This window comes from Anolis carolinensis, chromosome 3, assembly GCF_035594765.1.
Source record: "Anolis carolinensis isolate JA03-04 chromosome 3, rAnoCar3.1.pri, whole genome shotgun sequence".
Classification (NCBI taxonomy): Eukaryota; Metazoa; Chordata; class Lepidosauria; order Squamata; family Dactyloidae; genus Anolis; species Anolis carolinensis.
In genome coordinates, this window is record NC_085843.1 from 85,623,358 (window position 1) to 85,911,715 (window position 288,358).

At 43.5% G+C, this 288,358-nt stretch overlaps 1 protein-coding gene across 8 annotated transcripts; it reads left to right on the plus strand.

The window, feature by feature from the left end:
- The first annotated feature begins 79,751 nt into the window (after nucleotides 1–79,751).
- bcor (BCL6 corepressor) lies at nucleotides 79,752–181,189 on the plus strand. 8 transcript variants are annotated; one of them, XM_008107390.3, is made up of 15 exons: nucleotides 79,752–79,898; nucleotides 133,602–133,732; nucleotides 137,012–137,090; nucleotides 139,976–142,783; nucleotides 144,008–144,061; nucleotides 144,614–144,797; nucleotides 153,085–153,363; nucleotides 153,712–154,065; nucleotides 157,006–157,334; nucleotides 157,846–157,974; nucleotides 166,727–166,893; nucleotides 176,034–176,179; nucleotides 178,149–178,226; nucleotides 178,371–178,518; nucleotides 180,007–181,189. In XM_008107390.3, exons 2-15 carry the CDS (start codon nucleotides 133,647–133,649, stop codon nucleotides 180,329–180,331), a joined length of 5,166 nt encoding a protein of 1,721 aa, XP_008105597.1. In that variant the 5' UTR covers nucleotides 79,752–79,898; nucleotides 133,602–133,646; the 3' UTR covers nucleotides 180,332–181,189. The 8 variants fall into 8 exon arrangements, with proteins under 8 accessions (XP_008105597.1, XP_008105601.1, XP_008105602.1 ...); XM_008107394.3 differs by lacking the exon at nucleotides 79,752–79,898 and adding an exon at nucleotides 84,824–85,377 and having other exon boundaries at nucleotides 153,814–154,065; XM_008107386.3 differs by lacking the exon at nucleotides 79,752–79,898 and adding an exon at nucleotides 84,825–85,377.
- Nucleotides 181,190–288,358: the final 107,169 nt, after the last annotated feature.

The following is a 288,358-nucleotide window of genomic DNA, read 5'->3' on the forward strand; positions in this document are numbered from 1 at the left end:
AGGGTGCCAGGTTCGAATCCAACCCGGGGAGAGTGCGGATGAGCTCCCTCTATCAGCTCCAGCTCTATGCGGGGACATGAGAGAAGCCTCCCACAAGGATGGTAAAAACATCAAAACATCTGAGCGTCCCTTGGGCAACATCCTTGCAGACAGCCAATTCTCTCACACCAGAAGCAACTTGCAGTTTCTCAAGTCGCTCCTGACACGAAAAAAAAAATGTGAACCACTATTACAAAAGCATGCATAATCTGTTGTTCTACTGTAAAAAAAGATTTCTGCATACTCAATTTCTACAGATTAAAGTAGGAAAAAAACAAGATACAAGTGGTATTTTGAGAAGCCTATCTAGACATACTTACTTAGCTTTATAGGAAGCATATGACTGCAAGTTATCAAGGAGTTGCCTTCAGAATTTCATAGAGCAATCACAAGCATTTTCTGTTTGAAAAAAGAAGGGTGTTTTCTAATACCAATGTTCAAGTCTAGATAGTATATTTGATGATAAAGTTGTTACATATAGTACCCAACCTTTGGCACTCCAGATGTTTAGGACTTCAGTTCATAGTATGCTTGGCCATTGATAGTACTGAGTACTGTGCAAAATACACAGAAAGCCAAAAACCTTGGGATCACTGATACACAGTATAGCAGAGTGGGCAGAAGGCAGATCTGAGACTACTACTAGACTTCTGGGTGACCTGCAGTAGATTAAGACGAACTTTTTTCTCCTAGCTGTTTAATATTACTCATAACAAATGGTTTCCAATCAATCAATTAATCAATGCTGCTGAAAGAAAGAAAGCTCAGGGTAATAATAAAAAACTTTTCTTTATAAATGACTGCAAACACAATTTCATTCTGTTACTCAAAATAAATTGCTTGCAGAATCATTTAATTACAAGTGTCTTTTGTTCTGGGCTTTAGTTCTATATTGCAGAGTTCTAGTAAAACACATGCACCACACAGACACAAAAAGTCAGTCCCACAAGCCTGAATTTGTCCAGTCCCCAATATCAGACATGCACCTGAAGTCAGCTTGGTGCTCAAAGTCTTTTTGGAGGGGGTTTAAAAACACTCTGTTGGAAATATCAACCTTCTTCAAGCCTCCACTAGTAATATGTTTGTATATGATTCAGTTTGCTTACTGTATTGTGTATGTATGTTTTGGCATGCAGCTTTCCCTTTACTCTATGTTTCTTGAGATTGTGGGAGGGGCTTCAGATCTGGGACTGCTCAGATCTTAGACTCCATTTTAGAGGACAGAGACTTTGGACAGTTAAGAGCAAACTCATGTTGCTGTTGATTATAAGAAAGATGCCCTGTGTTATCTCCACAGAGAAACTAGATCAAAACCTATCTGTAACTGGATTGATAAGTTATATACCTGTATCTTGAATACATGAAGGTTGTGAGTAAACCAGATATGTTTTAAGGAAATTATTTTTGTCTCTTGAGAGCAGGATAGAGAAATAAGATATTTTATGAGACAGTAGACGCTTTTGGGCCCGGAAAAGAACACTTCTGAAGAACTACCATATTTTTTGCATTGGCATAATCTCTGTTCCTAACAGATCAGAGACAACTAGGTAATCAGTCTAACAATTAAAAACCAAACTGCCTTGCATAAGTACATGTGGTTATATACCACTGAAGATAACATTTTACTCAAATGAGCTTTTGGCTCTTCTCTGGAAGATCATATTTTTACAAAAGATTATAATTTTCAAATGGTTGTGAATGCAATTTTTCTCCAAAAGTTTATGAAGATTCTGGTTTTCCAAAAGGTTATGATCTCTAAAAGGTCATGCCTTTTCAAAACATACAAATATCTTATTTATTTATTTATTACAACATTTCTACCCCGTCCTTCTCACTCCCGAGGGGGGACTCAGGGCAGCTTACAAATATAAACACATGTATAAAACAATTATAATTATAATCAATTAAAATTTAAAATTAATTAAATTAAAACATTCTTATAAATATACATACAAGGTGCATTCCGAGTCCAATCCAAGTCTGTCACTATATCATAGTTCATTGTAATTGTAATTGCTGCTGCTTCTATCGTTCAAAAGCCTGGTCCCATAGCCAAATTTTCACTTTTTTTGCAGAAAGATAGGAGAGAGGGAGCCTGTCTGATCTCATTTGGGAGGGTGTTCCATACTTCTTATCTTATTTGATACATCCTAGCTTTTTTTTTTTTTCAAAAAATCACAGAAGTTCTTCAAGTGGTCTTCTGTGAACTCTGCATAGAGATGTTTGGAAGCTTGGAGAGCTATGTTTTAGTGGTAATGCCACCCCTTCACCCACACACATATAAACTGTGTGTTCCTATCTGAATCCAGCCCACTGAGAGGAGGTCTGGGAAAAAGAACAGTATGAAGAGAACCACAGTGACAGGCAGGCAACCTGGTCTCTGTGACTCACACACATAGAAGAATACCAAACTCACTAAGGATATGGGCCATAGAAGAACTGACAACAGTACCGAACATCCTGTCTGTAATGAGACAGGAACATAATTCCAAGAAAGGAATTGCTCTGAGACATGCCGATGAGGTGGCTGCCACCTGAGTTGAGTTAATTTTGATCACCTTATGAAAAAGCTTTCTCAGCAAGGGAGTAGGTGAGGTGGATAATATTCATTATCAAGTGGGAAAGATGTTGGAACAAGATCACTTTCACTTTCCTATCTGTATCATAGTCAATGAACAACCAAGGGAACTTTTTGGGAATACAATATACATGGAACAAGAGGGCCCATCTAATCTAGAATGTAAGACTACACTTGAGGTCAGAAGATGGAAATTTCATGAAGGTGGGTAGTGGTTGGTTGAGATGGAAAATGGAAACAATTTTTGAAAGAAAAGAGATGTATACAGAGAAAACCACCATGTCCCTATGAAAAGGAAAGTAAAATAGATCCATTCAGAGTGCTGCCAGTTCACTGACCCAATGGGCAGATGTGATAGCATGGACACAGGCGGAACTGGACAACTTGGACAGAAAAACAAGAAAACTCATGACCATTCATCATTCACTGCACCCTTGCAGTGATGTTGATCGGCTATATCTGCCTAGAAGATCGGGGGAAGAGGACTCTTACAAGTAAAACAAGCAGCCAAAGAAGAAGAACATGCCCTGGCAGAATATGTAAAGCAAAGTGAAGAACCTGCTTTGATTGAAGTCAAAAATCAGAAACTCCTCAAAGCACAGCAGACAAAAAACCAGTACAAGAAAACCGCACTACAAACTAGAGCTGACAGCTGGCACAACAAAACATTGCATGGAAAGTTCCTTGACAAAATTGAAGGAAAAGCTGATAAGGAGAAGACCTGGCTATGGCTCACGAATGGGACCCTGAAGAAGGAGACAGAAGGCCTGATCCTTGCAGCCCAGGAGCAAGCCATCAGGACAAATGCAATTAAGGCCAAGATCAAAAAATCAGCTGATGACCCAAAATGCAGACTCTTCAAGGAAACTGACGAAACCATTGATCATATCCTTTGCTGCTGTAAGAAAATCGCACAGACAGACTACAAACAGAGGCACAACTATGTGGCCCAAATGATTCATTGGAACTTATGCCTCAAGTACCACCTGCCAGCAGCAAAGAACTGGTGGGATCACAAACCTGCAAAAGTATTGGAAAATGAGCACGCAAAGATACTGTGGGACTTCCGAATCCAGACTGACAAAGTTCTGGAACACAACACACCAGACATCACAGTTGTGGAAAAGAAAAAGGTTTGGATCATTGATGTTGCCATCGCAGGTGACAGTCGCATTGACGAAAAACAACTGGAAAAACTCAGCCGCTATCAGGATTGAACTTCAAAGACTCTGGCAGAAACCAATGCAAGTGGTCCCAGTGGTGATGGGCACACTGGGTGCCGTGCCAAAAGATCTCAGCCGGCTTGGAAACAATAGACATTGACAAAATTACCATCTGTCAACTGCAAAAGGCCACCCTACTGGGATCTGCACGCATCATCCGAAAATACATCACACAGTCCTAGACACTTGGGAAGTGTTCGACTTGTGATTTTGTGAAACGAAATCCAGCATATCTATCTTGTTTGTTGTGTCATACAATAAAATAATAATAATTTTATCTCTTACTCATCTCTCATGGCTTGAGGAGGGTTACAACATTGCTAAAACACATAAAGAAAACACAATCATTTCAGTGGATGACAGGATGAACAGAGAAGGCATTAGATAGGTGGAAGCCATATTTGTAATGGTGTTGAAGAGATAGGCCCACAGGATGCAAAGGGTTGAGTGAGGTACCAAGAAGAATGTGCTTGAACTGCACTGATTGGGCTTGAAGTAGTTCATAGACCACTTCTAAAGAGGTCTCATCTGGAGTTGAGCAAAGAAAACAACCATGATAGTTGCTGACATGAGACCAGGTAGAACCTAAATGTATCTCTGGCCATATGTCCACAAAGGCATCATAAAATAATATTTATCAATTCATTAATAAGAAGTTCTGAAGATTATAACTGTGAAACAGATTAGCACATGAACACAGTTCTGAGTGTTATACAAGGCATACTGCTGGGACTTTAGAACAATTTAAAATGAATTGCATTCTTCTATGTACCCTTCAAATGAAACATTAACAGTGTGCCATGCTTGCACTGCTACCAGAATCCTCTACCTTTAAATGTAATGTCTGTTGGATAAGCACTGTGTTTGAATTTTGTAAACTGAATTTCTTTTTAGATCAGCCTGGCTTGCCAATATTATTTGGCTCTTGATCTGTATCCCGAAGAGATATATTGCATGGCTTCATAAGTCACGTTTTTGTCCTGTGTTGATGATTTTATCACAGCAATGTTCCTAAAATAGAATGCTTTCTCATTTTGGTCATAAAGAGTGCAAGGACTGTCCCTGCCACCATTGCTGTGTCCTACATACTGTCCACTGCTGAAACCCAAAATGTACTTCCTTGTGATACAAGGAAAATGCCTTAGCCAAAACCAATTCTGCACAGATTTGGGAGAGATAAAATTCTAATTTGGGGGCAATTCCCTAATTTCCCCAATTCTTTACTCACACCCTGATTTCAGTCTTCACTATGATAATGAAGCTGATATTCCAGACTCTGCAGAACTTTGGCAGGTAAAGCTGTTGACAATGCCAGAAAGTATATCTCAGAGTCCTGCTTACCAAAAGTAATAACAAAATAAGAAACGTAGGTTGCTCCTTCTACCTACAACCTAAAACCACAGGATGTATTTGCTATTGCTAGAAGCTGGAATAGTGGAATATGATTTCTCAAAATTGCATCATTTCTTCCTCTGATTACGATGATGATGATGATGTGGTTTTGGAAATAAAATCAAACAAACAATTACTGTATGCACATTTACAAATTGTGGGAATGATGACTACTATTTTAAATTTTCCATGGTTGTTATATTTGAAATTTTTTTCCATCTAATGGATACTTTAGATGAGGGGTCCTCAAACCTTTTAAGCAGAGGGCCAGTCCACAATCCCTCAGATTGCCAAATTATCATTTGAGAAAAAAATGAACAAATTCCTATGCACACTGCACATGTGTTATTTGTAGTACAAAAAAAACCCCAACAATAATGAAAGAACAATACAATATTTAAAAATAAAAACAATTTTAACCAACATAAACCTATTAGGATTTCAATGGGAAGTATGGGCCTGCTTCTGGCCAATGAGATAGTCAAGTTAATTAGGAAAGTTGTTGTTGTGTGTCTTCCAGTCATTTCAGACTTTGGGTGAGCCTAAGTCTAAAACTGAGGGCAGGGGCCAGGTAAATGACCCTGGAGGGCCGGATCCGGCCCATGGGCCTTAGTTTGGGGACCCCTGCTTTCAGGGCCAGTTCTTAATGGAGGCCCATGAAGCCGCCACTTCGGGCGCAGCCCTTGCTGGGCGCTCTCGAAGCGGCGGCGGCGGCGACCATTGGGCCACTCACCGTGGAACAAGGAAGTACTTGCTATTCTCATGAGATTTCAGTGAGATCGTGCAGAAATCTCACGAGATCTCACAGAAATCTTGCGAAGTCTTGCAAGAATAGCAAGTACTTCCTTGTTCAGTGGCGAGCGACCCAATGGCCGCTGCCACCGCCGCTGTTGCCGCCGCTGCCACTGGTAATTTGGGGGGGGGGCGTAATTTCGGTGGGGGGGGGGCGCGGCTCTAGGTTTGCATACATACTGAAAAAACCTAGGGCCGCTCCTGCCTGCTTTAGACCATAGAAGCCCTGAAAGTATCTGTCCACAAATTCTGACTGCTTCAGAAAGGCTAGAAGGAATGTTCTCAGCTGGGATGGCCCTATGCTTCAGTTCACTAAGAATGAAACTCCAGTTCTTCTCTGAAGGCCTGTGGCAGTTAACCATCTAGAGAAGTTATTTTGGGAGTTACAATTCTCAGAATCCATTGCTCAATGAGAGATTCTCAGAACTGTAGTCTGAGAAAGGAAGTAATTCATTTCCAAACTCTTGTTAGTGGTAGTAGTCATTCAGCTAAATCACAATACCAATTAATAGGAAAAAAGCAGAGGACTCTGTTTCAGGTGTACAGCCTAGTGCAATGAGGGGTTATAATTTTTACAGTAGTGTCAGGAAACATTTAATTGTCCCAGTATATACCCTATATCCAGAACAAGAAGCCACTGTCAGGACAGAATGGTTTTCAGTTGCCAACAGGAAGAGACAAAGGTGCATTTTATCAGCCTCTCTGTATAATTTATACACACAGCATATCATAAAGAGAACAGGATTAGGCTCAGAGGGAGGAGGTCTGAAAAATGGAGGAAGAAACATCAATAATTTAAGATATGGAGATGACACCATATTACAAGCAGAAAAGAGCAAGTACTTGGAATGACTACTGATGAAAGTCAAAGAAGAAAGCGGAAAAGCAAGGTTACAACTGAATATTAAGGAAACAAAAATATTGACCAAAGACACAGTGTAATTTTATGGTGGGTGATGAAGACATTGAAATTGCTAAGATTTTCTATAACCTTGGCTCAGTCATAAATTAAAATGAAAAGTATAGTGAAGAAATCAGTGGAAGACTAGGTATGCCTCTATACTGTAGAATTAATACAGTTTGGCACCAACTTAACTGCCATGGCCTAAGGCTACATGGAACCCTAGGATTAGTAATTTGGTGAGACACCAGCACTCTTTGATAGTGAAGGCTAAAGATCTTGGAAGTCACATCTATAGTGATTATCTAGCATTGAGTCATGGCATTTAAAGTGGTGTCAAACTGCATTAATTCTACAATGTATAGGTATCCTAAAACTTGGAAAGCTAGCAATGAAGGAACTAGGCAAGATCCTCCAAGTGTAAAAATATGTAACTGTATACTAAAGTCAGGATCATTCACACTAAACTTCTCCGGATTTTTGAGTGAAGGTGTGGAAGCTTGGAAAGACAACAGTGGGGGGAAATTATCTCATTTGAAATGGGGTTCTCAAGGAGATACAAATCTACAGATATGACAAACTGTGCAAAAGACAAATAAAGGATTGTGGAGCAAATCAAATTGGAAATCTTGTTAGAAGCCAAAATGGCAAAACTGAGGTGACTGTAATTTGGAAACATCATGAGATACTGTGAGTCACTGAAAAGGATGGCAATGTTGAGTAAAGTTGAAGGTAGTGGGAAAAGAAGCAGTGCTGAACTACAAGGAGTTGCTTTAGTCAAGGAAGCTATGACCCTGAGTTTGCAAGATCCGAGCAGGATTGTTAATAATGGGATTTCTTGGAGTTCTGTCATAGAAGCATCAGAAGTCAAAGTTGACTTGGTGGCACACATCACGACAGAAAACAACACTTCAGAGAAATAAGTTAAAATCAAGTGCCATAGATTTAAAAGGCAACATGCTAAAATAGCCAAGTATTTCTAAAGTAGACTCCTAATTGCTTTAATAAAACCTTTAACTGAACTTTTTTATCGTGTCAGAAGTGACTTGAGAACATATTGCAAGTCGCTTCTGGTGTGAGAGACTTGGCCATCTACAGAGATGTTGCCCAGCGGATGCTCGGATGTGTTACCATCCTGCTGGGAGGTTTCTCTCATGTCCCTGCAAGCTTGAGCTGACAGACGGGAGCTCACACCCCATCTTGTGGATTCGAATCGGCAACCTTCAGGTCAGCAACCCAACCTTCAGGTCAGCAGTCCATTGCGGCACTGTGGTGGGAGGAACCCTGAACTGAGGAATTAGCTATATATATATATATATATATATATATATATATATATGATAATGGATTTATATTTCTATCTGAGTTTTCATTATGTGTGTGTGGGGGGGACGGACTAAATATTTTGTCATAATTTTTTAGCATGCTCTGCTTTGCATTTATTTTTAATAACAAGATTCTCACTTCTCATTATTCTAGAGGCTGTCTGTTTGGAACTAGAGATCAGAAAGATAGAACAACAAGGTCACATTCCCTCACCCTTCTGGCCCATGATTTATTTCCGAAGGAAAAAAAATGTGTGCAATAACCTGGTAATAACACCACTCCAAAGAACATACAGGCTGCAGCTATGCAATGGCGCCTAGTGATTGCTATGGTCCTCCAATTAGATTCTTCAAGCTGTTTTGCATCAGGAGGCAGCCAAGACACAACCTTGGGGATTTCTGCTGGTGCATACATCTACCCAAAAGTACTTTCCTTGTTCTGGGAAACTGGCATAAGATCAACCCAATACTGGGTTTTCCCAAGGCCAATTTCAGATTGTGTAAATTCAGGAGACAAGGTGCCAGATGGCAATTGACTGGTGGCTAATAACCTAATACACAAAGGAGCATTTGGAGGCAGGCCATTTTAATCTTCCACCTTAAGTGGTTTGTGAATCATATCCCCAGTTCACCTCAGATTTTTAAGAGGTAATTTAGCTGCCCATCTACTGATGGCCACTGAATTCACAGATTATGGAATGGGTCCCCCAATTCACACTGTTGCGGCAATCTGTAGGCAGTTTCAAGAAGGAAATCCCTTCTTCTTTGCTCTCTGCTGAGATGAAAATATTAGCTCTCTAATTATTTTGCAGTCTTTCAGAATAAATGAGATTTGATCTTAAAAAAAAAACAAAAACCCTTTTTTCTATCCATACTTGTTCCCAAATGCTTTTGTACCTTGCGAAGAAATAAGCAATCACACAAGGTGTCAAAAGAAATGTTCGGTGTGAAACATCTTAAAGCTGAGAATGCATCCTAGAAAAGTTGGAAGAATCTGAAACTTTGGAAGCTAAACAAATGTTAAAGTATCTGTGTTTAGATTTATTATTATTATTATTATTATTATTATTATTATTATTATTATTATTATTATTATCTTTATTTATATCCCGCCTTTCTCCCCATGGGGACTCAAGGCAACCAACATCTACCCATACTAAACAGTTTAAAAAGAGCAATTCAAAAGTTTTAAAAAACAATTAAATAATGACAGTGTGGTAAAAACAGAATTGAAATACAGCAAATACATTAAAATGGCCTTTAAAGCTCATGACATGACCTAATCTATTTACAGAGTATTTTCCACAATATTTTCATTATGTATACTACTTCTTTCTTGTTCCAATGAGAGGGCCAAGGTTTCGATATGCTGCAGAAATTTTTTGGTAATTTAAATGGAGCAGAAAATATGAGGACCTAGAATTCTACAAATAATTCCTTCTGTTTATAAAATTTAGTTCCCTTTTCAATCATAAGTCTCATAATCTTTTTGTAAGGATACCTTAGAACTGGACTGTATACTCTCACCCTATCTATTCAACTTTCATGCAGAACACATCATGTGACGCAAGGGGCTTGAGGAATCCAAGGCAGGTGTTAAAATAGCTGGAAGAAAATTAACAATCTTAGATATGCAGATGACACCACTTTGATGGCTGAAAGCAAGGAGGAGCTGAGAAACCTTAAAACCAAGGTGAAAGGAGAAAGTGCAAAAGCTGGGTTGCAGTTAAACATCAAGAAAACCAAGATTATGGCAACCAGACTGATTGATAACTGGAAAATAGAGGGAGGAAATGTGGAGACAGTGACAGACTTTGTATTTCTAAGTGCAAAAATTACTGCAGATGCAGACTGCAGCCAGGAAATCAGAAGATGTTTACTTCTTGGGAGGAGAGCAATGACCAATTTTGATAAAATAGTGGAGAATAGAGGCATCACACTAGAAGGTCCGTATAGCTAAAGCAATGGTATTCCCCATAGTAACCTAAGGAAGGTTGAGCGAAGGATGATACACATTTTTGAACTGTGGTGTTGGAGGAAAATTTCAAGAGCACCTTGGACCGCAAGAAGATCCAACCAGTACATACTCCAGGAAATAATGCCCAGCTGCTCCCTGGAGGGAAGGATATTAGAGGCAAAGATGAAGTACTTTTGGCCACATAATGAAAAGACAGGAAAGCTTGAAGAAAATTATGATGATGGGGAAAATGGAAGGAAAAAGGAAGATGGGTCGACCAAGAGCAAGATGGATGGATGGTATCCTTGAAGTGACTGGTTTGATCTTGAAGGAGCTGGGGGTGGGGACGGCCGACAGGGAGCTCTGGCGTGGGCTGGTCCATGAGGTCATGAAGAGTCAGAAGCGACTGAAAGAATTAACAATTACAGTAGAGTCTCACTTGTCCAACATAAATGGGCCGGCAGAATGTTGGATAAGCAAATATGTTGGATAATAAGGAGGGATTAAGGAAAAGCCTATTAAACATCAAATTAGGTTATGATTTTACAAACTAAGAACCAAAATATCATGTTATACAACAAATTTGACAGAAAAAGTAGTTCAATACACAGTAATGCTATGTTGTAATTACTGTATTTACAAATTTAGCACCAAAATATCACGATGTATTGAAAACATTGACTACAAACATGCGTTGGATAATCCAGAATGTTGGATAAGTGAGTGTTGGATAAGTGAGACTCTAAAGTAAAGGTAAAGGTTTCCCCTGACGTTAAGTCCAGTCATGTCTGACTCTTGGGGTTGGTGCTCATCTCCATTTCTAAGCCGAAGAGCCGGTGTTGTCCGTAGACACCTCCAAGGTCATGTGGCCGGCATGACTGCATGGATCGCCGTTACCTTTCCGCCGGAGCGGTACCTATTGATCTACTCACATTGGCATGTTTTCTGCTAGGTTGGCAGGAGCTGGAGCTAACAGCGGCTGCTCACCCCGCTCCCGGGGTTTGAACCTGGGACCTTTCGGTCTCCAGCTCAGTGCTTTAATGCACTTCGCCACTGGGGTTCCTTAAGGTACACCTCCTTTTAAGGTACAGTAGAGTGAGACTCTACTGTGCCTTAAAACAACTCCCTCCCTCCTTCCTTTTATAACTTACCTTTCTCCTGCCAAGGAATCCAATAGGATTAAACATGTGAAATAAAAGTTTAACTATTACAAAAGCTAAAGAGTAAACAATAATCCCATTAAAACACATAGGTAAAAGAGTTTGAAATATATTAAAATACATTTAAAGCATATGTTTAAAACATGGAGATAACTACTTTGAATACTATTCTGCTATATGATTAAGACAAGATAAAGCATAAGTAATGAGATGAATGATGAAGATACTGAGAAGAGCTTGTACAAGAATCATAGACTAATAGAGTTGGAAGAGATCCTTAGTGAATGAGGAAAACCATTTATATAGGTTTTACAGATGCAGATGTCATATTGTAATGCAAATGGAATGAGATCAAGTCATGTATCACCTTAGCTAGGTCAAACTTCTCAAGAAATGGCACAGCTGGATCACTAATTTGTTGTTTCTATTGGCCTCACCCATTACGATCATGCTGTCTAGAGTCCAATCTAGAAATGATTGGGGAAGGGGTGCTCTGATTTTAAAATAAAAATCAAGGGATGGGTGGTATATAACATGCCTCTTATACCACACATCTTCATAACATAACATGGCTCAATACTGTGGAATTCTGGGAGTTGTAGTTTTATAAGGTTTTTTGCTTTAATTGCCAAAGAGTGTTGATCCCCCACCAACTGTAGCTCCCTGATTCCATAGCACTGAGCCATGGCAATTAAAGTGGTGTCAAATTACATTAATTGTTCAATGTAAATGCACCATAGGATTCTGGAAGGCCAGGTTTCATATACCCATTCAGCAGTGGAAATCCACAGGGTGACTTTGAATAAGTCACTCAGTCTTAGAGGAAGGCGGTGACAAACATCCTCAGAATAAATCTTGTCATAAATTTTATGAGAGCTTTGCCATAAGACAGAGCGGACTTGAAGGCTTTTAATAACAAATGGAGATAGGGGTGGTCATGTTCCTCTATAATGGCAGGCGTTTCAAAGGGATCAGATGACACCTTGGCAGATTATACTACAGTAAGACAGACAATAATGCAACTAGCAGCCTATGCCATAGTAAATCTGTTAATCTTTTACATGTTGTAAGGTCCGTTGAAGAGTTTCCCAGTGCAGATGCTTTGTTAATAATCTGATATCATGAGCTTCCATTACTCAGTGGCAGTAAGGGGAGTTCCCCTACCCCACCCCAATTCAGTCTTCAATCTGCCTGCATTTTTATTATCCAGTCTTCTCCATTCTTAGATGTGGTGTCCTGTCTGGAATAACTTTAGTTCTCTCTTTACTAGCTGGTAAGGGAAAGGTTGGTCTGTGTTTGTTTATCTGCCTGGAAAATAACAGTAGCAGTGCCCACTCAGGTTTCAATGCACTCACATTCCATAGTTAATTATTTATTTAAATTTCCATCTCACCTGGAAGGCTCAAAGAGGAAACAAAAACAAATGTAATGTGTAATAGCCATTGGCACCCACAGTTTGTAGTATCTTTTGCCAGAAGTGGTTGATGCATCTGAGTCTGCATTGTTCTTTTGAGAGAGAGAGAGGAAGAAAGGAAGGAAGGAAATAAGTTTGACAATTATTTACAGGTAAAACCAGAACATAGCAACACTAATATTGACCTACTATCCAGATTAGAGAAAAAAGTAGTAATATTATTTTTAATTTTTCTTTTCTAGAAGCATGGCAACTGGCTGAGAAATATAGAAAGTTGTATACAAAAACATTCCAAAGAGATACATTTCCCAGGCTTTGAGTTGGATTACTGTAATATAACATATTTTAAGTGGAGCTGCCTTCGAAACAGCCCGGAATAAATACAACAACCCTGCCTTTGAAACCATTTGATAGTTTCAGCTGATAGGAAATACAGTGCCTCTATTACCAGTTTGTACTCTCTGGTATGAATATGTTAGTCCCTTGTTAAAAGATCCCCACTGTCTCCTAATTTGTGTGAAGCTAAATGCAGAGTTCATCTTTTGTACTTCATATACCTTGGGCATAGGTATTTAGGGCTTTAAAGGGCCATCCTCATTAATCTATCTGCCAATTAAGTTCTATAGACCAGTCCTTCCTTAGCTGCCCCACTTCCTGAAGTCAAATGCAGACCTACTGGTGAGAAGATGTTTCTACAATGGCATTCAGGTTGGGTTCTTGCTCACTGACCCAGATATATATATACCTGACATCAACCATATTATTTATTTATTTGTTAAATGTATAGTTCAGCTTTTCATTTAAAATTGTTTTCATTGGCAATAAAATGAAAAATGATAATAAAACATAAAAACAAATAAATCTAGGCCTGTGCATGGACACCCCTATTTGATCCAGCACCTCATTTGGGGATTAAGTTTGGGTTCAGTATGCATTTGATCAACCTAAATCCATTTTCTGCTGACCCAGAACCTAACCTGAGATTTTGGACTATGGTAGAAAATAAAAGGATTAATCCAGATCAATTTAACTGTAGGATTTTTTTTATTTATTTTGTGGAGGCACTTGCAAAATCTGGGGGTTTTCCAACACTTGTTTTTTTTTTTTCAAAGCTGCTGTTTCCTGCTTAGTCTTATCAATGTATTCCATTACTCTTTTGCCCTGGCACTGTCTTTCAGAGCATTGGTCAGTGAAGCCCATTAATGTTTAACTAAGATAGGAACGACAGCATACTTGAAGAGAAGATGCTGTTTTGCTTTATTCTACCAGCAAACTAGATGATGTAATGTAATAAAAAAAACATAAAGAAGAGATGGATGAGAATACCTTTATTTATTGTTACTAGAAACCAAAGTGATGAAAACCTTTTGTTCTCTCTGTAGACCTCATCCCACATCTCAACTATTCCAGACCTGGCTGGCTGCTGAGCTCTTTTAGCCGCTACTCTTGTCCTCTCTTGCTGTTGCCAAGGTCTATAGGTCTTACCAATATTGTCTGATAGATTTGACTTTTCTTCTGTTTCTGCCCTGGCCAAGATGTAGAGACCCTGAACCATTTAATACTAAGGATTACTAATTTTACAATATAGGCAGTCCCCAAGTTATGAACAAGATAGGTTCTGTAGATTTGCTCTTAAGCTAAATTTATATGTAAGTTGGACAGGTGCATTTTTAAGTGTAACGCCAGCCAAAACTATATACAGTAGAGTCTCACTTATCCAACATAAACAGGCTGGCAGAACATTGGATAGGCAAAAATGTTGGATAATAAGGAGGGATTAAGGAAAAGCCTATTAAATGTAAAATTACATTATGATTTTACAAATTAAGCACCAAAATATCATGTTTTACAAGTCAACAGAAAAAGCAGTTCAATACATGATAATGTTATGTAGTAATTACTGTATTTACGAATTTAGCACCAAAACATTGTAATGTATTGAAAACATTGACTACAAAAACATTGGCTACTAACAAATTGACTACAAATAAAGACAGAATTGCATAAAATGAACTTACAGTAACAACATAGTCAGAAATTAAATAGTAAAAAGTTCAGTCCTTTCTGCCTAGAGAAACAGCTGTGGATCCGGGCAGACTGCGTTGGATAATCCAGAACGTTGGATAAGCGAATGTTGGAAAAGTGAGACTCTACTGTATATATTTAGCTTTGGATAGAATAGGGAAGGGTTAACACCCTATGGTGTTTGTTTTGCTCTCTGTCCCCCGTTCAGAAGATTTCACCTCACTTTCTATCCCTGTGATAATCGGATTTTGAAAAAAAAAATAGCTTGTTGTGGAAATAAGGATTGATGAGAAAGCTTCAGTGAAGACACCTTTTCCCCATAATAACTCTTTCAGGAGTGAATTTCCCTTCCGAGGGGAAAATTTCTCTCACTTCCTGTTGTCTCACCCCCATTCTTAACTATGAGTCATTTGTAAGGTGAGTGTTCATAAACTTGGGGACTGCCTGTATGCAGATACATTTTGTAAAAAAACAAAAAAAACAAAATATCTTGCATAAAAAATAACAACCACTACTATCACCTGATAGAGGAAACAATCTAACAACCATGAAACCAAAATCTAAAAAGAGAAATGAAATATTACAAAATAGTGTATTAAAAAAACCCAAATATTGGTATATCAATTTTGGGGAGGGAGAGACATGCAAAAATCAAGTAAACACAGAAATGCAGATAAAGGCCTCCTATCTACCTACATACCCTAAATGCACCAGGTCTTACTTGATCTTGGAAGCTAAGCAGCCCCCACCCTGGTCAGTACTTGGATGGGAGACTGCCAATGAATGCCAAGTGTTGTAGACTATGTTTCAGATAAAGGAACTGGCAAAACCATCTCTGAGCATTCTTTGCCTAAGAAAGCTCCATGAAGTTAATAGGATCATTATAATTCAACAAGCAGCGTGAAGGGCAAATTCATAGAAACACAGTACATCTACTCTTTCACTATGCTACTTTAGTACAGTAGTAAAAACTGAGGAGATATGTTTAAAAATACAGGATTGTACAGATAATACTCTCAAAAGAAAATTAATAACATGTATATATATCAAGCTGGAGGTGCTGAAATCTCCTGATTTAAAACTTGGAGTGAGTCTTCACTGATGACAATCAATTATTTAAGTTGGTTAGAGGAAAAGGAAATTGTAAGCAGATTGAAAAGAGTATTTATCACCTTGGAGAATGGGTTTCAAAATGGTAAGTAAAAATTCAGTGAAACAACTCTAAAGTAATTCATATTGGCACAAAAGCTCCCAACTTCATATATACATTCAAGGAGTGTGAATTGGCAGTGACCAAGTGTTCTGGGGGTTATGGCTGATATCCCTATAAAAATGTAAAATCTGTTTATGGCTGCTGTAAAAAAGACAAATGGCAAAATAGGTGTAATTAGAAATAAAATGGCCAATGGCTTACTGTCTTCATATAAAACCACGACCATGTCTGGAATATCATGCATTGTTTTGTGTACTGTTGATAAGTTTGCTGAAAAGGGCAACCAATTTGACCAAAAGATTGGAATAATTCACCAGTGAGAACAGATTGCAAAAGTTTTGGGCTTTTCAGCAAAAGAAAAAGAATATGGAGAGGCACAATAGAAATGTAAAAAATTATGCATCTCCCATAACCCTTAGAATTTATGTTCATCAACTAAAATTGAATGGCAGGAGATTCAGTTAGGGCTGCCAAATATTCAGGACAGTAAAAATCTATGGCACAATATGGGTGGGAAGAAGGGAGAGAAGATCTGGTCCACAGCTCGAGACATCTGAGACATACACAACTCGAGACATCTGAGACAGGTCTTTGTAAAAATTGGGCTCTCACAAGAAGTCAAACCTCACGGGAATTCCCAAATCCAAGGAGATCTCATGATGGCAAATCAACAGTCATCATAAAGTGTGGAATAATGACACCCTGAATGCATTGATTGGCTGGGGAAGAAGGAAAAATGGGTGTCAGCCTCATTTGGAACAAATAGACATCCACAGGACTTGGTAATATTTGAAGCCATTGCTGTATACCAAATGCTGAAGGTGGGAGGGGTTGTGTCTACTGTGCGTGCAAGTGACCCATCCACCTCCGACTTGTATCATGAATTTGGAGCCCCTTGTATAACACCCATACAGGCAGGCTTTACAGTCCTTAAATACATGATGTACTGCATGAAACAATACACCCAACCACCCTAGATTCAGGACAGATAAAAATAGGTACATATAGTATAGCAAAAATGTGAAATTCACTACTAAAGCATGTAGCAAAAAGTTCATGGTGGAGGGACCCACAAATGGCTATTAGTCAGGATGGGCATATGTCATTGGTAAGATTAGAGGCAGTTTGGCAAGTGCAAGATAGAGGTTATGGTTACACTCAATAGGTTTCCCACAGAAACTGTTTAGCCACTGTGTAAACAAAATGTTGGACTTGATAGTTCTGCAATTTAACTCAGCATGGCTCTTCTTGTGTTATTAAATCAGCCTAAAAGAACTTTAAAAAATCTGTAATGATCTCTTAAAACTCCTGAGTTAAACTCTTAAAACTAAACAGGGGGAAAGGGGGAGCTATACCATATGTTAAAGCAAAACTTCAGGAAGAATTAAGGCCTCTTGCTGGTCAGCACAGTGTGCCACTTTCTTGAAAAATGTGCATACCAAAACAAAAAGAAAATGTGTAAGACCAAAACATATGCGTGTAGGGGGAAGAAGGCACCTTGTTATACTTTGACTACTTGTTAATATAAAGTCCCTATAGCATTTTAAAAAATTCTGCAACCCTTTCAGATTTCTCTTATTGGTGCTGTTAGAAATTTGTTCCTAACTGTTGCTGTATCAGTCAAGAAATCACTATGACTTTAGAATTAAATATTAGTTTTAAATTTTAGGGAGACTAAGGGCTTATGCATAACACAGCAATACCCAATGCAGTATCCCTTTGCCTACATTATGTACATGAAGTCACATGCAGGACTGCATTAGAGATTGGTGCACTCTCCTTCATTGTGGGTTTCTAGGCAGAGGTTGGATTTCTGCTTCCAAAACTAGATGGTTCTTGTGCGCACTTTTAACTCTATGGTTCCATGAGTTAGATCCAGGCCATCAATGTCTCAAAGTCCTAAGTATTGGAACTAGCTCCAGAGCTTATTCAGACGATCAAATAAACAAACAAATAAATATCAGAAAATAATGTATTTTGTGGCTGCTGTTCACTATACTAAAAAGATAAATGTTTTCAATGTTCACTAAAGGAAGGCTGTCTATCTTATCATGTGACTTATAGTGCCTGGGAGCACAACTGGGAGGAAGGTAAATTTCTTCTCCCATTCATTACCATTCAGCCATACTAATATTTCAACATTCTTGCATGCACAAGGTGTCCTTGGAAATTTCTTCCATGTATTTAATGTATCTTACTCCTAAGTAAGTGTGCATAGGACGAGACTGCACACAATTATTTCTGGGAGGGCTCAAGTATAAACATTGACTTAATTTTTTAAAAATTTTATTTTATTGAAAAACATATAACATAAGTGATAAACATACATACATATCACTGTGCAAAAAGTACAGAACAATAACATAAGAATATATATATATATATATATATATATATATATATGGAAATAAGAAAGAGAAAAAAACATGAAAAAGGTAAAGAACAAAACAAGTTGGAAAATAAAGAATTAAGGCCTAAATTATCCCTACGGACTTCACATCTATACATAAACAATACAATCACACTAAAATTGACTTCCTTCTATTGTGTGGTGCTTTGAAAACTATTCTTTTTATGCACAATGCACCTTTGTTTCCCTTATCTGTTTACTTGCTCTTTATTACATAACCTGGGACGATCCTTTATTCATTCACTCTTCCCTAAACCATTTTCATATTATTATCTTGCATTTTTCATTTTTTAGATAATTTTTAATTAATTCCCAATTTGTTTGTTTTCTTGATTTTCCTTGAGTGTTTGATAATAAATATTTTAATTTGTCTATGTTCATTATTTCAAAAATTTATTATACCATAATTTGATGTCCGGCCTATTTTTTTCCCTCCATTTTTTGGCATAGGTCAGTCTCGCAGCTGTAACTAAGTAATTGAACAGGATTTCTTTGTTTTTATCTTTTTCTATATCATACATCCCTAGGAGGAGAAGTTTGGGGTCTAGATTAACTTTAATGTGTAGCATGCACAAGGTGTTCTTGGAAATTTCTTCCATGTATTCAATGTAACTTACTCCTAAGTAAGTGTGCATAGGATGAGACTGCACACAATTATTGCTGGGAGGGCTCAAGTATAAACATTGACTTAATTTTTGAATGTTGTGTTCTTAGTTATTTAGTACACTTCTCATTAATAATATCATGGGGGACGGGGGGGCTAGTCTTCCCTGATCATTTCAAGGAGTATCATCTCTGTTCTCTTTTAATGACTCACATTCCTACTCCACCCCACCCATAGCACAACTACTCAAAGCTGCCTCTTTTAAATATAACAGCAGGCTCTGGTGGTGTGATATTGTTTATGCTTTGTCATTTTCTGCTTACTGTGAAAACAGATAACATTCCTGAAATCCTCTTCCTCCTCAGACTAGTTCCAAACAGTGCCCAAGTTTTCTTGATTATTGAAACTGCTCACTTTCTTTTGACATCTAAGTAAAAACAAGAATTAGGAATAAATAAGATGGAGCCAAGAATAAGTTTCACTGCCTAAAACACACATAGACTCATTAAACTATCAGCCTAACGAGAAAGCTAGGTAGAAGATTATGTTGGAGTGGTACACCTGATCACCCCTCTGCATCATACCAAGATGTTTTTTCTTATATGATCATTTTTACATTTTCCCTATACATTTTTGATATTGAGATTTCTGGATGGGTCTAAGCATTTTGGACTGTATTGTTCTGCTTTGGAACTCAATGCACTAACCCAAAGCTTGTTCAAATTGGTCCAAATCAGTCAGACTCAGTTATTTGGGATTCATCTGAATCAGTTTCACACTCCTAATTAAAATACATGAACAATAGTACAACAACAATAACAACAACAAAGAACAGTGGAAACCTACTTCAGCAAACAAGTCAGTCTAAAATCCAAATGCTTTTCTGAAAACATATTTGCCTGCTGTCTTTAGTGTTATCCTTTGGCCATCAAGTGAACTCCATCCTGTTATCTCAAGCCTTTAGTGCTGTTTGAGATCTCTTAATGGCCTTTTTATCTGCTGTCTTTCTGTTATCTTTTTATCTTCTTGGTTTAATGCTATCATATTTTATTGCATTTTATTTTTATAATTTGTATTGAAAGAAGAAGACTGAATATTTTATTAAGTATATATAGTGTTAGAAGTAAACTTTAATGAACACCAAATGTGGTTAGCCATTGTCATTTGAAACCAAAAGGTATCACACTGTTACATAAGGAAGCTTCAGAACTTTCTGATTATTGTTTGCCCCAAAAGGAAACATATTTATATGAATTTTGGTTCAGATCAAACATATTCCATGGTCTAGCAAGACAGTGACTGTGTTAACCTAATGTTACCAAAACAAAAGTCCACACTTACATTGTGGCATAATGCTTCCATGTTAGGTAGATTTTTGTACTGATCATAAGAACACAAGAAAAGCAATACTGGATTAAGCCACGGTCCTCTTTACCACAGTGGCCTACCAGATACCTATGGGAATCACAGAACCATAGAGTTGGAAAGGACCCAAGTATAACCTGCTGCCATATAGAAACACACAATGTACTGAAAGATGGAACCCCACAGACAGGACAGGAATATAACAGCATCATCTCATTTTTGGTCCCAGCAGCTAGTACTGAGACTGGGGAAAACATGTCTTGTTGCCATTGATGTCCTTATCCTCCAATAACTTGGCGACCAGCACTACATCTTAGAAAGTGAACCCAAGAATGTAATTATGCCCTATTAAAAAAAACTCTTTCTCCTTGTCTACCATTTATCTCCTGGTGATTCAGGTTACCCACTCACCCTTGCCCATGCCATGAGCCACTGGTGCTAATGATTCATGCATTTTCTTTTTCTCTGCCTTGAGGATGCATACTTCCCTTCCATTTCCTCTCTCTTCTTATATCTTTCCCAGCACAATTTTTTACTTCCATATATGCTATCTGAAATAGCCACATTTCGGCCTCTGCTGCTTTGCTGCATCCCAGAGCAAGAGCAATAGGAACACTGTGGTTACTTGAAGACTTATCCATATACCTGGCAGGCATTTTCAGGTTGCCTTGTAGGATACTTTCAACGATACATCCAATGATTGCTCACTAACTGCAGCACAACTTTTTTCTTTTCCTGGATTTAGTAAAATGATCCCTATAGGCTAGAGATTGGTTGCAGCAGGCAGTGCAGCAACTAGAAGTGGCAGCAGCAGGGGCACCTAGCAACTGGCTCAATGCCCCTTGCGAGTCCAGAGAATAGATAAATGACTTGGCACTCTGCCAATGAGGAGCGCTAGAGGCAAATTTTCCCTGATTGCCTCCCACTATGTTAATCAGGAAACAAACAAGATAATAACAACTTGATCTGCAAACCAGTTGATCAGAGTAAAGAATTTGATCTGATTTAAGGTTGCATCTGCAGATTTTGCAGTGAGGGTAAAACTGTAATCCTGCATACACTTACCTGGGAGTAGACTGTACTGAATTCAATGGACAGCAATCACACATATAGGTGTACTGCATGCATGTGAATGCATGCCTATATAAGACTGGACTGCCATTGAACTTTGTTGATCGCTTGGCTGAAGTAAGTTTGACTTCAGTCACTCCGATCACATATTAAGGTTTCTACCAGTCGTATCAGTGGTATGTCTCAAACTCAGAGTATCTTCACTTATGTGAGATTAATTTGAATAGGAGTGCTACTTCTGTGAAATGAGACCCACCTAAGTTGACCAAACAAAAAGTTCATTGCCACTAAATTATTGATCACTTACAAGCCAAGTGAGCCAAAGGATTGTTGGGAATCAATAAAGGGCCTCTTAATGTACTGGGAATCCATAGAGGATCCCACAGAATATCATAAATTAAACAGATTAGAACAAGGTAGTCATTTTTGCTCTGAACAAATGCTGTTATTGTTGTTATTAACTTTCCTCACATTACCTTTGACTTATGGAAGCCCCATGAATGAGTCTTTTTAAGTCACCCTATCATCAACAGCCTTACTTCACTCTTGCAGACTCAGGGCTGAGATTTCCTTGATTGAATCTAGTCATCTGGAATGCAGGCTTCCCTTTTTCCTTAATGTCTTCTCCCCTACCAAGAACTGATTTTTTTAGTGAGTCATATCTACTCATGATATGGCCAAGTATGACAGTCTCTCATTAGTCATAATGTACATGAAATGCAGAAATGTACTTAGAAGTAATTCCTATGGATTTCAATGGGAAATGTATTCTTTACTAAAATATGTGCTTAAAACTGCATCCCAAGTATTCTGCCAGTGTGTCACCATTAGCAAATTGATGTTGTTCTACTATTTAATCTCATGAAGACCTAGAGATTCTTAAAGAAGTGGTATCTCAATAAAGAGTACTTTAAAAATTCACAGTTGACTGTAAATGACTGAATCTTGAGCATGGTTCATAGTGAGCAGAATAAAAATAAATTCCATGTGCTAACAACAAGGGAGGGAATGTAGTACTGATAATTAAATGATCCACCCCAGGAGGCTTCCTGATGGCTCCTGGGGAATTTCCCACCGCCTTGGTAGATAGGTGATCCTGTTGATACTCTGGTCACTCTCTGGAATGGGGAGATGGCTAGGGCAATAGACACGATTGCTCCAGAACTTGCTCCAGAACGTCCCCTCTCATAGCAGAGCTAAATCAGCTCCTTGGTTTAACTGGGAGCTGCCAGTGATGAAGCATGTGAGGCGGGGACGAGAACGTGTGTGGCGTTCAACTCACAATGAGTCAACCAAGCACAGGTATGTGACTACATAAGGACTTACTCTGTGGCAGTGGAGGCTGCAAAGAAATGTTTCATTGTGGCTAACATTGCATTCATAAGGAACCGTCCAGCCAAGCAGTTTCAAATGGTCAGAGGGCTGTTGCGTCTCCCAAGATGGGATCCCTGACCATTTGGCAGCTAGCTGTGAAGCATTTGCTCAGTTCTTTGCAGCTAAAGTCGCTCTGATTCGTTCTGACCTTGATACCACTTTAACAGCAGTCTCTGAAGATGTAACATAAGCATCTACTTGTCCGGTTTTAATGGATTCATTTCAGTTGGTGCAACCCGAGGATGTGGACAAGATTCTTGGAGAGGCTAGGGTGACCACATGCATCCTCGACCCATGCCCATCCTGGCTGATAAAGGAAGCCAGAGGGAGTTTGGAAGAGTGGGTGAAGGTGGCGGTTAATGCCTCCTTACAAGAAGGCAAGATTCCAGTGGGCGTACAGGGGGCCATCATAAAACCTCTGTTAAAAAACCATCACTGGACCTCACTCAATTGAACAACTTTCGGCTAGTTTCAAATCTCCCCTTTTTGGGCAAAGTCTTGGAACATGTTATCGTCTCGCAACTCCAGGTGCTCCTGGATGAAACAGATTATTTGCATCTGTCACAGTCTGGCTTCAGGCCAGGTCATGGAACTGAAACAGTTTTGGTCTTCTTAATGGATGAGCTACACAGGTGTCACGACCCAGGCTGCAGAGCACCAATAACCATACACAGAGGCCAGAATCTATCTAATATCTTTATTGAAGGAATATATAAAGTTAATAAAAACAAGTGTAGAAATTAGTCCAGAATTAGACCTTTCGGGAAAGGTCAGAAATAGTCCAAAAAAGCAATGTCCAATAAGAAATATTAAGGTCCAAAGTTGTAATCCAATAACCGAAACACCCACTTTGCCAAGCAAAGTGAGGGGAGATGACAAGGTCCTTTAGTCCATGAAACTTGAGCGAGGCTAGGAAATAACTTGATACTTGAAACAAGGCTTGAACGTGGAACAAGGTAACTAAGAACAAGAACAAGGTCCGTGGAATAACTTGATAAAATCCGTGGAACAAGGCAAGGATTGATCCTGGGAAACAAGGCAAGGTCCGTAGATAAACAAAGGCTGGGAAGCAAGGCGAAGGCTGGATAGCAAGGCAAGGCTTGAGCAGGAGCGAGGCTTGAATCGGAGCGCGCTGTCCAGACACAACTCGCTCCGTAGGCTGACGAATTGACTCCGCGAAGTTACTACGCGGGTAAAACACCTAAATAGAGTCTAACTTTCCCGCCGAAGCAGTTCTCTGGGAATCAGAACCGAAAGCTAACTCTGAGACCAGATGTGAGACTCCCCAAAGATTCTCACGAGAAGCAGTCTTAATTGGCCACATTCTTAGCTGCAATCCTCGCACTCCTGCGCGAAGCTGATTCCAAACTTCTCTGTTGTTTACAAAACTCCCGGCGCAAGAACACGGGAGAAGTAGGCTCTGGGCTTGTTTGACATACTTCTGGGAGACAACTTTCTTGCAGGTGCAAGGTTCCCAGATCTGCCTGGGAAAGATCTGGCTGAGAGGAATCCAGTTCAGACTGGGAAGGTAAAAAACCCAAGTTTTCATCTTCATCAGGAATTACAATGTCCTGAGCAGGACTACAAGGCCCATGGGTCATCACACTATCCCCCTCCTCAAGGCCCCTCCCAAACTGGGGCCCTCTCCCTGAGGCGCGAGGTCGCGGTTTGGTGGGATAGGTCTGATGAAAGCGACGGGTTAGATCAGGAGCATGGACTGTGGAGGCGTCTTCCCAAGAGCGTTCCTCAGGGCCAAAACCCACCCAGTCAATGAGATATTGTAGGCGGCGGCGGTGAAAGCGAGAATCCAAAATGTCCTCAACCTCGAACTCCTCCTCCCCATTCATCAAAACAGGAGGGGGGGCCGGTTGGTCTGTATCAGGTCGTACACCATCCGCCGGAAGGAGCAGGGAACGGTGAAACACTGGGTGAATGCGCATTGAACGCGGAAGTTGGAGTTTGAAAGTCACGGGGTTTAATTGCGCCACCACTGGATAGGGGCCAATGAAACGGGCATCTAACTTCCGGCAAGGGCGGTGGGAGGGCAGAAAGCGAGTGGACAGGAAAACCCGATCTCCTACCTTGATTTCGGGGCCCGGCTGGCGATGTTTGTCAGCGTGGCGTTTATAGTCCTCCTTGGCTTGGTCCAGTTGCTGGAGCAAAAGTTGTTGCACCGCTGTGAGTTCCTGCAGCCAATCCTCTGCTGCGGGAACTTCTGAAGTTTCAATGACAGGGGGGAAGAAACGTGGATGGAAGCCGTAGTTTGCAAAGAACGGCGTTTCTTTTGTAGAAGCTTGAACTCCATTGTTGTAGGCAAACTCAGACAGTGGTAACAGAGAAGCCCAATTGTCCTGTTGGTAGTTTACATAACAGCGAAGATACTGCTCCAAAGTGGCATTGGTGCGCTCCGTTTGCCCATCTGTTTGGGGATGATGAGCTGAAGATAAGCGAGAGTCTATGCCCAATAGTTTTTGTAGTGCCTTCCAAAAACGAGAGGTGAATTGAGATCCACGGTCTGTGACTAAACTCTTGGGCAATCCATGTAATCTGAAAACATGTTGAAGAAATAGATCCGCAGTTTCTTTGGCCGTGGGGAGGCCTTCGCAGGGAATGAAATGGGCTAACTTGGTGAAAAGGTCCACCACCACTAAGATCGTGGTGAATCCACAGGAAGGTGGTAGGTCAGTGATGAAATCCGCGGAAATTATTTCCCATGGGCGAGATGGGGTAGGAAGGGGGTGTAAAAGCCCTGAGGGCTTCTCCCTTCGTATCTTGGAGCGCTGGCATACTGGGCAGGTGTTGACATATTTTTCCACATCCTTGCAGATCTTGGGCCACCAAAAATCCCTTAGGATCAAATGCATAGTTTTAAATAGTCCGAAGTGTCCTGCTGGTTTGCAGTCATGACACAGACGAAGCGCTTTTTCCCTGCCCGGTCCGGGTGGGATATAAACATGATTTCTATAGCAGAGCAGCCCATCTTTAAGCGAAAAGGGAAAATGCAGACCTTGGCGAAGTTGGTCCTGCGCCCAGGCATCTGCTTGCTGACTAGCCCTGATTTCTTGAGCACAGATGGGTCCTGGAGTAGGGGAAGTTGAACCAATGGGAATGGATTTGGTGTTCCCCACCGTGAGCGTGGCAAAGTTCTCGGGTTGTAGCAGTTGGGATTCAAAGGTCTCCTTGCGTCCTGCAGCGTATTCCGGTTTACGTGACAGGGCGTCTGCTTGCTTGGTTTGGGCTGGAGTCACATAATGGATCTGGAAGTTGAAACGTTCAAAGAATAAAGCCCAACGTTGCTGCCTCTGATTTAGTTTGCGGGCAGTTCTTAGATGTTCTAGATTACGATGATCAGTGTGGACTTCAATGGGAAATTTGGCCCCTTCTAGCCAATGTCTCCAAGTTTCAAAGGCTGCCTTTATGGCCAGTAGTTCTTTTTCCCAAATGGTGTAATTCCTCTCTGGTGTGGTTAGTTGACGAGAATAAAAGGCACAGGGGTGGAGGTGATCTCCCACCGGTTGTAAGAGTACAGCCCCAATTGCCACATCAGAGGCGTCCGCTTGCACCACAAAAGGGGTTCCAGGATTTGGGTGCTGTAGAATTGGCTGGGAGGTGAATAGTTTCTTTAGTTGCTGGAACCCTTTCTCTGCTTGATCAGTCCAGCGGAAAGGCTGCTTTCCACGGATGCAGCTAGTGATGGGGTCGGACCAGCGGGCAAAATCTGGAATGAACTTGCGGTAATAGTTCGCGAACCCCAAGAAACGCTGCACCTCTTTCTTGTTAGTTGGCGCCCGCCATTCCAATACTGCTGAAACCTTGGCTGGATCCATGGAAAGCCCTAGAGGCGAGATGCGGTAACCAAGGAAATCTACCTCTTGTAGATCAAAGGCGCATTTTTCCAGCTTGGCATAAAGTCCATGATCCCGCAATCGTTGTAACACCATTTTGACGTGGTTCTCATGTTCTGATTGTGATCTGGAAAACACCAAAAAATCGTCCAGGTAGATTATCAAGAACCTGTCTAGATAGTCCTGAAAAATGTCATTGACAAAATGCTGGAACGTTGCGGGGGCTCCGCATAAACCGAAATTCATAACTCGGGACTCAAATAATCCGAATTTGGTCTGGAAGGCGGTCTTCCACTCGTCCCCTTCCCTGATGCGAACTAAGTTGTAAGCCCCCCGAAGATCCAGCTTGGTGTAAACCTTGGCTCCTCGAAGCCGATCCAGTAGATCCGAGATTAAGGGCAGGGGATAGCTGTTCCGCTTGGTGATATTGTTCAATGCTCTGTAGTCCACCACCAAGCGTAGTTCCCCTGACTTCTTCTTCACAAACATCACTGGGGAGGCGGCTGGGGATTGAGAGGGTCTGATGAATCCCTTGCGAAGGTTTGTCTCTAGGAATTCCCTGAGAGCTTCTTGCTCTGGTTCAGTCAGGGAGTAGAGATGCCCTCGCGGGATCGGGGCCCCCTCCACCAAGTCAATGGCACAGTCGTAAGGTCTATGTGGGGGTAATTTTTCGGCTTCTTTCTCATTGAATACATCCCAATACTCGGAGTACTTCTTTGGCAAGGTGATGATGGGTTCGGTGTCTGTGGCATGGCATACCTTGGCTACGAGGCAATGGTTTTGGCAGTACGGTGAAGCAAACTGCAGTTCTCTGTTGGACCAGGAGATGTTAGGGTCGTGGAGAGTCAGCCATGGAATTCCCAAAATCACAGGGAAATGGGGGACCTCGGTGACAAAGAAGGAAATCTCTTCCATATGTTCCCTTATCCACATCCTGGTGGGTTCCGACCACTGACTTACGGGGCCCGTCTTGAGGGGGCGGCCGTCTATGGCTTGCACCACACGGGCATTCTTGAAATCATGATATTGTAATCCCAGAGAGTCGGCATACTCTCTATCGATGAAATTGTTGGTAGCTCCAGAGTCTATCATGGCGTGGATCATGACGGGTCCCCTTTTTGCTGACCATAAAGTGACCACGAGAAGGAACAGGACCCCGGTTGGCGGCTCTTGGATGGATTTTTTGACCGGGTTGGCGAGCCTCTCTACACCCGGTCGTTGGCTTCCCCCGCCGGCTGTGTGCCAGTCGGCTCAGACGCCTTCGTCTCTGTGGAGGACGCCGCCGCAAGACGGGCGGCAGGCTTCCCTTTGGCTGGGCACTCTCTGGCGAAGTGGCCCCCGTTCCCGCAGTACCAGCAGAGGTTTAAGCGTTGACGACGGGCCTTCTCGGCGGCATCTAGTCTGGGACGCACATTGCCCAACTGCATCGGCACCTCCTCGCCTCCTCTGGGGTATGGGGTTGGCGGTGGGGGTCTCCACACCGGTCGTGGCTGAACGCTGGCGGGAGCGGGGGGTTTTGCCCCGGCTCTACTGCCCTGGCCTCGAACCCACTGTTTCCTGTTGGCAATCATGACTTCAGCCCGTAAACATTGATCAATGAGTGCCTCGAGGGTCTGGGGAGGATCCACCTTGGAGATTTCTTCCAGCATTTCAATGTTGAGACCCTCCCGGAATTGTCCTCTGAGGGCTACATCGTTCCAGCCGGTGTTGTGGGCCAGCACTCGGAACTCGGCTATATACTGAGACATAGGTCTGTCTCCTTGGAAAAGGCGACGGAGTTTGTGTCCGGCTGCCTCCAAATTGTCCTCGATTCCCCAAGTCTCCTTGAGGTGGTCCAAGAAGTGTTGCGCTGATCTTAGGTGTGGAGAGGCTTGGTCGTACAGTGCCGTCGCCCAATTGGCCGCTGGCCCGTCTAGAAGACTGTAAACCCACGCCACCTTGATGTCTTCTTGGGGAAACTCGGCATCTCGGGCCTCTAGATAAGCTTGACATTGGCGACGGAAAACATGAACCTTAGAAGCTTCTCCAGTAAACTTGGTAGGCAACGCCATGGCCGGGAGGCGGACTCCGCGCTCCCGCAAGCCCTTTATTTCTCCATCCTGGGCGTTGAGTCTGTCGCGGATGCGATCCACCTCATCCTTGTCGATGGTGTAGGTAAGCGGCTGCCCACCCGGCACGGTTCCGGTAGACATTCTGGCCTTGGTTAATTGGTGCTTATGGGTGGCGGAGTCAAACTGTCACGACCCAGGCTGCAGAGCACCAATAACCATACACAGAGGCCAGAATCTATCTAATATCTTTATTGAAGGAATATATAAAGTTAATAAAAACAAGTGTAGAAATTAGTCCAGAATTAGATCTTTCGGGAAAGGTCAGAAATAGTCCAAAAAAGCAATGTCCAATAAGAAATATTAAGGTCCAAAGTTGTAATCCAATAACCGAAACACCCACTTTGCCAAGCAAAGTGAGGGGAGATGACAAGGTCCTTTAGTCCATGAAACTTGAGCGAGGCTAGGAAATAACTTGATACTTGAAACAAGGCTTGAACGTGGAACAAGGTAACTAAGAACAAGAACAAGGTCCGTGGAATAACTTGATAAAATCCGTGGAACAAGGCAAGGATTGATCCTGGGAAACAAGGCAAGGTCCGTAGATAAACAAAGGCTGGGAAGCAAGGCGAAGGCTGGATAGCAAGGCAAGGCTTGAGCAGGAGCGAGGCTTGAATCGGAGCGCGCTGTCCAGACACAACTCGCTCCGTAGGCTGACGAATTGACTCCGCGAAGTTACTACGCGGGTAAAACACCTAAATAGAGTCTAACTTTCCCGCCGAAGCAGTTCTCTGGGAATCAGAACCGAAAGCTAACTCTGAGACCAGATGTGAGACTCCCCAAAGATTCTCACGAGAAGCAGTCTTAATTGGCCACATTCTTAGCTGCAATCCTCGCACTCCTGCGCGAAGCTGATTCCAAACTTCTCTGTTGTTTACAAAACTCCCGGCGCAAGAACACGGGAGAAGTAGGCTCTGGGCTTGTTTGACATACTTCTGGGAGACAACTTTCTTGCAGGTGCAAGGTTCCCAGATCTGCCTGGGAAAGATCTGGCTGAGAGGAATCCAGTTCAGACTGGGAAGGTAAAAAACCCAAGTTTTCATCTTCATCAGGAATTACAATGTCCTGAGCAGGACTACAAGGCCCATGGGTCATCACAACAGGAAACTTGAGAGGGGGAGTGCATCCCTATTAGTTCTCTTGGACCTCTCAGCAGCCTTTGATACCATAGAGCACAGTATCCTTCTGAGACGCCTAGTGGGAATGGGGCTTGTTCTGCAATGGCTCAGGTCCTTTCTGTAGGGTTGCTCTCAGAAGGTGTTGTTGGGGGACTTCTGCTCGGCCCCACAAAGCATTAAGATCTGTTGGGGAGGCTCCGCTCTCAGTCAAACCCCCTTTGCAAGTGTGACTGGTGGGAACGAAAGACAGGGCCTTCTCAGTGGTGGCCCCTCAGCTGTGGAACTCCTTCCCTAGTGAAATCAGACTGTGTGATGACTCATGGGCCATGTAGTCCCATTCCTAGTGCTGTTGTGATTGATGAAGAGGAAAACTTGGGTTTTCCACCATTTCAGCCAGAAAAGGAACCATTTCAGCCAGAAATTGAGCCTTTGCACCTGCAGGAGGCTTGTCTTCCAGAAATCTGCCAAACAAGCCCTGAGTCGAGTTCTCCCCCTTTTTCGCGCCGTAATTATTATCTCCAGCAAAAAGGAGTGCAGCAGGCTAATCGCAGGAGTTTGAGAATTGCAGCAAAGCATTCAGATGATTAAGCCTGCTCCCATGAGAAATTTTAGGGAGTCATACATCTGGACACAGAGATTGACTTTCGTTTCTGATTCCCCAGAGAAGTGTTCTCTGGTGGGAAAACGAGGCCTATTTAGGTTCCTTGCTCCCAAAGGAATCTTGCGGAGTCAATTCGTCAGCTACCGGAGCAGCGTGTGTGGACAGCTACTCCTGCTCTCAAGCCTTTGTTCTTGTTCCAAGCCTCGTTTTCAGCCTTGTTTTCTCCCCGGATCTTGCCTTGTTTCCCGGACCTCGCCAAGTAATTACCACGGATCTTGTTCTTGCTCCTCGTTTCCTTGTTGCCTTGTATCAAGCTTTGTGTGCCAAGAATCAAGTTATTTCCTAGCCTTGCTCAAGTTCATGGACTAAAGGACCTTGTCATCTCCCCTCACTTGCTTGGCAAGTGAGTGTTTCGGTTATTGGATTACAACTTTGGACCTTAATATTTCATATTGGACATTGCTTTTTTGGACTAATTTTGACCTTTCCTGAAAGGTCTATTTCTGGACTATTTCCTATACTTGTTTTTATTAACTTTATATATTTCCTTAATAAAGATATTAGATAGATTCTGGTCTCTGTGTATGGTTATTGGTGCTCTGCAGCCTGGGTCGTGACAGACTGGCCCCTTCCTTCCTGGTTTTCAGGAAAAGAGTGAATACCTGGTTATGGGATCAGGTGTTTGGATAGTGCAATATAGAACTGGCATAACTGTAGCAGCACAAATGACAACTTCTGGAATAGGTATCATGCTTTTAATGTATTGTATATGTTTTATCTGTTTTTGTATATGATGCCATCACATTTTATTGTATATGCAGCATTGAATATTGCCATGTTGTAAGCCGTTCTGAGTCCCCCTCGGGGTGAGATAGGGTGGGATATAAATATAGTAAATAAATAAATATGTAAACTCTGAAGCAGACCAAAAAAGGGGGAGGAGTGTCCAAGATCATTTTTTCAGGGATATCCTGCACCCACCTTTCTTTCTGTGTTTAACTTTCTTTTGAAGAAAAAAAAAGAATAACCTTAATCTTTGGCTAATAGAGGAAATTACAATACAGTAGAGTCTCTCTTATCCAACTTTCCCTCATCCAACATTCTGTATTATCCAACGCAGTCTGCCTTCCACCCGGATCCACTGCTGTTTCTCTAGGCAGCAACGCGCAATGGGCCAACACACCCAACAACAACACAAATGCAGCCACGCTCCCATACAAGTGGCAGACATGTTGAAAAACATGATGTTTTAGTGCTTAATTTGTAAAATCATAATGTAATTTCATGTTTAATAGGCTTTTCCTTAATCCCTCTTTATTATCCAATATTTTCACTTATCCAATGTTCTGTTGGATAAGTGAGACTCTACTGTAACATGTGTAAGCAAAAGTATTTTATTTAGATGGCATTAGAGCTACACAAGTTCTCCATTTCTGGATTATCCTCAAGTACTTTGGACAATTGGAGCAAAAGCACAGGGATTATCTGCAAGCTGTTGGTATTTATAATTAAAATATATTTTATTGAAGTACTTTAAAAGGGTGATAAGTCTAGTTGCCAGTGTGCGAGTGCTGACTGCTGACTGTTTCAGTGTGACTTATAATGCCCCTTTCAGGTGTACCCTTGTTTCACCTACTATAAAACAGCTTTGATGGTGTAATTCAGAAACCAAAGTTCACAACTGCAGCCAGACATAATCACTATTCTCAGCCTTGTTATTCTAGCTTTCCCTTCATTCTTCACTTCTTTGGATCACTTTCTTCCATTTCTGCCTTTAGGCTTCTGTTGATTTTCTTACTTTGACCTTTGTTTCCTTTTTTTCTAGAGAGGCAAGATTCCTCTGCTCTTCTTTCTCCACTTCTGTTTCTTGTTCCTCTTATTTCCTTCTCATTCCTCTGCTCTTCTTTCTCCACTTCTGTTTCTTGTTCCTCTTATTTCCTTCTCATTCCTCTGTCAATGTAAAATGTTGTGACATTAGTTCAGCTAAGCTGATGGAAAGAAAGAGATAACAGATTCTGTTTACTGCTGCTCCAACTTGTTGTGATCTCACATCAGGTCAAACAATTACTGGGTCAGATCCAGACCTCAATGTACGAAACCAGTCCCGTAGAAATGGATTTCCTCATCTTCTCTTCCTCACAGCAGCTCTCTAGCCCCCTGATAATGCCGAACAAAGGGTTTGTGGATCCTGATGATGTGGTGCTAAAATTGTGTGGAGGCATCTTTTATCAGCAATAGAAGGCAGAATTGGAATCCAGCCCACAGACTTCAGCACTCTTGCCATATAATCTCCTAGCCCATCACTGTACATGATGTTTGAGTGTATCAACTACAGACTTATTCCAAGGTTTCTTTTAATGGACAAAGTGGCTACCCTTACCATGTACATACACATAACTTTGCCATGCACATTCATACTAAGTATTGTGGTAGAAAAAAAGAGACCCATGTGCAAGTTCCTGTGTGTTCATGGGTTAAATCAGAAACCTGTAGATGGAATAAAATAATAATTAAATCACCAATTGCTTTGATGGGTTCAATTATATATATGAGTGGACTAGTCAGAGGTGTAAAGCAATGGGGTGTATCATTTGGGAACCAGATGATAGGGGCTGAAAGCAAGAGGCAAACTTAAATCCATCTCCTGAGCCATGAAGTCCCTTTTGCATTTTTAGTTGCTGGAAGATTAATTCCTGGTGAAAGAGTGGAGGGGAAGGGGGCATCTTTTGTGTAAGCCCTTTATGTCATTCAGCTTCAAAGAATTTGGAAATGTATGGCTTGAGAAACTGCTGTTAAGTTGGCAACAAAAGAAGGCTAAAGGCATTCTCTATCTTACTTTACACGTCCAAAAGGCATTTTCATGCTCTGTAATAGGAAGTGCAAATTTTGGGAAAGCTTAGATCAAATGGGATCACATCTCTAACATATGAATAACTATAGATTTTTGAGGTTTTATGTGTCCAACTTGCTAATGCAACCAGGCCTAAATCTAGGCCTGCTGCTCATCTTAAAATATGGTGTAAGGGTGTATATTTACTGACATGCTTCAGGACCTTCGTGGAGGCCAGAGAAGGAGATTTGGAGATGTGGTAGCTACAGAAATAACCCAGGCCTCCTGTGACAAAAAGGAATTAAAAATAGACTCGCTTAGCTAGCGGTTTCCAACTCTGGAGCACTCACGGCCTGATGGAAAAAACTCTGGTCATGAGATGGTGAATGGCCTTGCCTGTAAGTGAAGAATTTGCAGGAATTTGATGTTTTTAGGAAGGCTGACTTTCTGAAAAGAGCAACTCCTTTTGTTGTTGCTGAACTGGAAAGTTAAACAATAAACAGGGCTTTAGAACAGAAAAAGAAAACTACCAAATGAAAAAGGCTGCCCCTTCCCCCTCTTGTCAAAAGGTGTGTGTGGGGGGGGAGGACCTGAAAACTGCTGACTCTGGAGTCTTTGCATTTCAATAAAGCTATTGCAAAGTAATAGTCTTGAAGACCTGCATTGTTCCCTCAAATAGTTCCCTCATACCAATCCTATTATAAGGAACAATTAGTACTCTGAAATTTCTTCTGGCACTTTTAAATTGCAATATACTTCAGACTAAAAGTTAATTCTGGTGCAATATTTTAGTAAATATGATTTGAGAAAAAAATGACACTGCATAGTGCATTTCTACAATTTGAAGTTTGAAATGTTACTTTCCCTACCTTTTTACACAAAAATAAGACTTCATGAGATAAACTGGATGACAGTTTATTCCAGGTCAGCCACAATTTCACCCCATGGCATGAAGAATACAATGGACTTCAATCCCTTCCTATATTTAAGGATGCAGCCTTATTTATTATAATTTATATCTTACCTGTCTCCCAGCAGCTAAAAGTGAAATAATCTTCCCCCTTCCTCATTTTATCCTCACAACAATCACATGGCAGCATGTTAGCAGGGCCTGATTTCAGCATTTTGCTGTCTGGGATAAGGATAAGACACTCTCATTTCCATATACATAAGTGAACTGGACTAGCAGTTATATTTTCTTTCAGCATGGTTGACGAGGAAATGTCCTTCAGTACACCTGAGGGAACAGTCTAGTTTAAGGAATGCAGAATAGGCCATGTGTCATCCCTACCTCTGTCTGCCAACAGAGGCAAAAGGCCAGGGAAGTTGGGAAGGCTGCCACTGCTGATCCTAGCATCTGCCACCTAAGGCATTTGCTTCACTCTGCTTAATGGTAGCTCAGTAGATTAGGCTGAGCTATAGGGAGGATCCCAAGGTGCTCCCAGAGAGGTGAGGGGAGAGCAGAACCTGGGTCTCCTGAGTCACAATCCAATAGAATAAGCAACCTTTGAACTCCTGGATGTTTTGAACTGCAGCTTTCACAATCCTTCATCTTTGGCCATACTAGATAGGGCAGGTAGGAGGTATGGGGCAAAACATCTGGCAGTATAAACATTCCCTATCACTGAACTACACTTCTAAGGAGTATGGCTCTCTGATGAAGACTTGTGTGTATCTGCAACTCCATGAATTTCATAGGCCTTTTATTAGGCAAGGAGTACTCAGAGGCTCTTTGCTTGTTTCTTCCTCTGAAACATAGCCTTTAGCACTTGGCAGGCCCGTAGCCAGGATTTTGATTTGGGGGGTCTGGGATTTTGGTTGGGGGGGGGGGGGCTGAGTCTGTGTGAGAGAGGATCTACCCTAGTAAACCTTTTTGTATCATTATCCCAATACCCCATGCATATGGGTTATAGTGAGCATGGTGATCAGATCATGATATGAATAAACATAACAGTTAAAATAATAAATGTAGGGCCTTCTTATGGACCACCTTGAGAATTTGGGGGGGGGGGGCTGAAGCCCCTCATCTCCCCCCCCCCCCCCCCCCCCCGCTACATGCCTGGCACTTGGTATGATGGTCTCCCATCCAAGTACTAACCAAGACTGACCCTGCTTAGCATCCATGATTAGATGGGATCTGGTTTGTTTAAAGTATTTATGCATTTGAAGGGGACTTACTCCCTAACAAGTTTGTGTAGAATCAACAAGGCAAAAAAGCACAAGTCCATTATGTCTTCTTTTCTGGAGTAAACAACTGACTGAAGGCTCATGAATTTAATCTATTTTATCTTTCTAGTAATTTTAAGAGTCAAGAGAATTTTCTTTTGGGATATACTTCATGACAGATCTCTGAGTCCACCCTACCCACCCAATGGTACATAGAAAATGGTGGACATGATTCATACACAAATTAAGCATACTGCTGACTTGTATGGTTGATCTATGATAATAGAGGAACTTGTGGATTGCTAGAGCTGGCTTCCTCTTCCCTCCAAATTGTTCATGTGGTGCAGCTGTGGATCACTGCGTGTTCTTATCAGATACCATGCACAGCTATTACTTGTGGAACTTCCTCTAAAGCTATATCAGTCACTGAAATTACCCAATATCAAGATTAAATGGCACATTATTACAATGGAGAGACCTTCACCAGAGAATCTATGCTCCAAATCCTTTTAGTTTTAGTGACTCTATATGCTTTTACGTTCACATGTATATAGAATTAAGTCTGAGAATCTGCAGCTTGGTTGCATGACATAGATCTCTACTCACATATAGAGTGGTTGCACTACACTACCCATATGTATCTGCCACTGTACCGGCTTGGTTCTACTGGGCAATGAGAAATGCCCAGTGGTTGTTTCCGAAATCCCATTGAAAGAAGTGGCACATGGAAGACACTGATAAATAATTATGCACCATCAAAGAATATGCAGCTGCATTGGTAGAATCTTGTTGGTAAATTCATGAAATCAGTTGTTGAATGGTGAATCAACACATAAGTAAATACATCTGACTTTATTGATCTACTCTACTTGAGACTGGGGAACAGGATTCAAATCCTCAGCCATAAAAACTCAAAGACCACAAGGGCCATTCAGTCCAACCTTAGGCAAGTCACACTCTTTCAGCCTCAGAGAAAGGAAAAGCTAGGCTCCCTTTGGACAAAGCTTGCCTAGAAAACCCTTGGTAGATTTGCCTTAAAGTTGGAAATGACTTGAAGGCACAAAACAACAACAATAAAGGTATACTTGTAGAATCCTGCCTACATAACCTAAGTATAATAATTGGGTTTTTTTTTAAAGTACAGGGAATGTATACCTATGAATTATACCAAAAGGATTCCAGTGACAGCATGTGTGCATTTCTGTGTGTACATGCATATATGTATCCACATAATTTTAATAATGGCAGAACAGACTTAGGGGAGCCAAAGAAAAACTAGATGATATGAATGCTGTGTCAGAAAGACAGATGGATCAATCTAACTTTTATCTTTTAGGGCAATTTCAGATAATCTAACACAAAAAAAACTTCTTCATTAAATGATAGAATTTCCAAAATGAGTTTTCTGAGAAGGTCCAAGACTGCAAACATGGACTGAGGTAGCATAATTTTACATGCAAAATAATGTTATCCAAATAAACCAATAAATGGCCAATATGTAGCTTTATTTTTAACTTGCTTTATAAAATAAAGGTAGATAAACAGGCAATACATGCGTGTCAGTGTGCTATAAGTGTTTGAATGTTGGGCTAGGACTTTAGAAGCCCAGAGTTTGAAACCCTGCTCAGCAATGGAAGTGGGTTGGATGCCCTTGCCCAACTCACACTCCCTCAGCCTTAGAGGAAGGCAATATCCAACCTCCTCTGGGTAATTCTCACCAATAAACCCCGTGATGGGATCACCACATGTTGGAGCTGACTTGAAGAGACAATGGCAATAGAAAACAGAGGGACCCAGCAAGAGATTGGTGGGAAGATAAGTGAAGAGGGATTCCTCCAGGCAATGCAAGAAGGATAAACAATTGGTCAGGAATCTGAAGCTCCGGGCACTCCTCTTTTCAGAGGTAAAGACACTATTGCACAACTACCTGAGAATGAAGAGATAATGCCCCTCATAGAAGTTTTGCATTTAAGCTATCAAGAAGGTGCATTGGTTACCTAGGAGGCATTAAGATCAACTGTTCCTTCAGGGCTAGTAAATTGTCCTTTGGGGTGGAGGAAATGGAAAGAAGAGTATATCAGAATTTAAAATATGCAGTTCTGTGGGAAATAGAATTGCCCACACAATAGAATTACCCACACATTCAGCTTGTATGTTAATGTCTGGCTGATATTTTCCAATGGATACAAACAGGACATCCCCTGGGGAAAGTTTCTACAATGACAAGTTGTAAGTATATGTACAAAGAACTCATCCCTCCTCTTTCTAAAAATGAGAGCTGGATTTAATTCTGGTGTGATGGTCTTTCCTGGGAAGCATTTGCATTGTAGAATCATAGAATCATAGAGTTGGAAGAGACCTTGTGGGCTAGCCAGTCCAACCCCATTCTGCCAAGAACCAGGAAAATCACATTCAAAACACCCTGACAGAAGGCCATCCATCATCTGCTTAGGTAAAGGTAAAGGTTTCCCCTGACATTAAGTCCAGTCATGTCTGACTCTGGGGGTTGGTGCTCATCTCCATTTCTAAGCTGAAGCACCGTTACCTTCCCACTGGAGTGGTACCTATTGATCTACTCACATTGGCATGTTTTCGAACTGCTAGGTTGGCAGAAGCTGGAGCTAATAGCGGGTGCTCACTCCAGTCCCGGGATTTGAATCTGCGACCTTTAGGTCTGCACATTCAGTAGCTCAGTGCTTTAACACACTTCGCCACCAGGGCTTTTAAGCCATCTGCTTAAAAGCCTCCAAAGAAGGAGCCTCCACCACACTCTGAGGCAGAGAGTTTCACAGCTGAACAACTCTCACAGTTAGTGTGATCGAAGGTTTCCTAATGTTCAGATGGAATCTCCTTTCCTTTAGTTTATGTAACAGGTTATGAATATATTCCTAATAGTTTGAAGCCATTGTTCTGTGTCCTAGCCTTCAGGGCAGCAAAAAACAAGATTGCACCCTCCTCCCTATGATTTTCCCACACATATTTATACATGACCATCATGTTTCCTCTCAGCCTTCTCTTCTGCAGGCTAAACATGCACAGACCTTTAAGCCCCTCCTCATAGGGCTTGTTCTCCAGACCCTTGATCATTTTAGTTGCCTTTCTCTGAACATTTTCCAGCTTGTCAACATCTCCCTTCAACTGTGGTGCCCAGAATTGGACACAGTATTCCAGGTGTGGTCTGACCAAGGCAGAATAGAGGGGTAGCACGACTTCCCTGGATTTATACACTGTACTCCTATTTATGCAGGCCAAAATCCCATAGGCTTTTTTTTTTTTTTTTGCAGCATGACATTGTTGGCTCATGTTTAACTTGTTGTCCAGGAAGACTCCAAGATCTTTTTCAAACCTACTGCTGTAGACGGAATGTAGCTTGGCAGCACCTGAACGGTTATGACTCAATGTTATGGAATCCTGGGAGTTGTAGTTTGATGAGGCACCAGAGTTCTCCCACAAAGAAGCCTAAAGACCTTGTAAATGTACAAGTTTCCTGATTCCATAGCGCTGAGCCATGGCAATTCAAGTGATGTCGAAAAGCATTAAGTGATCCAGCCAGGTACACCAAGGAAAAACTACCACTAGTTTTTAGGAGAGTTTTTAGGAGAGAGGAGTGGCGGGTTCTTGTACATGTCCTTGTTGAGACTAGCCCTAGGGAAGATCTGGGTGATGCGCAGTTGAGAATGTTAACTCAAAACAAAAGGCTTCAACCTTCATTTTGAGTTAAGGGCCTGAGTGCAGGGTCTTGACAAGACACTCCAGTCCTTGGAGGGGAAACCACTAGAGCCCCTCCCTCACTCGTTTGCTCGCTTCTTTCCTCCCCCTTCCCTCGCCCTCTCCCTTTCCCTGCTTCTTTCAAGCGCGTCAGAAGCCAGGCCGAGGAGCTCGCCAAAGCTGCCTCTTCCCTGCCAACCTGGCTCCTCTTGGCCTCTCGCCAGAGCCGCCGCGGCCTCCTCCTCCCCACTTCGCTCTGCCTGAGCCCATAAAGTGTCGGGGGAGATCCCTTCCTCCCAGCCCCCTCCCCGCCATTTGTAGGGCAGCCGCATCACGTGAGCGAGCTGTGTTTGTCTGGCCTTGGAGACTCTCGTCTGCGCGCCGAGCCGGAGCTGGCTCGCCTATTGACATTCCGCCCGCCCTGGGCCTGAGCAAGAGAGAGGCCAAGAGGAGATCGGCTCGCTTCGTGCAAAAAGCCTTTGCTCACGGTTCCCCACCGGCTGCTCGCCTCTCTTCCCGCTCCCCACATCCTTCCCTCCCCCTTTTCTTCTTCTCCTCTCGCCGCCTTGCGAGACGTGGGAAGAAGAAGGGAGCGAGTGGGGGAAGATAAAAGGGAGCTTGGCGTGCGGAACAAATGCGCTCGAGGGTGGCTTTCGGTGGCGGAGCAGAACCTTGTAAATGAGAGATTTCCGTTCGCAAGACGCCGCTTGCATGGTGCCTGTCCTGCCCTTGAACTGCCGGGCGAAATCTCGGCGTCTTAGAGCAGAAAGTAAATCAAATCGAGCTTGCCTGCCTGGCTGATCTGGCTGGCTGCGGGAAGAAAGAGCGCTTGGCTCGGTTGCTAAGTGCCCAGAAGGGGAAGGGATCTCGATGCCAGACCCAGCCAAGGCGGTGGTCTGCTTGCCAGCCGCTGTTGACTCGGCGCGCCTTCGGCACAAACGTGCTCTCTGTTGAAGAGGGAGCAGAAGACGACGACGATGAGAAGGAGAAAGCTGGCCAGGCCTTGGCCTTTGCACCCCCCCCCCCCCACCAAACTGAACAGAAGGCCCTGACATTCCTGGCTGCCAGACCGAGAATGAGCCTAGGATTACACTGTAGACCAGACATGGGCAAACCTCGGCCCTCCAGGTGTTTTGGACTTCAACTCCCACAATTCCTAACAGCCGTAGGCTGTTAGGAATTGTGGGAGTTGAAGTCCAAAACACCTGGAGGGCCGAGGTTTGCCTCTGCCTGTTGTAGACTGAATGTCCTTGGGCAGCACTAGCTCCCATGGCTCAAGGCAATGGGATTCTGAGAACTGCAGTTTGGTGAAGCCCCAGCACTGGCTTGCTGTGAGTTTTCCGGGCTATATGGTCATGTTTCAGAAATATTCTCTCCTTGTCCTTTCGCCTCCATCTATGGCAGGCATCCTCAGAGGTTTTGAGGTCTGTTGAAAACTAGGCAAGGGGGGGTTATATATCTGTGGAAGGTCCAGGGTGAGAGAAAGAACTCTTGACTGTTGGAGGCAAGTGATTAGCACTGAATGGCCTTGCAGCTTCAAGGACCAGTATTTAAAAACTCTAAAATCAGGACAGTAAATAAAGAAAAACATTCAGAAAACAGGAGAATTCCAGACAGAAAACAATCAGAGCCAGTTAACATCTAACAAAGGATTCCCCCAGGCAGTAAGCAGGCACTCCTTGACGCTACAAGGCTATTCAATGCTAATCAAGGCGGCCAGTTGCTACACTAACACTTGCCTCAAAATGACAAAACTTCTTTCTCCCACTCTGGACTTTCCACAGATATATAAACCCCTCTTGCCTAGCTTTCAACAGACCTCAAATCCTATGAGGATGCCTGCCATAGGTGAAGGCAAAACGTCAGGAGAGAATGGCCATACAGCTTGGAAAACTCACAGCAAACCAGTGATTCCAGCCATGAAAACCTTCCACAACAGCACCAGCACTCTTTGCAGGGAAGGCTCAAGAGCTTGTAAAGCTACAACTCAGCATTGAGCCATGGCTGTTCAATAATGTCAAACTGCATGCCTTCTACACTGTTGATGCACCTCAAGAAGAAGCCACCAGGAGACATAGCGTGCATCTACACCAGGGATGGGCAAACTTCAACTCTCCATGTGTTTTGGACTTCAACTGCTACAATTCCTAACAGCCAGTAGGTTGTGGGTGTTGAAGTCCACAATCTACACTGTAGAATGAATATAGGGTAGCCCCACTGAACTGCCATGGCTTAATGCAGTGAAATCTTGGGAGCTGGCAGCTTGGTGGGGCACCAGCATACTGTTACAAAGACCTTATAAAACTACACCGTCCATGATGCCATAGCATTGAGCCATGTCAGTTCAACTGGGAGTCAAACTGCATTCTTCTACTGTGTACATCAGGGTCCTCAAACTTTTTAAACAGAGGGCCAATTCAGAGCGTTGGAGAGCCAGACTATAGTTTGAAGAAAAAAATGCATGGATGACATTTCTATGCACACTGCACATACTTTTTTGTAGTGCAAAAATAAATACATGAAATGACAATACAGTAGAGTCTCACTTATCCAAGCCTCGCATATCCAAGCTTCTAGATTATCCAAGCCATTTTTGTAGTCAATGTTTTCAATACATTGTGATATTTTGGTGCTAAATTTGTAAATACAGTAATTACAACATAACATGCATATTGAACTACTTTTTCTGTCAAATTTGTTGTATAACATGATGTTTTGGTGCTGAATTTGTAAAATCATAACCTAATTTGATGTTTAATAGGCTTTTCCTTAATCCCTCCTTATTATCCAAAATATTCGCTTATCCAAGCTTCTGCCGGCCGTTTAGCTTGGCTAAGTGAGACTCTACTGTACCATATTTAAAATGAAGAACATTTTAACCAATATAAAGGTACTGGTTTTCCAATGGGAAGTGTGGGCCTGCGTTTGGCTGATGAAATAGTCATGTTAATTAGGAATGCTGTTGCTGTGTGCCTTCAAGCCCTTTCAGGGCAGGGGGCAGGCAAATGACCTTGGTGGGCCTTACTTTGGGGATCTCTGTCATAGATCTATCAATAACGTGGGGTGTTTAAAAGTGTGCAGAGTGCACTAAGGGCAGAATAAAAGAGGTAAAGGCCAGTCTTCTCCCCACCAGATTCACTCAGACTAGCAGACAAAGAATCAAACTTAGGCATAAGTACAAAAGTATTTACTCACAGCTTGTGCACAGCGATATACAGGTCAACATCTTAAGGTGAGATGGATAAAGGTAAAGTGTGCATAACAACCTGAAAAATGCAACCATCTCATGCCTTTGAAGATCCTCACGGTGGAGGCTTGGAAAAAAATAGGTATTAAACAAGCATTCCAGATCAAAGAGTGTTCACATGACTTCAGGAAGAAGGGGCTTGTGGACAAAACACACAACAGGAACTAAGGCCATAAACATGTCTTTAACAGTTAATTAATCCTGCCAGGTTGCAATCTATACTGTAAAAGAATGCAGTTCAACACCACTGGAACTGCCATGGCTCTAATGCTGTGAAATCTTGGGAGCTGTGGCTTAGTGAGACAAGGCACTCTTGGGCAGAGAAGGCTAAAGTTTTTGTTATTGAAGGCTTTCATAACCAGAATCACTGGTTGTGAATTTCCAGGTTGTATGGCCATGTTCCAGAAGCAATCTTTCCTGACCTTATGCCTGTACCTATGGCAGGCATCCTCAGAGATTGTGAGGTATGTTGGAAACTACTCAAGTAGGGTTTATATATATGTGGAATGTCCAGGGTGAGAGAAAGAACTCTTTCCTGTTTGAGGCAGGTGTAAATGTTTCAATTGGCCAACTTGATTAGCATTGAATAGCCTTTCAGCTTCAAGGTCTGGATGCTTATTACCTGGGGGAATACTTTGTTGGGTGGTGTTAGCTGGCCCTGATTCATTAATGTCTGGAATTCCTCTATTTTCAAAGTGTTGTTCTTTATTTGCTGTCCAGATTTTAGAATTTGTTAATACAGTAGAGTCTCACTTATCCGACATAAACAGCCGGCAGAATGTTGGATAAGCGAATATGTTGAATAATAAGGAGGCATTAAGGAAAAGCCTATTACACATCAAATTAGGTTATGATTTTACAAATTCAGCACCAAAACATCATGTTATACAACAAATTTGACAGAAAAAGTAGTTCAATACGCAGTAATGCTATGTAATAATTACTGTATTTACGAATTTAGCACCAAAATATCATGATATATTGAAAACATTGACTACAAAAATGAGTTGGATAATCCAGAACGTTGGATAAGTGAGTGTTGGATAAGTGAGACTCTACTGTACTGGTAGCCAGATTTTGTTCATCTTCACAGTTTCCACGTTTATGAATCAATCAGGGTCAGCTAACACCACCCAACAAAAAATTCCCTGAGGTAATAAGCAGCCAGAACTTGAAGCTGAAAGGCTATTCAATGCTAATCAAGGTGGCCAACTGAAAAATTCCACCTGCTTAAAACAGACATGAGTTATTTCTTCCATCTTGAACATTCCATAGGTATATAAACCCTACTTGACTTGTTTTCAACAGACTTCACAACCTCTGAGGATGCCTGCCATAGATGCAGGCGAAACGTCAGGAAAGAATGCTTCTGGAACATGGCCATACAGCCCGGAAAACTCACAACAATTCCATAGCATTCAGCACTGGCTTTTAAAGTGGTGTCAAACTGCCTTCGCTCTACAGTGAGGAAAATCAACCCACTAATTTCAAATATACAATCCCTCCAACTGTTTGGAAAAAGAACTCATGGCTCTATACATTGAAAAGGAAAAGGTAGGCAAGGCAGGCAACCCTTGAAGGGGGGGGGGATAGCTGCCTCTTTTTTTAGATTGGAGAGGTAGGCAGTGGGGCTTCATACAGCCATACAAATCTGTGGCGAGAAACAGGGGGAAAAAATCCTGTGGAACCTGAAAGACGAACTCGTTTTGTTTGGCATGAGCTTTCACGGACAGCCAGAGCCCTCTGGCTCCACGAAAGATGAAACAAGCTCAGCTCCCTCCCCTTTGTTAGCCTTAAGGAGCTGCAAGACTTCGCTGCTTTCCTTCGCACAAGGCCTCTCCACCCTCCTCCTCCTCCTCCTCCTCCTCCAGTCTTCCCCTGCTGTAAACACTGAACACATTCAGTTGTTTTGTACTGTTGTCAACTCCGGTCAAGCAGGCTTTCCTGGGTTTGGAAACAGGACCGAAACCTGAAAAACCTGGCTGCGGCGATACAACGTTGGGTCGCGATCGCCCTTTTCCAGCTCTCGGAAAGCAAAGGAGAAAAACATCTGTCTCCAGCGCTCTCTCACACTCCAGATCTGAAGCCTGATATTGAAAACAGGTGCGGGCAGGGTTCCCCCCCCCTTTTCTTCCAAAAGTGCTGCCTCAAATTCAGCCCTGGAGGGCTCTCGGGTTTACGCACCCCCCTCCCGAAAGTCACAGAAATTATCTGGCCTTGGAAGGCCTTCCAAAATACTCGTTCGTAGCTCCAGCTGGTATTTATTTCATAGCGGACGTCTGTTTACTGCCTTGTTGCAGTGCTATCTACGACTGAAGGGGTATCGACACAGTAGAATGAATGCAGTTTGACGCCACTTGAACTGCCACAGCTCAATCCGGTGGAATAATGGGATTTGTAGTTTGGTGAGACACCAACCCTCTTGGGAAGAGAAGGATTCGAGACCTGGTAAAACTCCCAGGATTCCATAGCATTGAGCAGTGGCAGTTAGACTGGTATCAATCTGTATTAATTCTACAGTGTAGATAAACCATGGGTAGGGTCAAATTATTATGGTAGGCTGCACAGAAAGGCTATATGACTTTCAATTTGAGTTCCATTCTGTAAACATTGCTTCACATAATCCTGAAATGCCTACTGGGATAAATTAGAATTACTTCCAAGGAAGAGTTGACTTGGCTATCTCAGGTTTTTAGCTTCAGTAACTGCGCCTAACAGTGGTGAATGGAATGGGATCTTTACTCTTTAAGGTGACCATCTATATTGCAGGATTAATGCATTTTGATACCACTTTTACTGCCATAGCTCAATGCTATGGAATAATGGGAGTTACCCTTTTACAAGGTCTTTAGCCTTCTCTGCCAAAGAGAGCTGGTGTCTCACCGAACCACAACTTGCAGGATTCCATAGCAATGAGCTATGACTGTCAAAGCGATGTGTTGTCGAAGGCTTTCATGACCGGAATCACTGGGTTGCTGTGAGTTTTCCGGGCTCTGTGACCATGTTCCAGAAACATTCACTCTGTGGCAGGCATCCTCAGAGGTTGAGAAGTCTTCTGTAAACTAAGCAAGTGAGGTTTATATATCTGTGGAAGGTCCAGGGTAGGAGAAAAAACTCTTGTCTGCTTGAGGCAGGTGGAAATGTTGCACTTGGTCACCTTGGTTAGCGATTAATGGCCTTGCAGCTTCAAATCCTGGTTGCTGCCCTAGGGAATACTTTGTTGGGATGTGGACAATTTCAACAGAAAGGAGGAAACCATGAAAATGAAGGAAATGTGGCTACCAATATTTAAAAAAAACCCTCTAAAATCAGGACAGTAAATAAAGAGCAACAGTAAAAAAGCAGGGGAATTCCAGTCATGAATCAATCTGGGTCAGCTAACACTTCCCAACAAAGGAAGCAACCAGCCAGGCTTTGAAGCTGCAATGCCACTAAATGCTACTCAAGTTGGCCAATTGCCACATTCACTCTTGCCTCAAGTAGACAAGAGTTCTTTCTCCCACCCTGGACATTCCATAGATATATAACTTCACTTGTCTAGTTTCCATCAGACCTCTCAACCTCTAAGGGTGCATGCCACAGATGTGGGCGGCACCTCAGGAGGAAATGCTTCTGGAACATGGCCACACAGCCTGGAAAACTCATGTCAAAGTGATGTCAAGCGGCATTACAGTGTAGATGCATCCTATGGTGTTGTATGTATGTATATGTGTGTATACACACACACACGGACACAAAATATATGCATATTTCAGTTGCCAAAGTTCCAGCAAGTATCACAATCACCCCTTCCACCCTTCTTAGTTAGGCAGTCAAAGCAAATACTTCTGGAGAAAGGAATTACCACCTTGAGGCCCACATAGGTCGCCCTTAAAGGTGTCCTGGCTTGGGGACCCCCTGAACCCAGTTGTGGGTTTTTTTTTAATATATAAAGACTCTAAACCGGCTCTCCCAGGACTCCTCCAGCGGCCCCCCAGTAATCCGATTATCCCCAGTGCCTTTAAAGAGGAAAGTGCCTGGTGCCCGCTTGCCTTCAGAAAAGCAGACAATGGTCTCAAAGGCAAGGCCGCAGGGGACTGACGTCTGTTCAGGTTCACTCCGGAGCGAGATAACAGGTACACAGGGAAGAGGCTGCTCTGAATTGCACACACACGCACAAAGGCCTCAGCTCGTAGACGCACGGTGCCTTGAGACGCAGGCAACCCTCAACGTATGCAGGCCTACGCTAGGATTCCTTCTCTCCCCTCTTTCTTTTCCAAGGCACAAGCCTTCCCTTCCCCCAGCTCCCGAATTAGCGCGCTGAAGCCCCTTTGAAACCAGCTGACAGCTCCAAAGTAACAATGAGGAAATATGACATCTCTCTCTCTCTCTTTCTTCTTCGCAAGCGGCAAGGAGGAGGAGGCTGGGGGCGAGGCGTTTGGGAGCTCCTTTCTCTCGCGTCTGGAGATGGCCATTTGCATTCGGCGTCGCGGGCCTCGGCCCAACACGGTTCTCATTATGCACGTCTGGAGGTGAAAGAGCAAACGGCGAGCGGGGCGAGGCCTCGGCAGAACAGCAGAGAAGCCCGGGCCTGGAAAGAAGCAGGGCGGGCGAGGGCTGCGTCGGAAAAGCCCTGTGCCGTTTCTGGAGCACGGCGCGGCGAAATTGCTAACAGATTGTGGGATCAGAGGTCGGAATTTGCCTGGCTTCCTAGTCACAATCCCCCACAAAAACTGGAGCATTCCCTGGCTTAGGGGAAGGAGGGCAGATCTCCCGAGACAATAAAGAAAGCCTTCATAAGAAACAGTTGTCAGGATACTGTTTGGGTGGAACCAAACTTCATCGGCCTGGATCCCAAATGTTATGAACGCCAAATGCAAATGCCCAGAGGTGGTGAAGGCAGACGCTATTGTTTTCGACGCTATCTGTTGATTGCTGATTAGGAGATGCTTCTTGGTTAAAGTCTGTCCGATGTGATGTTTTCCATCACTAAAGGGAAATGGGCTCCCTCCTTAAAAGCAGAAAGGCAGAGAAGTCTTGCATTGCAAGAGCCTGGCGAGTTAGATATGGGCATAGCTCTAGGCCAGTGGTTCTCAACCTGGGGTCCTCATATGTTTTTGGCCTACAGCTCCCAGAAATTCCAACCAGTTCACCAGCTGTTGAGATTTCTGGGAGTTGAAGGCCAAAAACATCTGGGGACCCCAGGCTGAGAACCATTGCTCTAGGCGCATCCACACTGCAGAATTAATGCAGTTTGACACCACTTCAATCGCCATGGCTCAAGATATAGAACAACGACAACAAACAACAAAACGTTATTATATCCCCCCATCTCCCCCTGGGAACTCAGGGCTGCTTACAGCATGAAAAGGCAAGTATCCACCACAGACATCAGAAAAGCTGCAAGGCCAAGAACAAGCCAAGAGAGTAAAGACAAAGATGCATCCAGAGGAAAAGTGTTCTTATCATACATCAAGGGAATCAATTACTGTATAGGGAAACTGAGGAAGAAGCACAACCTACAAACTATCCACAGACCCACTAAGAAAATCCAACAAATGCTACATACAAGGAAGGACAAGAGGGATCCTCTCACCCAGAGCTGGCCCTAGGTATTTTTCAAGTGTAGGCGAACAGAATTTTGCCCCCCTCCCCCTCCCCCACAAACCAATCACTGAAAAATAAAAGCGTTGGATAAGCGAAAATGTTTGATAATAAGGAGGGATTAAACATCAAATTAAACATCAAATTACATTAAGATTTTACAAATTAAGCACTAAAACATGTTTTACAACAAATCAACAGAAAAAGCAGTTCAATGCCTTGCGGAGGCAGGCCGCAGGAGACAGGAGTTGCGTTGATGGCGCCCCCAACAAGATGTCGCCACAGGCAACTGCGTAGTTGGTCTGGTGGTTGAACCACCTCTGCTCTCACCTCTGCAGGATTCTACCTTATATCATGCAGCTGTGGACAAGTCTACATAGGGACCACCAAACACAACATTGCCCAAACACTAATCAAGGTTCATGAAAGGAACTGCAGACTAGCTTAACCAGAGGAGTCAGCCATAGCAGAGCACCTGATGAAAAAACCTGGACACAGCATATTATTTGAGAACACAGAAATGCTAGACCACTCTAACAACGACTATATAAGGCTACATAGAGAAGCCATTGAAATCCACAAGCATGTGGACAATTTCAACAAAAAGGAGAAAAACATGAAAATGAACAAAATCTAGCTACCAGTATTTTAAAAACTTTAAAATCAGGACAGTGAATGAAGGACAACACTCTGAATACAGGAGAATTCCAGACATAAAACAATCAGACATGAAACAACCTCCCAACAAAGGATTCCCCCAGGCAGGAAGCAGCCAGGCCTCGAAGCTGCAAGGCTTTTCAATGCTAATCAAGGTTATTAATTACAACATTCACACTTGCTTCCAATAGATAAGAGTTCTTTCTCCCACCTTGGACCTTCCGCAGATATATAAACCTCACTTGCTTAGTTTCCATCAAACCTCATAACCTCTGAGGATGCCTGCCAAAGATGTGGGCGAAAGGTCAGGAGAGAATGATTCTGAAACATGGCCATACAGCCCTGAAAACTCACAAAAACCCAGTGATATCTGCCATGAAAGCCTTCGACAAAGCTATAGAACAACAACAAAAAAACAAAACTTTATTTATATCCCGCTCCATCTCCCCATGAGGACTCTGGGTGGCTTACAACATGAAAAGACAAATATTCAATGCCATACAGTACAATAAACCACACAGTACAATACATTCTAGGGGTTGGAACTTTGCAAGGCCTTTAACATATTTCTGCTGGAGATTGAGGGTGTGATTCCTTTGGGTTCAGCCATGGTGATTAAAATGATGTCAAACTTCATTAATTCTGCAGTATAGATCAGGCATGGGCAAACTTGGGCCCTCCAGGTGTGTTGGACTTCATCTCCCATCATTCCTAATAGCCTCAGGCCCTTTCCTTTCCCCCCTCAGCCTTAAGCGGCTGAAGAGGAAAAGGAAGGGGCCTGAGGCTGCTAGGAATAGTGTGAGTTGAAGTTCAAAATACCTGGAGGACCCAAGTTTGTCCATGCCTGGTATAGCTGCCCTGGGCGTACAAGTGCCCCAGTAAATGCATAGCCCCGTTTATTAGGTTGATGAGACAGCCAGGCTTTCTCTCCCTCTGTAACCCCCCAGCTTCTCAAAGAGGAGGGGGCTTACACACTGAATTTCATTTTCAAACTTCACGAAAACAACGGTTTGAGGGAGGGGTTAAAAAAAACCCTCTTAAGCCCAATAATGCTGCCTTTTGTATATCGCAGCACAGAGGCTTTCTGGAGCAGCGGCGCAGGAGGGAGGGAAATACAGTTTGGAAGCGATTCAAAGGGCTGTTGGTGCTCTCTTTTGTAACTGAATTTCCAGGCAGTTAAACTTCTCCGACGGCTGTGACATCTGCAGCGTGCAGCTCGTCGCAATCCTTTTCCTCCCCCCTCCCCCTAAAAGTGATGGGTGGGAGGAAGTGGAAAACAACATCAAACAACCACAATGGCGCGGGGAGGAGCGCGGTGTGGAGGCGAGCGGGAGGGGAGGCGAGGAGTGACAGCTTGGAGCCGGGGAAGCAGAGCCGGCGGGGCCTCCCAATGCCTCCCATCCACGCCTCTCGCCGAGGCCCCAAGAGAGAGCATCATAGAGAACTCAAGGGCCATCCAGTCCAACCCCCCGCCAGGCAGGAACATGAAATCAAAGCCCTCCCAGCAGATGGCTATCCAGCCTCTGCTTACAAAGCTCCAGAGAAGGAGACTCCTCCACACTCGCAGGCAACCTATGACACTGCCGAACAGCTCTTACCATCAGGAAGGGCTAATGTTTAGGTGGGATCCATTGCTCCGTGTCTTAATCTCTAGAGTAGCAGACCTAACTGTTGTTAGGGTGGAAATGCTATGGTGTCTGTCTACACGAGAATCGAGGGACTTGACTCAAGACTCACGATCATCGACAGAGTATTTGACAGAACGGCCTAAATAGTCCAGGGGTGTAGGACAGGGCTTCTTAAACCAGACCCCAAATGTTTAATGTTTGGGTTCGCACATTTTTGTTGTTGTTTTAAACATTTACACAAGTCTGTTGTGCTGTGTTTACACTGGACTTCGAAGAAGATGGTTCAGCTGTGCTCCATAAAAAGGAAGTTCAGCCTGTTTAGCAAGCCTTGCAAAGGCTGATTTGTAATCAGTCAATGTTTGATGTGTTGTGAAGGCTTTCATGGACGGAATCACGGGGCTGTTGTGAGTTGAATGCTGCCGTTTCACCCACATCTATGGCAGGAATCCTCAGAGTTTATGAGGTTTGTTAGTAACTAGGCAAGTGGGGTTTATATATCTGTGGAATATTCAGGGTGGGAGAAAGAACTTTTTGTCTGTTGGAGGCAAGTGTTAATGTTGCAACTGATCACCATGATTAGAATTGAATAGCCTTGAAGCTTCAAACCTTGGCTGCTTCCTCCCTGGGGGAAATCCTTTGTTGGGAGGTGACTAGCTGGCCCTGAACAAAATCTGGCTACCAGTATTAAAAACTCTAAACTCGTGACAGTAAATAAAGAACAACACTCAAAAGCAGGGGAATTCCAGACAACAAACAACCAGAGCCAGCTAATCACCTCCCAACAAAGGATTCCCCTAGACAGGAAGCGGCCAAGTCTTGAAGCTGCAAGACTATTTAATGCTAATCAAGGTGATCAATTGCAACATTCACACTTGCCTCAAACAGACAAGAGTTCTTTCTCCCACCCTGAACATTCCACAGATATATGAACCCCACTTGCCTCATATACCTCACAACCTCTGAGGATGCCTGCCAAAGATGTGGGTGAAACGTCAGGAGAGAATACTTCTGGAACATGGACATACAGCCCGGAAAACTCACAGCAACCCAGTTTATGTTTGGTTTTTACACATATTTTATATACCTATACACATTTCTCAGGCCAGTGGTTCTCAACTTGTGGTTCCCCAGATGTTTTGGCCTTCAGTTCCCAGAAATCCTAACAGCTGGTAAACTGGTTGAGATTTCTGGGAATTGTAGGCCAAAACACCTGGGGACCCACAGGTTGAGAACCACTGACTCAGGTCAAAAGGGGTCATAAAATGGAAAAGTTGTAGAAGCTCTGCTGTAGGCTATACTTCAGAGGAAAGAACTGGCAACAACCTGCTCTGAAACTAGGAGAAACCCCTGTTAAGTGTATGTACGGGATGGACTGGAAACCTGAAAGCAGGTACATAAACAAATTTATTTGCCGAGCGCACGGGACTTGTTTGGCTTGCTCTGAACATTTGGGATCCTAAAAGCCCCGAGGTCTTGAGTTCTTTGTGGATATTCCTGGGGGGAAGGGGAGGGGAAAAGAGAGCAACCCGGCCAAACTCTCCGGCGAGACTCAGTCCTCCATTCTTTCCTTGGAGCGCAACTCGTCCGAGCTCCTTCCAATGGGGCTCTTTGGTCTTGGGGGGGGGAGAAATTCAAGGCGGGGCGGGGGAAGAAAAGCCGGGACCAAACCTCCGAGAAAGCGTTTCAGGCCCTGACCGAACCTTCCCTCCCCTTCCCCCAGCAAAGCTGCCTGGCGCGCTAAAACCAAAACCAAACACGGGAAGCAGCAAAACGCAAACAAGAAAGTTAACAAGCCAAGGAGAAAAGGGTGGGCGGAAGGGAGGGAGAAACAAAAAGAAAGCTGAGACCCACCGAGAGCTATTAAGGACGGTGTCCGACTGCAGGAGCGGAGCTGCTGGGGAGGAAGTGGAAGCAGCCGAGAGGGAAGAGGAGGAGGATGGAGGGGGAGGGGAGCCAGGCGAGGCAGCGCCATCTTTTCGCGTCGCACAGGGCCCGAGACTGGCTCCTCGTCGGCTTCTGGCTCGCTCTCTGCCTGGCGCTGGGAAGCGGCCTTTGGGGGGGAAAGAGGCGAGGGGGGAAAGGGGCGCCAGCAAGAGCTCCCAGAGGAAAAAGCAGCACACCTTCCCCGCCGCCTCCATCCCTCCCCCCCTCCTTCCCCTCCAGCTCATGGAGCCTCCCGCACCGGCTTCTCTTCCGCTTCCAGCCTTGTCAGTCCTCGATAAAGACTCGCCCTTTGCCTTCCCGCTCCCTCCTCCTTGGCCTGGCGACAAAGGCCCCGTCCGCGTTGGCCATTTAAGGCAGATTCAAACTGTTGCCCCTAGATAACAAATAACCCCCTAGAAAATGTGTTGTCGAAGGCTTTCATGGCCAGAATCACTGGGTTGCTGTGAGTTTTCTGGGCTGTGTGGCCATGTTGCAGAATCATTCTCTCGCGACGTTTCGCCCACATCTATGGCAGGCATCCTCAGAGATTGTGAGCTCTGTTGGAAACTAGGCAAGTGGGGTTTATATATCTGTGGAAGGTCCAAGGTGAGAGAAAGCGAGGAAACCATGAAAATGAACAAAATCTGGCTATCAGTGTTACAAAAATCTAAAATCAGCACAGTAAATAAAGAACAACACTCTGAAAACAGGAGAATTCCAGACTTGAAACGATCAGGTCCAGCTAACACCTCCCAACAAAGGACCTCCCCCCCAGGAGTCAGTCAGCAGCATTCTCTCCTGGCGTTTCACGCACATCTATGGCAGGCATCCTCAGAGGTTGTGAGGTTTGATGGAAACTAAGCAAGTGTGTTTATATACAATAGAGTCTCACTTATCCAAGCCTCGCTTCTGGATTATCCAAGCCATTTTTGTAGTCAATGTTTTCAATATATCGTGATATTTTGATGCTAAATTCGTAGATACAGTAATTACAACATAACATTACTGCATATTGAACTACTTTTTCTGTCAAATTTGTTGTATAACATGATGTTTTGATGCTTAATTTGTAAAATCATAACCTAATTTGATGTTTAATAGGCTTTTCCTTAATCCCTCCTTATTATCCAAGATATTCGCTTATCCAAGCTTCTGCCGCCCGTTTAGCTTGGATAAGTGAGACTCTGCTGTATGTGTGTGGAATGTCCAGGGTGGGAGATTAATTGCAACATTCACACTTGACTCCAGCAGACAAGAGTTCTTTCTCCCACCCTGGACCTTCCACAGATATAGAAACCTTCCTTGCCTATTTTCCAACATGCCCCGCAACCTCTGAGGATGCCTGCCATAGATCTGGGCAAAATGTCAGGAGAAGATGTTCCTGGAAAATGCCCAGACAGCCGGAAAACTCACAGCAACCCAGCCCCTAGATAGCAAGCAGCGTAGGAAATGTTTCTTCATGTGGTTTGTGTAATCACCATCTGGGCCTGAAACTACAACCTAGGAAAATCATCTGCACAGCGAAACACTTTCATCACCCATTTGAATGTGACTTCAGGAGGTCAGTGCGCGCGAGGCCCTGCGAGGATGTTTCTGGTTCAAAGCAAAACAGCAAAAGGAGCGGCTGCAGGTTTCCCTCCCGACATTTCCCCCTCTTTACTGTCGCCGCCATTTGGCCTCCGAAGAAGGAGCAGAGAGGCCTTTGCAAAAGAGATCCGCTCGGCCTTCTCTCCCTTTTCGGCTTTGGCTCCCGAGGCCAGGCGAAGGACGGCCTCCCCCCCCCCTCCCCTTCCGCTATCTGGGGAGGCCATCCAAGCCTCCGGCCTTTTTGTTTTGCTATCTCTCCCTCCACAGACACCTCCTCGGCCCCGCGGCTCAGGTGGCTTTGTTTCCCTCGCCTCGGGGCTGCCAGCGCTGGGGCCTGAGCCAAAGCCACGCCGGCTCTCTCGGGCAAAGAAGGGGCCCCTTGTGCTGGCCAGGGCCGGGTAGGAGCAGGAAGGGCGGCTCTCGCTGGGCCACACCATCACCTGTCCGCCTGCGTGCCGGGGATTGAATGGCGCGTCACGACAGCCGACTGCGGCTGCCTTGGGCACCGAGGAGCCTCCCTTGTGGGCCTCTCGGAAGCAGCTGGAGAAGGCCTTCCCCCTCCGAAGGCCTTGCCTCTCCCGGAGACAGCACCGGGGAAGCCTTAGCTGAGCTTCGCGCTCGATCTGGCAGGTCTGGCTCCCACACAGAGAGACAGAGAGACAAGCCAAGGCGCTGCTGATGCGGGAGCAGTTAGAGAGAAGAGGAAAGGGAGCGGGAGCAGCGCCTGGTGAAGGGGGATTTGATGGGTGGTTGGCTGCGCTTGGGGAGGAAAGGGGGAGGGAGGGTGGTAATGAGGGATTTGAGGGAGAGAGAGAGAGGAGAGGAGGAGGGGAGGCCGAGTGGGTTGCGCCTCAGAAAGGCTTCTTCCCTGCCTGCCTAGCTGTTTCCTTCCTGGAGATGAGAATGGGAGGTTGTGGTTGTGTTCAAAAAATAATTTTGAGAGAGGGGGTGGGGGAGGGGGCTCCACGTCCCCGCGAAGCAGGAGGAGGCGGGCCCTCTGTTTCTAATAAAGGAAGCCACTTTTCTCAAAGGTGCTGCCGAAGGAAGGGGGAGGGTGGAGGTGTTCGGTGCCTGGCGTCTGTCTGCGGAGGCTGCCCCACCTCTGGAGGAGGAAAGGGAGGCCAGGGCCTTCCTTTTCGGGGGTGAAGGGGGTCTATATAAAGCGGGGTTTGCTTTGGCTGCTCTACGGAAGAATGGGGCCCCATAGAAAGACGTTAACTCCAATAATAATAATAATAATAATAATAATAATAATAATAATAATAATAATAATAATAATAATAATAATATTGTGATACGAAATCTAGCATATCTATCTTGTTTGCTGTGTCATAATAAAATAATGATAATAGTATTTATTATTAACAGCCAAGACACATTTTTCTGCTCCAAATGTTAGATCTCTTTCCGGGTATATTTGACTTGCTGATTCCAAAAATGGCACCAGTTTCCTACTATCCACTCTAATTTTTGAGATGCAGAAGATATACTGATATTCATCTGTCTCCCATGGAAATCTAAGATGCTAGAGCTGATGCAATCTCTCCAATGCAGTTTTCTGAATCTGCGCCCCAGATAATCCCAGGAACCGACCTAAAAACCAAGTCATCATGATTTTTAGGATATGTAATAATAATAATAAGAATAAGAAGAATAAGAAGAAGCCTATTTTGATTATATTTTAATATATATTTTAATGTATTTTATTTCTCCCGATTTCATTATTTTGCAAATGTGCTTGCTGTTATATTAAGTTTATTTAGGTATTACTTTTAGGTTAGTTTTATAAGGTACCATTGTTGTTTGATTTGGCTTGTTTCTTGTTCTGTCTTTATTATGGCATTGATTGTTTGCCGCTTTGTTTGGAAATCGCCCTGAGCCCCCTCGGGGAGATAAGACGGGTTATAAATAAAGTTGTTATTGTCTTGTCGAAGGCTTTCATGGCCGGAATCACTGGGTTGGTATGAGTTTTCTGGGCTGTATGGCCATGTTCCAGAAATATTTTTCTCCTGAAGTTCCTCCTTCATCTATGGCAGGCCTCCTCAGATGTTGTGAGGTCTGTTGGAAACTAGGCAAGTGGAGATTATATATCTGTGGAATGTCCAGGGTGGGAGAAAGAACTCTTGTCTGTTGGAGGCATGTGTGAATGTTGCAATTGATCTCCTTGATTAGCATTGAATAGCCTTGCAGCGTCAAAGCTTGGCTGATTCCTACCTGGGGGAATCCTTTGTTGGGAGGTGATTATTTGTCCCTAAACAAAATCTGGCTACCAGTATTTAAAAAACTCTAACATCAGGACAGTAAATAAAGAACAACACTCAAAAACAAGAGAATTCCAGACAAGAAACAATCAGGGCCACCTCGATTAGCATCAAACAGACAAGAGTTCTTTCTCCCATCCTGGACACTCCACAGATTGCCTAGTTTCCAACAAACCTCACAACCTCTGAGTATGCCTGCCATAGACGTAGGAGAAACGTTAGAAAGAATGCTTCTGGAACATGGCCATACAACCCGGAAAACTCACCGCAACCCAAAGTTGTTGTTGTTGTTGTTGTTGTTGTTGTTGTTATTGTTTATGTATTACGCATCTTTCCTTGCAGCTGGAGGCGGCTTACAACAGAATCAAAACAGAGAGATAAAACACAACACAGTTACATACACATATAAAAAAACACACATGCGGGAAGGTGTCTCTTTGTGTGTTGCTGGCTGGAGGGGGGTTGTATATTTTTCGGGGAGAGGCTTCCCTCGGGCGCGTTTGGCAAGGGCTTGCCGGAGGGGCTTTGATGCGCGTTGAATGCGGAGAGAGGGGGAAAGGCGAGCATCCGGCTGGCCTTGGCGAGGGCCTCTGGGAGACGCGTCGCCTGCTGTTTCAAGTAAAGAGATAGGCTTTTTATTGAAGGATAAACGGCGGCATCGGGAGGAGGAGAGGAGAAGAAAAAGAAGTCGTGCGGGCTCCAGCTTCGTGAGCTGCTAATCTGACTGCCAAGATGAAAAACCCTTCGCGATCGTTTGAAAGACAGCGAGGAGCTGACAAACGTGGCGGTGGCGGCCTCTCCCGCGCCTGCTTCTCCTCCCTCCCTCCCTCCCTCCCTCCCTCCCTCCCTCCCTCCCAGCCCCAAACCCACACCCGTTTACACACACACAGAGCCCCCTGCAACAGCCCTCGCCGAACGGTTCCAGCTTTGGGGGATTGCCAGGTTGCCTTTGACTGGAGGGAAACTCTACGGATGACTAATCGCGCCAGGCTGGGGTTTGCAAGGGCTTTTTTCTCCCTCGTCACCAGCAGCAGTTGCCGACCCGGAGGAAGGAGCCGCGGCTTCTGAGAAGCCCGAACCTGCCTGGGAGGAAATCCCCTCGCCTGCCCGCGGGGCCAGGCCGCCCTGGGCCCCCGAAGCAGCAAAGAAGGCAGGCCTCCTCCGCGCCCCAACATGCCTCCTCCGGAGCAAGGGCTCTCGGCCTGGCCTTGGAAACCCACTGGGTGATCTTGAGCAAGATTGTTGTGTGTTTCCCGGGCTGTACGGCCATGTTGCATCGTCTGGAACACGGCCATACAGCCCGGGAAACACACAACAACCCTTTGATTCCAGCCATGAAAGCCTTCGACAACACCAACAAGTCGCACTCTTCGCCCTCGGGGCGGCACAAGTCAGAGATGACTTGGAGGGGCAAACTACTTTCGAATTAGGCTGGATCTACACTGCCCTATAATGCAGTCTGAACTTCATTACAGTACGGCAGTACAAACATGCGACTTGCAAAAGACTCAAAGTTAAGAAGGATGTGTGTTGAGAGAGATACAACAGGAAGCGAGAGAAATGTACCCCCGGGAAGGAAAATTCACTCCTGAAAGAGTTACCATGGGGAAAAGGTGTCTCCACTGAAGCTTTCTCACCAATCCTTTCTCACCAAACAAGTCAAATTTTGCAAAATCCAATTATCACAGGGACAGAAAGTGAGGCGAAATCTTCTGAACAGGGGCACAGACAGCAAAATAAACACTATAGGGGTGTTAATCTTTCCTTACGTCATCCAAAGCTTATATGTACTAGCTTGGGTACCCAGCAGTGCCTGGAGTTATTTGAAAAGGGCATTGTTTGTTTTTGGATATTAGGTAATATCAGTTTGGTCATATATTATGCCATGTCTTAGACAAAAACAGTCTTTCCTGTTTTTTTAATGAATGCTCCCATTAGAAAATGCATAAGGCTGTGGGTGAACTACAATTCCCAAAAATATTGGGTCAATCCTCCCCAAACTCCACCAGTATTCACAGTTGGCCATCTTGTGTCTGTGTCAATTTTAGTCCAGATCCGTCATCTGCTGAGTTCAGTGTTCTCCGAATACAAGTGAACTATAACTCCCTGATGTCAATGTCAATCACCCCAAACCCCACCTATGTGCATAGTTAGTTGTGTTGGGTCTGTGTACAAAGTTTGGTGCAGATCCGTCCTTGGTGGGGTTCAGAGGGCTCACAGGATACACATGAACTATAATTCCCAAAGGTCAATCACCCCCAAAGTCCACCAGTATTCCCAGTTGAGCACGTTTAATTTGGTCCAGATCCATCATCAGATGGGTTCAATGTTATCTGAATACTGGTGACTCCTGGATGTCAAGGTCAATTACCTCCAAACCCTGTCAGTATGCAAAATTGGCTATATTGGGTCTGTATGCTAAGTTAGTTCCAGATCCATCGTAGATGTTCAAAGTGCTCTTAGATTGCAGTCCCAGTCCCTACAAGTCCCAGTCCCTACAACTCCTATAAATCGTGGTGAATTCTCCTCAGACTTGTCTCTCTATGTTCAGTTGCTGTGTGCCATAGAAAAGAACAGGGAATGGTTAAGGGAGAGGCAGTGGGTGGAGTCATCCAAATTCCACAACAATGGAGAGAGAAAGGAACACTGGGGTGTGGTGCTCACTGTAACCTGCAATATCAGTGGAAGGAGGGCACTGTGGGTTAAAGCTGTCTGTGGAGGCCGGAGTCTGTCTGTGTAAGTGGATACCCCTGCCATAAACACTTTCAAATTAAGAACAACCCTATAGAACATATCTTGATCGTAATTTGGGGACTGCCTGTATATGTTCAGTTTGAACCACATGTGTCAAGCTTAAGACCTGTAGGCCAAATCTTGTCCTCTGTGTCATTTTGTGTGGCCCTCCAGATGCTGGACTGCAATTCCTGTATTTCTCATCATTACACATACTGACCAGAGCTGAGGGGAGTTGTGATTCAGTAATATCTGGAAGGCTTTTTATTCTGTTTGGTCAGGAGAGTGGGGTTTTAATTTAGTTATAAGGCCTTACTTATTTAGATATGATGCCTTACTTTAAATGCTCTTTAATCTCTCCCCAATCTAGTTTGACACCATTTTAGCTGCCATGGCTCAATGATATGAAACACTTGAAGTTGTAGTTTTGTAAAATCTTTACCCTTCTCTGCCAGAGTACTGGTGCTTCAACAAACTACAATGGCCATCATCTCATAGCACTGAGCCATGGCAATTCAAGTGGTGTCGAACTGCATTATTTCTACGAGGAAGTGTGTATCTGAAGAGCCTTCCATCGACATTGACTTCGAACCCCTCACATTCAGAGGCACAGCCCTATCTCTTATGACCCTTTAGACCTATTCATGTCACTGGAACCAATTTCCAGGTAATGATTTTGAGATTGGGATGCTGCTGCCAGGCTTTGACATGGCATGACTTCGTTATCCTTGGTAGTAAATATTCAATTGATTCAGAAGCAACATGGGCCTGCAATCTCTTTTCCTTCAGCTGGTTTTCACTCAGTGCTTGTCTTGTCCAAGGGCCGGCCTGCCCAGTGGCATCCAGTCCGCAGGCATCCAGTCCACAAAAGCCATCATAAATCTCTCCTAATCCTTCACTGTTTTGTCCTAATGTCTTTTATTTTATCTCCAAATGGGGGAAAGACCCATTGTAGAAAGCTAGCAGGGGTCATAATGGAACCAAGGTACTGTATTAGTCTCTGATTGAAGGAGGGTGCCTTCAAAATGTGGTCTGTGTGACTTGGGCTTTGTTTTTCTTTTCCTTCTAACTACCCTGTGCTTCTGAGGAAACCGGGAGGTGCATATACATTGTGGAATGAATATAGTTTGACACAACTTTGACTCTCATTGGCTCAATGCTATGGACCAGTGGGGCCTGTAGTTTATTGAGGCAGCAGCACTCTTGAGCAAAGAAAGTCAAAGACCTTGTAAAAGGACAACTCCCGTGATTCTATAGCATTGAGCCATAACTGTTGAAGTTATTGGAAATAACTGCACCCAATCTCTGGGCACATATCCCTTTGGTATTCATAATTATATTGAAAAGGAAAAAAAAAAGATGTCATATCCGTTTGGCGAAAGTGAATCTCTATGAGCATGTGGAGACCACCTTTTGAAAACCACTACTCAAGAAAAGCATGATCTTGTTTGAAGTCAACCTTTTGAACAAGTGATATTCATAAGCATTCATGTAATGGCACACAGGTAGCTCAGCTGTCAAACTGAAGAATCATGTCTTTGCACTGCCAAGATCAAAAACATGCCACTACAAAATATATTTGGTTAGTAGAGGATGGTTGTTTCTTTGAAGTTGAAATTGTAGTTGCAGTTGTAATTGTAATTGGCCTAAAATATACACTCCCTTGAAACCTCTTAGCTTAAAATATATACTCAGAGATTAAAAAACAAAGAATTCTTTGAAAAATAATATATCTTGTTTACTCACAAACATCTTGTATTAATTCACCATACAGGCACATTTCTTAATTAAGTTCAGTTTATAGATAGGATGTAGTTCTTTGTGTGCTGAGTATACAGGGTAACATTCCTAATCAATAGTCCATAGTCTTTAGGTATTGTTGTACTCATTAAAGTCATACTTCTCTACTGAAGTCCAAACAGCAAAAAAAGGCCCGGGCTGTGGCGTAGGCTGGTGAGCAGCCAGCTGCAGCCAGCTGCAACAAATCACTCTGACCAAGAGGTCATGAGTTGTTCTATGTTAAGGCATTGAATGTTTGCCTTATATGTGTAATGTGAGCCGCCCTGAGTCCCCTTCGGGGTGAGAAGGGTGGAATATAAATACTGTAAATAAATAAGTAAATCCACCTCCACTGAAGTGTAGAGCAGACAGAATAGAGTCCTGAGTCTGAACATGCTCAGTACAATCACATGTCTATAATCTCTCCCACACCAAAGAGGTACAGTCAAACTGGCAAATCAACATACACATAGAATACAGGTTAGCAAATATATGCATTAATAAATAAATAGTGAAAGGCTTAGGAGGCTGCTATTTCCAACAGAAGTGGTGTCGCACTGCATTTATTATTTAGTGTAGATGGCATCCGGGGTTGCTGAAGAAAGGGCAGCAATGTCTCTGTTGAAAAGCATCATCTCTGGCGGGGTGTCAAGCCATAGGAAAGCACACGTTTGACCCGTGAGGGAGGTTTCACACAGGCAAGCCACCCCCTGGGGGCAATGGGCCTTCTTTCTGTGAAAAGCATGTGGTTTTTCCTTTGTTTCTTGTGTCCGGGCTCCCGTCGTGGGAAGACAAACGCGCTCTCCTTCGAAATACAGTTAATATCTCGAGCTCCTCCTCCCTGGCAGTCCGTCAAATGGAAGAAGGGAGACCTGAGGGTGAGCTGAGGCCGTGGCGGCGGTTGCTCTTTTGTCCTGCCCTTGGCTCCCTCTTTCCTTTCAGGCCTCGAGCCTCAGGCGGAGGGAGAGGGAGGGAGGGCCTTCCCCGGTCTCCGGTGGTGCGGCCTACAGATGGCTGCTCCTTCGAGAAGAAAGGGGATCTTTTCGTCAAACAACACCCTGTTTCAGAGGCGAAGAGGAGAAAGCCAAGGGTGGCTCTGCACCAGAATGAATGCAGCTGGCACCACTTTGGCATGGCTCAATGCTATGGAACCCTAGGATTTGTAGATGAGTGAGGCACCAGCATTCTTGGGCAGAGAAGGCTAAAGACTGGGTTGCTGTGAGTTTTCCGGCCTGTGTGGCCATGTTCCAGAAGCATTCTCTCCTGACGTTTCGCCCGCATCTATGGCAGGCATCCTCAGAGGTTGTGAGGTCTGTTGGAACGTGGGCATGTGGGGTTTATGTATCTGTGAAATGTCCACGTTAGGAAAGTCTGTTTGAGGCAAGCATGAATGTTGCAATTGATCACCTTGATTAGCATTGAATAGCCTTGCAGATTCAAAGCCTGACTGCTTCCTGCCTGAGGAAATTCTTTGTTGGGAGATGCTAGCTGACCCTGATGGGTTCATGTCTGGAAATCCTCTGTTCTTTGTTTACTGTGCTGATTTTAGAGGTTTTTTTTAAATACTGGTAGCCAAATTTTGTTCATTTTCATGGTTTCCTCCTTTCTGTATAAATTGTCTACATCAGTTGTTCTCAACCTGGGTCCCCAGATGTTTATGGCCTTCAACTCCCAGAAATCCTAACAGGTGGTAAACTGATGGGATTTCTGGGATTTGTAGGACAAAAACATCTGGGGACCCCAGGTTGAGAACCACTGGTCTACATGCTGCATGAATAGCTACATACTACATGAATAGTTGCATACAAGGTTAAAGACCCTGTAAAACCAAAACTCCCACAGCATTGAGCCAAAGCAGTTCAAAAGTGGTGTCAAACTGCAATCATTCTACAGTACAGATATACCCCAAAAACCTCCAGCCTTCCCAATGGTTGAATTTCATTGCAAAGCAACAAAGTCCACAAAGAGCAGTGCCTCTTTAGCTGCGCTGGATACATTTCTCGAACACCAAAGGCGTGCAACAACAGGCCGAGTCTGTTTCTAAACGCTGCCATTGTTGCTCACAAACAGCCTTATTTGACTCCAGACCTGACAATTTTGCAGACGTCCTCCCTAAACTATCGAAAACGTTCCCTTTTCCAGGCTTGTGGGAATTGCCTTTGAAACCTCTCGCCTTTAATTCCCCTTTTTGTATCAGGGGACAGGCACAATTCGGCCTCAGGCCTCTTCCACTTTGCCTATAAGATCCCGTGGCAAACGAGGCGTTTTAGATCTGAGAGAATTTTCCGAGATAGATAGATAGATAGATAGATAGATAGATAGATAGATCTATCTATCTATCTATCTATCTATCTATCTATCTATCACTGGTTTCTAACTTAATAAAGGAAGCCGTGGCGTGCTTGGAAGCATTGGAAATCATCCGCAAAGTTGTCGCCCGCTTCTTTGTATTTTAACGACCACACTGGCTGTTCCTTAAAAAAAATGTCTGGTTTTCATTCACTAAAACACACACATACAGAGATGCTGATGTAAGTATCCTTTTCCACGCAGGTTTATTGCTACAGTCCTACAATTCCGCCTAGTCATTGCCTTGAACAGAAAAGCCAGTCGGTTGAAGAGCTGACGAAGGGCCTGGTTAAAAGCATGTTTATTGACAAGCTTGATTTCCCGCCCTGAATGCTTCTCCGTGAAGTAGAATTCCTTCCCCACCACATACTATTGTGGTTTCAACTAGTTGTGGTTGCACACCTTCCCAACACAATGAGAACCAAGCTCCAGTCCTTGGAGAGAGACCCTTCTTCTTTTGCTTCATGGTTGCTAGGCTTTCTTGTTGCATGTTCGGGAGTTGTTAGATCAACTTCTTCTGTCTTGGAACATGGGGGATTCCATCATGGCTGTCTTCAATGGCATCCCTGTTGTCAGAGATGTTGCAAGGCTTGCAATTCGTGTAGGGCCTTGGTTCAAAAGAAACCCGGGTTAGTTTCTCCAGACATCTGGGATGGAGAAATGCTGGATCTCTGCTCAGTCCTGGATGCTGACTCCTTGGTATTAGAAGACTCATAACCTTCCAGGGCCCAATCCTTGCAGAAACCATACCAAGCAGGAATGGGCTCAAAAGCACTTCGAAGTTTGGAGGTGGGAAACAGACATGGACCACATTGTTGGTGCAGGAAAAGAGAGAGAAACTGTTGGAAATAGCAACTTCCTAAGCCTTTCACTATTCATTTATTAATATATATATATTTGCTAACCTGTATTCTATGTGTATGTTGATTTGCCAGTTCAGTGTGGGAGGGGTTATAAACATATGATTTTACTGGGCATGTTCAGACTCAGGACTCCATTTTGTGTTCAGTGTGATTATGGACTTCAATATGTTAAGTCTGCTTTAGACCTCAGTGAAGGTGGATGCATGTATGCTTATGGACTTCAGTGAGTACAATTATACTTAACGACTATGGATTATTGATTGAGAATGATACCTTGTATACTCAACACAGAGAGAAACCACATCTATATATATAAAAGGTTAAAAAAAATTCGGCCAAGGACAAAACAACCAAACTACACATCCCAGAAACACTAAACTTGGCAACACAACCCCTCATCCATGCCTCTATGTTCATACAACAGAAAAGAAAAATAAAGTCCTAATTAGAGGGAGAGGAATAATTGTCTTTTATCCAATTGCTTCCAGTTACAAGGCTAAACTCTGCCCACTTGGTATCCTAGCAACCTACTCATCCCAGGGGACAGGCACAATTCAGCCTCAGGCCTCTTCCACTTTGCCTATAAGATACAGATTATCTGATTTTAACTGGATTATATGGCAGTGTAGACTCAAGGCCCTTCCACACAGCTATATTACCCATTTATAATCTTATATTATCTGCTTTGAACTGGATTATCTTGAGTCCACGCTGCCAGATAATTCACTTCAGTGTGCATTTTATATAGCTGTGTAGAAGGGGCCTCATATAATCCAGTTCTAAGCAGATAACATAAGATTATAAATATACAGTAGAGTCTCACTTATCCAACATAAACAGGCCAGCAGAATGTTGGATAAGTTGGATAATAAGAAGGGATTCAAGAAAAGCCAATTAAACATCAAATTAGGTAATGATTATACAAATTAAGCACCAAACATCATGTTATACAACAAATTTGACAGAAAAAGTAGTTCAGTGCTCAGTAATGCTATGTTGTAATTACTGTATTTACAAATTTATCACCAAAATATCACAATCAATTTAAAACATTGACTACAAAAACATTGACTACTAAAAGTCAGACTGCTTTGGATAATCCAGAACACTGGATAAGCGAATGTTGGATAAGTGAGATTCTACTGTAATATGAAATAATTACTGTGGTAATCAGGTCCAACCCAATTCTGCCATGGAGGACACAATCCAAGCACGCCCAACAGATGGCCACCCAGCCTTTCAATAATAATAATAAGAAGAAGAAGAATAAGAAGAATATAATACAATCATAAGGTTAGGAGACACCCCTAAGGATCATCCAGTTCAACTTCCTTCTACCATACAGGAGGACACAAACCAAGCACTCCTGACAGATGGCCATCCAAGATCTGCACAGTAATATACAAATCGAATCATAGAATCAGACAGTTAGGAGACACCCCTAAAGGCCATCCAGTCCAACCCAATTCTGCCATGCAGGACACAATCCAAGCAGTCCCAACAGATGGCCACCCAGCCTCTCAATACTAATACTAATAACAACAACATAATCATCATCATACAATCCTAAGGTTTGGAGTGACCCCTAAGGATCATCCAGATCAACTTCCTTCTACCATGCAGGAGGACACAATCCAAGCACTCCTGACAGATGGCCATCCAGCCTCTACATAATAATGATGATTGTGAAGATGATGATGATGATGATAATAATAATAATAATAATAATAGAAGCATAGAATCCAAGAGTTTGGAGAGACCCCTAAGGGCCATTCAGCCCAACCCTTTCTACTATGCAGCAGGACACAATCCAAGCAGTCACAACACATGGACAACGCATAAAAACTATACGATACTACACAGGGACATAGACCCCCTCTACCCTCACCACTTTCACAGTACACAAACAACCAAATGCATACTAAACATAAAGACAACCATACAACAGGCATTCAATACCACCACTACCTCAACAATTTCTCACCAACACCACCAGACAACACCACAGCAACGCGTGGCTGGGCACAGCTAGTACTATCTATAACTGAACTTTAATAAGAAATGTGCTTGTATGGTGAATTAATGCAAGATGTTTGCGAATAAACAAGATAGTTATTTTTCAAAGAAGACTTTGTTTTTTTCTCTCTGAGTGCATATTTTAAACTAAGAGGTTTCAAGGGAGTGTATATCTTTTGGGCAACTACAACTGCAGTTTCAACTTCAAATCTACTAATCAAATATATTTTTGTAGTGGTATGTCTTTATCCTTGGCCATTCAAAGACATGGTTCTTCGGTTTAACAGCTGAGTTACCTGTGTGCTATTACATGAATGCTTATGAATATCACATGTTTAAAGAGTTGAGTTCTAACAAGGTCATGCTTTTCTTGACTAGTGGTTTTCAAAAGATAGTCTCCACATGTTCATGGAGAGTCACATTTGCCAAATGGATATGACATCAGTAAGGTTATGATTGCCATTTATTTCCAAAAGGCAAAGAGAGAAAGGCACATTGGCAGCAGTCCTCCAGGAACAGAAAGTAAATCTGGTATAGGCTTCCTTTGGCATAGAGTTGGTCTGAGGACCTCTCTGCCCCAAGGGAGAACTCCTTCCATGTTCAGCCTTGGAGAAACTGGATCGATGTCTCCAAATCGAAGCCAATCTGTGGATGAAGTAGGAAGATGGGAGTTGAAGACTGATCCAACTCCGGAAGGATGGGATGAGCCATCTATCCGAAGGAATCCGGGCCTGCCGGTTTATATAAGTAGAGGCGGGCTCCAGTGCTGGGGAAGATCGGAGGCGAAGGTCAAGGAAGAGGAGGAGCCCGTGCTTTTTCCTCCCTGACCCTCTCCCTCCCCGGCAAGGCTTCGCGTGGGGGCAACTGCCTCTTCCTGTCAGCAAAGGGAAGCAAAGGGACAGGGCTGCAGACAGTCGCCCTTTCAGAGCCCAGCTGCCCTGATTGGCTGCCAGTGGAGCGCCGGGGCCAGTCCTCGCCCTCCCGCCAACCCTGTCCTTGTCCCTGCCTCTGCCTCGCTCTCCCCTCCTGCTGCACCCCAGGCCTGGAAAGGCAAGGCAAGGCAAGGCCAAGCAAGACAGGCAGGCGGAAGCCGACTCCGGCGCGTTCTCGCCGGCGCGCTCCCTCCCTTTCTCTCTGCTGGAAGGAGCCGCTCTTGGCGAGTCCCCTTGGAAACACGCCCAGGATTTCCAGCCCCAACGCGCAAAACCCTCAAAATGGCCGAGGTAGTAAACAGCCACAAGTGGCGGCAGTTCAGGCCGCAAGCGACTGTGGCTGTGGTCTGCGAACTCCCCGCTTTTTCTCTCCCTTTAATTGAGCGGGATTGAAATGTGTCCCTCCAGGAAGAGACATCGAGTCTTTCCAGTTAGCAAAATGGTTATTCTGTTCGGGAGCACCCAAAGATAAGGTAGCTCAGACACTCCTGGTAGGATAACCTACCTTGCTGGAGGCAAGGGACGGGTTTCCACAAGGCAGCAAAGAATTCTTCAAGAAGTAGATTGACTTCAAGAAAAGTTCTGGGTTATTTGAAGACTGTTGTTGCAATTGTCGTCAAAGTTGTGCGTATTAAAGAAATCTATGGAAATATCACACACCAGCTATTTCCGTTCTATACAAGCCCCTGATCAGGACCCAGGAGGTCAACATTTTAGGAAAAACCCTTTTTGAACTCTAAAATCCTTCAGACAGTAGGGCCAGTGAGGGAGTTTCTGCCAGCTGTGGCTCACATAAATAACTTCCCAGACTGTGTATGGGGAGAGTGAAAATCCCTCATCATCTTCATTGTACATTTCAGGAGGTACCTACTCTATATACTCATGTATAAGCCTAGAAGTTTTAGCCTTGAGAAACTGCAAGTGGTCTGCAAGGACGGTGCCCAGGGCACGCCCAATGTTTTGATGTTTTACTATCCTTGTGGGAGGTTTCTCTCATGTCCCCACATAGAGCTGGAGCTGATGGAGGGAGCTTATCCGTGCTCTTCCCGCGTTGGATTAGAACCAGCAACCTTCAGGTAAGCAACCCAACTTTCAAGTCAGCAGTCCTGCCAGCACAAGGGTTTAACCCACTGCACCACTAGCGGCTCCAAGAATGGGGTGAAACAACAGGAAGTGAGGGAAATCTACCCCACTAAAGGAAATTTCACTTCTGAAAGAGTTATCAAGTGGTATCTGGCCCTAGCCATAGAGCTGGACATACATTGGACTTGGTTTTCTGTCAGGGATGGGAGTAAAGTGGCAGTGTGGAGGAGCTGACCCTCACTCAGTTGTCATGGATCAGCCATCATCTGGTCAAGTTTAGACTTACTGAACCCTGTAACCTCTGCAGGGGTGGAGAACCAATTAGAATGGTCCACCCCTGGAGGTTATGGATCCAGAAGGATTCCTGATGGCTCTTGGGGAATTTCCTGTTACCTCAGTAGGTGATCCTGTCAATGCTCTGGTCACTTTTTGGAATAAGGAGATGACTAGGGCAATATACACGATTGCTCCAGAACCTTCCATTTCACATCACAGAGCTAAATCAACTTCTTGGTTCCACATTGCGTTAGAGAGGAACCGTACAGTGGGAGCTGTTTTGAATGGTCAGAGGGCCGTTAAACAGGGGTGGACAAAATCACTTGCAGTCTTTGAGGATGTAACAAAAGCACCTGCTTGTCTAGTTTTAATGGATTTGTTTCAATTAGTGCTACCTAAGGATGTGAACAAGATCCTTGGAGAAGCGAGGGTGACCATAGGCATCCTAGATCCCTGCCCATCGTGGCTGATAAAGGAAGCCAGAGGGGGGTTGGAAGAGTAGGTGAAGTGATGGTTAATGTCTCCTTGCAATAAGGCAACATTCCAGCGGATCTAAAGGAGGCCATCATAAAACCACAGTTGAGAAAACCATAACTAGACCCCACTCAATTGAACAACTTTTAGCCAGTTTCCAATTTCCCCTTTTGGGCAAAGTTTTGGAACATGTTATCGTCTAGCAACTCCAGGTGCTCTTGGAAGAAACTGATTATCTGGATCCAGTGCAGTCTGGTTTCAGACCGGGTCATGGAACTGAAACAGCCTTGGTCTCCTTAGTGGATGATCTATGCAGAGAACTTGACAGGGGGATTGTGTCCCTGTTTGTTCTCTTGGACCTCTCAGCGGCCTTTGATACCGTAGACCACAGTATTCTTCAGGGACACTTTGTGGGAATGGGGCTTGGGGGCACTGTTTTACAGTGGCTCCTGTCCTTCCTAGAGGGTTGTTCTCAGAAGGTGTTGTTGAGGGACACCTGCTTGGCCCTGCAGCCTTTATTCTGTGGGGTCCCATAGGATTCAGTATTCTCCCCCATACTGTTTAACATCTACGTGAAGCCGCTCTGATAGATCATCCAGAGTTTTAGAGTTCGATGTCACCAGTACACAGATGATGTCCAACTCTATCACGCCTTTCCACCTGCTCCTAGGAGGCTGTTCAGGTCCTGAACTGGTACCTGGCAGCTGTGATGATCTGGATGAGGGAGAAGAAATTGAAATTGAATCCAGACAAGACAGAGGTACTCCTGGTCAGTCGTAAGGCCAAACAGGGTATAGGGTTACAGCCTGGGCTGGATGGGGTTTCACTCCCCCTGAAGGCACAGTTTTGCAGCTTAGGAGTTTCCTTGGATTCATCGTTGAGCCTGGAACCCCAGCTTTTGGTGGTGGCCAGGGGAGCATTTGAACAATTAAAACTTGTTGCGCCTATACCTTGGGAAGTCAAACTTGGGCATGGTGGCCCATGTTCTTGTTACATCCCGAACAGACTACTGCAACGTGCTCTACATGAGGTTGTCTTTGAAGATTGTTAAGAAGCTTGAAGTAGTCCAACTGGCGGCAGCCACATTTCTCACGGGAGCAGGGTACAAAGTCAGCTTCACTGGCTGCCAGTCTGCTACCGAGCACAACTCAAAGTGCTGGCTTTAGCTTATAAGGCTCTAAAAGGTTCCAGCCCAGCTTTCCTATCTGAAGTATCTCCCTCTATGAACCATTTTGGAAATTAAGATCATCTGGGGAGGCCCTGCTCTCAATCCCATCTCTTTCGCAGGTGCGGTTGGTGGGGACAAGAGACAGGGCCTTCTCAATGGTGGCCCCTCGGTTGTAGAACTCTTTCCCTAGTGACATCAGATCAACCCCCTCCCTCATGACATTTAGGAAAAAACTGAAAATGTGGATGTGGGACCAAGCTTTTGGATCATTTATCAGTGCAATATATCAATATGGAATGGTGCAATGAGAACTGGAACGGCCTGGGCTATGATATTGGAGTACGTTATTTTAATTTATTTTAATTGATGGAGTATTTTAGCAGTTGTCTTAATGTATATGTTTTATTGCTGGATACATGTATATGGCATCAAATTGTGCCTTTATGTGCACTGCTCTGAGTCCCCTTCGAAGGGGGTCATAACTGAAGCTTTCTCACCAATCCTTTGTTGGAAGTAGCAACCTTCTACAAGCCTCATATGCTGTACTAGTTATTTGTTCTGTATATAATTGTGATTGCTTACTCTATCTATATATATAAAAGGATTTAAAAAATTCAGCCTAGGACAAAACAACAAAACTACACATCCCAGAAACACTAAACTTGGCAACACAACCCCTCATCCATGCCTCTATGTTCATACAACAAAAAGAAAAGAAAAATAAAGTCCTAATTAAAGAGAAAGGAATGATTGTTTTTATCCCATTTCTGCCAGTTAGAAGGATAAGCTCTGCCCACTTGGTCTCCTAGCAACCTACTCAGCCCAGGGGACAGGCACAGTTAGGCCTCAGGCCTCTTCCACATTGCCTATAAGATGCAGATTATCTGATTTTAACTGGATTATATGGCAGTGTAGACTCAAGGCCCTTCCACACAGCTATATTATCCATTTATAATCTTATATTATCTGCTTTAAACTGGATTATCTTGAGTCCACACTGCCAGATAATTCACTTCAGTGTGCATTTTATACAGCTGTGTAGAAGGGGCCTCATATAATCCAGTTCTAAGCAGATAATATAAGATTATAAATATACAGTAGAGTCTCACTTATCCAACATAAACAGGCCGGCAGAACGTTGGATAAGTGAATATGTTGGATAATAAGAAGGGATTCAGGAAAAGCCGATTAAACATCAAATTAGGTAATGATTATACAAATTAAGCACCAGGAGGTCATGAGTTCGAGGCCCGCTCAGAGCCTATGTTTGTTTGTCCTTGTTCTATGTTAAAAGGCATTGAATGTTTGCCTATATGTGTAATGTGATCCGCCCTGAGTCCCCTTCGGGGTGAGAAGGGCGAAATATAAATGCTGTAAATAAATAAATAAATAAAATACTACACAGGGACATAGACCCCCCTCTACCCTCACCACTTTCACAGTACACAAACAACAAAATGCATACTAAACATAAAGACAACCATACAACAGACATTCAATACCACCACTACCTCAACAATTTCTCACCAACACCACCAGACAACACCACAGCAACGCGTGGCCAGGCACAGCTAGTTGTATGTATATATTGATATGCGGTTTGCCCTTAACTCCATGTTGTTTGAGGTTGTGGGAAGGATTGCAGACCATGTGACCAGATCTGGGACTATTCAGACTGAGACTCCATTTTAGAAGCCAGTTTGCATCAGAAGCAGTATAGTTCAAAAGTCAGTCAGTACAGTATGCAATTGTCAGTATGCTTCAGTGTATAGTCAGTCTGTATTGAGTCAATGTTCAGTAATGAATTAGACTGAAGAGAGTGTTAGTCTGTATGCAACAGAGAAGACACTAAAACAGAATGCTTTAGAGAACAGATTGTTTAAACTATCAACCAGTAAGAAATGTACCTGTAAGCTGAATACATGAAGTTTGTAAGTAAGTCAACTATATTACTTTTAACAAAGGATTTTTTTTGTCTTTTGAGAGCATGATTTAAAAACAATGTATTTTATGGGAGAGTAGATTTTTTTGGGCAACTGAAATAACACTTCTGAATATTTGCTATATATTTTGTGCATTGGCATATATTTGTTCCTAACTGTTCAGAGAGATAACCAGGTATATCAGTCTAACAACTGAGAAGCTTAATTTGCCTTGCATGAATACTAGTGCATATTTACCACTAAGGAGAAGATTCACTAAAATGAGTATTTAACTCTTCTCAGAAAGATCATCCTTTCCAAAAAGGTTATGATTATTCCAAATAGTGTGAATGCCAATTAATCGCCAAAATGGTCATGCTTCCAAAAGGCTATTAAGATTCCTGATTTTCCAAGAGGTTATGATCTCTAAAAGGTCATGCCTTTCCAAAATCCTTGTTTCCACAACAAGCCATTTTTTTTCAAAATCCAATTATCACAGGGACAGAAAGTAAGGTAAAATATTCTGAAGAGGGTCACAGACAGCAAAACAAACACCACAGGGGTATTATAATTCTTCCCTATGCTATACAATGCATATATGTATGTGTGTGTATGTGTGTATGTATATATATGTGTGTGTGTGTGTGTGTGTGTGTATATATGGCTGGAGTTACACTTAAACACGTACCTGTTCCGACTTACATACAAATTCAACTTAAGAACAAACCTACAAAACCTTTCCTGCTTGTAAGTTGGAAACTGCCTGTACTAAATTTTAACTTGCACTCTACGGGGTTACCTTTGAAGACTGTTTGGAAGCTGCAACTGGTTCAACAAGCAGCAGCCAGATTGATCACCGGAGCTGCATATAGGAGCTCCACTGGCTGCCAATCTGCTACTGAGCACAATTCAAATTGCTGGCTTTAGCCTATAAAGCCCTAAACAGTTCTGGCCCAGCTTACTTGTCCGGTCATATCTCCCTCTATGAACCGTCTTGTAGTTTAAGATCATCTGGAGAGGCCCTGTTCTCGGCTCCGCCTTCTTCGCAGACACGATTGGCGGAAATGAGAGACAGAGCCTTCTTGGTGGTGACCCCTCGGCTATGGAACTTCCTCCCCAGAGAGATTAGATCAGCTCCCTCCTTCCTGACCTTCTGTAAAAAAGTGAAGATGTGGCTCTTTGACCAAGCCTTTTAAAATCTAGTGCAATAATTAGATACAAAGATGTGTAATTGACTTATGGAATGGCCCTGGACTATGCCTATGGATCAAGTGATTTTAAATTGTTGTATGCATTCAAATGCTTTAATTGTTTTAATGGTGTGGTTATTTTTTATTGTACTATGTTTTTAAAGGCACTGCCTATGTTGTGAAGCCGCCTTGAGTCCCCTCCAGGGTTGAAAAAGGTGGGATAAAGAGCCGTAAATAAATAAATAGCAACCGCCCAAGCCTTTTAACTATTTATTTGTTAATGTTTATATTTGCTAACCAGTATTCTATGTGTATGTTGATTTGCCAGTTTGACTTAGCTCTTTGGTGTGGGAGGGGTTATAGACATGTGATTATACTGAGCATGTTCAGACTCAGAATTCCATTTTATGTTCAGTATGTGTCTGGACCTCAGTGGAGGTGGATGCTTGTATGTTGCTGTTTGGACTTCTATATAGAAGTATGCTTATGGACTTCAGTGAGTACAAGTATACTTAAAGACTATGGACTATTGATTAAGAATGATACACTCTGTACACAACACAGAGAGAAGCTACATCTGAACTTCAGTAAGAAATGTGCCTGTATGGTGAATTAATACAAGATTTTTATGAGTAAACAAGACATGTAATTTTTCAAAGAAGACTTTGTTTTTATCTCTGAGTGCATATTTTCAACTAAGAGGTTTCAAGAGGGTGTATATCTTTTGGGCAAATGTAACTACAATTTCAACTTTTAAAAAACAACAATCCACTGCTAACGGAATATATTTTTGTAGTGGCCTGTCTTTGTCCTTGGCAGTTCAAAGACATGGTATTTCAGTTTAGCAGCTGAGTTACCTGTGTGCCATTGCACTAATTTTTGTGAATATCACTTGTTCAAAGGGTTGACTTCTAACAAGGTCATACTTTTCTTGACTAGTGGTTTTCAAAAGGTGGTCTCCACATTCATGGAGATTCACATTTGCCAAAAGAATACGTGCCCAGAAACTGGGTACAGTTATTTTCCAATAGGTTAGGTCAGATATAACTCTTATTATAAAGCAACCACCCCCTTCTCTGTGTATGTGGCAAAAGGCAAAAGTCCATCCCAGGAAAACCACATAGAAGCACTGTGGAATGATTCTCAAATTATCTGCAAGTTATATCAAAATACTTAATTTTGACCTTAAAATCTGCCCTCAACTTATACATGAATATATATGGCACACCCCTATTATAAATGTTTCCACCCAAGAAAGAAAAATACACTAAAATACAAAGTAGGTTGTAACTGCTATATCTATAGTACTATAGAGTATGCTTGTGTTGGGGAGGGGGCAAGGTAATGTTTTTAGTGACTTTATCTAGTCCCAGTCATTTCAAGGGGATGGATATGTTCTTCATTTGCTTAAACTATTTCATCTCACTTTAATATAACAAGAACTACTAGTGAGAAGAACACAGAAGGTTAGTGGATTTCTGGCTCTGGGCAGGATGCAGGAGAGGTGCAGGCCTAGATACAATTGCTAATCTCAACTAGAGAAGACCTGTTTAATCAATCACTCATTGATAAATCGGCCTATTGAATCAATCACTCATTGGTAAATGGAAATTCCATTGATTTACTGTAATTGCAGTTACCAATTGAATTTCAGGGGAGTGGCTTTGTTTCAAGTGTTAGCCTCTTGAAAAATAACATAATGCTCTTACCCTGAGATGCGAATGTGCATGATTTCAGTTACTTCGAAACATAAGTGCTCTTGAGGCTTTGCATGTTTAGCCCCAAATCTTACTCTGAATGTTGTATTCAAGTTCCCATCCTAAGCATGTTTTTCTGAAGTAAAACCTGTTGACTTTGTTGGAAAGAAATTCCACGTGTATACCCTCAGGGATGCAAGCCGACTTTAATTTTCTGTTTATTATTCATTGATAATTCATGTATAAAAAGAACATTTCCTTCAAGTGACTAGCAGCATCTTTGTAAGGACAGGAGCCAAATATTTACAAGATCTAACGCCTCCCCTGCCAGACAGCCTCCATCTATTTTCAATTAGGAGAAATAAATGAAAGGGAGTTTCAGTTTTTCAGTACTGGTTTATGGTCAGGTGACAGAATGAGCTATACAATACCCTTATCCATGAGAGATATTCTGCGACTCTTTGGATGCCTAAAACCATGAATAATAATAAACTCCATGTTGTCACTCTGCTTGGGCTGGAAGCATAATATAGAAACATAACTGAAGGACCTAGAGAGGATCAGAAACATTTCCAGGTTGGGGAGACAATCATTTTTGGAGTCTTTCTTCCTTTCTGACATGGTAGTTGTTAGAGTGGTCCAGCAAATAATATGCTGTGTCCAGGTTGGTTCAAGTGTTCTGCTATGGCTGACTTCTCTGGATGAGTTAGTCAGCAGTGCATTTCATGTTCCTTGGTTCCTGTTTGGGCAATGCGGTGTTTGGTGCTCCCTATGTAGACTTGTCAACAGCTGCATGGTATTTGGTAGACTCCTGCAGAGGTGAGAGGATCCCTCTTGTCTTTTGCTGAATGTCGCATTGGCGGGATTTTTAGTGGGTCTGTAGACAGTTTGTAGGTTGTGTTTCTTTGTCAATTTCCCTATTAGGTTAGTGTTCCCTTGATGTATGGCAAGAACACTTTTCCTCTGTGTGAATCTTTGTCATATGTGGCACTGCCCTTTCTCTAGAAGTCCAATCTTCATGTAAGGCCCACAATAGGAATGATCATTACCTACGAATAGAGGCCCAATCTGAAAAGGAGGATTGGGCCATCTTTCCTCCAGGGATGCTTCTACACTGTAGAAGGAATGCAGTTTGACACTACTTGAAAGCCATAGCCCTGCAGAATATAGGTAAAATGAGGCCCTATGCTAGTTAAGTTATTAGGCCCCATCCTTGGGCCCTGAAGGAGGGAAGCCTGGTAGGCCTACACTGCCTGCTTTGTGGCACACGCCCATAGAGTAGCAACTCTATGTCTGGAATCACTCCAAAATACGAATAAATTGGGCAGAAAGATGCTCCCCCTTGCCAATGGGGCCCTGTGCTTAAGATTTGATAGATGGTCATCCAGCCTCTGCTTAAAACCCTCCAGAGAAGACTCCGCCACACTCCCTGAGCAAGGCCTTCCAGGAAATGAGGAGGGGAGCATTGGGTTTGTTTTTGGTCTTTTTTTGTCTTCCCGGGCGCCCAGGTTTCGTGGTGGACTGGACGCCCCTCCCTTGCCTTCCCTCCCTCCCCCTCCCAGCAGACTCACGGGAGGCCCCTCCCCCAGTTCCTCTCTCCTTTCCTCTCCGAGGAGCTGACCCCGAGGTCAGGCTGTTGTGTGCTGCGTTTAGGGAAGAGAAGATTTGAGAAACAAGCAGTCGAAGAAGAAGACGGCCCAGGCGCTCCAGAGGGTGGGTATCAGTAGCCATAGAAGGGGCGGAAAGGGGGGTGACTTGCCCACCGTGGGGAGGCCGAGCGTTTGACCCTCATTCTCTGGGAACAGCCCCAAGAGAGAAGAGAGGGAGAGGGCGAGAGAGAGGAGGAATTTCAGACAAAAAACCATCAGGGCCAGTTAACAAAGGATTCCCCCAGGCAGGAAGCAGCAAGGCTTTGAAGCTGCAAGACCATTCAGTGCTAATCAAGGTGGCCAGTTGCAACATTCACACTTGCCTTCAACGGACAAGAGTTCTTTCTCTCACCCTGAACATTCCACAGATATATAAACCCCACTTGCCTAGTTTCTAACAGACCTCACAACCTATGAGGATGCCTGACATAGACATGGGCAAAACGTCAGGAGATAATGCTTCTGAAACGTGGCCATACAGCTCGGAAACCTCACAGCAACCCAGAGAGGAGAATCCTTTCTCCACTGGCTTCCTTTGACCTGCCACCTCTCCTTAGCTGGGGAGGATCCGTGTTCCCACTCCTACCCACTCCCACTCGCGTTCTCTTCTCTTCTCCTTCAGCCAGGTCCACGTGCTTCCTCGCCGGCTCCCTTTTCAAGCCAACCAAAACGGTCTCCTGCCTGGCTTTTCTGGTGCCAAGGCGTGTAATCCGCCACGGGCGCCTGGCCACGCGGGAGCCTGGCCCTGAACCCCCCTCCTCTCCTCTCCCCTCCCCGCGTGACTCAGGCCTTGGGAGGATGTCGCCAGGACGACGTTCAGGAGCGCAGCGGAGACAAGGAGGAGGGGGAGGCTGGGCGCAGAGCCTATAAATAACCCGGCGCGATCCGGAGCTCTGAATAGCCCGGCTGGAGTGGGTGCCTTAAATCAAGCTTCCCGGGAGCCTGGCCTTAATGGCGGGCGGAGGGAGAAGGGAGGCGGCGTTCAGGAGCTGGAATCGCAAAACCGGGCCACCTTGGCTTGGCCTTAGTCAGAGGGCCGGGCCCCTCTTGCGCGCCCGAGGTCTCCCTCGGGAAATTACAAGGCGACGGAATTAAAGATTTATTTATGTCTTTGTTTGCACACACACAGAGCGACACCAGGACAGTCGAGCCACGTATTTGCTTCGTCCGTGTATACTGCTTGCTGTTGCTCCGGTGAGCTGCATGTTCCATCTATTCTACACCGCTGAATGAATGCAGTTTGACACCACCACTTTTAAAGAGCCCTCGTTCAAGGCCGTGGACCCCTGGGAGCTCAAGCTCGGTGAGGCAGCAGCACTATGTGGCAGAGAAGGCTCCAGACTTTGTCAAACGACTTGGCAGTCCGCGTGGGGTCAAACTGTGTGGCAGGCGAAGACTCGGCCTGGTGTTTGCTGCACAGAGCAGAGCGATCACACGCTGGGCTCAGGCTGGGATCTCCTTTCTGGCGCAGCCAAGGCGGAAAAGAGGCCTCCCAGCCACAGGCAGCCGAGTCTGAACAGGGATCGTCGCGTTCCCGTTTGGAAAGTCTCCCCCTTTCAGCAAACCGGCGTGGAGTCAGTTCCGCGGGAATCCGTGCCCTCTCCCTTCCGCCTGAACTGGCCCCGAGTGGGAGGCTTCCCAAGCACCGGCGCAGCTCTCAGACAGGAAGGAACACGCTGCGGGTTTTGTCGGCCACGTGACAAGCGCACCGACCGTGGAGAGAAAGCCCACAAGGCCTCTCCTTCCGTCCCCAAAACATCCGCGCTTTGAGAGGAATCTAGGACGGGGCAAGTGCCTCAAAGAGAAAGGTGTCCTTTGTTCAGGGCCAGCCGCCTTTGTGTGTGTGTGTTTTTTCAGTCATGTTTTTCTAGCGCGGCTCAAAATCACATTGAACAGGGCCTCAACAAACTCCAGATTCATTGTGTTGTCGGCTGGCCCTTCCACACAGCCCTAGATCCCAGAATATCAAGGCAGAAAATCCCACATTATCTGAGTGTGGACTCACCACAACCCAGTTCAAAGCAGATACGGGATTTTCTGCCCTGATATTCTGGGACATAGGGCTGTGTGGAAGGGCCCGAAGGCTTTCGTGGCCGGAAGCACTGGGTTGCTGTGAGTTTTCCGGACTGTGTGGCCATGTTCCAGAAGCATTCTCTCCTGACGTTTCACCCAGGCATCCTCGGAGGTTGAGAGGTTTGTTTACGTAAGTGGGGTTTATATATCTGTGGAATGTCCAGGGTGGGAGAAAAAAACTCTTGTCTGTTTGAGGCAAGTGTGAATGTTGCAATTGCTTAGCTGCTTCCTGCCAAGGAGTCTACTGTGTACCATGCAGCTGTGGACAAGTCTACAGAGGGACCACCAGACACAATCAAGGAACATGAAAGGCACTGCAGACAAACCCAACCACAAAAGTCAGCCATAGCAGGGCACTTGATGAACCAACCTGGACACAGCTTATTATTTGAGAACACAGAAATGCTGGACCACTCTCACAACCACCATGTCAGACTACAGAGAAGCCATTCAATGCCAATCAAAGTGATTAATTGCAACATTCTCACTTGCCCCCAACAGACAAGAGTTCTTTCTCCCACCCTGAATATTCCACAGATATATAAATCCCACTTGCCTAGTTTCCAGCAAACCTCACAACCTCTGAGGATGCCTGCCATAGATGTGGGTGAAAAGTCAGGAGAGAACACTTAGGGAACATGGCCATACAGCCCAGATAACACAAAACAACCCACATATGATGTGTCCCACTTTGTGATGGCTGTAGATACTTGATTGGTTTTACTCCAACAAACCAAGGGGCTTTCCACTCAAAATGGTGGCCAGACTCAAAGTCAACCCACTGAATCTGTCTTCAATGTGGAATGAACATGTAAGTCAATACAACTGATTCCGTAGACTTATTACTGGAGTTAGGACTTCACAATACGATTCAGGCCAGGCCAGTGTATTGTTTTGCTAGTAAAATGAGTATAGTTTGCATTTAAAGGGCAACCTTGCTTACCAGAGAAAGCACCCTTGGGAAGCGGAGGAGCATTTACACCAGGGATTCCCTCCCTCGCCTACTTCCTCTCCTTTTGGCCAGAAGAAAATCTATTCCAGAGTGTGCTTCGTCTAATAACTTTTAATGTCTAGCGCTAAAACGTCTTTATAAAAAATAGCTTTACAGAATATAATAGGCCAGGTGTCCTCCTGCTCGTTACCAGAGATTGAAAAAACACGTGGGATCGGGCGAGTTTGGGTTTTTCCCCCTCAGATGCAAATCTCATAAAATGGCTACAATATATCCCTAGTATTGGATTCCAGAGTCGCCACCTCCCTTCCTTCCAGCCACCTCTGAAGAAAAGCCTTTCCAAAGCCATTCCAAGGCAACCCCCTTCATTTGCAGTTGGCCCTCCCTTCCTCTTAAGAGCGTTTTAAGCTACTGCCGGGGAAATCGATGGCTTTTGTCATTGGTATCAGCTGTTTAAGAAGCTGAAAAGCTTGTGTGTGCAGAGGGTTTCGGGTTACAAACGGGAGACATGGCTCACTTCTGCTTTCCTCTCCCCTCTTCTTCCCTCTTCTACAGGATCAACGTGGGGTTGAGTGGTTTGTGTGCTGGACTGTGACTCTGGAGAAGAACAGGAGTGGATCTAGCCAGCAGAACGAAGGTAACTTCCATGGCTCAATGCTATGCGGTCATGGTGTTGTAGTTCCTGAGGCACCAACACTCTTAGGCTCTGTAAAACCAAAACTTCCAGCATTCCATAGCACTGGGTAATTGCAGTTAAAGTGGTTTCAAACTGCATGAATTTTACAGGGAGAGCAGAGGAGTTAGTCCATGCTCTGCTATGGAAACATGCTGGTTGACCTTGGGCAAGTCACACTGTGTTGCTGTGAGTTTTTCGGGCTGTATGGCCAAGTTCCAGAAGCATGCTTTCCTGACATTTCACCTGCATCTATGGCAGACATCCTCATTGGTTGTGAGGTCTGTTGGAAATTAGGCAAGTGGGGTTCAGGGTGGAATGTTCAGGGTGGGGAAAATAACTCTTGTCTGTTTGAGACCGGTGTGAATGTTGCAATTGGCCAGCTTGATTAGTTTTGAATGGCTTTGTAGCTGCACGGCCTGGCTGCTTCCTGCCTGGGGGAATCCTTTGTTGGGAGGTGTTTGCTGGCCCTGATTATTATATGTCTGGAATTCCTCTGTTGTTCTATATTTACTGTCCTGATTTTAGAGTTGTTTTAATACTGGTAGCCAGATTTTGTTCATTTTCATGGTTTCCTCCTTTCTGTTGAAATTGTCCACATGCTTGTGGATTTCAGTGTCTTCTCTGTGTAGTCTGACATGGTGATTGTTAGAGTGGCCCAGCTAGTCACACTCTCTGAGCCTCAAGAAGGCGGCAATGGCAACCCAGCTGTGAACAAATGTGCCCAAGAGCCTTCCAGAGAGCCCCTCATTGTCTGCCTGAAAACAAATGCCTTCTTCCTATAGGATAAAAATCGAACAGAATATCGAAGAGATATGTTGAAGCAGTGCAGATCTCTGTCTCAGAGAGTCATATATATTTGTACATCCTGTGAGTTCGTCTTTCTCTCTTCCCCTGGCTGTGCCCGCAGCGAACGAGTTTCGCATCAATGCAGCCTGCGTGGTTCCTGCCTATTGAATAAGCCGCGCGTTAACGAGGGAAAATATTACGAGGCTGAAACGCTCCCGGCTTCCCTCCCACAGATTTCTGGACTTCGCGGCGCAAAGGAGGCTGGCTGGGAGGTGCCTTGGACGAGTGAATGGCCTGACTCTCTTGTCCTTTGCGCGCCCGTTTGGGTGTAAACAGCTTCCCCACGCCCAGGGCAGAGGGGGAGGGAAGGCAAGGCGAAGCAAGCTGGATGCAAGCTCCTTCGCAGCCTGCGAGAAGGAGATCCCATTCCTTTCAACGGGGCTGAGTTTGGGTTCCCCTCCCCCACAGTCTCGAGGCCTTGAATCGAGAGCAGGTTTTTTCTGAACTGAACAGGGCTTCCTAAGGCCTGCAGTCTTGGCTGCACGAAACCGGGGTTCATCCTGCCCACATTGCTCAGAAACAAGGGAGCATTTACACCAGGCATGGGCAAACCTGGGCCTTCCAGGAGTTTTGGACTTCAACTCCCTCCATTCCTAACAGCCTCAGGCCCCTTCCCCCTTAAGCGGTCTGTATGGCCATGTTTCAGAAGCATTCTTTCCTGACGTTTTGCTCACATATATGGCAGACATCCTCAGAGGTTGTGAGGTATGTTGGAAACTAGCCAAGTGGGGTTTATATATCTGTGGAATGTCCAGGGTGGGAGAAAGAATTCTTGCCTGTTTGAGTCAGGTGTGAATGTTTCAATTGGCCACTTTGATTAGCATTGAATAGCTTTTCAGCTTCTGGCTGTTTACTGCCTGGGGGGAATCCTTTGTTGGGAGATGTTATCTGGCCTTGATAGATTCATGTCTGGAATTCTCTTGTTTTCAGAGTGTTGTTCTTTATTTACTGTCTTGATTTTAGAGTTTTTTAAATACTGGTAGCCAGATTGTGTTGATTTTCATGGTTTCCTCCTTTCTGTTGAAATTGTCCACATGCTTGTGGATTTCAATGGCTTCTCTGTGTAGTCTGACATGATGGTGGTTAGAGTGGTTCAGCATTTCTGTGTTCTCAAATAATATGCTGTGATCAGGTTGGCTCATCAAGTGCTCTGCTATGGCTGACTTCTCTGGTTGGATTAGTCTGCAGAGGAATTCCAGACATGAATAAATCAATCAGCTAACACCTCCTAACAAAGGATTCCCGCCAGGCAGGAATCAGCCAGGTCTTGAAACTGCAAGGCTTTTCAATGCTAATAACGGTGATTAATTGCAACATTTACGCTTGCCTCAAACATTCAAGAGCTCTTTCTCCCACCCTGGATATTCCACACATATATAAACCCCACTTGCCTAGTTTCCAACAGACCTCGCAACCTCTGAAGATGCCTGCCATAGATGCAGGTGAAACGTCAGGAAGGAATACTTCTGGAACATGGCTATACAGCCTGGAAAACTCACAGCAACCCTATTAAGGCATGATTCCTGTTGCTCAGAACCAATGCAATCTTGACACCCCTTGAACTGCCATGGCCCAATGCTATGGGGTCATTGGAGTTGTAGTTTTGTAAGATCCTTGTTCTTTTCTGCCAAACGACAACATCTAGGACTCCATAGCCATTAAGCCATGGCAGTCAACTGCGGTCCTTCTACAGGGCAGATGCGCCCGATGAGATCTAGGCGTCGGGAACGCGGCTGGCCCAGCTGCCTTGCCCAGTTAAGCAGATAAGGGAGATAAGGGCTGCGCCAGCAATGAGGCAATCCAGAGACAGGCAGAGAACGAACTCCCCAGCGAGTCGATAGCAATGCGGAGAGAGCCGGGACTTTCGCAGCCGAGGCAGCACGCGTTGCCTTTCAGGCAGCCAGAAAAAGGGAAACCGCTCTGTTTCTCCGGAAAGTGGCTGCTGTTGAGAAACGCATGTTTTCCATGACACCCGAGGGGCGGGATGAGGGGTGGGGGTGGAGGAGAGGAAGAAGAAAACCCCTCGGGGATTAAAAGGACAACAACAACAACAAACCGAAAGGGAATGGGGGAGGTGGAGCGGAGGGTAACCAAAAATAAAAACCGGGAACATTGGAGGAAAGCGACGGTTTGTGCGTTTCTGGAAAGAGGAGATAAAGGGGAAACGGAGGCTTAGAATATAGGTTGGTAGGGAGGAGGAACACCGCAGGGTTATCAAAGCCCTCCCGCCTCAAAAAGGAGGGTTAAGGGGCATTTTTCCCCTGGGAGGAGCAGATAGGGCCGCAATGTGGGTAGGTGGGGGTAAAGGAAGAAACAACAATCTGGCGAGCTGTGGGTGTCAATGGGACTCCCATGAAGGGGGCTGGGAGGGAGAAGGAGAAGATAAGGTGGAAAGGAACAAAGAAATAACTCATATGGGGCTGGGGTGCTGTGAGTTTTCCGGCCTGTATGGTTCTAGAAGCATTCTCTCCTTACGGGTTTCGCCTACATCTCTGGCAGGCATCCTCAGAAATAGGAGCCCCCGTGGCGCGATGTGTTAAACCCTTGTGTCGGCAGGACTGCTGACTTGAAGGTTGCGGGACATAAGATAAGCCTCCCACAGGATGGTAAAACATAAAACATCTGGGCGTCCCCGGGGTAACGTCCTTGCAGACGGCCAATTCTCTCACACCAGAAGGGACTTGCAGTTTCTCAAGTAGCTCCTGACACGAAAAAAATCCTCAGAGATGGTGAGCTATATTGGAAACTAGACAAGGGCGGTTTATATATCTGTGGAAGGTCCAGGACGGGAGAAAGAACTCTTGTCTGTTGGAGGCAGGTGTGAATGTTGCAATTAATCACCTTGATTAGTGTCGAAAAGCCTTGCATCTTCAAGCCCTGGACGATTCCTACCAGAGGAATCCTATGTTGGGAGTGTTAGCTGGCCCTGATTTTTTCATGTCTGGAATTCCCGTTTTTTAGTGTTGTTCTTTATTTATTGTCCTGGAAATCCGAGAGGGTAGAACGGGGCCAAAGGTGGGATGAAAAGGAGGGGGCAGATCCTGAATAATTTCTGCCTGTTGCCCATGCGGGTGTACGGAAACGTCCATGGGCAGCGTGGCCTAGTGGTTTGTGTGATTTGGAGACTAAGTTTCGATTCCCTGCTGCGTTTTATTAACCCATTTTGGGCGAGTCGCACACTCTCAGCTGCAGGAAAAACTCTGAGGTCTCTATAAGTCAGGAAAGGCTCACAACACAATGGGCAGAGAAGTCCTTCCTTTCGTCCTCCTGCCCTAGAAACAGGGAGGACTTTAAAAGACTCTTAGGAGGGAAGGGGTTGCGCAGGACAAGAGAGGTAAACAGGTCCTGAGGCGAGGAAGGAGAGCTCAGACTCGGCGAGGAGGCGAAGCACAATCCTTCCGCAAAAGGGGGGGGGGGAGGTTGGGTGGGCGACCGAGGCGACCCCTCTCGTGTCAGGAAGGTCTCCTCCTCCTCCTCTTTCTTCTCCTCGGCTGCCGGGCTTTGACAGCTTGGTGAAGCGAAGTGAGAGGAGCTTTATGGTAATTGCGGCTCTCCACTGGCCTTCTGGGTAGCTAGCGAGAGCGGAGCTGAGTCTGGAGCGAAGGTGGGGGGGAAGGGCGGTCAGGCGGGAGACGACTTTCCTTTTCAACCCTCTCTCCCCCCTTCTCTCTCTCTTGGTCAAAAGGAGAGCGGAGTCTCCTTAGGACGCCCTCAGGCAGGGCGAGGCGAGGGAGAAGGACGTCGGCGGCGGGTGTGTGTTTCTCTCTCTTTTGGGACGAGAAAGAGAGAAGCAGCGAGGAGGAGGAAGGAGGACTCAAGGCGAGAAAGAGGAGAGTCTTATTAAAAGGCAGGGAAGCGAGTGAGAAGGAGGCAGAGAGAGCGAGAGCGGAAGAGAGGCCCGCTGTTGCTGTTTCGGCGTCGCTTCTGCTGCTGCCTCTGCTGGCGACGTCTCCCTCCTCCTTCCGTCCCTCCCTCCCTCCGCGGAGCCCGAGGGGGAGGGGAAAGCAAAAGGGGGCGGGGAACAGGAGGAGGAGGAAGAGAGAGAGGAGCCAGGGGCGGAGGGGGGGCAACGTGCAGCAGACGGAGCCCGGTCTCCCAAGCGGCAAGGTGAGGAAGAGCGGCTTCCCCGGCGGATTCAATCCCTAGAGCTCAGCCAGCCCCCCTTCCCCAGCACACACCCCCCAAGACTCCCCCTTTGCTCAGAGGAGGGCTCTTCGAAGGGGACGAAGGCGAGGCAGGAGCATGTAGGCGCCTCCGCGGCGGAGAGAGAGCCGTCGAGCCCGGAGCCCCGCAGCAACATGGCGCTGCTGCCGAAGCGGAGCCCGCTGGGGCGCTGACCCCTGCCTCCACCGCCCCTTCTCGCCCCATTGCGCCCCCCTCCCTTCGCCGCCCCACCGGCCCCAAGCGGCGCCTCGGACGGACGGACGGACGGCGGAGGCAGACCCGGAGTCTCGCCTCAGGAGATCGCCAAACTTTTTCTCGCCCACCGCAGACCGAACAAGGAGGAGGAGGAGAAGGGGACGCTCTACATACAGGCAGCCTCGGACCCCCCTCCCAGCCCCCTCTTTCTCCGCCCGAGAGCCACGAGATCCAGGTCAGTGCCCTTCTCGATGAACTCTCTGTTTTCGCGGCCGCGGAGAAAGACGCCAAACTCCCGAAACTGGGAAGGAAAGGGAGCCCACCCCTTCCTTGTTGGACGCCTTTCTGTGAGGATCACTAGACGAGGCGATTTTTCCCCCTCCTTCTTCTCTTCGGATCTTAGGGGGAGAGGAGAGAAATACGCCTCTGTCTGTGTGTGTATGTATGTGTATGTGTGTGTGTCTCTCTCTGTGCGCGTGCACGCGTGTGTGAGTGCAAAGGACACCCACCGCGAGGACGCCAGAGCGAGCGGCAGCCTTGGTCCGGGTTTGCCTGTCCTTCTCTCGCTCTGTCGGGGGAGACAGGATTGCGATCCGAAGCCAGGAGGAGGAGGAAGGCGGAAGGGAGGCGAGGCCGAGGTTAGGATTGACTTGTGTTGGTCGGGCGGGCGTGTCGTCGGGCGGGTGGAAGTTTGGAGGCGGCTGCGTCGCGAGTTGGACTGAGGAGAAGACGTGGAAAGAGGAAGGTGCCGGTCGCAGACGAACCTCGCTCCCTTGTCTCTCTCCGAAAGCCCCCTCCCCATTACTGGCTCCCAGGGGGATCGGGAAGAGAGGAGGAAAGGTGAAGTGTCCACGCGCGGCGGGATCGTGGGCGGCCCCCTTGCGACGCCTCACCTTTGGGCAGCAGAGGTCAAAGAGATGAGTGCCGGGAAGGGACCGGAGAAGCCTTTGAGGTAAAACGGATGGCGGGGGAGGAAAAGAAAGGCTTCGGCAGGGATCCACGCGTGTCGGGGGCGTGTGGAAAGGACTGCGGAGGCAGCGGGAGGTTTTGTCTCCCGGGTTGGTTGTTTTCGAGGCCACGGCAGATCGGAGTGGGCGGCAGGAAGCAAGCTGCTGCGTGTGTATTTGTCTCGTGGAAACGGTCCCGGGTGGGCGGCTGGGGGGGATAGGGGAGAGAAAAAGGCTCCCTCCGTCCCAGGAGCTGCTGGTTCCAACCCAAAGAGTTTTTCTCGCCCACCGCAGTGGGATTTCACGCCTCCTTTGCACCTTGGATCTGGCTTACTTGGGGAGGGGGGCGGTCGGGCAGGGAAAGGAAGGGAAGGGAAGGGAGGGCTGGCCAGTTGCCTCCTCCCGGGACCGGATGGCCGAGTCTGTTTGCTAAACAGCTCGCCCTTTGGGGGGTCGCTGGAGCGCAACCTTTGAGGTCCGCCTCACCTCCCTCCCTCCCTTCATTCCTTGGGGAGAGCGAGTCCTAGGGAGACCTTGCTTACATTCTTCGCCTTCAGGTTTCGGGGAGTTGCGATTTAGCAACGTTGTGCTTCCACAGGCAAGGTTCTCTAAACTTTTTTTTCTGGGAAAGAGGCTCAAGGCCAAAGGGCTGCCTTAGACGGAGCCCCACGAAAACTCCGTTGACATAGATAAGCAGCGGACCTTCTCCCCTTCCCTCCTTTCTGCGGGAGGGGATAACATGGAGCGCCCTTGAAGAGTCAGTTGATTTGCTTTGGGGCCGCTAGAAGAGGTTGACCGCCCCCCTTCCCCTCTAGTTTCCTCCTTTGCCCCACATTGGCACGCGTGGCTCTTGGCCTCGCCTTTCGCAGCGTAGAGTTTCTCTCTCTCTTGATCTCTTTCTGTCTCTTGGCGGCTGGTGAGTCGTCCGTGGGCTGCGGCAGACGCCTCGGGATGGAAAGCGATGTTTATCAAACTCCAGGCTTGGAGCAGCTTGTTGCTGCTTAACTCCGGAGTAAAGCAGACGGAGAGGATGGTCTCTCCTCCTTTTAATCTTTCGCTGGTTGTTTTGCTTTTGTGAGTTGGCTCCGTAGAAGCGGGTGGGTTTTGTCCTTTTTTTCTCTCTCCTCCATCCAGACAATCTTAATTGCTTTTCGTGGGATTATAAAGCAAGGATTTAATCTCTCTCCCTCTCCTCCCCCCTTCCTTCTTTCCCCCACAAATCCCCGTCTTGCCTCCTGCCTCGAGGTGGGCTTCCCATTTGCGCCACGCAGGAGCCACTGCTCTGGAGATGGTAATTTAGGAGGGATGTTCCGGATCGACCCATTAATTCTTGGCCGGAGTCTTTTTTCTGTGTCAGGAGCCACTTGAGAAACTGCAAGTAGCTTCTGGTTTGAGAGAGTTGGCCGTCTCCAAGGACGTTACCCAGGGGACTCCGGGATGTTTGATGTTTTTACCATCCTGTGGGAGGCTTCTCTCATGTCCCCGCATGGGGAGCTAGAGCTGACAGACGGGAGCTAACCCCCTCCATGGATTCGAACCGCTGAACTTTCAGACAGCAGTCCTGCTGGTTTAACCCATTGCGCATCGACTTTGGTGCGGAGTGGGGTCAGGTCAGAGCCAGACAGCCCGGAGCCGAGCAGAGAGGATCCAGGGAGGCACTTTTTGGGCTCCAAATCCCCACCCCTCCCTCACTCCTTCCCACTTTTCCCCAGCATCATCACCTCCCCCCTCCCCATTTTAGGGGACTCCAGGCTTTCTCCCAGTGCAGCAGTGGCACACGAAACGTGTGGAGCGCCTTTGGCGTGTGCTCCAAAGGGCAGACCAAATCCCATTTGTCAGCCATGAAGGTGGCCTGGTTGCGGGGAGAGGGGGGACGGGGAGAAGAGAGGTCTGCTTTGCCTTCCTGGCGGCTGACCGTGGGCTCCTTCCTCCTTCCCCTCCTGGCCTCGGAGGTGAGCAGTAGCGAGGGAAGCGGAGGGAGAGGAAAGGGGGGGGGTGTCTCTCTCTCTTTTTCCTGGTTTTGTTTCGCCCGCCTGTGATAGATCGGTCTAGACAGCCGTTCAGACTCCCTGCGAGCAAAAGAACCGGAGCCTGAAAGGGAGGGAGGGAGGGAGGGAGGGGGACAAGGAGAATTGCGGAGGAAAAGGTCACCGAGAGACGAGGACCCTCCGATTGGGTTTTGGTTAACCCTTTGCGGGTCGGAGACATAGTTGTATGTATATGTGTGTCTATATCAGGAATGGCAAACTTGGGCTCTCCAGGTGTTTTGGACTTCAACTCCCACCATTCCTAGCAGCCTCAGGCCCTTTCCTTTTCCCCCTCAGCCGCTTAAGCGAAGGGGCCTTAAGGGAAGGGGCCTGAGGCAGTTAGGAATGGTGGGAGTTGAAGTCCAAAACACCTGGAAGGCCCAAGTTTACCCATGCCTGGTCTATATTGATGTATGATCATTGATTATATATATTGGCGTGGGAGCCGATTTCTTTGACATACTTTAGATCTTTGTGCCCCTCCCTCGAGGAAAAGGCAGTAGGCGGAGTGGGGGGCTCTCCTGGGAGGGGGGCCCTGTTCCCACCCCGTCCCTTCTCGCCCCCTGCCAGAGCACCTCTGTTCCGGAATCACTGGGTAGCTGTGAGTTTTCCGGGCTGTCTGGCCATGTTCTAGAAGCATTCTCTCCTGACGTTTTGCCCACATCCATGGCAGGCACCCTCAGAGGATCTGAGATCTGTTGGAAACTAGGCAAGTGGGGTTTATATATCTGTGGAAGGTCCAAGGTGGGAGAAAGTATTATTGTCTGTTGGAGAAAAGTGAATGTTGCAATTAATTACCTTGATTAGCATTGAAAAGCCTTTCAGCTTCAAGGCCTGGTTGATTCCTGCCTGGGTGAATCCTTTGTTAGGAGGTGTTAGCTGGATCTGATTGTTCATGTCTGGAATTCCCCTGTTTTTGAGTGTTGTTCTTTATATAGTGTCCTGATGTTAGAAGTTTTTAAATACTGGTAGCCAGGTTTTGTTTGTTTTCCTGATTTCCTCCTTTCTGTTGAAATTGTCCACATGCTTGTGGATTTCAGTGGCTTCCCTGTGTAGTCTGACATAGTGGTTGTTAGAGTGGACCAGCATTTCTGTTTTCTCAAATAATCTGCTGTGTCCAGGTTGGTCCATCAAGTGCTGTGCTATGGCTGACTTCTTTGGTTGAGTTAGTCTGCAGTGCCTTTCACCTTCCTTGATTCATGTTTGGACAATGCTGCATTTGGTGATCCAGACCTGGGAGGCCGCTCCTCCCCCTTCCCTTCTCAAGGCCAGCTAACACTTCCCAACGAAGGATTCCCACAGGAAGGAATCAGCCAGGCTTTGAAGCTGAAAGGCCATTCAGTACTAATCAAGCTGGCCAATTGCACCATTCACACTTGCTTGGAACAGACAGGAGTTCTTTCTCCCACTCTGGATCTTTCACAGATATATAAACCTCACTTGCCTAGTTTCCAACATACCTCACAACCTCTGAGGATGTCTGACATATATGTGAGCAAAACGTCAGGAGAGAATGCTGTATAGCTCGGAAAACTCACAGCAACCCATTTCCCCTCTTGTTTGGGACCTTCTCCCTCCGCGGAAGGAGCGCGCTGAACCCGGTGTCCTGTTGGGGCCGCGCCAGCCGAGCGCAGCGGAGCAGGAAGGAGCACCGGGCGAGCAGCCAGGGAGGAAGGAAGGAGGGACGTGGAGTCGGAGAGGCGTGGGTCGCTCTCTTCGTCCCGCGGGAGGGCGGGAGAGGGAGAGACGGCTGCCAAGGACAAAGCCGCCGGAGCGGAGAATTGGGCCGGGCCACGGCCTTTGGGAGCGGGGCTGAGCCTCCTCCTTCCTTCCTTCTTCCTTCAAAGAAAGGTGGGCTTAGCGAGGGTCCAAACGGGACTGGCTTGCCCTCCCAGCGCCTTTCGCCTTGACAGTTGCCTCCGACAGGGCTCTAAAAGGGGGAGACAGGGCCTTCGGGACCCCCCTGCTTCCCCCTCTTCATCTTCCCGACCCTCCCCCTCCCAGGAAAGCTCCTTTGCGTCGGATTTGCCCGCAGCAGCGCCGCTCGCTCAGCGCTCAGCTCCTGCCTCTTTGTCTGGAGAGCTTAGGCTGCGAGCGCCCCAGCCTCTCGCTTTCTGGAAAGCTTCCCGACGAGAGGAGGCGGAGGCGGCCAAGCGGACGGCTCTCGGCACTTGGGCTTGTTCCTCTCCGGCTTCTCTTCTCTCTCTCTCTCTCTCTTTTGCACGTCACATCTAAATACATCGGTAATTAGATGGAAGCACCGCCGGAAATGATAGATTGGCTGCATAGCTAATAGGGACGAGGAGAGAGAGAAAGAAAGGCTCTGCTCTGCGCTCGCCCCTCTCCCCCCCCCCTCCCTCCCTCCTCTTCCCCTCGGCTAAGTGGGCCCCCTGGAAAATCAAGCCCGGGCTGAAATTACACGTCGCCGTCCGTTTCGGGGCTGTAATCAGCCGCGCCGAAGGAGAGAGAGGCTCCGCGGCTTCCCTGCTGCAAGCCGCTCTCGAACGTGTTTGCTGCATGATTGTGGGAGGAGGGAACGCGGAGTCTTTTTAAAACCCTCTGGGTGTCTGCTGGCTAAATATATACACCTAGGAAAAGAGCGAGGAGAAAAGCGGGAGGGAGGAAGGGAGGAGAGAGGGAAGGAGGGAAGGAGGGGGCGTCGAGGAGAGGAGAGGAAGGGAAGGGAAGGAGGAGGGGACCCGGGGATCTAATCAAGCCTCGCTTCCTTGCGGCGGCGGCGGCAGCGTTTGCCAAAAACTTGGCTCTGAAGGCGGAGAAGCGCCCTTGGCGAACCTCAGAGGCTTCGTTGGAGGGCCTAGCCCCGGGAGGGGGAAAGAGGGATATCTCCGACATGCACGCCAAAAGCTATCGCAGGCTGCGACTACAGTTGTGCTCCTCGTTGTATGCGCCTCACAATGACGAGCCCATCCCTGGGGTCTCTTGGCAAAATTTGTCGCTTGCCATTTCCTCAGCTGCGAGAGTGTGGCTTGCCCAAGGTCACTCCGCAGATTTCTGTGGCCCAGCGGGGATTCAATCCTGCTTCTCTGGGGGTTTTAAAACAGAGGTTGAGTGGTCATCTGTCGGGAGTGCTTTGATTGTGTGCTCCTCCAGGACAGGAGGTCGGGCTGGATGGCTATTATGGTCTCTTCCAACTCTTTCAGTCTCCTTGTGGAGAGAAAAAGCGGGGTATAAATAGGCGTAATAATAATAATATTTCCTCCCACACTCCTACGTAGTTGCAGCACTCACAAGAGGTCAGACTACACAGAAAAGCCATTGAAATCCACAAGCATGTGGACAATTTCAACAGAAAGGAGAAAACCATAAAAATGAACAATATCTGGCTACCAGTATTTAAAAAATTATAAAATAAGGACAGTAAATAAAGAACAATACTCTGAAAACAGGGGAATTCCAGACAGGAAACAATCAGGGCCAGTTAACACCTCCCAACAAAGGATTTCCCCAGGTAGGAATCAGTCAGGCTTTGAAGCTGCAAGACCATTAAATGTTAACCAAACTGGCCAATTGCAACATTCACACTTACCACAAACAGATAAGAGTTCTTTCTTCCACCTCGGACCTTCCACAGACATATAAACCTCCATTGTCCTAATTTCCAACAGACTTCACAACTTCTAAGGATGGCTGCCATAGATGTGGGGGAAACGTGTTCGGCCGTGGAAGCCTTCACAACACATACTCACAAGATGGCTTTTCTAACTAGGTTAGGCCCATGGGAATGAACGGGACTTGCTAGTCATCAGGCATAGAATACAATCATTGCGTTGGACGAGACTCCAAGGCCTATCCAATCCAGTCCCATTGTGCCACGCAGGAACACACAACCAAAACACCTCAAGCAGTTGGCCACCCAGCCTATTAAAAAACCTCTAAAGAAGGAGACCCCACCACCACACTCCCGAAGCAGGACATTCCACCGCAGAGGATTGCGACGTGTCTTTGTAGTTATTATTCAAATTGGTTTCCTCTCCCGTAGGTGGAATTAAGCGGCAGTCACTGGTTGTAGATGTGGTTCTACAGGAGGGCCCTCCCCGCTTCCTCCTAAATAGGACTGATTCTGTCTCCTGTGTTTACAACCGAGGTGTTTTCCGGCCAACCCCAGCCACCAAGAAATAGGTGGCGATCATTTTCCCACTCTTTTTCCAACCCTCGCTTCTCTAATAGGTGCTTTTCATTTCTGCGAATTGCATCCCGATCTTGGCAGGCGCTCAACTCTAACTATATGGAGCAGAGGTGGTAGTAATTAACGCGTAATGGGCCCTGGGATTGGCTTCGTGGTAGGTGTCATATGGCGAGGGGGGAAAGGCAGATCGGGCTTGCAGTCTTTCTTCATCTCAGCCTCTGCCTCGATGTTTTTTTATCCTGATATAAAAGCCCCTGTCGCTGTAGCTTTGTCTGTCTTGCCCCATTTAGCAGAATGGAGGATTTGAAAAAGGCAGCTGCACTTGGACGCTGGGATGATGCAAGGAGTGTTCTGGGAGGCTTGTCTGGTTTGAGGAAGCCCCAGAGGCAAGGCCAATTTTCGATGTCAACCGAGGCCTTTTCTGCGTAGTGCTTAAAACACACACACGCCATCAATGTACAGATGTAGCCCCACCAGTTCCAAACTGAGCAGCATTTGGCTGGCTGGATTATATTTTGGTGGGGGATTTCCAAAGGGATGGCGATCTTAGTCTGTTGGAGACCAAATTGCAAAGAGCCCCAGGGCACCTTTGACCCTCATCCAGAAATATAGGCCTTTTTTAACTCTCTGAGAATGAAGTTTTACTGCAGAATTCTCACAGAACTCCCTTTAAAGAGTAAGCATGTTATAAAAGGGTGACCTGAAATCACCAATAAAGACTGTCCCTTAGTTTCAGTCACTTGCCATGCAAGTGTAGACATTCAAAAATGTAGTCAAAATTGCTCCAACAATTTTGGATTTATGTTATTTACACCCTACCAAAGGAGAGCTGAAAGCTATCCAGAACATACATTACATCTGGTGTGAACATGGAGCTTTGTGGCTCAAGTGTTTGGGTCTTGGGGGACCTGCACAATGTTGCATTTTATTGTGGAATACCCTTGAGTCTGTGGACATTGGGTCTTTTTAATAAGTAGCAAATATGCTAGAATTCTCACTGGGATCTGAAAATACCCCCAGAATAAAGCATTATTCTGAAGTATGCTTCTGGGCCTAACTAGTCAAGTCTAACTGATTTACTCTGTGAATAGATAGCTTTCTTGTGCTGCTGATTATAATGACCATGGTGGTTAGTCTGAACTAAAATAGACCAATTTAGTAAATTGCTGAATGCTGAGTCACCACATGGATAAATCTAATAGCCTAGATGTGTTTTTTTTCCTAGTAAGGACTGAACAGGAAATTAGGCCTGACGTTTTTTATATTCCATCTTTCTCATGACAGGGAACTCAAGGCACCTTACCAACAAGTTCAGAACCAAATACAATAAAAAAACCTAATAATACAAAGGCTAAAGAACCACAATTAAGGGGTTGTTGTGTGTGCATGGCCATGTTCCAGAAGCATTCTTTCCTCACTTGTACCCACATCTATGGCAGACATCCTCAGAGGTTGTGAGGTGTGTGTGTGTGTATATGAAGAAACACAATATATACCTCACAACCTCTGAGGATGCCTGCCATAGATGTGGGTGAAACCTCAGGAGAGAATGCTTCTGGAACATGGCCATACAGCCCATATAACACACAACAACGCTGTGATTCCAGCCATGAAAGCTTTGACAATGCACCCACAATTAAACTATCTTGTTAAACTATAATAATTTATAAAATAATTAAAATGACACAGCAATAGAAATTTAAAATGCAGCACATGGACCATTTTTTAAAAGCTCCAATACATCCTTCATTGATTTCCAAATGCCTGTCTAAATAAAAAACTACCTGCTACTGAAAAGTGGTTGTTATTGTAGTTTTGCTCTGTTGCAAAGCAAAGATTACCAGCAAATAATAGGGGTAACTTAAAGAGGAGCATGACTTTTTGTTGTTGTGTTTTTGTGTTTTTTTGGATGTGTCTTAGTAGAAAGGTTTCATTAAACTCTTCGCTGTTGTAATACTCAGTGTTCAGACTATCATTTAAAGCAGGGACCTCTCAACTTACATAGAGATACCTGTGATAACACTAGAGTGACATGACCCCTAGAGCCTTGGAGGAAAGGTGTAACCTTGCATGGTTAAGACCAAAGTCCTAAAGTGCTATCTCCCTGTTTTAGTGGGTGCGTTAAGATTTCAGGACTACATGACCTCCTCCTTTTTTTTCCCCTCAGAGCAGAAGCAATAGTTGTTGTTGCTGTTGCTGTTAGGTGCCTTCTGGCTTATATCCTGAGTGACCCTTGGCAGAATGTGTTTGTGGAGGGGGAGGCTTCCTCTGCGGCTGAAAGTGTGGCTTCCCAAGGCCAGCTAGTGGGTTTCCATAACCAGCAGTCCAACTATTACACCATGCTGTAATGACTGTGTTTTCAGAGAAGTTGAAATATTTTTTCTGTTTACATATGAAGGAAGTCTTGTACCTCAAAGTCCACTTTGTTTCAGCAAGGGAGACATAATCTGTACAGTTCTTTTGAAAAATCAAAGTGCTTCTGGTTGGTCAGTAAACCCCAAACTCTGGTTTCCCAGACGCTTTTGAGTTTCAGCTCACAAAACCCCTGATCATTGGCCAAGGCAGCTAAGGCTTCTGGGAGTTGTACTCCAAAACACCTGAGGGACTAGAATTTGGGAATCACTGTTCTAGGTACAGTATGTTGTCAAGGCTTTCATGGGCTGCTGTGAGTTTTCTGGGCTGTATAGCCATGTTCCAGAAGCATTACCTTCTGATGTTTCACCCACATCTATGGCAGGCATCCTCAGAGGTTGTGAGCTCAGTAGGAAACTAGGCAAGTGAGGTTTATTTATCAGTGGAAGGTCCAGGATGGGAGAAAATACTCTTGTCTGTTTGAGGCAAGTGTGACTGTTGCAATTAATCATCTTGATTAGCACTGAAAAGCATTGAAGCTTCAAGGCCTGTCTGATTCCTGCCAGAGGGAATCCTTTGTTGGGAGGTGTTAGCTGACCCTATTGTTTCTTGCCTGGAATTCCCCTGCTTTCAGAACGTTGTTCTTTATTTACTGTCCTGATTTTAGAGATTTGTTTTAAAAATAAAATAAAATACTGGGTAGCCAGATTTATTAAAAAAAATTCCCAGGTGAGGCAAGATTTTCATGTGGGGTTTTCCAGTTCCTGCATTTTGCCCTGTTTTTGTACCCCACTAACTCCCAACTGGAAACACAGTCAAAATTTTCAGGGCTGGAGGTGTCCAAACAATTGAAGCCAGTTATTTTCCTTGCCAGCCGGTTTGGAGACCAGGATAACCAGATGCGACCTTTTCTCTATTCAGGGCAGAGGCTTGGACTGGATTGGCCATGTGGTCTCTTCCAACTTTAATGATTATATATGTCAAAGTATGTATGTATATGTAGATGTTTGTTGGTTTGTTTGGTCTACATGCCTTAACGGATCTGATGTCTTGTTTTTAAACCTACGAGGTCTGCAAAAAGGGGCATTTCCAGCCTTCCAACTCCATAGTTTGACCTTTCGGAGCGGGATTTCTCTCCTCTTGCCGCTTGGCAACAGCTGGGACCCCGGGCTGCGAGGCTCCACTTCCAGGCCTAGCCAGAGAGCCACGCACACGGACAACAACAAGCAGGACAGGAGAGCAGGCGTGGGGGGGGGGGGGGCGGTTTCCTGCGCCATCTCTCCCGGCAACCCAGCCACTTGCAGAGAGAGAGAGAGAGAGAGCAAGCGGCTTCTTTCCGGAGAGCCAGGCTAACCTCGATTTCCTCTCTTCGGGGGAGGGGAAGGAGGGAAGGAAGGAAGCAAAGGGGAGACCGGGAGGAGGGAGAGAAGCGGGGCGCCGAGGCCTCCTTTGCAGGCTGGGCGGGAAGAGGAGGAGGGGAGTTCCCCGCTCGCTCTCTCGCTGGCTGAGCCGCGCCGCCCGCGTTTAATCCTTGTGTCCTTTCCCCGAGCCAGGCTGATAAGCGAGAATTACGCGGCATCGACCTCGCTTTTCCTCAACCGCCCCCCCCCTTCCTCCCCCGCTCAGCTGTCGAGGCCCTGAACCTTTAGCGAGCCGCTGGGGCGATCTTTCCAGGCAGAAGTTAATGAATGTTTCGCCAGGGTCCCTTCGGCGTGTGCTGGCGCCTCTCTAAACGGAGGAGTTGCGGGCACCGAACCAAGGCTCCCTTGCCCCCCTTCGATCTATCTTCTTTGGCTGGATCTTCATTTTCTTCTTCTTCCTCGCTAGCGAGGCATAGCGCTCTCAGCTTTCTCTCCTTTCAAAAATATATCTTTCTCAAACAATCTTTAATAAGGCTTCTGCGCAACGTGATGAGGTAGGCAAGATCCCCTTTCTCGGGGCCTTGCAATGACATAGAAGAGCTCCCCTCGGCTCGCTTCCTGTTGTTTCGCTTCCTGCTGTAACCCATTGTGGAGGGTAAGCTTAACCTCGTGCATTGAAAGGCCTAGCCAGGACTGCGAGGGGAAGGCGGCCATTGTGTTGTTGAAGGCTTTCCTGAACCAGTGGGTCGCTGTGAGTTTTCCGGGCTGCATGGCCATGCTCCAGAAGCATGCTCTCCTGACGTTTCACCCACATATATGGCAGGCATCCTCAGAGGTTGTGAAGTCTGCTGGAAACTAGGCAAGGGGTGTATATATCTGTGGAGGGTCCAGGGTGGGAGAAAGAACTCCTTGAGGCAAGTGTGAATGGTGCGATTGGCCACCTTGATTAGCATTGAATAGCCTTTCATCTTCAAAGCCTGGTTTTTTCCTGCCTGGGGGAATCCTTTGTTGGGAGGTGTTAGCTGGCCCTGATTGTTTCTTGTCTGGAATTCCTGTTTTGAGAAAGTTGTTCTTTATTTACTGTCCTGATTTTAGAGGGTTTTTTTCATACTGGTAGCCAGACCTTGTTCATTTTCATGGTTTTCTCCTTTCTGTTGAAATTGTCCACATGATTGCAGACTTCAATGGATTCTCTGTTGTCTGACATTATGGTTGTTAGAGCAGTCCAGCATTTCTGTGTTCTCAAATAACACACTGTGTCCAGTTGGTGCATCAAGTGCTCTGCTATGGCTGACTTCTCTGGTTGAGTTAGTCTGCAGTGCCTTTCTTATTCCTTGATTAGTGTTTGGGCAATGCTGCTGTGTTGTGATCCCTATGTAGACTTGTCCACAGTTGCATGGTATAGGGTAGAGTCCTGCAGAGGTGAGAGGATCCCTCTTGTCCTTCGCAGAAGGTAGCATTTCTTGGATTTTCTTAGTGTGTCTGTAGATAGTTTGTAGGTTGTGTTTCTTCATCAGCTTCCCTATGCCGTCAGTGGTTCCCTTGATGTATGGTAAGAACACTTTTCCTCTGAATGGATCTTTATGTTTACTCTCATGGTTTGTTCTTGACAAGTCTACATAGGGACCACCAAACGCAGAAAGCAGACAGACCTTGAAGCTGAAAGGCTATTCATTGCTAATCGAGGTGACCAATTGAAACATTCAGACTTTCTCAAACAGACTAGAGTTATTTCTGCCACCCTGGATATTCCACAGCTGCATGGTATAGGGTAGACTCCATGGCAGGAAGCAGCCAACCAAGCTGGCCAATTGCACCATTCACACCTGCCTCAAACAGACAGGAGTTCTTTCTCCCACCCTGGACATTCCACAAATATATAAACCCCACTTGCCTAGTTTCCAACAGACCTCACAACCTCTGAGGATGTCTGGCATAGATGTGAGTGAAACGTCAGGAGAGAATGTTTCTGGAACATGGCCATACAGCCCGGAAAACTCTCAGCAATCTAAGGCAGCCATTATTTGGGGCGCCTTTCCGGCAGGCCCTCCTTGGGAGGGCGTGAAATAGATTTGGGTGATCTGCAAGACAGGTCCCAGCATAATCTAATTATGTACCCCAGGCTCCCGGTGTTATTTTGAAGGAGGCGGACAATGATCAATTTACATTGACCTGGGGCTGGGCGAGCTTTTAGATGGTAATTGCCATATTGATTTGCATGCCAAAAAGGAGAAGGAGAGGGGAGAAGAGAGAGATTGAGAGAGAAAAGGGGGGGGGGGGGAGAGAGAGATTGGGAGAGGGAGCAACCAGCTAAAATTACACACCGGAAGCTCACTCGAACGAAATGTAATGTCTAGGTACCAACGGAAAAGATCGGCTGTACTCCCGGGCTGCTCGGCGTCTATTTTTAGGCCTGTGAAACTTGGAGGAGGAAGTGGAAGGCTTCTTGCTGGCTTTGAACAGTCACCCTACACCTCCGGAAAGGGGGACTCGGGCCCCCCACGAACCCACTCCAGGCCTGAGAGCCCTCCTTATAAGGGCTCCCTCCCACCCTTCAGGGAGCCGCAGTCCCTCGTGCCAGGTGGGGCGGGCGGGAACCGAGGAAAGTGAGGAAAGCAAGGGCAAGGGCTTCGTGCAAGGAGGCAATTAAGAGAGGGCGAAGGCGTAGCATCCCGCTGCTGCTTCCCTGGAAACTGGCTGCTGCGTGGAGAGTGTCGCGTAGGCTATAGTATAGGACGACTCGGGGAAAGGGGTGTGTGTGTGCGCGCGCGCGCGTGTGTGCGTGTTAAAGGGGAAGGGGAGCTTGTGCCTCACGTTCCTCTCTGCGGTTCATCTCCTTCAAGAGGGAAGCATTCCTGGCACTTGGCCTCGCCTTTATTTAGTCTCAGCTGGGAAAGGTTCAGGAAGGAAACACACTTCTTTCCTGATTATGGGCTACTCAGCTCTTTGAAGGAAGGACGTAGGAAAGTAACCAACAGGGATGTGGACCTTTATACCAGAAGCTCTTTTGTCCCTCTGCAATTGTGTCCAAGTACATTATGTATTGCAGCATATTATTTGAGAACACAGAAATGCTGGACCACTCTAACAACCACCATGTCAGACTACACAGAGAAGCCATTGAAATCCACAAGCATGTAGACCAGTGATTCTCAACCTGTGGGGCCCAGGTGTTTTAGCCTACAACTTCCAGAAATCCCAGCCAGTTTACCAGCTGTTAGAATTTCTGGGAATTGAAGGCCAAAACATCTAGGGACCCACAGGTTGAGAACACTGATGTAGACAATATTAACAGAAGGAAGGAGGAAACCATGAAAATGAACAAAATATTTATTTATTTATTTATTTACAGCATTTATATTCTGCCCTTCTCACCCCGAAGGGGACTCAGGGCGGATCACATTACACATATAGGCAAACATTCAATGCCTTTTAACATAGAACAAAGACAAGCAAACATAGGATCCGAGCGGGCCTCGAACTCATGACCTCCTGGTCAGAGTGATTCATTGCAGTGATTAATTGCAGCTGCTCTCCAGCCTGTGCCACAGCCCGAGCCCAGGCTACCAGTATTTTTAAAAACTCTAAAATCAGGACAGTAAATAAAGATCAACACTCTGAAAACAGGGGAATTCCAGACATGAATCAATCAGGACCAGGTAACACCTCCCAAGAAAGGATCCTCCCAGGTAGGAAGCAGCCACGCTTTGAATCTACAAGGCCATTAAATGCTAATCAAGGTGATCAATTGCAACATTCATACTTGCTTCAACCAGACAAGTGTTCTTTCTTCCACCCTGGACCTTCCACAAATATATAACCCCCCCCCCCCCCCCTCTGAGGATACCTGCCATAGATGTGGGACAGAAGTCAGGAGAGAAAACTTCTCGAACATGGCCATACAAAACTCACAGCAATCCAGTGATTCCGGCCATGAAAGCCTTCAACAGCATATTGCAGGCAATACAAGCACAGCTAATATGAGACTTCTGGGTGTTGATGATTTTACCCTTCCACCATGTCACAGCGGTGCAGAAATCCCGTTATCTGAACTGGTAACCTTAGTTGAATAAACTTGCAAAAAATGGGAAAACTAGGAGTTTCAGCAAAGACATATCTAGGTGCTTCTATTTTGGAAGAACTTGGTGCTTGGTTGTTGTGAGTTTTCCTAGCTGTGTGGCCATATTCCAGAAGCGTTATCTCTTGATTTTTTGGCCACATCTATGGCAATCATCCTCAGATGTTGTGAGGTCTGTTGGAAACAAGGCAAGTGGGGTTTATATATCTGTGGAAGGTCCAGGTAAGAGAAAGAACTCTTGTCTATTGGAGCCAAGTGTGAATGTTGCAATTGGCCAGCACTGCCTTCCCTGCCTGGGGAATCCTTTGTTGTGAGGTATTAACTGGCCCTGATTGTTTCATGTCTGGAATTCCCCTGTTTTCAGAAAGTTGTTCTTTATGTACTGTCCTGACTTGAGAGTTTTTAAAATACTGATAGCCAGATTTGGTTTCCTCCTTTCTGTTGAAATTGTCCACATGCTTGTAGATTTCAGAGGCTTTTCTGTGGCATAGTGGTTGTTAAAGTGGTCCAGTATTTCTGTGTTCTCAAATAATATGCTTTGTCCAGGTTGGTTCATCAAGTACTCTGCTCTAGTTCGCTTCTCTGGTTGAATGCAGTGCCTGCCATGTTCCTTGATTCTTTGGGCATTGCTGCATTTGGTGGTTCCTATGTAGATTTGTCCACAGCTGCATGGTATACGGTAGACTCCTGCAGAGATGAGAGGATCCCTCTTGTCCTTCGCTGAATGTAGCATATGTTGGATTTTCTTAGTGGGTCTGTAGATAGTTTGTTGGTAGTTTTTCTTCATCATGGTGCTTGTTTCTGTTTAAAAGTTCTGCCTAGGAGTACAGCTGAAATACACAGGAATAAAACTAGCTTTTAATATCAAAATAAAATGTCCATTGAATTGTGGTTGATTTTAAGAATGAAGGCCTTGCAAAGTGAATAAGAGAGTAAATTGACAGACTTCATCCATTTTTTACTTTGTGCCTGTTATGGTAGGGGGAAGGGGGGGGGGAGGAAATAAGCGGATGCTGTCTATTTTGGTGCTTTAAGACTTTGCTTTCCATCAAGGAAGTGAATTGCAGCCTTACAGGAAGATAGTCTGCTTATGCCTTTCAGAAGACTTTGGTGATGTCACTAAAGACAGAAGGGAGTGCAGTTTGGAGGGGGGAAAATTTGTTTCTCTGGAAGTAGGTCATATCTGCAATCCAGTGAACACTTATTTAAAGAAAGAAGTCCCATTAAAATTCTTTGATCTTGTTTCCCACTAAGTATCCTTTGGCTGCACTATAATGTCTATCCAAGCATTTTTGGAAGCATACCTTTTAACAGGCATGGGCAAACTTTGTCCCTCTGGGTGCTTTGGACTTCAACTCCTACAATTCCTAACAGCCTCAATTGTGGGAGTTGAAGTCCAAAACACCTGAAGGGCAAAAGTTTGCCCATGCCTGCCTTATAACATTTCCCTGAATAAGTTCTGCAAGGGATAGCTCAAATGACGCACTATGGGACCCAACTTCATAGACATTGAAGTTTTAGAACTCAAATTACTGATAAGGCTGGCTGAGCATTTCCCAAGCCATGGTGGTAGCCCTCTTTGATAGGTCATGGCAATTTAGGCTTGCTTTCTTGCTTTTGTGAATTACAACTCTCAGAATTGACCATGTTTGCCCAGGGGAGGATTCTAGGACTTCTGGTTCATAAAAGGAACTTTCCCATGTTCTGGGACAGACAGATGCTCCCGAGAAACATACAAGCAGGAATGCTGAATACTAGCACTGTATTCAGAGATATAGTGCCTTGATTCATTTAGCTGTCATGGCAAAAACCCATTCTAGTTTCCACACATTTGCTGAATCCTTTTTAAAAGCCACCAAGCCAGCAGCCACTGGTGCATTCTATGACAGTCGATTCCATACATTAACTGAGTGTTTTGTAAAAGAGTGCTTCTTTTTGTCAGGTCTGAATCAATCACCATTCAATTTCTTTGGTCAATCTTGGATATGCTTTATATGTCAGTATAAATTTTCACTCTGTACCACATCCAAAAAGTGGATTTATATCCACAAAAGCTCATGTGGAAAAAAAGTTCATCTTAGAAGTGCTGCCACATTTCCTTTCCCTTCCCAGAAATCCCACTCAGTGATAAGTGATGATGAGAGCTGCAGTGGAAAACAGCTGGTATTTGTTTCTGAATTACATCTTTCCGTACTAGTTGTAAGTGTATAAACCTTTGTCATGTTCACCCTAATTTTAGTCATCTTTCTCTTGAAATGAAAAATACGCTTGAGATTTGTTAGTAAAGGATTTATATTAATCTATTGCTCATTGAATTGTAGTGATTGTATGAGATGAGATGATCAGGATTGTATGTAATACTCTAAGTGTGTGTGTGTGTGTGTTACATTAAGAACAAAAGTCAGTGTTTTCAAGAGGGAAGGCCTGGCAGGACAAATGGATCTTTACCCCTCTTACCTTTACCTCACTGATCAGTATTACTTTTTTCAATTATTTGACTTCCAGGATCCCCAAAAATATCTTTCCTGGTTGATTGTTTCTGGTTCAGCCTTGAACAAGCAAAGTCTGAGTAGGGTTTTGTATGGCAAGTGAAACAATTTGTGCTTCTGTAAGATTATTCTTTAGAAAGAATTCCAGAGCCCATGGTGGAGTGATCCTTTTAGAATGCTTAACAGTTTTCTGAATAAGTTATATAACACCAATCCTTGCAGGGATAGCACTGTTGTTTTGTCTCCTATTGGGAGAAAAATATTTATTTGGGAGTAGGGTTCTTCTACCTTTATTTTAAGCAACTACCAAACCATAAAAATGTGATTACTCTAAGGAGTGTTCACTTGAGGGGTTCTGTGTGTTTGGTGAAATACTATGTCAGGAAATTTTTGGGAGAGAGACAGTGTGGTGTAGTGGTTTGAACACTAGACTTTGTTAAGTCATGGAACCCCACCTTGGACATAGGGTCTCAGTAGTTTGTAAATGACACAACAAGCCTATAAGGCAGTGTTTCCCAGCCTGTGGGCTGGGGACCAGCAGTGGGCCAGAAAACAGAGCTGACCAGCCTTCGCCAAAGAAATTATTTCATGGTGTCTTCGTTTTTAGGCCTGTTTCTAGGGTTATTTGGGGTGCTGATTCAGAAAATTGCATTGGGTAGACCACATCAGCTCTAGATGATCAAATACGGTTTTCTGTGGGCAAGCAGATGGGGACTACTAGATGGCATATGCTCTGTATCAGAAATTAAGCTGATGTGGTTTATCCAATGCAGTTTTCTGAATCAGCACCCCAAATAACCTGGCCAAATGGTCTCTGGTCAAAGTGGTCCCTGGTTAAAAAAAAAAAAGGTTAGGAACGATTGCTATAAGAAAATGATGAAGTGCCTCTGAGGAATCCTTATGTGAGAAAACCTTGAGAAATCTATGGAGTTGAGCAAGACAAAAACAAGCAGATTCCCCTTTTCCCCGCCATTCTCGCTTCCCGTCCTCGCCTTCCCCTCACCGGCTGATTCTTTTCCGGGCGGCTTGTGTACCCCACGCGGCTCCTGCTGCAGGTCTTCACAAGAGGGTCCCCACCCCACCCCCCAACTCCTTCGGACCTCTTTCTCCCCCTGCGCGGGGAGAAAACCTTCGCCTTCTACGGAAAGGGCGCGGCTTTTTGCCTGTTCTGGGGGGCTTCAAAGAACCATCCCACCCCCGAAAAACCCAAGCACTGGGCTTCTCAATCATATTCTTCTACACTGCTGAATTAATACAGTTTGACACCACTTTAGCTACCATGGCTCAATGCAATGGGATCATGGGACGTAGAGCTTGATGAAGCAGCAGCACCCTTGAAGGGCAAAGACCTTAGGTTGCTGTAAGTTTTCCGGGCTGTATGGCGACTTCAGAAGCATTGTCTCCTGACGTTTCACCCACCTCTATGGCAGGCATCCTCAGAGGTTGGGAGGTCTGATGGAAATTAGGCAGGAGAGGTTTATATATCTGTGGAAGGTCCAGGGTGGGAGAAAGAACACGTTTCAGAAGCATTGTCTCCTGACGTTTCACCCACCTCTATGGCAGGCATCGTCTGAGGTTGTGAGGTATTGGAAACTAGGCAAGTGGGGTTTTTATATCTGTGGAAAGTCCAAGCTGGGAGAAAGAACTCCTATCTGTTTGAGGCAAGTGTGAATGTTGCAATTAGCCAGCTTGATAGCATTGAGTAGCCTTGCAGCTTCAAAAACTGGTTGTTTCCTGCCTAGGGAAATCCTTTGTTGGGAGGTGTGTTAACTGGTTCTAATTGTTTCTTGTCTGGAATTCCCATGTTTTTGAGTGTTGTTCTTTATTTATTGTCCTGATTTTACAGTTTTTTTAAATACTGGAGTGTGTTTATTTTCATGGTTTCCTCATTTCTGTTGAAATTGTCCAGGTGCTTGTGGGTTTCAATGTCTTCTCTGTTTAGTCTAACATGGTGGTTGTTGGCATTTCTGTGTTCTCAAATAATATGCCATGAAAGCCATCGAGGACAGCTTCAGTGTTGGTGACGTTTCTTGCCAAACTTAAGGCACGTCTACACCGACCATTTAATGCAGTTTCAAACCAGTATTGAAGAAAGTGGCTTCGTTGTAGAAATGGTTACATAGGGAATTCTGGAACCAGTTTGAGGCCCGGGTGGTGATGACAGAGAACACTGATACAAAGTATGGTCTTTCTTTCATGCGGTTTTGTGGAAATGTGTTGTCTGGCCACTGCAGTTTGAAGCTAGCTTCGAGCTGCGTGAATTCGTGAGTGCAGGTGGGGCCTTGGCTGGAGCGGGAGGCTGGCGGGGCCGTGTCTTTCTCGCCCCTCGTGGCTCCTGAAAGGCGCTTGAGAGAAGGAGCTCCGATCTTGACTGGATCGTGCGTTCAGTCTGGAAGAGGCGAGAGGAGAGCTGCTCTTTCATACCCAAATCGCTGTTGTGAAATGCTCTGCGGGGGCGGAGGGGGAGGGGGGGGGAAGAGAAAGCGTCCCCTGCCCGTATAAACGGAGGCAGGCATCGACTTGTGAGATCAGGTTTCCTGCTCAGCTCCCGAAGGAGAAGTCGGCGTTTGATTGAAGCTGCACTCGGTTCTGGGCTCCCTGGAGGACAGCCGCCCTGAAACACGAGCGCGATCGGGCTCCTTCATCCCCTCCCCTCCCTTTCCCTCCCTCCCCCCTCTTCCTCTAAAAGCCTTTGTGCTTTTCAGGAGGCAGCAATCGCGGCGTCTCCCTTGCAAGAATGCGCGGCTTCGCGTTATTGGGTTAGCAATGGTCCCCCTTCCTCCTCCCCCCAGCAAGCAGGCAGACGAGCCAGTGTTTCTCCCCCCCCCCCCCAAATCCCTTTGCAATGGCTTATCGGGAAATTTGGCTCGGAAGTTGCAGACGCCGAGCGGCGCGGGAGCAACCTCTCCCCCTTTGGCGGCTCTCGCTTCCTCAAAGACCCCAAAGGCAGCTGTTTGCTCGGCAGGACGTGGCCGGAAACCTACCGGCTGGGGCCGTTTAGGGGGAGTTGTGGGTTGGCAGGAATCTTGTGTCACAGCCAGCCAGCCAGCATGGTGTCGTCGCAGGGGGTTGAGCCTTAGGTTATAACTCCCGAGACCCGAGTTTTGAATCCCCCTCGGACACGGGAGAAGCCCCTTGGGCGAGTCACCCTCTCCGCCGCAGAAGACAATGGCAAACCTCTTCGGAATCAAGCTTGCCAAGAAAACCTCTCAGTCAGAAATGACTTGAAGTCACACAACAAAGAATGCTGTCGCTTCCATAGGAAGAAAACCCACACCAATTTCACAGCCTAACCATAAAAAAAAAAGATTCTTGGTGTTTTGGTTTTTAGACCTGTTCATGAGGCTGTTTGGGGCACTGATTCAGAAAATTGCATTGGATAGAGAGGCCGCATCTAGTTTCTAAGATAATGGCTATCATGGTTTCCTATGGGTAGGCAGACTGGTAGATGTCGAAGGCTTTCATGACCGGAATCATTGGGTGACTGTGAGTTTTCTGGGCTGTATGGCCATGTTCCAGAAGCATTCTCTCCTGACGTTTCGCCCACATCTATGGCAGGCATCCTCAGAGGTTGGGAGGTCTGTTGGAAATTAGGCAAGAGAGGTGTATATATTTGTGGAAGGTCCAGGGTGGGAGAAAGAACACTTGCCTGTTGGAGGGAGGTGTGAATGTTGCAATTAATCACCTTGGTTAGCATTGAAAAGCCTTTCAGCTTCAAGGCCTGGCTGATTCCTGCTGGGGGAATACTTTGTTGGGAGGTGTTAGCTGGCCCTGATTGAATGTAATTATTGGATTCCCGGAGACCAAGGTTCAAATCTCTTCTCAGTCACTGGTGTCCTTGGGCAAATTACACACCCCCAGGCTTCAGATGAAAGCAATGGCAAATCCCTACTCATAGATCTTGCCAAGGATAAGGCTGCCAAAGGCTGGAGTGGATTTGAAGGAAGGTAACCACAAGAGCTGCCTTGTGTCAAATAAACCATCCCTTTCTTTGAAATGTTTCCAAGGGATTGACTTTAATAGTCTATTCCCTCCCCTCCCCCCCAAATATTTCAGCAAAATAGTGACGAGGAAGGCAGAAGAAAAGAAACATAATGCTGTGGAGGGAGGTTACTTGTTAGAAGCCCCCAGATATAGCTCACCCAAAAACAATTAAAAGATCCCAGTGCAAAACTGGAGTCGGGTATGTGTGCTGAGTCCATGGCAGCAGTCTGCTTCAAAGCCCTTAAATTGCAAAGTCCAGCTGTTTGGTTCAAAAGAGCAAATCATCAGCTCAGCTGTTCCTATTCCTTTGGCAGGTTTGATGTTATCTGCCCCTGAAGTCAATTTGGATGTATGGTGACCCCAGTAATGGGAGAGACCCCCAATTTGCCCTCTTCCCAACAATCCTGTTCAGGTCTTGTCCTTTGTTGGCTCTATCCATCTGGAATGGCGATATGACCAAAGTAGGACAGCCTCATGTTAGTCTTCTAGGGGGAGTTCAGAACTGATTTGCTTTAGGGCCTATCTGTTTGTCTTTTTGGAAACTACTCCAACTCTGATCTTCATTTCAAGCTCAGTTTCCACACTCATACTTAGAAATCAGAATTCATAATGGCATGGACAATACTGACATTGATACCCAGTGTTACATCTTTACACTTCAGGATCTTTGTCTCTCTTTATATCTGCCCTTTCAAGCCCCAGTCTTTTTCTGACTTCTTGGCTGCAGCCTGCATTTTGATTGATGAGTGAGTCAAGGTATAGCTAATGTTTGACTATTTCAAAGTCTTCCTTGTCTGTTTTAAAGTTATGTAAATCACCTGTGGTCATTATTTTTGTTTCCTTAATGGCCAGCTGCAAAACAGCCTTTACACTTCCTCCAGTAACTGTTCCAAGGCCTTGCTATTTTCTGCTGGCAGTGTGGTGCCTCTGCATATCTGAAATGGTTGATGTTCCCTCCTCGAATTTTCACGCCTCCTTCTTCCGAGCCTAATCCCGCTTTATGTGGGCTGGAATCTTGTTGGCTGCAAGAGTAGACCCAGGGAATGAATTGTTGAATGGTGACTCAATAGGTAGGTAAATCCCATTGATGAAAAGGGTCTTCTCTAGTCCAGAGCAACCCTCGGATTGGAGCGATTGCCTTGTTCTTCACCGAACAAGATTTCTAAAAGGAGAAGGAAAGTAGGCCGTTTCCATGGTAGGAGGGCTACATTGTTCCAGACCGGTTTATTCCCGGCATCCTAAACACTTGGGGCTTGATGCAGCCCACCCACACTTGGGGCTTGAGGCATCCTAGAACCAGGAGGGGATCTGGTTTTCCCTCCTGGGCAAACCTCCTGAGGAGAAATCTGGCCTCTTGGATTCAGATCAAAGCGCGTTTGCTTGCGCACAAAGGGATTTATTTCCGAGGAAATTTGGATGGGATGCACGGAGGCTACTGCAGACCCTGTGGGTAGCGAGAAGCTGATTACGCCACTGTCTCGTTTAATCTGGATTAACGACTCTTGTCACTGTTCCAGAATAAAACCCAGCAGGTCAAGGAGGAACATAACGGAAGGGAAAACTCCCAAGCCTCAATGCAAAGGTAATGCTCCTTTCTGAACCCAGGATGGAAAAAGTATTTGAATATTCCACATAGATTGGCAACCAGCTGGGCTCCCAAGTTGTTGGGTGGCAGGGCAGTCTTTCTTTCCTCACCCCAACACTTCGCCTCCTTTCTTAGGGTCACTCAAGGCAAGGTGATGGTCCAGGGTGATTGGACACTGTTGCAGGCCTTTCACTGTAACTTATAGAGGCATGTTATGCAGACAGGCGGAGTGTGTGGAAGCCCGGGGTTACTGTGAGTTTTGCGGGCTGTATGGCCATGTTCCAGAAGCATTCTTTCCTGACGTTTAACCCACATCTATGGCAGGCATCTTCTGAGGTTGTGAGGTACAGTATTGGAAACTAGGAAGGTCCAGGTTGGGAGAAAGAACTCTTGTCTGTCTGAGGCAGGTGTGAATGTTTCAATTGGCCACCTTGATTAGCATTGAAAAGCCTTGAAGCTTCAAAGCCTAGCTGCTTCCTGCCTGGGGGAATCCCTTGTTGGGAGGTATTAGCTGACCCTGATTGTTTCTTGTCTGGAATTCCCATTTCCAGAGTGTTGTTCTTTATTTATTGTCCTGATATTAAAGTTTTTAAATACTGGTGGCCAGATTTTGTTTATTTTCCTGGTTTCCTCCTTTTATGTTGACATTTTCCACATGCTTGTGCATTTCAATGGCTTCTCTGTGTAGTCTGATATGGTGGTTGTTAGAGTGGTCCATCATTTCTGTGTTCTCAAATAATATGCTGTGTCCAGGTTGGTTCATCAAGTGCTCTGCTATGGTTGAGTTAGTCTGCAGTGCCTTTCATATTCTTTGATTCGTGTTTGGACAATGCTGCGTGTGGTGGTCCCTATATAGACTTGTCCTCCACAGTTGCATGGTATAGGGTAGAGTCCCGCAGAGGTGAGAGGATCCCTCTTATCCTTTGCTGAAGGTAGCATTTGTTGGATTTTCTTAGTGGGTCTGTAGATAGTTTCTAGGTTGTCTTTCTTCATCGGCTTTCCTATGCGGTCTCTTGATGTATGGGAAGAACACTTTTCCTCTGGGTGGATCTTTGTCTTTACTCTCATGGATTGTTCTTGACGTCAGGAGAAGATCCCATGGAACATGTCCATACAGCCCAGAAAACTTACAGCAACTCCACAAAGTCAGAGGCCCCTAAGGCCACATCTGACATCCTGGATTGAAGACAGCTGTGTGTGTGTTTGGGTGGGGGGAGGGGGCATAGCTACACTGGACACTTAGGTAAATTTGAAACCACCAATGAAGAATGTGGTTTGTAAACCCTGAATCAATTCGGAGGCCTGGATGGCGATCCCACCTATACTGACCATTGAATACAGTTTCAAACCGGTATTGAAGAAAGTGGTTCCTCTGTGTAGATTAGTAGTTCTCAACCTGGGGTCCTCAGATGTTTTTGGCCTACAATTCCCAGAAATCCTAGCCAGTTTACCAGCTGTTAGGATTTCTGGGAGCTGAAGGCAAAAAACACCTGGGGATCCCAAGTTGAGAACCACTGATGATGACATAGGAAATTCTGGAACCAGTTGGAGGCCCGGTGGGGGCGGGGTGATTACGCAGAAATCTGATGTCAATTGACGAAGGGCTTTCTTTCAGGCGCTTTTGTGGAAATTTGAACCTACACTGCATTCAGTGTATAGTCGGAGCCATGGTGAAGCAGGCCTCGGGCGTTTTGGAGAGGAAATGAAAGCGGCGGCAACGCAAAAGTCAAGCCAGGGACCGTGGGCGGGGGCCTTATGTTCAAAAGGCCCCCTCCTTGGCGAGGGGAGTCCGGGGAGGGGGCAGGGCAGGGCCGGCTGATACAAATGGCTCCTCGGGGGAGGCGGCGTCCGGGGAGAGGGAGCGCCTTGTTCCGAGTCAACCAGCTGCAGGAGCGATGCTCCAGCGACGAAGGCAGACACAATGCTGCTGTTGTTGGTTTGATCTCTAACTGGGGATTGTTAGTCTGGATTTAACGATTGGGGGTGGGGGCAGGAGGGGAAAGAAGCGCCCGCGGGGAGTGGAGGGGTTGGGAAAGGGGGAGCGTTGGTTGAAGGCTGTTTACGGCGAGTGCAAATAATGTGACAGCTGTTGGAGCGCGAGCAGCCCGCGCCTCTCCGGCTTTTACACAAAGCTCTCACTATGGCGCGCGGGGGAGGGAGGGACTCTGTGTGTGTGTGTGTGGAAAGGGAGGGGGTTAGCAGGGGATGGCGGCTTCGCTCCGGCTCTTGCAAAGAAAGCTGCTGCGAGCCTTCCGACAAAGGCCCCGCGTCCTCTCCTCCGCAGCGCTTGGGGCCTTCCCAGAGGGGACTTCAAAGACTTCCTGCCATTGGGGAAAACTGAACGGGCTTAGGCCTGGCACCTTTAACAGGGCAGGGGAAGGACCCTTTCCCTCTCCCACAGCGTGTAAAACCAAAGGTCTAGAGCAGGCATGGGCAAACTTCGGCCCTCCAGGATATTTTGGACTTCAACTCCCACCATTCCTAACAGCAGGGAAGTTTGCTCATGTCTGCTCCAGAGCCCTGTGAGGAGCAGTGGAGAGGGGACTGGGTTATGTTTAGTTTGGAGGAAAAAAAGCTGCAAGGGCAAGCTTAAACATTTGAAAGGTTGTCCCATCGAGGAGAGGGCAAGTTGGCTTGGTCCTGCTCTAGAGACTAGGGCAAGGAGTAATGGGTTCAAATTACAGGAAATAATCCAGGTCACATTTAACTGTAAAAAGAGAGGTGAAATGCCTAGAAAATAGAGGCCAGAAGACCATCAATCTTAGCAAATGCTGGAAAAATGAGAGCATCAGGTATAATGGGGACAACGAAGAGATAAATGGGACAGAGGCAGTAATTAAGAACTCTTTCCCTAGTACAAATACATCCTCCAAAAGGCAACCAGCTCACCAAAGATCTTGGCAGCAGAAGGAAGGAAGACAGCCTAGGGTGCATCTAAACTGTAGAACTGATGTAGTTTGACACCACTTTAAATGTCATGACTCACTGCAATGGAATCATAGCAGTGATTCCAAAGCATTGGTACCTCGCCATACTATGAATACAAGGATTCCCTACTGGAATAGATGTGGCAAATTGTATTTCTACAGTGTAAATGTCTCCATTGCTAGGGAGTTCCTCAACCTAGGAGCAGCCACTGAGAAGTCCCTGCCTTGCATCTCTACCAAATGTGCCTCCAAGGGTGCTTGAGCCAAGAGAAGGGACTTCTTGGAGGATCTTGACCTGTTTGAAGTGCCAGAAAATGCTGAAGTGTGTTGTTAGCAACTTTATACTTGAAAGCCCTTCACTCGCCTTCCAAATGCACTCTGCATTCGCTGACTCTCCACTCTGGTCAGGATTCAGGGACAAAACAGTTAAAGCCAAATTGTGGTTCCAGGACTCAGAAGTGGTTTCTGAAGTTGATGCCATTGGTTTCTTCACAGGAAGAGGTCTGTTTGATATTAAGCACTGAGGCAGCTTGTTTTTCCTACCCCTCCCCACCAAACTCAGAATATATATCTTTCTGGAATGAAAGCTGGTAGACCTGAGTCACTGTCCCCTATTAGCTGGAGATACCAGGGCACAGAGAGATGTGTTAATTATGTATAGGAGCACCCAGATTCCCAATTCTAATCAAGTTTTCCTCAAGGAGTGTGCATTTGCTTTCAAGTAGCCTCTAGACTTAAATTTCCTGAGTGTTTCCCTGGGCAAGGTATACTCAGAAGTATGCTCTTCAAGATGCACTCTGTTGTGCCGCAGCTATAAAGCAGTTTAGAGAAGGTGTAGACATTCTGAATGTTACAGATTAGCTCTCTACAGAATGGCTCCTCTGAGGCTGAGGAGAAAAAGATTCTTCAGGCCAAATTGTAGCATCTGCACATTTTCCAGTTGGAGAGAGAGAACCAGGGCATTCCTCCAAATGATTCATGGTAGATTTAGAGCAATGGTGGCAATCATGTAGGCCTTCAGAGGACACTGGACTGCAAGACTCAAAAATCTTCATCATTGGCTATCCTGGACAGGGCTGCTGGGGTTTACAGATCCAACTACACCAAGATGACAGTCTGAACCTCGCCCCCTCCTTCAGGTTTTCCAGCCAAGCAGAGCCTTTAATATTTCTGATGTAATATTTGAAGTCCCTATCTCTTCCTGCACAGAAATGCAAGAACTGTCCCCACATCTGTCTCTGGTGCATCTTGCGGTGTGCAGTTTCCTGCTTTGGACATTCCTCCGGAAATGTGACTCATCCAATCCCTTGCCCTGTTTTTCTGTCATGTCTTAACTTATTCTTGAGCAGCTTCTCCTTGGGTGTTGTGACCTATCATACTCAACTTAGTTTCCAGTGTAAAAACTGAACTAGAAGTCTGGAAAATTGAAAAGGGATTGTGTCGTCGATGTTGTGAGTTTTCCAGGCTGTATGGCCATGTTCCAGAAGCATTATTTCCTGACGCTTTGCAAGCAGGCATCCTCAGAGTTTCTGAAGTCTGTTGGAAACTAAGCAAGTGAGTTTTATATACCTGTGGAAATCCAGGGTGGGAGAAAGAACTCTTGTCTAACAACCCCCATGTCAGACTACACAGAGAAGCCATTGAAATCCACAAGCATGTGGACAATTTCAACAGAAATGAGGGTATCATAAAAATGAACAAAATCTGGCTACCAGAATTTAAAAAAATCTATTATGAGAACAGCAAATAAAGAGCAACGGGCAGAAAACAGGAGAATTCCAGACATGAAACAGTGCAAGCTAACACTTCCCAACAAAGGATTTCCCCAGGCAGGAATCAGCCAAGCTTTGAAGCTGCAAGGCTTTTCAATGCTAATCCAGATGATTAAGTGCAAAATTCACACTTGTCTCCAATAGGCAAGAGTTCATTCTCCCACCCTGGACCTTCCACAGATATATAAACCTCCCTTGCTTAGTTTCCAACAGACCTCACAACCTCTGAAGATGCCTGCCATAGATGTGGGTTAAACGTCAGGATAGAATGCTTCTGGAACATGTCCATACAGCCCGGAAAACTCACAGCAACCCAGTTTGTCAACAGATCTGGGGGAATTTGTTCTATTGACCTCAGTGAAGTGCTCTCATGGACTTTGGTTTAATAACCTCCGTTGAACTCTATGGGCCTCATTTCAGTGCTTGGTGCACAGGTTGAAGCTGCATCTATGGGATGGAAATTATGGTGGCAAGAATAAGAAATCGTAGTCATGATATCTTCGGCGTCGCAACCGTGCGTTTTGGCTTGCGGAGTCGGCCTCGTTAAAATTCCAGCAAGATATTTCTCCCGGCGCGTGAATGTAATTTCTTCTTGGGCGAGGCGGATTTGTTTAAGGGCAACTGGCATATGTACATCGACATGTTATTCCTTGTCACTCTCGGGAGGCGGATCTGTCACTCTCCGGTCCCTCCTGGTGGTGGAAGGCGCCCCCTCCCCTGCCCCTCCCCCCTCCCCCCTCCCCCCTGCAGTCATTCACGAAGCGCCAGGGCCATAAATCGGGCTTTAACGTGACGCCTGCCATTTTTTTTCTGGAGGAACGTGGCTTGCGAAACTCCCTTTTGCCTCGGAGCAGAGGCGGAAAGATAAACAGGGCAGGCTCGCCAAAAACCCTGGGCAAATCTTTCCCTGCTTCCGCAAATCTCTCCAAGTCACTGGGCTGTTGTGTTATTATCATTTTTGCGTGTGATGCCTCCAAGGAGGTGGCTTGGCAAAGGAGGGAGAGGGGGAGGGGAAGGGAAGGCACCGTCCTTGGGTGCTTTCTTTCTTTCTTCTTTCTCTAGAAGGGGGGGGGGGAGAGCTCATGCAAATGAGAAGGGGAAATCATTTTCTTTCCGCGATATGCAATGTATTAGTCACTTGTTATCGTGCTTGGAGGCAGACCTCATTTGCGCGTCTGCCAACTCGCTCACATCTGCTCCGAGCTGTTCCGGGCATTTTAACCTTGGCGGTGTCGTGTCGGAGTCCCACGGATCAAGAGCCAGTAATTAAGGCTCCCAGCAGCAGCAGCAGCAGCAGCAGCAGCAGCAGCAGCACAAACCCATCGCCGCCCATCTGCAGCGCAGCGGCTTCCCTGCTCACAGCCCCCTCCGCTCCCCCCAAAGCTGGGCTTCAAGATGGCAAGGCTGTCTGTCTCTCTGTCTGTCTGTCTGCTGCTCCTGCATCCCGAGGGTTTGGCAACGCTCCCCACGAGTCACGAAACGTCGTGGGCGGCGAGGCAGGCCCGAGGGGACGGCGCCTCTGGCTCACTGCCATGCTTCTTCCATCTCCACCCGTGGCCGGGATTCCCCTTCCCCTTCCGTGCCTCTCGCTCGCAGTTAAAAGCGGCAAGACGAGGCCTCTGAGTCAGGTTTGGCCTCCTAAACGCTTAACCGCACCGCGCGGCCCAGCGGAGCGAGGGAAGCGTGGTTTCAGAGGCTCGCACGCTTTTGTGGCTCGCGTGGGGCCTCGCAAATGAACGAGGCTTGTTGTTTTCAGTAGGCAAGGGGTTGGAAAGTCCACGGCGGTTTGGAAATTGAGTTGCTGTGAGGTTTTCGGGTTGTAAGGCCATGTTTCAGAAGCATTCTCTCCTGACGTTTCACCTACATCTATGGCAGGCATCCTCAGAGGTTGTGAGGTTGTTGGAAACCAGGCAAGTGGGGTTCATATATTTGTGGAATGTCCAGGGTGGGAGAAAGAACTCTTGTCTGATTGAGGCAAGTGGGAATGTTGCAACTGATCACCTTGATTAGCATTGAATGACCTTTCAGCTTCGAGGCCTGGCTGCTTCCTGCCTGTGGTAATCCTTTGTTGGGAGGTGTTAGCTGGCCCTCATGTCTGGAATTCCTCAGAGGTTGTGAGGTCTGTTGGAAACTAGGTCTGAGGAACCCTGCTATAGATGTGGGCAAAACGTCAGGAGAGAATGCTTCTGGAACATGGCCATACAGCTGGGAAAATGCATAGTAACCCATTGATTCAGGATCTGAAAGCCTTTGACACACTACAACAGTGTCCATTGCATGAAACACCCATCCTATAACCATATAGGGCTAAGTCCTGTAGAGGCCAGTGGGGTTTATTCCAGAGAGGAGAGCATTGCTGGTGGGTTTGGGGGGCTGTAATGCTGGGCTCGGGTTTAAATGGGGCCGTGAAAACCCACTGGGTGACCTTGGGTGAGTCACGCTCTCTCAGCCCCGGAGGAAGGCAAGGGCAAACTCGCACAGAGCAAACCCCGGCGATAGGGTTTCCCATAAGTCAGAAATGACTTGGACGGCACCCAACAACGCCACCGATGTGCCAAACGCCTGCGGATGGAAACAGCTAAAGGAGTGGGAAGCGCTGGAAATGTGAGCTCCGCGGAACGTGGAGGAAAGGAAAAGGGGTTTCTTTGTGTTTACTTTTATGAAAAAGACCTCCCGCGTTTGCGAGGTCTGTGTGTGTGTGTGTTTATAGTTCACCTCAAACGCCACGTTCCCAGATGGAGAGGGTTAAGATACGGATTCAAGCCTATCGCTCTGTTTCCAAAAGGCAACGTTGAAATGCCTTCTTTTTCCAGCAAAAGCTGGCATGGAAAGAAGCACACGGTGGTTTTGGAGGCGAAAGTGGCAGGGTTGAGGTCCGTCTCGAGCACGGAAGAGATAACGGGGAAAGTAACGAGAAAGTAACGAAAAGGTAACGGGTTTCCTACCCGTCCCTCCCTCCCTCCCAGTGGAGTTCCGGGAAACGTGGAGGAAAGGAAAATTATTATAAAAGAGAGGTCGGCAAACTGGGGGTTGGTGCTCATTTCCATTTCTAAGCAGAAGAGCCAGCGTTGTCCTTAGACGCCTCCAAGGTCATGTGGCCAGCATGACTACATGGAGCACCATTAGCTTCCCGCGGGAACCGTACCTATTGATCTACTCACATTTGCATGTTTTCAAACTGCTAGGTTTGCAGAAGCTGGGGCTAATAGCAGGAGCTCACCCCGCTTAGGAAGTTCAGCAGCTCAGCGGTTTAACCCGCTGTGCCAACGAGGGCTCCTTTCCTTATAGTTCACCTCAAACTCCAAGTTCCCAGATGGAGAGGGTAAAAATACGTTAAAATGTCGCTTTGTTTCCGAAAGGCAATGTTAAATGCCTTGTTTTTTTCAGCAAAAGCTGGCACGGAAAGAAGCACACGATGGCTTTGGAGGTGAAGGTGACAGGGTTGATATTGGGGAAGGTAACGGGAAGGTAACGAGAAAGTAACGGGGTTTCCTGCCGCCTCTCTCTCCCTCCCTCCCAGTGGAAGCCTCAGGGCAGGAGGACGACCCGCTGACGCTTAATCCCCGGCTCCGCTGCGCCGGATTGCGCCTTTAAGCCGCTTTTCTCGTCGCGTCCTTCCTTTGCTCCTCCCGAGTAAATCCCCGCGAGCGGCGTCTCTTTGCGGGGCTTCAAACGCCATCCACCCAGACCCAGCGCTTTCCAAGAAGAGCCCCCAACGCTTCCCTCCCTCCCTTTCTCCATTTGCGAGTGCTTAACTCCCGGACCAATCTGGTGGCGGGCTGGCTGGCTGGCGGGGGAAGAAAGGAAGGAAGGAAGGAAGGAAGGAAGGAAAGCAAGGAGGAGGAGGAAAGAAGGCAAGGGGGGAGGCGGAGGGGCCGACGTTTGCCGTCAACGACGCAGGCAGAAGCCAGGCAGACGGTCCTGCGGGGGGAGCGAGAGGATTTAAGGCTAGTTAAGCTCGGCGGAGCGCTCCCAACCCAGCTGAACGGAGCTCGCTTCCATTTGCTGAATAATGAGAAGCTGCTGCTGCTGCTTTTTCCCCTTTCCCTTCCCCCCCTCCTCCTCTTCCCTCTCCTGCTCCCGAGGGACTCCTCCTCGCGGAGGTGGCTGCGTGCGTGGGCTGTTTTGTGAGTGCGAGGAAGGCAAGGGAGCGGGAGGCCCATCCATCAGCCCCGCCGATGCCGTTGCGCCGTAAATGAGGAAACCACAGGCCCTGTCAGCCGCAATTAAGCCAAATCAACTCGCCCGTGATCAATATCCCCTCGTTTTCCCCGGTGGATCCTTGGCGAGGCAGAGGACCGAGGGCGGGTGGGGACAGGGCGGCGGGCGAGGGGCACGGACACGCGCTTGGAGAAGCACCTCAAGGCTTAGGAACACACACACACAAACATATACATAGACAGACACACTCCCCGGCTGCGTGTGCGTGCCTCGGCTTTCGGTGCTGCTTGCTTATCCCAGCCGAAGGCGTTGGATTCACCCGCTTCATTCAGCTCTCCCTTTGGGGCCTATTTATATACATCTAGACCTACGTGTCGCATCTCTGTACAACTTCGGTGCAGCGCACATCTCCTGCGTGGGTTCTTCCTTTTCTCTCAGTCGAGCCTCCCTGGTTACAAAGCCAGTCGTGTCATACACAAGGAATCTCGCGAGGTACTACGCGGCGGCCTAAATGCTGGAACACCCGTCGCTTTAATGAGGGCGGGGGAGGGGCCAGGGGAGGCCAGGATCCGTCACTCAAGACCTGGGTGCATCTGCACTGTGTGGCATGAATGCAGATCGACAACCCTTGAGCAGCTCAATTAGTCCCTATGGGGAGAAAGGCGGAATAGAAATAAAGTTAATAATGTGTTGTGGAAGGTTTAGATGGCCGGAATCAGTGGGTTGCTGTGAGTTTTCCGGGCTGTATGGCAGGGTTCCAAATGCATTCTCTCCTGAGGTTTCGCCCACATCTCTGGCAGGCATCCTCAGAGATTGAGTTTTTGTTGGAAACTAGGCAAGTGGGGTTTATATATCTGTGGAATGTTCAGGGTGGGAGAAAGAACTCTTGCCTTTTGGAGGCACGTGTGAATGGTGCAACTGGCCACCCTGATTAGCACTGAATAGCCTTGCAGCTTCAAAGCCTGTCTGCTTCCTGCCTGTGGGAATTCTTTGTTGGGAGGTGATTAGCTAAGCACTTGATGAACTTCGCTGGAGGCAGGATGCTATTTGAGAACACAGAAATGCTGGACCACTCTCACAACCACCATGTCAGACTATACAGAGAAGCCACTGAAATCCATAAATGTGGACAATTTCAACAGAAAGGAGGAAACCATGAAAATGAACAAAATCTACCAGTATTTAAAAACCTTCAGGACAGTAAATAAAGAATAACACTCAGAAAACAGGGGAATTCCAGACATGAAACAATCAGGGCCAGTTAACACCTTCCAACAAATGATACCCCTAGGCAGGAAGCAGCCAGGCCTTGAAGCTGCAAGGCTTTTCAATGCTAATCAGGGTGATTAACTGCAACATTTACGCTTGCCTCAAACGGACATGAGTTCTTTCTCCCAACCTAGACCTCCCACAGATACAAGAACCCCACTTGCCTAGTTTACAACAAACCTCGCTGCCTCTTTAGGATGCCTGCCATAGATGTGGGCGAAACGTCAACAGAGAATGCTTCTGACATGGCCATACAGCTCGGAAAACTACATTACATGGCAGTGTAGATCCAGCCCATTGATGTACGATCCTCTGGGGGCTTCGGGGGCTCAATCTACACTGGCTATTGGAAGTCGGGGTCTCTGTGTGTGCAGATGATTAGATACATAAGAAGTCCTGGAACCAATTTGAGGCCCGGACGGTGACGACACAAACCGGGCTGCTTGCTTTCTTTTCTTTCGTGTGCTTTGGTGGGAGTTTGTTGTTGTCTGGCCGCGCAGTTTGAAGCTAGCTTTCATCAAGGGCATTAAACAGTCAGTGCAGATGGGGGCAGGCACGTAAGCAGGCAGGCGGCGAAGAGGCCCACAAGGAGCTGCGGGGCCTGAGGCCTCGGGCTGGTAGACCTGCCCTAGTGCCCTGCCTTCTCCTCCGACTCAGGAAAAGGAGCCGCGTCTTGATCGCTGGGAAGCCAGCGGGGCTGTGGCTGCAAGGCGAATCTCTCTGCTCTCGCCGCCGCCGCCTCTTCCTCCTCCTCCTTCCTTGTCGCCGCCTGCCTCTTGTTGTCTCTCAAAGCAGCCGAGCGCCGGCTGCGGAGGAGGAAATCTCGCTTGCCGAGCCGCGTTCGCCTAAAATGGCGCGCCTGGCCCCGGAGATCAAAGGCGGAAGGAGCGGGGAGGGAGGGCGCCTTTGATCCGGAGGAAAGGCAGCAGGGAGGGAGGCCGAAAACCGAGCCAAAGCAGCTCTTCCCTCCGATTGTTGCTGCTGCCTTGGAGGAGTGCACCCACCCCAAACGGGGAGCCCCCCCCCCCCACCACTCCGGAGTCGTTTTCCAGGACCTGCAGTCTGCATGAGGTTCCATTTAAATATTGTATCTGTTTTACAACAATTTATGGCTTTCCTAGCGTGCTCTTAGGCAAGGAATACGGAGTGGGTTGGGCCAGACCCTTCCTCTGAAATATATGCTACTTTACGCTTGATACCCTGGGTTTGTTTAGAAAGTCCGTGTAATTTGCTCCCCAGTAAAGCGTGGATCTACACGGCCATAGAATGCGTCTGAACTGCATTACACAGCGGTGTAAATGGGCCCTGTAATCCAGTCGGAACTGCATCTTATGGTTGCATTTCATTGGCAGTGTAGATCAAGCTGTAGTATTCGAAAGCACAATGAACCTGTGAGTTTTCCGTGATGTATGGCCATGTTCCAGAAGCATTTTCTCCTGACTTTCCGCCTGCATCTATGGCATGCATCCTCGGAGGTTGTGAAGTATGTTGGAAACTAGGCAAGTGGTGTTTATATATCTGTGGAATGTCTTGTCTGCTTTAGGCAATTGTGAAGGTGCAATTTATCAGCTTGATTAGCATTAAATAGCCTTGCAGCTTCAAGGTCTGGCTGCTTACTGCCTGGGGGAAACCTTTGTTGGGAGGTGTTAGCTGGCCCTGATTGATTCATGTCTGGAATTCCTCTGTTTTCAGGGTGTCCTGATTTTAGAGTTTTTAAATACTGGTAGCCAGATTTTGTTCATTTTCATTGTTTCCTCCATCAAGAAACATGAAAGGCACTGCAGACTAACTCAACCAGAGAAGTGAGCCATAGCAGAGCACTTGATGAACCAACCTGCACACAGCATATTATCTGTGAACACAGAGTTACTGAGCCACTCTAACAACCACTATGTGGGACTACATAGGGAATCCCTTGAAATCCACAAGGATGTGGACAATATCAACAGAAAGGAGGAAACCATGAAAATAAACAAAATTTGGCTACCAGTATTTTAAAAAACTCTAAAATCAGAACAGTAGACAAAGAACAACATTCGGAAAACAGGAGAATTCCAGACAGAAAACAATCAGGGCCAGCTAACACCCCCCAGGCAGGAAGCAGCCAGACCTTGAAGCTGCAAGGCTATTCAATGCTAATCAAGTTGATTAATTGCAACATTCACGCTTGCCTCAGTCAAGAGTTCTTTCTCCCACCCTGGACTTTCCAGAGATACACAAACCCCACTTGCATAGTTTCCAAGAGATCTCACCTCTTGAGGATGCCTGCCATAGATGTCAGCGAAACTTCAGGAGAGAATGCTTCTGGAACATGGCCATGCAGCCCGGAACACTCACAGGAACTCTATTTGTTTAGAAGCAAGTCCGTGAAATTTACTTCCAGGTAACGCGTGGATCGGCACTACCGTAGAATGCATCCGAACTACATTATATAGCGGTGTAGATGGGCCTTGTAATGCAGCCCGAGCTGCATTTTATGGGTGCAGTTGAGACTGCATTTAATTGGCAGTGCAGATCCCGCCGTAGTAGTCAAAAGCACTCTTTTGTTTTCACTTCGGGGTCATTTTATTGGGGGGGGGGGGGGGCGGGGTCGCGGAAGCCCGCCAGCCATTTCCACGTCCCCTTTTGAGCCCTCCGCGCAAGTTTGGCTTCTAAATGGCGAGCGAGAGTGAGTCGCAGTCCGGAGGAAAGAAACCCGGGGCGGGAGAGGCGCCGGGGAGGGAGGCATTCACAGTCAGCCAGCTTTGCGAAATGGGGGAAGAAGCGGGAGAGAGAGGAGAAACTAGGATTTGATCCGCGTGGGGGGGAAAAGCCCAAAGGTGAAAGGAAGCAGCGGGGAGACTCCCTCGATATCCAAGGAGGGGCAGGGAAGGGAGCCCTTTGGAGCTTCCTGTGAGGGATTTGCAAGGGCTGGCCGGGTGTTTGGGCGTCCCCCCCCCCCCCCCCCCTCCCGCACTCGCAAGGGCTGAGTGAGGAGAAATCCTCGCGGTCTTTGGGGAGAAAGCAGCTTCCCGTCTCCACTATTTTCGTCCCTTCCCTTTATATCTCGGGCTGCAGCTTGCGTTATAGTTTTTTTTTTCTTGCTGCTGCTGTTGTTGCTTCCTTTCTCGACTTGGGAAGGAAACTCCGGGCCTCTCGTTGCGCGTGACGGCGCCGCCGGAAGCCTCCCAGGGAAGGCAACGGACAATGTGTGCCGGTAAGGCGGAAAGCGGAAGGGAAAGAAGGAGCCCCTCGGCAACGCCGCCTTCCCTCCCTGCGTGGCTTGGCCAAGTTTCAGCGCCGCCGCGCTCCTATCTGCGTTTCAAATCAGCTGGAAAGCTCGCCGGGCTTTATAGTTCGAGTTTATGGTCACAGCGAAAGGCCACCCGCCTCGGCGAAAGGTCAGTGACTCGTGTCCCCGCTTCCCATTGGCCCCAAACCCACGCGGGAGAGACGGGGGCTTTCCATTCCCCGGACGCCTCGCAAACACAACACAGCCTTTCGCCCTCCCCCTTCTCCCACACGCCATGCTCGGATATCAGGGTTTATGAGGCACTTACTTGATTTGGGAAGACTTGCAACGAGGCCATGAAACACAACTGCCTGGGCTCAATGGTTAGGGGACCCTGGGATTTGTAGTTTACGCTTTTTGGCAGAGAAGGTTGAAGGCCTGGTCAAGTTACAACCTCCACGACTCCATAGCATTGAGCCGTGGCTGTTCAAGTGGCGTCAAACTGCACATCCCACAGTGTAGATGCGCCCTTGGCCTCTGTAAAGCAGGGGTCGTATCCCTCTCTCCCCCCCTCAGCCGTGGAAGCTCACCCAGTGACATTCTCTCAGCCTCAGAGGAAGGCAATGGGGCAAGTGTGGGCTTGGACGGGAAGGCGGGTTAGCAACACTGGGCCTCGCAGCAGTAATTATTCGGTTGTATCCCGCTTTTATCTCGCAACCAAGGCCCCATCCACATTGCTGTATAAAATCCACATTGAACTGCATTATATGGCAGTGTGGTCAGGGCCCTTCCACACAGGCATATAACCCAGAATATCAAGGCGGAAAATCCCACAACATCTGCTTTGAACTGGGTTACCTGTGTCTATACTCTGATAATGTGGGATTTTCTGCCTTGATATTCTGGGATACAGGGCTGTGTGGAAGCAAGCAGAAGCCCCTACCACATAGCTGAATAAAATCTCATATTATCTGCTTTGAACTGGAATATATGGCAGTGTGGACTCAGATAACCCAGTTCAAAGCAGATATTGTGGTATTTTCTGCCATTATATTCTGGGTTATAGGGCTGTGTGGAAGAGCCCCAAATCTACACTACCATATATCCCAGTTCAAAACAGATAATATGTTATTTTCTGCCTTGATATTCTGAGTTATAGGGCTGTGTGGAAGGGCCCCAAGTCCACATTGCTATATATCCCAATTATCCCAAGCAGATAATGTAGGATTTTATTCAGCTGTGTGGAAGGGGCCTCAGATAACCCAGTTCAAAGCCGACATTATGGATTATCTGCCTTGATATTCTGGGTGATATAATTGTGTGGAAGGGCCCCCGAGACGCCAAGTGAGTGGCGAGGCCGGGTGGCAGCAAAGGACAGAGTGTCCCAGTCGTGTTTGGCCTAGATTGCCTCCGCCTGTGTCCACCCTCCTAGGGTTTGTTGTGATGAAAGCGAGACTCGCGTTTCACCGATGCAGGCAATGGAGACACTTTTGCAAGAGTTTGGAGCAGGGAAGCGTCTCGCGCCTGGGAGGGAGGGAGGGAGGGAGGGAGGGGGGGGGGCAGACGGAGAGCCTGCCAGGCTCCTCACGACTCGTGAGTCACGAGTGGGCGGCCTGATCTCCGCGCACCTTCGTCAAAACGCGTTCGCAGAAAGAGAGAGAGGCCTCCCCACCTTTCCTGGCATGTTCTGGAACAGGGGAAGGTTGGCAGAGGTCGGGAGAGGAGAAAGGCAAAGCCTCCCTCCCTCCCTCTCTGCCCATCCTTCGGTGGTTTATTGGCGGCCTGCTCCGCTCCGCGCCACTTGCTCCCGTACTTTGTAGCTTGACACGGCGGCGCTGTGGTTGATGCAGTGGAAACTGGCGAGGCGCCCGAAAGGAGCCGGAGGTGGAAAGAGGAAAGGCGCCAAGAGGGAACTCACTCGTGTGCGCTCGCTTGCTCGCAGCCCGTTTTTCTCTCTCAATCTCTCTCTTTCTTGGCTGCTTGCGCTTCCTTCCCCCGCCTCCCCTTTTCCTTTCACCTTTTCTCTGCGCTCCGGAGCCTCATCCAAGGGCGTCTTTGCAATAGCGAGAGAAAGACGAGGCGCTGAGGCGGCGGATGGCTTCCCCTGACCTCCCCCTTCTCTCTCCCCCCCTCAGGAGGCTTCTCTGACTTCGCCCCATCCCTTCCTTTCTCAGGCCCCCGCGGGCACCACGCTGGTCTCGTTTGTAAGAAAGTGCGAGAAAAACTTTGTGCCAAAAGTCGGGGGAAGAGGGGCGGCTCCAATGGCCCTTTCGTGTCGCCCGGCTCAAGCGGGGCCCGGAACTGGGTGTTCAGCCAGACAGGCCGAGAGCCGGGGAGGCTTCCTTGCAGCCTGCCCTGAAACCCGAGAGGCCTGGCTGCGGAGGGAGGGAGGGAGGGAGGAGGGGAGGTGCTCGCAGCAGACGCGGCGGAGCAGGTTGCCGCTTGCAAGCGCCTTGCTTGTCTTTATTTTTGCACGCAGCCGCTTTCCTCCCTCCCTCTCGGCCTCCCTCCTCCGCTTTCCTCCCTCCTTTCGCAGCGAAACCCCGCCGTGCTGCTTTCTCTCTCTGCTCTCTTTCCTTCCTGAGAGAGGAGCCCGAGCTTGACGGCTTTGTCAGCCAGGCACCTCCGGGAAAGGAAATCCCGTGGCCTCTTTGCGATCCGAGCCCGGCTTTTGCAGCCCCTCTTCGCGCAGCCAGACCCAGGGGCTTGGAAAGCGGGGGAGGGGCAGAGAAGCTTCCATACTCCCCCTTTTCCCGCGTGTTTGTGTCGAGGGGGAGGCCCAAGCACAAGGACTCGGAGGCTCTCGCCTTTCCTTCGTCAGGAAGGCCCACATCGAAAATATATACTTTTCATGTAGGCCCAGTCGGTCTTCCATTGTTATTCCCCACTTCTTAACCCCCGCCCCCCTATTGTACAGGTTGAGCATCCCATACCCAGAACACTACAATCTGTCCACATAAGTAGCCGAGACAGTTTTACTTTCTGATTTTTTCCATGCGCCCAGACTTTGTGTTGTCTAGGCTTTCATGATCGGAATCACTGGGGGCCCTTCCACACAGCCATATAACCCAGAATATCAAGGCAGAAACCCCCACATCTGCCTTGAACTGGGTTTTCTGAATCCTCACTGCCATATATTCCAGTTCAAAGCAGATAATGTGGGATTTTATTCAGCTTTGTGGAAGGGTCCTGGGTTGCTATGAGTTTTCCGGCCTGTATGGCCATGTCCCAGAAGCATTCTCTCCTGACGTTTTGCCCAGAGATGTGAAATCTGTTGGAAACTAGACGAGTGAGGTTTATATATCTGGAAGATCCAGGGTGAGAGAAAGAACTATTGTCTGTTGGAGGCAAGTGTGAATGTTGCAATTAATCTTGATTAGCATTGGATAGCCTTTCAGCTCCAAGGCCTAGCTGCTTCCTGCCTGGGGGAATCCTTTATTGGGAGGTGTTAGCTGGCCCTGATGGTTTCATTTCTGGAATTCCCTTGTTTTATTTACTGCCACACCTGGTCAGTACTGTAGAATTAATGTTGTTTGGCATCACTTCACTGCTTTGGCTCAATGCTATGGAATTCTGGGAGTTGTTAGGTCTAGAGTGCTAGTATCTCGCCAAAACTGCAAATCCATAGCATTGCACCAAGGCAGGCAAACTGATGAAAAAACTACCTAAATTCAACAGTGTAAATCCAATCAGAGAGAGAGAAGGCAGTCCTCCCTTCTTGAAAACAAAACAAACACTTTAGAAGTTTGATACCACTTTAACTGCTATGGCTTATTGCGGGTGAGGGGGGAAAGGCAAGGGCCTGAGGCTGTGAGGAATGGTGGGCGATGAAGTCCAAAACACCTGGAGGGCCCAAGTTTGCCCATGCCTGGCTTAATGGCTATGGAACCCTTGGAGTTGGTTTGGTGAGGCACCCATACTCTGTTAGTGATGCCTAGAGACCTTGGTAAAACTGCAACTCCCATGATTTCCCTTGCCAATGAGCCAATGCAGTTCAAGCAGGCCTCAAAGTTTATGAGTGCTACAGTGTAGATCCGTTTGTTGTTATATGCCTCAAAGCCTGGAAAGGTTGGGGGGGGGGGGGGGCTCGCATCTGGAAAAGGGTTTTGCAGACAAAGGGCTGTAATCTTCGGAGCCCCGTGGCCAATGCCCTTGGGGATGGGCGCCGGGACACAAGGCCAGAGGCGAGGATCAGCCCTTTCGGAGGCCTTTCTGGGAAGCTGGGTGGGCGGGGTGACCGAGCCGGTTTTCGGGGCTTGTGCAACGAAGGCGCCGCCAGAGAGAGAGTGAGTGAGAGAGCGAGAGAGAGAGAGCCCGGCCTGGCGGGGCCAGACGCCAGCCAGGTTTCTCCTCCTCACTCAGGGTCGTGCTTGTTTTCTGCCTTTCTTTCTTTCCAGCGGGACGCATGCATACGTTATTTATAATCGCCGCCGCCCTGATGAACTTTTTGTGAACTGTTTAAAAAGTGGAGGCCTGTTGAACAAACAACGGCGCCACTGCCAGCAGTAATTTCATTGCAACCAGCAACAGACTTTTAACCCTTGAGGCGCCAGCATGCAGGTTGAGTGGTGGTGGTGGGGGGGGGGGGGGGGGAGAAGGGATCCACCAAAGGGGGCATCTACGTGGAGAATGGGTTGCCTTAAATGCCGCGGTTTTATACGATAGGGTTCTGGCATTTGTTGTTGTTTTTTTTACAAGGTTTTTCGCCTTCTGTACCTGAGTGTTGGTACCTTGCAGAACTGCAACTCCCAGGGCTCCATAGCGATGGGCCAGGGCTGTTAGTGGTATCAAACAGCATTCATTCTAGAACAGGCATGGGCAAACTTGGGCCCTCCAGGTGTTTTGAACTTCAACTCCCACCATTCCTAACAGCCGAAGGCCTCTCGATTAAGAAGGTGTGTATTAGATCTGTCTTTGAGGCATTGATCAGCCATGTTAAAAGGCCCAAGGGGTTGCTTTTCAATTCAAACTTGGGCAAGCGGTTCCAATCCCCATTGCTAGGTTCAGGCCTGTCCCCTTCATTTTTAAGTATTTCCCACTGGGCCTCTAAAAATCCGGCATTTTGATGGCATATGCTGCAGTCTGTTGGAATTGGGCCTGCTATCTAAACTAACCACCACCACCACTATATATTCAAGTTTCTTTACTCTGTGAATGTAAGGTCCACTTTACTACTCTTTTCCACCTAATTCCAAGGGGGTTTGCCAGATCCTCAACCAGTTCCTGGCCACTGTGATGGACTGGATGAGGGCCAACAAGCTGAAGCTTAATCCAGACATGGCTGAGGTCCTCCTGGTCAGATATGAGGCCGATTGGGGTGTAGGGTGGCAACCTGTGCTCGATAGGGTTACACATTCCCTGAGGACACAGGTCCGCAGTCTGGGAGTCCTCTTGGATTCAGCGCTGATGCTTAATGCTCAGGTGTCGGTGGTGGCTGGGAAGGCCTTTGCACAGTTAAAACATGTGCTCCAGCTGTGATCATACCCCGAGAAGCCTGACTTGGCCATGGTGGTCCTTAGTTATATCCAGAATGGACTACTGTAATGCACTTTACATGGGGCTGCCTTTGAAGGCAGTACAGAAACTGTAGTTAGTGCAAAGATTGGCAGCCAGTTTACTAACCAGGGTGAACTTTAGGGAGCACACAACACCCATTTTAAAGCAGCTCCACTGGCTTCCAACAAGTTTCCGGGCCCAATTCAAAGTGCAAAGCCCTCCATGCTTCGGGTTAAACCTATCTTCGAGACCGCATCTCCTTCTATGAACCAGCAAGGGCATTATGATCTGTTGGGGAGGCCCTTCTCTTGAATCCACCACCATCTCAAGTATGGTTGGTGGGGACGAGGTGGGGGGGGGGGCTTTTCAGTAGTGGCTCCCAGGCTCTGGAATTCCCTCCCTTAAAAAAAAAAGATTATCCCTCACCCTTCAAGCCTTTCAGGTGAATTTAAAAACACAGCTCTTTAGACAGGCCTTTGATCCTGTGTAATCTATGGTCAGCACTTTGCACTTTGATTTGTTACTGCAGATAGCCAGCATTATTTGCAGGTTCTACTGTGTTTTAGGAAATATTATACTTTTAATAATTATTACCATTTTATTGGGATTTTATGTGTGTTGTTGTTTTTATACTTATGTCACTGTGTATATACTTACCTATTGTTATTTATGGGCAGCCCTTGGAGTGGTTCCGTGAGATGGTGGTGGGGTATAAATAAATATGTATTAAGGTCCCTCCTAGATCTATACCAGATGGTGATTTATACAAGTTGAGTATCCCTTATCCAAAGTGGTTGCAATGTTAAGCATTTTGGATTTCCTAACATCTCTATTTGCATATGCGGACATAATAAAAATACCTTGGGAATAGGAACAAAGTCTAAACAGGAAATTCATTCCTGTTTCATAAACACCTGAGGTCAGAGCTCTCCAAACATTTCATGTTGGTGACATATTTAGACATGAATCATTTCGCAACACTGCAGTTCGGTTTTAGTAGCAAACCAGAGGTAAAACCGACCCCTCATAAGAGATATGGACATATTTTGTACATAAATTGTAATAAAATGTCTAGGGACACAGCCTACCTCATGAAAAGCTTTCATTTATATCTTTAAAAATATGATTGTTTATATCATGTAGATCAGGCATGGACAAACTTGGACCCTCCAGGTGTTTTGGACTTCAACTCCCACCATTCCTCACAGCCTCAGGCCCCTTCTTTCCCCCCCTCAGCCGCTTAAGTGGCTGGGGGGGGGGGGGGAGAAGGGGCCTGAGGCTGTGAGGAATGCTGGGAGTTGGTCCAAAACACCTGGAGGACCGGCCCAAGTTTGCCCACGTCTGGTATGGACTCTAGGCCTGCCTTTGACCTTTAGGTTTCAGCAGCAGCTGACCTTTAAATTCAGAACGTGGCTTTCCTTGCATAGGCCCAGTGGGAGGCCAGGAAGGACCCCCCCCCATAGACGTGCAGTGGGATTGTAGCCTTCCTGTAGACTGAACTCTGAGCTGATGGGCGCGGAGACATTTTCCAGTAGAGAGATTCACGAGTGCAGTTCTTCACTGCTTTTTAAAAGAGGGAGGGAAAGAAGGAAGGAGGGAGGGAAAGAAAAGGGGGAGAGTGGCCTCCCATGTGGCGTCCTATCGCGGTGGCCTTTGTGTCCATGCCATTCACTGCTGGGCGGCTCCGAACCGTATGTAACACTCTAAATCATTCTCCTGGCCACGAAAACATTATGAGCCCAGCATCTGGAAAACAGTAAATCTTCTCAGCAAAGCCCGACTTCCCAGCGGAAGAACTCCTTTAGAATGATAGTGTCATATTTCCTCTTAGCTTCTATGGTGGTGAGAGGGCAGGCTGGGAGTGGGTTGAAGGGAAGGAAGACAAGGTGGCGGTGAAGGATGTCTTTTCTGTTTCTCTAAGCACTTTGGGCCTACTTCATGAGTATGACCTGCAAGGAGGAGACAGCTGTGCCATTTCTTGTTGGGGTCCTGTAAGAAGTTATTTCTGCGTTCTCTTCATGGTGGAATTAGTGCAGTTTGATACCCTTTGAACTGTCAGGGTTCAATGCTATGGAAACATACAAGCTGTGGTTTTACAAGGCCTTTAACCTTCTCTGCCAAAGTGAAGGTTAAACTATAATTCCCATGATTCTATTGCCTTGAGGCATAACCGTTGTAGTGGAACCAAACTGCATTCATTCTACAGTGTGTAGGTGTATCTCCAGAAGCCTTGTGTAAGGTACAACCTGAGATCCCTCCCTATTCCTTAACTAGGGGCATATCTGCACTGACCACTTAATGCAGTTTGAAGGCAGCTTGACAGCACAAGTATACACGTTAAACATTTTAAACAGATAAACAAACTTGGGGAAGTTTCAAAATAGTAGTTCGCATCACTGCACCTAGGTGTAAACCACATTGCAAAGTGAGACCAGCAAAGGGGCAACTGTTGCCGAATTATTGGGTTGCTGTGTTTTCTGGGCTTTATGGCCATGTTCCAGAAGCATTCTTTCCTGACAATTCACTTGCATCTATGGCAGGCATCCTCAGAGGTTGTGAGGTTTGTTGGAAACTAAGCAAGTGGGGTTTATATATCTGTGGAGCAGCCAGACCTTTAAGCTGAAAGGGTATTCAGTGCTAATCAAGGTGGCCAATTGAAACCTGCCTCAAACAGACAGGAGTTTTTTTCTCCCACCCTGAACATTCCACAGATGTATAAACCCCATTTGCTTAGTTTACAACATACCTCACAACCTCTGAGGATGCCTGTCATAGATGCAGGTGAAACATCAGGAAAGAATGCTTCTGGCACATGACCGTACAGCCGGAAAACACAGCAACCCAAAGGGGCAAGTGCTCTAGCAACCCACACATACGCATTGCTGTGGGAGGAAGGTGGAAAAACACGCCCAATTCCCCACTTTTATTGTCTGGCTGCCACAGTTTGAAGCTAGCTTTAAGCTGCGTTAAATGATCAGTATAGATGGGGCCCAAATATCGCTAGAATGTGAAAAGCTGCTTGACTTCAACTCAACTATATGTACCCTCTGATGGCATTTTCAGAGATTCCTATGTTTACAAGTGAGAGTGTGAAAAGTGATGTTAGAATGAATTTACACTGTAGAATTAAGCCAGTTTGGCTCCACTTTAAGAGCTATGGTTCAATGCTACGTAATGGTAGGAGTTGTAGTTTGGTGCACTCTTGGCCTGAGAAAGCCAAAGTCTTTGTAAAATGCAGAGTCCCATGATTCCATAGCATTGAGGCCTGGCATTGAGGCCTGGCAGCACCAAAAACAACAAGAAACCTCAGGTCCTTGCCTTTCTCGAGGGGTTCTGTGTTTGGCGTGTGCTGTGTGCTTCCCTCTCTATCACTCCTTCTCCTTTTATTTATTTTTTTTGGCGAGAGGAAGGGTTGAAGGGGGTATCCTGTGTGCATTAAAGGCTCCCCCTACTTATTAACCCGGCATTTAACAGCGGGATGCAGGCTGAAGCTCAGTCAAAAGAAACGACTGAACCTCCAAAGAGCAATTAAAATCCAGCCCTGGAATAAATCATGCGCCGCGATAATCGTGTTAATAAAACGCAGCTTGTCCTGACACTTCACTCATGCAGCAAACTAGAATTTAATGCGGGTGGAGATGGGCTTGTTCGGGAGGGAATAAAAAAGGCCGGCGAGGAGGCCCTTCTGGGGCTGGATGCGAAAATCCGGCCTGCCTTTCACCTGCCCCCCCAGCATCCCCCTCCACTCCCATTGCACGCAGCGCAGATCCTTTCGGACTGCTAATGCTTCTCCAGTGAGCCCGCTAATGATTTCTTTCCCTGGAGTGAGCAGGCGTCATTGAATTACTGAAAGCACTCAGAGCGGCAGCGCAGGAACAACAGCAGCTCCAGTGGTAAAAGCCACCAGGGTTTGGTTACTTAATCAAATGGGGGTGGGAGGGGGGAAGGCTGGGGCCAGCCAGGGAGGAGAGCAAGATTACCAACCTACTTACTATTTTTAACCCCTTTCTGGGCTGGGATGCGGACTCCGTCTCCAGGAAAACAAAATTGTGGCTGCTGGGTTTAAAATTAGAACCTCTTGTTTTCCAATGGCATTCCAGGCGTCTAGAGCGCTTCCAAGTTTTGTTTTTTTTCTTGGAGAAGCCTGGGGCCTTTGGAAGGTCTCCTTCAGGAAATGTGAATGGGCACCTCGTTTTCCTGTTTTCCTTAAAATGAATATATTGGGAGAGATTTCTCTCTCTTTCTCTCTTCTAGGCACATCTACGCTGGCCACAAAGAGAAGTTGGGAGGCAGCTTGACAGCACAGTATTTAGATCCCTGGTTCACAACCTGAGGCGCTCCAGGTGTTTTGGACTTCAGCTCCCAGTATTCCTGACCATTGGACAAGTTGGCTAAGCTTCTGGGAGTTGGAATCACAAACACCTGGAGCGCCGCAGGTTGTGCACCACTGGTTTTGATGAATCACGTCACAAATGTCAGATGAAATTAATGTGCATCAGCTGACTTAAGTATAAACCAATTTCATGGTGAAACCAATGAAGGGATGAGCATGCCGATCCTCAAATGTGTATTGCGGAGAGAGTTTGGAAAAAATCCCAGTTCTTTCACTGCCATGAAACCACGGATTCTGAGGAGCCTGGAACTGGTTCAAAGCCAGCCTCTAATGTATCATACAGACTTCAAACTAGTTCCAGGATTTCACATGTAATCATCTGCACAGTGAAATTGCTTTCTTCTCTGCCAGTTTCACACTGAGCTATATGGTCAGTGTGAACCTCCAGGATGCTGAAAGATGGGACATGACCCTGTATACTTCTATCTGTTTTCTGTATAGTCTGTATAACGGCATTGAATGTTTGCTGTATATATGTTCTGTGATCTGCCCTGAGTCACCTTTGGGGTGAGAAGGGTGGAATATAAATGCTGTAAATAAATGAAAGTATAGATGTGCCCTTTCTCTTTCTATGGACCGAATCTTTTCATTCTCAGGCCCCAGGGTACACTGTGATTTCATATTTGGTTACGGATGTATATCTTCAGAGACCAGTGACATATATTTGCACATTTTACAAGGGGTGTGACCCAATGAGATTGTAGCTGTTTTGGAGTTCACTCTGTTTGCAGGACCTTAATGCTGGTTTCCATTGATTTCTGAATAATGCTACTCATTTGTAGTTGGTACTTACAGTGATATGTTTTCTTGCATGAGGGGAAAGAAACTTCATGGTGGTCAGTACAGTTTTCTGCATTTTCTGGGGTTAGGGGCACTGGAATCCTGCGAAAATGGAAAAAATGGGAATAAAAATATCACCTTTTTAAACCTGAGGGAACATTTCTCTAGGAATGTCTAAGTCCTTCGACTCAACCCTCTGCCAGACGTTGAACATAGAATTACACTGGAGGACATTGCGATTTCTAGCGAAGTATTATCTCTAGGGATCTCTTATGTCCTCCAGCGACACACTATGAGATTCCTAGAAAAAACATTCTAATCAAATCTATGAATAATCAAATACACAAACGTAAACCTGGCAAACGTGGAGGGCCGATTGTAATCACAGAGGAAGCAATATATTTTCTCCTCATAAAGTCTTAAAGAAAAAATCTTGAGATATGCAAAGGAAGTTTGGTATTTCTTCATTCAGTAAAGATTATCGTGTCCTCTGAAATCATTAGGATGGCAAAGTACTGTACATTGCTTTTAGATGAACTTATGCTCCTGTGTTTTTCCTCAATATATTTTTGACTTCAAAAATGTTATTGTATGCATCAATCATTTGTGAGTAATCATCAAATCATATTAACTGTAAATTGTGTAGATAAATGTGTTACAGCAGTACTGTCAATTGTGGTGGGCAACTGCAGAGGGTCCAGGGCTCAGTTTTTTCTGGGGTTCACATGGGCTATAAAAGGCCACGCCCTCCCAGAAGTGTCTAGAAGGCCTTCTTGGTTGGAGAAATTGAGTGGGTAAGGATTGGATGTTAGACATCAGTATCTTACTGAAAAGACTCATGGAACAGGCCTTTTCAGGGTGATTGTGTAGAAAGAGCATTGTCTAGGAAATCTGGAAGCTTTGAGGGTCAGAAAATGGTCCCTCGAGATCTTACTTTGTCCAAGCCTTCTATAAAGGGTACACCAATTATGACATGTTGTGTTTAGTTCAGTTGGAGATCTTACACCAAAGTCCTGCATGAAGTTCTTATCAACAGCTGAATAGTGTTATAAGTTCATACCATGTTAATAGGGTCCAACACATCACTCCAAACTTTAAAGACATTGCTAAGGTGTATTTTGCTGGAAAGTCCAGGAAGTGTCAGTTACCTGAGTACAAGACAAAGGACTCTTGATCACGGATACATAATTGTTCCATTTCTAATGAAACTCAGTGCAAGTAAAGGTTGAAATTGAGTAACAGTTGATCTTTCCATTGCATGGGATAAGACTATTTTCAGGAAGTGTGCTGGAGAAAAGGCCCCATGTTATCTGACCTATCAGCGCTCTCGGTCTGTGTTTTAACTCAGTATCTCAAGCCCCATATCAATCTTGTGTTCCTTATTAATTATCAAAGGAGGGGGCTCATGATTTTTCTTGTGATCTTTCCACTTCCTCCTAAGCTAGTCTTCTCAATTCCCTTTTTTCTTGTTTTCAAACAGATTTTAAATACTTGTGAAGGAAGGCTGCTGTTTTAAGGTGACGTCATGCTTTCCGCAACCCCCCTGTATGGCAACGTTCATAGTTGGATGAGCAATGAGAGGGTCCGCATGTGTGGCATTAATGAAGACAGGTAAATATTTAAGCTTTAAGTCAAACTGCATGGCCTGTTTCTGGAGAGTTAAATTGCTTTCCTTTTGCTGTAGTAAAATTCTCACCTTTTTGCATAGAGATCAGCTATTTCAAAAATTTACCTCCCAGAAACCACCTGTTTCTCTCTCTCTTTTGTGGATGTACACAAATGTATGTATGCAACTCTGATCTAAATGTATGTATGCAAGTCTTTCTGATCTTGGTGGAACATATTACCAAGCATATGCACGTACATTGCCACTGTAGTTCATTATATTTGTGACAAATACAATACTAAAACCTGGCATCATGTCCCTTTTGAATTAGTGTAAGTTTTCACATGGTATGATCTGCAAAGTAAGAGAAATACTTTGCCCAGCACTTAAAATTTGTAATAACGTTCTACTAGGATAGATGTGACAATTCGGCCTTAGTCATGGTTAGCTTCCACTGAAATCAACAGGTCAAGTTAGTTGTTAGTTTATGCCTTATTCAATTTAGTGAGACTCTACAATTACGTAGAGGCAAACCTCAGTGAACAAAGCCGTTGACAAAGAAGCTCCTTTTTACAAAGCCTTTTTATGTGTACTTAGCTCCACTTTTTATCGTTGTTCTCTGTCCATCTAGAAGGTGTTTTAACAGCATCTGCAATGGGCGGATGGTGACAGAAGGCTGGATAAACATAAGGCTTCACTGTTAATTTGTACCAGTGTACTGTATCTGGAATAAACAAAGTGAGCAAGCTTTAGTTCTTCCTACCATAGCTGCATGTTCCTGCCTAGAAGAGTCAGGATAAGTAGCAGCTTGCTACCTTTCAAATCCCTTACTGAACATGTCTGACAAGCAAAACAGAGAGAAAAGGGGAGCACAGTTAGGCCTGTTTCACCAGCTACCCCGAAGTGTTAAAAAGCATAGATCTTAAGGAAATCATAAGCAAAGTGGAGGCTAGAGAAAGAAAAGAAAATCATCCCTGGATGCATTTCAGATGGCCTCTAGACAATTCTAAATTTTGGAGAAATTATGATCTTTGGAAATGCATGACCTTGTTAGAAATCATAACCTTTTGGAAAAATGATGCCAAAACCTTTTGGGAAATGGCATTCACCACCATGTTGGGAAAATCAGGAATCTCCCTGAGAAGAGTTAAAAACTTGCTTGAGTCAACCTTTTCCTTGGAGGTAAATATCTGAGAGTCTAATAGAGTCTCTGTTCTCTAAAGACTTCTAAGGCATACTGTTTCTACATTGAAAGTCTAATGGCTTCTGCAAGCATACTCTTTCTACTGGCGTCTGAAAGGATACTATTTCTAAAATGGAGTCTGAGTTCTGCACAATCCCAGATCTGATCATGTGGTCCACAGCCCCTCCCACAACATAGAGCAGCGGTTCTCAACCTGTGGGTCCCCAAGTGTTTTGGCCTACAACTCCTGGAAGTCCCAACTAGTTTACCAGCTTTTTGGACTTCTGCGAATTGAAGGCCAAAACATCTTGGGACCCACAGGTTGAGAACCACTTACATAGAGTTAAGGAAAACTGTATACCAATACACACATATACAGTACAGTAAGCAATCTGAATTATATACAAAACAAATAATTAGTGGAAGTGTGAAGAAAGTTACTATTTCCAACACTAAATGTTGCTTTATCTAGTTGTTTCATTTCATATTGTTCTTTTCCTCTAATAAAATATGTTGAACTGCTCCTCTTTTTGTGGGTCAGGAACCTATCCCCATTCTTTCTAAGTTATTTTTGCTTCCTGTAGTAAAGTTTCTGTTAAGGTCAAACCAAGGAACACGTCTATTTTGTTAACTGACATATACTTGTACCAAGTTTCCTGACAATGTCAGATCTATCATTCAGTTGTATAAAAGATTATTTCATTAAGTACTGTTAATGAGACATTACTTCTTTGCATTAATGACCAAATCGCAAAAGACTTACCGTAGATGTGTCTAAATCCTTTTGTTCACTGTTGTGGTCTTTTGAAGGCACAATCAAGAAAGTAATGCCTTCCTCTGGTCATCTCTATGAGAAACTTCATAGAAAGAAAACAGATTTGAGATGATCGAGGGAGTGGAGTGGAAGGGGAGGGGAGACTTCTATTGCATTTTATTATCCATTGCAAAAAAAGGACATGCATATGAGCAGGATGACATCTTTCTGTTTTATTCAGTTGCATTTAGCAGGTAGTTGGAACAATAAAATGTAAAAGCTGGACAGCAGTGTGGGAGATGCTTTCATCTTGAAAGTTGATAGTGCCACTTTAAATATAATAGGAGTGGAGCTTGCCCTTCTGGGTAATGATGAAACTTCCCTTCTGCTGCATGTCAGCATTTGTGTCCCTGGGATTTGGAAGTTGGCACAAAGGTGCATTCTTTAGCGGTGTTTTCTGTGATAACAAGTCCCAGAGCTGCAACGCAACTAAGCCACAGATGTGTGGCTCCCTCTTCAGCACTGAGCGGTTGACATGTGTATGATATTAGAAGTATGTGTTAATCGTCTTCCTACATTTTTAGAGTGTATTAAGGATATATATGAATGTGAAATACTACATAACTTTCTTTTCCTGTATAGTTTCTCTTTGTCCTTCTAGTGAAGAAACAATTGTGCTAATATTAGTTATGAGGAAATGTTTGCAATGGAATTCTGAAATATCCTAACATACTGGATGTAAGAGCAGCAATCCTACATTGAGCTTGTGTAGTGTAAATCTGTGTTCACTAGCAACATAGCACTACACCACTCTTCTGATATTGTACAATTGATACTACATCTCTCACTGCATTTGTTTATTGTCAAACTGCTCAAAGATCACTTCTGCAATCTTAGTGAAACTAGTGAATTACATTGATGGCCACAGTGAATATCTAGGAATGTGCAAATATGTGTGAAATGATTGCACTTGCAAACCTCTGCATATGCAACCACAAATACATCAGTTGTGCAGCAGCCTAAAAAGTACAGCCATATGAGTAAGATAACTTATCTGTGTCTCTGGGCCCTTCCAGTCAGGCTTCATACCACAGAATCTAATCCCAGGTTTTCTGCTTTAAACTGGATTATATGAGTCCACACTGCTAGATAATCTGGGATAAACAGAAAACCTGGGATCAGATCCTGGGATGTATAGGACCTGTCTGGAAGGGCCGTCAGACACCAACTGGATTAGAGCCATCACATTTATCAGCTAGGTTGTACTAATAAAAACAGTTCAGTCAGAACTTTGCAGGGAAGTATTTATGTCTTTACTTTTTTGTGTATCTTTCTTTAAAAAAATAGGAAAATCCCAGTTAATGATGGAGATGTTTCAAAAAACAGGCTGGAATTAAGAGAAGAAAATCACCTGAACCATAGTGTGGTAAGAAACAGTTTAGTTTGTTTTTCCACTCAGCTTTCGTTACTGTACTTTCATTTCCAAGTAGTTATAAGAATGTTTAGATATTATTAGGACTAATACAATCCTTGATTGCTGCTACTTCAGTGTTATGTGAAGGGCATTCTTTTGTGCCAGAACAAAGTATCCTGGTCCAACCTTTCCTGCTTTATTTATTTCTAGAATAAGCCTTTGAGTGCAGTACAGTACAATATTGCATGGTATGTTACAGTTATCTCTGCCAAAGCTATGAATTCAGTGGCTGAGAGCGTATAGCCTTGATAGAACAGGGGTGTGAGTTCTTGCTATCCATTTAATAGCAGGGGGGGGGGGGGCAACCTGTGGTCCTTTTGCATGCCATATTGAGCTTCTTTGAAGAAGAAATGTGAGTATAAAAACATTTAGGGCCCTTCCACACAGCCCTATATCCCAGAATATCAAGGCAGAAAATCCCACAATATCTGCTTTCAACTGTGTTATCTGAGTCCACACTGAAATAATGTGAGATTTTCTGCCTTGATATTCTGTGATATAGGGCTGTGTGGAAGGGCCCTTAGACAATGGAAGGAAGCTCTCAGTCCTTCTCCTGTGGGACAGCAAAGAAGGTAGAGAATCTTCCAGGCATTATTTTACCAAGGTTTACCTGTGTGTCTGACATTGATTTCCCTTGCTTTCCTGTGATGTTCAGCTGTGGCGATTGGCAGGGCTATCCCTGTTCTGAATCATGTCACAGGGAGTAGGGTTGTGTGGATCACTTCCTCTAGCGAGTTATATGATAAGGGGGGGACTAACAGGAGAGGAGGAGGACTAACATAACTGCCACCCCATAGCAGCTATGGTCAAAGTGAATCTGAACATTTTCAGCAACTTGGTCACTTTAACTGGTCCAGGTATATGCTTGCTCTGTGCAGTAATGTTTTTACTGATTGTCATGTTTAAATTCATTGTTTTTTTAATGTGGAATTTTTATTATAATGTGTATGTTATTGTCATTTTATACTTTTGATATTATGAAGAAACTGTGGCATTGAATGTTTGCCGTTTATATTTATGTTAACTGCCCTGAGTCCCTTTGGGGAGAGAGGGCAGTCTAGAAATGAAGTTTATTATTGTTATTATAGGGAGGAGGAAGGATACGAACTAAGTGTTCATTAAGAGGAGCAAGAACTAGTAGGGCTTGCCTGGTTTGGGAATGTCTTGGCAAGTTTTGGGTTTAGGAATCCCTGAATTCTTTTTCTGGGAATCTAGAAGGTCTGTGAGGCTTCTGCTCATGTAATAATGGCGGGTAGAGGGAAGTGTAGCCTTGTAAGACTTACATTATCCCCTTTTCAGCCACAAGTTCTAGGATATCCCAGAACACTCTACAGACTTCATTTTCAAGTTCTTTACAACTATCTAAATCCATTCAGCCATTGCTGAAATGTGGCAGTTCAGATTATTTCCTCCCCTGTGATCCCCAGGTCTGCAATGGAAAAAATCAGCTGAAAATTAGCTGAATTTTTAAAAAAATTCACGTCTCCAGGAACATGTTTAAATAACTTGTTTGGGGTGGGATGTGGGTGAAAATTGCCCCGCTATGTGCAGTTGCCTCTCACTGTTCTGTCATTTACATTTATTCCTGGAGTGAGTAGCTTACTTTATCTCATTTTAGTCAGAAGGCAACATATTGAGTAGAAAGGAGACCAAAGGAATAGTGCTATTACAGGCATGATCTTGCCTTTTTTTTTGTCCTCTAAACAGTTCCATTTACAAATGGAGAAAGCAGTAATTGAGGCCCTCTGTGGAGAAGATGGCCTTTGGAGTTACTAATTGTGTAAAACTATATACACATATTCAGACAGATGCCCTGCTGAGTTCAGTGGAACTTATGACTAGGGAAATGTGCATAGAATTGTGGTCTAAATATTACTAATTAGCTGTGGAATAGAAGTAATAGGAGTATTACCTCTGATTTACAATATTTTTGAAATATGGGTATGTGGCATATACAAGTATGCACCTGAGATTTCTGCTGGGAACATAACCATAAAAGAATTGCAGTCGCAAAGGATGTAATTGTTGAAATCTATTTATTTTAATGGGCGTGTGTGTTGCCTCGTGAGCCTTTGGCATCTACTAGGGTTTGGTTACAGTGACCCCATGGATACCAAAATCCATGGATGCTCCAGTTCCAGTATATACAGTGGTGTCATAAAATGGAGCTCCTTATAGTATATGGCAAAATCAAGGTATGCTTTTGGGAAATTTTAAAGAAACCCCATGTTTTCTAATTGCGGTAGTTGAATCCATAGACATGGAGGGTGGGGCTGTATTATTAAGAAACCACTGCTTAAAGCGGTATCTCTCAAACTTTGATCTTCTAAATATTTGATTCTCATATGTCCCAACCAGAGTTTTGGCCAATAGTCAGGGATTCTGGGAGCTGGCTGAGAATCACCGGATTAAAGAGCAAAAACATATAGATATTTTTCTTGATATGGAAGATTCTAGATCAAGTATGAGCAAATTTCAGCTTAAGCGGATGTGGGGGAAAAGGAAAAGTCTTGAGGCTGTTAGGAATTGTGGGAGTTGAAGTCCAAAACACCCAGAGGGCCAAAGCTTGACCATGCTTGTTCTAGATGCTAATTAAATGAATAATGTTAGTTTTAAAAAAAAAAAGTAATATGGCAGATGACAGGCCCTTTATACTTAAGTGTAAAGCAGCCTATACTTTTCCTCTGCATGTATCTGTTTAATCATCCTACATCTCTTGCTAATAATGAAAAAAATGTGTTTACTTTTTGTTGTTTCCAGTCGTTTTAAAATGTATTTCTCGCCTTGAGCTGTATTTTGACTAGATGCCAAAGTAACATCTTTCTTATTCTATCGAGGTGGATGCAACAGGCGTGCATCGCATTGACAGTCTTGCTGCTCTGAGCATGGACCGGACCGGACTTATGCGGGAAGGACTCAGAGTCCCTGGTATTGTCTTTCCCAGCTTATGTGGACTTGGCTCAGACAAGCCCCGGGATGCTGCGAGTGCTATTGCTGGCCTTGGATTTGCTCCTGAAAGGAATCCAGAGATACAGTTCAAGACTAATCCCACTGAAACTGTTGAAAATGTGGCTGGAAAGCCCCCAAATGGCTTCAGTGCTATATACAAAACACCACCTGGAATACAAAAGAGTTCTGTTCCACCTGGCGGGGAAACCTTAGGCTTGGACAGAACCTCAAACGACAAACCAAGTCCTCTCAATGTCAATGGTGCTAGTTACCTAAGGTTACCCTGGGTAAGTCCTTACATGGAGGGTGCTATTTATCCTTTTCTTGAATCACCAAATAAGTATTCGCTGAACATGTATAAGGCCTTGCTACCTCAGCAATCCAACTACAGCTTGCCGCAGCATCTGGCTTACTCTCCTGTCTGTACCAATGGCGAACGTTTTTTGTACTTGCCACCTTCTCATTACGTCACTCCTCACATTCCATCATCACTGGCTTCACCTTTGAGGATCGCAGCAGCCGCCCCCCCTGTACTTCCTCCTTTGGGACACTGTCCAGAGAAAAGCTTGTCTTGGAAGATGGGAGTCAGTCCTGGAAACCCCGTGGACTCTCATGCCTACCCACATATCCAGAACAGCAAGCCGCCCCGGCTTCCATCTGCTAAGCCAGCTGCTAGCAGTATGCCCGCAGAGCCTGCGGGTCTCTTGTCCCATTCACCACGACCCTCGCCGAGAGTTCATTTGCAGCCACAGCCTGGAGATGCTTACTCAGAGTTCCATAAACACCTCTCCAGAATTTCGACATCTCCTTCTTCAGTTGTGCTCCCAAAGCCATACATGAATGTAAGCAGTGACTTTCCTCCAAGGGTCTCTACTGGGAAGGCCCCCAAAACACACGAGACGACGGACATTTCTCAGCAACCTACCGTGCATGCAAGGAAAACCGGTCATGACAGGAAGGAGAGCAGATCCCCTCCACTGTTAGAAAAACAACAAACTGTTACCAAAGATACTATAGACAAGCCGCTGGATTTGTCATCTAAAGTTGTGGATGCAGAGACAGCCAAATTGGATCACCTTAAGAAAATGACACCGACTGTGTTAGTTCATAGCAGGGCTGGAAGTGGACTGGTTTTACCTGGAAGTGATCTTCCAAAAGAAACAATTTCTCCTGGAAATTGCTGTCCTGTCTATAGACCTGAAATAATTAGCACTGCACCTTCCTCCTGGGTGGTTCCTGGCCCAGCTCCTAGTGAAGACAACAGTGCAAAAAACATGCCATTGAAAAACAAAGCATTGGACTGGGTGACGCCACAACAGCGGAGCTCTTCGTGTCCCAGGATGGGAGGTACAGAAGCAGTTGTCAGTAACGTTTCAGGGTCTGTATCAAGCGGGGGTCGACCAGCATCTGCTTCTCCAGCTCCAAATGCCAATGTGGATTGTCCTAAGACGAGCAGTTCTGCCGAGACCACTGCATCTGTCATACAACATGTAGGGCAGCCTTTAGCAACACCATCTTCCAAGCACAGTAATAAGGCAGCTAAATGCAATAATCAAGAACCTATCTACAAAGCAAACGAGAGCACTCTTACACCAACCTCCATATTTTTTCCTCCTAATGATGCATTCCGGTCTCCACCATTGCCCTACCAGAGGAGCTATCTCCCATATCCTGTTCCAGAAGGTTTAGCTATAGGCCCATTGTCTCTGCATGGAAAAGCACCCGTGTATCCTCATCCCATTCTCTTACCAAATGGCAGCCTTTTCCCTGGGCATTTGGCCCCCAAACCTACAATTCCATACAGCCTGCCAACCAGCAGAGGTGAGTTTATGACCTATCAGGATGCATTAGGTATGGGGATGGTACACCCAATGCTGTTACCACACACAGCTTTGGAGCTGAAAGATGAAAAATCGGAAAGAAGATCTAGATCACATGAAAGGCTTCGTTATGAGGATCCTATTCTAAGAAACAGAATGCCAGAGGTGCTGGAAACCAGCACTAAGCTGCAATTTGAAGTACCAGCTACAGACAGAAATTCAAAACCACAACAGATTTCAGGTCATAGTAAGAATACTGCCAAAAGTGACAACAAGCACACGTTTGCAGAACTGAGAGATGAGCAGGATGTGAAAGGTGAAACCAACATGATAAAACCCAGTTTTCCAGCTGAGAGTAGCAATCAAACAAGCGAGCCCATAAAGCACAAGGTAGAGCAAGCCCTTCAGCCCAGAGATTTTATTGTAACCAGAGAAGAATGTGGGAGAAATAATTTTCATGAAATTTACAACTTTAAGCAAGCCCAGAGTCCACACCCAGCAATGTTCAACTTAAGGAAAGAGGATATGCCAATAAGCCAGAATAGAGAGAGAGTGATGGTGCCCCCTTCCTCTGTGTTCTTGGAGCCTGCTCATGGGAATGATGGCCCGGCTATGCCTTTTTGCAAAATGCCAGATGACAATAAACCACTTTGTATTGGAAGTGCACAGCCGAGCATTGAAGTCAGTCAGACATATGCCAAAGAGGGGACTGAGGTCACAGAATCTAACGATGGCAAACTTGTGAAACCTAAGCCATCCAAAGTGGCAAAGAGAATTGCAAACTCTGCCGGTTACGTAGGTGACCGATTCAAGTGTGTTACAACTGAACTGTATGCAGATTCTACCCAGCTGAGTCGAGAACAGCGGGCTCTGCAGGTGAGTCACTGAGCGCTAACTGCTGAAGCATTCTTTTATAATAAGGTCACAGTTGAGAATGATATTTGGCAGGTTTGGGAATGTGTGCACAGGTTGAGTTTCCCTTATCCAAAATGTTTGGAACCAGAAGTGTTCCGTTTTTAACTTTTTAATGTTGTAATACTTGTATATATATTTAATGAGATATAATAATGATAATGATAATAATAATAATAACACCATTAACAACAACAACAACTTTATTCTTATACCCCACCACCATTTTCCCCAAAGGGACTTGGGGCGGCTTACGTATAGGACAGAAAGTCCAACAGGCATAAAAGCAAACAATCCATTAAAACAAAACCACAATTAAAATAAAATAAGAGCATCGTAAAATATAACAATCCATATAAAACACAATTAAACATACGAGAAAAAAGACAACAGCAACCAATTACCATAATTACAAAAATATTTTGCAAATGGGACTGAAGTCGAAGCATGATATTCATTTCTGTGTCATATATACCTTATATACATAGACCAACAGTAGTTTTATGCACAATGTTTTTAGCAATTTTGTGTACGAAACAAAAGTTTTTGTATATTGAACCATTAGAATCCAAAGGTGTCATTATCTCAGATACTGATGTGGGCAGTTTTGGATTTCAGGGTATTTCAAATTTCTGGATAAGGGTTACTCAACCTGTAGAAGTGTAAGACTACTTTGACACAACTAGCAATAGTAGTTACATATTATTTTAGTTGTATTATGAAGCCAGAGATAGTTGAGCATTTATGAATTATATGTAGTTAACTAGTATTTAAATGATTTAATTTCATAAGCATAACATGTAATAATTAAGGGGGAGATGAAGAATGCATGACCTGTTTATTTACAAGAGGGAAAGATAATTTGTAATAGTTCGCTTGCATTTGCCCAAAATGATAAAACGTAATATATCATACATGGCATTTGATAAAGAGAAATAGCAGCTATAATTTTAGCAAGCTTAGTGCAACTTTTGCAGCAAACCGAAAAGAAAAGCTAGCATAGAGGAGTGGAAGTTAAAGTGAATTTGATGTTGAATGATGGCAAGTATTGTAGGCTACTTTAGCATTTTATGAAAAGGCGAGTTAAGCCAAATTGTTTTGCATTGTTAAGAAAAGACTTAGTTGATGCTTATAAAAATGGATGAAATTATCTAAATGATCCATTGAGTGCCCATTTTAATTACATAGATGGAAGGATTACAAGAGGACAGTATTTTATGTCTACCTGCTGCTTACTGTGAGGTCAGTTCTTCAAATTTTTATTACTAGAATCTTGCATAAACATTTGAGTTAAATTTTCATTTCAAAATACACAGAGGGAAGTTGTGGGCCATGGTCGTCTTTATTCATTGTGTAGTTTTTGTTTTTTTGTTTGTTTTACCCTCAAAATACAATGATTTTAAATATATAATGTGCTATTTACATTTATATATGGAAGAACTGTGTGTGTGTATGTATATATGTACATTTGTGTATAGATACAGTGTACCTTGTATATTCAACACTGATATTTTAAAATACTTTATATGATTTTATAGATATCAAACTGTCGCTTAAGTCCAATTGTTAGTCCAACTAGAGTTGACCCCTTAAATTATTTGCTAGATGGGAAGCCGATCCTTAATTTAAATCCCATTGCTTCAGTGAATTTGCTCTAGTTGGGGCTAGTAATTGGATTTGGGTCCTTGGTTTTGAACAGAACCTTTCCTTTTGGAATTACTTTCATAGAAGGTAAGGTAAAATGAAGTCGGTCTTACTGTGAGATCTGTTTGTTCATATCAATTTTCTTTCTAGCGGGCCATGATGCGCTTCTCAGAGTTGGAGATGAAAGAGAGAGAAGGCCACGTAGCAACCAAAGACCCGGAGGTCTGCAGATTCAGCCAAGCAGACTGGGAAAACTTCAAAGGAAACAATGAAAAGAAACCTAAGTCTGTCACTTTGGAAGATGCCATTGCTGGGCAAAATGACAATGACAGATGTAAGCCATTTTTAAAATGCATTTTGAAGTGTTGCATGCCTCCTTCATCAGTTTGGAGCAAAGCATGGCAGTGCCATAACAGATTTTTAAAGCATACAAATCTGAAAGCCTGCTGCGTAACATGGATGTTTTTTTCCTTGTCAGTAGGCAAAAAAACAATTTTATGTAATGTTGTTTGCTATCTGTAGCTCATTGTTTTTTGCAGACAAAAGTTGTGTGTTCCCTTAGTGTGTTGTCCCTGAGAAAATTACAAACTACTGTCATAGACAGGCAAAAACTAAGATAGGTGATGGATGATCAAATTGAGTAATATAAACGTAAAGTATTCTACTTAATTCTTTGATGTGTATAACTGTTAAGAGTGTAGACTTTGTTTTTGCAGAAAGTTGCTGTATTTTAGCGATCTTTAGCATGAAGTACAATAATGTGTGGCAAGCAGCTCTTTCTTTCATAAAGGATAAGCTTGTCAGCAGCAACCAGTCACACTGGCTTTATAGGATCATAGGAAGTGTGCTGCACAGTGGCATATGGTTGGAGGAACCCAAGCAGGAGCATCCTATAACACTCCTGCCACATAGGCATCAGATTGGCTGTGCTGAAGTCAGAACCTTGGACTCGATAGTCTAAGCCAGCAGACCTCTCCTTATGTTCTCCTCTTCATTTGGTAATCTGATGTCAGACAATTCCTGCAAATATTACAGCATGCTGGGTTTCTACCCACACTGAGTAATTCTGGTGTGACTGAAATGTACCACAAACCAGGATGGGAATTGTGTGGATCTCTAGCTTTTGTTGGATTGAATCTCCCATCCAACTGTATGGGAAGAAATGCTGGAAGCTGCAGCAGGATAGTGACTCTGGCCCCATCTATACTGCCATATAATGTAGATTAATGCAATTTAACTGCATTGAGCTGCATTATATGACAGTATAGACTCATAATGTAGTTCTATGCAGTTAAACTGCATTATGAAACTCCATTATATAGTAGTGTAGGTGGGACCACAGTGTCCATCCCTGATTTCAATTTGGTTAGGGATTAACTTTGTTATTCTTGTATTATGGCTCTGTGCTCCCAACCATTAGTATGATGATAGTTCGAATGAGATTTTGATAATTCCAGCAAAAGCTTCATTGAGTTTTTCTGTAAACTGAAGAATTTGAATTCCAGCCTATTTGTGCCCAATGTTACTGAGATGATACAACATAAAGCCTTTCTTTCTATACAGACGTGGTGTTATATGGCGAGCTTTCCATCTTTTATAGCTAAAGTATTAGGAGTGATCCCAGCGTGAATCAGGGCTGTTGTTTCTATTTGGTGCTCTGTGGAATTGTGGGAAATAGATGGAGAGGGAAAACAGGCTCCATATTTGTGCACTAAAGTTTTGTGGTCGCAGGGAGCAAAGGGTGTCAAAATAGAGGGGTTTGCTTTAGGGCATTTTGAACTTTGAAAGCCTGACAGATACCATCCCAAAGAAAATAAATGTTTGATGCGAACAAATATTCTTTTGCCATGGTGGTAATAGTTCTGTTCTTCAGTGTCACTGTCACTTCTTATGAGCCATCTTGAGAACCATACAGTTGGCTAATGATGATACACAAGCTATTGCTGTGTTCAAGGTCCCAGCTGTAGCACTTTCCCACATATTTTATTCCAGTCTCCGTAGCTCTGTTCTTTTGCTCCTTTCCCTATGGCCCCTTCCCCTACCACAGATACTCAGTTTTTTGGCCACATGGACAATCCTCACGGGGCTCTTTTTTTGGGGACGGACGGACATTTTTCCCTCCACAGTTATTTTGCTACATCTGCAAACACTAATGTGTTCTCAAGTCAAATGATACCAATTTCGTATGTGTGGTTGGTGAATGTGCTTTTGGAGAGGGAGTTTGCTAATAGTAGGTGAAATAAGACAGGGTGGGAGCTTGGTGTTGTAAGTTTCTTAGTGTCCCTGAAAGCATTCTGTGTTTGTTATGGTCAGTCCCTGTAGCATCCAGACCTCCATGGTGATTGAGATTGATGTGTGTGTGCAATTTTTCTGTAATACAAGACTTTATACTTCGTTTTCCCCCCCATCAAATAGTCATTTTGGGAAATGGAGCAGTTCTGTCTGTCTTATCAGTCTGACATCAGATGGAATGTTACTGAGGCCCTTTCCCCAAAATCAACAAGACAAAGCAAAGACAGATGTGCTAAGTAAAAGAGTTTTCATCCTCATCTCATGTAGGGAAAAGGAATTGACTTTGGGTCATGAATTGAGGAAGGGCTGGTCAAGGAACGCAGAAGCAGGAGACTTATTGCTAAATGATACTTTACTCCTCAGTGCAGTGAAGTGGGTTGACTTCAGATGTTGCTTTTTTGTACATTGAAACTCACCATGCATTCTTCCACATGCATGATTGTGTAGGTACTACCTGTGAGATTCAAGTGATTGTTAAATGTCACTGCGACCCCATGTTTTCAGTAGGGGGTTTGCTGAAGCAGGTCAAATCCACCTTGTATCCCTGGTGAACTTATTTTCACGAACAGCTTATCATGAGATCTCTTTTGCTATGGATGATGAAGCTGCCTATATGAAAGAAAACTAAGAAGATGAGTAGAGGAATATAGAAAAAAGACTCACGTCTGAGACTTCTCTCCTTCACACTAAGAATAGGTAAAGTAAAGGTTTCCCCTGACGTTAAGTCCAGTCATGTCTGACTCTGGGGGTTGGTGCTCATCTCCATTTCTAAGCCGAAGAGCTGGCGTTGTCTGTAGACACCTCCAAGGTCATGTGACTGGCATGACTGCATGGAGCGCTGTTACCTTCCCGCCGGAGCAGTACCTATTGATCTACTTATATTGGCATGTTTTCGAACTGCTAGGTTGGCAGAAGCTGGAGCTAACAGCGGGTGCTCACTCCGCTTTCCAGGTTTGAACCTGGGACCTTTCAGTCAAGTTCAGCAGCTCAGCGCTGAGCTGAGGCTCCCTCACTAAGAATAGTTAGGACAAATGTGAATTTAGAGGAGTGTGAAAATAAGTTTTGTTCCTGGTCTCACGAGTACAGATGGAACGGTTGCACTTGGGCAGAGCATCATTCATGCACACAAGACATAGTGCAGATGCAGCTGGCGGCCTCCTCAAGTGCAATCTCAAGCATAGCTAATGCCATAAGGGAGGGGCTGTAAGGCCTACTGGTAATTTCAAGCTTATTTATACCACGTCTGACTCCTTCATTTGATGCAAAGGTGAAATGAGCTGTACACAGGCAGTGATTGTTAATTGGTTTAGCCACCAAGGGTTCACCAAAGTCTTTGTGGTTTCATCCTTAATAATCAATTATTTCTATGCCATCAAGCAAGGTGCTTAAGCGGTGGCATGGTTCCAGCGAAGTGACACAGGTAGTGCAGTGCTATTCCATGTAATGCCAGCAAAATACATGAGAGTAAATTCATTTTATTATTTTTATACTTCAGTGAACCCAAGCAGTTTAGGATTGGGAAGAGGAAGAGGAGAAAAACTTTCCAAGGGCAGGAATAATTCCTTTGGTTTTTGCTTCATTTAAAAATGAAACTTGTAGATAAAGGGGGAAGCTGAGTTTTTTTTAAGACATTGCAATAATATTTTAGTTGAAGAGCACTGTGTACTACACAGCTTGTTTGCCTCCAACTGAAAATGCAAAATGAAGTATAGAAGGCAAACACCTTTAATCCTATTCAGTAATGGTAGTTATAGTACAGATGCTTTGTTGTCAAAATATTCAAAAAGATATTAATGTTAGGTCTGCTTTAGTATGGCTGTCTCTTTGGTACAAATTAATTATTTTATGACTTTAAAACAGACTAATATGGATATATCTTTGGCTAGGAATGTCTTCTTCCCAGTTAGTCTCAATGGTGCTCCTGGAATTCTTCCAGGAAGCGGAGTGAGCTCCCGCTGTTAGCCCCAGCTTCTGCCAACCTAGCAGTTTGAAAACATGCAAATATGATTAGATCAATAGGTAGTGCTCTGGCGGAAAGGTAAGGGCGCTCCATGCAGTCATGCCAGCCACATGACCTTGGAGGTGTCTATGGACAATGCTGGCTCTTCGGCTTAGAAATGGAGATGAGCACCAACCCCCTAGTTATGCCTTGTGTATCACTATGGAAGTAAGTAGAACTTAAGTCATGACTAACTTGTCCCATTGACTTTAGTCGCATTAGTGAATCTGAATCCAAGCACTGTGAAAATAAAGTAGACATTTTTGCAATTTTATTCAGATACAAGTCTCATTTAGACATAGTTCCTGTTGATATGAGTAAATTTGTGTAGGTTTGAAACCTAGGTTCACTGTTCATGGTCTTAGTTGTGAGTAGCAGAGTGATTTGTGCCTCTTTTGTTCAGCTTTTTTGGATAGTAGGCTTCAGATCGTGTGAAAACATTTCCTAAAGAGGGTGTCAAGGTAAGAACTGAAAAACATACTGAAGAAGAGATTAGAATGTGACTTTGTTATTACATTTGGACAAGATAGAGAGCTGCAGCATAAACACGAAGATTCCCATTTCCTGTTTATGTATAATTAGGCAAAGTTAAAACTCATCCATATCTCCAACTGTGGACAGCGAACAGTACTTGAAGGACTATTTTCGTTTTTGCAGTGGAATGCAAGGTTGTGTTTAAATTTTGCGTTATCATGGTGTGGTTGAAGCAGGAAGATCGGGGCAAGAATAAATGGTGTTCGACTTTGTGGTGCTAATTCAAGAAAGGCCAGAAAGCATCTTATTCAGCATGGCTGTAATTAAATAAAAAGCTTGCACAAAACTTGCAGCTACAGCAGATTGATTGTTGCTCGATTGCACAATTTTGTAAAGTCAGGGTTTCCTTTCTGTGTAGATATTTAGGAAATTCTGAACACTTGTGTATGTGTTGGGTGTGTGTATGTGTGAGTGGGATGTTCCTGTTTCCTGCTGGCATTCTTTTCTGGATGGTTCTGGAAGTTAAAAACACAGTTTGGCAACATTATTCTTTTTGGCTACAGCTCCTAGAATCTCCAACCAGTATGTAGTTTTAAAAAAGTAACTTCTCCAAAGTCTGTGGGAAACTGATGAGGGAACTTAGTGGTGGTGTCACGCCCGCCTCCCCCTGCAGCATTTGAGGTAGAATAATATAAAATGTCACAGATATTGCTAGTTAGTGGAATCACAGTGCAGCAATCCATCTTATGCGATGTGTGACTGGCTTATGTTTGGTCCTGTGTGGTTTTGCATGCTTGTATTTGTTTGGTTCTTTTGAACATCGAGGAAGTATTTCTCCTAGTCCCGATTCAGACTGAATGATTTCCTATGCTTAATCCCCATCTCTTTCTCATGGCTTTTTTTTACTTCTGTGTTTTATTTTGATTATGCAAAGGCATGGTACTAAAACCTGTTGTGTTGGGGTGGAATTTAGTAGCTGTGTGTATGAATTGTCTTAGTTTTGGATTTGGATCTGGATTACAGATATGAATCAACCCACTGTTGTGTAGACACAGTTAACAGGAGGAGGAGATGGCAGAAATTTATTCAGCAGTTTTTTCTTCTCTTTTCAAAAAAAGTTTAGGTCAAAAACAGGTTAGCAACTTTGAGTTTAATCCGTTTGAAGTTTACTTGAACTTTTATTCAAGGCCTCACTGGAACAAATGCGGGTTACTTGGGAGTCTTACATGATGGATGAGTACTTTCGTGTTTTACTTAAATAGTCGGTCTATTAGTGTGAGTCCAGTAGGTCAAAACTTTGCATGTAGCTGTTTATTAATAGGCCTAATTTAACACTCCTCTCCAATTTTTTTACTTATTATTTAGAATGCAAATTTTTTTCTGGTCCAATGTCTCAACATTAACTACTTTCAGGAATCTTATTAGTATTCATTACAGAGTCTTAACACAAAGTGAGAGCGAATGCTTTCTTCCAGCAGCTTGTGTGGGGCATATAAATATAAATGAATATAAATGAAGCACCATAATAGACCTTTATTTCAGATGAATATAAGAGTAGTATTTATCTTTTTTCCAGATTTGGGGCACTGGGTCTTGCAGATTTGATCCAGTAACTGTTATGCACACCTTAGTGTTTATTTACTTAAGTCAATTTTTTCACTCAAAGTGCTATTCTGTATTTCCATACTCTCTTATGAAAATGTCTTGCACTTAAAAATCACCTAGAACTTAGAAGCCCCTGGTGGTGCAATGGGTTAAACCCTTGTGCCAGCAGGACTGCTGACCAAAAGGTTGGAGGTTCGAATCCGGGGAGTGGGGTGAGCTCCCATCTGTCAGCTCCAGCTTCTCATGTGGGACATGAGAGAAGCCTCCCACAGGATGGTAAAACATCCGTCATCCCCTAGGCAATGTCCTTACAGACGGCCAATTCTTTCACACCAGAAGTGACTTGCAGTTTCTCACGTCGCTCCTGACTCGAAAAAACAAAACAAAAACTAAACCTAGAACTAAAGCAAAGATGGCATTTACAACATTGGTTTGGATGATAGGTCATAATGAACTCATCCAAACATAATTGTTATGCCTTAATTTTTTTCTGTTTACCCCATAATCCAAACACATGTCAAGCCCAGAACTGTACGTATGCTGTTGCAGCACAACTGACATTATTGTGATGTGAGGAAAAAAAAGAGAAATGGTCAGGGCAGTCTGATAAACATTGGCTTAAATCCATTTGCTAGTCCTAGCTAAAGTTGATCTATTAAATCCATTACTGAATGGTAACTCAACACCTAGTAGATTAGTTGGTCTACTCAAATGGGGCTAGCTTTTCGATTTAAGTCATAATCTACATAGCAGTCAGACTAACCACATTAACATTAAAGATGATGCAGATTCCTTGTTTTTTATACAATAAATTTCACCATTAATTCAGTTGCTTGCAGAAGTAGACTCAGTTTATGTTTCCTTTTTTAAAAACTTCTTTGCTGAGTTTAAAAACTATTCTAAGCCTGCCTTTGGAACTAGCAGGTATCAGCCAAACATTTTAAGAAGTATGTTGAAGATAAGCCATGTGAGCAAATGGAAGAGTAGGAAGTTAGGAGGTGATAAGATGGATAGGATAAATTAGAAGAGGAATGTGTGGGGGAGATGGGACAAAGAAGGAAGACAGGAGGCAGATATGAAAAGGGAGAAAGTTCAGCTGCAGTCTTCAAACAACACAGGAAAAGAAGAACTCGAGAAAAGAAAGCATATAGGAAGGAGTCAGAAGTCTAAGCAAAAAAGACATTTTCCCCTTAAGCAAAGGAGTGCATAACATTTCAGGTTTAAGATGAGGTTTCTTCTTATTCATTGTTAAGCTGGAGCTTTTCCTTGGGAACTGTTGAGGGATGCATCTATTAACCAACAAGAATTAACCAACAACAATACCTATATGGGATATGTTCTTGGTTAGGTTTAAGGTTAAGAATAAGCTTTAAGATATAAAATGTTCAGGATTTCAAAGCCTACACATGGGTGTTGTAATTATGTAAAATAGGAAACCTATATAATTGTGAAAGAGGAGTTTGAGTATAATGTTCTAACTATGCTAATAATGCCTCTACATGTGTGCAGAGATTACAAAAATGATTTCTTTGTGCTACAATTTTGAGAATCCCTTAACTAGCATGTCCAGATTATTTCCCCATATCTGTGCATGGATATGGACAACACTTTCAAAATAGTTTGAATGCTCATTTTCTGGGGGCGGGTGAATGGAAGACCTTTAAAAAAATCGCAGAAAACTATTCATTCTGAAAAAAGTAGTCAAGTGGCAGTCATCCACTTGAATTGTATTTGTATCAGAAGTGGACCAAATCTGAGGTATTTTTAGAGCTATTTGTTATTTTGCAACATTGAGGAAATGATCTAGAATGATTTCTCCTAGCAAGTGTAGTGTAGTGGTTTGAGCATCGGCCTGTGACTTCAGAAACTAGGGTTCAAAACTCTGTTGACCTTGGGCAAGTCACATTTTCACAGCCTCAGAAGAAGCAAAGGTAAATGCACTCTGAACAAATCTTGTGGAGAAAACGCTGTGATACATTCATCTTTGGTTGTCATAAGTCAGAAATTACTTGAAAGCACATAACAACTACTTCCTCGGAAAATGTTACAATATTTTGAACAACTTGGTTTTCCTATTGGCTCTTGTTTGCATCTTTTTAAATAGCTTTCCTTTTAAGAAACTGTACCTTAGATATATATTTGGTATGTGTCAGAAATAAAAGTTTGGCATAAAATTATTTTTTCTGTTAGAGATCAATCAGTTTATTTTTTCACAACCAATGTGGGATTTTTTGTTGTTGTCCTTTTACAGGCGACTTCAGTAATCCAGAGAGTGCCCAAGAGCACAGGTTTGAAGCTCAAGAGGATAAATTTTCTCCAGCAGATATTTGTTCGGAGGGACTTGCTGTACATGAAAAGGCAAGTGACCAGCTTACGGAAGATGTCAGCCAGGCACCTTGCCCACATCTGGACAGAAAACGAAAACATTCTGGTGAGCAAATACAGAATGACGGAAGCTTGAAAGAAAACTTGGTAGAGGAGCTGGAAGACGAATTTGCACCAAAAGCAAAAAACCAGAAGATATCCAAAGGTAACCAGACCCAGTTGGCAACCCTTCAGGCATGGCTTGTGAAATGAACCCACTCTTTAAATTAACCTAAGTCTGTTTATGACCTTGATTGTGCAAATCCTAAGTACTCACCTGAATGATGTTTGGGTTTACCTTAACAGTAAAAGACTAGTCATTGGACAATGTAATAGTTGGACAATGCAAATGGCTCTAGTGCATGCAACCCCCTAACTGAGCTAATTGCTTTTTTATTAAAAAATGCATAGTGTGGTGGTGAAGCAGAAAACAAAATATGCCCCCACAAGTGAACTATAGCTTTTGTTTCGAGATGAGGGCCTTTTGATTAATTTTTAGTTATTTTTCCATTAGATGACTGGCCTGAGAGGGAAATGACAAACAATTCCTCTAACCACTTAGAAGAGCCCAATTGTAATGAGGTGACCAACCTGAAGGTGTGCATTGAATTAACAGGGCTCCATCCCAAAAAGCAGCGTCACCTGCAGCATCTTAGGGAACTATGGGAGCAGCAGGTGTCACCAGAGAGATCCCCACCCGGCAAGTTGGGCCGGCAAAGCAGGAAAGATTTAGCTGAGGCTGTTCAGCCCGAGGCCACTGCAAAGGTCAAAGACTGCACAGAAGAAAGGCACACCAAGAAAAGGTCAGAGGTCAAAAGCAATAGAAGTTGGTCTGAAGAGTCCCTCAAAACCAGTGACAATGAACAAGGTATGCAGAGATTACTAGGGACATTCTAGCATTACTTAGAGACGCATGCTGCCACCCGTGCTAAGAGGTTGCTAGTAGTTTTCTTTCGGGTAAAAGTATTATATATAGTATAAAAATTTTATTGTTATGGAAACTCTTTAAGTGCCACTATTAAAATTCACTTGTGCTTGCTTTGCCAACTTTTTTTGTGTGGTGTTAATTATATTTTAAAGCCACATGCTAGATGTATGTGTGTTTGTGTGTACATATAGTATTCATATTGTTTGGGAATGGCTTTAACTTTTAATATGTATGTATAATGGGCTACTAAATTTGAGTAGATTAGGCAATGTATGAAAAATTCCAAATCTTCAGAGCTTACGAGAATAGGCTGCTTATGAACTTGGGCTCGCTGTGTGTGTGCATTTTTTGGAGCTGACTTGCGGCAAAAGGAGATGGCTTGTATTCCATTCTTTTTCTGTGGGGAGAAGTGACAAATATTTCCAGTCATTTACATTCTGCAGGCAAATTGAGAATAGCTGAGGCCTCTGTTCAGCCTCAAAAATTGTGCAATATGCTGCAGTACTTATTAACAATTATAAGGTATTTTGGGGCAACACTGACATCACTATCATTCATCTCTCTAATATGGGAGCAAGCCTTTAGGAAAAGATTTTTGGAACCTGACTTTGGGAATAGATAGACAGTGACACTGCTACTGGTAAGCCTTGGGGGAAATTAGCAGCTGCTTCTGTGCTTGAAGGCTTACCTGGATGTGTTCTATAGTCCAGGAAGCTCAGGCTGGTGGCTGCAATAGGGCTGTTGCCTTAGATGGCTCACATGGCTAGTAGGCATTAGGGAGAACAATTAGTATGGTAGAGTCTCACTTATCCAACATAATCGGGCCGGCAGAACGTTGGATAAGCGAATATGTTGGATAATAAGGAGAGATGAAGGAGAAGCCAATTAAACATCAAATTAGGTTATAATTTTACAAATTAAGCACCAAAACATCATGTTATACAACAAATTTGACAGAAAAAGTAGTTCAATATGCAGTAATACTATGTAGTAATTACTGTATTTATGAATTTAGCACCAAAAATCACGACATATTGAAAACATTGACTACAAAAATGCATTGGATAATCCAGAACGTTGGATAAGCGAATGTTGGATAAGTGAGACTCTACTGTATTAAATTAACCTAGGGCCCCCAAGATCTGAGGCCAGACCTGCTTTACATCCATTTCTCAAAGAGGTCAGCAGTATATACGTCAATAAAAAGGCCAAGAATGTATTTCTCTCTACTACAGCTTCAGAGTTCTAGACAATGTGTTTGACATTGGTTTGAGCCAACAGAGTCAGCCGACAAACCAAAGGGCTGGCCATCTTCTCCAAAAAGCTTCTCAGTTTTTGTGGAGAGCAAAATGAGACCTCCTTCTTAGGCAGACAGACCCAAATGCCATGGGTCTAGACCAGGTACAGGCAAACTTTAGCCCTCCAGGCGTTTTGGACTTTAACTCCCACAATTCCTAACAGCTTCATGCCCTTTCCTTTCCCCCATGCCTGGTTTAGACACAGTTTCCGAACCATTTTTTTGTTGCTTCATCTTTTAGATTGAAGCAATCTTAATTTGACATGATATCTCTTCAGATTCTAAAAAAATCTTTATTTAAAATGCCCCTTAGTCATTCATTCAATTCAATAGATAATTGGATCTACTGATCCCTTTTAGATCCAAATGGGCTTTAATTTTTGATAGTTTTCATCCACAAAATAACCAAATTAACAAATCTATTATTAAAATCTTTGTTATCTTACCACATTTTTGTCATGATTTCCCCTCCTCAAGCATGGCCACAAGGGTATTACAAAAGTGTAATGAACCTTAACTATGAGAAGGTATTTTGGTATTTTTGAGCAACTAAAATGGTCATGCAGGGTCAATGTATTTAGATTCCAGTTGGATTAAATATATGGCATCCTTGCAAGACAGCAGGTACTGAAATTTAGGCATTCGTGAAGTACCAGAGAGAAGAGGCAAAACTAGTAGAAAGCCATACAACCTCAAGAAATAGCCATCTGGATCCATGCGCCTATTGTGCTGCAAGAAGCATGCTACTTTTCGGTGTACAAAGGGAGACTTAAAAGGCAGAAATGGGAACTAAGGTCTTGAATACCATTTCTGCCTTTTGGAATTAATGTCCTCATCCTTACAATTTTGTGTCCTGCTGCTGTCCAGAAAATCAAAAGCAGGCTTCCCGAAGCAAAAAGGGCACTTCTTTTCCTGAAAAAGCAGTGTATTTCTGTGTTGTCAAAGGCTTTCATGGCCGGAATCACTGGGTTGTTGTGAATTTTGCGGGCTGTATGGCCATGTTCCAGAAGCATTCTCTCCTGACGTTTCACCCACATCTAGGGCAGGCATCCTCACAACCTCTGAAGATTCCTGCCATAGATGTGGGCAAAATGTCAGGAGGAGTGCTTCTAGAAAACTCAAAACAACCCAGAGTATTTCTGTTTTTGTAGAATAAGGTTAAAGGTAAGGAAGCCACTTTTCTCATTTGCACCCACAGAAAGTAATACTTTGAGTGAGTAATTTCTCATCTATATTGCCTCTGTGACCAGATGTTGAAGTGCTTTGTCTGGTTGTGTACTATTCTTAGACATCAGTGTTTTTGATGAAAGTTTGCTTTAGTTCCTCACCATTTGTCATACTAATTAATGCTGTTGTGAACTAAAGTCCAAAATATCTCAACGTTGGGGAGAGCAAGTGGGGGGGGGGGTATATGAACCCATTTAGTGGGATAACATTTCCAGTTCAACTATAGAATTCTTATGCTATTAATGCAATGCAAATATAAAAGTTGTATATTTCTTAACAAAGAAGGCCTTGAATTACAATAGTGTGTGTGTCTTTAAGCATACCATGCAATGTGCAATTCCTTTCCTCCCATCTAGGTATTCCGCTATTCCCAGCATCTCCGCATATGAAGAATCTTTCATCCCCCAATACAAACAGCAAAAGGCAAATTCATCCAAGCTGTATTCCAGCTTCAAGGTTGGCTGCCAAGCAGCAGAAAATTAAAGAAAACTGGAAGACAGATGTGCTGTGCACAGACGAAGAAGAGGATTTCCAAGCTGCATCCCTGCTGCAGAAACACAGCGATTGTGAGAAACCACCAGGGAAGCGTCAGTGTAAAACAAAACATTTGGCACTGCAGGAGAGGAGAAGGAGGTCATCACTGACAGGGGATGACATTACAGATATTGAGAGCGCAGAGGAGAAGGTATTTGTATTTCGACTCTGGTGGCTACTAACATTAGTTTTGGTGAAGAGAGCCAGTTTAAATTCTTAATATGTCTTCTTGCATAGTTAACATTATTTTCCAAACTCTTCCTGTTTTCTTTAAAAAAGTATTCTTCCGTGCTGCAGGGCTTGGTTCACTTTACTCCAGGATACATTTCATATATTTGTGTAACTCTTGGATTAACCATCTGTTCTTTGAGGATTTTGACCTCAAAGTTTTAAATGGAGCAAATCCAGAAGATGCCTTTGAACTGAATAAGCAAGAGGGGAAGATGTTTCCAGTGAATTATTAAGGGTGGAGGTGTGGAATGCTTTTGACAGGTCATAGTTAATGAGGGGAACCTGGAGGCGACCAGAGGCTCTTTCAGATGGGACTGACTCTTCACCAGTCAAATCACATGAGCGGGCCTTGTGCGATCGCCTGCAGCAGCGGTAATAGCAGTAGCAGTAGCTGAATCCCTCATTATTGCCTGTCTCTTCAACCCTCGCAGCTGCAGACTGGAAGCACCCCTCAGGAGACTACGCCAAGCCGTCCCATGCCGCCGGAAGCCCGAAGGCTTATTGTCAATAAAAATGCTGGAGAAACTCTTCTGCAAAGGGCAGCTCGACTGGGATACGAGGCAAGCATTGTTCTTTCTTCTCTCTTTCTTTCTTTCTTTCTTTCTTTCTTTCTTTCTTTCTTTCTTTCTTTCAAGTTCTCTATTTTGAATTGGAACACGAGGAGATGCTTGGTGTCACATATGATTTTAATTGTGCACATGTTTAGAGTCTCTCTTTGTGTCCCTTCTCCACATGGTGGAATATCTTGAGGCTCTCTGTTCTGTTTCTTCAATCAAGCGCGCAATTAGTATATGTTGTGAGTGGGGTGAGGAGAGAAGCCATATAAACTCCTGTAATTTAATAACCTTCAACCTGAATAGGTGCTTGTCAGTGCCAATAAGAATTCAGAACATGATGTATTTGGCCAGGCTGGAGTCCTGAATAAGTAGCCCAGGGTATGTGGAGGGTAGGCATACATATACTGTTATGAAGCCAAGGCAAGCATTTATGAAGGAGTGTTAATGACTTGCATGGCTTGGGCAGTGCAAACGTACAAACATGCTTTGTTTTCAGTTTGTTTTTAAACATTGCATTTTCAATGTGTTTGGAGAGTTACTCCCATGTTAGCAAAATACAGAATGCAGTTTATAGTTGGTAAACATCTAGGGGCAATAGATCTCAATGGGCAATGGACTGTCTTTGTAAGGTTTAAATAATCATCCACACAACTAACCCAGATGGATGGTATTAGGAAAGTCGCTTTGCAATTGTGGCTTTTGAAATAGAAGTGTCTGTTGTTGGATACTGGTTTTTTTTGGGAGACTGCATACATTTTTTAGACATTGGACACTGCTTGTGAAAATGATTCATTTTTTTCTCATAAAATTCCCAACACAAGTTGTTGTAATGGAAAAGTTTTGTTCATTTCAGCTTGTGGCAGAAAACAAAAGGGGGAAAAAGTAAGAAAAAGAGAGATTTTGTGCTGCTTAGTCAAAAGCAAAGCATTCTGAAAATTAAAAAATGTGAGCAGATTTGCTCTAAGATTTTAATCATGAGACAACCAACTTACTACACCATAATTTTTTGATTAGACTCAAAGCTAGTTTCAGTGTACTGAAGCTTTTGCTGTGAAGCTAAACAGAATATTAGATAGTGATCCAAATGATTGGCAATATATGGCTTCTTGTGTAGCAGAGCATAGATGCAAACCTCAGTGAAGAATGTGCTCCAGGCTTTAGATTTAATGGGCTTCAGGCAGCATCTTACTCCTTTCTCCTTAGCTATGTAATTGGATTATTTTTATAGTAAAATTGGTACATTTTATCAGAAGGGGAAAAGTAAAAGGCCAGCCAAAAAGTGGGTTAGGGAGAGCACTCATATGTGGAAACACAAACTGCCTCATAATATGGCCATAATAGTTCTGTTGTAGACCAACAAGGCATTCATTCAGCATCTCATATGTATAAAATCGCTAATATGTTAAGACTATAGAGGTTAGATCAAGCAAGATTTCCTAACAGTTTAACAAGACTTCCTGGCTCTTTCCAGTTTTCCTTGTGGATCAGTTATTGGGGGGTTTTTTTTGTTGTCAAGAGCAACTTGAGAAACTGCAAGTCGCTTCTGATGTGAGAGAATTGGCCATCTGCAAGGCTGTTGCCCATGGGATGCCGGGATGTTTGATGTTTTACCATCCTTTTGGGAGGCTTCTGTCATGTCCCCGCACGGGGAGGTGGAGCTGACAGAGGGAGCTCACCTGGCTCTTCCCGGATTTGAACTACCGACCTATTGGCCAGAAGTTTTGCAGGCACTAGGGTTTAATCCATTGCGCCACCGGGGGCTCCTAGTTATTGGGTAAGAGTTGCTTAAAACCTGGTGATTAGTTCCACCTAAAGTAAAACCCTTTGAATCAGTGGGTTGACTCAGCTTGTTGATTCACTGGTACAGTTCTAGTATGGACTAGCATATAACATCCTGGCCAGTGTAATAGGAGCTGTGAAGACAGAAAGATGGGTAAAAGGATAGTTGTCTTTTTGTCCTAAGCCAGTTTAAGCATTTCGTCTTGTCTCCCTGTAGTAGTAACAGCAAAGGCAGTTGTGTTGGTAGGGTTAGAGTTCAGCAGAGTGTATGTTTGGCATGCGAGGTCCATTAAGGGGTCCCCAAAGAACCACCGGGAACAGTTAGAAATGGTGGGGTGAGGGAGAAGTCAGCCCAAACATGGATATGTTCATGCTCTGGTATCAGCTGCCAAAACATAAAATCCATGGTCAGTAAAGGGAAATGAAAGGGAGCAAACCTGGAGATTTGTTTTGAATGTTATTAGCCACATGAATGCAGTAAAATATTTTGGAAGAACCCCTTGTTTGACATCTGGTGAGCTTATGGGGGTATGGGTAGGAAAGAGCAACCAGAATAGAGAAAAAGAGCAGCGAGTATGTGTCTGTGTATGGGGAGTGGGGAGGGAAGCGTTCGCCTCCTTATGCCTGTGGCTCCTTTGAGCCTCACAATATGCTTGCTGTGAGGCAGTATGGAACATCGTGACAGGCAGAAAGGTGCATGGAGAGCTTTCTACATCCTTCCTTTGACCCATCCTTGCTTCTGTTGGCATGGTGGCAAGGAAGGCTGTGGCAGGAGACAGCTTTCTAAGCCAGCTTTGGCAGATGATGTCATGCCAAGGGAGGAGAGCAGTGGGTGGGTGGGATGGAGGAAGGAGGGTTAGCTACAGACTTCCTTTCAGTCTCTTTGCCTGCCTCTCTTCTGCCCGCGTCCCTCCTCTCTTGGCTGTTGAATTAGCAGGGCTGAGTCACCCTCTTTAATACAAACGTGAATGCATTTTTAGAGTGCCAATTCTTACGTAGCCAAAGCAACCGTGTCCTCACATAAGCCGGAGGTGTCAGCCGCCCCTCCCCTCCTGAACTTTTGTGCTTTCGCTCTCAAGTGCGCAGCTGGCTGCCACACGCCAGCGGGAACCTTGTCTCCGACTTCCATAGGGTGCTGCGTCGCTTAATTAATTCAAACTGTATTCCACGGACCTTCGGTGAAAACAAATAAGGACAATGCTGAAGGCCCTTTCTAGAGCAAACAGCGACAAACACCAAATTAAAATTCCTCCTAGCTGCACTGAACGCACAGCGCAAAGGAAAAAGAACAAGCACTGAACGAAGTGATAAATATGTGCATACTTTCTATCGTGATTTAGATGTACCTAGGGAATTGGAAGGGGCAAATCAGTCCTTCTCCATCCTGTGTTTCTTTTGCATGCAGTCAGCAATATATCTGTCAAATTTCATCTTCATGCTGTGATTTTTTTGGTAAATGACACAAATTAACATCGATTCCTATACACAACTTTTTCTAGCATGTACATTGTGCTAATATAAGGGTCATCTTGTGAACAGAGAACTGCATCACAAAGCACAGAGTCTTAAAGGATGAACTTTACAGTTGTACGATCTGCCTGTTTTTTCATGAAGTGCAAATTAAAAATATAGACCAAACAAAACGCGGCAGTGTTTCCACTAGAAATGCTTCTTTCCTTTCATTGCACAGACACAGGGACAAACAAGATGTGATGGGTGTACTTCTGTGTATTTAAACTGGAGCTTAGAAAAATAATTTTTGGACTGCAGCTCCTTGAATAATGCAGCCAGCCTCTTGGCATGCGCCTCTGTGCAGTACAGAAAGCATGGCTGAAAAGCCCATGGATCTGTGAGTGAGGTGTGCGTGAGAGAGAGAAAGAAAGAAAGAAAGTGTGGGTAGGATTATAGACAGGAAATCTGAGGTTTTCTTCAAGGTTTCCCCAGAGGAATGGGGTCTGTCTTGCAGAATGCTTTATAGTCTTCCAAGCAGGAGAATTGGGGGGCATCTAAGGTATTTTGGCCACAAACTATTCACCCTAGGCTTTCTTATTTCCAACTGCTTAAAGAAATTTTTGCTGGAAAATTTTCCCCTCCCCTCTCCTTTCCTCAATTTTAAAGCAAAATATTTCCAGATCAAGTTTGCCCCTCCCTCCTGTTTTCTTTAAGTGACAGCTTCTGATGTTAAAGGTGTCTCCATAGCAACAAACAGTTTCTTCTCCCCACCCTTCCCCGTCTTTCTCCAGGAAGTGGTTCTGCATTGTTTGGAAAACAAGGCCTGTGATGTAAATCACTGTGACAGGAAAGTCTCTGGCGTTGTAAAGAGACTTTAGGCACATTATTCTTTCAGCAATTTTCTTTGCTGGCTTGGATAGAGAATGGTGCTCTGTGAGTCCAGGCTCAGGGGCTGCGAATCTACAAAGGCAGCCTGCCACACGTACCGAAGCATCAAGCCGAGATCTCTCCACATTCGCCCTTTTTCTCACGCAGACATACACTTTAAACACATTCTTGGATTTCGTAGGGAAGAGGACATCTTTGGTCTCTGGCTGAAGATGAGATTTAGAAGTGGCTTAACCTGCCTCCCCTCTGCCACTGAGCCACGACATTTGCACTTTCACAAAAAGCTGTGAGAATTGGTTATGTTTAGCTGGTGGAGATTTAGGTGATATTTAAAACAAACAGTCTCAAATAAACTGCATAGGTGCATGAAAGTACAATCAACCCTCCACATTTGCTGGGTTAGGCACATAGGACCCCTGTGAAAGTGAAAAATTGTAATAAAAAGGAATGCAGTTTTTTAAACTTGCAAGAACACCTCACCTCTCTAGGTTCTCCAGCATGGTTCTATGGTCAACGTCTGCCAGAAATTGACCAGGAAACTGCATTGGATGGCTTAGAGATTCGGAGTGAGGTGATCTCTCTAAAAATCTCTGGGTCCTCCAGCATGACTTTTTGGTCAAGTCTGGTGAGAGTTGACTATATAGTTGCACTGGAAGATCTGGAGATTTCTAGTAGGAACATTTTAATCAAATCTGCAAATGAAGAAATCTGTAAAAAAACCCACAAATGTGGGAGATCAGCTGTAGCATGAATGTGATCTGGCCAGTAGGCATCAAAGTAAATGCAGCTTTTTGTGTACATGGGGAGAGGGAATTGTGTAACCATCTCTAGATGTTGTAGGATTGTGACTGGTTGTAGGAGTGGTACTTGGCCAGTAGGTATCAAAGTCATTTTTTTATTGTACCAGAAGGAAATTGAGGCAAGTCACCTCTGATATGAGAGAATCAGTTGTTTTCAAAGACGTTGTCCAGGGGACGCTCAAATGTCCTGTGGGGGGCTTCTCATGTCCCCGCATGGGAAGCTAGGGCTGACAGAAGGGAGCTCACTCTTTCTCGCGGATTCGAACCTCTAACTTTCAAGTCAGCAGGTCAGCTGGCACAAGGGTTTAAACCACCGTGACTCCATCAAAGTCAATGAAATCATCTAGATGTTTTAGGATGTTTTAGAACTGTTTTTGCCAGTTACTTTTCAATGTTATTGTGTGCCTTCAAGCCATTTCAACTGGAAGGTGAGCTTGTTAGGGGATTTTCTTGGCAAGATTGGTTCATAATGGGTTTATTTTTGCCTTCCTCTGAGGCTAAGAGAGTGTGACCCACCTAAGGTTATCAGCGCATTTCCATGGCCAAATGGGGATTTGAGCCCTATTCTCTAGAGTCATAGCAAAACTCAAACCACTACCCCACATTCGCTCGCTTTCTTCCTCATACACAGATCTAAATTGTCCTGTGCAAATGCTCCCCTTGCCCCCAAAGAGTTCTCCACCTTCATAGCCTTGCTAGTCATGTGCTTTCAGCCACATGTTCTGGAATTCTACTGAGAGGACTGAAAATTCTATGAATTGAATAAATCATGTTTAAAGACTTAATGAGGCATTTAATTAATTAACTATAAAACTCTACATTGTTACATTTCGTGGTTAATGACATTGGATAAAATCCACTGGGAACTTCTCCAGTTCTGTGGTAAGAAGATGTTTGCAGAATGGGTGCAGTCCATCAAGGGCTTCTGTGCAAGTCAAATGAATGGAAGCTAAGCATGAACATGTGCCAGAGAGGAGAAACCATAGTCATTTCTGACCTGCACACATTCAGCCATTCAAGCATAGGCAACTGCTATATTTCCCATTGATCAATACTGGAGCTTTTCTTTTTCTTTTTAAAATGCAAATGCAAACTATGAGAGAATTGAAAGTGGGCTAGGAGGAAATGACTTTTGTTAGAGAGTATTCCCAGGGGAATAGTCAAACCTCTCCCAGTCCTGGCTTTTCCAGACACTTTGGCTCAGCATGGCCAATAGTCAGAAATAGTGGAAGTTTTCAGACTAAATATCTGGAAACATCCAGATTGCGTAGCAGACCATGCAATAATCCCATATCAAGCAGGTGGAGCAAAATGTGCAGTTTTGTAGCTTTCCTTCCCTCCCATATATGACTTGGGGGGGGGGGGTCACAAGAGATTATCATCTTTAGTTCTCCATCTAAAATCTTTCTGCACCAGTTGTTGAACCCCAGGAAGGGCCAATGCTGCAGTTGCTGATTACCAGTAACCACAGGGGAGAGCAGCGAGACAATTCAGATATTCACCCAACCGGCTCAACTTGGGAAGGAAATGTACTCACAGATATGGAGTACACTATCTTATCCCTTCTCCTTATAGCTATGGTGGAGTTATCTCCCAGTCTCTTCACGCCCCACCAATAAGCAGGAGCAGCAATGGCCCCTCTTTCACAGTTGCAGGGCAGGGAGTTCATGGTGTTGTGCATAGGGCTATAAAATAGCACCTTGTGCTCCATCCAAGAAGAAACATATGCACACATATGCCACACTTACGCACTCATGTGTCACTAACAGGGTTGCATACAATCTATGCCAGTTGGATCGACTCAGTCCAAACTAGCTTCATAGGTTCAAACTCCTTTTGGTGGATCAAATTTAAATTGAGTAAATGGCTGATGTAGCAATGTAGTTTTGAGCTAGAAATTGGGGGACAAAAGATTTACAAAGCAAAAAAAAAGTTACTTCCATAGGCTTTCCGCTAGGCTCTTTGTAGCTTGTGTTGCTCTCCTTTGGTCTGCTGGCTCCAGACTGCTACAGTTTAGTAAATAAAAACTAGAACTTGGAATAATTACTTATTTGGTCTACAGCTCCCCAGAACCTTTGTGGGCTTAACTAAAAGTTGTGCCACCTGGTGATTCTTTACTCCAGAAAAGCACTTTTCTAAGTGCCAAGCATGTGTCAAAAGATATTGTTGGTCTGCAGGTATGATCAGCTCTAGCCAATATAACCTGGGGGGCGGGGGGAGGCTAGGAGCTGATATCCAGGAGCATCTGAACAGCCGCATGATTCTCACTCTAGCTTTTGAAAAGACAAACCTTGTTCACAGTGTGTCTGATATACTTAATCGCAGGCATGTGACTGAGTTCCTTTCTTTTGCTTAGACTGCCAGTTCATTCGTTTGTCCCCATCCACTTTAACCTGGTTAGTAAAGGCCTGCTAAGCAAGCAGTTTCATGCTGTATCCTAGCTACCAACCCCTTTGGTGAGATATGCGAAGGCTCTCAATTGTGGTGGGCTTTCCAGCAGATTTGGAACTGAAAGGATAACTTGGCTGGCCCGGGAAATGCACTTTGTACGTTATACTGTAATAAAATCTTAAGGTGTCTCAGAACTCTTTCTTCTAAGTTTCCTTTATCTGCCTTTGTCTCAGAGAGGAAATAGCCATCGGATGCTATGTGGAGGTTCTCTATTTAATCGCATCTTATCTCTACATTTGTTTAGCCATTCAGGGCAAATAAGAGGGGGTTCTACTAACTGTACCAGACCTATGAGCTGGGGGATCGAATGATCCTGTGTTCATCCAAGATTTCAGTGATGAAAAATGAGAAATGGCACATTTGCTTGCCATTTGGATTGTGTATGAAGGTCTCCAGTAGTGCCAAAGCAGTGTAAAAAGTCTAAAGCCATGATCTTGGTGCTTAAAGAATCCTCCTTGAAGTTGGTTAGAAAATATTGGACAAATGGCACCATAGCAAGGAGGTTGTTTCACACAGCTTCTTGGTGGTATGCATATTTTGTTCTGATGAATTTCTACCATGCACTCGAATGTGCACAAACATTTCCCAGGACAATGCGGCATCCCAGTACTGTGGGTTTTTTTTTTTGGCCCTTCCAGGTGTTACCATGGATATGGAGCAAAGGCAGAGGAACTGCCAAAATAATCATTTGTATTCGTCATATCTTGTGATGTTTGTCAGAGCACGGGACAGAGTTACTTTTTTACTGAAACTCCCACAAGTGTCTCCAGACACTGATGTTTGGACACACTTACAAAGTAGGGAGGCTCTTGATTCCAAGAGACAAGTGACACACACTTAAACTATAAGATTTCCAAAGAAGACTTAAAACTTTAAACAGGAAACTGAAAAATGTCTGGGTGAACAAAAGTGGAAATAAAAGTTCTTTATAAAGAGTCTACAAGAAGTGTGAGTGAGGAAGGTGGATGATGCAGACACTTTTGGGACTTACCTTTTCACAGAGAACAAATGCAGGATGATAATAGTAACTCTAAAACATATGCATCCACCTTGTTTCCTTTTCCTGTTAATCTGCAGAAATAATTGTGGTCTGAAAATGAGCTACATACACCACAATCTAAATTGTATGTTTTGTTGGAATCTGGGAAGCTGAAATGTGTTGAGAGCCAGCACTGTTTGGGATATCCTCGTCTTCCTTCTCAGCTAATGACTGGTTTTGTTTTTCAAAGTGCTTAGATGAGAGCTATATGGTGTCTTCTTTCTTTCCTTTATAACTTGTTAATAGCCCAATCTGAGGGGTATTCCCAGCATGTTAAAAGTAAAGGTATGCATGTCTCCACAGCAACAAACAACTTGGTCTGTTTTCTCCTGCTTCTCTTTTCCAGGAAGTGGTTCTATATTGTTTGGAAAACAAAGTCTGTGATGTAAATCATCGTGACAATGCGGGTTATTGTGCCCTGCATGAGGCCTGTGCCAGAGGCTGGCTGAGCATTGTGCGACATCTCCTCGAATATGGAGCCGATGTTAACTGCAGCGCTCAGGATGGAACTAGGTTAGCAGCACTCTATTTACTAAGACAAAATGGCCTTTGCTTTTTGTACCACATAACAACACACAGCTGGGTTAAAGTTGCCAGCAGGTTTGAAATCATTTAAAAAGAAATGGCATATTTCTCCGAAAGCTGAGGTCTAGAGCAGAGCTTTTTGTACTATAGCTCCCAGAATCCTTTAGCCAGAAGGTTCACTGGGATTCTTGGAAATGTAGTAAATGGTTCCTAGCTCTGGTCTAGACGCTCAAATTCTGTCCTTATAGAAGTTGATTCTCCCTTGCTATTTTCATATATGTGTCTTATGTGTATTGTGTTTTTTCAAGAAATCCAATGTCATCCTTGAATACATGTATGCTTAACATAACACTAATTTTTCTGATTTCAGTTGAGATGGTATATATGGAAAACATGCACAGATCATGGTCTCCATTTGTCAGGTTTTTTTTTTGCCAGATCATAAAGAAATCCTTTATCCTTCCTCTGTATATTGTTGTGGGCACCGATATCCATTCATTGTTTCCTTTATGTTACATATACTCCATACATTCTTGAAGGGTTTCATGCAAATTTATTAAATAGTTGGAAAAGTCAATACATCCTCCTTTTAGCTTTGTTTATACATTTTAAAATATTTAGTTTTTGTTCATAGTTGAAGAAAAATCATGTATAGTAATATAATGTTTTGTAATATTTTTATTACTTGTTGGTTTTTTGTGATACCCAGGCAAGTAGACAAGTTGTCTGCTTACTATAATTGCATTTACTCATCTTTTAACTTTCTAGTATCCCTCCTACAAGCAGAATCTTGCCATATATTTTAAAAAACATTTATTATGCTGAAAGCTCTTTTTGTTACTACAGACTATCTGGAATTTCTGTCTGGAAATTCTTTTATCCTTCTTTTTGCATTACTATGTCCTAACATTTTTTTTACTAGAATTGTTTATTGTGTAAAGTTCATCTTGACAAAAGCATTATAGTCCTTGTTTGTAATTTCTTTATCTGAAAAATACTGTGCTAAATTGGGAATGTTCATAGGATTCTTCTCCTTGGAATATTTTACATCCCACCACCAAACCTGGCGTCCCAAAGACATAAAATCAGCATGCCTGTAAGCCAATAGCCGTTTAATTATTGCCGCTTCTATATCAGATTGCCAGCATCAGAAGGCTTACTAGAAAAACAAAACCTGCTAGAAACTTCTGACCACTTTGTCATTATCATCTCATCAGGTCTATAAAAGCATCTGAAGTGTTTGTTCCTTCCCTTTATCTAACTAAATAAAAAAAATCCTCTTGCGGGACCGGCATCCCACTGTGTGGGATTTTTTAACCTTACTAGTCAGTCTACCCAGGGTTGCTTTTTAAAGGGCCTTTTTACACAATGAGGCAAGTCAGTATTTGCCACATGTGGTTGATACAAAACATGGGCTCCAAAGTAGCTCTGCAGCTATCTCTTTTCTTTAGTCTGCAAAGCTGCCCTAAGGAATTATCTAAGGAATTTGTTTTGCCAAAGCTGCCTTATACACCCCCCCAATGACATGCAAGACCCTTTTCCTTACCTAACACAATATATTTTTATGATCTGGTGGAGCAATATATCCTTTCATAAATCAGTGGGAAATATTACTGGATTTCTCATGCACAAAATTCCACCTCCTTGGCTGCATGTTGAAAGTCTCATGTTAAAAATGGGGAACTCTGGAAAATATGGTCAATTATGGTCAATAATATTGTCTAAATACCCTAAAAGCACCAGATCCCATCTAATCTTTGAAGTTGAGCATTGTTCGCCCTCATTAGTATTTGGATGGGAGATTGCCAACACATATCAGATGCTCTAGGTCAGTGGTTCTCAACCTGTGGGTCCCCAGGTGTTTTAGCCTACAACTCCCAGAAATCCCAGCCAGTTTACCAGCTGTTAGCATTTCTGGGAGTTAAAGGCTAAAACATCTGGGGACCCACAGGTTGAGAACCACTTCTTTAGGTTATGTTTCAGAAAAAGAAACTTGCAAAACCACCTCTCAGCATTCCTTCCTATAACATTCATGGGATTAGCATAAATAGGCAGGTGACTTACAGGCACATAGAACACACAGTGTTGTATTAGTGTGGGCTTCCACCTGGGAGTTTAATAATAGGAACATTCTCCACTTATTATAAAATAACTAATCTACACCAATAATTGAAATCCAAATAGCTTGAGGAGATAACAGACAAATAATTGGTGAACTCTAGTTCCAGTTTTGAAAGCATATTCCAGTTCTGTGCATGTGCTTAAGTCTGCCCACCCCTATCCACATTCTCTTTCACATAGATTTGACCATGATTCGCCATTTTATTATGAAAGGAAGCCAGGTTACAGCTGGAATAAAATGAGCCTGCCCCTCCTGCCTGCTTGAATGCATGGGCAGCTCTGCTCTGGCCAAGGGTAATGCAGATCTCCATAAGCAGCGTGCAGGAATGGATTGTCTAAAATAGATCTTCCGTCAGAGTCACTGTTTTGCAATGGCAAAGTTAATGGAGAGCAGTTAATGTTGCACAGAATGACCTTGTGGGAAAACTCACTCTCCATGCTTATAAGGAAAGGAGGTGCAGATAAGGTGATGTCTTGATTGGGGACTGCAGCAACTGTAGAGGAATAGGAATCAGTCATTGGGTCCCATATTGGGAAAAAGCATAGTGTTTGAGGTCCCCAGCCCTATTTGTTTTGGGTCTACTACAATAAGAGAACACTTTGTTCATCGCGGCTCCTCCTCCTGTGACAACTGCAGGGGAGATCCTAAGGAGTTAAAATCCACGAAATGACACATCGGGGATTACTCTGCGAAGGCTTTTTTAAGAAGGAAAGTACACATCTTTGATCCCAGCAGCAATTTATTCCATGACCCTGGTTGGATTTGCCTACTGTGATTTTTTTTTTTGCTGCATTGTTATCTCAGAAACATCCTTAAATAGGAACTGGGAGAAAAAATAGTACTTTTCTTCTTTCCTAATTGCTGTGCGACTTGATCTAGCTTTGTGAGCTCTTAAATGTTCTTAAGAGTTTAAAAAATTCTCACCTGATTTCTCTCCCTCCCTCCCTCTCCTTATCTGTAATCTTAAGTATTTCATGTATTTATCCAACTGGGAATAGTGAAATGACCTGGGCCTTCTGGCATGTTACTCCCAACTCTCACTTTTTCTTCATGCAATGTTAAAACTTGCTGTATTTGTTCTTAGAAAATTCTCCACTTATTATAAAATAAGAAATTTGCATATCAGAAGCAGCTATCACTTCACTCAAATCTGCACTGATGTTGCATGTGCTAGGTATATTTGCTTCTATTCTAGATTAGAAGAATGGGAAGCCATATTAGTTGTCATCTTAGAATAGCCATACTTTTGGCCTCTGATAGTGCTTCTTTCCTTTCCCATTTTTTTTCATTGAAAGAAGCTGGGACAAGTCTGACAATGATCTTGTGACTGGCAGCGGTGGATAACATTTTGGTGGAAATTAATATGACATCTTGTAATGGGGATATTATGTCGGAGAATCTGTTCAGTCCTCATGATATAAAAAATTCTGGTGTAGTTACGTTGAAAACTGTAAAAAGTAAACTGTAATGCTACTGTTGCTTCCCCAATAGTGCCATTAGAGTTTACATTAGAGTAGTGTGGCTGTTTCTCAATGCCTATTTCCAAGGTTTTCTCAGGTGGCTTGGAAAAGTCATAGACAGCTTCTAAGTCAGCATTCCCATAATGCCTTGGCTCCAAGGCATTATGGAGCCAGGGATGGAGGAGCTAACTGGCTCTACAAAAAGCAAAGCTCTGGTGCAAAGCATGTCAGTCTTCTACACTGGCAGTGGGAAGCACAAGCACCGATGGTTGAAGTTGCCCATTTCTAGTCATTGCTACAGTCTAACTTAATTGAGCAAAGGGAGTCTAGATAACTCCTTGTGTTGGTGTCTTGCATTTCCTCCTATGTAGTCATCCTGTTTGACTTACTATTCCCTCATCTAATCAGAGGGAGCCCCCGTTGGCACAATGGGTTAAACCCTTGTGCCGGCAGAACTGCTGACAGAAAGATTGGTGGTTGGAATCCAGGGAGCAGGGTGAGCTCCCATCTTTCAGGTCCAGCTTCCCATGCGGAGGCATGAGAGAAGCTTCCCACAGGATGGTAAAACATCAAAACATCCGGGTGTCCCCTGGGCAACGTCCTTGCAGACGGCAAATTCTCTCACACCAGAAGCGACTTGCAATTTCTCAAGTCACTCCTGACATGAAAGAAAAGGATCTAATCAGAGTCCCTTAGATCCTGATAATGGAAATGTTCCAATCCCGTTTAACATGGATTGAAAGATAGCAGGGACCATGGTGAAATCATCTAAATGTTTGCCTCTTTGCTGCAGTGCAGAGCATATCAGCATCTCTCTCTCTCTTTTTTTTGTAAACGAATGGGGCTGAAGAATCCCAGAGTTGGAAAGGACCTTGTAGGCCACTTAACCTAACTTCATATTCAATGCAGGAAATCCAGAACTATGTGCTCTTGGCCTCTGCTTGTAGACTTTCAGTGAGAGTGAGATTATTAGATTTCCTATAACCCCAAACCATTAGATCTAATCTTCTACTGTGGACAATAGAAAATCCCTCTCTTCTCTATGACAGCCCATTAGGTATTTTCATTGATTGATTGATGCATAGTGATTTGATTTATGTCCTCCATTTCTCGCAAAATGGGACTCAAGGTGCCTGAAGGTTTGGTAGCAGCCTATCGCTGTAGCACCATGCATGGAAGCAAACTTTAATTAATCAGGAGTAGCATATTAATCACTGGTTATTGGCCAGCATCCATACTTTGGATCTTGTGTAAGAATACATTGGAAGGCTAGGAAAACGTTACCTCTTGTTCTAGTCACTTCATTTCTGAAGATGGTTACAAGTATATTAAGAATATTCAGTCCACATTAAGTCACCTTGAGTATTAATTATTGTTTCCGTATATTGCAATAGGTACTGTATATCTAAATTGGCTACCCATGGCAATGTATTGAACATGGAAAAGAATTCTTGAAAATTGTAGACTGCCTTATATTCTGCCAGTTTGGACTCTAGTTCACAATTGGGGATGATTCCCATTGCTGATTTAGGCTGCTCTATCTCAGTGTTCATTGGGCAAATTCAGTAAAGTAACTAATAGCCAAATATCTCTGCCAGTACTTGGACTGCAGTCAGTTGAGTTGTGAAGACTACTAAGATCAATTTTATAGAAGGCTTATTGGGTAAACTCAGGGTGAGGAGCCAGGGTGAGGCTTTTGTGGGTTTCGTTAAGCCTCCCTCTCTACTCCCCATTCAGAATTAGAGGACAATTGCCTACACCCAATGCTGCCTGATCAAACCTGAGCTTTTCTCTGATTATCTGAATGTTGTTTAATCAGAGGGATCTCACTAGTGTCCCTCTTTTGAAATGTTTTCTTGCTCAGTTTGTTTTATCCTGGTGTTGCCACCAGCACTTTGGGTTTTTGTCCTACTACTCATGTTTTGCAGAGGAAGCTTTGCCCTGAGATATTAGAACAATCCAACTGAATCAAGAGATTACTATTCTAATTTCTTCAAAAAAAAAAAAAAAAAAGGGAATCGTGTACAAAAAGGTTGACAACAAGTGTTGGAAATGTAAGGAGTCCCCTTGGGTGAGAAGGGCGGGGTAGAAATGTTGTAAATAAATAAATAAATAGGTTCCTATTATCATGTATGGTGGTCCTGTGAGAAAGTATTTAACTACTGGAAAATGATCCACAAAGAATGTTCAAAAATCCTAAAAATCAATTTCCCAATGAAGCTGGATTTTTACCTGTTAGGGTTATTCAACACAGACGTTTTCGAAGACTATAATAGAGACAAATTATTCATTTATTTTATAACAGCGGCCTGAATAGTTTTTGCCTAACAGTGGAAAACAGAGATGATACCCTCGAAGGAACAGTGGCTAGTTAAAGTACTAGAGATAAAAGACATGGATAAATTAACTTTTTTTGATAAGAAAGAATACTGGCAGAGGAATTTAAAAGACAGACTGGACTTCTTTAGAAGAATATTTAAGAGAGGAAGAGGACACAGTGTAATGGAAGAAACAGGAAAAGAACACAACAGTACTCCTTTTCTCATTCTACGAGTTAGTAAGAGAGTCAAATGCAACATTTTGGACGGAAGGAAGAAGATTGGAAGTCAACAGCTTATCTTCTCCCCCCCCCTTTCCTCCCCCTTTCCCCAGTGCCTCCTATCTTGTCCTACGACCTATCCTTTTCTGCTAACCTTTCCTTTTCCTCCCAGTTACCCCGTCTTCCCCCCTCTCCTCCCCCTTTCCATCCTTTCCCACTCCGCCCCCATTCTGTTCCCCCCCAGAATCCCCAGAATTTTGACTATTTCTTTTTTAAGATATTGTAAAAGTTCTTTCAATAAAAATTACTTAAAAGAAAGAGATCACTATCCTATATGATAAATAATTCAAGAAAATTAATGATGCAATACGAGCTAGGATTGTTATTTTTAAAACTTTTCAGTAATGAGTGTAGAGTTTGAAAGTTAATTTTTGGAACTACGAGTCCCTCAACCTTACAACCAGCATGGCTGCTAGGGTATTCTGTAATCCACCCCCCCCCCCCAAAAAAAACAACAACAACCAACCACTCCCTCCCTCTTAATATTGTATTTCCCTCTTCCTTTAGTCTTTCTCTATGTCTGCTTTGAACTTCCTGTGTTTACTCTCTGTGCTATCTTTCTTGTTGTCTGGCTGTCTTAACTCTGCGATGAATCAGCTAGTAGGGATGTATGCATGCGTGTGCATGTGTAAGTTGAAAGTGAAAGAGACTGGCTTTCTGAGGTCTGAAGAGCAGCTGCCGCCTGTGCTGACTGCCTGCAGCAGCTGAGAAAGGAAGAAGTCCTGGCTAGTTGCAGGGCTGGTGGAAAGCTAAATAATAGGAGAGGCAGCTGCTCTTGAGAGTGATGGGATCTCTATAGGCAGGGAGCTGTAAAGGGGTGGAACAGGAACTGGTTCTTACTGCCATGGCTTTAGGACAGTGGTTCTCAACCTGTGGGTCCCCAGATGTTTTGGCCTTCAACTCCCAACAGCTGGTAAACTGCCTGGAATTTCTGGAAGTTGCAGGCCAAAACACCTGGGGACCCACAGGTTGAAAACCACTGCTTTAAGAGATAGCCTAGACCTAATTTCTCCGCACCTTTGTGGAGGGGGCATAAATTGGAGCTATCAAACCTGATGCTATCTGAAGGTACAATAGATTTTACAATTTGTGTCAATGTATGTGCATGAACATACATGTGTGTGTGTGTGTGTGTGTGTGTGTGTGTGTGTGTGTATATATATATATATATATATAGAGAGAGAGAGAGAGAGAGAGAGAGAGAGAGAGGGAGACGGAGAGAGAGAAAGAACAAGAACTCAATGTTATACAGTTTCTGCCATCCTCATCTCAATTATTTCTTTGGTAGTGACAACTCTAAATTGTCTAAGCAGTGTTCTGCCTGTGAGTGCAATATGAACTTCTTGTAGAAAGTATACAATATACTTTACTTCATTACATCCTATAAATGCTTACAGACATCCACATGGGGCATTAAGGTTGCCTGCTTAATTCTCCCCGCATTATTGCTTTTGACTATAGTATTTATTTGATTTCTTGATGGATTACTCACCTTTCTCTCAACACATGGCCCTACAGAAGTCAGCAGCCACAATAGGAGCTGGTTGAGAACACACTGCATAGCAAGTGTGCACTATTGAGACTCACCAAGCTAAAGGAGGTTCCCAGTGGTGCCTGCGACCTGCCAACTTGTTACAATTCTCTATTTCTAATATCCTGAACAAAAAGGCAAACCAGGATGTTTACTGGGTCTCAAGTGGGCTGCTGTCAAAAGACGTGCAGTTCTGATGATAGCATAAGAGCTCCCAATTTCTTACTATGTGGAACATGAAATACTACAAAATAAGCAGGTTTCTCACTTAGGTAGACAGACTCCATCTTTTGTAGAGCAACTGCAGGAGCTACCTTGACGTCATCAGTTAGGCTACTTCTCGAGGAAAAAATAAAACAAGCGTGGTTGTCCAGTGCCTTGACCAAAGGGAGCATCTAAGGAGTCTATTACATTTGCCCTTTGGGTGGACTAGCCCTTGGAAGGGAAGGAGAGTGCTTGTGTCTGTGAATGTGCCTATGTGCATTCATTCAATATTGTTGTGGGATTTCTGACATCTAAGTATCAAGGGTTGAAATCTTTTTGCTCTTTGACTTCCATGTCAGGGTTCTAGTTTAAATTGTCATTTAGATAGAACACTTTGCCATTGTGGTAAGCAGGGTAAATTTGCCTTCTGATTCTCGTACCTCTGGTTCCGACACTGAAGAGCTGATAGTTTTTTGTCCCCAGTCTTGAGCGTATGATATTTATGTTCATGCAGATACATTGACACAAATTACACAATCTATTGTACCTTCAGATAGCATCATTTACAGTTACTGTTGTCAGAAGGAGTTTGTTAGGTTTTCAACTAATATATGTATTGTGCACTTGTGAGTTTTCCTTCTCCGTTAGTCACAAAGCAGAGGCTTGTAATATTTTTTTTCACATTCTTGGATGTTTGCTATAGCGAAAGCTTGTAACTTTCTAACAGATTAGAAAATATTAAGGCATCAATTTGTTTTGCTTTTTTCAGAAGTAATGTTTGGCAAATCAAATGTGCACGTGAATACTCTTAGGTGAATGTATGAGCTGTTGTTTACATAGACACAAACACACTTTACCCCCCCCCCCCCCCCACACACACCCCTCCACAATTTGATTGTTGTTCAAAATGGTGTTTGTTTAAACAGAAGGAAAGTAAGAGGGATGCACTTGCTTAACGTGCTCATACTAGTGATAAAAAGTTAATAACTTTCTCCTTCTTAAGAACACGTGGTATTTATATATAATATCATATAAGCCTAGTTCTCATTCCTAAGTTAACTTCTTATTTTGAAATATTGGGATAGTGGCCATTCATCATGCTTTAAAGTAAAAACAATACTAATACTTGCTGTGCTAAATGGAAACAAGTGGTGCCTTGCTGCAGTATTTGAGCTTTGCAACAAAGGTGTTTCCCTCTTCTCTCACCTCCAGGCCTGTCCATGATGCTGTGGAAAATGACCACTTGGAAATTGTCCGATTGTTACTTTCTTATGGTGCTGACCCAACACTGGCTACATACTCAGGAAGAACGATTGTGAAAATGACTCACAGTGAACTTATGGAAACATTTCTTACAGGTGGGTAATATGGTTTGTTTCCTTCCTTATGAAAATTATTGCATATTTGCAGTGTTGTTTTTTGACTGAAAACTGGCAAAAGTTCCTTTAGCACCTCAAAGGCTAGCAAAATGTCTTTGGCAAAAGCTTTTATAGAGTGCAATCCATGCCTGGGGAGTGCCACATGACTTTGCTGCAATTGCCTGATGCCATCCTACTGGGATTTTTTCTACTAAAGTTTCATTACACTTCAGATGATAATAATAAAATCCAGAGATGTAATTTTTAGTTTTTAACAGAAATACCTGCTTTTAATAGCGGACTTTAAAGCACATCATGAGCATTTAAACCACTGTGCTATGGAATGATTGGCTATTAGGTTTTAGATTGTATTCCCAAACACATTTCCAAGGGAGTAAGACTCATTGAACTCCAGGGACTTGCTTCCAAATTAGCACTTTAAGGATAATGTTATTAGTTACATTTTTACACTGGTGAAAACACTGAGATAGTAATATGCCAGCCAGATTTTGGGGTGAAGAGCAGAGTAGAACAAAAGGGAGAGTCAGTGGGAGCTTACAGAAACAAGGCAGAACTGTTCTGCAAAGTATATAGGATAATCTATATTAAGTGTAATCACTGGTCCGTTTCGCTCAGTATTCTCAGCTTTCACAGGCAGTGATGGCCCTTCAAGGCTTTTGAAAAGACTTTTCCTAGCCCTTCTTGGAGATCCTTGATGTTTTCCAGTGGTCTCTCATCCCAATACTATTCGAGCCTGATTCTGCTTAGCTTCCATAATCAGTTGACATATGTTTAAGGCTATATGGTTATTGTATGAGCAGGGCTTTGTCTTTATCATATGCCTTTATTAAAGAATACCTGAAAATACAGCCTTTTCTCCACAAAACAAACAACCACATTTTATTTAATAGGCTGATCCTTCCCTCCCTCTTTTTAAACTTTTTTTGACAAAGAAGTTGCAGAACCAAAAGCAATAACAAAAAGGCAAAAATAAATGAGAAATCAATTAAATATATTTAGGAGTAATAAAAAGTTATACAAAGGGCTACCATGTATCCTAAGAAGCCAAATTAAATGTCTTTAAAGGACATGTTAAATAGGAGAGACATTGTAAGGATAATGATCTTAGTGCTGGGAGTGAATGCACGAATGGGAGAAATTCCACAATTTTGGTGCTAAAGGGCCTTTTATTTAGTTGCTGGAAGAGATCCTACAGCTACACCAGCTGTCAGAATTGAAGACACAATGTAAGACCAATCTCTTCCAGCAGACCTAGTCAGTCAATTTTAACTTGTGAGTTTTAAACTGCATTAATTGGTAAATTTCAAGCTGCATTTTACCTAAGTGTATTTGTTATATGTATTTTAATAGTGCTTTGTTTTACTTCTCTGTTTTAACTATGTTGTCCCCCCCCCCCCATTTTGCAAGGAGAGGTGGGTGATAAATTGTTGTTGTTGTTATTATTATTATTATTATTATTATTATTATTATTATTATTAAGTTTCAAAAGATGGGAGAACTCAGTCTGCAGTCTCCAATACAAATGTTCACTGCTAGACATGTTCATGTGGAGCATATAAATATAGAAATGATTTTTTGTGTACCTAAATGCATACAAACATACCTTAGTGTGTATAAATATAAAATAATCTAAGGTTTACAGTTTGTATGTTTAGAGCCTGTTTCAGAAATATGGAGAATGAGACAGTGAAGGGCAGGAAATGGGTCAGAAGAGATAAATAGAATCAAGAAGGAGAAGGATTTTGGAGTGAAAATAATATGAGAAATGGCGTCATCTGGGATCTCTACTGATACGATCAATAATATTGATGGCATATTCTTTGAGAACTTGGCATACAAAACTTCTTAAGAGTTATAAATATTCTGACAGTCTTATAACAGAAGGTCTGGAAAACGTTCTCTTTTTTTTGGTTTTGACTTGATGTTTGTTGTTGTTGTTTCTCCCTAGAGTATTTAACTGACCTGCAGGGTCGAGATGTTGATGACCTTGGCTTACACTGGGACTTTTATGGCAGCTCTGTGTGCGGTAAGTAAACATTCCCTTTTTGTATTATGTATGGGAGTTTCTGTATGGGGCAGTTAGGATGGAAAAGGAAGAAAGGTCCAGGGAGATGTGCAATGTGTGTTTTACAGCCTCCTTCATTTATTCTTTTTATATTTTATTTCAAAGAGCCAAAAGGCGAGTCAGGATTCGACATCCTATCTAATCCACCTGGTCCGAGTGATGATGAAGATGGCTTTAGCGATATCTTTGAGTTTGAATTCTCAGACGTGCCTCTCTTACCCTGTTTCAACATCCAGGTGTCTCTGTCTCAGGGGTAAGGACTGTCATCATTTGTACTGGGAAAAATGGACTAATTGCAAGTAGATATATAATACACACTGGTCATTCTGTTTTATAATTTGAGAAAGGTGAGATATCAATATATTAAATACATAAAAAATAAATACAACCAATGGCAGGTAATAATAATAATATAATAACTTTATTTTTATATCCTGCCTCCATCTCCCCGCAGGGACTTGGGGCGGCTAACATGGGGCCAAGCCCAACATTTCCACAATAAGCAAAATAAAATGCATTTATAATAAAATGAACATCATAGACATTTAACATTACATAGATCAGACCAACATTTTAACAACAATATAATGGTAAGTAAAACTGCCAAATAAAAAGAATACAGCAGGTTAAAATAGTAAAAAGCTGGGCAGTGGTGCAAAGAGTGCATGGATTAAAGTCTGAAGAGGTAGATAAAAAGTACTGCAGTAAAAGGAGAAATTCTGAGGATAGTAGTTACCAAATAAGAGTAACATTTTTGTTGCATTATTTTTCTTTTCCTATTGATTTTGTAGAAATATTTTCTCCGTCTTGTTTTAATTCTATTGAATATAAAAATCAACTTTCCCCCTGCACAGTATTTTCTTTCAAACATAAAAACAAATTGTGGGTACAGCCTATATCAGGCATGGGCAAACTTGGGCCATGCCTGGTCTATATTCTACTGACATAAACCATAGATCTCTTCTCTTTTTCTCTACATATTCAAATGTAATGTGTATACTAATTTAGTTTTTTCAGTGCAGAACAAGATTAACTGTTGTGTCTTAAAAATTAAACATTCCCATCCCTGTCAGTGGAATAACTTAGCTCTTGAGGGTGTTCTGGAAATTCAAAAAGTCTTTAAAAAGTAGCATTTTCAAGCTGTACTTCAACATTATGTTCATGATCTCCAAGGGTCCAAATGAGGAAAGCAGACCTATTCACTTGCTTTTTGTTGTTATGATCCTTCAAGTTGTTTCCCTAAAGTGACTGTCCTCTTTGCAAGTTTTCTTCTGAGAAGTTTTGCCACACCTTTAATCTGAAGTTGAGAGAGTTTGACTTGCCCAAGGTCACTCAGTGGGCTTCCATGGCCAAGCAGAGATTCAAACTGTAATCTCCAGAATCCTAGTCCAAGACAAAATCACTAAAACATGCTGGTTCCCAAACCCACTTGCTAGTTTCTACTAAAATAGATATATTGAAACAATTAAGTAGTTATTGATTAAGTGGGTTTACTTGAGTTGGAACTAGCTGTTGGTTTATTTTACAGTGCTTGCTGCTTGGCTTCACAAAGGGAGGGTGTGTGTACATGTAGACTAGACTGTTTTTTTTTTTTGCCAAAATAAAGCTATAGCCATGCATTTGGCAAATGGAATGTGACCACTCCAGTTATGCAGATGTAGTACTGACGTAATCATCTTGAGGGAAACCTTTGTATCATTTTATTTGTGATTTGATCCTCTTTCTTTTCTTTGTCCTACAGGCCACGAAACTGGTTATTACTCTCCGATGTAGCAAAGAGGCTGAAAATGTCACCCCGGATATTTTGCTGCAGCTTCCCAAGCGTGGAGGTTGTCAGCATCACAGAAGCAGAATTTTTCAAGCAGGTCTCTCTGAGCCAGCTATTCTCTTGTGAAAAGGATCTAGAAGCTTTCAACCCAGACAGCAAGGAACTCTTGGACTTGGTAGAGTTCACAAGTGAGATGCAGTCTTTGCTTGGATCCTCGCTTGAGGGGCTACATCCAGATGAAGAAGAAGAAAAAGAAGGAGAAGAAGAAGCAGAAGAAGCAGAAGATAATCATTGGTGAAGCTCCAAGCCACTTAATGTATAGGTCTCTGTAAAGTTATTTCTTTATGTATATGTGTTTATTGCAGTTATTTCTGTAAAGAAAGGGCACTGTAAAATAAGATATATTTCCTATATATATATATACATATATTATATATATATATATTAAAAAATCTAGTTGGGTGGACTTTTGGAAGAATTTTTTTTAGACGCGTCAATCAGTTTTTACAAATTGATATATAATATTCCTTTAAATGCTCACAAACTTTGGTATACATTTGTTTTTACTTGGAATCTTTTTTTAAATAAAGAAAATGGCTTTGCTTCATTCAAAGTGCTGGTTACACAGAAGACACCTGTTATAGGTGCTGTGATTACAATGACATGGTTGGCTTGGCTTAGGAGGACGCTGGGTAAAGCACTTCATCATATTTTTCTTTTTTGTTTACAAAATCGCCTGCTTTGGCCAGGCAAATGCTATTGAATATAATTTGGTAGCCTGTAATATAAATTAAAACCATATCCATGTGCATTGACTAATTGTGTGAATTTTTATATCTTAATTTAAGAGATGTGAAATATAGTTTTCACACAGAAAAGTGGATTGTTTATATGTCTGTATATAGATATATATATGTTTAAACATTTGATGCTCTTTATTTAAAAGAAGACTTTGAACTATTTTTTCTGGACCTTGTAAAATATTGAAAACTAACCTATGTTGAAGTTGTTTAAAACTGTACAGAAGCTAAATCTTTTTTCCGAATTGTGTGTTTATGTTTGAGAATCTGTGTTTTAACTTTGTAAGTAAATTCTGCCTTTGTATTTATATTTTGCAAAAAAAAATCTAAAGGCAATAAAACTATTGAGAAAACAACATTGAAATAACTTAGTCTGGTGCATGATCTTCAAACTTAGTTGGCGTCTGTTCTTCCATATGTAGAGATACACATATACCAGGGAATCTGCATATCACATATTGTACTTCCCTATTTATAGCTAAGTATGTGTATAGATGTTCATACTACACAGCCAATACAAGGCTGGATTTTGTATGCAGTTGGGTATGAACAGAGTGCTTCTGGATTGCACTCTGTAGGTATTTTGATCTATTTACCCTGAAAGAGTAACTTAACAGAGTCATTTGCTATTAAAACTGTGTAGGTATTTTTAGTTTTCTAAAAATATTCCGTCACCAAACTACTCCACTGAGGCAGTTTGCTAGACAAAACTGCAAGCAACCAAGGCCATCGAAAATAGATTTAGGCTCCAGTAGGGGGAAAAATAGCCGGCTTCACGTGTTTTATCAATAACAATATGAGATTGTCCTCTCAGTTGCCAGGACAGCTCAAGACTGGTATGCAATTTGAAGCCATTTTGATGCATGTCAAATGTTCAGGGGTCAATTTCTTGTTACTACAGTTAGTGTCTGCTTTTTCTTACCACATCAAAGAAATACAGGATTTGGGACACCTCTGCTTCAAAGTCAAAAACAACATAGATGTGGGGCCATTTTTCTGAGCTGCTTTGTATGTTTTGAAGTTATTTCTAACTTACAGTGATCCTAAGGCAAACTTATCATGGGGATTTATTGACTGGATTGTTCAGACGGGGTTTCTTTTTGCATGTCTCTGAAACTTAAATAATGTGACACCCAAGGTTGCCCAGTGGATTTCCATGGCCATGGTGTGAACCCTGCTCTCCCAGTCCAAAACACAAATGCTCTCCTAGTCCAAAATACTATGCTGGCTTTTCTGGCTTATTAATTTATATTGACTTCCCACATCTCTTGGTCCTGCCAGTGGCCACATCTTATCAATCTGAAAAAGGTCTGAAATAAGACACAAAGGGGGTTCATTCCATCCATTATGTAGAAGTCAGTGATGACCACTGCTGGCCACTTAATATTTTAGAAGACGGGCAAATCTAGACAACAGCTAGTGCTAAAAATGGGTCAGGTACAGCCCCAGGTGGTCTATATTTGCCCAGTTCTGTGTTATAGAGTAAAATCATCTCAACTTGTTTTAATGGCTATGCTGTAAGGGGATTTGAATTCCTGTACGCTCTCTAAACTCTTAGATCAATGGTAAGATTCCTACATATTTTAGAACATTACCATGCTGCTATGTTACCGTGTTTCCCCTAAAATAAGACCTTCCCAAAGAATAAGACCTAGCAGGGGTTTGGGGGGATTGCCAAATATAAGGCCTCCCCTGAAAGTAAGACCTAGCAACTAAGGCTGCAGCAGAGTTCAATTGGGAAGCATGGCTGCAGGGCAGAAGCAGCACTCATTCATACACAGGGAGGGAGAGAAAGTGCTTGCTGTCCTTGCCTTGCCTGTCCCCCAGCCTCCGTGGCTGCTGCTGCGCTGCCGTTTCTTCCTTCCGTCTCAGTCCTGGCCATGCTCCCTTCGCCCCCAAGGCATCTGATTGGCTCCTGGAGCCAGGGCAAGGGAGGGTGGGAGGGAAGGAAGAGGGCTTTCCACTCATCCTGCTCTTTCTGTTTCTTAAAGGTACAGGACACATAGGGATTCTCCTCTCATCCTTATTCCTATCCTATGCCATGAAACTTATTATTTTATGCTATTATTCTATTACCATATTATTATCATCATATCTGTTACTATTATTATATCCCATTATTATATTATCCTATTAATATATTTATATCATTATATTATATTTTTCTATTATTATTATATCATTATATTATTCTATTCTATTATATTTTCATATTATTATATTATTATTCTGTTATTATTATATTCCATTTTATATTATCCTATTAATATATTTTATATCATTATATTCTATACTATTATTCTATTATATTATATTATTTTATTATTATTAGCATATTCTGTTTTATTATTATATTCCATTTTATATCATCCTATTTATATATTTTATATCATTCTATTCCATTCTATTATTCTATTATATTATCCTATTATTATATTATTATTATGCTATTCTGTTATTATATCCCATTATTATATTATCCTATTAATACCATATTATTATCATATTCTGTTATTTTAATATCCTATTATTATATTATCTCATTAATATATTGTATATCATTATATTATTATTATATTATCATATTATTATTATAGTATATTATATTATTCATCATTCATGACTACATTGAAACTAGAATAGAGAGAAATCAGCGTGGAAACCTTGTGAAACCTAAACTGCAAGAGGTACCATAGATTGTTGCACATGTAAATAGTGGTAGTAGCAAGAAATTCTTGATAGGATTCATAGTTTGTCTGGTTATGCTGGTTTGTGATAACAACTACTTTACAGTATATAATAAATGTTCATTTTGTTGTTATAAATGTGAGCTCTTCTTCATGGAAAAATAAGACATCCCCTGAAAATAAGACCTAGTGCATCTTTGGGAGCAAAAATTAATATAAGACCCTGTCTTATTTTCGGGGAAACAGGGTAGTTTAAAGGTCTAACTCATCATCCAGTTTTTCTTAGTGAACAAAAGAAAATTGGCAAAAGGGCAAAAGACCTGTCTGACCTTTCTTCATGTCTGGAATTCTGAAGGTATGTTTCCCCCCAGTTTAGGGGCAAAAGACCTTCGTGATTAGTATCCAATAGATCAGCTGTTCTCATCCTGGAGTCCCCAGATGTTTTTGGCCTTCAACTCCCAGAAATCCTAACAACTGGTAAACAGGCTGGGGTTTCTGGGAGTTGTAGGCCAAAAACATCTAGGTACCCCAGGTTGAGAACCACTGCAATAGATAGACTCAAGATTTCACTCCTAACCCAGCCCAGATAATAGCAAAAATTTTAAATTGTACGGAACAGGTCGCATTTGAGCAAATAGATACAGCTCATAGGATTTATACCAACTACGCAAAAAAAAAACAAAGTAGCAAGAGACACGATAGTCCACTTTGTTAAAAGAAGCACAAGAGAAGAAGTCTTCAGAGGTTCAAAACATCAACCAACGATATACAAAGAAAGTAAAATCATGATATACAAAGAATTCCCACAATCTATTTTAAACAACAGGAGGAAATATTTTTTCCTAACGGATGAATTAAAACGACTACAAATTAAATTTAGATGGGAAAGGCAAGAGGGACTGATGCTGACGTACAAGGAAGAGAAAGTCTGGATAAAAAGTGAGGAGAAAGCTGATGAATTCTATAGGAAATTAAAAAAAGACATATCACAAAAAATCAAGCAACAACTACCGAGCCTGGAAAAGAATCCAAAGCAGGCAAAGAAAAGAAGACAGGACTCTCCAAAAGAGGTCCAGACAGCTCTGTTTAATGAAGATAACCCAGAGGAATACGGGGAGGAAGAAGAAGAAGACGCAGTGAGTGATATATACTTCGATGACTAATTTATTAGGTGCAATACGAATTTTCACAAACAATGTAAACGGTTTAAATTCAAAAATAAAAAAAAAGATTATTTAATAACTTAAGGAAAAATAATTATGACATCATAGCGCTACAGGAGACACATATAGCCACTAAAAATGCTAATTATTTAATAAACAATAGCTTAGGGAAAGCCTTCCACTCCTTAGATGGAGAAAAAAAACGGGGAGTCACTCTATACATAGCAGAAAAATTTAAACCGGTGGAAGAATTCAGGGACCATGAAGGCAGGATCATCGCAGTTAAAATATTAATGGGTAAAGAATCTATCTTAATATGTAACATCTATATGCCAAATGGCCCAAAACAGAAATTTGTTAAACAATTAAGAACTAAGATTAGTGAGATAGAATTTGATCACCTATTGATAATGGGTGATTTTAATGGGGTCATCGACTTTAAAATGGATAAATCATCACACAATAAGAATAACAAAAAAAATATTAAAAACTCCCTTCCGAGAAATCTATATCAATTTATGAACGAATTCGATTTATGGGATATTTGGAGACTAAAGAACCCCAAGCAAAAAGATTATACATATTATTCGAGTAGACATCAGTTATGGACCAGAATTGATATGATCTGGGCCTCCAAAAGCCTAGCGCCTAAGATTGAAGAAATAAAAATTCAGGCAAGGGATCTCTCGGACCACTGCCCTATAACGATGACAATTAATAAGAATGACCATAGAGTAAATTGGAGATTAGACAATAACTTGATCAAACAGAAGAAAGATATTGAAAACTTAAAACAGTTAACTAAAGAATATTTCCAGTTAAATGATAACGAGAATGTCGCCCCACAAATCGTTTGGGACGCATATAAGGCGGTGGCAAGAGGCTTCTTTATACAACAAAAAGCAAGGAAAAACAAAATCAAAAACCAAAAATTACAATTACTTCAAGAAGAATTAGAGAAACTCGAGCAAAGATTAAAAGTAAATCCTAAGGAGAGTAACATACTTGTAAAAATAAAACTATTACAAAAAGAAAAGACTAATATACAGCTAGAAACCCTCGCTAACCAACTAAAATGGACGAGACAAAATTCATTTGAAAATGCAAACAAACCGGGGAAATGGCTTGCTAGAATAATTAGAAAAAAGAAAAATAAACAACAAATTATTAAAATCAGTGCAAAGGAAAAAGATGTGTTTACGGACGACGAAATTAAATTGGAATTCGAGAATTACTATAAGAACCTATATAAAAAAGAAGTAGTTAACCCAGAAGAGATAACAAGCTATATATGTAGTCAAAAACTACAAAAAATATCCGATATCCAAAGGTTAAACCTAAATAAAGAAATTACTGAAGAAGAAATTAAAAAAGCCATTCAAGATTTAAAATCAGGCAAGTCACCAGGTCCAGACGGCTTCATAGCCGATTTCTATAAAATTGAACAAATAGAAATAATTCATTTCTTTAAAAAAATCATGAATATAGCATTAAAGGAAGGTAAAATCCCTGACTCATGGAAACAAGCAGAAATAATCCTGATCCACAAAGACGGAACAGATCCGAGTAATGTAAGGAATTATCGGCCCATATCATTATTAAACAATGACTACAAAATTTATACGAAAATTCTTGCAGAAAGATTCACAATCTTTTTAAAAGATTGGATTTCAGAAGACCAAGCAGGTTTCTTACCCAATCGCAGTACCAAAGATAATATTAGAATTATTCTGGATGCGATAGAATACTATGATCAAAACCATCAGAAGGAAGTGGGATTTTTATCATTAGATGCGGAGAAAGCTTTTGATAACGTCAATTGGGAATTTTTCAAATTATTATTTATAGAGTTAGACATGGGAATTTTTTTTCAAAATGGGATAAATGCAATCTACTCTAATCAATTTGCAAAAATTAAAGTCAATAATGTATATACTGATAATTTTGAAATACAAAAAGGAACAAGACAAGGCTGCCCGCTTTCCCCCTTAATTTTTATATTTACACTAGAAATTCTGATGAGAGCAATAAAAGAGGATAAAAAATTAAAGGGCATTAAAATTGGAAATCAAGAGCTAAAATTACGCGCCTTCGCCGATGATGTTATATGTATATTAGAGAACCCAAATGAGACTATCAAGGACTGGCTAAGAAAGATTGAGGAATTTGGCGTACTGGCGGGTTTCAAAATAAATGGCAAAAAGACAACAATACTCACAAAAAACATGACAAAAAAGAAACAAAACGAACTAAAAGAAACTGCGGGCCTAGAAATTGTTAAAAAAATTAAATATTTAGGCATCTGGATTACAAATAGAAATAATCAACTTCTAGAACTAAATTATGGGACAAAATGGCAAGAGATAAAAAGAGACCTAGAGGGATGGAAATATTTAAAGATGTCACTTATGGGCAGAATAGCTATAATTAAAATGAACATTTTGCCTAAACTACTCTATCTGTTTCGTAATATCCCTATTATTAGAGGAAAAAAATTATTTGTCGAATGGAACTGGGAAATAAATAAATTTATCTGGCAAAACAAAAAACCAAGAGTTAAATTCTCCACTATGATCACACCCAAAGAAAGAGGGGGCTTCGATGTACCAAGTTTACAATTATACCATGATGCTTGTGCGCTAGAATGGACAATAGATTGGGTAAAATTAGAAAAAATTAAATTACTAACAATAGAGGGATTTAATTTGCGTTGGGGTTGGCATGGATACCTATGGCAAGAAAAGGAAAAAGTAGACAAACAATTTGGAAATCATTTTGTGAGATCAGCCCTAATTGGAACCTGGAAAAAGTATAAGAGATATCTATACGAAAAAACCCCCCTCTGGTTCGCCCCTCTAGAAGCCATCCAACGTAGATTACTAGGATGGCAAAAATGGCCAACGTATAGAGAAATTATTAAAATAGGAAATACGACGGGAGACTTACCCCCCTTAAAGGACATAGAGGAAATCAAAAAACAATATAAGAACATTACATGGCTCCAATACTATCAACTAAAAGAGTGCTATAAAATAGATAAGGAAATTGGCTTTAACACAAACACTAACTTCTGGGATATTTTACTTAAAAGGGAAAAAAAATTATAACATTACTTTACAATAAAATACTAGAATGGAACACAGAAATGGATATAATCAAAGATTCGATGCTAAACTGGTCTAGAAATATTGGTAGACCGATAATGTTGGACGAATGGGAAACTATTTGGAATAAGAATACGAAACTATGTTACTCTATTGAATTAAAGGAGAATTGGCTAAAAACTATACATAGGTGGTATCTAACACCTAAAAAATTAGGACTTATGTATAAAGATAGTAACAAGAATTGCTGGCACTGTGGAAAACAGGTGGGCTCATATTTTCACATGTGGTGGGGTTGTAAGATAATTAAAAATTTCTGGTTAACAATCCATAGAGAATGTAAAAGAATTTTTAAAGTTAATTTTGAATGCAAACCTGAATACTTCCTCTTAGGCCTATATAACTTTAAAATAGAGAAAATCAAAAACCCAGAAACAGGGAAAAATAACAAAGAGAAATTATTTATTTACGCTATCACTGCAGCTAGAATAGTACTAGCCAGAAACTGGAAAGACGGAAAAAATCTCAACAAAGAAGAGTGGATGGAAAAATTATTGGACATCAAAAACATGGATAGACTGACCTTTCTGCTTAAAAAAACTACGGGACAACCAATGAAGGAAACAAACTGGACACTCCTAGACAACTACCTACAAGAGACAGCGTTTTGATGTGGAAAACGGACTGGAAGTTAGAAGATCGGAAGTCCACCTCTAACCCCCCCCCACACCCCCTCCCCCCACCCTCCCCCCCGAATAGGGTTCTTCCCCCCCCCCCTTATTGCTACCTCTACCCCCACATCAGCCTGCCCTCCCTATGTCCCCTCATATCTTTCACTCATGGAAACTCTGCTCTTTTAGTCCACTCTCCCCTCCCTCTTCCCCTTTATTTTTCTCCTCTCCCTCTACGCTGATGTTAATCACCAAAATTTAATAAAAACTATTTTTTTTTAAAAAAAGATTTCACTCCTAACCCTTTATTTTTTAAAAAAAAGCTCTCCAGGGTACTGAAACCTGTGCTACAACTTGGATGAGCACCTTGAATAGCTCCTTTAAAGTACAAACTAAAACCTGGAATGGATTTACAGGCCAATGCCATGGGAAACCTCCAGTTTGGATCGTTACCTTGACGTGGTGCTGGGGCTTGAGTGCCTCGATGAAGCCATGAACTATACCGTGCAGGGCCACCCAAGACAGGAAGGTCATGGCAGAGAGGTCAGACCAAGCACGATCCCTGGGGAAGGTAATGGCAACCCACCCCAGTATTCTTGCCATGAAAACTATATGGATCAGTACAATCAGAGAAATGTTGGTATACCATCGGAAGATAGGACCCCCAGCTCTGACACAAAATGCTACTGGGGAGGAGCAGAGGACTAGTCCAAATAGCCCCAGATGTGATGACGCAGTTACCTCAAAGCTGAAAGGAAGGCTAACGGCCGACGGTGCTGGAGGTGAAGGATGAATCCGATGTTTTAGAGATCAACACACTATAGGAACCTGGAATGTAAGATCTATGAGCCAAGGCAAACTGGATGTGATTATTGGTGAGATGTCAAGATTAAAGATAGACATTCTGGGAGTCAGTGAACTGAAATGGACTGGAATGGGCCACTTCACAAAAGATGACCACCAGATCTACTACTGCGGACAAGAGGAACACCGAAGAAATGGAGTAGCCTTCATAGTTAATAATAAAGTTGTGAAAGCAGTGATTGGATACAACCCAAAAATGATAGAATGATCTCAATTCGAGTTAAAGGCAAGCCATTTAACATCACAGTGATCCAAACATACGCCCAAACCACAGCTGCTGAAGAAGCAGAATTAGATAAGTTCTACGAGGATCTGCAGCACTTAGTGGATAACACACCAAAAAGAGACATTATTCTCATTACAAGAGATTGGAATGCTAAGGTGGGCAGTCAAATGATAACCGGGATCACAGGCAAGCATGGTCTGGGACAACAAAATGAAGCAGGACATAGGCTGATAGAATTTTGCCAGGAAAACTCAATGTGCATAACAAACACTCTCTTCCAACAACCTAAAAGATGGCTTTACACATGGACTTCACCAGATGGTCAACACCGAAATCAGATTGACTACATCCTTTGCAGCCAAAGGTGACGGACATCCATCCAGTCGGTGAAAACAAGACCCGGAGCTGACTGTAGTTCAGATCACAAACTTCTTATTACAAAATTTAGAATCAGACTAAAGAGAATGGGGAAAATATACAGATCAATTAGATATGATCTCACAAATATTCCCAGTGAATATGCAGTGGAGGTGAAGAATAGATTTCAGGGACTAGATTTAATAAATAGAGTCCCAGAAGAACTATGGACAGAAGTCCACAACATTGTTCAGGAGGCAGCAACAAAGTACATCCCAAAGAAAAAGAAAACCAAGAAGGCAAGATGGTTGTCTGTTGGGACACTGGAAGCAGTCCAAGAAAGAAGGAAGGCGAAAGGAAACAGCGATAGGGGGAGATACGCCCAATTAAATGCACAATTCCAGAGGTTAGCCAGGAGAGACAAGGAACTATTTTTGAACAAGCAATGCATGGAAGTAGAAGAAGACAATAGGATAGGAAGGACAAGAGATCTCTTCCAGAAAATCAGAAACATCGGAGGCAAATTTCAGGCAAAAATGGGCATGATCAAAAGCAAAGATGGCAGGGACCTAACAGAAGCTGAAGAGATCAAGAATAGGTGGCGAGAATATACAGAAGATCTGTATAAGAAGGATAATAATATAGAGGATAGCTTTGACGGTGTGGTGAGTGTATTAGAACCAGACATCCTGAGGAGTGAGGTTGAATGGGCCTTAAGAAGCATTGCTAACAACAAGGGAGCAGGAGACAACGGGATCCCAGCTGAGCTGTTTAAAATCTTGGAAGGTGATGCTGTCAAAGTGATGCATGCCATATGCCAGCAAATATGGAAAACACAAGATTGGCCATCAGATTGGAAAAATTCAATTTATATCCCCATACCAAAAAAGGGAAACGCTAAAGAATGCTCAAACTTCCATACAGTGGCACTTATTTCCCATGCCAGTAGGGTAATGCTCAAGATCCTGCAAGGCAGACTCCAGCAATACATGGAGCGAGAGTTGCCAGATGTCCAAGCTGGGTTCAGAAAAGGCAAAGGAATGAGAGACCAAATTGCCAATATCCGCTGGATAATGGAGGAAACCAGGGAGTTTCAGAAAAACATCTACTTCTGCTTTATTGTCTATTCTAAAGCCTTTGACTGTGTGGATCATAATAAACTGTGGCATGTTCTCAGTGGTATGGGGATACCAGGTCACCTTGTCTGTCTCCTGAGAAATCTGTATAAAGACCAAGTAGCCACAGTAAGAACAGATCATGGAACAACAGACTGGTTCCAGATTGGGAAAGGAGTTCGTCAGGGCTGCATACTTTCACCCTACCTATTCACCTTGTATGCAGAACACATCATGCGACATGCGGGGCTTGACGATTCCAAGGCCGGAGTTAAAATTGCTGGAAGAAACATTAACAACCTTAGGTATAGAGATGATACCACTCTGATGGCCGAAAGCGAGGAGGAGCTGAGGAGCCTTATCACCAAAGTGAAAGAAGAAAGTGCAAAAGCTGGGTTGCAGTTAAATGTCAAGAAAACCAAGATCATGGCAACTACACCTATTGATAACTGGCAAATAGATGGAGAAAATGTGGAGGCAGTGACAGACTTTATATTTCTAGGCGTGAAGATCACTGCAGATGCAGACTGCAGCCAGGAAATCAGAAGACGTTTACTTCTTGGGAAGAGAGCAATGGCCAACCTTGGCAAAATAGTGAAGAGCAGAGACATCACACTGGCAACGAAGGTCCGCATAGTCAAAGCAATGGCATTTCCCATAGTAACCTATGGATGTGAGAGCTGGACCATAAGGAAGGCTGAGCGAAGGAAGATAGATGCTTTTGAACTCTGGTGCTGGAGGAAAATCCTGAGAGTGCCTTGGACCGCAAGAAGATTCAACCAGTCCATCCTCCAGGAAATAATGCCCGGCTGCTCACTGGAGGGAAAGATATTAGAGGCAAAGCTGAAGTATTTTGGCCACATCATGAGGAGACAGGAAAGCTTGGAAAAGATTTCGATGCTGGGGAAAATGGAAGGAAAAAGGGAGAGAGGCCGACCAAGGGCAAGATGGATGGAGGGTATCCTTGAAGTGACTGGGTTGACCTTGAAGGAACTGGGGGTGGTGACGGCTGACAGGGAGCTCTGGCGTGGACTGGTCCATGCGGTCACGAAGAGTCGGAGACGACTAAATGACTGAGCAGCAGCAGCCATGGGAAACAATAGCTTCAACTGACAGTGTGCTATTATGCTTGTCTACGGAACCAAGCGGCAGGAGCTGGTCTTGGACTTCATGCTATGTAGTGCTTAGAAACTAGTGTGAGAATCAGAACGGTCACAGTGGTACAACTCCCAGACATCCCCCCATCCAAAGTAATTATGGGTCAGATTTATTGGGGAATCTTGGGAGATTAAGCCCAAGAAGATAACTTCCAAAATCCTATTCCAGCTACTGCTCAAATACTGCTGTTCTTCCTGGTATACAAAATGCTGGCTACTATCTATATCAACACTTCACAGAAATGAAAAAATATTCTGGATTATTTCACTGCTGGATATGAAAGGCCACATTGTTTTTATTTTATAAGGCCTCAGTTCATGAAGAACAAACATTAGTCTTGATGTGGATCAGCTGTTTGTAACTATTACATTTATTGCATTCAATGTGGGACTTCTTGTCATTTTTCTCATATTTGTGGTGCTTTTTTGTTTTGTTTTTTTTTGGAGATACCTGTTCGGACAGACTCTAAACCATAGGACTAAAGCTCCTAGATTTCATGTAGTTGCCTACCCCTGCTTTATAGGTACAGAAGGGGGAAAATAATGAAGGGGCTGGGGCTAATCCCCTGTGAGGAATAACTACAATATTTGGGGCATTTTAGCTTAGAAAAAAAAGTCAAGTAAGTGAAGGGTTATGGCAGAGTGTTTAGAATTATTCATGCTGAGGAAAAAGTGAAGCAGAACTGACCCAGGGTCACTCAATTAAGCTGAATGGTAGGACATTTATGAATGATAAAGGAAAGTACTTAGTGGGATTCACTAATGTGCAACATAGATATGGCCACCAATTTTAAAAGCTTTAAAAGGGGATTTCTGGCATTTGTGGAAGATGAAACTCATGGCGACTATTCACTGAGACTACTGGGCATTTATTTGTTTGTTTGATCTTTCTCCCGAAATAGGACATCCAGGATAACAAAGTCACATTCAGAATAAAATTATCAGTGATAGCATATCAGATAGCATAATAAAAAGCTATACGTGGATTACTTGATATTCTTGCTTAAGCAGAATAAATGTTGGAGACAAAAGCGAACTGAGACTTGACCTCTGTCCTAGCCACTTCAGGTTAGAATTCTGTTAGTGACATACCCAGGTGTAAATCATGCCCACATGTTTTGGTTGATGTTGTGGTGGTTGGTGTTGTCTTCCATTCTCCATATGACCAAAGCCCCCCCCCCCCCCCCCAGGAATCATTGTTGCGATGCGACAGCATTTCCACACAACCATTCCAGTGCTGGTGGGACATATGGAAAAACTGGAGAAATCTGTGGTCATGTCCTCATAGCCAGACTGATATATTAAAATCTCTGGAGGACCCCGTAGGATCTCTTATTAAAAAGGTCCCTTGTCTACATTTGGCCATGGCGACATAGCCAAATGCTTCCCCTATCCTCCCCACTCTATCAGCAAGTGTGTGTGTGAATTTGCGTGTAAATCATGGTGACTATTGCAGTGTACTGATAAGTACTGAGGGTGATGAATAAGGAGCCATAGAAGAGTTCTGCATGCAGTACTTTCATGCTATACTCAACTACATAGGATCTTGGTCTTGGTAAGTTTACTTCACTCCACATGTAAATGGGTTGCTGTAGTACACCAGACATTGATGACTGGTGCTTTGAATGTGATTTCCTGCTTCTTGGCAGGGGGTTGGACTGGATGGCCCATGATGTCTCTTCAACTCTATAATTCTATGATTTTACCTCAATAGAATCATAGAATCATAGAATAGTAGAGTTGGAAGAGACCTCATGGGCCATCTAGTCCAACCCCCTGCCAAGAAGCAGGAAATCGCATTCAAAGCACCCCCGACAGATGGCCATCCAGCCTCTGTTTAAAAGCCTCCAAAGAAGGAGCCTCCACCACAGTCTGGGGGAGAGAGTTCCACTGCCGAACAGCCCTCACAGTGAGGAAGTTCTTCCTGATGTTCAGGTGGAATCTCCTTTCCTGTAGTTTGAAGCCATTGTTCCGTGTCCTAGTCTGCAGGGCAGCAGAAAACAAGCTTGCTCCCTCCTCCCTATGGCTTCCCCTCACATATTTGTACATGGCTATCATGTCTCTTCTCAGCCTTCTCTTCTGCAGGCTAAACATGCCCAGTTTTTAAGCCTCTCCTCATAGGGCTTGTTCTCCAGACCTTTGATCATTTTAGTCGCCCTCCTCTGGACGCTTTCCAGCTTTTCAACTACAAAATAGCCATGCATTTCCAATGGCTAGAACTACCTACACCCCTGAATCAGGTTTGAACTAGGATTCTGGCACTAAATAGATTTCTCTTTTGATGTCATGTTAATTTGCAACTCATTAACTGTGACAGGACGAAGGTGTTGCAGTGATGCAGATTTGCATATGCATGAGCAACTTATTAAACAAATAAGATCTCCCTAGCCTTAGGTAGTGCCTAAAGTAATGCTGCATAGTACATTATACCAGCTAGGGATGTTTTATTCTCCTTTATTATGTTAATAGGTGCAGTTGATTTAAAGAACAAAGTAAATAATATGTGATTTAAAAATACGGAATCATTTAAACACATGATTGGCTGTAACCTCCCAAATTATGTACTCATTTCTAACTGCCTTGGGAATTTGCTTGGATTGTGGGATATATATTCTTGTAATTAATTAAGCAAAGAAAAGACATGGCAAATTTTTTGAAAATGTGTTGTTCTTAGATGGCATATACACATTGCACAAGTTCTTTCCTATACAGTCAGCTCTCCGTTTCCACAGATTCTGTATGAATGGATTCAATCATCAACAGTTTGAAAATATTTTTTTTAATTCCAAAAAGCAAGCCTTCATATAAGGCAGACATGGGCAAACTTTATTGCCTTGGGGCCAGGTGCTGGGTGGGATGGGCCAGGGACCGGGGGGGGGGGAGGGGGATGGTGTGATGTCTCATGGGCCTTGGAGTTCTGATCCCAGCGCCATCGTGGCTGATGAGGATGAAAACAGGGGATTTTTGCCGGCTCAGCAAGAGCCGGAATCTTTCCAGATGCCTGTTGTTGATGATTCTACCCGAGAGCCCATTAAGGAAGACCTTGAACAGGCCTTTTCCCCTGCCTCCCCTCCTTTTCCTAGGAAACAGTCCTATGCAGCGGGCCGGGGTGAGAAAGAGCAGTTTCGGAGAAGCTTGAGATTAGCAGCTAAACAAGACATTAATTAGCCATGTTCCCCTGGGAAATTCTAGGGAGGAACGCATCTGGAGGGAGATGTGTTTCGCTCTCCTTTCCCTTGGGAAAGGAAGTTCAGGACACCTGCTTTGCAGAGAAATGAAACTGAGTTAAAAGTGCCCGACACGAAGGATTCCGTGCGGAGTCAACAGATCAACTTCGGGAGTGATTTTGTGCTTCCAGCCAAGTGTGGACTTCGCAAAGTCCGCAACTCCAGTTCCTTTGCCTTGCCTTGTCTAGCCAAGTATTCAAGAACTATCTTGCCTTGCTTCCAGCTTTGGACCTTGTTTCTAGTATCAAGCCTTATTTTCTGTTCTTGCTGTGGACTTTGAACTTTGGAGAAAATTTGGATGCTTCCCCACTCTATTGCTTGCAAATAGAGTGTGTTTCGGTTTGGATTTGCAACTTTGGACTCTAATATAAAATATTGGACAATATAATTTTGGACTAAATCTGACCTTCCCCGAAAGGTCTCATATTGGACTACGTCTTCTACTTGTTTTTATTATTCTTACATATATCCTTAATAAAGATATTAGATAGTTATTGGCTTCCGTGTGTCAGTTCTTAGTGCTCCGTAGCCCTGGGCGTGACAGACGGGGGGTGGAGGCCTGGGAAAGGGCATGGCTGGGAGGGGGCGGGGCAGGGCCCAGGTCATCCTCAGGTTATTCTCCTGGCATAAAGATGGGCTGATTGCCCCATCCTTATGTTAGGAGGAAAACAGGACATGCGGCAACTGCGCTGCCCTCCTCAATCCTCCTCCCCTGGTCTTTGGGCTGTCCTCTTGGCATTATGCTGGGAGGAGAGTGAGACAGGTGACAGCTGAGAGTGCTTCAGAGGACTCTCGGCCACTACGTGCCTTCCTCGAGCCATCCTCTCAGCATAAGGACAGGGTTGCTTACAATGTCCTTATGCAGAGAGGAGGGCAAGACATGGAGTGGCTGAGAGTGCTCCAGAGGGCTCTCAGCTGCTGTGTGTCTTCCTCTCCTGTCCTTTCTGCATAAGGATGCAGCGGGCCAACGCATCCTGATGCCGAAAGATAGGGAAAATGAGGAGGGCCTGAGGGAATCACCCAGGGGAACGCATCCGGGCCCCGGGCCTTAGTTCGTCCATGCCTGATAGAAGGGATAACATTTTATTACACAACTGTATATGGGACTTGAGCATCCTTGGATTTTGGTATCTAGGACAGGGCTGGAAACAGCAGATATCAAGAACCCCCTGTATATCATTGATATCTACATAGGAAAACTCTAGTATAAGGGTCCTCAAACCTTTTAAGCAGAGGGACGGTCCACACTCCTTCAGGCTGGTGGGGGGGGGGAGACTATAGTTTGAAACCCCCCCCCCCACAAATGAATTCCTATGTACACTGCATGTATCTTATTTGTAGTGCAAAAAACAAAAACAAAAAACACCATCAAAGCACAATACAATATTAAAATAAAGAACAACTTTAATCTACACAAACTTACCAGTGTTTTGGGCTGGTAAGATAGTCAAGTTAATTAGGATTGTTGGTGCTGTGTGCTTTCAAGTTGTTTCAGAGTTAGGGAGACTCTAAGTCTAAAGTTTAGGACAGGAGCTGGGTAAATGGGCCCTAGTTTGGGGATGCCTGCTGTAGTATATTCAAGCAGAAAAGTGATCATATCTGAATGCTCTTTGTAGTACAAATATGTCTACTTTGCTCTTTCTCTTTCATATAAAATATAAAACAGCATAGAAAAATTATTTATGTATCCCACCTTACTACCAGTGTACTCAAGGTGTTGTTCTTAGTTTTCCTTCTCAGCATTTAATCCTCACAACAACCAAACTGTGAGGCAGATGAGTTTGAGGGATAGGAACTGGCTAAAGATCAGCCAACGAATTTTGAGGCTCTGTGGAAATGTGAACCTTGATCTCCTAAGTCTTAGGCCAATACTCTAACCAGTACCCCACACTGGTTATAAATGTATCTTTTGAGGCTTTGCATTTGTCATTAAAAAGAGAAGACTATTGTAAATGAAAGACAAGCAGAAAAAAGAAAATGAATAGAAGAATAACTGGGGTAATAGATGGTTTACTTGTTTTAAAAGGACCTTAAGAGCTATTCAAGACTGGGTCCAAAGTTATGTTTCCACCACCACCATCTGCTTTCCTCCTATGAATGAAGCTGCAACAATCAGAAGGAGGATCCTGTTGCAATTTTTCTGGAAAACTTGCTCAAGTCAGGAGAGAGGTTGAAACATCCTCTTCTTTGCACTGTGAGGGGAAGCTAAACGGATTCCTTTTGCCTGACCTGGTGGCTGGCTCTTATGGTGGGCAGGGGCAGGGGCGGAGTATTGTCTAGTTACACAATTGTAAATAAGTAGCCAATACGGGATAGTGCTGATTGTATTTTCTAATGAGTCATGTTGTCTCATGATATGCCTGATGTATGATAGCCTCAACATGCATCTACACTGTTGAATTAATGCTGTTTGACACCACTTCAACTTTAGCAGGCGCAATGCTATGGAATCATGGGAGATGTAGTTTGGTGAGCCATGGCAGTTTAAGTCAATGGTTCTTAACCTATGGGTCCCCAGATGTTTTGCCCTACAACTCCCAGAAATCCCAGCCAGTTTACCAGCTGTTAGGATTTCTGGAATTGAAGGTCAAAACATCTAGGGACCCACAGGTTGAGAACCACTGGTTTAAGTGGTATCAAACTACAGTAGAGTCTCACTTATCCAACACTCGCTTATCCAACGTTCTGGATTATCCAAGGCATTTTTGTAGTTAATGTTTTCAATACATCGTGATATTTTGGTGCTAAATTAGTAAATACAGTAATTACTACATAGCATTACTGTGTATTGAACTACTTTTTCTGTCAAATTTGTTGTATAACATGATGTTTTGGTGCTTAATTTGTAAAATCATAACCTAATTTGATGTTTAATAGGCTTTTCCTTAATGCCTCCTTATTATCCAACATATTCGCTTATCCAACATTCTGCCAGCCCGTTTATGTTGGATAAGTGAGACTCTACTGTACATTAATTCTACAGTCTAGATGCACCCTCAGTTTTGTCATGTTGGCTTCTAATGAAAGCCCAGACCAGATTTGCTCTTAGAACATTTATTTCCCCTTTTGGTCTTTTTGAAAATTTAATAAAAATTTTTTAATGGCAATTCAAGATCAGGACACACATTATAACTGTTTTTGCTCATGATAATATGCAGTTGCTCAGAACATTCAGTTTCCACTACAGCAACTTATGAAGATTACATCTAAGCTCAGAGGTATGCTTGGTGATGGAGGAGATGACACATGGGAGCTTTTCACACTATATCAATTATGGTTATACAATCCCACTTTAACTGCCAAGACTGCATCCTATGGAATCCTGGAGCTTGTAGTTGGGAGAGGAAAGAGAGCACTCTGGCTGGGTGAGAATTTTAAATATCTCCCCATTGTAAGACCCAGGATTCCAAAGGATTGAATTGTGGTAGTTAAAGAGGAATCATAATACCATAATTACAGAGTGTAAGAGGGTTCCTGATGTCATTGACCTGTCTGATTTAGCAAAACAAGCATCCTAATTCTTGAAATCTTGCAAACCTTGCCTCCCCTGCACCTCTGCCGAGTGTACTTCAATTTAGAGGTGGAGCACAGGGCTGCTCATAGAAGCCACAGATGATGAGGTGCTTTCCAAAGGATCTGTCCACTCAGGAGTTTCTTGAATGAGAGTCAAAAACCAATACTTGACACCAGAAGGTAGAAAGGCTAAATGCTATTGGCATATGTTAAAAAGAAAAATTCTCCTCAATGATCAATTTAGTGCTAGCTCAGCTATTTAAGTGATTTTTATCAGATGAAAATGGGTGTCTCCTTGGAGTTACAACTCCAGGATTCTTTTATTTTAATGATGATGTTTTGTGATCATCCTGTTTGGAGAAGGCATATGTTCTTCTTCTTCTTCTTATATTTATTTATATCCTGCATTTTCTTTTCAATTGATCCAATCTATTCATTTTTTCAGTTCAAGACCTGGAGGGTTCTTGGGGTGGGGGGAGGGGATCAATGATTGATCTCTGAACTGGATCAAGGTCCCAATTCAGGGACAGGGAAGGAGGAAATTTGTTGCTGTGCTCTGTCTCTATCATTTAAATAAACCTTTTTTATTGTGTCAGAAGCAACTTGAGAACATAGTGCAAGTTGCTTCTGGTGTGAGAGAATTGGCCGTCTACAGAAACATTGCCCAGGGGACACCCAGATGTGTTACTGGGAGGCTTATCTCATGTCCCCGCAAGCTAGAGCTGACAGACTGAAGCTCACCCCGTCTCGCAGATTCAAACCGACAACCTAAAGGTCAGAACCTAACCTTTCGGTCAGCAGTTCACAAGGGTTTAACCCATTGCGCAGTGGGTCTCCTCTAGATTTCAGCCCATAAATTAAAATGATTATTCAAAATTCTGGATCCTCTCCTCCAATGTTTAGACCAGTGATTTTCAAACGTTGGTCTTCAAGGTGTTTTTGGCTTCAGCTCCCATGATTCCTGACCACTGGATAAGCTGGCTGGGGATTCTGAATGTTGATGTCCAAAAATACCCAAAGAACCAAAGTTTGGGAGCCATAAGTTTAGACTAAAGCCCAATGTGGATTCACCATTACACTGACATGAAAGCCATAGCCCCAACTGGATATGCACAGCTTATGGGAATTTGTGGAGGAAATGCTGCAGATAAGAATGGAATAGTTCTTCTCACATGCTATCCATATCCAATGTTCCCTTCTTCTTAAACCAAACACAGCTCCTCTTTTTTACCCCTTTTAGAGAAAGCAACAAAGTAAGTCACATACACAGTATTTTCTTCAAGCTGACAAGAGACTCCCATTGCCATGAAAAGAAGACTCCTCCTATCCCACCTAACTGAACTGCTGGTCAGTACTAATGATAATTTAAAAAGCTGGTGTGATGCAGTGGTTTGAGTGCCAGGCTAGGACCATTGTTTGAATCCATTGTCCCCACTGTGTGACCTTTGACAAGTCACACTCACAGGAAGGCCATGGTAAGCCCCCTATGAACACATCTTGACAAGAAAACCTTACGAGAGGGTTGCTGTAAGTCAATTTTCCTTGTGTACAAGAGGAATTTCAGGTGTCTGACAAAAGATTATACTTCCCCTGATTGGTCATGTTCTCCCTTCTTCCTCTTTCGTTGCTTTTTTAATTCTCTGGATAGAGGAGGAGGGGAATCAATTTTCCAATGTTTTCATCATTTCTCTTTCATTGGCCCAGAACTTTCTCCTCTCCACCAGTGAGGCCCAGACAATACTCGCAAGCTACTCTGAGATATGAAATGAGTTTTCAGATTTTTGTGAAAGCAAGCCATAATAGTCACTCAGTTCTGTGAGACTCCTTTTCTCTCTCCTCCTCCTCCCTGATTTTTAAAAAGCAAATCCTCATTTCCAGTCTGTTCTCCCTGGCTTAGTTCTTTAATTGAGACTTTAATTGTACTTTAATTGAGGCTCAGGGTTAATTAAGTTTCTTTGCATGTCCACATCATCTTGGCCATTTTGTACACATTGGCCAGTTTAAAGGGGACCTAAAGAAAATCTACTATAAGCACAAACCCTTGAGCCATAATGGCTTCCATTTTGCTATTTAAAAAACAAAAACAAAAACAAAAAAAACACCACGTAGTGACAAAGGTAGCTGAGAGTAAAGAACACAAAGAGGATTGCCAACCATTTTCCAATTCTGGAGATAAAGTATACTCAATTTGGGAGAAACAGCTGAATAGGTGGGTTGCATTATTCATTTTGACATGATTTGAATTCTCATAGAATAACAGAGTTGGAAGAGACCTCGTGGGCCATCCAGTCCAACCCCCTGCCAAGAAGCAGGAAATCGCATTCAAAGCACCTCCGACAGATGGTCTCTGCTTAAAAGCCTCCAAAGAAGGAGCCTCCACCACTGTCCGGGGGAGAGAGTTCCACTGCCAAACAGCTCTCACAGTAAGAAAGTTCTTCCTTATGTTCAGGTGGAATCTCCTTTCCTGTAGTTTGAAGCCATTGTTCCGTGTCCTAGTCTCCAGGGCAGCAGAAAACAAGCTTGCTCCCTCCTCCCTATAACTTCCCCTCACATATTTGTATATGGCTATCATGTCTCCTCTTAGCCTTCTCTTCTCCAGGCTGAACATGCTCAACTCTTTAAGCCGCTCCTCATAGGGCTTGTTCTCCAGACCCTTAATCATTTTAGTCGCCCTCCTCTGGACACATTCCAGCTTCTCAACATCTCCCTTCAATTGCGGTGCTCAGAATTGGACACAGTATTCCAGGTGCGGTCTGACCAAGGCAGAATAGAGGGGTAGCATGACTTCCCTGGATCTAGACACTAGACTCCTATTGATGCAGGCAAAAATCCTGTTGGCTTTTTTAGCTGCCGCATCACATTGTTGGCTCATGTTTAACTTGTTGTCTATGAGGACTCCAAGGTCTTTTTCACACGTACTGCTGTCAAGCCAGGCATCCCCCATTCTGTATCTTTGCAATCCTTTTTTTTCTGCCGTAGTGAAGTATCTTGCATTTGTCCCTGTTGAACTTCATTTTGTTAGTTTCGGCCCATCTCTCTAGTCTGTTAAGATCATTTTGAATTCTGCTCCTGTCTTCTGGAGTGTTAGCTATCTCTCCCAGTTTGGTGTCGTCTGCAAACTTGATGATCGTGCCTTTAAATCCTTCATCTAAGTCATTGATAAAGATGTTGAACAGAACCGGGCCCAGGACGGAACCCTGCAGCACTCCACTTGTCACTTCTTTCCAGGATGAAGAAGACGCATTGGTGAGCACCCTTTGGGTTTGTTCACTTAGCCAATTACGGATCCACCTAACCGTAGTTTTGCCTAGCCCACATTTGATTAGCTTGCTTGCCAGAAGGTCATGGGGGACTTTGTCAAAGCCCTTACATCCACAGCGTTCCCTGTATTGACCCAGCTTGTAACTCTATCGAGAAAGAGATCAGATTAGTCTGGCATGACTTGTTTCTGGTAAATCCGTGTTGACTATTAGTGATGATCACATTGCCTGGTATCGACGTGAGGCTGACAGGACAGTAATTGTTTGGGTCGTTCTTTTCCCCCTTCTTGAAGATAGGGACCACATTTGCCCTCCTCCAATCTTCTGGGACTTCTCCCTTTCTCCAAGAACTCTCAAAGATAATTGCCAGTGGTTCTGAAATAACTTCAGCTAGTTCTTTCAATACTCTTGGATGTAGTTGATCTGGCCCTAGGGACTTGAATTCGTTGAGAGTGGCCAGGTGTTCTTGGACAACTTGTTTCCCTATTTGGGGTTGGATTTCCCCTAATCCTTTGTCCATTTCATGTTGTTGAGGTTGAAGATGGCTTTCTTTTTGTGAGAAGACTGAGGCAAAGAAGGCATTAAGCAGTTCTGCCTTTTCCCTGTCACCATCACCCCCATCTGCTCCTCGTGGAGGCCCTATCGCCTCCTTCTTCTTTTTTTCTACCGACCGTAAGCATGAAAGCCTTTTTTTGTTGTTTTTATTAATGTCCCTGGCAAGCCTGAGCTCGTTTAGCGCTTTAGCCTTGCGAACCTTTTCCCTACAGGAGTTGGCTATTCGTTTGAAGACTTCTTTGGAGATTTCTCCATGTTTCCACTTCTTTTGCATGTCTCTTTTGAGTCTTAGCCCGGTTAGAAGTTCTTTGGACATCCACTCTGGCTTCTCCGCACTTGTCTTATTTATTTTCTTTGTTGGCACTGTTTGCATTTGTGCCTTGGTTATTTCACTTCTTAAAAACTCTCATCCATCCTTAACTCCCTTGTCTTTTAATATTGGTGTCCATGGAATCCTGCTCAGTATTTCCTTCAGTTTTTGGAAGTCAGCTCTCTTAAAGTCCAGAATGCGTGTTTGACATGTTATAGTTTCAGCCTTTCTTTGTATGGCGAACAGTAGGAGCACATGGTCACTTGCCTCTAAGGATCCAACCACTTCAACTGCATTGATCAGGTCTTCTGTCAGCTAAATTCATTTTCTGCTGCTCTCATGTCAGGATAGTAGTGAATCTGATCTGGCTTTAAGTTCCAACTTTAAATGAGCTATTAGAGATGTTCAACCCTTTCCTCAAATAAGCCCATATAGCTCCTTTAAAGACTAAAAACCGAAGTAGATACTGCAGTGCCTGGTGTAAGCGCTATTCATCCCACTGGTAGTCAAGAATGCTTGCTTTACATGCAGTTGGTCTAGATCAGTGGTTCCCAACCTGTTGTCCATGGACTACCAGTGGTCCATAAGAACTAAAATATGGTTTGCGGCTTCACAATTACTACTACAGATAATAACACATCTCAACAAAAAAGTTTTTTTTCTTGGTGTCTTCATTTTTAGGCCTGTTCATGGGGTTACTTGGGGTGCTGATTCAGAAAATTGCATTGAATAGGCTACATCAGGTCTAGGTGATTAAATATGGTTTTCAGTGGGTGAGCAGATGGTGACTACTGGATGGCATATGTAATGTATCAGAAACTAGAGCTGATGTTGTCTATCTAATGCAATTGTCTGAATCAGCACCCAAATAACCAAACCGAATCTAAAGTTGAGCAAAAATGTATTTGAATCCCTTTTGGTACTAATGTTGGAGAGTGGTCTCCGGTCAAGTGGTCCCTGGTCAAGTGGTTCCTGGTCAAAAAAAAGATTGGGAACCACTGGTCTAGATCAACCCCTGACATTTACAGGCAGAGTTGGAAAACTCTGAATACTCTTTGGAAAGATGGATACTGAGCAAGATTTAATCTAAGATAGCTTCCAATGCAATTTTAAAAATTAGAATATTTTCCTCTCTGTGGTAAGGAACAAGAAATCATTCTTTACAGTGATTGCTGGGTGCCAGAGGCTGCGCTGGTTGAAAGATTCTAGGAATTCAGTTGTTATCTCAAAAGTAACTTTTCCAAGTTCTGGCTTGGAGTCCCTATGTCCTGAAGAAAAATGAAAAGAATGATTGTGAAAAAACAAACAATCAAGGAGGGTGCCCTTTAAATGCTGGTTTTTAATATAGCTCAGTACTGTGCCAGAAATAAAAAGGACATTGTTGTCAAAAGAAGTCTTTTTCCAACCTGCCACATTTTATTCAAATGTAAGCCATTGCATCGAAAGGACCATCAAGATAGCAGACCCTAAACAACCTATTTGCATGCTTGCTTTATGAGGAGAACTAGTGAGAAGCAGCACAGTAGAAAAATACAGTTTATGCATATTGCCTCTGAAGTATTTTTTTGGGGAAAAGACAGGATCAGGAAGCCTAGATAGGAATGTTTTACAGTAAAAAAATTCACCCATTTGTAGTAACAGTGGTGGTAGTGATGAAGATCCAGACTGAAATATGGCACTACTCATTAAGAGGCATATCCTCCTGTTCCGACTCCATATTTTCAGAGAAAAGTGAATCAAATGGCGAAATTAATTACAATGTGAGATCCCAAGAAAAAATGCTTTTTTAGAAACATGTTTTCTTACTCCAGCAACAATTCACCTTGTGTGAAAAAGGGAAGGGAAAGGGAATCAAATGACTATGTTCATGAGTGCATCCCAGATCAAAGAAACCAACCAAAATAATACAGTACTATAAAAAGAATGTGAGCCAGCATGGTATAGTGGTCTGAGCATTGGATTACTATTTTGCGTCCACATTCAGCTGTGGAAATCCACTGGGTGACCTTGAGTGAGTCCCACATTCTTGGCCCCAGAAAACCTAGTAATAGGTCTGCCTTAGGATTGCCATGTCAGAAATGACTTGAAAGCATATGACAGCAGCAAAAAAGAGAATAAAGTAATAATAAATAAATACCTCTCCATCTCTCCCCATAAGGACTTAGAGCGGTTATCTCTGGCAACATTACAACCGTAACAATTATACTGATTCTTTTGTAAAGTTACTGGAAAAGGAACTAATTACACCCATGCAGTTACTTGTATAGTTACACCCAAACTTTGGTTTTACATTGTGATATTGGGGTCCAATGGGAGTTAGGACTGCAAACGCCTACGATAAACAACAATTCCTTTTTGCCGGTGCCTTAAGGCTAGCAGTGTTGCTGGCTCATCAAATGCAAATTAATATTTAAATCATAAATCACTGTAATTAAAATGAGATATATTTACAAACTAGGGATGGGCACCTAATGACTTTGCGTATGATAACAGAAACACCAGTGTGATAAACTCAAGCATACAATACCATAATCTCTTAAAAGAGGGGTTTGTTCCTGCATTGTTATTAATCATCGCTATGGCACTTTATCTGAGTCCAGGGTGCTTTATCATTCTAATCTCATTTATCCTTTTAACAACCTGTGAGGATTAGAAGGTGAGACTAAGACAGCCTGGCTAACCCAAGGTCAACCAGCCAGCTTCATGAGCAAAGAAGGACTTATTCCATCAGCCCATGTCCTAATCTAACACTGGCACTGTCTCAAAATGCTCTTATTTACTAACCATGGTAGATTGGCTTTAAAAATGTATTTATTTATTTGTTTAGATTAGAGGAATGTGGGGTGTTTTTTTTAACTATTAAACTATTTGCAAGCTTATCCTCCACAACCCACCATAGAATGATAAAACTTGGCATGGCAAGGGGGAGTATAGCCAATGAATTAGGTCCTATCATGCGACACTGTTATAACACTTTTATTCCACTTTAACTGCCATGGTAACATACTAAAGAATCCTGGGATTTGCAGAGTGAGTAATATTATTTAGAATTCTCACCCAGAGAGTTCCTAAGGACTCAGTAAATTGCAAATCCCAGGATTCCATAGGATGTAGTCAAGGAATTTAAAGTGGAAAACATTACAATCTTCTTACCCACAGATTTCAATATCCATGGTTGCACTTACCAATGCTCTCAAAAACACTCATCCCTTCCAGAAGTGTTTGTGGGCCTCCTTAGGTCTTCCAGTATGCTTTCCACCCAAGTATAGTCAAAATATAAGGTTTACCATTATCCATGGTTTCAAATATTCATAGGAGGATGTATCCTCCATGGATAGGAGACCATGCTGTAAAACTGCTAAAATGGTCTAGTGCCACAGGGCCCTAAAAGTCCCAATTTGGAGGTTTTTAAGCAGAGACTCAATGGCTATTTGTGAGGAATGTTCTGATATCAGCATGGCAGGGGGTTGGACTTGTCGCCTCATCACACTCACCTAAAAAAGTGTCCTAGGACGCTTTCACCCTGTCTTCTGGATGGAGCCTCATGTCGGTCATTACATAACATTGTGTGACTTCCGGTAGAGGCCTTGCCCCCAACGGGGTTAAAGTGTCACCAGAGACTTCTGCCACAACAAGGGAGGATTTCCGTGTAGGGCTGGCTCCAATGGAGCCAGCACAGGTCCTCTGTGGAAGGGCAGCACTTCCCCCGTGTGATGGGTAAGGGCCACTGAGAGGGAGCTGTGTGGGGGGTGATAGATTTGCCCCGCTGCCCTTCTCTTTTCTCCTTGAAGCCAGGTGAAGTAGCCTTTGGTGGCCTTTGTGGTCTCTTTCAACTCTATGATTCTGATTCCATGAATATTGCTGTATATTTTCACCAGGAAAATGCTATCAATATTACATAACATTTCATTTGGAAAATATGGTACTTTATGCTCTGGTTTAATTTTCTGAAATATCAGAAATGTAATTAACATAATATTAATGCATTGGTTCTGATCTCTGATTTAACGTGACATAAGGTTTTGTGGGATGTAGCCATTAAAGTTTATGCCTTAATAAACTTGCTAGCCTTTTAAGTGGCAAAAGGCTCCTTGGCATAAATTCAGTGTAATATTAGGGGACTGGAAATCTTTGCTAATGCAGTAATGCTGGATTGCACCATTGTCTTATAGCGACTATTGATTGCACAATAGTTTAGGCAATTGTAACCAAAACAATCTACACAAGTATTTGCATGAGAAAATCTGTGTCTGATAGCACACTTTTGTTGATTCTAAAAACTCATCATTGCACAACTGCTAATTGAACAAATACAACATCACTGGATGCTGGACTTGGTTATATCTGCTTTGGAATATGGCTATGTTTCTAGAATAAAAGTTGCATGTGATTGTAGAGCTTTGCCTATGTTTAGCAATCATAATAACAAGACATTGGCTATCATAACAAAAAAGGAATATGCAGTGGTTTGGTAATGGAAGTTAAAAGACAGTAAGAAGTTATACAAGAATGATCAGTGAGCCAGAAACCTAAAACACTTGGCAGCAAAGAAAAAGGAATCGGAAGTCCACAGAGCGAACAGAAGGAATTGGTTAAGGTCAATTAAACATTTACAGAACTTTTTTACATGCTTTAGAGCTCTCATAGACACTGACAGAGAGTGTATCCATACTATGCCATTATAGCATTTAGGTACCACTTTAACTGCCATGGTTCTGTTCTGTGCAATCTTGGAATTTGTACATTCATGAGATACATAAAATTCTCTTCAAGGACATATTCACACTGATTGAAAAATCCCAGCCTTTGTTCCTGTTCTTACAATTTTATAAAACAAATAATAATAATATAATAGTAACTTTATTCTTATAACCTGCCACCATCTCCCTAAAGGGACTCGGGGCATCTTACATGAGGACAAAGCCCAGCATAAAACAAGGAATTCAATATTTCATAATTAAAACATATACCATATATATATATATAAACAATAAAAACTGGAAAGTGAAAACATCATAAAAATACATGAACATCACAACCAGTGCTGGAAAGAAATGTGCATGTTCAGATATGAGAGAAAAGGGTAAGGCTTGTGCAAAATGCAGAGCAATTGGGCCAGGGCTGGAAATAAAGTGCTTAAAAAAACATCAGATTAGGGCTGGGCAGCCATGATAGCAAGCTAAGCCATTATTCAAAGGCACGTTGGAAAAACTAAGTCTTCAAGTCTTTATGGAAAGTGGACAGGGTAAGGGCTAGTCTAATCTCCCTGGGGAGAGAGTTCCAGAACTGGGGGGCCCTCTCTTTTGTCCCCACCAACTGTGCTTGTGATGGAGGTGGGAGCAAGAGAAGGGCCTCCTTGGCAACTCTTAGAGCTTGTGCCAGTTTGTAGAGAGAGATATGGTCACGAAGATAAGCAGGACCCAAACTGTTTAGGGCTTTATCGGTTATAACCTTGTGCAAAGGCCCTCCCAGATACCGCTGACCCTTCAGCATCAAGCATCAGCGCTGTGTCCAGGAGGACCCCAAGACTGCGGATCTGTGTTTTCAGGGGGAGTGTAAGCCCATCGAGCACAGGTAGCCACCCTATATCCCAACCGGCCCCATGACTGACCAGGAGTCTGGATTAAGCTTCAGCTTGTTAGCCCTCACCCAGTCCATCACAGAAGCCAGACATTGGTCCAGGATCTGAGGGGCTTCTGTGGAATTTGGTGGAAAGGAGTAATAAAGTTGAGTGTCATTTGTACAGAGATGGCACCAAACTCCAAAACTCCAGATGACCTCACCCAGCAGTTTCATGTAGATGTTAAAAAGTATGGGAGAAAGAATGGAACCTTGTGGGACCCCACAGATCGAGGGCCAGGGTCTTAGCAGGTTTCTCCCAGCTTCACCAACTGGGAGCAAACCTCCAGGAAGGAGCAGAGCCACTGCAAAGCAGTGCCCCCAACACCCATTTTAGAGAGCCTCCCCAGAAGGATACTAAGGTCGATGGTATTGAAAGCCACTGAGATGTCCAGGAGAACCAACAGGGACACACTCCACCTGTCTGGTTCTCTGCGGAGGTCATCCACCAAGGTGACCAAAGCTTTCTCTGTACCATGATCAGGGCTGAAATCAGACTGCGATGGATCAAGATAATCAGTCTCATCCATGAATCCCTGGAGCTGAGAAGCCACCACTAACTCTAGAACCTCACCCAGAAAGGGGAGATTAGAAATTGGTCGGTAGTTGTTAAGAACCGAGGAATCCAGGGTTTACTGGTCTTTTGATCAGTATGGATGCACCTTAAAGAACCCAGTACTGTAACTCATGGGATCAGACTAGTGCATCTAGAAGAGAGCTGTAAATATCTCACCAAACTACAGATTCTGGATTCCATGCAATAAACACATGCCAGTTAAGGTGGTATCAAACGGCCTTAATTGTGACTATATGCAGAAGCAAACAATAAAACAAAACCAAATACAATTGTTTTAGGAGGGTTGTAGGAATCTGGGGGTTGTTGTCATAGGATTCCATATAAAAATTAGCAATTAAAATGATTTTGGATCCCTGTTTCCTTCTAAAAAATGAATAGATCTCAAGAGACAGCCAGGGATATTGTTCTTATCAGTTGCAGGCCATGTGCATATCAGTTTTGTTTTGATGTAGGATTCAAAAGCCATAAAATCTTTGGGCATGAAAATGTATTTGTATTTAAGTGTAGAAGAAGCTTAGCAATTTTTGCATTAGTGCTGTGGAGTAGTGGCTGCAGACAAGATTCAGACATTTGAACCGGAAACTGGAACCATAGTGTTGACATTAAATAGGTTAAATTCCATTTGAAAAAGAAGAAGAGAATGTACCATTTCCCCCCCCAAATAGTAAAGTTATTTTGAGGATATATTTCTGGACATTGATCTAGGGCATTTTTGTTTCCTGTATTGTTCCTCCTGCCTCCTTACTGATTCTTGGAGGATGGGTCCTAGAAAGAGGAACAAGGGTGGAACATTCTTTTAATTTGTTCTTTGGCTTACAGGGGAGGGTGTTGTTGGACAGTCCATCATCCTCCATCAAACTTTGGGTGGCAAGTGTGGATGAGACACTCTATCACCCTAGGAGTCTATCAGGAACAGGATCTTCTCTCAGTGTGTCATGACTTATCTGCCCAGAGTTTCAAACATACATTTTCAAGCAATTAGTTACAGTCCCATGGCCTTCCATTGTAGATATTTACTGTATATTTACACTTTTAAAAAGTTACAATTTACTTATGTGGCGTCTATGTCAAAGCATGAATTGGCTACACGAGCCATAGCTTAAACTAAGGGCCCTTCCAGACAGGCCCTTTATACCAGGATCTGATCCCAGGTTTTTTATTTATCCCAGATTAAATCACAATGTGGACTCATATAATCCAGTTTAAAACAGAAAACCTGTGATCAGATCCTGAGATATAGGGTCTGTCTGGAAGGGCCCTAAGTGAACCTTTACCATTAAGTAAAGCTACACCCCTGTAACTATCAATGGAATTAAAAAGTTAGTTATTAAGAATTTTTTAAAGGGATTGTGCTATTTTTTTTCCATGTGTTTCCTTACTATTATATTACTGTGGACTTTGCTATGGTTTGTTTTGGCTATTAATTGTAGTCAACAATGTCCCTCTGTGCATAATTCTAGCCAGATGACCCAGTAGAAGCTCCTGGAAACAGGGAGCAATGGGTGGCAATTCTGGCATGTCCTGACCTTCCCCTCTGGGACTATTTTTTTCCCTGCCTTTTTGGAATCCTTCAAAAGTGAAGCTGTATCCATTAAATCAGTCACAAGAACTCCTTAGTTTAACAATAAAAATCTCAAAACTAGTGGTGGAGTTCCTTTGACGCTCTTTGCCCCACGGATTTCGGATAGTCTATGCAGCCTCTTTGGGATTTTACTTTCCACTAACTGCCAGGTCTGTTTGCAGATTGACAGCATGCTGGCCTTAACAATTCTTCTAGAACCTTAATCAAAGATTGGAAAACTATCTGTTCCTATTATTTATTGTATTGTTTTTTAAAAGGACTAATTCTATTACTCATTTCACTGCTCATTACTCTCTTATTACTTTAAGTATTTTTTTAAAACAAAGCTATTGTAGGATTTAGAAAAGAATGATACAACATTTGGAAACTTCTGTTTGAAATGTATCAAAATTAAAGGCAAACTATTACACGTTCAGGGGTAGCTATGTAGCAAAATACAACAAAACCCACAAAGCAGTTATGCCTTTATTGGGCCAATTAAAAACCACAAATTATATCATGCAAGCTTTCAAAGCTTCATTGGCTTCTTCCTTAGGCAAAGATGTGTGTGACTCTTAACAGTCATAGGCCTACATTTTTACATGGATATTGCTTCTGTTGTCAGTTAAAGGGATCTGGAGGCAAAGGCTATTCTTAGCCATGAGGGTCCCAGGAACAAAGGGCAGTAAAACGAAAGAATAAAATTACAAACCCATTAGCAGCAGCAAAGTAATTTCCATTGAGATCCTGGCTATGGCTAACTTTGCCCTTTGTGAGCTAACTGCCCCTTTCTTAGGCAGAGAACATGGTATTTTTCAAGAACTCTATTATTATATTTGGAAAAACTTTTAGGTGCTGTATAGGTGACACTATTACTTGTTATCTCAGTACAATCCTTTAGTCTATTGATAAATTTAGTTTTGAAGTGAAACTTCATTGCTCCGTTGTTATTAAGAAAAATAGTGCTTCCAGATGATTCATACCACAACTGTGGCTTGCTCTTTACTACTTTGTTATGACCCCACCCCCCAATTGCCTTTAAATGCAACTTTTTAAAAGGAGCTGGAAGAGAACTAACCACTGCTACTTCTTCTGCACTGTTGAACCATTGGACATTGGACGACAATTCTTTGCAAGTTGAATCAGATGTATTTGACAAGCACTATGTATCTTTGGGAGGCTGATTTATTTGACATTCTTAGCAGGGGACACTGCCGCTGAAAATAAAAGCAGGAACAAATCTTAAGGCTTAGATTGCTATTTCTGGTTTAATGTCAATATGCAACTGCTTCCTAGGAAAGGTACATGGAAACTTTAAAAATGATCTCTATGACACCACCAACAACAACAACAACAAAAGAATGTTCAACCAGTGTCAATGGTTTCGGAGCAACTCCAGGACAAAACCAAAGAGGCCACAAAGCATGTTATCAAAACTGGGAGTGGGTGGCAATAGCAGCACAGTGGTAGCCCTAGGAATGTTTGCAGAGAAAATAAGTCTTATTGCAGCAAGAGCAAAGACTGCAGACCCAAAGGAGGGAAATAAAAACAGAAAAACACTCTCCTACTGAGTGGGAATCCACAGAACACACACTTTGTATATGTGTGTGTGCATGTGCCCATGTTCATGAGAGAGGGAGAGGGAGAGGGAGAGGGAGAGGGAGGGAGGAGAGAGAGAGAGAGAGAGAGAGAGAGAGAGAGAGAGAGAGAGAGAGAGAGAGAGAACACACACACACACACACAAACACCTCTCTAAAGTAATGGCATCTAATAAATGAGGGTGGGGATCATGCAGGCCACTAAATGTTGCTGGACTTTGACTGCCATCAACCATTACCAGCATCCCAGGAGGGATTATTCCTTTATTTATTAACTAGTTCAGATGTGGATGGGAAAATTGCTTTCTCTGTCACTTAGAAAGTAGAGTCTCTTTTGGAAATTTTCATAAAGAAAAAGGCACAGCAAAATGTAGATGTAAAACTGGGACGGGGATTCTGCAGCCCTCCAAATATTGCTTAAATGCCTCTCCCAGTTTGGTTTATGCATGTAGCCAGTGGTGAAGAAAACTGTGAATTGCAGTCCTGTATATCTGGAAGAGGAGCCCCCAGTGGCAAAACATGCAAATGTGAGTAGATCAATAGGTACCGTTCCAGCGGGAAGGTAACGGCGCTCCATGCAGTCATGCCGGCCACATGACCTTGGAAGCGTCTATGTACAACATCGGCTCTTCGGCTTAGAAATGGAGATGAGCACAAACCTCCAGGGTCGGGCACGACTAGACTTAATATCAGGGGAAAACCTTTACCTTTAGCTATATCTGGAAGGCTGCATGATTTCCAGCCCCATTTTAAAAGTAAGCATTGGTATGTTGCTGGGTTGTAAATACTATTGTGCCTGTTCATTGGCTATGCTGGTCAGAGCCAATGGGAGTTTCAGTCCAACAACATTTGGAGCATCACAACATTTCACCACTCCAAAGATCCATTTGAGTGGACATATGGAATTGGATAACAGAAAAAAATTCAATAAGCCTGCCATAATTGCTGCTTGCAGTAACCTGAGCAGCTGTTTCTTTATTTAGAATCAAAGGAGCAAGACAACTGGTCCAGCACCGGAGGACAAAAAAAGCTAGCTAGCATCAAGATGATGCTGTGTGGAGCTCATTTCCATCCCACAGCCATAGTTTTCATTTAAGGGAAAAGGAATGATATGCAGGGGGGCAGTAGCAGAATGGAAATACCAGGAAACTCGTTCATTTTCTTCCCGTCTGCTGTTGGAATATAGGTTTTGATCATCATGGCAAACCCAAGACATTTTTTGACTGAAAGATACCAGCAAATGTTTCCTCCCTACTGACATTGATGCAGTATCTAGTATCCAAGGCCAGCCATGCTATTTTGGCACACAAGGCAGCAAATCTCCCAAGTGCTTCTCCTCATCCCTGACCATACAAGTACAAATGAATCAAACAATTAGAAATTTGCTACTCATTCATGGCATGTACAATCTGCTGCTTAAGATAGCTGTATTACTCCGTCTGTTGTTAGGGCTGGCCCTAGTGACAAAGAAATTGCTTCTTTGTGCTGTGCTTGAACACCATCCCTTCCCCAAACAACTCCTCTAGATTATGTTAGCTCTTCCCATTAAAATAAATACCTGGGAAAAAGAATCCTCCCATTAAAATAGGCGTGTTTGGAGGTTTTGCTTTGAAGGAGTGCAGACACTATTCTAATGTGCAAGTGGACACATTTTGTGCAGCAGAAAAACAAAAGAGGAAATCACTTGTAGGCAAAGTGGGAAGGAAATTGCAAAACACCTCTGAGTTTTCTTTGCTTAAGAAAAACCGATGAAATTCATGGGGTCATCATGAGTTCACACACACACACACATTTCTAATACTTTTTATCATGTCCAAATTATTTATGCTTTTAATTTGGAAAAGTTTTTAATTGTTTATATTATACACTGCCCCGAGATTCAGTGATAAGGAGCATGATACAAATGTTTAAAGAAATAATAAATATATCAGGCACGTGCATATGTATGTGTGCTTTTAAATTGCTTGTGGCCCTATGGTGCCCTATGAATTTCATAGGGTCTTCTTAGGCAAGGACTACTCAGAGGTGGTTTTCTAGTTCCCTCCTCTGAAACATTGCCTCCATATGTGCATGTGTGTGCATATCACTTGTTGACTTATGGCAACCCCATCAATCTCATATGTTGTTCTTAGGTTAAGAATACTCAGAGGCAGGGTTGACAGTTTCTTCCTCTGAAATATAGTCTATATATCTGGTATTCATTATTGGTCTCCCATCTAAGTACTAACCAGAGTTGACTCTTTTTAGCTTGCAATACTAGACAGAATTTGGTGCCTTCGGGATATTAAGGCCAGGTAATTATGCATGATATCTCAAAAACAATATGTGGTGCTGTGTGTCTCCTTGACACCAGCCTTCACTCTTCTCAAGCAGTGGAAATGACTCCTTTCCACTAAATACTAAGGATGTCATCCTGCCCCTAAACCGGTGCCTATCATCAGTGATGGACTGGATGAGGGCTAATAAGTTGAAAGTAAATCCAGACAAAACAGAGGTACTCCTGGTCAGTCAGAAGGCAGACCAAGGTGTGGGATTACAGCCTATGTTGGACAGGGTCACACTCCCCTTGAAGACACAAGTCTGCAGTCTCGGTGTGCTCCTGGACTTATCGCTGCCTCTGGAACCCCAGGTGTTGGCGGTGGTCAGGAGTGCCTTCGCACAGTTAAAACTCATGCGCCAACTACACCTGTACCTTGAGATGCCAGATCTGGCCATGGTTGCTTTCCATTTGGACTACTGCAACTCTCTCTACGTGCAGCTGCCTTTGAAGATAGTTCGGAAGCTGCAATTAGTGCAGAGATTGGTAGCCAGATTGCTAACTGGAATGCCGTACCATGAGAGGACGACTCCCATACTGCAGCAGCTCCACTGGCTGCTGTTCTGCTTCCAGGATAAATACAAAGTGCTGGTTGTTCAGGCCCAAACTATTTGCAGACCTGCATCTTTATAAACAAATCAGCCGAGCTTTGGTTTCCACAGAGGAGGTCCTGCTCTCGGTCCCACCCCTGTCGCTAGCACGGCTGGTGGGAATGAGAGATGGGGCCTTCTCCGTGATCACTCCCTGCCTCTGGAACTCCCTCCCAAAAGAATTAAAAGCTGCTCCCTCTCTCCTCACTTTTAAAAAAACTGCTGAAAACCCACCTATGCAATTTGGCGTATGGAGAGGAAGAAGACTAATATGCCTGACTTATACATTTGTCTAGATATGTTAAATCTTGTCTAGAGACTGGAACTGACTTCAGCCCACTGGTTGTTGCATAACATGTCATCTTTTTGTAATGGTTTTACCTATCGTTCTTAGTTGCTTTTATTTAGTGTTAAATTTATATCAACTGTTATACTCATGTCAGTTATTTAAGTTTTTATTATTGCTTATTTTGTTTGTTATTATGTTTTAGAATTAGGTTGCTTTAATATGGTTTGTCCTGATGTAATTCTGTTTTGAATCTTTTCCCCTTTTTGGCATTGAATATTTGCCATACATGTTGGAAACCACCTTAAGTTCCTTTGGGGAGACAGGGCAGTCTACAAATTAATAATAATAATAATAATAATAATAATAATAATAATAATAATAATAACAAAGTATGGATTGTCGATGTTGCAATCCCAGGGGACAGCAGGATTGAAGAAAAACAACTGGAAAAGTCTTCTTTCAGGCATTTGCTAATGCATATGACAAATTTACTTAGGGGGAAGGTGCATATTCATTTCGGAGTCTTAGGATGATGTTTGCTATGACAAAATGTCTCCTCCGGGGTCTCTCACCATCTCCTCCCTTAGTCTTAAATTAGCCATTTATTTTAGCTCATGATCTAGCTTCTGATGGATTCTTTTGTTTAATTTTGAATTGTTCACTTCCAGTTAAAAATAATTTAACACAACCCCCACCGAGCCAGACTGGAGGCAAACAAGAGCTGTATTCCATGTTGAATGAGAAGATATTTAAAAAGCTGATTTGGGGGAGAGTAGAAGTCCTTGTATCTCACAGTCATTACTGGTTTCTGGTCTTACTGATCAAGAAATGCTGGCAGTTCTAGTCCAAAAAAAGAAGAAAAATATATGTTGCTGAAGGCTTTCATGGCCGAAATCACCCTGGACCTTCTACAGATATATAAACCTTCCTTGCTTAGTTTTTCCAATATACCTCGCAACCTCTGAGGATGCCTGCCATAGATGTGGGTGAAATGTCAGGAGAGAATACTTCTGGAACATGGGCATGGCCACACAGCCCAAAAAACACACAACCACCCAGAAAAAATATAGTTGGTTGCCTTCTTGTTATTTTGTGCCTTCAAGTCATTTCTAAGCCACAGTGACCCTATATCCTGACAATATTTTTTTTCTGGAGAAGTTTGCCTTCCTCTGAGCTGAGAGAGTATAACTTGCCCAAGGTCCTGCAGTGGATGAATGGGGATTTGAACCCTGTTTTCGAGTAGTAGTCTAAAACTCAAACCATTACATTACTCACGTTTAAAAAAAAACCAGCAACAACAGCTATTCAATCAGTTAGAGACTTGAAAATTTCTGTGGTTCTACATTAGTGAGTAAAATAGTAGTGATAAACTAGGGAAAGCAAGAGATACAGATATAACCATAGTCTTGGAAAGTCTCCTATATTCTTGAGACAAAATGTTGTCCTCCCTTGTTTCATTGTGAGAGAACAAATGTGCTTTGTGATGTTGACACAGGAATACAGGGAGCTCTTTTCTACTCAGGGAAACCAATTGGTCTATCTCTATCCCAATATTGTCATCATCAACTGGCAGCAATTCTCCAGAGTTTCAATTAGGATAATATCCTAGCCTCAAATGGAGATCCCTGGTATTCCCTGGTGATCTCCACATCCAAACCTGTTAAGCTTCCAAAAGCAGATCATATTTGGCCTGTTCAGGTTGATATGGTGGCTTAGAAAATCAGTTATGTATGTATGTATTTTTGTATGTACCTTCAAGTTGCCTGTTGACTTGATAGTAGTGTCTCTATGAATTTTATGGGGTTTTCCTAGGCAAGAAATAGAAGTTTTGCCAGTTGCTTTTTCTGAAATATAGTCTGCAGTATTCATTGGCTGTCTCCCATCTAAATACTAACCAGAGCAGACCCTGCTTAATTTCCAAGATCAAACAGGATCTGGTGCTTTTACACAGCCATGTGAAATAGAAAGCTGCCTTAAGGCCATAGATCCATCTAGCTCAGTGTTTTCTAACTCTGCTTGGCAGCAGCTGTCCAGCATTTCAGGCAGGTTTTTTGATAGCTGTTTTCAGAGTGATATTGTGGTTGGGTTTTTCATGATCTGTGAGAGGTGTGAGAGAAACAACACTGCCCAAAGCACTCATCACCAGGACAAGACGGAAATGACAAGTTGCTGCCCGTGTGTCTGCCTACTTCATGCACCCAGCTGTGTAGGACCTGTTTGCTGCATCATAAAGAATCAATGGGGAAGGATGCAAAGCTGTCATCTCACCTCATGACAATTATGTATTTTAAGCATTTTTGAGATACTGAAAATTGTTTTATGCTATACACAGATGTTTTAAATGTTAGAAAAAGAATGAAAATATATTAAAGAATTGAGTCCCTATTTAGTCCAGGGACCTTTCAGATCATACTACTAGAACATTATGATTCTCTTTTAATTACCATGGCAGAGCCGCAATGGCACAATGGGTTAAAACCTTGTGTTGGCTGAACTGCTGACCTGAAGGTTGGCAGTTCAAATCCATGAGATGGGGTGGGCTCCCATCTGTCAGCCCTAGCTTCACATGCGGGGACATGAGAGAAGCCCCTTGCAGGACGGAAACACATCCAGGTGTCCCCTGGGCAACGTCTTTGAAGACAGCAGATTCTCTTACACCAGAAGCGACTTGCAGTATGTTCTCAATTCACTTCTGACATGATAAAAAAAAAAACCATGGTAACATTCTGTGACATTTTGGAATGTGCTGTTTTAGAAACAGGTATTTTGAATTCTAAGCCAGAGAGCACCTTAAGTGAACTGTCAAACTATAAATCCCAGGATCCCATAATATGCCACTATAGCAGTTAAAGTAAAATATCAGTGCTGTAACTGTGTAGTGAGAAGGCACCCCAAATCCTGTTTCTGACAAAGTCCATCCAAATACCCATGACTTTGGGAGGGCCCTGATAAAGTCCATTCTTGTGAGCCCTCTTCTTTGGACATACCCTCCAACATTTCACACAAAAAATTGGAACACATATGACCAATCAATACTTGAGTGTGGTCAAGATGGCAATGTTATTACTGGGTTTGCTTTTGACTGTGCCTGCCGGGAAGGGCAAGATACTGATTTTTCTATCCAATCTTCCTCTGAGTTAACTGAATGCAAATTGTTTATGCACTTTGAACTCAGACAGGGGCAGCTTAAATAGGCTGAAGATGAAAAGGGAAAGTTGGAGTAAGAAATTTTGGAATTTAAAAAGCAGCTGGGATGACAGGATTTATCAGGACTGTCCCTGCTGAATCTGAATAGTTGGAGTGTGTGTCTTGGTGCGCTTCCTTCCCCAGAAACAGTGGCAGAGAGCTGTGAAGCTAGGTAATTGATGGATGGCAGCTTAAATTTACATGATGTCCTGGAGGGACACAATGGTAGGAGCATTATGTGAAATTAAAATGCCATATCAGGACATTGGGGCAAGGAAAAAAAGTGTGAAGTGCTGCCAGAAATGGACCCTGCCATGTGGCTTGTGGGAACTTTATAGGTTTGTAGAGAACTTTAGGAAAGAGGTGCTGCATGAAGCTTTGTTTTAAAATGTGAGTCATAGCTAGATGCTCCTGGCCTCTCCTTTCTTGCCCTACTTAAACCAAGAAGCAAGTTTAAGTAGGACAAGCAAACTTGAGGAATACCTTAATGTGCAGAGCTCCCAGAGCCTGCCCAAAGCTAATACCTTTTCAGAGCTCAGAAGAAATACTGTTTGAGCTACAACACCTAGAACCCTTTAGCGGGCATGGCCAGTAGTTTTGTGACATGTCATTTTTTAAAAAGATGGGGGGAAATGTGGAAGTTGTCATTAGGGTAACTTTTCTAAGCTTTGCTTTATTTGATGTCAGGCCTGAAAGAGGGCAGCCTCTTTTGCTTTACTCTGGAGCTGAGTAAATATATAGCCACCATAACTACTAACTGATTGTCGCCCTTATCTCAGTGCTGTGCGAAGTGGTGCTCTGAGGACCATCCGCCCATAAGCTAGAGATTCCTGATCCAGGATGAGTTTCCAGGGAATAAAGAGTTGTAGTCAATGGACATAAATATGGTACTAGTCCCTGGCACATTAGGAGAAAAGCCCTGCTAGTCTTCCACATCAGATAACTTAAGAAGCACTGGAGACAAATAGGTTGGGTTATTTGTCCAGCTAGTTCAACATTATCTGCTGTGACCAGTCTGGCCTCTAGAAGATCACCTGGGGCTCTTATACATTTAAGTCGATTTGGAACGGGTTTGGCAGAAACTGGTTTCACTATGTATATTATTATGTTGACAGTTCTGCTTTGAGGTCTGGAAGATGATTACATTAACCATGGGAGGTGCCTCAAACTGGTTCCAGAATCTGCAGTATCCATGATTGACAGTTGCCAGAGAATGCAATCCCTCCCAATTTCTCTGTTGAGATATGCTTTAGGAGGCATATGAGGTGAGGGGAAAAGGGGAAGTGATACTTAGCAGTGGATGTAATCACAAAGTTTTCTTTGTAAAATTTATCTGTAGGTGGGTTTGCTGTTGCTTCCCCTAAGGCTGAAATAATATGATTTGCTGAAGATCACTTGATGGGTTTCTATGACAGGGTAAGAATTCAAAGCCTGGTCTCCAGAGTCCTAGGACTTCATCACACAGGGCTTTTTCCTGTGGCATACGCCGGTGAAGCCTTAGATCATCCATGGGGCCCACCAGCTCTCACCAAATGATACACAGGAACTTTCGGTGGGGCTCTGTGGATGATCTTGAGCTGAGCCAGTGTCTGCCACCAAAGCAGCAACGTGGGAAGCTTCCTGTGTTGTGCAGGAAGCAATGGGGGTAAGACACACAAATGACGCTTCCCCCTGTGGGATCAGCTTCCTCATGAGATGGGTGATGCAGGCCATGGGGCGACGGGTTCCCCACACCCCCTGACGATGGTCGCTGTGTGGTGATTCCGGCAGTCTGTGTGACAAGGTCATTAGTCTAACACTGAAACCACTACACCATGTTGGCTTGCAGAATGTTTACCCCCATGTTATTCTCAATCTGTAATTCAAGTTGCATGTGAAGAAAAAGGCTTCAAATATTCTGAACACAGGGGGTGTGCTGGGCTGGGATGATGAGGTATCTAATCTAACCCCATGTTAGGAAAGATTTCACAAGACAGTGTATCTGTCTGTCTTCCTTCATCCAAGTGTGATAGTAAGCCTCAAGGCAAGCAAGGATTTGAACTTAGGCTTCGTTGGTCAGAGACCAAGTCCATTAAACCATAGTTGCTCTCAGGCTTTGAGCCAAACAGTCTGCAGTTTAAAATGTAAAAGACATGTTTATCCAAACAACAACTCATGAGTAGGAACACTCTAGTAAATATTTTTTTTCCATGGTGGAGATAGTGGTGGTGGAAGGTCAATGTACAACACTAACCATCTTGCCAAGAGAAAATCATTATCCTTCTGCATATTTTATTCATTGTTTGGCATCTTAGTCTTTTGGAATGTCCATGACCATTTCCACATAACATCTTTCACATGCAAGACATTCTGCTGCTCATGTTTTTCCAGAATTAATATTCTGTGTTCCACCTTTGAACAAGAGTGGAGAAAAATCCTTTATAAGAAATTGTATGAGAATGAACAAAATATGAAATGTCACAGTCATCACATCTGACTTAATCATAATTTAGGACTCACCCAGAGCTTGGAAAAGTTACCTTTTTGGACTATACCTCTCAACATGGAGTTACCAAAAAGCATATTTTTCCAAACTCTTCATTTGTATGTACCATTCATGTTCTGTTAGCCTAAAATAATAATAATTCTAAACTCTTGACTATGGCGCATGGTGCTTTTATTTTATCATGAATGATTCATACACCTTTTAATGCTTGTGCAAGGTTTCTTTTTGCCAGTGCAGGAAGCGGCGGGGTGTGGGGGATGACGTGCCATTCAGTTTCTTTGGCGTGGCTTTCAGCTAGCACAATAGACTGTATGGCAGCAAGGAATGAATTCAACGCAGAGCTGTGGACCTCCATCCAGGCTGCAGCCTCTGAAAAGCCTTCCCAGATGCATAGAATTTCAATCTGTATTCCTCCTCAGAGTCTCTTTTCCTTTGCTCCCCTCCTGCATGATGAACCACAGAAGGCAATCTTTATTCATACCCAACCTTTTCTCCAGAACGCAGGATCAAGGTGGCTTAGAATTAAATACAACATAGTGAAAACATGCAAAAGGTCAATACTAAAATGGAATTAAATTATAAAAATCAATCTATGACATAGAATATAATTTAGAATAATAAAAATAAGCTTAAATGCAACATAATTGAAAATAGTGCAATTAGAAAATAGTACATTATGCTATTAAAAGCCCCCCCCCCCCCTTGTTGGAGTAAGGAAGTCTTTGCTTCCTGTTAAGTTAGAGGTTCTCAACCTGTGGGTCCCCAGGTGTTTTGGCCTACAATTCCCAGAAATCCCAGCCAGTTTACCAACTGTTAGGATTTCTGTGAGTTGAAGGCCAAACCATCAGGAGACCCACAGGTTGAGAACCACTGTATTAAGTTGATAGAAAGGGTAACCTTGGGCCCGAGGCAGCCACTGGGATGTCTGTCTTGTAGGTCTTCCCCAGACATAATGGTGAAAAAGGAGGGAATGAGAAAAGGGCTTCTTGTGAGGATGCCTTACCAGTCAGATAGCCTGGACTAAACCATTTAAGGCTTTTTAGGACAAAAACAGCACTTTGAATTTTGCTTGAAATTGTACCCATGGCAAGGAGAGCTGTTGTAGTAATAAAGTTGAATGGCACCTGTAACCATACAAATATAGTGGAGCTGATAGTGGGACTAGAGGCTCTGTTATATGAAGATGACTAAAATGTATTTTATGTTCTGATTTTTCCACAAGATGCTCAAGGTAGAAGGCGTGGTCCTCCCTTGCCTCTTAACCACCTTGAAAAAGAGTGACTGCTGCAGTGGGTTATATGACTGAGTGGGTCTCTCAAAACAACTATGCCTAGTTTTAGTCCAACACTAACTACTATACCACATTACTTTTAGGGGTGGGGATTTGTTTGTTTTCTTTTTATCCTGTGTGTGCAAGGCCTTCAGGTCACATGTCAACTCATGGCAACTTCAGGAATTTCATAGGGTTTTTCTTAGGCAAGGAATACTCAGATGTGGTTTTGCCAATACCCCCCTCTGAAATATAACTTACAGAACCTGCTATTTATTGGGAGTTTCCTATTGAAGTAATTATCAGAGCTGACCCTGTTTAGCTTCCAAGACTAGACAACATCTAGTACCTTTGGGGTACATTTCAAAGAAAGAAACTGCATAAACTACCTCTGAATATTCCTTGTTTAAGAAAACCCTGTAAAATTTATGGAATTGCCATAAGTCAGCTTGAAGGGACATATACATAACACATCTCAAGCCAAGCCGACTGCCATTACTAAAACCACATTGAGGTCTAACACAAGGCTCCCTGCATTCAATCTAATCTGACATGCAGCAGGGAGTTCCACAGATCTGGAAAAGCCCTGCTGAGCCAGCCAACCATGAAGTGTGCGCCCAACAGCAGCTCAGCAAGCCTGGATCATCTTCTTCTCTGCCACTCTCCCAACCCTAACTTTGTAACTAATCCCTCAATAAAAGCATCATTATATTCTCTTTCCTCTCATAGTGTTACTATGTCTCTTTTTCATTGATACTAGCATGTGAGCCTCCCCCTTCCTTTCTACTAAACAACCAGCCCTCCATATTGATCTTTTCCCTCCCAAGCTGCCGGCAGTCTCTGGCAGCTGGCTGAAGGTGCGTTCCCTTGAACTGCGGTTACAGAGAATCTCAGGATCCCAGTAACCACGCATCAACGGATTGACACCCTTTTCTGCACCACATCTTCCTGAACTAATTCAAAGCCTAACTGCTATTTCCCTTTCCGCACTTTGGACTTCTGCTCTCCGGGAAATAACCTTTTCTTCCAAGAAATCAAATTTAAAGGGAAAGAACAGCTGATTGTCAACCGAGGCTCCCCGCCGTGGTGCTGCTCTCACCGCTTGCTCGCTGCTGTTAAAGGAATCCGGACTCCATAATGAACTCAGAGGAGTTGACCCCGATGCTCTCCTCAACCTCCGAGCCATGATCAGAGCCTTCATCAACCCTCCCCCTCTCTTTTTGGGACTTTGGCCAACTTTGCTGCGGTATTTTAAAATATATTGGAACCTTTTTCCTTTCGGACCTCATACTTTCCTATGTGGTTTATGAACTTATCCTGGACTATTTTGGTGGATGGGATGGGTCAAATATGATTTCTTGTATTCCTCCATGAGTGTCCCTTGTATGTCTCCCCCCTTCCCCAATGCCCCATATGTGCACTGTAAAATATGAAATGTCACCTCTGAGTGACCTCAGCCTCAGGAAAACCCTCTCATTTCCGAGGGTACATAATCCCATTACAAAAAGGACTCAATCAAATCTCATTGCATGGACAAAAGAACAAAGGACATCCCCGCTCAGACCTTGGAGCATGGCCACCTGAGAAGGATGTCCTCTGGTGATCTGGTCCCATTCCAATGGGGATAACCTACCTTCGGAAAGCGGAGATTGCCCCAACTGTTTCTCTCCTTTGTCTCCACACCCGGCCGAAACTACTGTCAAAGCTTTGCCTCTTTATTCCAATATCCAGTCCTTAGAAAAACCGGATTCTGACGGACCTGTCAGACACAGATGTATATTTCCACCTCTGAAGAACAATACCTGGCCGGCTTGAGAACCCCGGGGGTTATCGGCAGCTGTTGGACACTCATTGAATCACTTTAATCCACTCAAAACCCATCCCCGGTCCTTTGCTCCTGCTCGGACCGCCCCTTCACTCCTGATTGGCCGAGAGGCTGAAGCGGTGCTGGCTTCCTGATTGGTCAAGGTGCCCATGCCTCCCTACAGCTGATGACAACAACCAATCAGTATGAAGCCGCCCGAGGGGGGAGGGCGCAGGAAATGCAAAGCTGACCGCCCTGTTTTTGTGTTATAAAAAGTGTTGTAATGTATTATGTGGCATGTCTGCTTGACGAAATATCGCGGTTTGACATCCTTTCCAACTGGATCGCAATAAACGACTCAGTGGCATTTCTTCAGCTCTGGTGAGATTTATTTGGGAATCTGAGGGAATTCTTATCAAAGAGGCTCTCTTTCCTCGACAGAGTTTTGAGCCCTCGTCTTCTGTTTGGGGCTACAGGCTCTCCCTCTCTGGGCGAAGCCTTCTAAATTTTAGCTCGACTTCAACATTAGAAAGGAAAACAATTAAAATCCATAATAAATAAAGACCATTTGAAAAAATCATCCTGTCTTCAAATTCACCCTAAGGGCAAACTTCCAAATCTCACATGGGTGCATTAGTCTGATGGGAGCTGCCTGCTTGCAGCACTGTTTACTTTGGAGAAGTCAGTAAAGCCATCAATCACCTAAAAAATAACAAAGCCAGTGGACCTGAAGGGATCCCTGTGGAAATCTTTAAAGAAGGCAGGGCCAAATTGACACAACTTCACAAGTTTATTGAAAAAGTATGGGTGACTGAGAAGATCCCAGCAGACTTCAAGGCCCTCATTATCATCACTACAAAAAGGGAGAAAGAACAGACTGTGAATACTATTGAGATATCTCCCTTTTAACCTCTGTCGGAAAAATCCTCATAAGAATCATCACAAACAATCTTCTATCTATCTCTGAAGACATCCTCCCTGAATCCCAGAATGGCTTCCACATCTCCAGAGGAACAGTGGACATGATTTTCACTGCATAACAGCTTCAAGAAAAATGCAGAGAACAAAATCAACTTTTGTACATGGCATTCATTGACTGTGCAAAGGCCTTCAACACAGTGAATCATAATACTCTCTGAACCATCCTGAAAACTGGATCGAACATCCTGCAACTCTTCCATGATGACAACAGTCTTGGACAGCAATGGCTTCCAAAATTATTGCTATGATTCCACATCTTGTTGATGGGCAGCTTCCTAGGCAAAGGTAAAGGTAAAGGTTTCCCCCTGACATTAAGTCTAGTCGTGGCTGACTCTGGGAGTTGGTGCTCATCTCCATTTCTAAGTCGAAGAGCAGGTGCTGTCCGTAGACACCTCCAAGGTAATGTGGCCAGCATGATTGCATGGAGCACTATTACCTTCCCGCCAAAGCAGTACCTATGATGTCGAGCCTGCAAGCCCCCGCTCTAACACTACTTTGACACCTAGCTGATCACTGCCAAGAGTTCCACAGACTCAAAGAAACATTGTATTTCCCCTTCAAATTAGCTCCAGCCGCTCAGAAACACTGTATTTGCACTTCGAATTAGGCTCAGCCGCTCTCAATAGCCACACTCGCTATATTTCAACCAGGGTAATGAATTACATCTGCTTTGCACTTTCACTTTCACTTCCATGGCCTGCAAAGGCTCCCTCCTGCATCATTCCCTTGCAGCACAAAACGGTCCAAAAACTCCTTTCTGAGCCGCGCAGCTTGGCCGAGGGGATGCAGTCCCCGGAAAATGCGGATCTGGAAACCCCCAGAAGCCCCGTATCCGTGTCTCACAGATTCACATCGGACTAACATCATTTCACTCCGGAACACCTTTTAAGATGAACTGCTATCTCACTTTTTGCTGCAAAGACCCCATTTCCCCTCCTGACAAATGAATTGGTTCCTTTTTCCTGAATGAATTTCTCTTTATGAATGAGCATGGGCAATGTGATCCAAAATGTCTTCCTTGACCCTTTTATGAACTCCCAAGGTATCAGAGACTCCCTTTCCCCCTCTTGCATGAACCCCTTGCAATCCTTGCACCGTCTCCCAGTTCTAGGGAATCAGAAAAGCCCCCTGCCTGCTGGGCTGCTGGGAACCCCCGGAGCCCCTCATCTTGTCCCCCAAGGGAAGCGCAGGAGAGGTAGAAGCCCCTTGTAGCACCTTGGATGAAAACTTGTGTATGTCTCCCAACACAATGGAGATGCTGGATCTCTTTTCTCCTCCATTGTGAATCCCTTATGTGTCTTCTATCAATTTTATATATTTTAATTATTATATTTTATGATATCTTATCCCTGTATAAAATGAAACAACGTGACCCCGTTGTGAACTCTGGCCAGCATTCCTTGACCTGGGTGTCACAAATCTGCCCCGGGCCCATATTCTTACTCAATGGACTTATCATGATCATCATCATCTGAAAATAGCACAGTGGACTCTTTCTTAGGCTTCGGAAGGCAAAGCCAGACCACTTAAGAATTGAACAACCTTTGGACATTTTAATCAACCTTCATGTCCCCTCCATATCCCTCCACAGAGGGCAAGTATGCCGCTGCTTTTCCAAGACAATATCATCTTCCTCTCTCTGGATCCTGAATCACTTAATCCCATCAAGATTGCTGATACTGCTGACTTTTGAACAATGGAACTGACATCCAGGTGTCAGACCCCTATTCAAGGGACTTATTTCAATCTTTGTATCAATAGGACAGGTTGGGCTAGCAAGGCCCGAGGGATCTTGCCGGGCCGCTTGACAATGGACCCAGTATAGGGTCACTCATTAATCCCTTCATAAACATATGATTGCCTTTGCTTCTCCTGCTGCCATGCCTCCATCTCCCCATTTGCTAGCCTAGGAGAGACGTCACAGGCGAGGCTCGCGCTTTCATTGGCTGAGGTGCGTGAGCCCCCGGACAGCTCCTCCTGGCCCCTGATGTCAGGGACTCCCCATACCCATCATCATGAAGCCGGTTGGGTAGGCAGGAGTGGGAAATTCAAACTGTAAAATGTATAAAATGTGGTTTCTTCTGTATAATGGTATGCCGGTTCTTCGTGCATCTTATTGTGACTGTCATCCTGCTCCAGCTGGACCAGAATAAACTCGGTGGCCTCTACTTCGAACTTGGTGAGACTTTTATTGGGAAATAGGAAAATCTTTATTTGCTTCTCAGGAGCTCACAAGGTGTTCTGCAACCCTCCTTTTGGGGTTTTGTGTTGATTTCCGCTTCTAGCGAGACTCCCAAATCTTTGATCTTGGCTTCACCTATTGATCTACTCACATTTGCATGTTTTTGAACTGCTTGGTTGGCAGAAGCTGGGGTAAACAGTGGGAACTCAACCCGCTCCCTGGATTCGAACCGCCAACCTTTTGGTCAGCATGTTCAGCAGCTCAGTGGTTTAACCCACTGCACCATCAGGGATTCCCAGGGTAGCTTCCTACCAGTATGAAAATCATATATTGGACGACGTTCTTTAACCTCAGCAAGCTGAAAGCCAAAAGTAAGATCATAGCAAGTTCTCTTATAGAACTCCAATACACTAACAATAACGTGGTGTGTTATTATAGATAGCTCTGATAGCAAGGGTGAGGAGGTGCTGTTTGAAGGCCCAGCACGATCCTTTGCTGAGCTTGGAAGAAGACTGTATAAGACTGTATAATTGCTCAGCCTGCAGAGCAATTATAAGCAAGTTAATCTGAGCAGACAGAGGAAGGGTTAACTGTTCTGACTCCTTTAGACTTGTGAAGGTAGAAAGATCAACTTTGCAGGTCCTCCAAGTTATAAAAGAAATGAAATAACTGAAAAGCTAGCATAAAAAATGCTCAACATTGGCACGTTGTTGCTGGCAGCAACTTCAGTGTTTGGAGCTGTGACCTCGGACTGTTAGTGATCTCTGGTTTGGTGAACTTTGGACTGTCTTTTGGATTCTGGCATTCAGATTTTTGGATTAACCTTGGACTCTAGATTCTGTTGGAAACAGCTTTGGATCTTGGAAAGGACTATTTGCTTCATTGGCGTTATTCTATGTAGTTAGTGCCTCCTGGTTGGATTCTGTGGTTTGGATGTGGACTGTTTACTAACTTGTTTGGAAATGGGATCTTGGCTATATGACATCTGTACTCCTTCAGAGGAAGACCTACAAGCCACCTTAAACATCTTTGCAGAAACATATGAAAAGCTTGGTCCCTCACTTGACATCAAGAAAACCAAAGTGCTCTACCAGCAGGCACTAACTAATCCCCCTGCAATGACAGAAATAAAGCTTAATGGTGTAACGGTAGAAAATGGTTACCATTTCCACTACCTTGGTAGTCACCTCTCCACAAAAGTCAACATTACTGTTGAACTACAACACCGTCTGAGATCTGTGAGTGCAGAATTTTTTCAAATAAAGCAGAGAGTGTTTGAGGATTTGGACAGTAATAGGGATATCCAAGATGCTTGTTTATAAAGCTATTGTCCTTCCAACTCTATTGCATACCTACGAAACATGGAGCATCTAAAAATTAAGAGGCACAAGTAGAGAGTGAAAGGGAGAAACATGCTGAGAGAAAGGCACTTCAAACAAACTGTTGTCATGACCACCTTCAACCTGTAAACCTATGTCCTCGTGGTGACAGATCATGTGGATCCAAAATAGGTTTCTACAGCCACTTACAGACCCACCACCACAACACTACCCTTATCATACTACCTATAGTATGATGGGAGTTGTAGTTCAACATTTGAAAAAATCCAGGTTGGGAAAAGCTTTGAATTTACTGAAATTGCCCATGTCAAAGGCGGCCATAGTAAGCATTTGAGCCACCTTTAAGTTGTATAGTGAGGAAATGGTTTATGAGCACTTGATGAGAATGAAGGAAATCTTTTAATGCAAAAGGAAGCAAACCGACTATGTTCTGGGGCAGAACTGTGGGGCAGAAAACCCCTCAGCTTTGCAATTCTATGATGGTATGCATCTTTCAGGGATGCTATAGTTGTGTATTCTGCATATCGGGGGATTGGTTTAGATGGCCCCTGTGGACCCTCCCAACATTACAATTCTGTGATATTTGCTTATTTCATCTTCCTTCAGAACTGTTCCTTAGCACAGCCCAAACATTATGAATGATAGTAATCAAAACCTGCTCCTTCTCAGCAAATCCAATTCACTTTCCCTTCCACTTTTTTTAAACAGGCAAGAGAAGGCACTTGGGCCATCGATCTGTTCAAGACAGAGTGGTCTTTGGGTACTGTTTAGTTCCAAGGGGGCTATAAAAGGCAGATGGTCTCATTAGAAACAATTTATGCATATCTGTTTCTATGAGGAGATCGCTGCCAGACTAGGACGAGCTGTTTCACCACAGAGGAGGAAAACATTGCCGCTTTCAAATGTTTCCAGTGTGCAAAATAATAACCTCCTTAAACCAGCTCAGAAATCCATTCCTTAAATCTTAGAAGGTTCGATGGCTTTATTTCCCCCACTTCTGTTGTTTCCGCTCCTCGATGGAACAAACAATTTCCTGTTCCATAATGTGCTATAATGTTTTGCAGAGAAACCCTTTCTGAAGGGATAGGCTGCGTGCGCTGAAGCCATTGTTTCCGAGATAATTTCCAATCTCTAGGTTAAATGGCTTGTTAATTAAAAAGGTGACTCACAAATTCAATTGCTCACAGGTCATTTTTTCCCCGTCCCCAGATGTCACTTTCTACTTGGAACTGGGCCTTAATGTCTCCAGGTGCTGGGCATGAATGAAAGCTTCTTTCCCTAAATCACAGAAGTGGCTGCCAGGTATCTCTGCTGTCACAGTGAGAAGCATCATTGTTTCATTCCTTGCCATTCTTCTCTCTTGGTGACATTGACCTCTGCCTTCATAGTGCCTTGTATTCCCACACTTGCCCTCTTCTAGCCAGCATGTCTTTCTTCTGACAGCTCCAAGCAGTGTCCCTGTCACTGCAAACACTGTTTAAGTTCAGCCCATCATACCTGTCTGGTTTCTGGTGCTGTCAAAAAAATCTGGTCAAAAATGCTTATGGAGGTGGGTCTTGCCTGAGTGACAGCAACTGAGAACTCTTTTGGTTCCCTTGTCTAAATTTCCTTAAAGCTGTGGAAGGCATTCTCTGAACCAGAGAGGTGGCCAACCTTGTTGTTTTGAAGTAGTTGAAAGGCCAATGATACAGAAGCTGCTTTCAAAATATAAGGCACCTTCACAATGAGGCCAAAATTTGCTCTCTTTTTTTTTGGACTACAACCTCCACAGGCCATGCAAGCTGTCTGGGTGTTGTCAAACAGAAAAGCAATATTTCTCAGCTTCTGCAAACATCAAGTATTACAAGTTGCTTTTGTCCCCCTTCCTCCAGCACCCCTTTGTGTTTATTTTTAGTCTAGGAGAAGCCACATTCCTGCTATTTGTTCAGCTGGTCCCTTCATTTTACTGTCGTGAGAAGGAGGTCAACTTAAGTTCCAGACTGTGTGGGTTCACAGTAGTGTTTCCAGGTGTTCCCCCATTTAAAGAGATGTCCCTTATTTTATCCAGAAAGCTTGTCCTTATCGGACTAACAGGTGTCTTTTATTATAAGAAATGTCCCTGATTTGAGGACTGGAAAACTTTTCTATAGATTGAGTAAGATACCAACAAATCCCATTTTTTTGTGGTGTGGGTTCTTCATAAAGGCATAAGTGTGTGTGGCATCATGTAATTTATTAATGAAAATAATATGGTAATTTTGTAGCAAAATACATGACTAAGTCAACTGGAATCAATACTTGCGTTTAGTATTTAGGTAGGGCACAAACTTATTCATAGCTACTTCCTGATTGTCAGTCCTGCATGTCATGAATTTCAATTGTCTCATATTGCTTTTTTGAAAAGCGGGTAACACTAGTTCACAGGTGGAAGAGGAAACACATTAGGGTTAAATGGGAATTAAAATCTATATTCCAGATGGTCCTCATTTGATTTTTTTCTCTCAAAAGTAGTCCAAGGTCATCTATTTATGAATGTCACTTGACTTCACTTGGTTTCTGCATACCAGACATGCAGTCTAGTTGAGTTCTACTCCGATTTTCTCCCATGCTTATCCTCTAAGTATATAGAACAAGCCCTAAATGCCCTAAATACACCAGATCTTGTATATTCTTGGAAGCTAAACAGGGTCACCTCAGTATTTGCATGAGATACCAAGTATTTATTTATTATTTACTTAAAGTATTTCTGTATTGCCTCTTAGCCCGCAAGGGCATCCAAATAAAAACCAATTTAAACAATACAAAGATAAAAAGACCTTTTTAAAAACACATTTCAGAGGAAGGAATTGGCAAACATCATTGATAGAAATTCTCTTTAAGATTATTTGATAATGTAAATTGTAAACCTTTCTGCCACATTTTCACCATTTTTCTAATTCTATACAACAGCCAAAATTCTGCTCTCATTTAACCATACAGTCTTTAATTACATCATCTTTAGTTAAGTCACTTCTGTTTTGTTCAACACCTCTGAGTATTTCTTGCTTAATAACACTCTATGAAATAAATGGGGTTGCCATAAGTCGACAGGTGATTTGAAGGCATGTATGAACACATATGTAGAATGCGGTTTTCAATATGTAACCTTCTATATCTTTTTGGAATGTAGCTTTCAACTTTACTCTACATTGGCTATGCATGCTCAGGCTGATGGGAGCTGCGGACAGAAGGCCACATTTTTACCCGCTCTTTGTTGGATTGTGGTTGTATGTGTATGAAATGTAAATCAAGTGTTTTCTGCTGTTAGGCATGAGTGTGTGTTTCAGTAATGAAACAGTTAACAACAGGCTAGTTTTGACTGACAGCCTGCTATGACCTATCAGGCATGATTTCCGGCCTTTGGAGGTCGGAACTTCCTTCGAACTGAGGAATGTGTTTCTTATCTCTGAGAGTGACTTGAGCTGTGCCTGCCGGAGCGAGAAGCTAAAGAGAATGCCAGCTCAGAGCGATGGCTTTTGCTGTGCTTTGTAAATATGTATTATAGATACTGAAATAAATGTTTGGACTTTAGACTACAGATGTGTTGGAGTCTCACATTTGAGCAGAGGAATTGGTGTGGCAGATGACTGCAACCAATTCATCAGGGTGCTGGAGAAGATGATCAATGGTGTTTTGGAGAAACCCACCCAGCACTCACCCTGACGCCCACGCCGACACTCTTGGTACAGAGGGAGCTGAGGACATGCTCCAGATTGCCGAGTGTTGATGGGAAATACCTACAAAACAGCAGCAGCAACATTTGGTCCATTGCGCTCATGGAGCAGGGGCGTGGAACATCCGGCCCATGGGATGTATATGGTCTGTGAAGTTGTTTGGTCTGGATCTGTGGTGTCCATAGCTGCCCACCCCTCTTTTGCTTTCTCTTTCTCCTTCTCTGTGCAGTATAAGCCATAATCCATAATCCAGTATAAGCCATAATCAGCCTCGGAGAGTGTTGGCTTCCTTTTGTTCCTCCTTCTGTTGCTTATTGCTTGGCTCCTTTGGGGATATGGCTGGAAGGAGGCACTCCAACCTGGCTGGAGGTTGACCCTTGGCCTGGGCAGACTCACTGCTGCCTGCCTGGATGCCCGCTTACCTGTCTTCGCCCTCCCTCTGCGCCTGGTAGAGCCATCCTCCCCTTCCACCTTTCTGACTGGTTGCAATGCTGCCCCCAATAAATTACTGGCTCTTCTAAGACCATGATCTCCAGCCAGGCTCCTACCACAGCATGGCTTTCCTTCCTTAGGCCCTTTGTAATTCTCAATGGCCAAAGCCCCCTCCCCTCCCCCTGTCCGGACCTCCCCTCCCTCTAATTTTGTATAGCCCACAAATATCCAAATGTCCCTTGACAGAAAAAGGTTCCCCATCCCTGAACTAAAACATATTTATGACTCTCAAGTTTTTGGGTGGCTTTCAGCAGATTTCTTTAAAAAAAAAACACCTTGATTAAAATTAAATATTAAAAATACATACAGGGATAGACCTGTGATAAAAAATTCCCTGGATGAGAAACGTCTTTGGTGTCTCTCCATCATCCATCAATTGTGTGGTGTTGACAAGTTGTACTTGAAGTAGTTGTTTTTATAGTGCTAATCATGCTGCACAGCAAAATCTTCTGCTAATTTTTAATCTAGAACAAATGAAATCAAGGCATACTACTTCACAGTGACTCAGTATTCTTTCCAGGAACCCCATTTTTGTAATTAGCTTCCAAACAACTTGCAGAATTGGGGGGGGGGGGGGTGTTAGGATGCAAAATGCAGCCTTCCAGATATTGTTTTCTTTTCATTCCCAGTTGCCCCAGCCAACATAGCTGAAGGAGAGGAATGCTGACAATTGCAGCCCAGGAACATCTGGAGGGCCACCTGTCTGGAGAACTTTGGGGCAAAAAAGATTGAAATTGCTCTTTTCAAGTTGGTTGGCTCTCCGTGGAGGTTATATTCAGTAATCCTGCTTTCCTGTCTGAATTAAAAGTTCCCACCTAGTCAAGACAAGCACATGGGCTCCCATTTACATTGCCATATAATATAGTTTGAATCATCAGTGTAGAATCATATAACAGATTTTAATTGCATTGATCTGCATTATATGAGTCTACACTGATCATATAATGTAATAATGCATTATATAGCAGTGTAGATGGGGCATTAGTTGAGAGATGTCTTTGTCCAGTGAATCTTTGCTATCTAGAGAGAGCAAGAGACAATCAGGGCAGGGAGCTGAAAAAGACTTTTACCATTTTTAACTAGTCTGAGAGGAAAATAATGGACCAGAACTCCCCAAATCTCTGAATCATTATGGCCAATGACATGATCTGGTGAGTTGTAAAGGCAGTCCCCAAGTTATGAACAAGATAGGCGTGTTCTTAAGTTCAATTAGTAGGTAAGTTTGGAAGAGGTACATTTTAAGTGTAACTCCAGCCAAATATCTATCTATCTATCTTTGGATAGCATAGGGAAGGGTAAACACCCTGTGGTGTTTGTTTTGCTGTCTGTGCCCCCGTTCAGAAGATTTCACCTCATTTTCTGTCCCTGTGATAATTGGATTTTGAAAAAAATGGCTCATTGTGTAAACAAGGATTGGTGATAAAGCTTCAGCGCAGACACCTTTCCCCATGATAACTCTTTCAGGAGTGAATTTCCTTATAAACTTTGTTTTCCATCCAAGATGTTTTAGATTTCTATTCCAACTTCCCTCCAACCTGGTGCTTTCCAGGGGCCCATCCACACTACACAGTAATAGTGGTGTTATTTCACTTTTACTGACATGGTTTCATCCTATGGAAGCCCATGGTTTGTACTTGAGGGCGAACAATTGAAATTGAATCCATACAAGACCGAGTTAATCCTGGTCAGTTGGAAGGCAGAACAGGTTATAGGGATTCAGCCCATGCTGGATGGGATTGCACTCCCCCTGAAGACACAGGTTCACAGCTTGGGAATGATCTTGGACTCATCACTGAGCCTGGAACCTCAGATTTCACCAGTGATCAGGGGAACTTTCACACAATTAAAACTTGTGTGCCAGTTGCATCCATACCTTGAGAAGCCAGACTTGACCACAGTGGTCCACGCTCTTGTTACACCTCGAATAGTTTACTGTAACGTGCTCTACGTGGGGTTGCCTTTGAAGACTGTTCGGAAGCTTCAAGTGGTGCAAGGGGCGGCAGCCAGATTCTTCACCGGAGTGGCATACAGGGAGCACACAACTCCCCTGTTACGTCAGCTCCACTGCCTGCCAGTCTGCTACCGAGCACATTTCAAAGTGCTGGCTTTAGCCTATAAAGCCCTAAATGGTTCCAGCCCAGCTTACCTGTCCAAATGTATATCCCTCTATGAACCATCTCGGAGGTTAAGATCTTCTGGGGAAAACCTACTCTCAGTCCCACCTGCTTTGCAAGTGCAGTTAGTGGGGACGAGAGACAGTGCCTTCTCAGTGGTGGGTCCTTGGCTCTGGAACTCTCTCCCAATTGAGATTAGATCTGCTCCCTCCCTCTTGTCCTTCAGAAAGAAAACAAAGACATGGTTGTGGGACAAAGCTTTTGGCCAGTAAAGCAATGCAGTGCAAGAAAAAAATAGCAAATATCTACAATCGACAATTGGAATGGCTCGGTTTATGACTTTGGATTATGTGATTTTAATGTTTATATTAGGTGTTTTAATTTTATGTCTTCATGTCTAAATGTTGTTTATATCTTATGTTTAATTAGTTTAACGATTTAAATACATAGTTGTATGTTTCTTGTTTAGTTTTTATGATTTGGTTTTATACGTATGTTGGGCATTGAATTTTGCCATTATTATGTAGTAAACCGTTTTGAGTCCCCCCAGGGGTGAGAAAAGCAGTATATAAATACAGTAAATAAACAAACAAACAAGTATTTTAACAGGCCACTGGAGTTCTTCAGCTGAGAATTCAAAATGGTCCTGCCTAAATTGCAAATCCCAACATTCAGTAGGAGGGAACCATGGCAGCTAAAGTGGGATAATAATACTATTATTCTATTGTGTGAATGAGCCCCAGATGTGTTCTAGTCCAATACATCTGGAAGGCACTAGTGGGAGGAAATCTGCTCTGTTTCTCCAGCTACTGCTGATTCTTTTTAGTGCAGAGTCTCAGCACCAACTTATCAGTGTGCTGAAGGACAACTTGCTGCATTTCAAATGTTTATCTTCATGAGTTTCTGGAAGAAAACCCCCTCCAGTGAAGGGATACTCCATTTAAGTTCAATGGCTTTTAGCCCTGTATTGGATATTAAATATTCTACATTGAATATGCAGATCTGCCTTTTACTTAAAACTCCTGAAGTCACACTCGATATTCCCAAGTATGTGACTCTTGGTTGCTCTTGATGTCAGTGAACTTTTTAGGCATTGCCTGGAAGGGCTCTTGAAAAAAAAGAACACATTAAACAATTACAAAGGGCTATGTGAAAATAAATTCCAAAACATTAACCAGCTGTGTGTAATGTGACAATGGAAGAATTTCCAGTGTAGCTTGCTAAATTTCACTATGCACTCAGACATTTTTGGTGGCCTTCAGCAATTCAGTCTTATGACTTGAACTATCTCACAGGGTTGTGGTGATGCCAAAATGAAATAATGGCGTGGATTCTATGCTTTGCTCCTTGGATGAAAGTGAGATTAAAGTGTGTATGTGGAAAAGGGTGAGAAAGAGAGAGAGAACTCACATTAGGAGTTTGGTGAAGTTACTATTTTTTCCCTCCTACTCCCAGAATTTGCCAACCATAATCTATAATAGCTATATATGCTGAGGAATTCTAGAAGTTGTAATTGTCCCCAGCTTTGGTTCACATGGTGCATTAAAGGCAAAGAACAAATTAAATGATCCAGGTGGTTAAGGAAGAAGGGAAGCATTTTCATGATGTGTGAGTCATCCATTTATTTCCCATCTCTTCATTTGAATTCACCAGACAAATACTTAAAAAACTCCAGAACTGGGTGCAGTGAAAATCTGGCTAGACATCGTGCATGGCTCCCGTTTTTGTGTGCACTTGGTAAAAATTCAGGGGGAATTTGCAGAAAGCAAAAATGTTTAAATTTGTTTAAAGTGCTGCACAAGTGCAAAGTACAAGAATTCCCCATCTCCTCTTTTACAGATGTTGGATGTGAAAAAGGACCCCAGACCAGCTACTTCATCACATTTATTAAATACTACTGAGCCACCCACTTAAGAAATGGCAACCTATTGTGTTCATCACATGATGGAGACTTCAAGTGTAGGGTAGAGAAATCTTGGGGTAAAGTGTTGCAAAGGGTTATCTTTTCAGATACTTTTTAAGCTGATTGGCAAGTGACTCCCCCCCCCCCCCAAATTATCCAGATAGAGATAGAAAAAATGGATAATTCTGTCATTTGATGGTATTTGTCGTTCTCAGCTTTAAAATGATGTTTGGCAATTTGTGAGAGGAGCTGAAATGCTCCTTTGAGAAAAGGTCCACTATTACCTTTTGCTCACAGAGGAGGAAAGGTCAGCAGTATGTTGTATTCCTTTTTGCCCCATGCACTTTCTGGGGGCTTGCCTGCCTGCCTGCCTGCCTGCCTGCCTGCCTGCCTGCCTGCCTGCCTGCCTGCCTGCCTGCCTTCCTTCCTTCCTTCCTTCCTTCCTTCCTTCCTTCCTTCCTTCCTTCCTTCCTTCCTTCCTTCCTTCCTTCCTTCCTTCCTTCCTTCCTTCCGTGAGTTGTGTGTGTCATGTGTTACCTCCCCCAGATGCCTCCTCCCCCCCCTCCTTTGGTTGACCCCAAGGGCCATCTGGTCCAACCCTCTTCTTTCTGCCATGTAGCAAAAGCACAATCAAAGCGCCGCAGACAGATGGCCATCATGCCTCTGAATAATAATAATAATAATAATAATAATAATAATAATAATAATAATAGGTAAAGGTAAAGGTTTTCCCCTGAGATTAAGTCTAGTCGTGTCTGACTCTGGGTGTTGGTGCTCATCTCCATTTCTAAGCCAAAGAGCCAGTGTTGTCTGTAAATGCCTCCAAGGTCACGTGGCCAGCATGACTGCATGGAGCGCCGTTAACTTCCCGCCAGAATGGTACCTATTGATTTACTCACATTTGCATGTTTTCAAACTGCTAGGTTGGCAGAAGCTAAGGCTAAAAGCGGGAGCTCACCCCGCTCCCTGAATTCAAATTGCCAACCTGTTGGTCAGCAAATTCAGCAGCTTAGGGGTTTAACCCGCTGCAATAATAATATAGAAAATATGTTCCTAGTTTGTAAGTGTTATTTCCTTTTTAATTGTGTAGTCCTTACTTTGAAAGTAGTTGTTGTGCTCCAGAAACTTTGTTTTTCTGCTCATGAACTATGTTAAATTGGTAGAGACTCTCCAAGATATTCAGTTATTGAGAAACTAGAGCAAAATATGCTATAGCAAATGTTCTTCCTGCAAAGACAAAGTTTTTGCAACTTAATAAACTTTTCCTGTGTATTTATGATAGAACCAATTAGAGAATGACATTTATAATCCAGGAACAAAAATCATAGTCAAGGAGAGGAGTTTCTTTTCACAAAGAAAACAGGGAAGGGACAGTGGGCGGGAACAACTCTCCACAATGTGATGGCAAAGCAACTTAGAACTCCTGAATAAAACGGATAGTTTTGCTTTTGTGTGACGGAGGCAGGAAAATCATCCATTTCATTTCAAAATGGAGTATGCCTAAGCTGTATAGTAATCTACTCTTCCAAACACTTGACATGTTCAGCGGGATGAAGTAGTAAGTAAAGAGCAGCATTCCTGTTGCAAAGTGATGCTCCATCAAAGGTAAAAAAAAAATCAGGTAAAGAAACCAGTACCTGTCATATGTGCTGATCTTTACAACTCATGAGTTTAACACTAATGAGTTATGGGCAGACCCACGAAAACATAATGTATAAATTAGAAATGTAATGATCTGTAAGATTAAAAGCTGTGTAGGACTGCATGTATTTAAGGCTGCCATCTTGTGTTCAAAAAGGAATTGCTTGATCACGCCACATCCTTTCCTGAGGAGTCCGTGATGTCCATTAAGAAAGGGCACCTGAGTTCCAACTTCCTGATACTGCCAATTGACAATATGTTACAGTTTTCTTCCTGGCATCATGAGGAAACTCAAGATCACATTTATTACAAATTCACCCTGGTGTAAAGGAACCATCTACCCTTAGTTAAGATCTGCTTCCCACAATATTAAGACTGTAGCAAAGTGCAAAAGGAGAAATTATTCCAAAGGAAATTTTCATTTCCACGTCTATTCCATGTCTACATTCAAACTCAGGAAGCTGAAATTAGGTACACTCTTCAATCAGACCTTAGGAACAAGCATCTTTTTATTCTTTTAGTACAACATTTCTAAGGGGCTCAGCTCTTCCGTGATAAACCTTCAGTCTGTCTCTTCCCTTGGTGATGGGAATGATATTGTGTTCTGCTATTCTGACTGCCTGTGTTGTGCATGCATGGATAGGCTAAAAGTACTTTTTGAGTAGACTTTGGGGAAAGTCCTTCCTGGCACATCTCTGTGTGACATTTGTTTCCCAGCCGTTGGCTAGGCCATCTCTGAAAACTTATCACATTTCTGCTCATTCTATCCTCTAACATCTTTCAAGAAAATGAAAAGCTGGGAATGGCAGAAGCAGACAATGATAGTTTGCACAGTTCAATTCGTATTGCTTAAAGCAGTGGTAACAAACTTGTGTCTCTCCAGGTGTTTTGGACTTCAGCTCCCAGAATTCCTGGCCACTGAACAACTTGGATAGGGTTTCTGGGAGTTGGAGGCCCAAACATCTGGAGGGCCACATGTCCTAAACCCCTGCCTCAGCTACTTTTTCCTGTTTATAACTAAATGCTCAGAAGGGATCAGTTCCTGCCTATCTTTGAAGCTAAGCTGGACTAGACATGGTTAATACTTGGACCACAAAATAATACGGTAGGGAATATAGGGAGAGAAAGGATTGTGCATGCCCTAACCGATTGCTTGTTTGATCTTGATTGTAGCCTCCTATGCCACTCTTCAGTTAAAGAACAAAAAACAAAGTTGTAAATCCTGTACATAAGTTGTATTTTTGCACTCAGATGTTACTCTGAAAAAACACTGATTACATATAGAAAACTAGATATCGAAGGGCCCTTCCAGACAGGCCTAAAACATGGGACCTGTCTCGCTTTTTACCTGAGGTGTCCAAATGACCCCAATTGTTATTGTTGTTGTTGTCATCATTGTTGACTTCTCTTCTGCCCCATCTCCTCTTCCTCCTCTTCCTCTATTTCAGTGGTTCTCAACCTGTGGATCCCCAGGTGTTTTGGCCTACAACTCCCAGAAATCCCAGCAAGTTTACCAGCTGTTATGATTTCTAAGAGTTGAAGGCCAAAACAAATGGGGACCCTCAGGTTGAGAACCACTGCTCTATTTATAACCTGCATTTCTCCTAAGATTCAGACTCAGTTGACATTAAAATTATTACAATATTGTGAAAACATACAAGACACTTACATTTAAAAAGTCAATACATACCGCAGGTAGAAAAAAAATTCTGAAATCCACTGGGTGAAGCAATTGCTTCATGATCAGTCTTGGGAATCATGAACTTAGAAATGAAAATAAACCAGACGCAATCAGAAAAGCATGATAATAATGAACTTCAGAAGGTTCTCCATTTTCTCTTGTGTTTTAGTGGACTGATTAAAAATACCGGTGTCCCCCCCTCATTTATGGCTCAGAAATTCCCCTTCCTTCTATCTATCATCTTTCCACTATTGTTTCATAAGACTCTTTAAGAGGGAAAGATGCGACTGTATGAAGTCATTGATAACATTCTACTTTGCTACAATTAACAGAGAAAACCTGCAGAGAATTGGGGTGGCAAGGTTAATAAATTTAATTACACTCTGAGATAAGAGCCAAAACTCATTTTGTGTGGCCGTTTGGCAACAGGAATAACCAAAACCCTATATTACAAGAATCTCCCAACCAATCTGCTGACGCTTGTTCATAATGATTTATTGCTGCGGTTCAAAAGGGCTTTAAGGATGGTACATGGGGCAGTGACAAGGGCATTTTCACTTGATAACAAAAACATTTGTGATCCTCTCTTAAGACTATTTGTGTGTAAGCTATTAGTTCTGGGATAGAAAGCAAATGAGAACTATGGCAAAAATTTAGTGCCCATTCTATTTTTACTTAGACAGGTTTTAAAGAATGGGCATGGGTGTGCTACATTATTTTGTCTAATCTGGTTTAATTACTTTTTTATTTATTTCTAAATTGTATTTCAACTGAATTGATTTAATAATGATAGCCAATTTAATTTTCTTTTAATATTGACTTTTTGTATGGGTCAAGTATCCCTTATCTGAAATGCTTGGGACCAGAAGTATTTGGGATTAGTTTGGATTTTCATATATGTAAATAATGACATATCTTGGAGATGGGATCCCAGTCTAAACACCAAATTCAGTTATGTTTCATATATACCTTATACACCTGTCTTGAAGATAATTTTATAAATAATATGTTTGATACTTTTATGCATGAAATTAAATGTGTGCACAAGCAATCATCAAAATGCAAAGGTGTCACTATCTTAGCTGTCAATGTGGACAATTTCAAATTTTGAATACTTCAGATTTGGAATTCTGAATAAGACATGCTTAACCTGTATTGTTCATTTGAAGTTGTTAGCTGCTTTAGATTCCAATCTTGGGGAAAATAATAATAATAATAATAATAATAATAATAATAATAATAATAATAATAATAATAATAGCTATAACCCTAATAAAATTGAAATTACTTCAGTAAATAGGTATATGCTTACATATCGCATGACATAGGTAATCTCAAATAGCATGTCCAACAGGCATTTCAAACATGATGTGAATCAGCAAAATGGTTTCAGGCATCCCTGCTCCCCTGGCCTGGAGTGTTTCCAGATGAGAAATACATTTCTTGGAAGTTGAGAACATAGCCATTACGCCATTTCCATTTCAGAACGGTTGTAACCATGGTTGCCTTTTGCGACCATGAACAAAAGAGGCTCTTATTGCAGGAAGAGAAATTGTCATGCTCACATGTCATTAAATTAAATCAAGAAAACTGCCATTGTTTTCACCAGTTTTCACCAGTTTGATCCTTTCTTTGTAGTGACAGAGTGGCTAAGCCCTTGCTCATATGCTTTAACCCTAAAATAAGGGTGTGGGACCTGGGATGAAATGCAATCTTCTTGTGGTTCCCATCTGGCTGGATCAGCCTCTCCAGTGGACAAGGACACCATGGTTTAGAGCAGTGGTTCTCAACCTTCCTAATGCCACAACCCCTTAATACAGTTCCTCATGTTGTGGTGACCCCCAACCATACAATTATTTTTGTTACTACTTTATAAAAATAATTTTTAATCGTTATTAATCGTGATGCAAATATCATCACTGGACCAAACTTTGCACAAATACCTGATACGCCCAAATTTGAAGACTGGTGGGGTGGGGGTTGATTTTGTCATTTGTGAATTGTAGTTGCTGGGATTTATAGCTCACCTACAATCAAAGAGCATTTTGAACTCCACCAACAATGGAACTGAACCAAACTTGGCACACAGAACTCCCATGACCAACAGAAAATACTGGAAGGGTTTGGTGGGCATTGACCTTGAGTTTTGGAGTTGTAGTTCACCTACATCCAGAGAACACAGTGGACTTAAACAATGACGGATCCGGACCAAACTTGGCACAAATACACAATATGCTCAAATTTGAAAACTGGTGGAGTTTGGGGAAAACAGACCTTGACATTTGGGAGTTGTAGTTGCCAGAATTTATAGTTCACCAAACAATCAAAGAACCCCTTGAACTCCACCAATGATAGAATTGGGCCAAACTTTCCACACAGAACTCCCATGACTAACAGAAAATCCTGGTCTTTGGAGACCCTTCTGACACCCCTTCACAACTCCCTCAGGGTTCGTGACCCCCAGGTTGAGAAACACTGGTTTAGGGGCTTCACAGCATTTGTATGGTCCAAACAAGTTGAAATGCTTCTCCCAAGGCTTTAGTTACTGCCAATAAGCCATAAAATATGCTGGTATTTTTCATTCTGTGCATTTTCTTGGGCCCTTCCCGCCACTGGAATGTCCTCTTTGAAACTGGGTTTGGCCCTAGGGCTGAAAGAGGTTGCCCACCCAGCTCTGTGAGGTTGCCTTCTGCAGCTGGTGCAAGCAGGTCCTGACAGACACATAGGAATGTTGTGCACAAAAAGCCATCCTTCATTCCAAGCCCGGCTGAAAGCACCATCATTCTCATCTATGGATATTAATTTATGTGCTTGCTTGTATACAAAGGCTGCACTGTCTCGATAAGTTATAGAAGCAATCATCCAAGGAAGCATCAGAAACACCTAAAGTCAATTCTGGCATCATAATTTCCTCCTCTAATCCGGGATGCCAAATCATGGCTCTTTTCAATGAGAAGCAGGTGTGTGAAAGGCCTCCCCCTCCCTTTTAAAACTGTAGACTTTATTCCTCTATAAAATAATTTTATGTTCAGAAATAATAGGTGGGTAGCCTGATACTACAGCATAGAGAATAATCTAGGTTCAGGTACCAAGCATATATTACAGCTGAAGATTTTTCAAAAATGGGGAAAGGAAGCGCTACCCCATCCAAAACATGGGCCACAGAACTATGACTGTAGTTGTTTCAATAGAAATCTTACACATTCAATTAAATATGTATATGTGGAACAAGCTCCCCTTGAATTTTGTTGGTATCTCCAAGTCAACAAAAACTGCATTTATTTGCCTAGACCAGTGGTTACCAAACTTATTTGGCCTACCGCCCCCTTTCCAGAAAAAATATTACTCAGCACCCCCTGGAAAGGGGGCGTGGCTTAGAGGAGTGGGTGTGGCTCCTGCTTTTTTTTTTTCATGTCAGGAGCAACCGGAGTTGCTTCTGGAGTGAGAGAATTGGCCATCTGCAAGGACGTTGCCCAGGGGATGCCCGGATGTTTTGATGTTTTTACCATCCTTGTGGGAGGCTTCTCTCATGTCCCCGCATGGAGCTGGAGCTGATAGAGGGAGCTCATCCACACTCTCCCCAGGTGGGATTCGAACCTGGCAGCTTTCAGGTCAGCAACCCAACCTTCAAGTCACTTAGTCCACTACGCCATCTGGGGGCTCTGGCTCCTGCTCAAGAGTGCAGAGCTGAGCCTCTCGCCTAGTCCAAGATGCAGGGCTGGGAGGGGGAGGGGGAGGTGGGCAGGGCTACAAATGGGTGGCCAGGACTGGGATGGGCAGAGTTACAAGCTCTGAGGCAGGGCTGAGCTTCTATCCATGTCCTGCAGCACCTGCCAGGACACAGGGGGTGAGGCTAGAGGAGTGGGTGGGGCCTCTTCCCAAGTGCCTCACGGGGCTGAACCTCTATACCCCGCCCCCATGTGCTAACAAGTGCCTCAGGGTAGGTATACAGAGGCTCAGACCTGTCTCGCGCTCTTGGGAAGAGGCCCCGCCCCTGCCCCTAGTCCCCCCTTTAGTCCTAAAAGGCCTCTCAGGAGAGGTATACAGGCTCAGCCCTATCTTGGGCTCTTGGAAGGAGGCCCCTCCCCCTTCCGTAGCTCCGCCCTCTGTGTCCAACAAATGCCTCAGGAGAGGTATAGATTCTCAGCCCTGTCTCGGGCTCTTGGGAAGAAGCCACGCCCACTCCTCTCGCTCCACCCCGTGTCCTAACAGGCGCCTCAGGGGCTCAGGCCTGTCTCCGGAACTTGGGAAGAGGACCCGCCCATCCCATGGCCCTGCCCCCAAATGCACCTGTGGCCATCACCGCTCCCCTGGATCGCTGCAGCGCCCATCAGGAGGCGGTAGCGCCCACTTTGAGAATCACTGGCCTAGATAAACACATAGGACGTGTTTTGGATTAGGGCACCAAGGCCCTCAGCATGGGCACTGCACTGCTCACATTGAGGGATAAAAGTGATCACCAGAAGGGGGGGAAATTCAATTTGCCATGTTTTAGAAATTGAATTGATATATTTCATTCATTAGAAATGCTACTAGTGAAATGCTCTATTTCTAAAAGCCACAATTTATTCTTTGGTCAATTTTCATTATTTTTGTTATCATCATTGTTGACTTCTCTTGTGCCCGATCTCCTCTTCCTCCTCTTTCTCTATTTCAGTGATTCTCAACTTGTGGGTCCCCAGGTGTTTTGTCCTACAACTCCCAGAAATCCCAGCCAGTTTACCAGGTGTTAGGATTTCTGGGAGTTGAAGGCCAAAACAATTGGGGACCCACAAGTTGAGATTCACTGCTCTATTTATACCCTGCCTTTCTCCTAAGACGCTAACATTAAAAAAGTTAATTATTGACATTAAACCAATGTAAAAATACACTAATAAAAAGAACTCCAGTTTAAAACAATGTACAAGACTGCAAAAGCCTTCAATTCTGAAAACCACTCTGGAAAAAATGCCTTCTCCTTCTAACAGAAAGACAGCAAGGAAGGGGTGCCAAATTATAGGAACAGCTACTGAGAAGGCCCACCGTCTTGTCCCCATCAACTATATTAAGGTGGTGGCACTGAAAGAACAGCTTATTCTGAATGTCTGAGAGTCTTTGCAGGGACATATGAGGAGATACGGCCTGTAAAATAGCATAGACCTGAGAAATATAGGGATTTCTTGAACATAAACAACACTGAATTGTGTAGAGATAGACCATCAGCATGCTAGTATTGCATGCTTGTAGGCTCTAATTCTTTCCATACTTGTGACATTGTTGGTCGTGTCCTTGTGCTGTGCCGTTTTTTATTTTGGGGTAAGATTCCCCCTCTATTTTGTAATTCCCCATGATACTTCCAAACTCCACAGATCATCCTCCCATTTTTACACACACACAAAATTTAAGGTGTTAAAGCAACCAAAATGGGCTCAAATTATTGCAGAAAATGCATCAAAGCACAGCTTTTGGGCTATATTTTCTACTGTTTGCCTCCAAACCAAACCAAAACTGAGCAAAAAATAACAGCAAAACCAGAACTTACTTCTGGATTCATTTTTAGCTGGACCTTTGGGGGAAATTTGGGGGATGGCTGGGTTTTATTTGTCCTTCACAATCCCTTACTCATCTCATAGAAATAACACCAAAAATAGTTCAAAAATAAAACTAGACAGAACCTGAAACTGCTTGGCCATTGGAAACAGGAAAGTGGAGGACAGCTGAGCTCAGCAGTGGACATATGTGGTTTGGTGCTTAAAGCTGGCCTTGGTCTTAGTTTTTCACTACTCTATGGGAAAAGGCTCAATTGACAGCTCATCTCACTTAGTAGTCACTCCCATAGTCTGAATTCTTAATTAGTCTTCCCTTCTTCTGACAGCAGGAAGATGCCATGGTTCTGTGGGAGAGCATGTGCTCTGCATGCCAAAGGATCCACGTCCAGTCCTCAGCAGCTCCAGGCTGGGAAAGGCCCAGTCATGAAATTTTGCAGAGTTTTTACTGGGCAAAAAAATCAGCTCTACAGTTTTTCCAAAGTGAAACATGGAGCTGGAATGATCTCTGGTGCTGAGCAGAAAAGCAAACTGATGACAAACAATAACTTCGACAAATAATCTACCAAATCCCAGCATTGGTTTCAGTCCTACCTACTGGTCGAGACATATAAAGTTTATTTGAAGCAATTGTACTTTATAGTTACACAGACAACAACATGAACAATGCTGCTGCTCAATTGTTTAGTCGTTTCCGATTCTTCATGACCTCATGGACCAGTCCACGCCAGAGCTCCCTGTCGGCCGTCACCGCCCCCAGTTCCTTCAAGGTCAAGCCAGTCACTTCAAGGATACCGTCCATCCATCTTGCCCTTGGTCGGCCTCTCTTCCTTTTTCCTTCCACTTGCTCCAGAATCGTGATCTTTTCCAAGCTTTCCTGTCTCCTTATGATGTGGCCAACATACTTCAACTTTGCCTCTAATATCCTTCCCTTCAGTGAGCAGCCAGGCATTATTTCCTGGAGGATGGACTGTTTGAATCTTCTTGCGGTCCAAGGCACTCTCAGGATGTTTAACTGCAACCCAGCTTTTGCACTTTCTTCTTTCACCTTGGTGATAAGGTTCCTCAGCTCTTCCTCACTTTCGGCCATCAGAGTGGTATCATCTGCATACCTAAGGTTGTTAATGTTTCTTCCAGCAATTTTAACTCCAGCCTTGGAATCTTCAAGCCCCGCATGTCGCATGATGTGTTCTGCATACAAGGTGAATAGGTAGGGTGAAAGTATGCAGCCCTGACGTACTCCTTTCCCAATCTGGAACCAGTCTGTTGTTCCATGATCTGTTCTTACTGTGGCTACTTGGTCTTTATACAGATTTCTCAGGAGACAGACAAGGTGACTTGGTATCCCCATACCACCGAGAACATGCCACAGTTTATTATGATCCACACAGTCAAAGGCTTTAGAATAGACAATAAAGCAGAAGTAGATGTTTTTCTGGAACTCCCTGGCTTCCTCCATTATCCGGCGGATATTGGCAATTTGGTCTCTTGTTCCTCTGCCTTTTCTGAACCCAGCTTGGACATCTGGCAACTCTCGCTCCATGCATTGCTGGAGTCTGCCTTGCTGGCATGGGAAATAAGTGCCACTGTAGGGAAGTTTGAGCATTCTTTAGCGTTTCCCTTTTTTGGTATGGGGATATAAATTTTACATGAACAATACTTAATGCATATGTAGCAAACCTTATCTGGGATCTTGTGACCAGCACAGAATGTAGCCAGAGTTTGCTTAAGAGGATGTAATCAGGGTCAGGCACTGTATGACACCATAACTTCTGGTTGTTAGCCCTGGGCAGATAACATTGCGGTTATAGCATTTCTAGCATAGCACAAATGACATTGTTCAGCAAACAATGCAGGCCATGGGGAGACATCTGCTACGTATTATCAAAATGAAGTTGATCATGTCCACTAAAACAGATCTGCATACAGCCAAACCTTTAACTCTTATTTTCTGCCAACAGTGCCAGTTGGTGTAAACAATAAATCTGCAAACAAGACATGTGCATGGTGCTACCTACCTAGACATGCTTTCTACTGCAAGGCTTGAGCTGGTTCTGCTCAAAAATGTCATTGTTTGAATGACATGCATTTTACATTTGTTGGCCCTAAACTGTTCCACATATTTGCTTTGTCTGACATAGTCTTCTGCTGATTTTGAGATTGGGACAGCTTTGCCAAGGTTTCATCTGTGGTTTTTGAATTAATGCATTTCAGACAGAGAGGCTGGGACAGACCCTTGCTTGAAACCTGGGGAATCTGCTGAGCCTATTAGTCACTGTAAAATGACAATGGGCCTAACTCAGTGTAATAAAGCAATATATTTAAGCTATTTATACTTCCCCGGGTTATTTTGTGTCTTACAATAATGTTTTGTAAATATGCTCCTGGAAATATTGTGCCATGACAATAGTAAGAGTTACTACTTTTACTACTAAGAATTATTTAAGAGGGAGTGAATCGAGCCTATATGCAATTCTGAGGCAGATTTCATTGGTAAGCAGAAGCATCCCAAAAGAAACATTTCTGATGTGTGAGAAGTTGCAAGTATAAATTTTCTATGTGGGGCCGGAAAATACATCAAGTGGCAGGGAGTCCCTACAGAGATCTGAGAAAAGAGATGAATACTTAATCATCAGGCACCTGAGGTTGTTCCTATTCTGTCCTTGTTTCTTGAAGGTTTCTCCCAATGCAACTGCTAGTGCTACAAAAGCCTGGAAATGTGACATTGGGAAAAGGTAATCTGCTGATGTTAGCATTTCTTTTTTACTTTTAGAAAAGTAATGCCTTACATGCCTTTACTAGAAAAATGTCCCCCCCCCCCCCCTAAATACAAAATTGTATAAAATGCCTCTCCGTGTCTCCCTAAACCAACACATTAAAGTAATGGACAATTGTCATTAATCACTCAAAACAAAGCACTGCTATTATTATATAACATTTAAATAAATGATTTTTACAATGTGATGAGCAATTAGTGTTATGTTAACTAATTAAATTTAGATTCTGGGTGTTAAATGGAATGTTGATTAGCACCAGCGCAAGCAAGGCTGCTCTTATTTTCTTAGAAACTGTCCGCTTTTTAGAAGCAACACATCTTTGCTGAGATGGCCCCAGAGAACAATAATTATTTTTAAAATACCTGTAGAAGTTTGTTTGGCTTTCCTCTTGCATTATGTTAGGTGGTTGACACTGAGAATGCACCACTGTGTCTCGTACTGGCATGCAAAGCAGATCCCCATGTGATTAGACCCTGTATACCATCAAAATCCCTCCTTGCATACACAAAAGCAGCATTGAAATAGCTCACACCACTCCAGGAGCTGCTTAAGCACTTAGGTGGGGTGGGCAGCACATCAGCCGGGGGCTGCGCATGGCCCCCACATCAATTTGTCCCTCTTGTCATTGACATCCACACATGGCTGCCACACTCCACTTCATCAAACCTGGGTATATAATTTGCATACTATATAAATTATTCTTATTACACAAATTACTGTAATTTGGATTCTAATGGTGCTAATTCAGCACATTAATTGTTGAATTTTTCCCTACTGTGTTTCAACTTTTGTAACATTTTTTGCACTTGATTTGAGAGAAGCAGTACGGAATAGCATTTAAAGTGTTGGACTCCAAATGGGCAGACCCAAATTCAAATATTTTTGGTCATGGAATTTGTCCTGTGACCTATAGCCACCCTTATATCCCAGCAAGCCTCCCTTGCTTCTTGCCTTCCGGCTTGTGCTGTTCCCTCTGCCTTGTCCCTGTGCCCTTGTAATGTACCCTGCCTTTGCTCCTTGCACCCAGACACTGCATGCTCTCTTTCCCCTTCACTTGCCTCACCCTACTGTCCTTGCAAGGCATCTCTCCCTTGTTTCTTGCATTCTGTCACTTGCACCATTCACCCTCCTTCCCTTTGTGATCTCACGGTTAATGTTGCTATTGTGTGCCTTCAAGTTATTTCTGACTTCTGATGCCCTTAAGGCACCACATCATGGGGTTTTCTTGACAAGATTTGCTCAGAGGCTGTGTGCCATTATTTTCCTCCATGTGCATCTCTTCTTTTCTTCTTGCACTCCATCACTCGCTTCACCCACTCTCCCTTCCTTCATTTGCTACCTTTTGCCTTATCACATATCCTTGCAATGTATTCGTATATCACCAGCAGAGCTCACCTAACCATCCCTTGGGCTTGCGAGCTAAGGTGGACTTATTTCTCTCTTAACAATTTCATAGAAAAATGCCTCTTCAATGGTTACACAACTTTGCTCCTACCAGGGATAGAGACTTTATTTTGGGGCCAGATAATGGTGCAGACAGGAACCAAATGTCTTCTTTAGGGTACTGGAAAAACCTGGCCAAACCAGGGTCATGGCAACCCTACCGCTGCACCACTGATGGCAGGAGTTCCTTACTTGCCCTTCTTTGTTACTTTAGGAAGGGCAAGTAAGGTGGCACAATTGGTTAAACCCTTGTGCCACCAGGAGTGATGACCAAAAGGTCAGCGGTTCAAATCCGGGGAATGGGGTGAGCTCCTGTCTGTTAGCTCCAGCTCATGCAGGGAAAAGAAAGATGCCTCCCACTGGATGGTAAAACCATCAAACATCTGGGCATCCCCTGGGCAACATCATTGCAGACAGCCAAGTCTCTCACACCAGAAGTGACTTGCAGTTTCTCAAGTCGCTCCTGACATGAAAAAAGGAAGGGAAAATGATGCCCTGCTCTACAGAGTAGCAAAGGGCTCTGTGGTGCAGGATGACACTGTAGCATCATCCTGCACCATAGAGATTGGCCACAATCGAAGTTGAATATCAACAACAACTGTGACAAGGGCATATTGTGTGGTAGTTATGAAACTGAAGTTTTTATGGGGTGAGCCCTCTAAGGGTTCTAAGTTGCCTGAATCCATAAAGTTGCCAGCTCTTCTTAAAAGAAACTTGACTAATAGTCTCAGCAAAGAACTCTGCACCATGGATATGGTTCCCAGTCAAAAATACATAACATCTTGAAAGCTTTTTAGGTACTGAAAAACAGAACTTACATCTTTATATAGTAATAATACAGTAATAACACCAACACCCCCCCACCACCAACAACAACAGCAACTTTATTTTTGTACCCCGCCTCCATCTCCCTGAAGGTACTTGGGGCAGCTTATATATGGAAGAAGGTGCCTAAAGCAACCCATAAAATAAACACACAGTACAATACAAAATAAAACCACTAGTATATAAAAGAACACAATATCAACTCCTGTACAAGTATACATTTACCTATTTTTGTGTCTCCTGAAGGATGACAGACAACTTTTCAGGAAATATCACAAGATAGGTGTTACTACTGAAAGAGCACTTCCATTTTGCCACACAACAAAATGAAAAAACAAAAGCAGTCACCCTGGAAATAAGTCTAAGCTGATTCCTCAGAGTTTTTTCACACTCTTCTGCCAAGTTTGGGAACTTTGTGTGAAATGCCAGGGAAGAGTTAACTGGGAAATGTGGAAATGAAATTTCTGGGCAGGGATGATATACTACACCTATGCATTTTATAGCACTGGATAAGTAATTTAATGTCTCAGCCAATATCAAACACTTCATTTGCAAATCTTAGTATGCTGGGCTCCCTAGTGGTTCAGGCAATAAAATGGGATAGTTAAAGGGCACGTCCTTGCATTAACTCTTCTTTCTAAATTTGAGGAGCCCTGCCATTATGTAAATATTTACTATAATTAACTGGTGAAGTACTCCTATTGGCCTACTTTGGAGTCCTACTCAGAAGTTGCTTTCCCTAAATTGTGATACTTTCAGATTAACACAGTTTCTAATCAGGGTTTGGATATGTGTGCATGTGTGTATGAGTGGAGGTTAGAGAAAGGATGTATTTATCTTGAAGATCACACAGCAGGGACATTACCTTTTAATACAGGCACATTTTTTGGTGCCTACCAACACACACATTTCATCTAGTTTACAGTGTAGACATTATCCCACTGGGCAAAATGACTCAGTGATGCTGGATTTCATCCTAGAGAATCTGAAACCAAATTCTCATTCCGTTCACCTCTTTTTTTAAAGTAACTGCAAAAGTTTAACTTTGTCTACTTAGCTGTTGGGCAATTCTTTGGTTCACAAACTTGGCTCCCTTGACTTAAAATTCGGAGGAATAATGAATAAAGACTAGATGGTATAGAAACCACAACTATATGAATGGCAAAGCATTTAAAAATAAACCTATTGAAAATGTCACACAGATGACCAAAAGAGCATATGCCCTTTTTGCTAGATCAGTCCAAAGGTCTATTCCAAGAGAGGCTCACTTAGGACATCCAGGAAGCTCAGCAGCAGGGCATGAGCCACTGACTGATATAGGCAAGGGTATTAAAATAAGGTAAAACATGTAATAAGTTTCTTTATTGATTTAGCAGTACACAACTGCTTCTTTCTATTAGTCCTAGTATTGTCCCCCACCCCACTCCCTCGCATGCTACACAGAGGATCAGGAAGTCCCTGGCCATGCCAGCTGGGAGATCCTCAGAGTTGCCATTCAGAAAAGTACATTTTATCAAGTGAATGTAATAGGCTTTGGTGCGAGGTAGGGAAACTTTCACCCTCTTGGAATGGAACGACTGAAGTAACATTTCATTGGAAGACAAAATGTGTATCGTTGTAATGCCCCCATTTGTAGCTCTGTTCAGGGAAAATCCCTCTGCTCAATTTAGGGGGTGTTCTTCTCTTCTCCCTGCATAGTGATAAAACTCCCTATGCTATTTTATCTTCTCTTTCAGAGCCAGCACCCCACCCCCAAATCTGGATCCAGTCCAAGAATTGCCTTTTGCTCTCCTTACAGGGAATTGGGGGTAGCGAAACAGATGCGAACAGGGACATGATAAATTCTCATTAAAAACATTGCCCTGCTTGTATGTCATTTAGCAATCCCCTCCCTAACAACTATGCAAGCTCTTGGAGCGGAGGCTGTATCTCTGCCCTCAAAGGAGAGAGAAGACATTTGAAAACAATGAGCACTGCCAGGTAGCTTAGTAGCACATTGGCAAAAGCATTGCATGCTGCAAGGAGGAAGAGTCAATACAGTGAAGTGGACTTGAGCTCCGTCCTGGGCAGAAAGCCAAGTAAGGTGATGCGCTGCTCAGTCTCCTAGCTAGAGGCATGCAACCTAGCCTGCAGGAACAGCACTTTTGTGTATGTGACCTTTCTCTGAAGCAGAACCCTTTACTCCTGCGCCCATCCAGGGAGAATGAAGGGCATTCCCTTCCCTCCCTGCAAAATAAAAGATTGGCTTTCTAGTAAGGACACCTGGTTGTGCTCAACTTTGGGCCAAAACAATGCATGAATGAGGCTTAAAAATGCATCCTTGTCTGCACCACATTTTTGCTGCACCATGGCACTCCATAGCATAGCTATTTTCAAAGCTTTGCTGGGTTGGTATGAAAATGTTGCTCTATGCAATGGATATTGGATTGTAATCTGGAAGTGCTTGGCTATGTCAGTGCTGCCCTGATGTTTTTAATACTTTTCTGCACCATCCATCCATGTGCAATTCCTGCATATGGTAAAGAAGACAGCCAGCATGGTGATGGGTTTCATATGTACCTCTATCAAGAGGCTGACTGATGGGCATGCCAGAAGTTGGATATTTAATGGTGTTTCAACATCTGATATTTCTTCGTTGTATCTGAACAGATGTATGTATGCTGTTGGAAGCAGAGGTTTGGTTCTTCATCCCCCTCCTATTGTGTGTGCATTTGTGTGTAAATGGTTTTCCATACATTCAGCACAAAGTGTCTCTTTGGCCTCTAAGAATAGCCATGGTCATTTTACTAGATTCCTGTCTTTTCCATAATGGTAAGCATTTTTACACACTGTCCTTCAGTCTTTCTCTCCCATCTCTCTTATAGCCAGCAGAATCCACAAAGTTCTAGAAAATCTTGCCAGTATAGAAAGACCTAATTAGTTTGATTTTTCCTATTTTTTCCCCCTGGTAACCATATTTGCTGTACATACCGATATCAGATTAAAACAACAAGACCCTGACAAAGTCAAAACTGACACATATTTCTAATATCTTCTGGAGACTAACATTTTGCTGCAGTCCAGAGAAGAAAAGGAACTGGGGGCTCTTTAACAACAACAACAACAACAACAACAACTTTATTTTTATACCCTGCTTCTATTTCCCCAAAGGTGACTCAGGGCGGTTTACATGGGGCCAAGCCATTTCATCAAAGCTAAGGATGAGGCTCAGTGTGGTATATTAGTCTGAGCTCTGGGACTATGGTTCTGAAGATCATGGTTTGAATCTTGGGCCATGGCAATCCCTCGGTGAGTTCAAATAAATCACATTCTCTCCGCCTCATATGAAGACAAAAGCAAAGTCCATTCTGAATAAATCTTAGCAAGAAAACACCATGACAGATTCACCTTAGGGTTGCCGTAAAGTCGGAAGCGACTTGAATGCCCACATCAATATCATTAGGATAACAAAGGAGGCAGCAGTGCGGTGGGAAAGCTGCAGAGAAAAGGGAACCATCATCAGAATATCGCCAATGATGCTTGAAAATATGCAAGTCCCTTTGGCCCTAGGTTTATATGTCTTGAGGTTCAGAGCCTTCATCTACCTCCCAGAGTGCAGTGATTTGAAATGGGATAATAATTGTAAAGCGCTCTGTCTACAGAAAAGCATAGCTAAGATGACAAATGATTATAATGATTCACAGAATGAATGCTGAGTTCAGAATACTCATTTCCTGCAAACGTAACATAACCTTTTTTCCCCTCCCCCTTTTATGTTTTTCAAATACATGTATATATTTTGAAAAGCGTGATTAAGCTTTCCACCGTATCATTGCCATCTCAAACATCTTTAGCAGTCCTGGCATGAAGCACGAACAGGGACACTGAATCTTCTGTCTAAAGAATTTCGGTTGGTATGACCCCTGCATGTCTGATGATTCTGCTGCGGAGGGAGCTGCAGTTTTATGACATTAAATATTAACAGTGGGATATTAATAATGAAGGCTGACAGCTCCCTTCCCAGTGTCTGTGGTTCTCTCTCCCTCCCTTTCCCAGTCTGCCAGTCCAGCAGGACGAGTGCTTTTCCTCCCTTGGTAAAGCAGCATGGTTTGGACTCTCTGATCTTTAAGGTCAGAAAAGATATGAAAAATAACACGGTGGTTTCATTGGTGTAAATAGGAGTCATCTCTGGCTGATTAGCCCCTGCCATGCATGGCCTCCCCCTCTCCCTCCCCCTTCTCTTTTCCATCTTCAGCCTTGGTGCAGGGTAGATTGGAGAAAGGCATTTCACTATTAAAAGGCAGAGAAAGGCAGTGGTAATGCAGATAATGATGATGGCAGCATATCAACAGAGATTGCATAGAACACTCCCTCCCCCAACTTGAAAAGAAGATGTGAATCTAGACAAACATGAGACTGCAAATACAATACCAATGCTGATTTCTCCTCCTACACCCTTGCCATTGGTCCCCCTCCCTATTCTTTGTCCTGCAGCTCACCACCCACAGTTCTATATCAGCCAGAATAGCTGGCTTAGGCATAACTCCTATCTATCCTGCCCTCAGTTCCATCAGTCTTGCTCCTTAGTTAATTTACTGAGGATGGTAACGTACAAGCAGTCTGCCCTCTTCCATCATCAGTGTTACTGCAGCTAAATGTCACGCCTGCTGCTGAGACCAAGTGGCCCAAGGACAAAGGAATATCCACCTTGTCTTGAACTCATGACCACGGGTTCTAGTCTGTAGCCTGTTAGAAAATCATCTGCGAAAAATAAAACCACTCCCGGCACTATTAGATTGTAGCCCGGATTGAACACATCATATTTGCCAGTAAAACATCAGATCATTTCATAGGATTGGGAATTGCAGCCTCTACAATTTTTATCAACATGTTACACATATCTCTCCCCTCTCTCCCTTGTTTTTGGCATCCTTTGCTTTCTTAATGGTTAAAAAAGACTGTAAGCTCTTCAGGGAAGACAATTTTTTGTAGTCACAGTTTTTCTGTCCTGTTCCCCCCCCCCCCATTTTATCCACTTATGTTAATGTCTACCCCACCCCACCCTGTTTTTATTTCTGTGTTCACATTCAGCTCTCAGGTGCTATTGACAAACAAAGGCCCACGTAGTGCAGAATTCACATGATGAACAAACAACCAGCACACCATGGAAAGTCCACGAGCCAGACAAAAGACACTCCCCACCCACCTATGTTTTGAAACAAAATGACATTTAGAAGCGTATTATATTTGGTGTTGTAGAGCCAATATATCTATCACAAGTAGCAGCCAATTGAGGACCACTCTCGTACCATGAATTTGCTCCTGTTGGGAGCTGTTACAGCATCCTGTTGTCGACCATTTCCACTACCTTGGCAGCCACATCTCCACAAAAGTCAACATTGACACTGAAATACAACACCACCTGAGCTCTGCAAGTGCAGCATTTTTCCAAATGGAGCAGAGAGTGTTTGATGATCGGGACATCCGTAGAAATACCAAGGTGCTTGTTTACAAAGCCATTGTCCTCCCAACCCTGCTATACGCCTGCGAAACGTGGACTGCCGATCACTGTCTCCCAAAGCAGTTACTCTACTCCCAACTCAAGAACGGGAAACGGAATGTTGGTGGGCAGGAAAAGAGATTTAAAGATGGGCTTAAAGCCAACCTTAAAAACTGTGGCATAGACGCTGAGAACTGGGAAGCCCTGGCCCTTGAACACTCTAGCTGGAGGTCAGCTGTGACCAGCAGTGCTGTAGAATTTGAAGAGGCACCAATGGAGAGCTTAATGGAGAAATGCGCCAAGAGGAAGGCGTGTCAAGCCAACCCTGACTGGGACCATCTTCCACCTGGAAACCAATGTCTCCACTGCGGGAGAATATGCGGATCAAGAATAAGTCTCTTCAGCCACCTACGGACCCACCCCAAGACCCCACAACTGGAGGACCATCATCCTCAATCTACGAGGGATCGCCTAAGTAAAGTAAGTAAGCTGTGAAAAGTCAGTCATTCTTTGGTGGACTATGAAAACAAAGGTTGGCTTTATTAAAAGAGAAGAGAAGAGAAGACACCTCTTGGAGAAGGGTGTTTTCCTTATGTGTACAAGTTGCTATGGGGCTACAGGAATGCTGGAGACATGGAGCCAGAGTTTCCTTGTATGTTACTTCTTGTCTTCTCTGACCTCCTTCTTCCTTGATTGTAGCCTCATATTTTAGTCCCTAGTAGAGTGGGTCCATTGAACGAAACCAACAGGTGTCCACTGTGCAAGCATCCTGCCTACAACCCCAAGCTACATCAACTGGAGAGGATCCTAGAACAGTGAATCCCAAACTTTGGTTCTACAGATATTTTAGGCCTCAGCTTCTAGAATACCTGAACACTGGCCAATTCAGATAGGACTTCTGAAAGCTGCAGTCCAAAGCACCTGAAGGACTAAAGTTAGGGAATCACTGCTCTAAAACCTGGCTGGATAATGATAACGAAATATCCCTTGACTCTGCATTAACAGTAGCGTTAAGATGGAGACAAGTGTAGGAAACCTTATCCTCTCAGATTTATTTCTCCAACTATTATAGCATTAGAGGTGTTCTTTGGAAAGCTAACAACTCTTGCCCACCCAAGACTAGGATTACATAAGAGATAGCTCATGACATACTATTGATGGGAACATTCACTTCCATCCCATCTGTTGTGGTTAATTGCAGCTAAAATCTTCATCCATAAGTTCTGAATCTTTAATGCTGTGAGTCTTGACTCCACCCTACCAATGTATGGCCAGATGTTTCTTGTTCAGAGGGACCCAGACCAATGAATTTCTTGGCTCCTTGTTTGTGGAGCAGGATTCATTCAGGTGTGCTTCAAGTCCAGGATCTTGTTTCAATATGAAGAAAGGAAGCTCTTGAACTGAGAATCCATATGTGTTTTCTGCCTACATTGCTAGTAGCCAGGGATTGGATAAAAAAGGGCACAACCAAGCTATAAAAGAGGTGATTCTACAGATAAGAACACATGGTGCTGGGGAAACAAAAATAAAAGGAAAATGTAAGAAGAAAGAGAAAGCCAGTTGAATGAACAAAAGGAGAGAAGGGGGATCAAACTTGTGAGAATGATAGATCCAGCAAGTAGAAGAGTTCAAAACAAATGAAAGGCATTTCAGAAAAGAAACAGGAAGATCAAGCAATAATCTAACGTTACAATTGTTATAGCAAAAGATTATGACGAAAACATCAAGAACTTTTACAGTGGCAGAAAGAAAAAATGTTACATTGTACTTAAAGAGATTTTTTTTAATGTAGGTAGGTAAGATCTCTCTCAAAGGTCCTCCTTCCTATCTTACAATATGTATTATGTGGACAGATCTGGAAGTGGGGACAGACAAACTGAGAACTGTGGCAGATGTTTCTGCTACCACAGGCATGGACAAACTTTGGCCCTCCATGTGTTTTGGACTTAAACTCCCACAATTCCTAACAGACTACTGTTAGGGGTGAAGTTTGCCCATGCCTGTTCAACCACTTTCAAATGTATATTGGTAGCTATGAGGGCTATAAGCAATGCAACCTAAAAACTCTAAAAAGGAGATGGGAGTCTGTGGCAATGCATACATGTATATTGTGGGAGAGGTATGACCTATCATGGGACAGAGGTTACCTGCCAGATATCACTGGACTACACCTAACACCTCTGATGACGAGCAATGTCAGCTAGAGCTGATGGGCCTTGGAATCTAACAACATTTGGAAGGCAGAGGTTCCATATCTTTGGTCTACATAGAAAGATTTTACATGTCCTTCAAGTGTATCCATTAAGACATTTAGTCAGGCCAACTGTTGGAATTGAAAGAAGTACATATATGTGCATAACTGGGATAAATGCAATCACAAAACAGTGGAATATTTTTGTAAAGACTATGAAAGAGCACTCAGCGTTCTTCATGATGTCAGCTAAGTTTTCCTTCTGTTCATATTAATATTTGACAGCTTCTATAAATATAACTCTGGTAATGAACACATGCTACACCAAAATGGGAAAACAGGTACGCACCGGGAGTTTTTTGGACTGCAGGAACTACATGCCCCAATTTCTGTGGCAAGGATCAGACATGGAAGTTGCACTACTAAACATTTGGAGAGCAGGTCCTTGCCTATAGGTGTAATGCACACACACACACATACATCAAGCATAATCCTTGATTCTGATATACAAAGAGAAATTCATTGAGCAACCTTGAGGATCCACAGTTTAAAGCTGCAGCTACTGAGAACCATGATTTAAAAAACAGGTTCAAAGCACATAGGAAAATACATTTCCTTACCATTACAGAAAAAGTAGAAGAATATACTCCAGCTCAAATCAAACCTCTGAAAGAGTTGCAGGAAAGGATCAGGCACAGTATTTGTGTTGGCAGCTCAGCAGAAAGTTGTTCCCAGACAGAGTCTGTGACAATATTATGAAAGGGCACAAAACAGCACACTTTCCATCCTTTCCACAGAGGTACTAGAAGTTAGTATTCACTGTGTACATTCTGAGCTGACTTTTCTTTCCAGGACCTGGATTTCCTTTTCCAGCATACCAGTTAGCCAAACACAATTTTCTTGGCCACTGTGCTTTGATGACTTTGAGAATGAACAGTTCTGACAGCATGCGTCAGAGGTGAGGAACATTTGGCCTTTCAGATGTTTTGGAAAAAAAACTCCCACAATTCTTTATTCTACTGGGTGGGGTTGAGAAGAATCCCAAAATAAGTGGACAGCCAAAGGTTCTCCATTTCTAATGTTCAAACTGCTATTGCTGAAGATCATTTGTGTGACCATTTTGGAAGAGACACAAGGGTATAAATGGCAAAAGCATTCAAATAACTATAGGCTTCCAACTATTATTTGGATACACTGAAATTTCAAGCCATAAACTGCCCAGAGTTGGACAGCCAAAAACATATTCAAGAGTTTGCCCATGGAGCAAAATACAACAAAATTCACAAAACTGCATATTATTGTAAATTGTAGGGCAAACTAAAAACACAAAATACATTGTGCAAGCTTTCAAAGTTTCACTGGCTTCTTCATCAGTCAAAGATATTTGTAAAAAGATGGTTAAAAAGACAGAACTAGCCATGGTGTTTTAGTGTGCTAAATTAGGATGAGTAAAACTCAAAAAAATAGATCACTTTCTATCTTGCTTCCTGAGGCGGTAGTGAGAACAAAAAGCATAACTTTGGGGTGGGATGAATATGAAATAAATAAGTTAAACTTTTTCAACAAAGCCCTCTTGTTTGAAGGAAACATATCAGTCCAGGCTGCTTGTCATTTTTCTGAAACTGGATCAGACATTTGGCTATACATTTTGCCATATAAATACAGCTGCTGGTTTATTTCTTTCTTAATCATATTTATCCCCAACTTTTGCTCCAAAGACCTTAAGTGCTGCCCAATACATCAGTGCTGCCCAAAATGGTGATTGATGGACCAGGGCCAATTTTGAGTCTCTAGAAATGAGAAGACAGAATTCTAGCGAGTGGGTATAAATGTTGTACCTGTCATGTCTAGCAGTTGGTGGTGGTTAGTACACAGAAGGCTTGGCAGAATCATGACCAGTAGGGTGGTGATGCTGCAAAAGGCATGGAAGAGGTTAATCTTTCTCCTAAATTGAAAAGACAGAGTAATCTGAATGTAAGAATTTACAGGTGGCAGCAATAAGGATGGAGGCCTGCAGAGACAGGATGTAGCTGTTATCAGCTGCATAAAAAACCTAGCAGAGACTATGTGTTGTCGAAGGCTTTCATGGCCGAAATCATTGGGTTGCTGTAAGGTTTCTGAGCTATATGACCATGTTCAAGAAGCATGAACAGAAAGATGGAGTAGTCATGAGGAGCCCTCTCAGCCCAGTCATAGCAAATTTCTACATGGAACATTTTGAACGCCCTGGAAATAGCAACAAAAAAGCCCACTACATGGTTCAGATATATGGATGTCACCTTCCCCATTTGGAGCCATGGAGAAGGAGAACTAAAGTTCCTGGACCACCTCAACACCCAAACATCCAATTCACAATGGAAAAAGAAAATGAAGGAAAACTGCAATTTCTAGATGTCCTAGTCATCCACAAACTCAATCAACAATTGGCCTACACAGTTTACTGAAAGATACAAAGATAGATACCTACATAAAAACTCCAACCATGACCCAAGTAAAAAAAGAGGCACAATTAAAACCCTGGCAGACCACACAGAAAGAATCTGTGAACCCCATCTCCTCCAAGGTGAACTGAATCACCTAAACTGGGGCAAATTGTAGAGGCCAAGTGACACTCCATTACAGATATCAAAAGAGCTGCAAGACTAAGAATAAGTCACGAGAGTAAAGACAACAATCCACACAGAGGAAAAGTGTTCTTACTATACATCGGGAACCACTGACCGCATAGGAAGCTGATGAAGAAACACAATATACAAATGATCTACAGACCCACTAAGAGAATTCAACAAATGCTAGGTTCAGCAAAGGGATCCTCTCACTTATGCAGGAGTCTATCGTATACCATGCAGCTGTGGACAAATCTACATAGGAACCACCACACACAGCATTGCCCAAACACAAATCAAGGAACATGAAAGGCACTGCAGACTAATTCAGCCAGAGAGGTCAGCCATAGCAGAGCACCTGGTGAACCAACCTGGACACAGCATATCATTTGAGAACACAGAAATGCTGGCCCACTCTAACAACCACCATGTCAGACTACAGAGAAACCACTGAAATCCACAAGCATGTGGATAATTTCAACAAAAAGGAGGAAACCATGAAAATGAACAAAATCTGGTCATCAGTATTAAAAGTGTTTAAAATTAGGACAGTAAAATAAAGAGAAACACTCAAAAAGCAGGGGAATTCCAGACAAGAATAAATCAGGGCGAAGGATTCCCCCAGGCAGCAACCAGCCAGGCTTTGAAGCTGCAAAGCCATTAATGCTAATCAAGGTGGCCAGTTGCAACATTCACACCTGCCTCAAACAGACAAAAGTCCTTTCTCTCACCCTGGACATGTCACATATATATAAACCTCACTTGCTTAGTTTCCAACAGACCTCTCAACCTCTGAGGATGCCTGCCACAGATGTGGGCAACACCTCAGGAGAGAATGCTTCTGGAACATGGCCATACAGCCCGCAAAACTTATAGCAACTTAGCAGAGACTGATCTTTGGGAAAGAAGTTTCTGTCATACTTGGCTGTGGATGCTGGTGGTTTTTATCTCAGGTTGTGTGGATTGTGGTATCCTGACCTGTCTCGTGAACTCTTTGAACCTTGTACCTTGAACCCTGGTAAGAATCCTGTTACTGCTGTATCTTATGTGGAACCTTGCTGTACCTTGAATCCCTGGACTGACTTTTAACTATAATAGAGTCTCACTTATCCAAGCTAAACGGGCCAGCAGAACCTTGAATAAGCGAATATCTTGGATAATAAGGAGGGATTAAGGAAAAGCCTATTAAACATCAAATTAGGTTATGATTTTACAAATTAAGCACCAAAACATCGTGTTATACAACAAATTTGACAGAAAAAATACTTCAATACGCAGTAATGTTATGTTGTAATTACTGTATTTACGAATTTAGCACCAAAATATCATGATATATTGAAAACATTGACTACAAAAATGCCTTGGATAATCCAGAACCTTGGATAAACGAGTCTTCGATAAGTGAGACTCTACTGTATGTAGTTTGGATCATCCTTGAACTCTGGAGTCTCTTGAACCTTGGATATTAATCAGTGACCTCTCTGGCATTTGACTCCTGGATTAAGACCTTGACAGTGATGTCCTCTTTCTCCTTGTCTTGTCATACTCTCCTTGTTATAAGTCTTTGCTTTGTATCTGTTGTGACTGCGCCTTCGGGGATTATGGTTGATGGGGATGGAATTCGAAGAGGAAGAAAAAACCCTCGTGATGAGGGTTCACTGGAGGAGTTGCGCAGGAAGCGACTTAGAGAGCTATATGGGGGATCTTCTGAGGAAGATTCAGATGGGGAGATGGATGCTGAGGAACAGGTGGTGGCTGGGGAAGCGGGCACTGAATGGGCACAGCCACCGGAGATGTCTGGGGATTTGGGGTCTATGGATACTTCTGAACCTGGGGTTTCTGCAGGAGCTGATCCCAATTGGGATGCTTGGAGAAGGGAGGATGGTTCTTTAAGTGTTCATGGGGCTAAGTGTGGGCAGGATGATTGGGACTCCGACGAATTGCTAGGTACTCCAGATCCACGAGCTCTAGCTGTGTGGAGCTCAGACTCTGAGTAGATTTGGGACACCTGGTGTTTGGGTGTGAGTGTTTGGTCACCCAGGAGGAAGGGGAATAAAATGGGAATGTTTGGCCACTGCACTTTGCGTGTGGCAAGGTGTTGCTGAGGCGCCATTGGGATCTCTGTGTTTCCATGAAGACTGGACTTGGACTATGATTTGAATCTGCTGTTATCACCTAGCTTGGCTCTCGCTGTGTCTTATCGTGGACCTGTTTTGGATGACTGCACCCTCTTCAGACCTTGGATCGGAATTTGACCTTGCTACTGCCTTCGCCCTGTGATTGATGACTACTATCGGCTTTTGACTCCTGGCTTGCTCTTTGGACACCGCTGTTATCTCCTGACCTGACCTTGGAATCCCGGACGACGTCTTTTCACCATCCTTTTGGAGCCTTCGGCTTTATCCACATTGTGGAAGCAGTCTACTGCATTCTTAGTTAGTTTGTTTGTTTCCTGACCAATTTGGTGTTTTCTTTTGGGAACTGTTCCTTTGAAAACTACAGAGCCGGCTGGCAGGGCTTGGACTCAGAAAGTGCAGTTTGCACTAAGTTTGTTTAGCTTTGTTTTTACCTGCTTGTGTTGCTGAATTATATTTTTGTTTGAACTGCTCTTGAAGCACTGATAGTGAAGTGTTTCAAGGTTTTTTCTGTGTTAACATTACTTTTTGGCTTATCTGCTAAATAAACTCTATTTTTGTTCGCTAATTGGCGTCTGACTCTTGACAGTATCTGTGGCTGTGTGCGATCTTTATGTTTTGAACTTGGACCTTGAAAACAGCCAGATGAGTAAGTGCTGCTTTAAGTAAAATAGGTTTTGGAGAAAAGCTGGGTGTTGTTTTTGGTTTATCTCTGCCTGCATACCGGCAGAGCCTTGGATCCTGACAGTACCAGTCTTTGCCACACTTGAGAAAATCTTGCCAGCCCTGCACATCAGACAGTTTGATAAGCACTGGTATACATGACATTTTTTCTGTCCCTTTTATCCTCACAATATTCATGTAAGGTTGATCAGGCTGAGAAAGAGATAAGTCTGGAGTCACCTAATGATATCAACAGCTCAGTGAGTATGAGAAGCTGGCTGGCCATTGCTCCTTCCTGTAGTGGCAACTGTCATAAGCCTCCCAAGGGGTTCCATTGACTCCTGTGGTTGTTTAATTAAAAAGAGCAATGAATTTGCTGCAGTCTGAGGTTGCTCCTCAGGGACAAATAAATGAATAAAGAAAACATCTCCAAACCTGGTACTGATCTCCACAATCCACTCACACTGACAAAGGATATGGGGCTCTGTGACATACTGGACCCAAATCTATTGGTCTGTTGGGTTTTTTTTCCACCACAAGGAAACATGTTGTTGGGATTTTCTGCCTCAGTCAGTAAGATATCTTGGTCAGTACTGAGACTGTGTGTAAGCAGTGACACTAACACAAGGTATCATTTCAGCTATTGTTGGAAATAGCAACCTCCCAAGTCTTTCACTGTTCATTTGTTAATGTGTATATTTGTTAACCTGTATTATAGGTGTGTGTTGATTTGCCAGTTTGACTGTACCTCTTTGGTGTGAGAGGGGTTATAGACATGTCATTGTACTGAGCATATTCAGACTCAGGACTCCATTTTGTATTCAGTGTTCTGCTTACAACTCAGTGGAGGTAGATGCATGTTGCTGTTTGGACTTCAGTAGAGAAGTATGACTTACGGACTTCAGTAAGTAGAACTATATCTAAAGACGATGGGCTATTGATTAAGAATGATACCCTGATACATAGAGAGAACCACAGCCTACCTATAACTGAACCTTAAATAAGAAATGTGCCTGTATGATGAATTAATACAAGATGTTTGTGAGTAAACAAGATATTTTTTCAAAGAAGACTTTATTTTTAAAAAATCTTTGAGTGCATATTTTAAACTAAGATTTTAAAGGAGTGTATATCTTCAAAGAAACAACTATCATCTGCTAACCAAATATATTTTTGTAGTGGCATGTCTTTGTCCTTGGGAGTTCAAAGACATGGTTCTTCAGTTTAACAACCGAGTTACCTGTGTGCCATTGCATTAGTGCTTGTGAATATCACTTGTTCAAACGGTTGACTTGTAAAAGGTTTATGCTTTTACTGACTAGTGGTTTTCAAAAGGTGGTCTCCACATGTTCATGGGGATTCACATTTGCCAAATGGATGTAACCTCATTTCCCACCTTTTCAGTAAGGTAATGATTGCCATTTATTTCCAAAGGGATGTGTGCCCAGAGACTGGGTGCAGATATTTCCAATAGCTATGGAATAAAGGAGGGCAGGAGGATGTGTGTGGCTGTGTGTCCAAGAAATAGCAAGAAGGGCTTTTTAGAACAACTTTCATGGTAAATCTGCACTGCACAATTATGGCAGTTTGATGCCCCTGCTACAGCTCCATCCTGGGATCTGTAGCTTAGTGAGAGCCTTAACCTTTCATCACATATCCGCATGAACAGCAACAGTTGGCCGCTCGGCTCTACAAATTTCAAGATTTCATCAGGTCAGTGGCCTTAAAGCAGGCAAGGGCTAACTTGGGCTCTCCAGGTGTGTTGGACTCCAACTCCCACCATTCCTCACAGCCTCAGGCCCTTTCCTTTTCCCCCTCAGCCATTTAAGTGAGGAGAGCTTAAGGCTGTGAGGAATGGTGGGAGTTGGAGTCCAACACACCTGGCGGGCCGAACTTTGCCTATGCCTGCCTTAAAGCTATACATAATTGTATAGTGCTGATACAACTTCATTAGGATCCCCTCTAGGACACCCGTGGATACCACATCCGCGGATAGTCAAGTCCCAGTACATGCAATGGCATAGTAAAACGCCGTCCCTTCTCTAAAAGGGCAAAATCAATCCTTTTGAAGGTTTTCTCCGTGCCGTGGACAGTTGGACCCGCGGGTAAGGAGGGCCGGCCGTACCTAGAGAGGCAGGCCTCGTTCCCCCTCCGCGAGTGGAAGCCTCAGTCTTCTCGCAACCGCGATCGGAGACGCCGTGGCGCGGCGGCGGGCAAAAGCTTCCCTCCAGACCACCTTTAGTGCCGCTGCTTTCCCTGCCCTAACGATTGAGATGAAATATTTAAGGTCTCCCGCGTAAATCCCCTTGAAGGCGCACAGCTACAAGGTTGTGGAGCAGCAGGGAGGAAGGGAGGGAGGGCGAGCCCGAACGATTAGCGGCCCCCAAATGCCTTCCCCTCCCGCCTTTCCTGAGCGAGGCCGGCTTCCCACGTCCCTCTCCCCCTCCCTGCTCTTTGTCGCGGATTGGCTCCCAGCCTTGGCTTGTGGACAAGCTGATTTGTTGCAAACTAGAGCCGTCGCTCAGTTGGCCTGCTAAGCGGCGGGGGAGGGAAGCGGACATCGCGATCCTTTCGCTCGCCCGTGGGAAGAGACGAGCCAAGCTTCCCGCCCAGGCTTTTTTTCTCCACGCCTTGGCCAAAGAGGAGGAGAGCCCATGAGGCGATGCTGCTTTTCCATATACGCGCCTCTTCAGTCCCTCGTTAATCAATGGGAAGCGAAACGTGCCTCTCTCAGACTGAGTCACAGAAGCAGATGGACCCTGTGCAAGGTAGCGTGGCGTAGTGGTTCCAGCGTTTGGACTGTAGCTCGTCAAGGCAAGGTTCGAATCTGCGCTGGGCCAAAGACACCCACACGGAGGTGTATGGACTGAATGGAGTTTGACGCCACTTTTAAGTACCCTGGCTCAATGGTATGGGGTGATTGTTCAGTAGACAAGACTTTCAGGGTCCTTCCACACAGCCCTTATATCCCAGAATATCAAGGCAGAAAATCCCACAATATCTGCTTTGAACTGGGTTGACTGACTCCACACTCAGATATAGGGCTGTGTGGAATCAGTCTCTCAAGCAATTGGCAAAAAGTTGAAATAATAATAAAAACGGTTAAAATATTATTTCAACTGGACCACTCTAACACCTACCATGTCAGACTACACAAAGAAGTCATTGAAATCCACAAGCATGTGGACAATTTCAACAGAAAGGAGGAAACCATGAAAATGTACAAAATCTGGCTACCAATATTAAAATGCTCTAAAATCAGGACAGTAAATAAAGACCAATACTCAGAAAACAGGGGAATTTCAGACACGAATCAATCGGGCAGCTAACACCTCCCAACAAAGAATTCCCCCAGGCAGCAACCAACCAGGCTTTGAAGCTGAAATGCTAAAATGTTGCTAAGCTGCAACATTTACACCTGCCTCAAACAGACAAGAGTACTTTCTCCCTCTGTGGACATCCCACAGATATATAAACCCCACTTACCTAGTTTCCAACAGACCTCACCACTTCTGGGGATGCCTGTCATAGATGTTGGCGAAAAGGTCAGGAGAAAATGCTTCTGAAACATGGCCTTACAACACAGCAACCCAGTGATTCTGACCATGAAAGCCTTCAACAACAAATTGGCCAAAAGCTGAGATAATACTTTTAATTTTTAAAAGCGGTTAAGTTTGTTTTTGTATTTATTTGCTTTTAATTACTGAATTTCAATATTACAATCAAGTCAAAACAGAACTTATGGTATGGTATAGTATGGAGTATTAGGCCTATTTTTAATAGTAACATTCAAGCAACCAGAGACTACAATACCGATGGATACCAGTTAAATGCATAGGCAGTTTAGGTAAAGTCTAGTTGGGTCCAACTCTGGGGGTTGGTGCTCCATTTCTAAGCCAAAGAGCTGGTGTTGTCCAAGGTCATGTGGACGGCATGACAGCATGGAGCGCCATTTACCTTCCCGCCAGTGCGGTAGCTATTGATCTACTTACATTTGCATGTTTTCAAACTGCTAGGTTGGCAGAAGCTCTCCCCGCTCCCTAGATTCGAACCATTGACCTTTCGGTCAACAAGTTCAATGGCTCAGCGGTTTAACCTGCTACACCACCGGGGGCTCTTTGGCAGTTTAGTGAGGCACTAATGCACGTTGGAAGTGAAAGATCTAGTAAGACTACAACTCCCACGATTCCATAGCATGGCTTTGCAGGTGGTGTCAAACGGTATTGATTCTACTGTGTGAACTTGGGCCAGTCATGCTCTCTCAGCCTCAAAGGAAAAAGCAAATCTCTGGACAAATTTAGAGATGAAGCCCCATCAACATTGCTATTTAAGGCAGTTTCAAACTGCATTATATGGTTGGTGTAGACCAGGCATGGGCTAACTTTGGCCCTCCAGGTGTTTTGGACTCCAACTCCCACCATTCCTCACAGCCTCAGGCCCTTTCCTTTTCCACTTAAGCGGCTGAGGGGGAAAAGGAAGGGGCCTGAGGCTGTGAGGAATGGTGCGAGTTGGAGTCCAAAACACCTGGAGGGCTCCAATTTGCCCATGCCTGGTGTAGACTTGGATAATGGAATTTAAGGCCCCAGCTATATCCACAATACAAACTGTATTATATGGCAGTCTATATGGGGCCTCAGCCCGGTAATATGGGTAAGTGGGAAACAAAGGCATACAACAACAACAGGGCTGATAAAAGGAGTGTTCATGGATCCAGAAAGTCAAGGAGTGAAATGTTGATACTAAAGGCTGCCCAATTCCTTCATATTTTGCCATAACCATATCTTTCTAGGAGAGAAAAAACACAAAGTTCATGTTACACCTTGGTTCATATTTTATCATAACCATATCTTTCGGCAAAGAAGAGAAAATACAACGCTCATGGCGTATCATTATTTTTATTAAAGCTCAGTGTTGAAAGGAACCCCCTTCTGACCCACAATGGAAAATTTCTCTGGGAAGCTCTGGCAGTGGATAAGGAAAAACACCTTCTGCTTCAGCCACATCTTCCTCTGTATATATTCTCGTCCGTCCATCCCTTCTCCTCGTCCGTCCATCCATCCAGGCGGCAGCTCCGGTCCTTCTGCCTTGCAAAGGCGGCCCCTTCCCCCGTTGGCTCCAGCGTCCTAATTGGTTGATTGCAGAGAGGCTCTTCTGTTTCAATTATTTCTGATTGATTCCCGGCTCTGTGTCAGCCGCTCGGCGCAGCCCCCTTCGTTCGTTCAGGGCGAGGCGGGAGCCGCAGGATCGCCGCCCGGGAAGAGATGGGAAGCCGCTGATGCTGGTGCTTTCAACGCCGGCCGGTCGGCTCCCCTTCATCCCTCCGCCCAAAGCAGCTTCGCCTTGGGTCAGTCCATGCTGCTGGACTCCCAGGGGAGCCTACCTGGGGATTCGGGTAGTGCAGACAGGAGGGCAGAAAGAAGCTTCTTTCTCCCGCCTTCCTTCCTGCAAACGCCCAGTGTGGTCTGGAGGTTTCCCCCAGCTTGCAGGGGTTGCAGCAGTGACTTTGCTGCACACATGGGTGGAATTTGGAAGGCATCTTTTGGATGTGGCTTTGCTCTCGCCAGAGCTACCTTCGGCAAATGTATAAGGTTTTATTTTTTGGTCTCTTGGGCAAAGTGGGTTGGTGATAGGAAGAGACTACCATTGGTCCTGAGAAAAGCAAGGGTCACACCAGGAGCTTCTTGATTATTAGTGTATCTACACCCCACAATTAAAACAGTTTGATACCACTTTGTTTCAGACAAGCACCTCGAGCTCTGAGGATTACCTGGGAAGGAATCCCACTGGGAATCCCACCAAAATACTTGGGAGTTACCCAGGACTGTGCCCTAAATTACAAGAAGCACTGCTTGATTATCAAGCAAAAAATGGGCGCTAGAAATAACATGAAAGTACAACCTGGGGATCACAACCAGACACAGTGAAGACATCTGCCCTTGCGCTTGGCTACTCTGCAGCTGAATACACATGCCCAGTGTGGCACACACCTCACCATGTTAAAACAGTGGATGTGGCTCTTAATGAGACATTCCACATTATCACAGGATGTCTACGCCCCACACCACTGGAGAAATTATACTGTTTTGCTGGTATTGCACCACCTGACATCTGCCGGGAAGTAGCAGCCAGCAATGAAAGGACCAAGGCATTGACATCACCGGCCCATCCCCTGTTCGGGAAGCAGCCAGCATGTCAACACCTTAAATCAAGAAATAGTCAATAATCAAGGAACACTTCAGAAAGCGAGAGTCCAAAAGTGGCAGGCTAAAACCCAGAACCTCAATCAATGGTTGAGACTGGATGAGAGACTCCCTCCTGGGCACACAGAAGACTGGACAACTTGGAAAGCGCTGAACAGACTGTGGTCTGGCACCACGAGATGCAGGGCTACAAAGTGGAGTTCACGACATGCAAGTGTGGAGAAGAGCAAACCACAGATCACCTATTACAATGCAGTCTGAGCCCTGCCACATGCACTATGGAGGACCTTCTTACAGCAACAGCAGTGGCACTCCAAGTGGCCAACTACTGGTCAAAGGACATTTAGTATAATGCCAAGTTGTTTTTTTTAAACGTTGTGTTTTTAAATACATCACAACTTGTATCCTTGGTTCGCTTCTGACACGATAAATAAATAAATAAATAAATAACCACTTTGATTGCCATTGCCTCCATACTATGGAATTTTGCAGTTTAGTTTTATGGGATATTTACATTTCTCTACCAAAGAGTTCCAACACTGCATTTTAGGGGACTGTACTAGAGAATTTCAAAAACCTCAGAAACTATAACCCCCAGAATTCAAGGGAACGGTAAGATTGTATAGTTTACAGTATCAATAGTCCCTGTTTTGTTGCACCTGCTGAAATTCAAGATGCTCTCAAGATGCTGGTAGACTGAGATTCCCATCATCCCTTGCCACTCTCTACTGGCAAGGGTTGTTAGGATTTGGAGTTCATAATCATTTGGAGAGTTACACTTTTGTTGTTGTGTTCTGTCAAGTCATTTCTGACTTATGGCAAGCCTATCACAGAGCTTTCCTGACCTTTGTCTAGAGGGGGTTAGTTGTGTTTTCTTTTTCTTTAAGTCAAGGTCACTCAGTCAGTTTCCGTGGCTGAGTAGATTTTCAAACCCTGGTCTCCCAAGTCATACCCAAGGCCCCATCTACTTCCTTATAAAGCAGTTTCAGAATGCAGTTGCATTGAACTGCATTATATGGCAGTGTAGACACATAAAATCCGGTTGTATGCAGTTAAACAGCAGTCTAAAACTGCTATGGCAGTATATGTATGGCAGTATAGATGGGGCCCAACTCTTACTACTATACTTTTTTGGCTCCTCATTACACATTTCTACCTTTTATCTATTACCAAAATAGAGTGGAGGTTGCCTGCCTGTCTTTCACTTTCATCTGACAGGCTTCTAGACAGGATGTTTTTCCCTCCACTAAATGCTCCCTTGCATCAGCTGTGGAACCAGCACTTTCCCTCTTGCCTGTCTTTGTTCCCTCTCTTCTGCTCCCTGTCTTTGTCTATTGTTCGGGGATCAGCTTAGCAGCTCTCCTTTGTCCCATCTTGTTCATTTCTTCCCTGGCCTGACATACCGTCTCCCAAATGTGGCTCAAATTCTACCTCCCGGATCTGCTTTTCCCCATAGGTGAATATCTGACTTTTGATTTCAGTCTTGCCCTGTCTAGCCTTATGTAGCCTTGAGGCAATTTCAGGAACCTGCCCTGGACTGTGTGTTCTGCATGACAAGACCCATTTCCTGACAGCGCAGCCTCTGCAGATTGGCTCAACTGTGCCGAATGTTCTATGCACGCTTGTGCCTGCCCTGCTAATGGTTTTAGACAGATGTGCCTGGAAGGTCCGATTTCTTGTTCAGATAATACATCTCTTGGAGACTCCCTCTGAAATGAGGCCTTAACCATTCTTCCTGTTGCGAAAACCACCAGATCAGAGTGAGGGAGTCTTTTACTCATCATTTTCTTTCTTTTTTTACATGGTGGGTCAGATGAGTATGCCCTGTTCAGCCACTATGGAGTAGAGGGTAGAGTGCTGGACTTGTGGCATCCAGATTATAGTCCTAACTAAGCTCTGAAACTCATTGGTCAGCTTTGATGCACATTGCGCTAAAACTCCTATTCCTCCACATACATCTTGGTGATGATGGGAGTTGTGGTTAAGCATAATTGGAGTAAGGGTTGCTTTCTTTTTATTGCATATGTCAACCTTTTCAGTATTTGCACTTTCCAGTGATGAGCAACATGCTGTTTTAAACCTTGGAAGGCTGTCGTGAACTTCCCATTAGAATATAAAGTAGAATAGGACAGAAGAAATTTTAGTGCAGCTACCCAGATGTTGTCAGCTTACAACTTATCCAGCGTAGCTCATGGAAGTTACCATGCAACAACATCTGGTGGGTCAAACAACTTCAACTCCTGTGCTAGAAGCATATCTTTGCCAGATGATACATAATGATAGTATTGTTTAAAATTGCCCCCCTCATTAGATAAGACAATGTATAGAACTACACGACGTGCATTGTTGATTTTCCCACATCAAGTCATTTGCAGAGTAATTAAGGAGCATAGTTTCTGTTAGCTCTAGCAAAAGCAAGAAAACCAGTTAGCCTGGCAGTCATTTAAGTCATTTAAGTTTAAGGCATGGGAGCAGAAAGAACAAGATGGGCAAAAATATTCCATTCTCATGACATCTAGGAAAGATAGATTTTGGGGCTCCTTCTTTCATAAAGGAGCCCCTAGTGGCGCAGCGTGTTAAAGCGCTGAGCTGCTGAACTTGCGGACCAAAAGGTCGCAGGTTCGAATCCAAGGAGCAGAGTGAGCATCTGCTGTTAGCCCCAGTTTTTGCCAACCTAGCATTCAAAAACATGTAAGTAGATCAATAGGTACCGCTCCGGCAGGAAGGTAACTGTGCCCCATACAGTCATGTCAGCCACATGACCTTGGAGGTGTCTACGGACAATGCCGGCTCTTCGGCTTAGAAATCGGGATGAGCACCAACCCCCAGAGTTGGACATGACTAGACTTAATGTCAGGCAAAAACCTTTACCTTTACCTTCTTTCATAAAGCTTCACCAATAAGCATCGTAGTTAAGAAATCATTGTTCTGAGATTGCTTTTTGCACCAGCTACTGATTTCCCCTCCTAGAACCATAATTCCCTGTGCTGATTTTGGCAACCTTTATGGCACTACTGTTTTGTGTGTGAAGCTGGTGAGCATCAGGCTAGCAAAGTGGCAAGACCTGCAGTAGCTCACAAAGAAATGCTATGTTATGAGCAAGAAACCTTCCTTCCCTCTTTGCTATGAATTGCTAAGTTTTTTGCAGATATTCCATACCACAAATCTTGTATATTCCTGGCCCCAAATGTCTATGAAGTGGATGAATCTGGGTCCATTAGAAACATTAGATAAACCAGGCAAAATGTTACCATATGAAGAGCTTTCTATGCCATTTAAATTGACCCAGTGTTTTCTCTTTCGTGCAGCAGGTGCCTGCACATGTTTCCATTTTAGTCTCTTAAAAACATCTATTTAGAGAAAACGAGGAAAGCACAGCTGAGTAGTATGTATGCTTTTGTACACAGTGTCCTAAAATGGGATGCCTTTTTTATTGTGTCAGAAGCAAATTGACGCAAATCGTTTCTGGTGTGAGAGAATTACCCGTCCTCAAAGACATTGCTCAGGGGACGCTCGGATGTGTTACCATACTGCAAGGGGCTTCTCTCATGTCCCCACGTGAGCTAGGGCTGACAGACAGGAGCTCATCCTGTTTTGCGGGTACAAACCACCAACCTTCAAGTCAACAGTTCATCCGGCACAAGGATTTAACCCATTGCGCCACCACGGCTCCAAATGGGATGCTTGATTCAATGTAAATATCTACAGATAACTAGCTACTTACAATGAATTCCTTTTTGCAATAATAAAGATGTTACTACATCACAGTACAAATGTAATATGGAATGCAATCACTCTGTAGTGTAACTTAATTTGTAACTTCAATAATTTCAGGGGTATACCCCAGTAATTAATGGGGAAGGAATAATACATGGTACAAGGGCTGTGCTGCATGGGCATTGAGGTAATATTGAGGTGGACAGAAGAACAGGATATTTTGTACTACAAGGCAATGGTTTGTAGCATTCAGATGCTTCTTTTAGGAATTTTAGAGAAGCAGGAAAGGAAAGAGTTTAAAATTAATCTACAAAGGTCACAAACTACTTTGATGTGTATGTGACATCTTTTAATTCCGGGATCCCATAGATATTAAAATACATGGATACTCAAGTCTCATTATATACAATGCCTTAGTAAGAGGTAGTACATTAAGTCTAGTCGTGTCTGAGTCTTGGGGTTGGTGCTCATCCCCATTTCTAAGCCGAAGTACTGGCATTGTCCATAGACAACTCTAAGATCATGTGGCCAGCATAACTGCATGGAGCGCCGTTACCTTCCCGCTGATGCAGTACCTATTGATCTACTCACACTTGCATGTTTTCAAAGTGCTAGGTTGGCAGAAGCTGGGGCTAACAGCGGGAGCTCCCCGTGCTCCCCGGATTCGAACTGCTGACCTTTTGGTCAGCAAGTTCAGCAGCTCATTGGTTTAACCTGTTGTGTCACCAGGGGCCTCTTTTAAGAGGTAACCCCCATATAAAATTGCACAATCAGTTTTCTTGTTGGATTTAAAAAAATGTTTCAAGACATGAATGCTTGAATGAGTGAATCCTGAATCTGTAGACACAGAGGGCCAATTGTACTGACATTATATTCCAAATTGCCCTCATCTCTGGATATAGCACATTTAACGTGCATGTCGTAGCATCTGACTAACATTTTGACCTCCAGCCCCAATCAGTGCTGTAGTGGCAACATTTGAAGTGCAGGTGTTAATTACGACAGTCCCCATAGGCCCGTTTCCTGGTGAATCCAAAATGCAGGCAGTTGCATTGATCCATGTCAACGGCACAGTTCTAACAGTTTTAACTTCCAACAGGAAGAGGTCCTTTGTTAAATTAATTGGCCATTCAAAACCAAACCACCCAAAACACCTTGTATAATTACATGTTTCTGTGTGTTGTCAACTCCACTTGGACTGATGGAAATACTATTGGGTTTGCTTTGCAGGATTTATTCAGAGAGTGTTTGCCATCACAATCTTATGAGGCCGAGATAATACGTGACTAACCCCATATGTTATTCAGTGGGTTTCTTCAGTGCGGATTTGAATCTTTCCAGGTTCCTAGTTCAGCACTTAAACTGCTACAGCATGATACCTTCCCTTAGTTACAGGCATAGGACAAAGCAATGTGTTGTTGTTGGGAAAAAGTCACCTCCTTACTGTTTGTGAGGATTGTGACCAAACTCAGGGAAAACAAGGAACAGAGTGGGCTGGGAGAATAATGTCATTGTCCCCTTTAGTTTTCACTTTTTTTGGTTCCCAAGATTCTGCTTGATGTCATCTTCCAGTTCCCCTGAAAGTGTTTTGCTGTGTGTTTGTCGTTAAGGCTGCACCTAAAATGGTCTTTCTTGAGCAATTGTCCTGCTGCATTTGCAGGCAGCCCTATGTGTCAACATGCTAGCGTACCTGTTACCAACAACCCTCAGGGGAAGTGTGCTGATTCCTACAGTGATAATGACTTTCTATTTGAGATGTACTAGTATTGGGGAGGGGGAGGGGAGTAGGAGCAGAGTGATGATAGCTCTAACAGCGCTGGCTAACAGGGGTCTTTTGGAACCGACAAGCTTGCAGCCCTTTGCACAGATACACTATCTCCACGTGATACCCATTTTATCTTTTCTCCAGCCTAGATATTCTCAATCAATGAAACTTTGCCTCCCTGCTCAGTTGTATATAGTGAAATCGAATTTACCTATATGCCTTAAAGGAGGGTCCTCAAACTTTTTAAGCAGAGCACCGGTTCTCAGTCCCTCAGACAGTTGGGGGGCTGGACTATAGTTTGAAATGAAAATGAACAAATTCCTATGTAGGCTGCACATATCTTATTTTTAGTGCCAAAAACCCCCCATGAAAGAACAATATAATATTCATAATGGAGAACAATTTTAACCAATGTAAACAAACCAGTATTTCAATGGGAAATGTGGGCCTGCTTTTGGCTGATGAGATAGTCAACTCAATTAGGATTGTTGTTGTGTGCCTTCAAGTCTTTTCAGATTTAGGGTGACCCTAAGTCTAAAGTTTAGTGTGTGTGTGTGTGTGGGGGGCGGGCGGGTGTAAATGACCTTGGAGAGGCAGATCTGGCCCACAGGCCTTAGTTTGGGGACCCCTACCATAAAGATACCAGATTTCACCTGACCTTTGAGGTTAAGCATAGTCAGCCCTGGTGAGTTTTTGGATAGGGGACTACTATTGTAAGTGTTGTAGCCCAGCAGCAATCACAGCAGGCGGGGGCTGATGGGTTCACAGATGATTTAAAGTCAGATGGGATTGTGGGCTTTTCTGGAATTCATTCTGATGCAGGCTGGGATTCATTCTCATGCAGAGCTAGAAAGTGAAACTGCTTTAGATAGAGAGACAGGCACAGATGGGCCTGAGAATGTAATTGCCTCTGAACCTCAAGGCCTTCAAGGCCAGTCCTGGGAGTTGCAGTCATCCTCTCCAGATAAGGAGTCTAGTAAGACAAATTGATGAGAAATGCTCATGGAAATGCACCTGGTGAAATTGACCTAAGTCAGGAGGCTCACCTGCAAATTTGAGCTTCATAGGTCAACATGCCTTCGTGGGAAGCAAAAGTTCCAGGGTAGACATAATGCTTTTGTGTTTGTATATTAGGAGCTAATTGACACTTTCATGGCTTTCAAGTCAGGCCTGGGTGCTCTAGTTCTTGTCTTAGTCTTGGAATTCAACTATTCTAGGAGTTTTTCCATGTTCATGTTGTGTATCCTTGTTCAAGTTTTGGCTTATGAACTTAAGTGTTTTTGGATTTTGGGACTATTCCTGAGCTACCTTGCTTTTGAAATTACAAGAGATGATTGTTTCCTGACTTTTTTTGGATTCTATGACTCCTATTCTTATCCCTGCTTTTGTGTGTTTTTACAAAAAACAAAAACAAAACTGTTTGCCTTTATTCTGGACTCTTGTGCGATGCTCTGGTCATAGGTGGCTTCATGTCTGGGGTGTGACAGTAAGATATATTACAGAGGAAGGAACTGCAAAACCACACCTGAATACGCATATCTAAGATAATCCTACAATATCCATGGGGTTGTGATAAAGTCAACAGGTGACTTGAAGTCTCATAGACATTCATATAGTGAAATGGTATTCCAGAGTTTCTTCATTTCTGGCTATGGTATATCAAACGAAACATTCTAGCAGTGACCATACAGTGAATGCTTCCAACTTTATCTCCCAGCCTCTCAGGAGAGCCAAGTTTCACTAAGTAATGAAATTAACTGGATGACCTTAGTTCAGACTCTTTCTCTCAGCCTGATTCTACTTTGCTGGGTTGTTATGAGGTTATGTCAAGACCCAGGCTGCAGAGCACCAATAACCATGCGCAGAGACCAGAATCTATCTAATATCTTTATTAAAGGAATATAAAAAGTCAATAAAAACAAGTGAAGAATAAAGTTCAGAAGTAGACCTTTCAGGAAAGGTCAAATATAGTCCAGGAAATTAATGTCCAATATGAGATATTAGAGTCCAAAGTTATAATCCAATAACCGAAACACACACTTTGCCGAGCAAAGTGTGGGGAAATGACAGGGTCCTTTAGTCCAATGGAGCTTGGCAACAAGGCTGGAGAGCAAAATAGATTCTTGGCAAACAAGGCTTGATTCAAGGCAACAAGAAGCAAGAGACGAGAACAGGGTCCGTGGCGAGGTCCGTGGCAAGGTCCGGGGAAACAAGGCAGGGTTGGAACAAGAACAGGAGTAGCGTAGTCCACACACGATCTCACTCCCGAAGCTGACGAATTGACTCCGCAAGGATTCCCTTGCGGTTAAACACCTATATAGGATCTTGTTTTCCCGCCAAGGAACACTTTCCCTGGGGAACAAGAAGTGAAACCCATACTGTGTCCAGATGCATGACTCCTTAAGATTTCCCAAGGGAAACAGGCTTAATCAGCTAATTGTCTGGCAGCAATTCTGGCGCTTCTGCGATTCGCCTCCCTAGCGCCTCTATCTCGATTATAATTATCCCGGCGAGAAAACGGGGGAGATTTCTGCTCAAGGCTTGTTTGGCTGACTTCTTGTGGGCAAACATCTTGCAGGTGCAAGGGCTCCAATTCTGGCTGAAACGGTGGGAAACCCAAGTTGTCCTCTTCATCTGCCACAATAGTACTAGGAACGGGACTACATGGCCCATGAGTCATCACAGGTTACTGTTACATATGAGAGCCATTTAGACTGCCTTGAGCTCAATGGGTAAAAGGCAAGATGAAATAGAATGAGTTAAATAAGTCTTACTAAGAGAGGAGCTTAGAATCTTCCTGTGTGAATGTAAGACTTGTGCTCTCATTTGGCTCTACTCTTGTCTCTGGAATAGGTTCCAAATTATAGACAGAACACCCCCAAAAGCAGATTAATGCTACAACCCTTTTGCTGTTTTACATTAGTGAAATTCCGTTATGCTAGTTTCCCCACTTTCTCTAATGTGTCTAGTTGGTGCAATTGTTTATTTATTTATTTACTTCATTTATATCCCACTCTTCTCACCCCGCAGGGAATTCAGAGTGGCGTACATCATATATTTAGGCAAATATTCAATGCTTCAATTATACAAACTGTTAAAAACATAAGTTAAAATAATTAAAATAGTAAAAATACGAAACAATTTAAAACCATTAACATATTAGCATAATAAATCCATTTCACCAATACCACATTGCAGCAATTCTTAGTTATAGTTCAGCTGCTTCATTTCTGATCGTGTCATGACAAGATATTAGATTGCATTTCTGCTACTCTCCAAAGGCTTGATTGAATAGACATGTCTTAACTTGTTCCCTAAATGCCAGGAGGGAGTGGGCAAATCTGATCTCACTAGGAAGGGAGTTCCACAGCTGATGGGCTACCACTCTCGTCCCCACCAGTCGCGCTTGTGAAGGCGGTGGGATTGAGAGCAGGACCTCCCTGGAATATCTTAGTACTCAAACTGGTTTATAAATATTCTTGGATAGGTAGGCTGGACCAGAGCCATTTAGGAGCATATAGGCTAAAGCCAGCACTTTGAATTGTGCTTGGAAGCAGACTGGCAGCCAGTGGAGCTGACGCAACAGGGGGGTTATGTGTTCCCTGTACGGCGCTCTGGTAAGCAACCTGGCTGCCACCTGTTGGACTACTTGAAGCTTCTGAGCAGTCTTCAAAGGCATAGAGTGCATTGCAGTAGTCTATTTGGGATGTGACAGGAGCGTGGACCACCATGGCCAAGTCTGACTTCCGAATGTACAGGTGCAGCTGGGGCACAAGTTTTAATTGTGTGAAAGCTCCCCTGGCCACTGCTGAAACCTGGGGTTTCATGAGTCCAAGAGAACTCCCAGACTGTGTCTTCAGGGGGAGTGTAACCCTGTGCAGCACAGGCTGTAACCCTATGCCCTGTTTGGCCTTTCGACTGACAGAGGAGTATCTCTGTCTTGTCTGGATTCAATTTCAATTTGTTCACTCTCATCCAGATTGTCAAAGCTTCCAAGCATTGGTTCAGGACCTGAACAGTCTCTTTAGCAGCAGGTGGAAAGGAGTAGTAGAGTTGGACATCATCTGCATACATACGACATTGAACACCAAAACTCTGGATGATCTCCCCCAATGGCTTCATGTAGTATGTTAAACAACATGGGGGACAGTACTGAACCCTGCGGGACCCCGCATGACAAAGGATGCGGGACTGAGCAGGTGTCCACCAACCAGGGCCGGCCCCACCATGGAGGCCACGTGAGGCGGCTGCCTCGGGCGCAGGTCCCCGGGGGGCGCCGTCAGGCTCCCCCCGCCCCAGCGGGGACCATGGGCTCGCTCGCCGGTGAACAGGAAGGCCTGTTCGGCGACGAGCGAGCTCCACATGGCCGCTGCCGGCTGGGCAAGGCCAGCCAGGCCAGGGCGCACTGGGCAGGAGGCGGGGCACCATCAGGGCGGTGCCCCGCCTCCCGCCCAGCGTGCCCTGGCCCCGCCTCCCACGCTGCGTGAGAGGCGGGGTCAGGGCGAGCAGCGCGGGAGGCAGGGCCAGGGCGTGGGAGGCAGGGCCCGCCGGCGCCGCGGGAGGCGTGGCCATGTCTCCCGCGGCGCCGGCGGAGGGGGGGGCGCTTTTCCCCACCCCCGCTTAATATTTAAAATTATCTCCGGCCGGCCCTGCCACCAACAACACCTTCTGGGAGTGACCCTCCAGGAAAGACTGCAATGCTTTTGCTTGTTGCAACAAGTTGCCAGATGCCCCTTGGGCATAGCTCTACCCCCTTGATTCAAAAGGCCCCAGGTAGGTTACAGAGGTGTTCAGTGAAGCTCATTTGCACCAATGCCAGGCTCACCGTCTTCATTCTCCTCCTCCTCTGGTGCCTGAACTGGGGATACTGTGGAACTTACCACCAGCTTCAAACATAATCTGGACCTAAATCATTTCCCATAATTTGGAATTACATTACATGCACGATATTACATTTAGAAAACATGCACACGATAACTGTTTGCCTCCTTTTTTGAAAGAGCACAAAGGAAATGCACACTTTGAATCATCTAGCCCAGACCCATCTTGTTGTTCAATGGAGAGAATGCTGATTACATGCAGATGCACATCTGCAGTGTACATCTGGTGGCAGGGAGTGCTGTGCAGATGGACAAGAGCCATATTCAGATGTACCTTGATCACAGAGAGCTCTGCATAAGGGGGCAATGAATCAAGAATCAAAACATTTTTCATCACAACTGAGTTGTTCTGGTCTGGATTTCAGCTGACTGCTGATGAATCCTCATTGTTCTTTCTCTTTCACTGAATATAAAATATTAGAATGGTCCAAATGGGACTGATTATGCTAAGTGCCCCCTAGGAACGATGGGCTGTTAAATATCAGTTGGAAACAAAACAGAGAAAGTTGTGTATGCTTGTATAGATGGGAGAGGATGGGCGAATGAATGTGTGAGTGAGTGTATTGGCCTGTGATAATTTGCAGATACATTTAAGATTTGTATCCTGCCTGGTTGCACTATATTGGATCCCAGTACCTTTTAAAGGGCTCTTTGCCATGCAATAAGTGTTGCAAAACTCCCTAATAACCTGGCTCCTATTAAGATTAGACATCTGTCCTGGCACTTTACTGTTGTTTTCTATCCTAAGTTTAGTTCTCCCCATTTTATTTTGCCCACCCCTACTCATCTGACCCCATGCACTTTATTCATCAGCCCTAATTTAAAATGAGTTGTGCCAGTCTGCCCATTCTTGCCTAGGAATGGACCTTATTACAAGTTCACTGACAATTGGTCTGAGATTGTTTTTATGCTTTTTAAATTTTATGTTGTTTTAAACTGTTGTTTGTTTTATCCTGTTTTAAGATATGATGTATGTGTTAATTTTATTATGTTGATTGGGCTTGTCCCCATGTAAGCCACTCCGAGTTCCCTTGGAAAGATGGAGGCAGGATACAAAGATAAAGTTGTTGTTGTTGTTGTTGTTGTTGTTGTTGTTGTTGTTGTTGTTGTTGTTGTTGTTAAACTGTGAGAAATGAAGGATTTTGTGCTGGTTAAAATGAAGCAAAGCATAAAATCCAGGTGAGAAAACAGACTTGTGGCATATAGTTAGGAATGGGGAACCTCAGGACTTTGGAGCAAATATGTTTCTTTTGGGGTATCAAACTGGCCACTTGGGGACCTATTTCTCTTTTTGGGGACCTTTTTCTCTCATCTCCTCATTATTTGGCAGTTTCTCAGCTTTGCTCTGGATCCCTGATTTCACCTCCACTCTAAAAGATTGAAGTCCCTCTTCTGAGGCTTAGGTATTAGCAATGAGTGCTTTGTGTTAGAATTTTTGGTCTCACTCTTTTGCCTTTGAACCCTCTTTCCATTGGAATGTCTCCGACAATGAATTTGGCCCTGAGCCTGAAAGACGTTCCTCACCCTTGACACAAAATCTATTAGTCTTTTGCTATTCTGATCCACTTCGACTGCTATCTTTTTCTCTGTGCTCAAGTCAGATTTGGGGGAGATCTTAAATTTTGGTGGGGAGAAGATTTTTCTTGGTCCCCTATATCTGAAACATTTCAGCCAAGGAAATGGTCAGTCTTGGTGGAGGTGTAATTTGGGTTCGTAAATAATTCTATTGGTTTAGACAGAACACCTTTCTAGTCCATCACACAAGGAGAAAAGGAATAGATTGAAATACTTTTTAAAAATATATATATATTAAAAGTTCATGCTTTTTCACCAGTACATTTACTAATTTAACAGGATTCTCAGTTGATGGGTGGTACTTATATGCTATATGTAAGGGACAGATGATTCTTGATGTGAATCATAAAGTAAACCACTTCTTATGTGTTCCCAAATTGAGAATAATTCTTAGTAGATTTCATGGATCAGACTTACACAGAAGAAGCCAAAAATATAACAGATGAAAGCAAAAGTAAGGGGTTTTTTTCCTATTCTGGAGTGGTCATTTTTGATTTTGTGTTAGGCAGGACAACGCTCAATGTAGCTATCTACATTTTTGCTGAACTATATCTCCAATCACTCAGGGTCCCAAGTTATGTCCAGAATCCTAAAAAGAAGCAGGATGATGTGGGAAGCAACCTTTTGAAACAAATTCATCCTGGGATTGCACAATGCCTTCTTGCATAGCAAAACCAGAATACAGCTACAGGAAGAAATGGGTGTTTTATAGTTTGGGTGCTAAATGGTGTTACCCCATTTCTTACTCCAATGGCTTCTAGATGTGTCCATCTAATCACCTTGCAGCAAAATTGGTTCCTTTTGAATTGGTTCCGAGCTGGATTATAGTATAAATGCGGAAGCACCCTATTTCAGCAGGAATGACATAAGAGACATTTTAACCAAGGATATGTGTTTCTAGAAAAATTTGAGGAGGGTCCTCTTCAGGTTTGACAGATCATCTAAAATTACTCTCCAGTTGTAGACCATTAGGAAACTAGCTGCTGTCTTTATGTCATGGATACATTTGCCTGCATGCATGTGGGGGATTTTTGGTAGTTCTTGGCAGACTGATGGCAAGTGTTAGCATCACTGAGCCACGGGGTCTTGAAGTTGCATAAGGTTGCAGAGTGGTGGAGAGGCTGGAGGCAGGTCTTTGTACGCAGATCATGACTGGTGAAAGTTCACAGCGAAGACCACATGATATTGGATCTGGCCAAATAACAGTCTTTGATAGGACCAAAATGTGTGCTTTTAATAAATAAATTACTCACATCTGTCCCAGGATATAAACTTGGTGGCTTTTGCATTCTTCATTTTACACAAATGCCTGTCACAGGAAAATTTTTCTCCCAACTCCCAGATGTAGGAATGAAGCCAGGTCTGACCTCTGACTACCACTTCTCAGTTCTGACTACAGAATATGTTTTTGAATATTCTGTAAAAACAGCTTTCTTCTATTTTCCTCATAATTGCGTAATAGTTAGGACACTGAAGACCTTAAATTATGTTGCTAATTGATAGGTTGATTTGTGCTAATAGTTGTCTGTAACAAAAAAGATAGTTTTTTTTGAAAAATACTTTTAAATTTAATATCTCAGTAGATGAGATATTCAGCAAGATGAGATATCGCGCACACACGCTTTTTCTCTTTTAAAAAAGTATGATCTTTAGACTGCAAAGCCTTCCCTAAGAAAATTAATAAATGCTAGAATTAAAATTGCCTGTAACCTTAGTTTAATGCATATACTTTATGATACCATCTTTAATTACAAACCACTTGCCATCGTGTCCGCCCCCCCCCCCCCCCTTTCCGGGATCTCCAATTGATTTAATGCACGGAAAAGATACACATGGAGCTAGATGATAGGTTTTCCACATGCTTGTAAAACTGGCATTGCCTAGGTTTTGAATTCTTAAAATGGCATTCCAAAAACCATTTTCATTCTATAAGCATTTTTTTACTTCATGTAAGATGCTCCACTATACATGAAAATAGTTGATGAAAATGTATGGTAGAATCAGGACCCATAATTTTGTATGTTTGTTTTATGTTTGCCACAGGGGTGCTACCAACACTGATAGGTGAGATTTAGAACTGCAGAAAATTGTTAGTTTTTACTGTGGCAAGGCAGCTTGTCTGCTAGGGCTATTTACATCAGAGCTAGAGGACATGTGGCCCTTTAGAGTCTGTTGTCGGACTGCAGGCAGGATAGTCGATTTTACAGGATGAGGACCGCTATCTGTTTCACAGTCCTGATTTGCATTATGATTGTTGTCCATTTGGAAAAAGTCAAACCAACAGAACTGTAAGCAGTGTAAAATGCAGACTTCATCATTCAGCATTGATAAAGAATAAATGTCCAGTAGGCCCTTCTCGTTTACAGGGGTTGGGGCATGAATCTACATGAAAGTGGAAAAAATTATTTTCTTTTATTAAAAAAAAACTTTTTTAACCTGAGGGAATAACTTTTTAGCAGCTTCTAGATTTTCCAACATGACAGAAGGTGCCCATAGAAGTGCACTGGAGGACCTATATATCCCTATCGTGTTCCACCGAAAATAAGACAATGTCTTATATTTATTTTTCCTCAATACACACTGAGTGTAATACACACAATACACTCTTATTTTCAGGGAATGTCTTATTTTTATTAAGTATGGTACAACAGCCTACATTTATTCAAATATAGTTAAGTCATCTTCTTCTGGAACATCGTCATAACTCTCCAAAACCAGAATTCTATCCTGAATTTCTTGCGATTTCATTTCCTTTAGAACCATTGACCCTAACCTTTCATGTTGAGCAATAGAGCTCTCATTAAATGAGCAGCTCTTATCTATGTAACTTGCTTGGATTGCATTGACAGCAACACTGTCAGTGATTTTAGCCCTTGTTGATGGGGCTGCCTGCACCTCTCTGGTCACCTCCAAGATCGCAGCTGTCATAATGGGGCAGATGAGAAGGACTGCCCATCTTCTTTACCACTTTGTGCCAATACCCTGCATAGCCATGCCTATCACTATGTCTTATTTTTGGGGTATGGCTTATATTGCGCAAATGCTTGGAAATCCTGATATGGCTTATTATTTGGGTATGTCTTATTTTCAGGTAAACAGGGTAGTAAGTGTTCTCTCTAGGAATCTCTTGGTCCTCCAGCATAACTATGATTACTACAACATATTAAACATGGGAACAATCAAATCCACAAAAACTGAACCTGCAAATGTGAAATACTGACAGTAGTTGATGCATTTGTTAGTACAAAATGGTATAGGGTTTTTATATTTGATTTGTTATTGCTTTGTTTGTTTGCTTGATATATACTTTTTATTTGAATATTTAACAGAAAGAAAACCATGCATAAACATATACAGAAACAAAATTTCCTAACAATAAAATACAAAACAAATAATCACACAAACATAAAGGTCTATCATAACATTTCATTTGTTGTTTTGAAGTAGCCTCATTGATGATCTTTGCTGATCTACCATTTGATCTTAGAGGGGTCAACAGTAGAATTGTCACAGCCCTTAGCAACCAGATGCTAAAGAAGATATTAATTTTGATAAGAAGTGAAGCAATTGAAATGCTCACAGTGTTGTACAAGTTGGAATTTATGATAGAATGTTATCTGAAATTGGGTAAACATTTATCAATGATCTATGTTGTGGCTTTATTTAGGCTGCCTTTATTAGGTTTTTTTAAAAATTAGTCACCACAACAAAAGTACAACTTAATAGGTATGCTAAAGCAATCTAACCCAACTTGGGATATTTAGGTGTTTTGCAGCAGCATCAGCATGAAACTGGGGTATACTTTTGAAACGTGTAATGTTTGCCTTGGTTTGCTTTGATTAGCATATTTTTAATGTCTCACATTTGCTGGTTGCTATGCTGTGTGGTAGTTTAGAACACTGGTGATATAAACACTACATTGCCAATGTTTCAAAAATAACCTTAAATTGTAGTCCATAGAGGCTTATGCCATAATAAATGTGTTAGACTTTAAGATACCATAGAACTCTTGGTGGTTATTATGGGTTACAATAGATTAACACGACTCCCTCACTGAGAATTTAATTCTGTTTATTGTTTTCTTGAAAGTTTGATCATCAAGATATTATTATTATTATTATTATTATTATTATTGTTGTTGTTGTTATTATTTCTTACCCATCCCTCCCTACGAATTGAGGTAGGTAGGGAATAACAACAGATTAAAATACAACCCATAAGATCAGTTGAAAACACATAAACTGAGTAAAAACACATGGCATGAGTTTAAAAGAATATATAAGAGCAATAAATATTAAAACAATGTCCGTACCTTAAAATTTATAATGTAAAAATAATTTGTATAGGCTTGCTATACAGGTAATATTCTTCTTTATGTGTTAATTATAGTGTAGAGAAGGACCCCCGAAAGGTCCCAGGTTCAAATCCCGGGAGCGGAGTGAGTGCCCGCTGTTAGCTCCAGCTTCTGCCAACCTAGCAGTTTGAAAACATGCCAATGTGAGTAGATCAATAGGTACCGCTCCGGCGGGAAGGTAACGGCACTCCATGCAGTCATGCTGGCCACATGACCTTGGAGGTGTCTACGGACAACGCCGGCTCTTCAGCTTAGAAATGGAGATGAGCACCAACCCCCTGAGTCAGACATGACTGGACTTAACGTCAGGGGAAACCTTTACCTTTTTTATAGTGTAGAGAAGTTGTTTGGTTTGCATTTAAAGATACTGAGGAGTCAATTGATGCTGAGCAATGTGTTGTTGAAGGCTTTCATGGCCAGAATCACTGGGTTGCTGTGAGTTTTCTGGGCTGTATGGCCATATTCCAGAAGCATTCTCTCCTGACATTTTGCCAACATCTATGACAGGCATACTGAACAGTTGGAGGTGATTGCTCCCTGGAACAAAGTATTCAAGAAGGTCAGTTGGTGGGGGAAATGAATCCACTCACCCCAGGATCTACAATGAATTGTGTTGTTCTTGCAGACAGAATATGCCCCCCATACTTTTGCAAAGTGTAAGAGACTCCCCTGTTTTCAGCTGTGAAATGTTGGAAGTCATGCAAAGGAATTTGTGAAAATGCTGGCTGCTTGTTAATCGGCCTTAAGCTTCACTTGCATGAAAATACTGCTATTAACTCAGCTTTGTGAATCAGGGAGAGAAGCTTCTTAATTCAAGGAAAGGATTTACTAAAGCGAACCCTAAGGCTGGGATGAAGTCTATGAGCCAAAATTGTGTGCCAGGGCCTATGGAATTAGACACTGTCCAGAGTGTGGCTGAGCAGAAACTGCGAGTGCAAGCTAATATAAGGGAATGGGAACAATCAGGGGTACGGCTTCTGTTTTGTAAAGAAATATGTTCTGTGTTTTTATATCCTTCCTTCCTGGTAATGAGAAAATACAGAAGATTTGCATTTTTGCAGGGCTTGAAATATCCTCTTCAAATAGAATCAAAATTCTATGATACCTCTGAGGGGCAGGGAGTGTGTGTCCCTTTAGATATTGTTATATCGCAGATCCCATCAGAGCCGGCCCTAGGTATTTTTCAAGTGTAGGCGAACAGAATTTTGGCACCCCCCCCCAAACCAATCACTGAAAAATAAAAGCGTTGGATAAGCGAAAATGTTGGATAATAAGGAAAGCCTAACTGTAGTTTTGTCTAGCCCACATTTTACTGGCAAATAAACTAGTAAAATGTGGGCTAGACAAAACTACGGTTAGGTGGATCTGCAATTGGCTAAGCGAATGAACCCAAAGGGTGCTCACCAATGCGTCATCTTCATCATGGAAAGAAGTGACAAGTGGAGTGCCGCAGGGCTCCGTCCTGGGCCCCGTTCTGTTCAACATCTTTATTAACGACTTAGACGAAGGGTTAGAAGGCACGATCATCAAGTTTGCAGACGACACAAAACTGGGAGGGATAGCTAACACTCTAGAAGACAGGAGCAGAATTCAAAACGATCTTGACAGACTAGAGAGATGGGCCGAAACTAACAAAATGAAGTTCAACAGGGACAAATGCAAGATACTTCATTTCGGCAGAAAAAATGGAAATCAAAGATACAGAATGGGGGACGCCTGGCTTGACAGCAGTGTGTGCGAAAAAGACCTTGGAGTCCTCGTGGACAACAAGTTAAACATGAGCCAACAATGTGATGCAGCAGCTAAAAAAGCCAACAGGATTCTGGCCTGCATCAATAGGGGTATAGCGTCTAGATCCA

Coding starts and splice junctions, on each gene's coding strand:
- bcor (XM_008107390.3), top strand. CDS start 133,647: ATGCTTTCCGCAACCCCCCTGTATGGCAACGTTCATAGTTGGATGAGC. Junction 154,066..157,005: donor AACCAGTGACAATGAACAAG/GTATGCAGAGAT, acceptor CCTCCCATCTAG/GTATTCCGCTATTCCCAGCA. Junction 166,894..176,033: donor AGCGCTCAGGATGGAACTAG/GTTAGCAGCACT, acceptor TCTCACCTCCAG/GCCTGTCCATGATGCTGTGG.